Source organism: Ursus americanus, chromosome 24, assembly GCF_024610735.1.
Source record: "Ursus americanus isolate L20-20 chromosome 24, mUrsAme1.1.p, whole genome shotgun sequence".
In the NCBI taxonomy this organism is placed as follows: Eukaryota; Metazoa; Chordata; class Mammalia; order Carnivora; family Ursidae; genus Ursus; species Ursus americanus.
This window is the reverse complement of record NC_142150.1, coordinates 21,774,617-21,978,166: the sequence shown is the minus strand read 5'-3', so window position 1 is coordinate 21,978,166 and position 203,550 is coordinate 21,774,617. Positions and strand designations below refer to the sequence as shown.

General features: G+C 47.2%; 2 protein-coding genes and 1 long non-coding RNA gene across 5 annotated transcripts; 1 reads left to right on the top strand and 2 right to left on the bottom strand.

The window, feature by feature from the left end:
• Nucleotides 1-40,463: 40,463 nt before the first annotated feature.
• FJX1 (four-jointed box kinase 1) lies at nt 40,464-43,223 on the bottom strand. Its single transcript, XM_045808501.2, has one exon. It carries the CDS (start codon nt 42,913-42,915, stop codon nt 41,614-41,616), a length of 1,302 nt encoding a protein of 433 aa, XP_045664457.2. The 5' UTR covers nt 42,916-43,223; the 3' UTR covers nt 40,464-41,613.
• Nucleotides 43,224-43,297: 74 nt separating this feature from the next.
• On the top strand, nt 43,298-195,697 carry PAMR1 (peptidase domain containing associated with muscle regeneration 1). Of its 3 annotated transcripts, XM_087854752.1 has the most exons (12): nt 43,298-43,708; nt 44,335-44,439; nt 143,202-143,378; nt 148,899-149,027; nt 160,362-160,476; nt 165,141-165,358; nt 167,749-167,856; nt 186,240-186,452; nt 188,210-188,276; nt 191,709-191,941; nt 193,131-193,423; nt 194,661-195,697. In XM_087854752.1, exons 3-12 carry the CDS (start codon nt 143,249-143,251, stop codon nt 195,195-195,197), a joined length of 2,043 nt encoding a protein of 680 aa, XP_087710878.1. In that variant the 5' UTR covers nt 43,298-43,708; nt 44,335-44,439; nt 143,202-143,248; the 3' UTR covers nt 195,198-195,697. The 3 variants fall into 3 exon arrangements, with proteins under 3 accessions (XP_087710878.1, XP_087710879.1, XP_045664458.1); XM_045808502.2 differs by lacking the exons at nt 43,298-43,708; nt 44,335-44,439 and adding an exon at nt 124,180-124,465; XM_087854753.1 differs by lacking the exons at nt 43,298-43,708; nt 44,335-44,439; nt 148,899-149,027 and adding an exon at nt 124,179-124,465.
• LOC123799419 (uncharacterized) lies at nt 128,076-132,450 on the bottom strand. Its single transcript, XR_006781612.2, has 4 exons — nt 132,084-132,450; nt 131,431-131,753; nt 130,759-130,874; nt 128,076-128,109 (listed from the first exon to the last, which is right to left on the bottom strand). It is a non-coding gene; the product is annotated as an uncharacterized LOC123799419 (long non-coding RNA).
• Nucleotides 195,698-203,550: the final 7,853 nt, after the last annotated feature.

Sequence of the window (203,550 nt, the reverse complement as noted above, 5' to 3'; positions counted from 1 at the left end):
TCAGGCTCTGCAAACAGACATTTTCGATCCAAAGCAATACTACATTTTTTTCTGTTTGCAAAGTCTATTTACATTCCAGCTTCTTCAGGGGCTTGGAATCTCTAGGGTGGCAACCTCTATGCCTTTTTCTGAGAGCTTGCCTTGGGTTCCTGTGAGATGTCGGGTGAAGTAGGTGGGGAGAGAGGATTTGTCCAGTGAGATTTCCAATGGGCATTTTCCTTTATGTAAGGACCACCTAGATCCAGATTGGGTACCGAGAGAAATGAAAGGGACTGTTATTTATTAACCAATACTGAAGTGCCAACAATCAGACCAGATCTTTTTGTGGCATTTTAAAAGCTGGTTTTGGAAAATCCACTGTTGAGGGCTCCCAAATCCTGGTACAACGACTTAATTGGCTTTGTGACTGTGGAGACATTGATCGATCATTCCGTTTTCCACTTTTTAAAAAGATAGTAAAATGGAAATAATGGTAATATCTACCTGATGGGGCTCCTTTGTGGATGAAATGTAAAGGTGCCTGTCTTCTGAAAGTATTCACTAGATTTTAACTATTATTATTGGCACAGATTATATTTAGTGCATATAATGACCCTTTGAAGGAAGTTTTAAACATTTTTTAAAAGTTATATTTATTTAAGTAATCCCTACACCCAGCGTGGGGCTTGGACTCACCACCTGGAGATCAAGAGTTGCAGGCTCCACCCCTGAGCCAGCCAGGCACCCTTAAACATATTTTTACCACATTAGTCATGTTTGGCTGGCTGCTGGTAGTATAAGCAACCCCTACATCCACCCCTTATCTTTTGTTTTGTATTTAGGAGTTTTTGTTTTGTATTTAGGAGAGGAAAGGGGCATTTTGATCTAGCCCAGGGAGAGGCTGAGGTGTGGTTGAGCAGAATGGAGGGGAATGGAGTAGTGTTTGTTTTCTATTGATTTCCCTTTAGTAATTTTGAGCTAGAATTTCCATATGATTTTTGCAAAAATGCCAGGGCGTGGGGTGGGATAAAAATCATTTAAACTAATTTTCAATGTCTCCACATATATAATGTATGCTTAATCGGTGTGCAGCTTTTGTCAAAGATTTATGTTTTTGAAATCTTTTGTTTTTTTAACCTCAGGACAATTCTATAGAATGTTGGGCTGTTGGGCGGGGAGTGGGGGTAGAATCAGAAGGTTTGTTTTGTTCCAATTCCGTATACATTTCTATTTTCTCCAGTTCATCTCTTTGGAAATGATTTCTATGTCTGCATTTGAAACAGGGATTGATGCACCATTCTGGAAAAAAAATTCAACAAATGTCAACTCAAATATCAACATTAATATACCCAGTGAATAGTGTTTCTTGCTTGGTTATTTCCAGCACCTCAGGCTTAAAAGGAAATAACAGCCTATACAAATATAACGTTATCACATTTAGAAAATATTTTTTAAATGAAAACAATTTTTTAATGTCTTAACATTTTTGTGTTCAGGGTGTTTGTTGGGAGGGATGAATGTCTTTTTTGTTGTTATATTGTTGGTGTTGTTTGTTCTTAATTTTATCTGAGAGAAAGTGAAAAGACCATACTGTGCTGTTCAGTATCTAACATTTCACAATCTTTATTTGAACCCTCTACAGGAGGAGGATATTAGAGGCAGAAGTTGATGGAACTGTTAAAAAGTGACTTCATAAAGTTCTGGCAATGAGGTGTGGCAGACTCAGACAGACCTTATGTACCTCTCTGCACAGAAATCAGAATGGTATGATTCCCCAGAAATCTTTGGGGCAGCCAGAGATAGAAACGTTGTTATTTTAACCTATTATTGCATAGAAAATTACCTCAAAAAGTAGCAGCTTAAAACAATAAACATTTATTATCTCACAAAATGTCTGTGAGCCAGAAATATGGGAGTGGCTTAGCTAGGTGGTCTAACTCATGATCTTTTAAGAGATTTCAGTGAAGATGTTACCTGGGGCTATAGTCACCTAAAGGCTTCACTTAGAAAAGTAAGATTTGCTTTCAAGGTGTCTCACTTCCATGGCTATTGGCAGGAAGCCTCACCATTTTCTGTTAGGCTGCTTGAGTGTCCTCATGACATGGCAGTTGAATTCTCCCAAAGCTAGTGATGATCCAAGAGAGGGCAAGGTAGAAGATGCGGTGTCTTTTATGGCCCAAGCTCAGAAGTCATACATCATCAGTTCCAACACAGTCTATTAGTTACAGAGATCAGCCCTATTTACTGTGGGAGGATACTACAGAAGGGCATGAATATCAAGAGGGGATCTTTGGGGCCATCTTTGATGCTGGCTACCATAGTCTGCCCTTTGGCCTCTAACGATTCACATCTCTCTCAAATGTAATATATGTTTACTTCCTCCCAAGATCCCCTAAAATCTCAACCCATTACATCATCAGCTCAAAGTCCAGAATTTTATTATTTAAATCAGGTGCAACTATGGATGAAGCTTCTTGTGCCTTAAATGCAGCTCCTAAAGTCTAGTTCCTCTTCATCTGAATAATTATGTTCCTGCATGCTCCCAACTTACGGTGGTGGGTCAGGCTTAGGATAACTGGTACAGACATTCCTGTTCAAAAAGGAGAAAAGATAGGCAACACAAAGGAGTCACTGGTCCATAGCAAGCCTGAAATCCAGTTGGACACAGGTTAGAAATTCCTTGATTAGGGCTCAATCTTACTCATACCAGGGAATGGTTTTCCATGGCTGTTGACTTTACTGTTTGGGCTCTTGATTCCACTCTCTGAGTCATCCTTCCTTTTCTATGAAAAGTAGCCCATGTTTGCTGCTATGTAATTTATTGGTCCGCTTCCTGCCAGTAGAATTTAGGGGGTTGAAAGATCCCTCTTCATTTTGTACCGTCTCTGTCCCCTTTAGTCCACGCTGGCAGTGTTTCTCCCAATATAACTCCTATAATTCTGTGATTCTCCTATGAATGTACTTGAGGCACCGCTCCATTGTTCAGAAGCTGTACGCACAATCTCTCTGGGATAAGCCCTTCTCTACTCTGAAGAGTCCCTCTGGGGAAGCTGCTAGGGCACTATACTCATCAGCTCCTTTGAATCCCTGTTGTTTGTCTGAATGATTCTCTGAATCACTGCTATAGATCTTTTTGAGGTCTGAACCAAAAGTTTTATAGCTACACCCTCATCTTTATCATTTGACGTGCTCCTTGCAGGATCCTAGAGTTTATTTGTGACTGGAAACCATTTCTTCATTTTAGCATTATTCCTCAACTAGAGAAGATGAGAATTTTCAAGTCTAGCAAGTTCTGGATTTTTCCTTTTAGTCCTCTCTAGATTTTCTTTTTCTTTTTTTTTTTTTTAATAATGATTTTTTATTATATTATGTTAGTCACCATACAGTACATCCCCGGTTTTCGATGTAAGGCTCGATGATTCATTAGTTGTGTATAACACCCAGTGCACCATGCAATATGTGCCCTCCTTACTACCCATCACCGGTCTATCCCATTCCCCCACCCCCCTCCCCTCTGTAGCCCTCAGTTTGTTTCTCATAGTCCATAGTCTCTCATGTTTCATTCCCCCTTCTGATTACCCCCCCTTTCTTTATCTCTTTCTTCCCCTACTGATCATTCTAGTTCTTATGTTCCATAGATGAGAGAAATCATATGATAGTTGTCTTTCTCTGCTTGACTTATTTCACTAAGCATTATCTCCTCCAGTGCCGTCCATGTTGTAGCAAATGTTGAGAACTCATTCTTTCTGATTGCTGAGTAATATTCCATTGTATATATGGACCACAACTTCTTAATCCAGTCATCTGTTGCAGGGCATCTCGGCTCCTTCCACGATTTAGCTATTGTGGACATTGCTGCTATGAACATTGGGGTGCATATGGCCCTTCTCTTCACTACGTCTGTATCTTTGGGGTAAACACCCAGTAGTGCAATGGCTGGATCATAGGGTAGCTCAATTTTTAACTTTTTAAGGGACCTCCACACGGTTTTCCAGAGTGGCTGTACCAACTTGCCTTCCCACCAACAATGTAGGAGGGATCCCCTTTCTCCACATCCTCTCCAACAATTGTTGTTTCTTGCCTTGTCTATTTTTGCCATTCTAACTGGCGTAAGGTGGTATCTCAGTGTGGTTTTGATTTGAATTTCCTTGATGGCTAATGATTTTGAACATTTTTTCATGTGTCTGTTAGCCATTTGTATGTCTTCATTGGAAAAGTGTCTGTTCATATCTTCTGCCCATTTTTTGATTTGTTTATTTGTTTCTCGTGTATTGAGTTTGAGAAGTTCTTTGTAGATCTTGGATACCAGTCCTTTATCTGTAGTGTCATTTGCAAATATCTTCTCCCATTCCGTGGGCTGCCTCTTAGTTTTTCTGACTGTTTCCTTGGCTGTGCAGAAACTTTTAATCTTGATGAAGTCCCATAAATTCATTTTGTCTTTTGTTTCTCTTGCCTTTGGGGATGTATCATGAAAAAGGTTGCTTTGGCCGATGTCGTAGAGGTTACTGCCTATGTTCTCCTCTAGAATTTTGATGGATTCCTGTCTCACATCGAGGTCTTTCATCCATTTGGAGTTTATTTTTGTGTATGGTGTGAGATAGTGGTCAAGTTTCATTCTTTTGCATGTAGCTGTCCAATTTTCCCAGCACCATTTATTGAAGAGACTGTCTTTTTCCCACTGGATGTTTTTTCCTGCTTTATCAAATATTAGTTGCCCAAAGAGCTGAGGGTCCATTTCTGGGCTCTCTATTCCGTTCCATTGGTCTATGTGTCTGTTTTTGTGCCAGTACCATGCTGTCTTTGTGATCACAGCTTTGTAGTACAGCTCGAAATCCGGCATTGTGATGCCCCCAGCTTTGTTTTTCCTTTTCAACAGTTCCTTGGAGATTCGGGGTCTTTTCTGGTTCCATACAAATTTAAGGACTATTTGTTCCAGTTCTTTGAAAAACGTTCTCGGTATTTTGATCGGGATAGCATTGAAAGTGTAGATTGCTCTGGGTAGCATAGATTTTCTTTTTCTTCTCACATTTTGCTGTAATAAGGAAGAAGACATTGGTCAGCACCTTCAACACTCTACCTGGAAATGTACTTAGCTAGAACATTCCATTAATTAGACACATTTTCTACTTTCCACATTGCTACAGGTGACAGTGTTGCTAAACTTCCTGCCACTTCATTACAGGGACCCCTTTCTTCCTGTTTTCAATAATATTTTCCTTATTTCCCCTGACCCCTTCATCTGCAGCTTTCTCAAAAGCCATCAGGATTGTCCTCAGAGTTTCTTCAAGACTTTTCAGGCTTTCGCTAACACTCTCCTCCAAGTCCTTCCAGCTTCTCCCACTGCCCGGTTCCAAAGCCACTCCAACATTTTAGATATCTTTTAAGAAGCACCTCACTCTTCATAAAATTTGTATTCATAATAAATTACCCGAGAACTTGGAGCCATCTTGGGGCTGTCTTACTGGCATTTGTGCTGTCTTCCCTTTGTGGTTAGCAATAGCTGGAAGGCATCTCCAAGATGTTCAGCAGGCAGTAGACACTCCTTCCTGCTCCTGCGGAAAACAAGGCAGCTTGCGTTGGACACTGGCCAGTGAGTGTGTGTGGACTTGTAGAAGCAAATGTTGTATTCTGGGGGGAAAAAATGAGGGGGTCTCTTAATTTATGTGGGTGATAGCTCTTCAGTTATTAGACATTTAAACTCTATACACACAAGGAAACCTATGTGAAGAGAGGCAAAAAAACCTTATTAAATGTTACCCAGCCCAAAGGTGGCCTAGCTGGGATTCAAACTCACATCTATCTGACTCCATCTTACTGTATTCACCTGTGGTATGAATAGGTGATAACCACTTCCCTGAAACCTTACCTGTCTTTCCCTTCCAGCTGTGAAATCAGTTTCTATCCCCTTTATCTGTTCCAAAGAGATGAGCTGGGTTTAGAAGATTCATAACATAGTACATTTAATTTCAGAAAAAAACATCTAGAAGTTGAAAGAAAACGGTATGGAATTTCTAAGTCCACTGCTTCGGGAAGGTATTTGCACCCCTTCCGCTGGTCCCATTCTTATGGAATTAGACTGTCGCTTTAGTGACTGATTTCATTCCCCCTGCCCTAAGCCCCGGAGATCACCTAAATCTCATCTCATGCTGTTATCATATTAGCCAACGTCTTATCCTATTAAAGTCAGTGCAATGAAATATGATATCCCCTGGTCAATCCCGACCCTGCCAACATATAAAAAAGAAAACCTCTAAGGCTGGGCCTCTTTCTCTTCCTCAAAAACCCATTGAAGTTGAATGCCAAAATGATGCCTTGGCCCAACACTCTTCTGAACATTTTCATTTCATCCAGTTCTGACAAGTGAATGGTTCACCGCTTGTTAATATTGTAATGCCCTAAACACCCCTACCCCTTAAACAAAAAAAAGGTATGTGAAGGACAACCCTAGCTTAGCTCTGATGGAGCTATTTCAGTTACACTCATTTAGCATTTTACTTGCTCAATAGTGTTAAATAACTCCTATAGAAACAACAAATAATAAAAATACCTCATTTTCATAACCACCATTTCATTCAGCCCCGAAATTCAAGATTCCATTGATACTTGTTTCAGTTTTCTTCAGATACTTCCTACAAAGGCCCTGATAGTGGATGCCCCAATTTTAACATGTGGGAACTACATGCCAAGAGAGTTATTTGAAAGAACAGCCAATCACAAGAAACAAAAACAAACCAAAGCAATTTTTTAAAAAAGTGTACGTATGAAGTGTGCTGCTTAAAGCAATAAAAAGTTTCAAAACTAGAAGGAGGAGGGGGAGGGGGAGGGGGAGGGGGAGGAGGAGGAACATCCAGTCAATTGTGAGTTAATCTCTGACTTCCTCCCGGGTCTTCAAGCCGCTCCCTAATCCCTGGGTGATGCTAATTCTTTTTTTGGCAAAATTATGTTTTCAAACTTCTCTCCTTGGAAATGTTTTCATAGGGGTGGTCTTGGCTTTTATCTGAGTGGGCTTCAGGGAATGAGGGCAAACACTTCATCATCTGTAAGAGCAGACTCTTTGGGAGTGAGAAAAATCCCCAAATTTGCCTTCATTTACTCTGGTTGGAAAAGCAGTCACCTGTGGACAGGAACTAATTAAAGACTTTGGTTTTAGTAGTTAGTGCACTACCCTTGTAAATCAGGGATTATGAGGGGAAATCACCCCGAGGCTTGTTCTCTCCATTTATTTATTTATTTTGGAAGGTGCAGATGCCCTAGCTAATCGCGCTACACGGATGCACAACCCGCCTTCGGGTCGGACAAGGGAGCTTTCTTCTTTCATTTCACTTTTTTTAACTTCATTTTTCCCCCCTTTACCTCCCATTCCCCCAACTTCTTCTAACAGAAACTCTCTTTAATGTGTTTGATGAATGTCCTTGAAAATGTAGGTATCTTTAAAAAGTAGTCCGTTGTTTTGTTTATGCATGTATTAAACTTTACATAAATAGGACACTCGAGATTTCTTTCTTCCTTTCTCTCTCTTTCTTCCTTTCTCTCTCTTTCTCTCCCTCTCTTTCCCTTTCTTTTCTCTCTTTCTCTTTCCTTCTTTCTCTTTCTTTCTATCCTTCTTCCCTCCCTCCTTCCCCTCTTTCTTCCTTCTTCCCTTCCATCCACCCACCCACCCTCCCTCTCTCTCTTTCTTCTTTCTTTCTTTCTTTCTTTCTTTCTTTCTTTCTTTCTTTCTTTCTTTCTTTCTTTCTTTCTTTCTTTCTTTCTTTCTTTCTTTCTTTCTTTCTTTCTTTCTTTCTTTCTTTCTTTCTTTCTTTCTTTCCTTCTTTCCCCAATGCTGTGATTGTTAAAACCTTGGATATCCACTCTTTGACATTTGGTATTACCTGAATTTCTAATGTTTTACCATCTATTGGGTATTGTATTTCCATTTTTGGGGTTGCTAATGAAAATGACTAGCTCCTTATGCTCTTGTTATATGATGTCAAATGACAAAACAAAAACAATACAATAGTGAGTTTGTTGTTCTTTATTCAAGGGAAAACAATCCATGGACTGGGTGAGTACAGTGCCTCACAAGCAAATTTTAGGCAACAGGAAGTTAGAGCATTATAAGCAGTAATGCAGAAACCGGGCATGATTGGCTTGCATTACATATCTGGCCTTATTTAGAAAAATCAAAGAATACGGAAGTAAGTAGAAAACCCAGAATTGGGTTGGCGTTTGGGGATTGGCTGACAGGACATATTCTGTTTCTGATCAAGTGGAGAATTTACTGGAACACAAAAGTTTGCAAAAATGACATCCTGGGCAGAGTAGCTCCATCTTGGGCCTAAAAACTTATTTCAACAATAAATAACCTATTTTTAGCTTTTGCCTATTTTTGATGAAGTTATCCATGATTTTCTTATTGTTTTGCAGGATTTTCTTGTACCGTCCAGATATTAACCCCAGTTAGTTTTAGACATTGCAAATCTCTTCTGACCCATCACTGTCTGTTAACATTATCTACAGCAGTGTCCTTTTCTTTTTTTTCTTTTTCTTTTTTTTAGATTTTATTTATTTATTTGACAGAGAGAGAGACAGCCAGCGAGAGAGGGAACACAAGCAGGGGGAGTGGGAGAGGAAGAAGCAGACTCATAGTGGAGGAGCCTGATGTGGGGCTCGATCCCAGGACTCTGGGATCACGCCCTGAGCCGAAGGCAGGCGCTTAACGACTGCGCCACCCAGGCACCTCAGCAGTGTCCTTTTCGAATAAAGATCTGATGTTTTGATGGAGTCAGATCCATCTTGCTTAAGAAGTCCTGCTCTGCCCCAAGATCATACAACTTCTTTCATCTTTCCATGTTTTCCCTTTTCACAGTGAGGCCCACCTGGAGGGCACCTTTGTATACCGTTTCAGGTAGCAATCCAACTTTATTTTACTCCCCAGAGTGAGACAGCTTTCTCAATATCCTGATTCAATTTCTAAGCCTAACCAGGAATGATGGAATTTGTATTATTGGAGGTGCCACAATGAAATGACTAAGAACAGAGGGTGATGGGCTGGTAGCAGGTGACTCATTCCCCCTAAATAAGCTCCCTAAAAGTGGTAGCTTTCCACAAAAGCATTTTTTTTTAATTTTTAAAAATATGTATTTATTTATTTTACAAAGAGAAAGAGAAAGAATGTGAGTGGCAGGGGGGTGGGGGGGGCAGAGAGAGAAGGAGAGAGAATCTTAAGAGGCTCCATGCTTAGCACAGAGCCTGACACGGGCTCAATCTCACGACCCCAAGATCATGACCTGAGCTGAAACCAAGAGTCGATGTTGAGCCAACTGAGCCACCCAGGATCCCCGGCACAAAAATGTTGAGGTAATATATTGCCACAGTGGTCATTCAGACGTTAATGATGAGACATCAGAAGAGTGGAGTTGGTTAGAAGAAGGGGCTCCAGTTGGGAAAAGACATTAAACTAGATCGGACACAGAGTCAAAAGTAGGAAAGCCATCCTGAAAACTCTGGAGCTAGCCTCTTCAGATGAGGGGGAAATGGGTGGTAAGAACAGGGAGTTTCAGAGTGGGCCATTTGTTCATTCACTTATTTCTTCATTTACCAAGTTTGTTTGCTTTCCATGAGCCAGGAACTCTTCCAGGCCCTGAGGATGCAACCACAAAACGAGACCGAGGGGACTGCTGCTGCCAGTGCACTTGTATTTCCACCGGAAGTTGATATTCTTACATTTCCAGGTCAACCCTCGGCATTACCACCAACGTAATTCTTCCAAAATGCAAATTTAATGAAGATATGCTGATCTTATGAAATTTCATCAGCGTTCCACTGCCTACTGCAGACTTGGCACGCCACACAAGGTCATCCCTGATTCGACCACCTGCCCACCTCTCCAACTTCATCTCTTGCTACTCCTCCAACTCTACAGGCTGGTCCCCAATAGAACAAACGATTGCATATGCTAAACCTCAGGTGACTCCAATGTAGGGCAATTCCCCCCATCTTCTCATGAGGACCACCCCAAAAAGCTCTAACGGCCAATGTGAATCTATAGATGTTTGGGGATATAGCTGAAAATTTTAAATATCTACTAGTAACATTTAACATAGTAACGTAGAAATGTTTTAAGTTGACTATTATATGAAATATTAATTTAGAGATCTATTCCTTTTGTCTCTCCAATTTCATGAAATAATCATACTAACTCCACTGGCAGCTCTGACAACAGTGTTTCTCTCTATGATCACTGGAGCCACTTTTTAAGTCACAGAATGCAGCCTTTCAAAGCGTATTGTCTTCACAGCTTCTGGATGTTGATTATAACACAGAACTTTTTGAAACTGTGAATGATGCTGCCACTGGAATTTTTATCACAAGCCACATGTACCTTTTTATATAACAGAACATTTTTTAAAGTCTCCTGCAGGTGTATACATGTCTATTCTCCACAATGTAGCCAGGTGCTATTTTTTTAAATGGTCTTTTAAAAAGCAACTTTATAATGGCATGTACCACTCACAATTTTGAGGACATATCCCACGCAAGGAATAACACTACATACACATTTCATCTTTAAATCTCTCTCTCCTCTCTCAACCAATTTCATCTTCTTCTCCAAATTGTAACTTATTTTATCTAAAATAAAGTAACCAGGAGATGACCTCATAAAAGGAGAGACTTGGGAAGAAATCAAATATAAGATGACCCCTTTCCAAAAAATATTTTGGAGGAGAATCTTGCCTTACAGTTGGCCATTAGGAGCAATTGGTTTCTACGGTGCCCTAAACCACACCATGCCTTTCCAAGCGTCCATGTCTTTGCCAAGTATTCCCTCTGCCCATAATGCACTGCTCCAGCTCTTCTCTCAGCTGCTGCCTACCAGTGTGCCCAACAGAGCCATTGTTCCTGTGCTTCACACATTGAAAAGTTGTTACATGGCCCCCCTCCCGTGCAGTGGACTCCTTGAGGTCAGGGGCCGTGTCTTTTGACTCTGGTAACCTTGGCTTCCTTCACAGCATCTCATATCTAGTTCTCTTTCGTGAAAACTGATCAGGTGGCCTGAGAGTGGAACATGCTTGAAAGGGCCACCGAATGACCTATCATCCAAACTGGGACACCTTGAGTGCAATAAGCACTATTGACAATCATGCCGGGACACTAGGCATGGACCAAAACTGCCCTGGGTACATTGGATCATACAGTCATCCTAATAAGGTGAAGAGGGAAGGCAGCCTTAGGTTTCACGGCCCAAAATAATAGATGAATATCTTACCTTTCACCTGTCCAATTTCTTTTGTGTCTATCACCTCTTTTCCATTCCTCTTTCCTTCCTTATTTTCTCTCTCCTTGCTCAGCAAGACTCATACAAACTTGCTAAACCACAACACTACAATTTCCATCCTTCGCTTCACAAGGTTGATTTAAGGGTGAGAAGAGCCCATTGAATCCTGATGCAGAGTGGACGGTGCATGGGGGTAGGGCAGCAAATGCCATCCATGATTATAGCGCTTGGGAGGGATCAAAACTCAAGACTTTTTTTTTTCTCACCCTTAAAGGAATCTTAGTGACCCTGAGCAAATGCCCAGTAAGTAAAAACTCTTAGAATGATGCAAACAGGGGCGCCTGGGTGGCACAGCGGTTAAGCGTCTGCCTTCGGCTCAGGGCGTGATCCCAGAGTCCTGGGATCGAGCCCCACATCAGGCTCCTCCATTGGAGCCTGCTTCTTCCTCTCCCACTCCCCCTGCTTGTGTTCCCTCTCTCGCTGGCTGTCACTATCTCTGCCGAATAAATAAATAAAAAATCTAAAAAAAAAAAAGAATGATGCAAACATATATACCCTGTCTTCATCCTGAAATCCATCATGACCTACAGGCACATTTAAGACGTGAAATGCAGAGTCGGGCATCGTGCAAGAAAAAAAAAATTGGTTGCTTCAGAAAATACCTTTGTGGGTCAGTGGAAGCTGTGTTGCAGGATGGTTATAGGAGGAAGCACTTTGGAACCTACTGGATCTAGATTTGAATCCGGATTCCACCACCTACCTAGCTGAGCGACTGTGAGCAAATTTTTTTTTTTTAGTCTTCGTTGAACTCAGTTATCTTGTTTTTAAAATGGAGGGTTGCATCAGACCTACTCTGTAGGCTCGTTGTGCTGATTAAATGAGATAATGCGTTTAACACTGTGCCAGCACATAATAAACACGAGCTCGGTGCAAGCTGTTACAGTATATGCACGTCAGCAAGGCTTACAAATGCTCTCATTTCACCTGCATGAAAATAGTTACACCACGTGTAATGATCAGAGCAGTGAACTGAGAATGCAGAAATCCGGGCACCTGCCATGCCTCTGCCACTATTGAGCTGCATGGCTCTTAGCAAGTTATTTCGCTTCTTTGGGTTTTTTTTGGCCTCCTTTGCGAAATGTGTGACCTAGAAGTGATTCCTGTTTCCATTCCCCATTGCTATGACACACACCACCCCAAAACTCAGTGGCTTAAGCCAGTAATGATCCGTTATGTCTCAGGATCTCGAGAATTGTCTGGGCTCAGCGGGGCAGTTCTTCGGCTCTGTACGGTGATGGCTGGGGTCACTTATGCAGCTGTTTGCAGCTGGACGCTCAGCTGGGGCTGGGACATCCAGAAGGGTGTCACTCACCTGGTTGGCAGCTCTATGTGTCAGTTCCGGTTCTCTGCGTGAACTGTCATCCTCTAGGGCCATTCTCTTTCTGCAGGGCCCCCAGCTGGATAACAGACTCATGACCCGGCAGCTGGCTTCCAAGAGGGCAAAAATGGAAGCTTCAAAGAGTCTCCAGGCCTAAGCCAGATGTCACACAGTGTTACTTTGAAGAATATTTGTCAAAGCAAGTGGGAGGCCAGCCAAGATTCCCACGGGGGAAGGAAGACTCCACCTCCTGAAGACTTTCAAAGTCACGTGATAATAGAGTGTGCAAGGTGGCACGGATTGTTGTGACTACTTTCCAAACAATCACCGAACTCGCTATGGTACGTGGCAGCTCTGACAGCCCATATTTAAACTTAAAGTCTTGGGGCAATCCTACTTCTCAATGTGGGTGATAGACTCTATAAATTCCCCAGTGAGCACCTAGGGGGCTCCAGGATTTGAAACCTTCTCTGCTCTCACTTTAGCCCAGATAGAAATCCATTGTTTTTGTCAACCAGTAACCTCTCAGCCTCCTCCTGGTGACCAAAGTCCCCAATTTCCCTCCAGGGATCTGGCGCAGACACAGCGGTTACCCAAAATACCACCTCCCTCATTCTGCCTGACTAACAGAGCCCTGATTTTCCCAGATACTTAGATGTCATTGTCCTCAGATATGGGGCATGAACCTTCAAAAAGCTAAACAAGTGACCCAGCGCTGGCCAATGAGACAGCAAGGCAAATCTCATAGGGGAACTTCTGGAAAAGATTTTCTTTCCCGAACAAAAGGAAAAGACTTGTAAGGAGAAAGCTCTGTCCCTTCTTTCCTGATTGACAATCTTGTTGTGCAGACCCAGCTGTAGAAGCCACCTTGAGATCATGAGTGGTAAACCTAAAGGACAGCAGAGAAGTGCCCAGACCCCTGACATTATTAAGTTTTGGAATTATCTGATTCCCAACCACCTGCCACTGGACTTCTTGTTATGTGAGATGATAAATGAGTGTGTTACCTACGGTCAAAACTATCCCTTCCCCACTCCTCTGAGTGCATATGGTTCTAGTGATGCTGACTGCACCCCTCACTCCAGGAAGGAACGTGTAACCCGTAACAAAGCAATTAGCAGGTGCATTCACCTGACCACAGTAGTTACTTCAAAGATGGACAGGACTCTGGCAGAGCCAATGAGGAGCAATGCAGTTTATCCTGGGACTTTTGGAAAAAAAATTCACTTTTATTCCTGCTGCACCTAAAAGCTCATAGGATATAGCAGCTAGGGCCACTGTGACTGTTTTTCTGCCATCTTACGGACTTGAAGAGTCAACTCTGAAGAAAGCAGACTCAAGAAAAAAAGGAAAGAAAACCAATTCTTTTTTTTTTTTTTAGATTTTATTTATTTATTTTCGAGAGAGAGAGAGAACCCAAGTGAGTGGAGGGGCAGAAGGGGAGGGAGAGGGAAAGGGAGAGAATCCCAAGCAGACTCTGCGCTGAGCGTGGAGCCCGATGTACTGCTTGATCTCATGACCTTGAGATCATGACCCAAGCCAAAACCAAGAGTCATATGCTTAACCTACTGAGCCACCCAGGTTCCCCAAGAAAACTGATTCTTGTTAAGATCTCTCAAGTTCTGGATCCAGCCATGCCTAAAGCCCTAAACTTGCCTTTTTTTTTTTTTTTTTTTAGTTTATTTGACTTCTTTTTTAGAATAAGCTGTGCTGGTGGGACTTGCTATCATTTGCAAGGAAAAGGCTCCTAACTGAGGAAGTATGGCTACTCATTATGAAACAACCCACCAAATCACCACTTTGATTTTAAGGTACTCTCTGGAAGTTTTATCTTGAACCTCTGTTCCTCATCCAAGCTCATCTACTCCTCTAAATGTCCTTGCCCCCACTTGTAATTATATGGTCTAGCTATTAAGAGTAAGGCCTTGGGACTAGGCTGGGCCCTTGGTTCAAATCCCAGCTCTACTCCTGATTAGCTCTGTGCGCTTGGGCAGGTCTTTTAAATCCCTGTGTTCTTCAGCTCTGACGTGTTGAAAATGGTTCCTGCCTCCCAGGGTTATTGTGAGGATACAAGCAGGGAATGCAGACAAAATGCTTAGCCAGTACATGAGGCTCTCACAAATGTTTGCTATTTTAAATGAAAACCTAACCTAAGGTGATAGGCAGAGTAATGACCCCCACAAAGATGTTCATGTCTCAATCTTCAGAACCCGTGAATACATTATGTTTCACGCAAAGGGGAATTAAGATTGTAGATGGAATTAAGGTTGGCAATCAGCTGGCCTTGAAATGGGGAGATAATCCTGGATTACCCAGGTGGGTCTAATGTAATCACAAGCGTTCTTAAAAATGGACCAAAGAGGCAGAGGAGGTAACTGGAGTGATGTGTGGCAAGAAGAACTCAATCTGTTTCTAGCTTTGAAGATGGAGAAAAGGGGCCACAGGCCAAGGAATGTGGGCAGCCTCCAGCAGCTGCAAAAGACAGAGAAGCAAATTCTCCCCCAGAGCCTGCAGGGGAGTGCAGCTGTGTAGATAACTGCACTTCAACCCTGCTACGGAGCCCCTCCTCCACATCTTTCTGTAACTGCTACCATGGACCCAGTGATGAATGAGAAAGTCACGGTTCTACCATCACGGAGCTTATGAGGTATGTATTCTGTAGCACGCAGGCTCTTAGGAAATCCAGTTTGGCAACAAGCATGGGATTTGCCAATAAGAATGAGAATGAGAAGGGTAAGTCCAGGCAGCTACAGGGCAGAGATGTGGGGCAGAAACCCATGGAGAGGGAAAGGGGTGGGAGACTATGGGTTGTTAATCGAAACAAGAGCTGAGGCCGTAGATGTTGGGGACACCATCTAGGATGGAAGTCTTGAGGTTACGCTGGTCTGGCTCCTCTGTGTGGGGGGATCAGGGAGGAGAGAGACATCAATTTGGATACCAGGGGGCTGTGACGAGGGGACAGGAGGCATGAAAATCACACCTTCGATGTGTTCAACCCTCACCACAACCTTTCAAGCGATGTTATTAGGCCCTTTTCCTAGAGGAGAAAATCAAGGTTCATAGAAAGTAAGTAGCTTGATCACATTTACACAGTAAGGAAATGGTGAGATGGAATTTTTAAAAATTCTTTTTTTTTTTTTTTGCTAACAGAGAACTGCAAATTCTCCCTGTTTCCATGTAATGCTGACTTAGTTGTTTCAATGTTCTTTAGACGCTGTCCATCTCACCTTGTAAATTATTTAGGGGCCAAGACTGTCTGGGCTTCTTTACTCAGAATATCACAACAGGAAGTGTAATGCTTAAAACCCGATCTGAGAAATTCTTTTTTTTTTTTTTTTTTAAAGATTTTATTTATTTATTTGACAGAGATAGAGACAGGCAGCGAGAGAGGGAACACAAGCAGGGGGAGTGGGAGAGTAAGAAGCAGGCTCATAGCAGAAGAGCCTGATGTGGGGCTCGATCCCAGATCGCCGGGATCACGCCCTGAGCCGAAGGCAGACGCTTAACCGCTGTGCCACCCAGGCGCCCCCGATCTGAGCAATTCTTAGTTGTCACCAGTTGGAATATGCACTATTCACTCCACATTAGCACTAGGAAAGAAAACCTGGGGGCGCCTGGGTGGCACAGCGGTTAAGCGTCTGCCTTCGGCTCAGGGCGTGATCCCGGCGTTATGGGATCGAGCCCCACATCAGGCTCCTCCGCTATGAGCCTGCTTCTTCCTCTCCCACTCCCCCTGCTTGTGTTCCCTCTCTCGCTGGCTGTCTCTATCTCTGTCGAATAAATAAATAAAATCTTTAAAAAAAAAAAAAAGAAAGAAAGAAAACCTGGTCGGGATTGTAAGACTTCTCAATTTGAGAGGTGCCAAACATGGAAAAATATGCATCCTGGAGTCCATAAAATACAGTAAAAAAAAAAAAATGTTTTCAATGGTGATGTTGATGAAGTGTCAAATCCCCTTTTGCTAGTTGACTCCTGGCTTCCCCATGATTTAGGTTTCTTATGTTTTAACTCAAACTGTTTTTTTATGGAAATATAATTCATATGCAGTGTTGTATTGGTTTCGGGTGTACAATATAATGATGCAACAATTCTATACATTACTCGGGGCTGATCACAATGAATGTACGTACTCTCAGTCCCCTTCACCTACTTCATCCATCCCCCTACCTGCCTCCCTCTGGCAACCACTAGCTTGTTCTCTGTTTTTAAGAGTCCAATTTGTTTGTTTGTGTCATTTTTCCTTTGTTTGTTCATTTCGTTTCTTAACTTACACAAGTGAATGAAATAGTATGGTATTTGTTTTTAACCCAGACGGTTTAAAAATGTCTCAAGTAAGTTCCCTTTGAAGACCTCTGTTGGAAATTTTCCACCGTTCAAAATACGGCACAATTGAATGAGGGGGAGCAATGAAGAATTATCTCCACAAACAATGATAATGGAACACACGATTTCTGGTGTGCTGGACACTGTGTTAAGTACCATAAATGCGCTGTCCATCTTGACTTCTCATGATTGTCTTATAAATGATTAGGTTTTATTACTGCCGTTTGCACATAGATGGTTGAGTTCCTTGTCCAAGGCCCCCCAGCATGTAAATGACAGAGACAAGGCTTGAGTCTCTGCCTGGGCCTTCCGGGCTTGTGCCCATAACCACCGTCTTCTTATAAGTAAAAACGGGGTGGGGTGGGAGCGTCTATTTTCCTTTATAAAAAATTCTGCAACCATAACCATTTGCATCATATAATTAATGTCTGCTTTTCCTCAGTCTTCCTGAGCTACGTACCCAGTTATCCTTCCAATAAGTGTTTTTCCTCCCAATGCTGATTTGTTTTTATTCTCTTACAGATCAGTCTCCAGAATTTTAATCATTCTTGGCTCACTTCTCTGACAACCTTACCAAAGACATGTGCTGAAATTGCAGTCAGAGAAGTGCCCCCGAAAAAACGTAAAAAAAAAAAAAAAAAAAATCAACAATCGACTTTTATAGTTCATCTGATCTACACAGGAAATTAGAAAACACCCCATACTTAACTGGAAAAATACTTGAAATGAAAAGTGAGGTTTACTGTTATTTAGATTTTGATTAAAAAAATGTTTATCCCTTATCTAAGGCTCAGGGACACTGGAAATGAAGGAGCTGAAAGCTCGCTTTATAGAACTTTAATGATCTTCTCTTATTATGTTATATTACTGTTTCCTAAGCCTGTGGTCAAATACAATAGCTTTATTAAAGCTGTGATTCAGTTAGAAGGGGGAATGAATTTTTCCGCCACGGGAGCACTGGTGAGAAGTGAGAGAAGATGCTAGCACTGCTGTGTGGAAGAAAATCCTTCCGCACAGAAAGGGTGGGTACCAGGGGCTCACGCAGTGGGGTACACGGATTCTTTTTCCTAGGAGCCAAGCTTCCCTGAATTCACTGCAAAACAGTCCAGGGGATATTAGCCTCTGGTCCATTGGGAGAAGACAAAAACACAAAACAGAGAGGAGGTCTGGGGTTGCAGTTGGAACACAGACTAAAGCTGCTGATGTTCTGTCTCAAGTTCACATATATGAGACATCGACCCTGATAAATGCTCACATTAATGAGCGTTTGCTGTCGGCCAGGCACTGCTCTGAGCACTGTGCATTTTGTTACCTGGCTTAATTCCCTCGGCATTTGTTTCATCCTTTAGTCCCCTCAACAACCCCGTCAGGTGGATACTATTCTCATTTGCATTTTACAGGAGAGGAAACTGAGGCGGAAAGTAACTTAACACAAGTTCACACGGTAAGTGGCAGAGCCAGGATTTGAACCGATATTTCAACTCCAAAGCCTGTAGATGCACTTGGCCATGATGCTACGCTACTAATTCCCCACCTGCTTCTGCCAGCAGACCATGCACCCTGGAGGCTACTGAGGAAAGGGGGTGGGACAGCCTCTAAGAGAGCCGGTAACCTCAAGGCAGCCTGAGAAAAGAAGGATTTAGAAGGAAATTGTTGTGGCCTCCTAACCTAGGCAGGGCTGGCTCCCTTTGAAGGGGGAAAAATGAAGCAATTTCAAAGAGTCGGGGGAGGTGAGAGGTCAAGACTAAGCCACCATAGCTAAGCGATGTAGAAATGCAAGCCTGTCATTGTTAAAGTGACAAAATAGAATATCAGGACACATTCAAAACAACCTCACACAATTATTATGGAAATTAACTGTTGCTATTTCTGAGACATTTTTGCCAGCCACGGGAGGGCCATATGACATCATAAACAATTACTTACAGAATAGGGGGTGAGGGATGGAGACTTGGGGCAGCTCTCCGACCTTGGCCAAGTTCCTCAGCCTCTGTGAGCCTCAGTTCCCTCATTTGTAGAATGGAGAAGTTAATGGCATCTACCTCTTAGTGTTCTCACAGGCTTAAATGATGATAATGTAGGCAAAGTGCTCGGCACCATGCAGAGTGCACGGAAAGTGCCCAATGTATGAATATGTGAATTCCTTCTGCTCTGCTGTCAGTCCACCTGCTATACAACGGAGGGCCCTCTGTTGTGAGGGAAAGACATTATTTACGCATGAAGGTGGGGGGTTTGAATACCAACAAATATTTACTGAGTGCCCTCCATGTCCCAGGGAGGGTGTTGGATGCCAGAGATACAGGATTACTCTTTTTGGGACTGGGTTTTCATAAAAAACCAAGAGTCATTTTGTGATTCTAAGAACACATTAGGCCTCCCGCTCCATATTCCGATGATACCCTATCCTGCCTCCTCCCTACTTACTATTTGCAGTGCCGGACTCCCACCAGACTGTAAGCCTTCCTGAGGAAGCAACCGATGAATGCCTGAAGGGTGGATGGTAGGTGGCTGAGCGGGAGGCCATCGAGGAGTAAGAGGCTCCGGGTAAGGGGAAGAGAGAGCACGGCATCCCAGAGTCAGCGCGGAATGAGGCGTGTCAAAGCACTGAAAACCGAAATGATCCCGTTTGGCTGGAGCTCAGAGAGCAAGGGATGATGGGTGGGAGGTGAGGGAGGTCACAGAAAGCAGCGGGGGTGGGATTATGGAGGTTTTACAGCTCAATTGTAGAAGCCAGCTCCTCAGGCGAGCCCCAGGGATTAGTAGCAGCTTCATAGCACTGTTCCAAGTCTAGACATCAGGCCGCAGAATGGTAGAATCCTCTGTGTGTGTGTATCTTTGTATTATTCTAGAAAGGGTAAACAGTCAGGAAAACAAAGGCCACTCAATATACTCCATGACTGAAGGCGATGGTCCAGGGAATGAAAGTTTTATAAACCGGAGGGGAGGCGAGAGGGGACGGTAGAACAAAGGTCAGAGAAGCAACTGATGGGATTAGGGCGCACTACCCCCGATATGGCACCTCGGCAGACGAAGCTGGAGGAATTTGAGAAGCCAGCACAGCAGGAACGTCACGCAACCTCCCCCATTTCTTTCTTCCAATGGATCGTGAAACTCCCCGGCGGAAAGTGCCGTCCCTGTCCCGGGAGGAAGGAAGATGTTCTGATCCCCAGAGATGGGGACCTGGGGGCTGAGAGAGCTCTGCAGAGAAACCTTGTTAAACGTACCCTCGTCTTCTAGCGACTTCCTTACCTTGCACTTCCTTACCCGCACCCCTCCGTCTTGTCAGGTCTTCACAAATGTACTGTTCCTCGGAGTCCCCGTTCTCTGTGAAGGCTCCCAGGTCCATGGAAGCTTCAATACAATTGGTATGCTTTTCCTCTGTTAATCTTCGTCCGTTGAATGTTCAGACCCAGCCAGGCGCCTTAACAAGGTCCGGCAAAACTGTTCCCTCCCCGACATGGCCTCTGACTGTCTGGTTGGCTGTCCCAGGGCAGGGGATCCTCAAAGGTCTGCCCAGAAGCCACCGCAGGTCTCCGCCCGCCCATGAGTCCCCTTGCCACTACCTCAGGAGAAAAATGGCGTCGCCTCTCCTGCCTCCAAATATCTCCGCAGGGGCTTCTCAGGGGCCGTTCTGAACCTGAAACCAGGCCAGGAAAGGGGGTGAGAGATCTCGCGCTGGCTTCTAGTGAAGCAAAGAGGGCAGGAGCCACGCACCGCTCTGCTGTGGGAATTCGAAGACCCCCTGTGATTTGAGCACCACTGCAACAGGAAGAATGCGGCCCGTTGCACCGACACAAGGCTCTCCCGTCATCAACGCTGAGGCTCACGGCCATTTCAAAGACATAGGTGTGCGCGTGCGTGCGTGTGTGTGTGTGTGCGCGCGCGCACGCCACGGGGAAGTGCCTCTGATAATTGATTTTAAACAGAAGAAAAAGTGAAACACCATGGGCCTTTGGATATCCTTATCTTCCGAAAGAATATGCACCTTTGGGAAACTGAGGCAGCAATACAGCCTCCGTCACTGTCCCCTGAGCGTCCGCTGGGAGCGGAAAGGCTTGCCTCCCTGCCGCCCTGAGCTGGCTGTCCTGATATGCCTCTCGGCCTTCCCCGCCGTTGCCGTGAGCAAACCTGACGTTCACACGGAGCCACGAGAGCTAATTGTCCTTGCTCGCCTCAAGGCCCACCTTAAGGGTTTCTCTCTTCTTAACTTTTTCTTTTTTGTGAAATACACGCCACAAACAAAAAAAGGGCACAAAACCTACACCTAGTCAAGAACTGGCACGTGGCTGGCACCCCCAGCAAGTCCTCCGCGGACCCCCTCCTTCCTTCTCCCCTGACGGCAGTCACTACGCTGACTGCGGTCCCCACCAGGCAGTGGCTGCCTGCTTTGCAGTTGTGTAGCGACAGGACCACACAGCAGGTCCTCCTCGGCCCGGGCCTCTCTCCCCCATGGTCCTTCCTGAGATCCATCCCTGTTGCGCGTTCATCCGCGCTGCTGGGCGGTAGTTCATGTTGGGCACGCGAGCCGTTTCCCGTTTGGGGCTATTGAGCTTAGCGCCGCTCGCAAGATTCCAGTGGCTTTTGTGAAGATCTGTGTGCATTTCCGTTGGAGTGGACCGGAAGGCCACCGGGCGTTAGTAGCTACCGCCTGACCTGAAGTGCTGTGTGCAGACTAAGCTTCCTTGCTTTCCTCCCTCGGGAATGACGACAGCACTGCTCCGGAACTTTTTCAGACAAGCTTCTTCCAGCCAAGGACTTGAACCCTGGAAGCGTTCCATGGAGAAGAGAATGCCCCTCTTGACCGCAGACGAGGAAAACCCAGAACAGGCGTATCCTCGTTAGGCGGAAGGAAGAATTGGATGCTGGCGAATATAGCTGTGCCCCACGGCTGCAGGAGAAGAACGTCCCACGGAAGTGTCTTTGGGGAGGGTCCGTTGGACCTCTGCCTTACTCCGCACCTTGTTACCTGGGCAGATGCAATGGGAGCCTCTCTACGCATCGTTGGATTTTGCATCCATGGCAACGCATGCTTTACATACCATTTTCTTTCAAACAATGGGAAATTAAACATTTGATATGAAGCAATGGCAGGTTTCAGGTTAGAGGATAGGGGAGGGGTAAGACTGTGTCTCCAAGTGGCAACTTGTCAGATGGAATGCCTAATGCAATGCACTTAAGGAAAGGTGTTGATACAAAGACTCCTTTCTCTGTGGCATGCATGAAAAATATGTCTTACTGCCCGCTTCCCTCAGCCTGCCCTGCTCTTGCATGCTGATTGCATCTCAGAAAGTAAACTGCACAGACACACACACACACACACACACACACACACTCATGTAGTCAAGCAGCAATTCTTGGGATGAAGCAGAAAAATCAAAAAGAAAAAGCTACTGGGGCGCCTGGGTGATTCATTCGGTTAAGCGTCTGCCTTCAGCTCAGGTCATGATCCCAAGGTCCTGGGATGGAGCCCCGCATCGCATCGGGCTCCCTGCTCATCAGGGACCCTGCTTCTCTCTCTCTCTGCCCCTTGCCTCTGCCCCTGCTCTCTCTCTCTTGCTGTTGTCTCTCTCTCTCACACACACATAAATAAAATGTTTAAGAAAAAAAAAAAGAAAAAGCTACCAATCTTCAGAATGTGGGACGTTCTGGTGGCTTACTGGCCAGAGTGGGGTAATAGGTGCTCACTAAACACTTGGTTAACAGTAAATGAATGAATGCAGCCACAAGCTCTCCGGCAGTCGGTGACATTGGAAATCGCCTTTCACTTTGTGCACCAGTTTCCTTATTATGACTCTTAATGACTTAATTCTGTGATTATCTTTATGCCCTAATAAAAGCGCTTTTAACAATTAGGGGCTGTCTCTCTGAAGTTGTATTTTAAATTAATTAAGCAGTGTATTTAAGAGCTTCCACTGTCTGTTAATGCCAACATGCTTGAGAGCAGTAGGTGGGGCGTGCAGTCCTGTTGATAGTGACAAGACTGCCTATCTCTTGGGTTTTGTTTTCTTTCTTTCTTTTTCTTTACTCCGCCCCCCCCCCCCATCAGCATCAAAAGAGAAGGGATGACAGGCCGGTGGAACTGGCAGGACAGGAAATCAGCTTCAATGGTGAAAAGCAAACAAATAGTGGTTCTCTCCTTCTTGTCTCCTTTCATGCTGAAATCCCCGGAATAGAGTTTCAGGCACTGAGAAGTGAGAAGAAGCCCTCCTCTTTTCTCCCTGGCACTGGTTTTAGGGGTAGAAGATCTCAGCGTCTTGGCATTTACAGGGAATGTTACGTTCTGAGGCAGGTTTTTGTTTTTCTAATAAACACGCATAAACACACACGCACCCACAAATACGTGAGTGCCTCATATTTAGAGTCAAGTCTGGCAGGTGGAAATGAGCCCTGTTGACAAATCTCTATTTATTGTGTTATTTCACCAACAAAAGCTCAAATGCTAACTAGCTTTGTGAATAATTTGTGGATGGGAATGTGATCATTTTTCTAAGTCAGTCGGTGGGCTCAGTTCATTGCACTCCCCACCTAAAAATAAATTCTGTGAACATACCGATACTTGCTGCAAGTGAAGCAAACTTATGGGGACCATTAAAGTGCCAGGGCATTGGAAAATAACAGGGAAGTGGATACTGATTTGCATTTATGTCATAAAATAACCTGTCATCTTCAATTTATCACAGTAATTGGTACCAGAGGAGAATGTGTGCTGCTTACACTCGGTTCAAAGCCACCTTTCCTCATCTCCCATTCCCTGCCTCTTCCTCTCCTGAAATAGTAATGGGTGCACTTCTAAAGATAAACGATCTTAGACTTTTTCTATGTCACTGGCCTTTGGGAACTGAGATGCAGCGACGTATTCAAAGAATTTAAATGTCACAATCATCCGGTGATGCGCGTGCTACTAGTATCCCCATATCACAGATTAAGAAACCGAGGCACAGAGAAGTGACTGGCCCAAGGTCATAAAACCAGTAAGTGGTGGAGCCAGGATCTGTGCCCGGATAGTTAAGACCCTAGAGCCCATGGTCTTAAGCACCGTTATGCTCATGGCTGAGGCTACAGTCTACATCCTAACAGAAATAATGGGGGTGGCCTCAATACCTGGGAAAAGCACGCATCCCCAAGATGTTCAAACTGATAAGGAAAACGTACTGCAGAGGACACATTATTTGAAACCAGGAGAGAGACCTGGCCAGGTATACGGAAGTTATTCCAACTGGGGTTAGAAAAATAACCGGTGGTTTGTGGTTATTACCAATGCAGTTCAGGCGTGGCCCTCTTGGTTACAGTGGAGTGCTTTGAATCCTGTGATTTTATTTCTACAAGCCAACCAAAGCCACACAGGACAGATAGTTGTACCTATTAGGGAAATTCTCTGGGTCTCTCTCCTTTTAGCTTTTGTCAGAGCATCTGTATATTTTTGTTCTGCGAATGATGAGTTGACTTCCACTGACGAATTCGAAAGTATTTCTGAGTTGGGGTGCCCCGTGTTTCAGAAGGCAGGTAAATTCAGCTTCCCCTGACTGGCATATGAATTCCTTGAAACGGTGGTGCTTCTCTCAGGCATTTCAGGAGGATGTAATTCGTGCTGCATTTGATGATGGGCAGATCAAGGTTAAACTGTCCCCTCTATCACCGTAGTGGAACTTGGGCAACTTAGTACACCTCTCCGAACTTTGATTTCCTGCTCTGTCGAGAGAAGCTGACGACAGTTCCCTGAAGATTAAGTAGGGTAAGAAAAGCTCGCACATTTAGCTAACACTTTAGGGCACTTTACAGATTACAACAATGAATGCCCACGCTTGCTTTCATTTGGCTCGTGCTTTGTCAGTACGTTACATGCACTCTACTGCAAGTCTCCCTTTTTCAATTTGTGGTCTAATATATATATAACATAAAATTGACCATTTTAACCATTTTGGAGCATACAGTTCAGCAGCATAAAGTACATTCACATGGTTGTGCCACCAGCACCACACCCATCTCCAGAGCCTTTTCACCCGCCCTCCCTAAAACTGTCCCATTAAACCCGAACTCCCCATTTTTCCCTCCCTCCATCCCCTGACAACCACCATTCCACTTTCTGTCTCTGTGAATTTGACTCTTCTCGGGATCTCAGAGAAGTGGAATCACACCGTACTTGTCTTTTTACATCTGGCTTCCTTCCCTTAGCATACCGTCTTCATCCATGTTGTAGCGCGAGTCAGAACTCCATCCCTCTTTAAGGCTGAATAATATTTCATCGTAGGCATAGACCCCATTTGGCTTATCCAGTCATCTATCAGTAGACATCTGGGTTGTTTCCACCTTTGGGCTGTTGTGAATAACGCTGCTATAAACATAGGGGTACACATTCCCTGCTTTCAATTCTTTGGAGTATATACCCAGACATGGGATTGTTAGATCATATGGCAATTCTATGTTTAATTTTTTGAGTCTGGGTGTCTTTTGTGTAAATTATTTGGAGTAGAAGAGGTGTTGAGAGGTACCCTGGGCAGTTCTCAAGTGTTCCTACAGGACTGCCCCATCATCAGCCCCCAAATTAATTCAAGGACCTACAAGGCAGCCCCATAAAAGCCGGGGGCATGCTACTCAGTCGTTGGGGCCCTCCGTTGCCTGCCTTTCCTCCCCACTTACAGGTGACGGATTGCCAGAGCAGGGAAAGTAATCCCAAAGATATTAGTATGCAAACCAGAACAGGGAACAATATGGTTTAAAACTGTTTCTCGACTGTTTTGCTATAGATACGTGTCTGAATGTGACACCTATCCCACCCCCGCCCCACCCCCTCCTCTCTCTGCTGGAGGAGCTAAGCCAGGCACACTGGGATGTGTTAACCCTTCCTGAAGCAGCGTCAGTGTTTCCCTCAAAGCATGCGATGTTTCCGCAGCCCTGACTCGGAGCCGTGAGTTAGCCGAGAAGCTGCCAGTTACTTGATGACATCAATTGTTCCGTAACTGACAGACACTGAAAAAGTCTCATCATCCCCAATAACGGGAGGACCTCATCCGTATCACACCTGTCAAGGCAGTCGGCTTGGGTCGTGTGGTTCCAAAGAGCCAGCTCTAGCATCACACACAAGGAGAATCCTGCGCTGGGGCAAAGCAGCTCAGCCACCCAGCCCCGTCCCCGCAGGGAAGCTGCAGGAGAAGATCAGAAGCCACAGTTATTCAGAAACCAAGCTTCGTATGCTTTTTTACGTTGCTTTTAACCTGTTGCTGATCTTAGCAGAGAGAGGAGCCTTTCAGAGGAAAACAGGTTGACTTAGGGCCTGAGCAAATGGCCGGAGGTCAGTAGATCCTAAGGAAATGGTTGGGAGGGAGCCCTTGGAGTCACGGAAGTACAGTTGGCCCTTCAAGGGGCACGTGGCAGAGTCACCTTGCTAAGCCATCCAGACAGGGCTTTCCAGGAAAATTACTTCTGGCTGCATTGTTGGGGGTCTGCTCAGAGGGAGCTATCAGCGGGATGGTCTGATGATCATGGGCTCTGGCCGCAGAGAGACTGGGACTTGCATAATTATGTCGCATGGGGTAAATTACTTAACTTCTCTGGGCCTGTTTCCACATCAACGAAATAAAGAGAATGGGGGAAAAATCTACTTGCTTGGTCATTTATTAACCGTATGGGCTTTGGTAGATCAACTCTTAATGAGAGTTGGAGACAGGAGAATAACTTCTGTCTCTAAAGGATTGTTGTGAGATGAGGCGAATTTTAGGACAAGTCAATGGTTCATGTAGGTACTCAATAATTATTAGATAGGACTGTTTCAAGCTACCTTTCACCCTTTTGATGGTGGATGGGGCATAAATAATCAGAATGTATATATAGAGAATAAAATTTGGACTCAAAAAGAAAAACATCTGTGTTGAGTTTACCTGGGGATGTTGCCACTTCCATTTCTGCCAAGATGTTTGCCTCTGAGGCCACCTCCCACACTAGAAGGCAGATGCCTTTCGTAATCTGATTCTATCAGCACAGTGTTGTGGTTAAGTGAGATGTCCCTGGAGTCAATAATCAGGGATCAAATCATGGCACCTGAGCTTCCAAGCCTTATGATTCTGAAGAATTTCTTATTCTCTTGTGTTGTCAGTCTCCTGATCTACAACAGGACAAGAATTGTACGTGCCTCAGAGGTCATGATGAAATCAAACGAGTTAATACTTGTGAAGTGCTTAGAATGGTACCTGGAAGAGAACAATGGAAAATGTTTAATAAAAGTTAGTCATTATTATTACCCGGAAGCTTTCCTACGCAACCGCTACAGCCAGAGGGGAGAGGCGCAGCTGGCACCCGCTGACTTAGGAGCGCTGATGGTGCACGTCTCTTCCTGACTGCATTCAGGGACAGCACGCTGCTAGCCTGAAATTGGCCACGGTGGGAGTTTTTACACCATGAAAATTGGTGAACACTGCAAATCAGCCTCTCTCCCTTCTTCCTCTCCAAACCTGGTCATTAAGTGTTTACCAACACACTGCTGGGCACGAGAGAACTCCTGGGGCCACTAAGCCTGCCTTTGCACAGGTCCCGGGCCAGGTGAGAACAGGGATGCCAGGCTGGGCTCCAAACAAGCCGATGGGGAAAGCAGATAGTCTGCCTCCCCAGACTCTCTATGTAGCAGGTGCAATATCTGTTGTCAGAGGCGATCTTTCCAGACATTCCTTCTACCCCTGCTAATTTTTGAATATTCTCTTTAGTCAGGGATCTTTAACTGTAAGCCACAGAAACAAAATCTAGCAAACGTAAGACAAAGAGAAGTTTGGGGCGCCTGGGTGGCTCAGTTGGTTAAGTGTCTGCCTTCAGCTCAGGTCCTAATAACCAGGTCCTGGGATCAAGTCCCGTGTCCAGCTTCCTTCTCGGTGGGTGGGGAGCCTGCTTCTCCCTCTCCCGCCCCCCGTGCTTGTGCTCTCTCTGTCTCTCTGTCTCTGTCTCTCTCTGTGTGTCAAATAAATAAATAAATAAAATCTTTAAAAAAAATATCCAAATGGTAACAAATGATGCACTCACAGGCTTCAAAGGGGACTTGAAGTAGATGGTTTCACACAGACAGGTCCCAGGCAGCTGCAGAAAGTTCTGGGAGGGACCCCCTCCACTATATCACCAGCCAGAATAAATAGGCTCTAAGCTTTTATTTTTTTCTTGCTTACGAAGCCAAGTCTTAGGAGGGAGAATCCAGTTGACTGAGCTGAGACCACATGCCTACTCGTTGGCTATATGAGGGCGTCTAGATTTAGGATTCAATCAAACCATGCACAGTGGGGTAATTTCCCGGAATAAACCAGATGTACTTGAAGCAATGGACGTGGGGTGGCCACAGCCATGACAAATGCTCCTTCTACCTACCAAGTCCTCCGGTGGAGGTGGGGGAATGTTTTGTGGTCCCTCTCTGCAAAGGGGGTGCTCGTGCCAACTGAACTTCACATGTGTGGTCTTACACAGAAGGTTCTGGCAGCATAGATCAGTGAAAAAACCCCTGAGGCCCGCCAGACTGTAGCACATAACCTCAAGGGAAGAGCTGCCCGTCCTTAGCGTGAACAATCCCAAAGTTCACTGGGTTCACGAGAGCGCACTTCACAGAGTGATCTCCATGCGGGCATTCTCGGGGGAAGGACTCAAGAACTCAATCGGCCCTTTTCACCTCCAATTTCCCCCGTTCCTGCCCAGGGTGATTAATGCCATGATGGCTTTGAGGACAGCTCCGCAGAATCCCCAGGGACCTCTAATCCTCGGATGGCAACCTAAATCTATTTGTTTCCTCCCAGAACCCTGACCATTTCTACGGGCACCAGCTAAGCCCTCGGGAACATCTTTTGTAAACCTGTCAGAAATACTCTGGGGCCTTGGTGAGCCTTTTCTAGTTTGAATTTCTTTTTCCTTCTATCCCTCATTGTGGTCAATTTCAGAAAGGTGGTTTTATCCTCTTTGGTTCTTTTTTTTTTTTTTTTTTTTTTAGCAGCTCTGTAGATGATGGCCTTGTTTCTTTGACACTGTCTGAATGATCTCCCTTTATCAGCAGATTTCTGTGGCTTGTCTTTGGAGGCATAATGCTAAGAAATTGGTTCAGGGAAGAATCACTAGTGAACCCCCAAAGACATATGAAACTGGCTTTTCATAGGATGACTCATGGGAAAGGGGGTCAACAAGCAAGCTTCTCGTGAATTACTGATGTGACAGTAACACAGACAATGTTAGGTGTCTTTTTTTTAAAGATTGATTGATTGATTGATTTATTTATTTATTTATTTATTTGAGAAAGAGAGCTCGCGCATGTGAGCGGAGGGAGGGGTAGAGGGAGAAGGAGACAGAATCTCAAGCAGACACTGCACTGAGCTCGGAGTCAGATGCAGGCCTCGATCTCACCACCCCGAGATCTCAACTCTAGCCAAAAGCAAGAGCCAGACATTCCACCAACACCGAGCCACCCAGGCACCCCAATGTTAGGTGTCTTTAAACAAGACTATTAAACACAGAATATTTTACTATATGAGTGGGCAGAAGTGGGTAGAAAAGAAGCCATTTGATCTTTCTGTGTCTTTACTTGTGTCCTAGGGGTCAGTTCCTAATACTTCCCGTTTCTTAACTACGGGCGGGCGAGGTGTTTTTCTAAGTGCTTTACATGTGTTAACTCATAAAAGGTAGGTCTTCTTCTTATTCCTATTTTCAGATGAGAAAACAGAAGGTCAGAGAGCATAAGTTAAGTGCCCAAGGTCACAGAGTCAAAAAAATGGAGGATCCAGGGTCAGAACCTAGAGTCTGTCTCTAGATTCCAGCCCTATGCTATTAAGCTACAGGGTCTCCCTAAGGGGCAAGGGTCATGTGATACATCTCTGCCCTCTGTGCCTTGGCAGAGGCTTACTTTTGTAGCCTCAAATCCTGCAATTCTCCTTCTGAGACCACACTCTCCAATCACACTGACCTTCTTTCATTTCTGAACAGCAAGCTCCCTCTCTCCGAGCCTCAAACATGCAATTCCTTCTGATTGAAATGCTCTCCACTCCCTCTTTTCCCCTCTACGCTGGCTGACTTCCACTCATTGCTCTGGTCTCTGTTTAAATGCCACATCCCTCAACCTCCAATGTGAGGTTGTCCCCTATTAACACTCTCATAGGGCCATGTATTTTCCTGTCATTCCATTTATTACAGTAATGATTTGCTTAATGTCCGTCTCTTTTACCAGGCTCGACACTCCAGGAGACCAGAAACTACGTCTCTCGTTTGCTGACCTGTCCCCACTGCGTAACACAGTGCTTGACCCAAAGTAAGCAGCCAGGAAATATTTGTGAAATGAATAGATGCTCAGTGTCTGCTTGCCAAATAAATGAAGGCTGTGAATAAGGCAGGGCAACCAAAGATAGGGCTTAGGATGACGACTCCATTGTTTCATTATACCTTACGCCCAGGGGGTGTTATTCAAACTGTATAAGGAACAATCAGAACTCACTGTTGGTCTTAGTCCTGGGACACAGGTCCAAGAGACTTCCTGCTATCCTAGGTGTTCACCTGTTAGTGGCTGGATCACAGGTGTAGGGCATTGTTCAGGAGAAGGGCTGGGGTGTTTAGGAAAGTGGGAGAAGCTCTCTGGGAATTCAGGGCAGTAGGCATTCATCAACCGAGCTGGAAGTATTTCAGTGGTCTGATAACCACCATAACTGTACCGATATACGCCGCACATACCTGAGCCATGAGTCATCGCTTGAAAATAACCCAGCAGGGATTTCACGTGAAGCACCAACTTCTGAGTTGTTACGTTTAAAGGCGTTACGATAATTCATATGGTGTGAGTCATGCACCCAGGATCATAGCATCGGAAAGGGTACGCACTTTCTGTGGAGTTGGGTCATGAATATAGATTAAAGGGAAACTTTAGGAAGGTCTCCACTGCAAACACATGGAGGAAAACAGAGCCATTCAGCAACTTTCTGGAGGACGTCTTTTATTAGCTTGATGCCTTGAGAAGTCAGAGATGCTCAACGTCTTCATTAGCATTTTGATGTGGCTAATAGGTCCCTAGAGATGGTCTCACGAAATGATAAAACGGATCGTGCTGCCCCTGGAAGGGCAAGGTCAAGATGCCTGTGTGACGGCCAAGGTGTTGTTTTCTTCACAAGGTCGGCAGAGCCTGGTCTTCAGGGTCACACAGCCAAAGATCAAGTGGTGATGGCTGGACTCTGCCTAGCTGGCAGCTACGGTGGAGGCAGGAAGCTGACTGCAGATGGAAAGTCATTTTCCCTGAAGTTACTTGACCTTCCTTTAACCCTAGCCCTTGTGCCTCAATGTGGCCTCGCTTTTCCTGCTCTGATGCTGATTGCAGGTCAATCTGAGGGCCGGGTGTTCCAGAGGCAAAGGCTGCCCCCTGGCCATTCTAGCGCATGGGATTCTTTTTAACAGCCCCCCCCCCCATCCCCCTATCTTCTTGTTCCCAATCCTTGCCTTTCATCTTCCTTTTTAATCACTTTCCTGGCTTGTATCTCAAACTTGCCCGTGGCAAACAGAACAGAATTTGTTATTGACTCCTGGGTCACTTGTTTCATGGATTATTTCAGGTCAGATCCTATTAAAGTAAATGTCTCCACTATGGGGAAATCTCTCTGAATAACCAAACAGGACATTTACTCCTCAAGTAAGGGCCAGCTTACTGCAAGCAGTATTTGGTAGCAGGGTTTAGAAAGAGCTCAGGCGGACTTTGTTTCCAGCAATAATGGCGAACTACATGACCTAAAAACCTTCCCTCTATTAAACTCCTATAAATGTTTTATAAAATATAACAAACATCTTTTTAAATGCATAGCTGAGCTCATAAAAATGTAAGGAAAATCCCCAGGGGTCCGAAACAAAGAGAGAATCAAAATCAGAGTGATAGGTGTGAACTGAAACTGGGGTTGCCCTGATTGTGTGTGTGTGTGTGTGTGTGTGTGTGTGTGCGTGCATGTGCGTGTGTGTGAGTGTGAGTGGTGTGTGTGTGTGTGAGATCTTTGTAATCAGGTGATTCGGGTTTAATGTGCCCCACCTGGCGTTGGGTGGGTGGGGAATTTGGATCTTTCCAACACCCTGCATAAAGCTAAGACCCTCAAGAAAATTCTATCCTTCCAGCAAAGGACAGTGTGAGAAAAGATTGCTTGTCTTAGCCTGAACTCTGGTTGGAGAAAATAAAAGTCTCTAGGAAGACTCCTCCTGTTGTCATCCACGTTTAGTATTTAAATTTACACTATCATCCAGGACCTCAATTTCCAGGCAAAACAGTAAATATAAAAGTGAGCCAGTGTTGCCTTTCCCCCTGGGTTTCCCCGAAACAAGGAAATGAAATGTCTTGGGAAGGATGTATGTTCAATCCAAACAAAATCGGAGCGTCACAGGTAAAAGCTTGGATGAGCATGAGCTTATCCTGCAAAATTACAAAATGCAAAGCTTTTGTGGGTCAGGTTGTCAGGTTTAGGAAAGAAAACAAAACAAGACACCCAGGTAACTGAATTTTAGAGAAACAAAATATAATTTTCTATACAAGAAATATATTGCATGCAACATACTTATACTAAAAATTACTTATTATCTAATATTTAAGTTTAAATTTAAATTTCACATGGCAACCCTGTCTGTGCAAAAGTCAGGAGACACAGAAATAACAGGAGAAGACCGCCCCATCCCAGAACTCCAGATACTAGAGTAATCAGATCTACACTTTCAAGTGATTGAATACACTAAAAGATTGAATACATCTTGAAAACATGAGAAAAGAAGAAAATATCTTAAAAATGGGAAGTTTTAAAAAAGGACTAAATACTACTTTGGAAGACGGTTTGGCAGGTTCTTTTTTATAAAAGTAAATGGCATCTTATCATCGCATGATGCAGCAATTGCATTCCTTGGTGTTCACCCAAAGGAGATACAAGCTTGTATCCACACAAAACCTCCACGTGGGTGTTTATAGCAGCTTTATTTATGGTTGCCAAAAACTTGGAAGCAACCAAGATGGTCTTTAGTGGGTGAATGGATAAATAACTTGCAGAACATCCCGACAATGGAATATTACTCAGCACCAAAAAGAAATGAGCTATAGAGCCATGAAAAGACATGGAAGAACCTTCATTGCATATTATTAAGTGGAAGGATTCAATCTGAAAAGGTTTCACGTGTATGATTACAACTATATGACATTCTGGAAAAAGCAAAATTATGGAGACAATAAAATGATCAGTAGCCAGGGGCTTGAGGGGAGGGAAGAAGTAATAGGCAGAACACAGGATTTTCAGGGCAGTGAAACTACATGTTTGTATGTTACTATAATGGTGAATACATGACATTATACATTTGTTTAAATCCATAGAATGTGTAACACCAAGAGTGAAACTTTATGTAAACATGTACTTTGGGCGATAACGATGTATTAACAGAGGTCCATCATTTGTAACACACGAAAACTCTGGTGGGAAATGTCTGCTGGGAAACTCTGGTTTGGAAATGGTGATAATGGGGATGCTATGAATGTATGGGGGCAGGGAGTGTGGGAAATCTCTGTACCTTGGCTTAATTTTGCTATGAACCTAAGATTGCTCTAAAAAGAGCAATTTCTTTTTTTTTTTAAAAAGAACCAAAAATGGGGCACCTGGCTGGCTAAGTTGGTGGAACATATGACTCTTGATTCAGGGTTGTGGGTTTGAGCCCCATGTTGGGTGTAGAGATTGCTTAAACATAAAATCTTTTTTAAAAAAAGTAGTAAAAAGGACTTCTGGAAATAAAAATAAAGTCATTGAATTAAAAAAGACAAAGCAAAACCTCAGGGATGGATAAAATAGTTGCTTACACACTGTTGGAGAGAGAATAAGTGAACTGGAAGACAGATCTGAGAAATTACCTGGAGGGCAGGGTAGAAAGATTAAGAGATGGAAAATATATACTGGAACTTGGGCCACGGGGGATAGAAAAAGATAACCTAACACATACCCAGTAATATTTCTAGAAAGAGAAAATAGAAAGAATAAGAGAGATAAAATATTTGAAGAGATAATGACTGAGACTTTGTCTAGACTAAAAAGAAAGACTCTTTAGATTTAAGAAACACATCATGTTCCTATGAGAGAAAAACAAAAATAAATCCACATTTATTTAATTAATTTATTTTTTAAAAGATTTTATTTATTTATTTGACAGAGATAGAGACAGCCAGTGAGAGAGGGAACACAAGCAGGGGGAGTGGGAGAGGAAGAAGCAGGCTCATAGCGGAGGAGCCTGATGTGGGGCTCGATCCCATAACGCCGGGATCACGCCCTGAGCCGAAGGCAGACGCTTAACCGCTGTGCCACCCAGGCGCCCCTAAATCCGCATTTAAACACATCACAATGAGATTACAGGACACCAAAACCAAAGAGGAGATTTTAAAAGAAACCAATTACTTAAGACCAATATTAAGAAAAAGGGAGGAATAGAGAAAGAAAGGAAGAGAAAAGAGAAAAAGTAAAAGGTCCAACCTACTCTTTGGTGTTAGATCTGTCTTCGAGCAGCGGCCCCACCTCTTTGACCTTAATCGCATTGAGCCTTACTTTTCACATCTGAAAAATAAATATTCCATCCAAAGTTATCATTGCTAATTTCCTGCAAAATGCCCAACAAAAGACTCATTTGTTAGTACTTGTTCAGCAAAAAGTAATTATTGACAGAAATAATTTCCCCATGATAGAAATTCCTGCAGCATAACCCCGCCCATGAACCCAACCTCAGCATGATTAACACTTAAATGGATGTCATATGGCAGAAAGCAGGTGCCATCCCTGCTGCAAGAAACAGAACAAAATAACAACAACAAACAACTCACCACCACCACCACCACCACCAAAAACAAACAAAAAACCCCCCACCTAAGCTTAAACCACCTTCATGGGACTCAAACCTCCCTGTGATCTTGTCAGTAGGACATCTTCAGAATTACTATAAAAATCTCTCCTTTTGTAGCTTCCTTGTCTTTTAGACTTACCTAAATTCAAAGATAAACCCAAGACCACCTTGCAAGCCTTCCTTGACCTCCCCCCAGAGCAGCTTACAGAGTCCTGCTACATGGTCTGTAGGACTTTCCTCTATCATAGCATTGATCACATATTGTTTCTGATAACATTCCAGCGTCTTCGGTAAACACTAGGCAACTTGAAGGCAAGCACCTCACCTATCTTGCTCACCACTGAATCCACAGGCCTTAGCACATGACCTGGAACTTTTTAGGAGGCACTGAAAAAGTTATTGCATCTTTAAGAGAAAATAAATGGAAAGTTAGGGATGGAATTCATTTACAGAGTTGCCATACATAAAAACATGGTCTTTTTCTAGAGTTGAAAGGGATTCTAGAGAACATCTAGTTCTTCCCATTGCTTTCCTAGATGGGAAAAATGAGGAGTTCATCTATTCGTCTGAAAGTCTAGGGCTATTTAGGAAACGGTGGAAGACAGACTCAAACCTAGCTTGGCCACTGCCCAAATGCTATAGCTTCCCTTCTACCATGTTGCCTCTCTGATCGGGATCATGGCTGTGTAAGTGAAAGGAGCCAGGCACAGAAGGACAAGTGATGTGCGATTCCGCTCCTGTGAAATATCTAGAGCAGACAAATTCACAAAGACAGAAAGTAGATTAGAAGTTACCAGAGGCTGGGGGTTATTGCTTAATGATGACAGAGTTTTTGTCTGACGTGATAAACATGTTTTGGAAATAGATCGCAGTACGGTTGTACAACATCGATAATATATTTCACTGACTTGCACACTTAAAAATGGTTAAAATGGCAAACTTTATGTTACGTATATTTTATCAGCAACTGCAAGAAAAAAGAAAAAAAAAAGATCATGGCTGTGGTTACAACCCGCTCGCCTTGCTTCTCTGGGTCATTTGTAGACTGGGGACACATTCTTTAATGAGCATTTTAAAAACCGTTGAGGGGAGGGTGTAAACAGGCAGACATAATGCATGATGTAGGACCATCAAATGAAAAGTGACATTTCTCTATTATTAACCCACAATTTCTCAGCGAAGGAAAAGCTCTAAGCTGGCACTGAAAAAAGGCCAGTTCCGTAAGCTATTTAATTTTTCTGGATAGGGTGTAAAGGAACTGTGAAAACCAGAAAAGGTACCGTATGGCACCAAAGAAAGAGGGGGAAAAAGAGTTCTTTCTCGTTGTTGTATTCCTCAATGAACAATTAGTTCTCTATTCTCTTAAACTCATTAAGGTGCTATTAAGAGAGAAATTTCAAAAGTGTCAAGAAGACATATCCTAAATGGAAAGAAAGTTGAAAAGATAAATAAAATGAGCATTCCTTTAGCTATATTTGGTGGAGTCCTGCAGAGAAAAAATATTCCAGCTAGGCAAGGCAGCATTGAGACATAGTTTATTAATGCAGTTTCCCCCACAGCAGGACATAGAAAGAGAAATTGGTAAAACAGTCACATTAAAAAATTATGACCCTACATCTGATCTTTATGAATACACAGAAAAGAAACTGCCCTCTTGAGTCGTCCTTGGGCCATGTTAAGGCAGAGATGCAAAGGATTTTTTTTCCCCCTCCAAAGCCCCACGACAGCACTATTTGCTCACACGTGGTTGGAACAGACTACAAGTCACTTCCCACATTAAGGGAATCTTAAAGGTGTTTATAAGCAGAACTTGGGGAAAATGTTGAGCAGTTCTCCCAATTATATTTTGAAATAAAATGCTTCGGTCTCCTGTTTTTAAAGAGTATACAAAATTGAAGTCTGTATTCCCTTTGGGGAAAAATTGTAGTCAGTGGTAAACTGGTTATGAACGGAATTTCCCTGGAATCTTAGAGCTGGAAAGGGGCTTACCCATCATCATCTAATCCAGTGTTTTGCAGTGGGTAGTCTATGTCCCACTGATGAGTTATGAAATCAGTTTAGAGGGTCACAGCTAACACTGGGAAGTAAAGGAAGAGGAGGGATAGAATAAAATTGAATTGAATATTAAAAGCATTTTGCGTATACTGTTTTGAGAAACTTTTGTTTCAGTTGTATGCCTCTGTGTGTGTGTGTGTGTGTGTGTGTGTGCGCATGCGTGCGTGCACATGCTGCTGGTTCACAACGTAAAGTGTGTGCCTTACTGTGAGTTCTGGTAAAAAAAATGCGAAAGTCACCAATGTAGGGGTGCTTGGGTGGCTCAGTTGTTAAGCGTCTGCCTTCGGCTCAGGTCATCATCCCAGGGTCCTGGGATGGAGCCCTGCATCAGGCTCCCTGCTCGGCGGGAAGCCTGCTTCTCCCTCTCCTACTCCCCCTGCTTGTGTTCCCTCTCTTGCCATCTCTCTCTCTGTCAAATAAATAAATAAATAAAATCTTAAAAAAAAAAAAAAAGTCACCAATGTAATCCAACACTTTCTGTTCCAGGTAAGACACCAGAGAGGGGAAATGACTTTCTCAAGTGACCTGTGAGTCAGAAGTAGCCCCGGGGCTCTTGACTCCCAGTATCCTTAACATTTGACTCTAATGATGGAAGAATGCTTGGAGGTGGGTGTCAACTCTTGCTCTGTGGTTTCCATACCACCCCCGCAGCTGGCATTCTAGTCCCTTTGGGAGTAATGGCTGTGTTCTGGATCAACTGGACTCCCCTTTCTCCTTCGCTACTAATTCTGCCAACTTTACACCATCGGGCCTCGGTGGTTCTGTGAGATGGAGCAGGTGTGTGGAGGGACGAATAATCCACGCCCGGCCTTGCACGGTCCACGACTATTGGACCGCTCAGAAGGTGCAAGATTCCACAGCTCACTGCAGCCTGGAGTTGAAGAGCCACAGGAGAAACAGAATCACAGCCTCCCTGTGAAAAAAAGAGGGGGTGCCTGTGACCGCTCACATGGAAGGCATGCTCAGAAAGGAGACAACCAGCTGACAACTGTGGGCTTTAGGTAATTCCTGCCAGACTTATGCACTCTGGCTGGTCTTCCTGAGCCAAAATAGAAGCATGCAGAAAGTGTTCTATGACTGCAAAGATAAAGCAGGGTTATGAAAGAGGATCCTGCCTGGGACTCAGAGTGCCTCTGATTTTGACTTAGAGGAGAAAACGATCTCCCTCACCAAGAAACAAACACTTACGTTGCATTTACCATGTGCCAGGCACTGTTCTGAGAATATTACAAATATTTACTCATGTAATCCACATAATCAACCTTCAGGCCTTAGAAGACTCTCCTGGCTGCAGCCGAAGGCAGAAGGTTGAGAAGAGTTGAGATGTGTTAAAATAATGTGTTTTTCTTCCTGATTTGAAGACAGGAGGGCGAATACTCTTAAGAGTGTAGACCTGTGTCACTGAGGAAGGGAATTAATCAATAGTCAAATCCAGGGAGAAAAGGTCAACTGCCTACTTTGTCCTGGCGGAAGGAATTGGGAGGAAGATTGTTCTTGCAAAGATTCATCACTTTTTGATGCTTTCCAGAAGTGGTGATGGATCTGCAACAAGCCATTTACTTAGAAAAAAAAATTACCCTCCTGTATTTGTAGGAGAGCTGCTTTGGTGTGAGGCGTCTGCCTGGGTGCAGAAACCACACTCTCAGGCCCATGGAGAGATCAAACCTGTGCCCTTGGCCTTATCCAGTGCTTTGCATAGTGGTGGGAGACGGTCCTCGGTACTTTGTTGAATTTATTTATTACCACACTTCAAAAACTGAACCTGACCTCGGAAACTGCTAGGTTTGGCTTTGATGCTGAAAATTAGTCGAGGTTTACTGAGTGTAAGAAGGGCAAGAGGTTTTTTAAAGATGAAGAGGAAGTGGAATTTTTTTTTTGAAGTACCTATTACGTGCCCCTTATGTTTTATATGTTAACATTAAATCCCACAATACTCTGATCGAATTTCCATTTCATAGATGAGGGAACTAAGTTAAATGATTTGCTGAAAGTAAATAGGTACGGGACAGAATTCAGAATAGAGTTTGCCTGCAGAATCCATTACTCTTTCCACATCAGGCTGCAGCCTGCAACTTTTGGGTGGTTATTTAAAAAAAATTTTTTTTTTTTGGGTCATCTGAAAAATGATTTGGCCCCAGCAGTGTTCAGTGACCATGGCAAATCTTTAATTGATCTTTCCATGCCATAGCCTACCGTTTATCCACGAGGAATAGCAACAGTTAAAGCCTGTTCTCTGTAATTAAGTCTTGGTTCCCTTACCAACTCCACCATGTAATTAAACTTATTTCTCGAACAGGCAGATATGGTTCACTAAAAAATCTGAGAAGAGCCATTTAAATTACGCTTAGTTTCTTGCTTTGGGTTAATGGCCAAGTCTGGGCTTGGAACTGAAGTTTAAGAGGAATGTAGGGAATGTTGCTGGCCCAGAATTCACCAGTGTTGACTCAACACTGGAGTCAGGGTGTATTTCCTGCGAGGTCTGTGAAACTTATTTTTGCTCATTGTTTTCCTCCATGAACATGTTGGGCAAAAATGCAGGTTGCTAAATATTTATCCTTTTCTTGGAGCAGCCTTGGTTGACTTAGGCAGCAAATCCCATATAGTTATTAATCATCAGAAATGGAAAATGTTTCTTTTTGAAGGGTGTAATTATCAGAGGTCTCACATGAACAGTGTCTTGAGAAAAAAAAAGATATTGCCCATATCAGTACATTCTGTGGCTGTACTAATGAAAAATTTGGCTTATCCCACAAAGTTTATGGACTTTGGTGTTTCTGTTTTTTTTCCCAGTCGAAGTAAGATTTGGCTTAGCATAAGGCACTGAAAACGTAAGGATGGTATTACATAGTGAAATTATACAGGCTGTGTTGTAATGTGGAGTGAGAAGGGGAACCCACAGAGATTCAATTATCTTCAGGAGTCTATAAAACCCTAGGCTTACAAATGCACATCAAATAAGTAACTATTACAGTAACCAAAAGTTGCTTTAAGTTAAAAGTCATTAAATAAAAATAATAGGCAACATCACTTGGACCCAGACATCAAAAAAACGTCAAGATAAAACACAAGTGGGTTGTAAAACAAACACAAACCAAACCCCTTTCCTCTCTCCCCTTGGGTCAAAAAGGAGCTTAAGACAATTCGAAAAGTATTTTCTAAGTTTGCACTCCCCAAAATGTAAGGATTCAAAGGTTCCATACAAAAATAGTGCCCACTTTCTTGGTCTCACCATGGCTGTTCTGAAGGATCATGCGATTAGTACCTGGAAAAAACACCAACACAATCTCTTAAGAGGGTTGGAGGAGTCCAGATGTTGGAGATTATGATCTCCTGGATGCGATGGAATTTATGCCAGATTTTTTTGTGCCAGGAGATTAAAGAGAACAATTAATTTATGACTTTCTCTACCTGTTTGCAATATGTGCTCAGCTTATCATCTGTATATATTGTGATGCATGGTAATTACAATGCTGAAAAAAATGTACAACACGTGCCCATTGTCGTTAGGTTTAAAAGGGGGGCATTTGTCATATTTTAGCCTGCACAGCTGGTTCTATCATATTTGCCAAATGATTAATATAGGAATATATTACAGTGAAATCCTTTTATATCAAAGTTTTATTTGCCAGGAAATAGAATACTTTCCTTCCCTCTCCCTCCCCCGCATTCTCTACTTAACTCTGAAATTTCCTGCACTAGGGTTCATTTGAGCGAACAAGACAGGGAAACTGCTGTCTTTGTTCAATTCTCTTAGTTCCGGTAATCACAACTGGGCTATATATGCACCCTTTGTTTTAAAAAGCACATCCACAAGGGAGAAAACCTAAAGCTTATTTTAAAAGCAGGCAGGGCATCAGAGGTCTGCCACAGTTAAAACCACAGAAATTAAGTTCTAAATTTTAAACTCCCTTTTATTGAAATATAAGTTTGTTTAGTATATTTACAACACACTTTATGCACATATATACACAGAAGGCAAATTTTGTCAAATAAAAAAAGTTTTTCTTAATAAAAAACTAAAATAAAAACAAAGTAAAGTGCATGAAACTCATTTTCTTCTGGTGAACAACATCATTGTCAAAATTTTGGTCAGAGGGGAGGGGTTAGGAAGAAGAAATTCATTACTTGACTCAGTGCATACCGCCGGTCCTGCATTTGCAGCCTTTAGGCCAAAAAGGTATGTGGTAAGGAACGAGTCAGACAAATCATCAGGGTCTGTAGGACCCCCCGGTTCTGAAGGTCCTGCTCTCTTTGTCCTATCGGGAGCCTTCCCCCAGCTCCTAACAGTGATCTCACCATCACGGTGCTGGAACAAAGGCAGAACACAGGAAGGGGGCTCCACCAGCCAATGTCACAGCCCTGCTCCGGGGCCACCAGCGCTGCGTTTGGTAGGAAATGCACAATTAGCTCAACGGCTCAAATAGAAGTTTTTCTTTTTCGGAAAGGGAATGAGGGGGGCAGGGAATGGGATGCATCTCCCACAGAGACGGCCACCCGGGGGCCAAACTCCAGCCGCCGGTTTCTTCGGATCCAAACTCCGTGCTGGCACAGGGCAGAATCCTTTTATAGGCTGTTACACTTCTCGCCCCGGTGAGTTCGTCCTCCTAGAACTTTGAAAGGAAACAGCAGGAGACGGAGAGAAAGGGGCAGGTGGGTGAAGCTGTGAAGTTTTAGCCTCCATTCCGCTCGGGGCACCGGCTGGGCGTTGGCCGGTCCCAGGCGGTGGCCGAGGCGACGGCCCTTCCCCCATCATCCATTCCCCAGCCAGGGGTCTCTCCCTCTCCTCTTCCGAGGGATGCTAAGTCCCCGGGCGGCGGCCGTATTTGGCCTTGCAGTGCAAAATGTGCTTGGCGAGGAAGTCGAGGCGGCGCTGCAGCAGCTGAGCGTGGGGGTCGGCGAGCGCGGCCAGCTCCGGGAAGCGAGGCTCGTGGTGCCGGTAGAGGCGCAGCAGCCGGGCGGCCGCATCCTGGCCGCGGTGCAGCTCCAGCACGCGCCGCGCTGTCCGCTCGCGGAACACGCACACCGACTGCAGCAGCGGCTCGTTATACTTGTCCCACATGCCCGCCACCCGGTAGCCGTGCACCAAGCCCGCCTCGTTGTCCAGAAAGACCAGCGCCCCGCTGGGGCCGCGGTGCAGGTTGCTGGTGGCGCGCTGCATGACGCGCGGGTCCCACTGCAGGCTGAAGAGATTGCTGACGAGCCGGTCGAAGTTGGCCGTCAGATAGTCGAAAAGGATCAAGTCCGTCCACTGCACCAGGTCCACCAGCTCCGCCTGGCTGCGATTGGCCAGCTCGCCCCCGGCGGCACGCAGGGGCCGCAGCTGGCCGTCCTCGGAGCGCCAGGGCGCGGGCACCACCACGTCCGTGAGGTTAGGAAGCCAGCGCGTCAGGCTCACCACGCTGCCCTCCGTCCAGTGCGCTGCGCGAAGCTCCTCCTGCACCTGCGCCCACTGCGCGCCGCGAGCCTCCACCCGGGCCAGTGCCAGCGGCGGCACGTGGCGCTGGAGGCCCAGCAGGCGCGCCAGGTAGTAGGACAGGGCCTCGCCCTGTATCTGCTCCGGGTTGATGCCGTAGCGCACGCAGGCACGGGTGCCGTCGGAGAAGCGGGCCAGCCGGTTGGAGCTGCGCCCGCAGCCGCCGCGCTCCAGGGCCACCACCCGGGCGCGGCGCGCCGCCTCCAGCCACGCCGCCGCCTGCGACTCCGAGAAGCCGCGGGGCACCTGCTCCTCCAGGCCGCGGCTCCAGAAGACGCCCCCGTGCACCGCGGCGCGCCCCTCGGGCCCGGGCCGCCGGGCTGGCACGTGCCGCCCGCGCACGCCTGGGGGCCGCCGGGGAGGGCCGTCCGCGCCGGCAGCCAAGGTGAGCAGCGCCCGGAAAGTTTTCAGGGAGCCGCCGCGGGCGTCCCGCGCTAGGGGCGGGGGCAGAGGGAAGCGAGGCGCGGGCCCCGGGCCGCCGCTCCGGGCCGGGCGCCGGGAGAGTCGGTCTTCGGGCGGCTGGGTGCGCGGCGGCAGGAGCCCGCCCCACAGCGCCAGCAGCGAGCCCAGCGCCAGCAGCCAGAGCCCCGCGGCGGCGGCGGCGGCGTCCCGCATCCTCCTGCCCATGCTCCCCCGGCCGTGCCGGGGCCGCCGCCGCTTCAAGCCGAGCCCGGGCGCCCGGGTCCCGGCGGCGAGGCGGGCCCGGCAGCGTGCTGGCTCCGGGGCTCCGGGCGCCTCAGCCCCATCGCGGCCGCGGGGCTCTGCCCGGCGCTGGGAACTCGCCTCGCCGCCGCTTCCCAGCTGCTTTTGTATTTCGCTGTGAGACCCTCGGGCGGGCGCGATTCACAGGCGCCCGGACCACGTGGGAGCGAGGGGGATCCCCCTCCCCCTCCGCGGCCGCCGCTCCCCGCCCCCCACTCCCCCGCCCCCTTCCCTCCTCTTCCCCTTAAAGCGGCGATGGCTCCTTCCGAGCGGGAGAGGCGGCCCCACTTCGGTCGGGGACTTCGGGGCCTGGTGGAAGCCGGGCCGGCGGCGCCCGCGCGGGGGTGTCGGAGGGGGCGGTGCGGAGCTGGAGTTGCGCGGGGAGAGGGAGGGACGCGCCTCTGGCCCCGGCGGGGGTCGGAGTGGTTGCTGGGTGCCCCGCGCCGGGGCAGCGCCTGGCCTCCTGCAAAGTTCAGAGTGACCCCTGCCGCGCTCCGGGCGCCGCCTGGCGAGGGTTGGGGCGGGTCCCTTGGCCTTCTTGCTTTCCGAGGGTGTGATTCACCCTGCCTTATGCAAATCCACGGGAAGCTCTCCGAGCCACAGAGGATGTGACTCCAGCCCGGTTAGAGGAACCATCTGTAGCAAACAACTTTGAACCGACACCCCCTTTTCGAGAGCGCCTACCACCGCGGGTCACTGCGGGCGTGTGCGCTTTGAGGTTGGTGGTTCTATCTTTCCTGAGGGACTCACGGGGAATTAAACCTCGCTGTGCAAGTAATAGAACCCCTAGGCCAGCTCCCAGCCATTCGTTCATCCATTCAACGAAGCTTGGTCTCTGGGCAGTAAAACCCACGGATTCTCCTCGTGCTCCTGGAGCTCACGTTCCAGGGAGAGGTTCAGGTTGCTATGAGAACATTGTAACCCAGGATCCGACCTAGTGCAGGAAGGAGAGGTTGTCAGAGACTCTCTCTCCAAAGAAATGATATAATTTTGCTCAGGAGGAAACTGAGGCGGAAAAGGCTTGCGCAATATGCTGGGCTTAGCAAGTACACACACTAAATAAAATTCAAACTCGGACCTTCTGGCAGCACGCCACCTGATTTTCCCTCATCAGGAAAGCTCATTATTTTTTATCAAGTTGCCAGCATTTTCATTTTTTTAACTGTCATTTAGCTAGTCACTTTATTCTCCAAATGTGATTTTCAATTCAAATGAAAAAAAAAATCCCGATATTACATTTGACTTGCTGGTTTCAGGGAAAAACAAATCTTTGGGGGGGGGGCATGGAGAGTGGAGGAGAAAAAACCCCAAAACAATGACAAAACAAACCACACTCTCTTCCAGCCACCTCTGGGTTCAAGCCACCAAGAAGGCTCTTGAATAAGAATTGGCTTCCTCCCTTTCCTCTCTGCAAGAGTGTGTGTCCCAGATCCAAACCAAGATTCCCAGGTAAGACGCAAAATTGGGGGTGGAGGGGGACTCCGCCTCCTGGAGGCAGGAGTTAGAAATCTACTTTCTTACATGTGTTTCTTTTCTCTATCCACCATCAGGTGCACATGGGGGTTTTCAACTTCATTAGCTCATCAGCTGGCACTGATTATATTTTATTCTCCAAAGAATGAATGTTTAGAGTTACAGGGCAGACACCCTAATGTTTGTGGCTGACCGGAGGCATCAAAAGACCACATCTGGAGCCTTCTAGCGCTGACCCTGTATACTATACCCTCAAGTGTTTCCATATTGGCTGAAGTGTGGAGTCTTTGTTGAATCTGTTCCATACCACACAGCTCTATCATGCCTTTTTACAGATCTTATCTGATGCTGTGGTCACTATGGCTCCCATATGGAGGCATCAAAACATAGTAATTCATTAAAAGGTATTGTTCCTGCTCTGTGTAAGCTCCTCGCCCTCTATGTTAACCTAGAGAGCAGGGACTACTATTTCTTAACCTTTTATTTCTCTTACCACTTAACATAGTATATTACACTAAATAGATGCTCAATAAGTTGAATTTGATTTTTTTATCTTTTGGTTTACCTTCTGAGAATTTTTTTTTTTTTGAATGCAGCGCATTCAGCCTGGGTAAACCGTAAGCAAGAGCGCCACCTTGTGGGCATAAGTGGAATATCATCTGCTTAGAGAAATGTGTATACATGGTTAAGAGGATGATTCATTTATTCCAGCTAAATTCTGAGCCTATGACATGGCTACCACAGCCGGTGACATGTCCTAGGTGCTATGGGGAAATCCAAAGTAGTTGGTGTCTCTCTCTCTTTAGCTGTTAACAACAGCGTAAAGAACTATAAGGGATAGTTCATTGTCATTGTCCGAGGAGTCCCTCTTGTCTGTTTTTTCTGGGCTGCCTAGCACGGTGCCTGGCACTTAGTGGGTGTTCAGTAACAATTTGCCGAATAAATCATTGGAATGTTAATGAGATTAAGTTTCTGCAAGTGGCATGTATTGATTTAAAAAAAAACCCAACTTACTACTAAAAGATACAAAATAAGAACTTTCATCTTAGGGACACCTGGGTGGCTCAGTTGGTTAAGCGTCTGCCTTCCGCATAGGTCATGATCCCAGCATCCTAGGATCGAGTCCCGCATCGGGCTCCCTGCTCAGTGGGGAGCCTGCTTCTCCCTCTGCCTGCTGCTCCCCTGCTTGTGCTCTCTCTCTCTCCCCCTTTCTCTGACAAATAAATAAAAATCTTAAAAAGAAAAAGAACTTTCATTTTAAAAGGAAAAAAATATCAGCGAAGGCTCCACATAATGTGGGAAGAGGAGGCACATGACTTTCATTCTAGAAGAGCTGGCCTCCAACCCAGATATTCCAAATCCCAGAATCTTTCCATCATGTTCCTGGTATTGATGAAGAAACTGGGTCCATCATGTTCCTGGTATTGATGAAGAAACTGGGTCTTACAGAAGTCAGCTAAGATCTTACCTTTTGGAAGATGGACTGGCCTTATCCTAGCCCTTTTTTTTTTTTTTAAAGATTTTATTTATTTATTTGACAGAGATAGAGACAGCCAGCGAGGGAGGGAACACAAGCAGGGGGAGTGGGAGAGGAAGAAGCAGGCTCACAGCGGAGAAGCCTGATGTGGGGCTCGATCCCACAACGCCGGGATCACGCCCTGAGCCGAAGGCAGACGCCCAACCGCTGTGCCACCCAGGCGCCCCTTATCCTAGCCCTTTGCCTGCAGCCACAGGACCCAAAGCACCGTGTATCACAATGGGCCACACTAATAGAAGCTTGAGCAAGTGCACCGAAATACAGAAAGGCACCAAAGGACTAAAACCAAAACCAAAAAACAAACTCCGAGTGGAATGCCATTTTAAAGTGGTATTTGATTATTTTAGACAGTGTTAAAACATTAAACACACTCCTGTGTTTTACCTGTAAGATGACAACATTCCCACTTGCCTTAACCTCCCAGCCTGGGGACACTCCCCTTCCCCACTCATGGCCAAGCCACTGTGGCTCCTTGGGATAGCACCATTCATCACGATGTCCAGCCCCTGGCCCTTCTGCCCCTCTGGTAGTGGCTTTAGGATGAGGGAAGGTGCTGCTTATCTGTCCCTACCTGGTACCCTATTTTCACCTTGAGAACTTTCTTAATATTCCTCTGAGCTTCTCCCTGAGCCTTGACTTCCAATTGCTTCACATTTTTCCATAGTCCTGTTGGAAGAATGATCTGGCTCATTTAACAGTGCCTCCTGGGAAAGAGGGTGGGGGTGGCGTTGAGGGTTGGGAACAGGGCAGGAGGCTCGGAGTTGGAACCTTTCCCAAGTCTGGCATTTCCACATTCTGGCTGTTTCCTTTCTGGCGGGTTATTTCCCTTCTATGAGTTTAGGTTTCCACGTCTGAGGAATGAGGATAATAAATCCTGCCTACCTCACACAGTTGTTAGGAAGTGCTAGCGAGACATTAATAATCACTACAGTGCTGGTGGCACACTGACCGAGTGCTTATTATGGGCTTGGCACAGGGCGTTACCTGCTTTCTCTGGCACACACACATCTCCAACAAATAGGAATGTCCCCACTTTACAGATGGGAACGCTGAAGCTTAACCAGTGACTGGCCCGAAGTCGTATAGCAAGTAAACGGCCGGGCTGAGGTTCCAGAATGATGGAGGACAGACCCCTTGCAAAAAAAACAAAACAAAACAAAACTGGGAAAATGTCAGATATAAAAAATTACTGCATTTAGTCAAAGTAGACTCAACTCAGGTTAAATTTTGCTTTGAAATGTTCTCTGGGGTTGCGACTAAGTGAAATGGTTAGGAGAACAAACCCTCAAACCAAATGGTCTGGGTTTAAAACTTCCCAGGTGTGCAACCTTGAATAAGTTACTCGGCCTCGCTGTGCCTCAGTGCACTCAGGTGTGAAATGCGGTTATAATAGTCTTACAGGTGTTGCTAATACTGATGGTAACAATTAGGTAACATCTGATGATTCATACTAATTAATAGTAACCTTGTAGCTTATTGAGAGAATTAAATTAGTCCCTATATTTACAGTGCTTAAAAGACCAAGAGTTCAGGGGCGCCTTGGTGGCGCAGTCGTTAAGCGTCTGCCTTCGGCTCAGGGCGTGATCCCGGCGTTCTGGGATCGAGCCCACATCAGGCTCCTCCACTATGAGCCTGCTTCTTCCTCTCCCACTCCCCCTGCTTGTGTTCCCTCTCTCGCTGGCTGTCTCTCTCTCTCTGTCAAATTAATAAATAAAATCTTTAAAAAAAAAAAAAAGACCAAGAGTTCACATTTACAGTATTTGTGTAATTCCATGCATGAGACAGCTAGCTGTGTGACTCCGGGCAGTTTTCCAACTTCTCTGGGCCATAGTTTTCTTATTTGGGTCTCTCTCCTCCCCACTCTTTGTCCCCCTAGGGTACATTATTTTCCTGCTCGGGGATCATTTTCCTTTTCTTGGTATGTCTCTATTAGATCACAAGCTCAAGAATTACTTAACTGATCCCGTTCTCACATACCCGGCTGTCAGGGGCAGGTATATACACAGCTTGTTCCAGGTAAGTCCTACACGATAGCGAGAAGGGGGTCAGGAAATATGATCGGCCTTGCAACTAGTCTGCCTGCCTGAATGAGTCTCACTTTTAAGAATACACTCTGTTTCACTGTGTTTCTGGAAAGAAAGTCAGGGTTGACAGAAACGTGTAATTTATGGTGAGACTAACATTTTTATGAACCTCTTTATTTCACGTAGCTCTCTTTTGACCTGCTTTTGAAAAAGGTTCCTATAGCCACTGCTGTTAGAATCTAGAATCTAAAGGTTAGAGCATTGGTGAATTAATTTAGCAAATTTGAAAGCCGTTGCCGACACGCAGCTCAGTCATAATGCATCATGCTCGAGTTACAGGGTATGGTGGTAAAAATTCCGGGCTGGGCACTTAGGGACGTGAGTTTTCTTTTTTTGCTGTAACGTAGTTCAACTGCCATTTTTGTTCACATGCAGAAGGCCAGGAACTGGGCAGTAAGTGACGGGGCAACTGCTTTTCTCTTGTCCTTGACGCCACGTCGGGAGCTTTGGTGGGTTGTCTTCTCTTCGGCTTTCTCTTCCCTTCCTTCTTTCTGGCAGCTCCTCATCCTCCTTCCGGCACCTGGTGCTAGAAGCGAGGCTGGACCCTGATTTTGCTAAGCCAGTCGTGGTGCTCTCAGTCCCCTTGCCCATGTTCGGTTTAGGCATAGGCTTATGACACCATTCTGGCCAGTGAGACCTGGAGTCCCCAGGGAGGTTTCTGGAAAAGATATCCACACTGTGGCCAAAAGCCACAGAAAAGATACGGCCCCTTTCCTCCATGGTTCAGATCCAGATTTGAGGGCTTCGACTTGGGATAGTCACTGCATAACTACAAGGGGAGCTAAGTGGACACACTGATGGGGGCAGAGGAGAAAGATGGAAGGAGCCTGGGTCCTGGGTAGTGGCACCAAGCCCTCAAATTAACTCTGAAGGCACCCTTCCTCCAGGCTTGCCGCGTGGTTGGGGTTTTGTCTGCAGCCAAAAGATTCCTAAATGCTGTACCCCTCGCAGAAGAGTTTACCCACCAGAGTGGAGGCGAACACGCAAGTAGATCTCTCCCATCACAAGGGGGCTCCTGGGCAGGCGGCATGGTGATGCCTTGAGGGACAGGAGCCGTGCAGCCCCGACCACGTCTTGCACTTACTAACTGTGCCATCTTGGGAAAGTCACTTAACCTCTCTGGGCCTGTTAACTCATCTGAAAAGTGGAGGCGATAACCGTACCTGCCTCATAACGTGATTGTGTGGATGAAACGCGCACGAAGCCTTGAGTAAGTGCTCCAGCTCTTACCGAAACATAAACCACGTGAAAGCACGGAGGAGCGCACAGCAAATTCCACCAGGGAAAGCGGGGAAGGCTCCACCAAGGGTGCAGATGTGAAGCTGAGTCTTGAAGGGCAAGGGGGGGGGGAGGTGTTTGCAGGTCAGGCTTTGGGGGAGAAGGGCATTCAGGCGAGCAGAGGGAACCACAGGGGAGCTCAGCAGCCAGGAGCCCATGGGTAGATTACCATATCTCTCAGGGGCTCAATTTCCTCATTCTTAAAAGCACTTGAATATGTGGGATTAGCTTAATCCGTTTTGGATACAAGAAACAATGCATAGGCCCCCTCCCTAGATTGAGAAGCTCCAGGTCAGGGATTCTCCAGGGCCCCTTCCTCATTCACTTACGGCTCTTTCCACCCAGCCTGAAGACATTCAGTCAACAAACATCTCCCACGAAAGGAGGTGCCGTTGGCTGGCTTTGCTGATTTCTTTGTCCGTCGCCACCCAGAGCTTCAGCCAGCGCGCAGTTAGCCATGCAGCTCCGGCTCCTTCGCTTGCTTGGGCCCCGTCTCATCAGTCAGCTAGATGCTGAAGCTTAATTAAGCTTGTAAATCTTTCTGATTTTCTCAGATGAAAGGTGGCCCGTAAGCACCAGGCTTTATTTGGGTGGCTTCTGCCAAGGGTTATTATAAATAGGGCTTCGCGCGCAGTGGCTGAGCTCTTAGGTTGATAATGTGTCAAGACCAATCGAGGTTTCTGGGAGAGGAGATATTATCATAATGGTTCCATCATATGCAGCAGGTGTTAATGGAAGGGGCCGTGGAAAAAAAAAAAAACAGAAACGTCAGGCAAGCAGCGAAGCCGGGATAGAGGTGGCTGCCGGTGAGGCATCGCCGGCTCCTGGGATCTCCATCATCATCATTAGCTCTATTAGCCTTGGGGCCATTCTTCTGCCGTCTCATCGAGACCAGACTCAAACTCCAATAAAAAATGGATGCTTTAACTCCAAATGAAAATATATTCCTTCGCTGCTTTTTAAAATCCATTTACATTGAAATGATGGCCAGCAGGTAAGTAATTCATAACTGGGGGCTCACTGCAGTGCAGACGGGAGTGTCGTCAGAATGGTGAGCAGCCTGAGTGGGACGGCCAGGGACTTGCGGCCCTGGGAGAAGTCATCGCTGTGGGACTGAAAAGGGGCCGGAAGGGGTAGCTAACAGACACTCGCTGGTGGCTGGCGGGGACCAGTGAACAGAGACGTAGCTTCACATTTCAACAGTGAGACGGCGGCGGGGGGAGCCGGCTACAGGCTCTTCAGCGACGCAGCCCTGGTTAGGAATGTGCCAGCTTCCTGAGTCCCAGCTGGCATTGCCTAAAACCAGTTTTCTGCATCCCCTAGGCAGATGATCGATGACAGGTGATGGTGATGGAGATGATGAGGATGATGGCAATGGTGTAACCCCCTTGTTGGTTGACCCTGCCCCGCTCTTTCAAAGTTCAGTTCGTCTCTATCCAGATTCCCATTCCACGGCTTGGGAGGGTGCAGAGACTCTCCCTCTATTTCTGAGGGTCCCTGGGGCTCTGTTCCTCAAGCATGTCCTCTGCATCTGCTTCCCTGTTTGTTGTCTTGGCTCCAGCACACAATGACACGCTGCAAAGTTCAGCGTCTTAATCACCCCCCACCCCCCACCAGATGTACTTGTACCAAACGTACGAGGGTAGTGACTTTGCTGAAGATCTGCGGGGCTCCCCAGACTGGGAGTGGAGGGCGTCACATCGCTGTGCAAGGCCGTCGTCCATCTGGCTGTCCTTTCCCTCCTGTCTCTCCTCCTGTGTTCTTTGTGGAGAAACAGGCAGCTTTCCCCCGAGTTTCATGTAACCCAGGGCCACTCTCGCATGCAGGCTTTCTCAGGACCTCAGGTTCCAGACTGTCAAGGTTTCTCTGGCGATCAAACTGGGAAAGGGATGCTGGTGGACACAACATCTCCAGGCTACTTCCCATGTGAAAGGCAGGGTGCTGAGAGCTTTCTATGTACTAAAGCTTGAAGACCCATCCCATCCTGTCCTGGAATTGTTATTCCCCCCCTTTCACCGATGGGAAAACTGGAGCATTCTGACAAGTAACACTTGGCTCAGGAGACTCCTGCTAAGTGACAGAAGACGAATTCCAATCCTGGTCTGCCAAGAGAGCAAAGTTATGTTCGCTACAACGGCACGTGGCCTCCTGGGGCCGAGAAGAACCCTGGTGAGTTAGCAAAGGGGCCCCTGACTAGGGACTCGTCTCTTCCTCGGTACTGACACATAGTCTTTCTCCAAGCTCGTTTGAAGCAGGTGCTCACTGGTAGCTCGACTTGGCTGCACAATGGAGCCCATCCACTGGGAGATGGTGCAGGCTGGAAAGCTCCATGCGCTTGATATTTTAACAGGTGGGGCAAGAATGGCTAGAAAAGAAGTGGGCTGACCGAAGAGTCCTGGGGACCGTACCACTGCTGTCTCAGGACCAGAATAGCCTGAGCAGTTCACACAAGAATGCCCACTGTAATTTCTTCTCCGGTTTCTCCCCTCCCAGGAGCCAACTCTGAGACGGCCACAGGGAAGAAGGGCAGGTGCCTCTGGGGCTGGGCACGTTTGTTACACACCAGACGCTGAGACTCACTCTTGAATATCTCTGGTTCCTTTTCATCTCCGCTGAGGGAAAAAAAGAAGCAAGAAACCTCAGAGGCCATTTCTTGCCTGCCTGAGTTTAAAGAATGGCTGCATTTTAGGGACAATATGGGCCTAAGGAATAGCAGTAGAAAGGCTGAGGATTAATGGTGGTGATATATTTATATAGGTCCTTGCAGTTTTGCTGGGCACTCTCCATGCCCGTCTGGTGGATATTTACGACAACCTGCTAGGGAGGGATAGGGGGCAGGTGTGGGTGACTGTTCTTCTTTGATGGAGGAGAAAGTTGAGCTTCAGAGGGTTGTGTGATGAACACAAGGCAAACAGCTAGTTCCTAGCAGACCTGGAACTAGAGCGCGCTTTACCTGACTTCCACGTCAGAACTTTCCCAGGGCCGTCCCTCTTTGCCCAGTTCTGTTCACACCTGCAGACTCTGTCACTATCCTGGTTTTCCGCATGATTACACATTCATGTTACATGTATGTTCCAGTGTCCACTGAAACTCCAGTAAGGTGGACAGAAAAGAAGAACACAGGATTCCTAAAGAGCTAGAATATCTAAAAGCTCCTCTCTCATTATAGGTGCTTTCTATTTCTCCTGCTGGCATCTGTGACATGAAGGAGGATGGAAAGAACAATCAGAAGGGTCAGGGGGAAAGAGCAGGATTATTTTGAAATATTCTTCTTTGCTTGCCTGTTTCTATTGGTTAAATAACCAGAGGATAAATAGGGGCTTTAATCGAGGGGAGGCAGAGGGAGAAAGTGGAGGTAATCACCAATGACTGGATTATTTTCTTTTTGAATATTTATTTATTTGAGAGACAGAGAGCGAGCACATGTGCATGAGTGCGGAGGAGGGGTAGAGGGAGAGGGGAAGCAGACTCTCTGCCTGCTGAGCAGGGAGCCCAACACGGGGCTCGATCCCAGGACCCTAGGATGATGACCTGAGCCAAAGGCAGACGGTTAACCGACTGAGCCATCCAGGCGCCCCTCACTGGATTATTTTCTAAGTGACTTTTTTTGAAGTGGGGAGGGAAATTGCAAAACAACCCAGAACTGGCAAAGAGGAAATAGTAAGAAACAAAAAGCTTTGTCTTGGTTCTCTGCTCTCATGTACGATACCCTTGCTTACACAGGGCAAAACCAAGCCAACAGACGTAAACAGGAGGCTTGACCTTGCCATGTTGTCCCACTGAGGATCCTTGAGTTAGGGATGCTGACGGCTCTGCATGCCCCTTAGGTTCAGTGAGGGAGCTCGGCGACATAGAAGTCCTCTGCGTTGGTTTTCTTATTTGTAAAATGGGATATTAACACTTCCCTCACGGGGGTACTGTGAGAATTAAATGAGATTATGGGACTAGGTAACACAGAGTAGGTGAAAAGTCCCGATATGGTTTCTGGCACATCATAGGCATTCAGTCAGTATTATAGACCACACACCCCGCTGCGTAGAGACATGGCTGGGAGGATACATATAAGCTGTCCATAGTGTTACTTCTCAAGACGGTGTGTGTGGCACTTTGACTTTTTACTTTATGTGTCCTAGAGTACTTGGAGGAAGCATGCTGCGTTAGTATTGAAGGGTATGCATGGAGGGTCAAGTTAAAACTTAGGATCAGATAGAGAAGAATACAGAACGGGGCATCTTGGTACTCCCCGTCTTTGTGTGATTGTGAAATCTTTACCTGCTACACTTGAATCAGGTGAGGGGCCGTGGGTGGCAAGCATTGGAAACGGACTGGCTAAGTCAAGAAGCAAAAGTGGGATTTGGTGGAAGGACATTGGAATAGGTCACCGGTGGAAGAACTGGAAATTGGGAATTGGAAAGCGCCAGACCTAAAGAGCGCTGGCTAGGTAAACAGGAGGACCTTCCCCCGGCGGTGCAGGTGTAAGACGACTCAGTCCTCGGCGCTGCCCATTCAAGCTCTTACAGTCTAGAGGCAGCGAACCTGATTGGTTGGGCTTGGAACACACGTTTCCCCATTGGCTCATCCAGCTTTTACCACGTGACAGAGCAGGAAGTCTGTAAGGGAGCGCTTCTGGGTGGGACCACCTTCCACCCAACACTTCTGGATTATTTGACTTTTGACAAATTATCACCTTGCATTGCTTATTTATTTATTTTTTTAAAAAGATTTTTTATTTATTCGAGAGAGTGAGAGCAAGGGGGGTGGGAGGAGGAGCAGAAGGAGAGGGACAAGCCGACTTAGCCCCGAGCATGAAGCTGAGCAGGGGCTCCATCCCAGGATCCTGAGACCAGGACTTGAGCTGAAACCAAGAGTCGGAGGCTTAACTGACTGAGCCACCCAGGTACCCTTACTTTTCAAATAATAATGGGAAAACTCTAACAGTTAATTTAGCAGAGTTATGGACTCTGAGAAACAGACTGAGGGCTTCAAAGGGGAGGGGGGTGGGGGAATGGGATAGGCTGGTGATGGGTAGTAAGGAGGGCACGTATTGCATGGTGCACTGGGTGTTATACGCAACTAATGAATCAACGAACTTTACATCAAAAACCAGGGATGTACTGTATGGTGACTAACATAATATAATAAAAAAATTATTAAAAAAAATTTAGCAGAATTATGCTGGACAGTCTCGACAGGATGTCTCTTAGGCATCTTTTATCAGGAGCCCATAAAAGTCAACTCCGAGCAGCATGATTTGTCATTCACGTGCCTAGAGACACATCCCAGGTGACACATCGGCCTTGGGTCTGAATCAGCGTTGGTCGTGGTGGCAAACACACCCACGCGACAACAACAGTACTTGGCTTTTTGACTCCCGCGGTTAGCAGATCCAAAATTTCCACAAATCTGCGTACGATGCCTCTCGGTTTAGGAAGAGGGGTTGAGAGCTGTATTATTAGGGTAAAGAAAAGGAATAGGACATCTGTGTTTGTTCTAACAGTAGCTGTTATTTTATGGTGGTTGGAAAGCAGGGTATCTGGAGCTCGGATAAGGTATGCAGGGTATATTCCGTGGTTGTATGAGAGAGAGAGACAGACAGAAGGAGAGAGAGGGGGAGAGAGAGAGAGACCGTTTCATTGCCCGCAGGCAGGATGATTTAGCCAGTGTTGTATAAGGCCGAGCTCAGATCCAGCCTGCATTTTCTATGCTGACCATCTGTGTTTCCCAGGAAAGCGGCGGCCAGCCAGGGCCTGAGAGCTTTAGGAAAAAGTGAGAAGCAGGGAGGACAGCCAGTCCAGGAGGGGCTGGAGGAATGCTTTGTGTCCTTGTAATGCCTCCTGGCAACAGCAGCCCCACAGGGGCCTGGCTTGGCTACCTCTCCTCCTGTTAGCCCCATGAGCGTCCTTCCCAGTGTCAGTAAATCCTCTCCCCGGCCACCCACCTGTTCCTTGTGATTTTTTTTTTCTAGGGGTGGGTACTGGGGGGAGATCATCAGAAACTACTAATTTGAAGGCAGAAGTCTCACCTCTAAAAACCACGGATGGACTAAGGGCAGGTACCATTTGTTGCACGTGGCTACGTGCCGGGCAACTCACATAGCCTCACAAACCCTTTTTCGTGGGTTTTATAACCCCTATTTATAAACGAGGAAACCAGGGTTTGGAGAGCTTCAGTATATCCCTCAAGTGGGCCCAGTTCTTAAATGGTAGAGCCAGATTGAAACCTCGGCCAGCGTGTCCCCAGGTCACTGGAACCTCCCACTTTCTCTACGCTGAAAAGCCAGCTCAGAAGGACCCCAGGCCCAGTGGCTCTGCCACCCATCACTGGCTGCCCTGGGACTCGTTGCAGAACCGAAAGCAGTCTCAGCCTTAACTACAACAAATTGGGAATTCTGATACAGTATCTTCTCCCCAAGCCATCATTTTCATAACACAATTTTAAGCCAAGCCTTGGAGGCTACTTTTTCAGGGGGTGGTTGGGAGACCAAGGTTCCATGAACTGCCAAGAGCTCCTACCCGGCCGTGAGAGCCCTTTAAAGAGCCCTCTTTCTAAGCCCTCCCCGGCCCCCATTGGAAGTCTTTTTTTCCCTTGTCTGCAGCTCTCGATGCAGGGTATTCTAACCTCTGAAGTTCCCAGAACAGGACCGTTAGACTGAATAGGTTCATTGGAATTAAAAATATTGTGAATTTCGTGCTAACTGCCTCTGGCCAGAACTGGAATAGAAATGACATTGCTTCAGACGCTACCATGCACTAATTAAACCAGCAGAGAATGAAGCAACAGAAATACAACAGGAACAAAACTGGGGGTTGTGGGCTTCAGAACACTCCCCCAGCAGGGCCGTTGAATTTAAATTTCCATTACTTCGAGCGAATATGGCCCTAAGGAATCACGTAGGGATGGTTTTTCATATGATTTCAGGGCAAGTCCCTCTTGCAGTGTAGTCACGTTAGTAAAGCTATATGGTTGGGGGAAAAAAGCATAAAATATATGTATACCTAGGAAAGAGTCCAGGAGAATACATACCTGTTACCAGCGGTAACCTTGGGGAAAGAGAATTTGAAGAGAAAGAACTTTCCTCTTTTTCTTTTAAAAATATTTTTATATATTCCTGGTGCGCTTACATGCATTATACGCAGCCTGCACTTTCGAGCCGACTGGAATGACCGAGGGTATGCTTTAGAGTGACTGATTCATACTTCACGGCACTAGATTGTCAAAAGGCAGATTACACTGGGTGACCATTAGGAAGCAGCTCTGGTGGGCCAGGAACGAAGATGGGAAGGGTCTGAGCGTGGCCAGTAGCAGTAGAGATGGAAAGGAAGGGGGAGAGGGGCTTGTGTGTCATTAAAAGCCGGGAGCCAGGGCGTGATAATGAATTTTCCGTGGCAATTTGAATGGGCTAAAGGTGCCCAGAGAGCTGGTGAGACCTTATCTTTGGGTGTGTGTGAGGGTGTTTCTAGAAGAGACTAGCATTTGATTCTGTGGACTAAGAAGATCCCCCTCACCAACGTGGGTGGGCGAGCTTCCTTTTGCTGGAACTGGCGAGGGAATGCTGATCGGCTGAGGCTGCCCGAGTCAATCACAGTTATAAGGGTGGTGGTGGTGTCAACCACCTGTAGGGCCGCTGCACAATGGGGGAGGGGTGGGAGGGATATTAGGGAGCTGTCAAGTTCTGGTTTGGGTTCTTGGAGCAGGAGTGGTCCATGTTTGTGGTGGATGGTGTTGAAAGAGGAAAATGGCAAAAGGAAGGACACCTGGGTGTCAGTCGGTTAAGCATCTGCCTTCGGCTCTGGTCACGATCCCAGGGTCTTGTGATCGAGTCTCACATCGGACCCCTTGCTCAGTGGGGAGCCTGCTTCTCCCTCTCCCTCTGCCTGCTGCTTCCCCTGCTCATGCTCTCTCTCTCTCTGTCTGACAAATAAATAAATCTTAAAAAGAAAAAGGAAGAAAGTGGCAAAAGGAAGATGGTGGATTTCCCAAATCGAGAAGCAGGACAGTAAATGTGGCCTCGGCTCAGGGTGGATGGCCGGGTCTAATCTAGAACAGCACCTCTGAGGTCACTGGCTGGGGGCTGTGGAGGAGAATGATCAGGAGGTGCTGGGAAGACTATGCATGAAGCACCAAGGTCCTGCAGGCTAGACAAGGGGCCTCCAGGGCTTTGCTCGGCTCTGCGGGAGTGAGCCCGCCAGGGAGACACCTCTTTCAGCGGCTCTGCTGGCGTGAGCAGGGAGCTGGTGAGTGGAGCGCAGGGCAGCATGGAACGGTGTCACTGCACAGCGTGTGGAGGGCCGTGGACCCAGAGCAGCTCTGTGACGTTGAATGAGTTCATTTACACAGAGCATGTGGAGGGCCTGGCGTGGAGGGCCTGCCCCGTCCCTGGCAGGAGTGGTCTTATTTTTACTCATTTGAGGCAGAAGAAGGATAGCAGCAATGGAAACAAGAAACTGAGTGATTCAGGACTCCTTCCCGCTTGGAAGGGACAGTTTGCCGAACCTCCTTTCTGGACTTGATAACCCCGGGGAGGGGAAGCCTCAAGAGTGTGATGACTGGGATTCCTTCCAGTCTGGTGAATGGGAGCGTGAGCAGGAGTCAGTTTATTTGAGAAATTAAGGCCTATGGCATTCCTGTGTCTCGCAAGTGTGGAGCAGGGGATATATACGAAACTGGAAAATTATATGCACACATGCTTGAAGTATGTGATTTCATTCGAGCCTCACTGCACCCTACAAGGCAGGCATGGCAGAGGAGAAGCAGCTCAGCTTGGAGGCATTCAGTCCGCGGCCCGAGGTCCTGACCTGGAACATGCTCCAGCTGGTCTTTGAGGCCAGCCTCCACGTGCTCTCCCCACCCCTGCCCCCTCTGGCCTCACCACATTATCACGTCTGCATGAAACGTTCAGAACTGCTGCGTAGCCCTTTCTACCAATCTGAGGACAAGGCCAAGAGGGCAGAGCCAAGCTAGAACCTGGGTCTTTGATGGGCAGGATCCCATCCTAGAAGCCTCCAGCAGCAGAAACTGCTAGTTGCCTTTCCAATGTCCACTCTACTCTTCCTCCTTAGCAACAGAGAATCTATATTGATGGATGTAGCCATGTACATAGATACAAAACCACATTTTCCAGACTCCTATGTCAACGCAGGTAGCTAATGAAAGTGGGAAGTGGCCCTTCGCTCTGCCCCTCTTTGCCTTCCTGCTTCCTGGAATGTGGACATGATGGTTAGAGCGGTGACAGCCATTGTGTGACCACGAAGCTAACTTGAGGATGGAAGCCATGTGCTAGTGTGGGTTCTTGCTGACTGTGGAGCCGCCATACCAGCTTTTGGCTGTTTCTCTCTGGGCTTCTTTCATCTGAGAGGAATTTAAAGCTCTTTTGTGTATAAGCCACTGCTATTTGTATTTTAGATGCAGCCGAGTCTAATCCCAACGGGGAAACCTGTCCACCTCTGAATTTCCTATTGGGTGAGAATGACATTCCTTAATGTCTAAACTGTTTGGAGGTGGCCTGCTTTTACATGCCACTGAAAGCATCCTGATTATTCCCTCTTCAAAAGCCATCCTGTTCACATCCATCCTGGGCAGCCAGCTACAACGCAGGACCGTATTCCTCAGTTCCCCCTGGCCTGTGGTGAGAGAGGGCCTCACACTGGGACCCCCATCACGTTCTACACACCTTTCCCGCCTCTAAGCCCCATCTTTGGGCAAGAAATAGCTTCCAGAAGGCCCAAACGAAAAGCAGATGTTCCAGCTAGCTGCCGCAGGGGTGGTTCACCGCCGGTGGGAAATTCGGGCGGTGGCTCTGGCAGGGACCCCAGCGTGTCCGAGTAGTGGCCTCCCACCCGTGCAGGCTGAGGCTCCGAGCGGCGTCCCGCGTGCTCCCGCTTCCCCACTGCCCTTCCTCCTCGGGACCTCAGCCCCAGCACGCGGTCTGCCTCCCACACAAACCCTCAGGGACAGGAGCTTTTAATAACTGGCAAGGCAGCTATTGACTCAGGTTTTGTTTGCTTGCCGCTAAGTTAGCATTTAATAAATGCAGGCCTCTTGGCTTAATAGGCCGGTCATTGTGCATTATCGAAATGGCAAATTAATTATTCAAACTGTGCTTGAGATCCACGAGAGAAGCAGCAGAGGTGGCCCCTCTCGTTCCTCATTCGCCGTGAACGTTGCATTTCTGGCCATTTGGTGTGTACTTACAGTAGAATAGCTATCTTGTGAAATCCAGGTCTGTTAAGTCTAAACGGGAGTCAGGAATTCGTGCGGGAGCGCGGGGGAGGGCTTAGGCAGTCTGTCAAGAGCATCCCCACCCTCCAGCTTCCTTCCTCCCATCCCGCCGTGACGATGCCAGAGCCCGCTCTTGAAGCATGGCTGGATTAATAACCGTTCCTTCTTCAGGGACAGAACCACCCATCATCCTCAGCCCGAGAAGCTTTCCCTGGGACGTGAACCTGTAATGCGATGACCATAACCATGGCCCCCGTTTACAAATGCCTATTACGTGCCAAGCGCTGCATGTCCGAGAGATCCCAGTTTACGGATGAGGAGACTGAGGTCTAGAGGGGTTAAATAGTCGGCCCAAGGTCACACATGGGTTGGATGGCGGAAGTGGGATTCAGCCTCGGGTTATTTTGGGCTTGAACGCTCACCGTCTCTTGTTACAGAGACTCTGTGCCCTTGAATGTGTATTTTTGTGTCCCACACAGGAAGGTGCTGTCCCTTGCCTCTTGGCTCAGAACCTGATGACCAGAGCTGTCTGTTTTCCCTGCCACCCCTTCTTGTCCCCAGTTAAGCCCCAGACCCGTGCTACCTCGGCACGCACACGCCTGCCTTCTCCCATTCTTACAGCGCCTCAGCGGGCCCGGGGCTTACAGCTGCCTCTCGCCCCTTTCCATCCCTCTGTGCAGGACTGTAGCCTTGTCCTCAGACTCGAACGAGTACGAACAGAAGTCCCCAAGGAGCAAACACTTTCCAGTGTACCTGAGCCCCTTGTCCGGATTCTCTGTTTGGCTTTGGGTTTGGGTTTGGGTCTTCTCCAGCCCCGCTTCATGAGCCCGTCTGAGCTCCTTCAAGGCGGGCCTTTGCTTTACTGCCAAGACCCCGTGACCCGCCAGGGGAGGAAACAGGAGGCTCGGGCAGCTGACCGTCTGGAGACTTTGTTCCTGCTCACAGCGTGGGATGCCGAGATGCACGGGCTGACCCACCGTGCGATGCTGCCGAGCGGTGAGGCTGCACGGTTCAAAGCAAGGCGCTAACACAGGCTGGTTCCCCGCGTCATCTACTTAAGGGACCCAAGCCATTCATTTATCGGATTGATTCATTGATTCATTGATTGGTTCATTCATTCACTCAACATGTATCTGTTGTTGGTCTCCTGTGTGTCTGGCACTGATGCGAGGCGTGAGGCCTCCGACCTCACATGAGATGTTCTGGAGTCCCAAGGGCGAGCCAGAGGAAGGAGCACTGACCGGACAGAGTATTAGCAGGTGTGGGTTTGAGTTCTCGGGACGACTTTCCCAGTTTGCCTGGGAGTTTCCCAGTTTGAGCCCTGAAGTTCCTGCGTGCCCAAAAACTCTGTGTGCCAGGTGGTGGCCCGGGCCTGTGTGTCTCTTCTGCCACCCGTCAGTCAGTCAGTCTGGACTTCTCGAGGGCTGACTATGCGTCAGGCAGTGTTCCCTTGCGTGAGAACAGAGGCAAACAAAGCTGATTCCCGGGGCTCCGGGGGCCCCCTCCCAGTAGCAGCGGGCACTGCCCGCAGAAGCAAATCGGATCGTTGAAGGTGTGTCTGAGCCTCATCAGGAAGATAAATCGGGTACCGTGTTGCAGGTTGACTGCTGGGTGGAAGGGGCTGTCATAGCCTAGGAAGGCCAGAGAAGGCCTCCGTGGCCAGCAACAATGAGGAGAAGCCTCCGTGAGGAGAAAGAGGCAGTCATGTGAAGAACGTGGAGGAAAGCTTTCTAAGCGCAAAGGCCCTGAGGCGGGAACACATCAGCCAGGTTTGAGTCCGGAGGGAGGCTTACTGTGGGTGGGGACCGGGGAGAAGGGAGAGGTAAGGAGCGGGGAGGGAGGAGCAGGGGTCAGATGATGGAGGACCTGGGGCTCTGCACCAGGTGTGTGCCCGGGGCGGGGGGGAATCACTCTCAGAAGAAGAGTCAAAGGTTCAGAGAGGTCAGGGGGAGCAAACATACTTACTTCATAGGGCTATCTTACCCCCTCGCACAAACCTAATTTCTCCTTTGGATTTTCTATCCTGGGACAAACATCACCATTCGCAGAGTTCTCCAGGCTCCGAACCTCCTTCCTGTCCTCCCTCTTGTCCCCATTTACAAAGTCTCCAGATCTTGTCAGTTCTACCTCCCACTCTGCCTCATGTCCGCCTCCTCCGGCTCCGCGTCCTCCCTGGCCCGGCTCTGCTGGGGGCTTTCAGCATCCCTTGTCTGCACCAGCCTCCTGACTGGCCTTCAGGCCCTGAAGGTCTTCCCCATGTTGATATGCCAAAACTCCTTCTAAACGAAGATCAAATCACAGCACGTCCTCGCCGAAGTCAATAGTACTTAGCATATTTTCTCAAGTTCATTTCTCAGAAGCAGACTTGGAGATGGAGAATTGTATGCAGGCAGTTTAGGGGAGCGCACTCTTGCTTCCGACATGGTGAACCACGTGAACTGATCTTCAAGGGTCGAGCTAACCTTTCCTTCCTGGAATAAAACTTGCTCGATTATGATGTATTATATGTTTTTTGTATAGTGCTGGATTCAGCGTGCTAGTGTTTTGTTCAGGATTTTTACATCCGTGAATGTACAGTATTTGCCTAATTTTGGTGTGGGTGGAATGCAGGCCTCCTAAAATGAGAGGTTGGATTGGGGGTGGGAGCGTAGGACAAGGGACTATTGACTTTCATTTGAAGATTCTTAGCACTATCTGGTTTTTAATTATTTTGCTTTAGTACATGAAAATGATTTTATAAGGCACTAAAAAGAAAGAAAGAAAACAAGGGTGGGTGCAGTGGAGGTGGGTAACAGGTAAAATGTAGGATTGGCTAGACCCGGACTTGATGCAAGGTGATTGTCACCATGCATGGAACACTTTCTGTGTCGGGAGCTGTCCTGTGTGCTTTGTGTTATCTGATTTAATGCCGACAAGAGCCTGTATCAGTGAACTATTGCTACATAGCAAACCATCCTAAAACTTGGTGGTTTAAAGCAACAACCGTTTATTCTGCAGTAAGTGCAGGAATGCAGCAGTCCACCTTGCCAGAAGCCAGAGAAAGAGACAGATGGATTAAAGATCCATCTGCAGAAATTTCTGCCTGCTTGGCCTTTTGCTCCTTGTAATCGAATGCTAAAGGGGTGATTAAAAAGAGGGCATGTGTACCAGGTAAGCACGTGGGCTCATCTCGTCCGCTGAACGGTGCAATAGACAAAGGATCATCCCTGCAAATGTGATGAGTGTTCTGCAATTTGGGGAGGGGGGCAGTTATTCTTTGGTTTTGTTTGGGGTCACTTGCGGCACTGCAGTCCTCTGCCCACTGGCTCAACTAGGGTGAAATGGTCCCAGATGGTGACTCTCTGGTGGTCACAACACGTATGGCGATGAGCTGGGGCTGCCAGTGGGAGATCTCGGTTTTCCTGCACGTGGCCTTCCCAGCAAGATATGCTAGGTTTCTTGGATGGTGGTGGCCGTCTTCCAAGAGGGCACGCCCCTGTGTGCAAATGCGCATCAGCCTCTGTAGGCTGATGCTGTCCCATTGGTCAAAGCAAATCACATGGCGAAGTCTAGCATGAGTGGGGGAGGGAAATAGGCCAGGCATGGATGCTGGGAGAGGGCATTCATTGCAGGCGTGCGGTGTAACAGTCCCCCACAGGATGCTCTGAAGCAAGTATTTCTTGTCATCCTCACTTCATAGATGAGAAGACCAAGTAAAATAGCTTGCACAAAGTCTTCACTCACGTCTGGCAAGGGTGGGGTATAGCTGGGTCTCACGCTCTCTTCTCTGACTCCCTCTGACATCCTGCCTTGGCATTGACTTCTTTTCCATAGTCCCTGTCCAATTATCCTGATTGACATGTTGAGACACTTGTTCTCGGGTCTGCTGCTGGTCTCTTGTGCATTTGCACTCAACTATCCTCCCCAAACACACACACACACTCAAGAGCAGTGCTAGCACGAATGGCCCGTAGTCTCCCTTTGTACATACTCCTCTAAAGGTCGGACATGATACTTCCTCTCTCACTTCCCTTATTTACGGGGCATGGGTGAACGCATGCCCATCACAGTCGCACAGACGACCTTTAGCATCTTGCACCATTCAGCGGACGAAATGAGTCCACACACCTGCCTGTTACAGATATGCTCTGCGTAATCATCCTTCCAGCATTCCGTTACAAGAAGGAAATGGCCGAGCGGGCAGGAGAGTTCTGTACTCTTTAATGCCTCCAGCTCCTTCTCTGGCTTCTGGCAGGGGAGCCTACTGTGTTACTTCTCTCCTACCACTCACAGACTGATGGAAACAGGCGGAGGAGAGTGTTCTCCCCATCACTGCCATCAGAAATCTTGTAGCATCTGACAGACCGAGACAGATTGCCTCTTACTCCGTGAGGCTAGTCTTGTTGACGGGGTCCAGCCTGAAGGCCCCAAGCACCATTTCAATGTTGTTATTGGCAACATGATTGAGAGGGAAGCTGGGCCATTTGTCAACTTGGCCTTCACAGGACTATTAGAGTGAAGCAAGAGATAAAATGTATTTTGTTTTCAACAAGGTTCCATTTCTGTCTTACATGATCAACTCTAAGATGTCATAAAAATATGGCTTCTTATTCACCCTACTTTTAGGGTACTTTGAAACTGGTAGGAGAAGTGCAAGCAGAGAACTGAGGGTTAATCCTTACTGAGGAGCGTAAGAATGCTGCTCTGGGATTGTTATTTGTGCTAGATGCAATCATGCCACCCCCACCCCCACACCATAAGGATGGCTAAGTCCAAGTCCCTGGAACCTGTGAATATGTTTGTTACATGGCAAAGGGAAATCAAGGTTGCTCCTCATGTGATTTTTAAATAGAGAGAGTCTCCTGGGTTATCCTGGTGAGTCCAATATAATCAAAAGCATCATTCAGTGTGGTGCAGGGAGGTCAAAGAGTCAGTCATTGGGAAAAATTCAACTGGCCACTGTTGGCTTTGAAGATGCAGGGGGATCATAAACCAAGAGATGTGGGCAGCCTCTAGTAGCTGGAAAACACAGGGAAAAGAATCTTCCGCGAGTATCCAGAAGGAATGAAGCCCTGCTGATACCTTGATTTTAGACTAGTGAGATCCGTTTCAGACTTCAGACCTCCAGAAATGCAGGCTAATACATCTGTGCCGTTCTAAGCCAAGTTTGTGTTAATTGGCTATAACAGCAATAGGAAGCCAATATCCTACTTTTCATTTGCTCCTTGAGTGAAGGTCGGTGTTTAAAGAGTACCCTCCATGTGTTTCTGGAGGGCTTCAGCATACATGGTAGGAGCAGGATTCATCACTTGTGGTGGGAAATTACCCCAACCAACATGTTTCCATAGAAAACCATAGTAGAACCACACTACTCTTGTACCAGAGAGCCTTATCTGATCGGTGAGGCTGAATTAGTAATTACCGAGCATGCTCTCTGTTCGTGCCTAAGTTTATTTGCTCAGGATTGGGGGGGCTGGCAATTGGGGCAGGACTCAGTTGAAGTTGCCATTCACTGTTCTCTGCGGTGTTACGGGGTTCGCTCATGTGCTTGTGGTCAGTTGGCCTGTTGATTGGGTGTTGGCTGCTCCTGGTTACAGTTGGGGTGCGCTGGTTTTCAACCTTGGCGAAAGCTAGCTGAGGCTTCCTCACTGGGCAGCTGGGTTCCAAGACGGAGAATGCAGAGGTCCCTTTCGGTCTGGGCTCAGAAGATGCATAATGTCATTCTACTACTTTCCATTGGCCGAAGCGAGTCACGAGGGCAGCTCAGATTCAAAAGAGAGTTGAGAAATAAAGTCTATTTCTTGAGGGGAGCAGGGGTGACCTCATATTGCAAGGGCATGTGCATGCAGGGATGGGAGGAACCTGCAGCCAGAGTTTTCAAACTTCCACACTCTCTGTGGCTGCCTTTCTCAGGCTTGATGGCCTGAAGCTGGCATACATCCTTCTGCTCTGGCCTCTTCCATGTGGTAAGCCCACAGGGGCCGGCTCTGCCCTGGAGGGGAGAGGCCTGCGGTCGTCCAGCTGCTGTGACTGTTGAAGAGACATCTCAGTGTAATTCAGAGAGGAAGGAGTGCAAAACTCATTCAGGCCTCACGGTCAGTCCCCACGCACCAGGCCGGGTGGCCATACACCTGTTACTAGGACCTCTTTCTGACGCCTTTGTGTATTTCTCAATTTCTTCAGAACCCGGAGAGGAGAAAGGCGTGATTCATGAATACCTCAGGAACTTAGCAGTGGTGACCTGAAGGAGCTAGAGCCATAACCAGTGACGACAGGGGGACATTCAGTAAGGACAAAACCAGGGCCTTGTTCTAAAAGAGAAGGTTCGGCTACCAGTATCAACGAGGAAGTGGGGTGAGCAAGACAAAGGCTTTCATCATCCTCGTGAACCAACTGTAAAATGTCTGACAATTCAGATGTTTAAAAAATACTGACAGAATTCTGGAAAGCATTTGCTGGCTTAGCATTTACAGTCTGGTGAAGTCATTTTTGCATGATAGCTGATATCTGGACAGGTCTCCTGGGACAGCAGTGGAGTGTGCTACGCACTGTCATAGAAACGTTCAAACATCTAGTTCATCTATTTCATAGACAGCCCAAAGGAGCGTATGTTGAGCAGACACAGACACACTCACCCGATTGTTTTGATGCAGTTGATAACAGGATACAAGAAACGAGGAGTCTCCAGGGGTGGGTGAAATTTATCCAGTTAGCACTTAATCCGGAAGTCATCTCCTTCGCACAACAATGATAGTGACAAGTCGGAATGATAGAGAGGCTCTTGTTCTCCAGCAGCAGCAGCAGGAGGGAGGAAAGGCACTGGTGTGTGGCCACGGGCAACCTGTGGTTCCAGCAGACATACGGAAGCCGTGCACCATAGCAGAATGAGCACATGCTCTGATTAAAGATAGACCTGCGTTTTTTAAATCATGGATTTGCAAATTACTCCCTTTGCAACCTTGGGAAGGCAGTTTCACCTTTCTCCACCTCTATTTCTTCTGTAAAATGGGGCTCATAATACTCGATTCACATAACTGTTGTAAGGATGAAATGAAATGCATTTAAAATGTCTGCTACTGTGCCTAGCACATTGCAGGTGTGCAATAGTGATCGCCATATGTAAACCAAATTTGCAGAAGTGATGGGAGGAGCTGTGATTCAAGCTGTGGCATGGATCTGTGCAGTAGCTAGGAAGAAAGGAAATAGCTAGGGTGGTAGAGATGTGGTTGAAAAAGCAACCAGGTTTTAGGGATTGCATTTTTAGCAAGTACATAGCCAGAGACAGTATTAGAACTAACATATCACTTGGAGAGAATGCTCAAGGACCGAGTGGGTGTGGTCTGAAAAGCCATGGACCAGTGTGGCGGGGCTGAGGGGATGAGAGGTTGGTGTAGGATAAGCTGACCACGGAGTGAGCAGAGCTGAGCCGCGCTTGGACAGTCAGCTCTCCAGGCTGCTCCGGAGCGGCATACACCCATCACACAGACACAGCGTGAGCTCCCGCTGGCAGCTCTCCGGTCTTTCTTCTTGTCTTGGTTTCTCTTTAAAAACCTCAGCTCGAACAGCTCTTGGGACGTTCTAGTGTAACAGGTAAGGGAGCAAGGGCACACCCTCCTGGTTGAGCCCCTCAGCTGGTCTCTCAACAGTTGGGAAAGACCACGTTGTGGCTCAGCTCCTTCACCCACAAACCGCATTCCTGGTGCCTCTCTCCGAGCTTTCTGCAACCCGCTGGGGTTGGCAGAGGGAGAGATTCAAACCATCTTTCTAAATACCAGCCTTCGTGTTTCTGGCTGCTATGTTATCATTACGATGGCTCCTCGGGGACAGTGAGTCTCATGCTAAAGTGACTGGTGTCCTTGGGACTGTTCCTTACTTTCTCTCTCCCAATGCAGTGGTGGTGGTGAGAGGAGAGCGGGGACGTGGATACTTCTCCTTCCAAGACATGGAGGCAAGAAAGACGTGTCTCGTCCCCATCCTCTCTTACAGCTGTAGCGGGGCCAGACTGTAGGCACTAGAGCTCAGGTATGCAAAACCAGGCAGAAGCATCCTTTATTTTAGTCACTGATCTCCCTCTACTCCGACACCCTTGTAAGAGTAGGGGAAAAAAGCCACCAGTGAAAATAAATGCACCAACATGTCCGTGAAAGACATTTCAGGCTCTTCCAGTTCCAGTTCTTGGGTATAAATATTCTGAAGTTCTGTTTCCCATCAGGTCTGTTTTTGACTTTTCAAGAAGTTGGGTCTCTGCTCTTTTCCAAGATGGCATCTGAGGTGGAGGGTGGAGGTGAGGGGAGGAGCCTCTTGTCTGTGTGTGGTCTTCTGGGCCACTGGTCTCGGGGCCTCCGCTTCAGGCCTCCCAGTGTCCCTGCAGGAGCGCGAGGCCTGGTATGCCTGGCGGATCGCCTTGCAGTCCCCGGAGTGCACGCTCAGCCGTCTTCCCCTGCTGTCTGGGGCGCACCTGGGAGTTTGCTGGCTCTGCTGGTTCTCTGAGACTCGGTCATGTCTTCCTTCAGGCCCCTGGTCATGGTTAGACCCCCTGGTAGCCTCTGCTGCAGCTTTGCCCTTCTTGTGCCTTAGCAAGTCCTTGCAGGCAGGCTTCTCAGATCTTTTTTTTTTTTTTTTAAAGATTTTTATTTATTTATTTAACAGAGATAGCCAGCGAGAGAGGGAACACAAGCAGGGGGAGTGGGAGAGGAAGAAGCAGGCTCATAGTGGAGGAGCCTGATGTGGGGCTCGATCCCATAACGCTGGGATCACGCCCTGAGCCGAAGGCAGGCGCTTAACTGCTATGCCACCCAGGCGCCCCAGGGTTCTCAGATCTTAACTGTTAACTACCTTTACTACCCCTTTCACAGGCTCTGGAGAACTCTCCAGATCTTCTTTGGGCTCTGCCGAAGCCAAGGGAGACTTGGTGTAAGGGTGGATACAGGGCTGTCCCAGGCGCTGTCTATACAGGCACCCACTTCCGCCCATGCTGCCTGGTGGTACCCACCCCTTGAAACACACAGCATCCCTTGGAAATGTAGGTTTCCCTTACAAGCTTGTGACTCTCCCAGGCAGTACTTGGTGAAGCAGAGCCCCAGCCATCACCTCTCTAGATATCTCCAAACCTGCCTGGATGTTCCAGTGAGCACTCATACCCATGTCAGCCTGGAGCTTTAGACTTGGGTGGGGTGGGGAGTCAAGGCTCCAGATCTCACTTGCCTGTCCTTCTCTCTTTACCCCTCTTCTCAGCTCCTCCCTCTCCTGGAAGGACCTTCTAGTCTTCCTTCCTATCTAGCTGAAACCGTCTCCATGTCATTCTTCCTCCCTTTTATCTGACTTTTTTCTCTCCCTCTTCAGGTCCAAAATGGCAGAAAGATTACAGGGAAAGAAATGAGATTCCCAAAAGGGGGAAATACAGGCAAAAAGCAAGATTACCACCTAAAATTGTGTGTTCTAAGACTTGGTCGTGACTCTAATAGGTTCCACGAATAGTCGCTCACCCTTTATTGAGAGGTTACGGTACCTTTGTGGATTTTGAAACTTGGAAGACCCTCAGGAATCTTCTACCGTAACCTAGGAGGAGCCCCGGGGAGGTGAAGTGACTTGCCCAAGATTACACCACTAATTTGTTGAATTAGATCCAGTGTCCATCCTCCTTTGCCACACCACCTCCCTATCCACCAGTTAATATCAATGCTAAGACATTGCAAATAAATATGGGAGGAACTAGTAATAATAATAGCCAGAGGCCCGCTTCTATGGATGAGGAGGGATGTTTTGATTAGGGTTTTCCAGAAGATACAGAAGCAAAAGGAATTAGGATGTGTGGATGAATGAATGAATGAAGGGAAGGAGGGAGGAGAGAGAGAGATTGATTGGTTGATTTTAAAGAATTGGCTTACATGAATGTGGAGCCTTGGTGAGTCCAAAAATCTGATGGGTAGCCCAGCAAGCTGGAGGCCCAGGGAAGAGTTGCAGTTTGAGTCCAAAGGTGGTCTTCTGGCAGAATTCCTTTTTGCTTGGGGCGGCCAGTCTTTGCTCTATTAAGACCTTCAACTGATTGGATAAGGCCCACCTGCATTGTGAAGGGTAATCTGATTTACCAAAGTCCACCGATTTAAATGTTAATTTCACCCAAAAAACACCTTCACAGGAACATCTGGAATAATGTTTAACCAAATATCCGGGCCCAACCCAAGTTGAATTAACCATCGCAAGGGAGTTAATGGGTTTCATCATGAGCTGGGAAGATGTTACCAAAATCCCTTCTCAGTAGGTGAAGTTTCCAGAGAGTTAGGGATTACATCAGATTTCAGTTTTAAGTGGCTGACTTGACTCCTGGACACCATATTAAGAAAAGAGGGAAGGAGAATGAGGTTAAGGAAGGGGTAGGGATATTTCTCCACCTGCTCTATTATAAAGACACGGGAATGTCTTTTGAAGCCAAAGACAGAAACAAAATGGGGTCTTGGGAGAGGTCTAGGATCAGGGACCAGACCACAAGCCAGACTCTTCTTGGGTCTCTTGCTTCTGATCTCCTCTGTTCCATTCTTATTCCCTGGAGTCTTGCTTCCTCTGTTTCTTGACCTGTGTGGCAACTGGGACATGTCCATCATAAGAAGTCCAGTTATCCAAACAAAATCATACTCCCCTTTTCTTGCTTCCATTCTGAATTCCTGGGAGAACTTTGGTGAACCCAACTTGGGATGGATCCAACTTATGCTACCCACTTCTGGTCCAATCACTCATGGCAGGGAATTGAAATAATTCTTCACAAAATAGGCGCCAGAGTCTCCCTGATGAGGGTGAGGAGGGAGCAGAGGTTTTCATCATAAACCTGGCCGATATTGCCAGAAGCAATCCACTTTCCTGTCTCTGTGAGTGAGGATTCCAGGAAGTTAAAGATCATATCTATGAGAATTGGGCGGCAGGTGGGAGCTGTCTACCCTTTCCCTGCCACCCTACCCATCCTCCCTTTGGAAGATGCTGGCCTCTGTGACATTTGCCAGTAGCTGACAGAAGCCAAGAGAGCCCACGGGAAATGCCGGCCTCCCTTGTGCCTTCAGCTGCGGGCACATGGGGGCTTGTAGCTGCTAACGGCCATGGGAGACCGAGGGTCATGCCATCGCATTGACTGAAACAGAATCTCATTTACAATTCAGTTCATGGTCCAAGAAACAAAAATAATATTTAATGAGAAAAATCTTCTTTGTTTAATTATGGTAAATGTCAAGGTTGAATCCAAGTGCTTTGCTTAAGGTCAATTGTGCAGTGCTATCAAAAAGCATTTAAACCAGAGCTGATGGGCTATTAAAACCCAGACTAGTTAAAATGAGGCACTGTCCTTCTTCCGTGATTTATTTTCCCCAATTGGAAGCAGTAACGTTGGAGCTGAAACAGTCCTCCAGCAGCTTGTGCGTGGCTCTTCCCTGATGTTCTCTTTAGGCTAATGAGGGACTCCCTAATGAAATCAGTGCCCCAAGGCTCCCAAACAGTTACCTCCGAGGCTCAGGAATCCTGTCTCCATGAGATCAGTGGTTTACAAAGGTTCGGTGCCAGGCTTTCCTCCCAGAGTTTCTGCTTTCATGGGTCAAGGGTGAGACCCAGCACTGGTGTTTTTTTTTTTTTTTTTTTAAGGCTTCTAAGTGAAATGTTTCTAATATGTAGCGGGCTTTTGCACAACAGGGTTGAATGCTCCGTTTCATTAATTAAGATGCCCAAAGCGATTGGCCCGGTGTGCCCTGCACTTTCCTGCCGATTGCACCGTCTTTGCTCATAGTGTTAATTCAATCCAAATTCATCATCCTCCCCACTGCCTCTTCTTCTCCGAGTGCAGAGCTGCCCCCTAAGAGACAGTCTGTATTGTCAAGCTCCAGAAAGGGCAAAGTTGCAGGGCCATGCTCCCCTTGTGCTTGGCAGTGAATGGGAGAGAAACCATTGGCCCAAATGTCCCTAGCTCCCTTCTAAAGGAGTTAGCGAAGATCACTTCCGAAGGCTCGGGAAAGAGGTGAGAATTCAGACTGGGGCATAGGCCCCTTCAGGTAGTAGTCTGAAAAGAATGGGATAGTAGAACTTTCCCGAGCAGTGAGGAAATCTTTCTCCTGTTATTTATGCACACTGCTTCACAGTTCCTTCTTTCTTTCTTGTCATACAATAGAAATAATGATCTTGGTACTGGACTCTGTGCTGCACCAGGACAATTAATCACCCACCGAGTCATTTATTTCTTCATACTCTCTTCCACCAGGACCATTATCCTGTAGGTAAACAGAGGTGCCAGTAAATCACGGACAGAACACAAGTCGGTGGGAGAATAGTTGATTAAGCGTCTCCATAACTTACAGTTATATAGCACCTCTCATCCCAAAGGATCTCCAAGCACCAGATAGACTGATGCATGCGCCACTACCCAGCCCCTATACATGTCATTTTCCACTCCAGTGCCTCAGGGGGTTGGGATGTTTATTGCCTTTGTCATATAGTTACCCTCAAAGCTGCAGTCACGGGCGAGACAGGAGGCAAAGAAAGGAACTTTTCACTTCCTCGTCCTTTCAGGGAGCAGAAATCAACCACCCCAGCAGGAACTCGGCAGCAGTTGGAGGGTAACCTACCCGCCCTCTCGGGCAAAATTTCTTTGGTTTAGGAACTGCTGCAAACACTAGAAAATTCCATGTTTATTCTTCTGAAGGTTGTGACAACAGAGCCATCGAGGTTGAGCTGTGAGCTAGGACAAGATCTAAAGTGTCACCAGGGTAGAAATGTTTTAGGATCTGCTAGAATCATAGTCTAGGGGAGAGAATCACTCTGAGGAAGGATCACTTATCATAATCCTTTAGAACTATTCATGATAACTCTGCTCTTTTTTTTTTCTAATTTTTTAAAGATTTATGATTTGTTAGAGTGTGCGAGTGTGTCTGCATGTGTGAGTTGTGGGGCACGGGGAGAGGGGGAGAGAGAGAAGCAGACTCCCAGCTGAGCGGAGAGCCCCCCAGGGGGCTAAATCTCATGACCCTGAGATCATGACCGAGTTGAAATCAAGAGTTGGACACTTAACCAACTGAGCCACCCAGGCACCCCTCTGCCCTTTAAACTTTTGTAACGTGTAGGTCCCTTTGAAAGAAGAAAACAATTTCCACTTCCCTCCCCGTGCACACTATGATTGTTTGATTATCATGCTGCATTCAACCTTGTCATAACTCTGATATCTGTATAAAACCAAAGCCAAGTTAAATTCAAGCAAATTAAATTGTGTTCAGTATACAGTTGACCCTTGAACAATGTGGGGGTTAGGGGCACTGACCTCCCATGCAGTTGAAAATCCATGTATAACTTTTCTTTCCCTAGGTTTTATTTATTTATTTGACAGAGAACAGGAGAGCACGAGCAGGGGAATGGCAGAGGGAGAGGGAAAAGCAGGGCTCAATCCCAGGACCCCGGCATCATGACCCGAGCTGAAGGCAGTGGCTTAACCAGCGAAGCCACCCAGGCACCCCCATATATAACTTTTGACTCCCCCCAAACTTAACTACTAATAGCCTGCTATTGATCAGAAACCTTACTGATAACAGCTTAACACATATTTTGTATGTTATATGCATAATGTACTCTCATCTTACAATAAAGTAAGCTAGAGAAAAGAAAATGTTATTAAGAAAATCACAAGAAAGAGAAAATACATTTACGGTATTGTACTGTATGTGTATCTACTTATATGTGTGTGTGTGTGTGCGTGTGCATATATATATAGGCACACGCACACACACACACACATCACATATAAGTAGATGCACACAGTTCAAACCCGGGTTGTTCAGGGGTCAACTGTAATTCAATTCAATACAAGTTAAATTCAGACAAAACTAAAAAGCCAATGTGGTTCTATTTAACAACATTAATTTAATGGGAAGGATGATGTTATTTTGCTGAAACCAAATTACCTCTCAAGTGAGAACATGATATTGACGGCTGCCTCATTGGTTCATGCGTATCCTACCGGATGCCATGCGATGACCCATTTTGCCATCATTTCTATTTGGACTGCTCTCGAAACTCCCCTTGTGGAGTATACTATTCATTTATTTGGCCTTAATTTGGGGCAAACCCAGCCTTTCTGTGCTAAGTCGACATCTGCACCACTGGAACAAAGAAGGCCGTTGAGCTCCCACGGCATGATTTGATTACATGGATTCATTAGAATGATAACACAAGATGGTAACATTCAATTTTAAGACCATGATCAAAAGGAAAACCCCGATTAAAAAAAAATCCTCATAAAAATTTTTAAGACTCTCCTGGGGTCTATGGGAGCCATCAACCCTGTATTAAAACACACATGTTCAAAGTCATTAGGTTTAGGCCAGTGAAAAATTCTGGGGTTAGAAAAGCAAACTAAGTTGAAGAGCTAGCACGCCAGTAACGTCCATCCCTTAGCAGAATCCTAACACGAGCGTGGGATCTAGTCACAGACACGACAGACATCGCCAAAATGTCCAAGCCTGTCTGTCCTCTTCTTTTCCCCATTTAGTAAAAGACACCCCCCCTCCCCCGCCAGCGCCTCCACTCTACGGGTGCTCTCAGGTCAGTGGAAGCCCACATTTCTCAGCCTCCCTGGAAGTTCGTCATGGCCATATGGTCAGAGTCTTGGTGACGGAATGGGAGCAGAAGCGCGTGACTTCCATGTCACTCCCCGAAGAGGAAATGGCGTCTTTCCACTCTCTTCCCCGCGTCCCTCTGGCAGGCGGCCAGATGTGCTATACCAACCGTGCAGCATCACCCTGAGAGGGTCCAGAGGACGAAAGTAGAAGGAATCTGGGCCCCAGGTTAACCCCGTAGAGTAGAGGTGCCAGTCTCCCCTTCTCACGGCTCTTCTGTTGTATCAAAGAGACACGAACCCCTCTGTTGCTTAAGTCACTATATTTTGGGGTTTCTGTTACAGCCCCTTAATCTATACTCTAGCTGATACAGAAAGTGATAGTTTAAGATCCTGTTCTCTTGATTCAGCAATGTGTATCATGTACTGATGTGCCAGGAATCAGAGAGGAAGGGCTTTATTGAGGTTGCGTTCGTGGTAGGTCTGGGGCAACACGCAGGTCTTCTGACAGCCGCCCCAGTCCTCTGGCCCCCCCCATGCTTCCTCCTCAGCTGGTTGTGTGGCTGATGCTTAACCTCTGTGATGAATTAGGGGAGGGGCTGGTGTTCCCACACGGAGTGTGGCCTGGTGGGATTTTCTCTCACGTGGCTGGTTTGACCCTTGTTTGTTTGGGATTTTATTTCGTGAAGGGAAAAACCGGGATATTCCAAAACAAATCAAGAGGAGTTACTAACCCAGAAGAAATGTGTCTTCGTCACTGCTGGACCAGCCCTATCCCCTGTGGATAGAGGGAGGCACGGGGAAGCGCACAGCATTTCAGGAAGGTGACTTGCCAGCAATAACATTGGTAGGGGAAGGCGGAAGTTGGAGTGAATAGTCCAAGCCAGTGTTTATACTGGGGAGGAAAACAAACTGAAGGCAGTTTCGATGCCCCACCTCAATGTTCCAAAATAGGTCCGAGGGACAAGAAAAGAAAGGAACAGAAAGCATGATGGAACATAATAGGTTTTCCTCCCCCTTGCCCCAAAGTCATTCTTTCTCTCATCATTCTGTTTTATTTTCCCTCAAGTATTACTATAATCGGAAATTTTTGTCTTCATTTTTTGGTTCCCACTTTTGTCGTCTCTCTGCTCCAAAACAAGATATTTCCACAGATGACTTGTTTAGCATTGATTCTCACGTGACCTGAACAGACTCTCAAAAGTATTGCTGAAGGCATAAAAGAAGAAATGAATGAATGAACAAGTCGGAAGTGTGCCAATACAGAAAAGGAGCTACCTAAGTCATGAAACGTGCCATGGTTCTGCCCCTTTGGTGACAGCGTAAAGATCGTATTTTGTCAAAAAAGACAAAGAAGAAAAGCTATGAGGGTTACCTGTTAGAGAGGTGCTACCATTCCAGAATAATGTCCCCACCCCACCACTTTCAGAATTTTCGTTGTCATGTGCCCCTGTGGGGGCCACGAGAGTGCTCCTTGCACACCTCTTAGCCACACAGGGTGAAAGTGACCGAGGGCTCCGGCTCCTGAAATCCACTGCTATGAGTATGCGGATGCCACACGTCCTACTCCCAGCCAGCGACCTGCACGGCGGGGATACTGAGTCAGACCTGGTCCTGGGAGATCCAGCGCTCCTCTGACAGCTGACTTGGGCTTGGAGACTCCCTGACAGCTTTGGAGAATCCTCCTTGGACTGTGGGGTGGTCTCAGACACTTCCGCCCAACCTTCCCTCCCTCTTTCCGTCACTCAGGACCAGACTCACATCATAGTCTGGTGGCTCTCCCAGCCTTTTCTGCCTCCTTCCCTGTTTTCTCTCCCAGATGAATCCCTTACCAAATCCTCAGATATTTAATCTCCTGTTGGAGTCTGATTCTCAAAGGACTTGGGCTAACCCAGCCCCTAAGGACAGTCCTGGGGCCTGCGTTGGTTGGAAGCAAGGCTCGCAGGCTAATCCCACGCACCATTGAATTTTGAATCCAATGTCTGCTGTCACCAAGCTGTCCTCCAGCTTGCCTGTTATTCCCAGATCCAGCCTGAGTTTGGGAGCCCTATTGGGGAAAGCAGAGGTGTAACGCAAACACTATTCAATTAGTCCATACTCTAGATACGGGGCACTGACAGGAAGAGTAAACATCAGAAGAAGGATAGGAAGTTGAATAGGAAAAACAAAGACATACAAATCTCCTTTGAGTGCAGAGCCTTTCTCGCCATGGGGGAGAATGTCTGTTTTGACAAGTGGTCGCGTGTTTATTGAATTTTTGAAGGCAAAAAAAGGAAGATTAGAGAATTCAAGTGGATAGTAGCAGCCCTTGGATTGGAGGCACTTAAACATACAGCTTCGTCGGCTTTGTGTAATTACAGAAGTAGGGGGTAATTGGACAGCACTTGTCAAAAATGAAATTTCTTAGCGTGCCTGGGAGGAAGGCAATGGATGTGAACATTATTTTCTGACAAATGGATTTCCCAGTCCTGATCTCTGCATTCTCTGGAATGCTCTCAGCCCAGCGAGACACAGAAGTTTTTCCTCTTTTATTAAATTTTATCAATTTATAATAAACAAAAGAAAATATATTAGTTATTATTGCCACGTAAGAAGTGACCCCAAAATATAGTGACTTAAAAACAACACTTTTTATCTTCTAGTTACCATGGGTCAGGAATCCGGCGTGACTTAGCTGGTCCTCTGGCTCAAGGTCTGTCAGTGACTGTCGTCAAGAGATCATCTGGGCTGCTGCCATTTCAAAACTCGGCTGGGGAAGGATTTCCATGTGGTTGTTGGCAATCTTCAGGTATTTTGTGGGCTGCTGCACTGAGCGCCTCAGTTTCCCAGTGGCTATTGGCTGGAGGCTGCCCCGAGCTCCTGGCCAGGCAAGCCTGTCCGTGGGGAAGCTCACAAGACATGACTCCAAGGTTCACCAGGGTGAACAGGTGAGAGGGCTGGAGAGGATGAGGGTAGGGGAGAGCGCATAGCCTTTTGTAGCTGAATGTTCAAAGTAGCAGCCATCTTTTCGGCCATGTTCTATTTGTTAGAAGGAAGTTACTAGGTGCAGCCCACACTCAAGGGGAAGGGATTCCAGCAGGCTGTGAATACCAAGAGGAAGGGATCACCGGGAGCCATCTCAGAAGCTGCCTACCACACAAAACACAACCGACGCCTAAATAGAAATAAACGTGGGTCACAGTGCCTGGCTGGCTCAGTCAGTGGAGCATGAGACTCTTGATCTTGGGTTGTGGGTTCGAGCCCCATGTTGGGCATAGAGATTACCTGAAAATAAAATCTTTAAAAAAAATTGAAAAAAGAGGGGCGCCTGGGTGGCACAGCGGTTAAACGTCTGCCTTCGGCTCAGGGCGTGATCCCGGCGTTACGGGATCGAGCCCCACATCAGGCTCCTCCGCTATGAGCCTGCTTCTTCCTCTCCCACTACCCCTGCTTGTGTTCTCTCTCTCGCTGGCTGTCTCTATCTCTGCCAAATAAAATTAAAAAAAAAATTGAAAAAAGAAAACTTGAGAGACTAATGGAAGAAGGACATGGAAGGGTGAGAAGCTACAAGGACCCTTCCAAGGGTATCATCATTTAAAGGGCTCGATGGGCGTTTGCAGAGGACAAATGATTGGCTGGCATTCCAATTGTGCTAGGCCAACTTCTCCACCCAATTCCTAGTAATAACTGAATATTGTAAATGTGCCATGGGTCCCAAAGCAGTCCGCTGCAAACAGAAAGTGTCGTTAAGTTTTATGCTGTGTCACAGACGTTCACATGCGTTGTGTGTTCTAGGCCATGATATATGTGTTTGTTTGAATATAAAAGTACAAAAACTACTCACCATGGAGCACAACTGACTTTGCAAGGTGAGACATCATGCAGATTTTATTTGGAGAGCCTGACAAAGATCTTGTGGCGCTGCTTCTCTTTCGATGAGTCACCTCTGCTGAGTCATCAGTGCCCGTTTCCTCCGTGCCAAGGAGAAGTTAACTACTATCATCTGCTCATAGGAAAACATGGAGAGATTTTGCAACAGGTATTTATTCGCTGTTATTTTAGGCATCCAGCTTCCCTGTTCACTAATTCTGTGTGGTCCGCACATGAGCCATGTTAAACACCCCTGGAGCAGAGCTGTTCTCTCTGGCCTCCGGGTATGTGAGTATGTAATGCTCTCAGCCTGGACTGTCTTTTCCTGCCTTGTGGCCCTGTGTGATTTTGCCTTCCCCTTTTCTATTGCACTCAGGGAGTCAGGGGTGGTCTCGGAGAGACAGTGACACATCACTGGAGTTGAAGGCTGCACCTGCCGTGTTTCCACAGTCACCCTCATTTCAGTGTTCAGATGAATAAATCTGCAGTGACTACCTATGTAATTCCACACTTCTTCCTCTCCATCTGAGCTGCTTAAGGACAAAGACTCTGACTTTCCTTCTTTATACACCAGCTGTGGGTATAAAGTCTCCACTATCTGGCATACAGTAGATGTTCAAAAAATACCTCTTGGCCAAACCAGTGGCCCTCAAACATGTTGACCATCTCTATAGTGTTAACATTTATTGAGATTTCTGAAGAGCTTTTGTTTATATGGGTTATGTCTATTGATATTTACCATGTTGGAAATTACAACCGAATAATAAAGCTACTTATTAAAATTTTTTGGTAATTCATTTAAAAATAAGCCCAAGAGTGTTCTGCAGACTCTCCAAGAGAGAGACAGAGAGAGGGGGGAATGAGAGAGAGAGTGTGTGATGGGTTTCATGCAGTTGGCACCTTCAGGGGCCTTACACTTTTCCAGTCTCCGGTGTGGCCTGGGAGCAGGAAAGTGATTCCAGGCACCTGCATGTGTCAAGAAAGGTGTGGAGAGAGCCCCAGACAAGAAGGAAGGAAGTTGCATCCGGGGCAATCTGGGCCAAAGACCCTGGATTGATAGAGGTACATATCTGCTGTTCAGATCCCAACGGAGCCCGAGATAGAAATGAAGCTGAGTTGTAGGAAGAGTTCTCCTTCACAGGCATTTCTGGACTGACATTTTGTTATGACTGCCACTGTTTTTTAGATGGGAAACCAGACTTTGAGACAGCAAGGCACTTGCCCAAGGTAACATGGCTAAGTGGCTTGGCTGGGACTCAAACACCAGAATCCCAGTTTCTGAACCTGGTGTTGTTAGGTCTCCCAGAAGACTCAGCTCAAGGCCGGAGGGAGTCAGCACCCTGCATGACCAGGGTGGACTTAGAAATGGAACAGTATCTGGTGGCCTGTGCTCTTTTCTAAGACAATGGCATTCTGTATCTTGAAGAGGAAAATGGTGAAATCCTACAGTGAATTCTGTTATGTATGTTTCTGTTGATTTTCCCAAAGACCATGAGAAAAGCCTGTTGGTCATGCCTTGGTTTTTTTAGATGCTGGTGTTGCAAATTACAAGCTTTGAAACCTTGGGAAAGTGATTTAAACTTTTACCTGATTTTTTTTTTTTTGTCCTGTAAAATGGGGATCCCGATATTTGTCTCCCTGTTCCTTCAACGTATGTCGTGCGTAGGGACTTCCTTCCAAAGACTATGTATGGGAAGAGGTAAAAAGAGGAATTTTACAGTGGAGAAAACCACCTCAGCCAGGTAATCAAGGCCAACCTCATCAGTGATAAATCAAGTTGATAAAGGAACTCTTGCTGCGTTGTGCTGGGAAGGCACTTGACCTCTCTGGTTTCCTCCCCCAAACTCAGCCCCAGTCTAATCATGATAAAACCACCAGAAAAATCTCAATTTTGATCTACAGAATACATAACTAGTTTTCCTTCAAACTATCATAGGCATCAAAAACAAGGAAAGTCTGAGAAACTTTCACAGTCAAGAGGAGCCTAAGGATATAGGACTCAAAGTGATATGTTATCCTGGATAGGATCTGAGACCACCACCACCAACAAAAAAGGGTACTAGGGAAAACTAAGGAAATCTGGATCAATACCTTAGTACGGACTTCAGTTAATAATAATATATCAATATGAGGCCATTAGCTGTAACCAGTATACCATACTGTGGGGGTATGTGAGCGCTCTCTACACCATCTTTGCAATTCTTTGTGAATCTAAAGCTATTCTAAAGTCCGAAGTTTATATAGAAAAGGAAAAAAGAAAGGCTATTGATATGTAAGTGAGAAAATCATTTTGGAGATCACCAGGAAGTATCCCTGAATATGGTTTATTTGGTTTAAAGAAAACTAGAATTCTCAAACTCAGTTTTGTATTATGGTAAAATACACATAACATAAAATTGACCATCTTAACCATTTCCAAGTGTACAGCTCAAAAGTATTAAATGCATTCATAATGTTGTTCCAGCATCACCATCCTCCATGTCCAGAATTCTTTTCGTCTGGTAAAACTGAAACTCTGTACCCACTAAACGTAACTCCCATTCCCTCCTCCCACAGGCCCTGGCAACCACCGTTCTACTTTCTGTCTCTGATTTGACTACCCAAAGTACATCATATTAAGTATTTGTCTTTTTGTGTCTGGCTTATTTCACTTACTATCATGTCCTCAAAGTTCATCCGCGTTGCAGCATATGTTAGAATTTTCTTCCTTTTGCAGGCTGAATAATTCTCCAGTGTATGTATTTATCACATTTAGCCTTTGCATTCATCTGGACATTTGGGGTTGCTTCCATGTGATAGCTATAGTGCATAGTGTTGCTATGAACAGGGGTGTACAAACAACTCTTTGAGGTTCTGCTTTCAGTTCTTTTGAGGTAAATACCCAGAAGTAGAATTGCTGTACCATGTAGTAAATATATTTTTAATTTTTTGAGGAACCACCATAATATTTTCTACACCATTTCCATTCCCACCAGCAGTGCACGAGGGTTCCAATTACTCCACACCCTCACCAACACTTGCTGTTTTCTGGGTCTTTTCCCTCCTTAATTGTAGCAGTCCTAATGGTGATGTCTCATTGTGGTTTGTTTTTCTTTACCTTAATGTTGAGTGATGTTGGGCATCTTTTCATACATTGGTTGGCCATCTGTACATCTTCCTCAGAGAAATGTCCATTCAAGCCCTTTGCCCATTTTTGATTCGGGTTATTTGTGTTTTCGTTGTCGAGTTTTAGGAGTTGTCCATATATTGTGTATTTGCAAATATTTTCTTCCCTTCTGTTGGTTGCTTTTGTACTCTGTTGAGTGTCTTTTTATGCACAAATTAAAAAATATAAATTTTTAGTCTGCTTTTTATAGTCACCAGGCACCTGCAATTGTGAACCATGCCAGTGATAAAATACTCCTCACAGGAAGACTTTGAAGCACTCAGATTCCTGTGCTCCCCCTCCAGCCCACTAAATTGGGATTCCCCAAGGGGTGGCTCAGGCCTCTGAATGTCTAGGGAGCTACCCAGATACTATGGACTGAATTAGGCTCTCCCTACATTCATGTGTTGAAGCCATAACCCCCAGTGTGATGGGATCTGGAGATGGGGCCTTTGGGCGACTTTTAGGTTTAGATGAGGTCATGAGGGTAAAGACCTCATGATGGGATTTGTGCCCTTCTCAGAAGGGATACCGGAGAGCTTGCCACCTATAAGTCCAGAGAAGACATCACCGAATGAAACGTACCTGGCCAGCACCTCAATCTGGGACTTCCCAGTCTCCAGAATTGTGAGAGACAAGTGTGCGTTGTTTAAGCCCTCCAGTCAGTGGCATTTTGTTATGGCAGCTTGAGGTGATGAAGAGGCCAGAGAGTCTGAAGTTCATCTAGGTTTGAGAACTCTTGATCTCAGCCAGGAACAACCATTAATTAGAGTTCTTCTGCCATCTTGGTTGGGAAGGACTTTTCCTTGTTGGAAACACATGCTCTATCTAATTGATCAGTGGTGTTTACCAAGGATGGAAGAGTGAAAGGGAGAGGTGAGGGCACAGGGATGGGGGGGCGGCAGTTATTTCCACAAGTGCCAGTATTTGCCATCCCTATATTTCTTTACAGGTTTTTTGTTTTTGTTTTTTTTGTTTTTGTTTTTTTAGAGAGAGGGTGAGTGGGTGGGAGGGGCAGGAGGGGGAGAGAGACTGTTTTAAAAATTTTTTTTTATTTTTAAAGATTTTATTTGTCAGAGAGAGAGCACAAGCAGGGGGAGAGGCAGGCAGAGGGAGAAGGAGGCTCCTCACTGAGCAAGGAGCCCAATGTGGGGCTCGATCCCAGGACCCTGGGATCATGGAGAGAGAGACTCTTAAGCAGGCTCCACACACAGCACAGAGCCCTACATGGGGTTGATCTTATGACCCCGAGATCTTGACGAGCTGAAATCAAGAACGGGACGCTCAACTGACTGAGCCCCAGGCACCTCTATTTCTTTACAGTATTAACAGCTCTGTCCTTATTTCCTCGAGTCCCTTTTACCTTCTTGGCATTGTAGTATTGATAACAACATTAGCAAATCCTCAGAGAACTTTACACTCTTCCCCTTGACTCACTCACACTCCTTGGATTTCAAAACCAGATGCTGAGGAGCCAAGAGTCACTGTCTACATTTACCCATTGGGCTTTCCCTTTTGACTTCTCTTGTTTTTTTCCATTTCTATTCCGAATTCTCAAGCGAGCTTGGGAGTGATTCGTTAGTCATATGTTCTAACTTTAAAACAAAAGAATCTTTGGCATTAGAAATACAAGATAACTAAAATGTAATATTATTGCATTCCTTATCTTTGTCAGCCATCCAGCTGTTATATTTGAGCACCTTCTAGGGGTCAGTCCCTGTACTACTGGGCCTTTGAGCAACAAAGATAAATAGAAGATAAAATCTCTGCCCTTGGGAAGCTCCAAGTCAAACACGAGGGCTGGATTTCATATCAGATCATTATAATGTGTTAAGTGTTATAGTGGGAGGTGCTAAGGGAGCACAGAGGAGAGCCCATTGCTATCTGGAGGGGATGATTGAGGGTTTTTTGGAATGCTCATCATGCTCCTTTCCTCTGTGGATTCATTAATTCATTAAACAAACATGGAGCCCCTCCTATGTGCCAAACTCTGATCCAGGCATTTGGGATACATCAGTGAACAAGATAAAATTCCTGCTCTGGTAGAGCTTGTGTTGTAACAGGGGGACCAAATAGACTAAGGCCTCATCTAGGGACCAGCACATCAGATCTATGAGCTGATGACATGGTGTGAGAGACTGTGGTTTGGACTTGTGGCTGGGGTCAGTTGCTCTTCCTTCCCTCCCACCGTCTTCAGGGGAGGCAAAGGTGGCCTCATCTTGCCCAGTCTCAGGACTGATTTTAAGAAGGGAGGCCCTGGGCCCTGACTCAGATGTGCTTACCTCAGGGAAGGAGGAAGGGTCAGGTTAGCATGAAAGAGAGAGGCTTTTATAATCTCGATATTCGGGTGAGCTACCTCTTCACGCTAGAAGAGTATAGGAATTGGTGGTGGTGCTGGTGATGGGGCAAGGGAAGGAGAGAAGGACAGAAGTGGCTTTCAGGGACCTAGAGGAAGGTGAGGAGAGGAGAAGGGAGCCTCCCTTACTTTAGATCTGGAAAAAGTGCAGAGATAAGGAATTCGATGATGAGGAATTGCTCACCAGGCAGAGAAGGAGAGAGGGGGTTTTAGTTCAAGGAGTAGCAGATGTTGAAGCATAGGCTCTGCCAATGAAGCCCCTGTAATTTTTTTTAACCCCCATTATCTAGATGAGGAAACTGCATTGAACCCCTCTTGTGTTTGTATCCTCTGGACCCACCATTGATTCCAGTCATTGCTGGACTGACCTGACATAGGTGTAACCTACTTGACCACACCTTGTCCAGACTATACCTCACTTCTCTTGCTTTCTGCTGTTGGGGAGGAAGAACTTGCCCACTGCCCTCCTAGGTTCTTGGGGGGGGGGGGCTGTGAATTAAACTGATAAAGACAGATTAACAGAAGAAAAGGTGTTATTTGCATGTGGAAGTTAACAAAAGAAGTAGCTAGCTCATTAAATGGTTAAAGTTAGAGAATTACATACCTAACTTAGTAGGGGAAAGGGAAGGGGGGAGAAGAGGTCTTCAATGGGAAGAATAAATAGATTTCTTTAGAAAAGACAAATAGGTTTTTAGGAGAATGAGTGGGAGATAAGAAAGTGTGATAACGTTTGTTTATGCAGGTGTAAGTGGTCTTTCTGTTTTCTTTATGGCCATGACACTACCCTGAGAGGGAACTCACGGCAGCCTCATTTCCCAGAAGTTGCTGCATTTAGTCAGATAAGGGAAATCCTGACAAGGTTTCTTTCTGCCTCTTTTGATTCTCAATTGCTTTCAGCTTAAAATAATCCTCATGCCAAAATAGTCTCTTTTAAGGTGGCATTCGGATCCCCTTCACTGCCTCGGGACCTCTCTGACACAGCTGCTTGGGAAGTCTGCAGGAACCCATCTGACACTCATGCATGCAGGATCTGTGAGAGGATGGTGGAGGGATGGACAGTGGAGCCCATTGAGAACTCTCCCCTCTTTTGTCCCTTGAGCTTTCAACATGGCCCCCAGAAGGTCCCTGTACTATGGGACCCAATTGGCCACAGTGGTGGCTAATTCTAGAATACCCCTAGTGATGGCTTTCCCTCTTTTCCTGCTGTACTTCTTCCAGTTTCCAATCCTTTTCCTTGGTCATTACCCAGAATACCTGCATGCTTGCATAAAAGCCCTTGCCCATGCTTTCCTATGTGGCAGAACCCGATCTGAGACAGAAATTGCAGTTCAAAACTGGGTATGGATGGTGCCAAGATACCACAGATAATAGATGGTAGAATAGGAATCCGAATCTGGGCTTCACTCAAAAACAGGTCCCTTCTTCTTCCCGCTATGGTACCTTTCTTCTTTGCATGTTTTTAGTTGTTTAACTACACTCATATTCACTGTTTTGAGTCTTCTAGGCCAATAGCTAAAATAAACTAATAGTGGAAGAGAATAAGACATTTTGTAAAGTTTGCAAATATGAAAGTTACATCTGGTTTCTCTGGAATTTTGAGAGTCATTGCCATCAACAGTTAAATTTGGAAAGTTTGTCAAAATACTGGCTTTGGAATGGTTTCCTTAAAATTATTTGATTTGGGATCCATTTCATGTGGTTTTCATAACATATAAGTGGTTTTTTAAGACAGGGAAAGGCTGTTTGGTTTCAAACTTGTTTTTTAAAACCAGTCCACTTAGGCAAAATATTTTTGTAACATTTTTATACTATCTAAAAATTAAAGCGTTTTTAATCCAAACAACTTAAAACTCTTTAGAAACCTATTTATCTGAGTGCTAAGATTTCTGGGTAAGTTTCACACTATTTAACTTCAAAACATTTAGTCAAAATAGCTTGGATCTGGGACAGATTTCAAAGCTGGATACTTTCAAATGGCTCATCTAGATAACATGCAACGATATATGGACCATTTTATTGTCTCAAAACATTGGTTTCCCATCATATAAATAAAGCCTAAGCAATAGCTTCACATTATTGCAAAATCAGCTACATATTTGAAAAATTAAAACATCTGTGCAATGTGCAAATGGATTGAAATGTTTTCTTTATCAATAATACGGAAACTATTTTGCAAAACTTTTAACGCAGCCTCCTCTTTCCCTCCCATAGGACTGCCACTCCATGGGTTGTACATCACTGGAGAGAGCCAGGACCATGTGGCCTTGCCTTTTGTTTACTCTTTCACTGGTGTTGTCACTTGTAATTTTCTAGAGCAATGCTTTGAGGCACATATGATTATTATCCCTTTCTCAAAAAGAGCACCCAGGGTCAAAAATGTTTTTCATCTTCTCTAAAGTCATAAAGTTCCTCAAGTACAGGTTTCAGACCTCCTCTGTTTGGCTGTGTTTCTCAGACTCTTAGCCATGCTACTTCCTGTCTCGTGCCCATTTTTCATCACTTGGACTCACTGAACCTCTTGCTCTGGTCTGTGTGCTTCCCCTCTTTCTAGTCTGTTTCAGTAGATCTCAACCAAAGAATTGCCATGTACCTGCATTAAGTGGCCGGATACATTCCAAGTAATTTGCCATCAATCACAAATGTGGTTATGAGCTAATACTGATTTAGGTGGAGACATGAGAGTGGGTTCAGGACTGTCTGTAAAGTAACGTCATTCTTGCACATTCCTCCTCATCTATGATTCTTGAGCAGGGACAAGAGGGAAAAGATGCAGTTAGAGCACAAGACATTCCAGAATCCAGATGAAAATAGCACCTTTAACCATCCTTCAGGATGAGAAAGGCCCTGGGCCAGGAATTGAACATTCTCTTCACATGTGGTTACTGTAAGCTCAGGCTGGAGCCAAGGGGAAGGTCACTTAGGGGCATATTGCTACCAGAGGGACAGGATTTGAAAGAGTGGAAGTTGGAAGTAGTGGGGACAGGAAGTGACATTCTGCATAGTAACAGAAAGGACTCATAAATAGAGAATTGTAGGGAAAAAGAAAATATTTCTCCTTCTACTTATAGGATGACTGTACCGCCTCTGAAGTTGATGTTTGTCTTTGGAAAGCTGAGTGGGTGTGTTTGATTTCAGTGGTTCAGAGTTGGACAATAAGGAGAAATATGAAATATGTCTCTATTCTGGAATATTTTGTGGGCCCTAATTAAAATAATTTGTCATGGGCAGATATATCCTTACTGCTGGTTAGGGCTCATCTACCAGAATTAAATCATTTTGCCTCTGAGTTGGTATAAACCTGTTAAGTGAAGAATCAAGACGATTGTGCAAATAATGTAGTCCTTGTGAAAATTAATAATAGGAGACCTCACTCAATGGAGTCAGGAGGCCAGCAGGGGGGTTGCTCATGCCCTCCCACTCCTCACTAACTACCAGGCCCACCAGGAAGATAGGGACCTTGCCCTGGGTACTCTTTTACCACCCAAACGCAGCACTTCCTCCCAGGAGGAAAGTTTCTCCTCCTCCGCTGGCAACAGCCCAGCCAATGAGAGACAGTCACTGCGCAGCCAATGAAAAGCCACAATACTTCCAACTTCCAGTTTACTCCAGTGGATTTTTTGTTTACAACAACCACCCTCCCGCGCTCCCCCTTTCCTCTATAAAGAAGTTTCTGTGCTTTGTTCTGCAGACTTGCCCATGCTTTTCCCATAACTTGTTTGTCTTGGACTGCACTTTTCTGTTATCCTGAATGAACCCGTTGTTTGCTGGTAAAATAACTGGCAGTTTTATTTTTAAGGTTAACATCTTCAAATACAGTTTTCTCTGAAAAAGTCTTCTAATTAAGGCAAAGGATATATTTTTTAACATGAATTTTCTCCAAACTGCTTTTGGGCTATGTTAATAAAGCCATTGTCTGTGGGAGGAAATGCCACAGTGAGGGGCCGGTGAGTGGAGGGGATGGGGGGGGGTGAGTGGGGATTCTTGTGTAGTGGGGAAAAAGTATAATCTAACAAATAAAATCGCCTGGCTGCCTTTCTGTTTTCTAGGGGGGGGGGGCTCTTAGTCCCTGTTTTTAATTTCACTGAATTTAAATTCCCCTTTAGAAGTGGGTAACATTTTTGAAAGAATTCACCTAGATGAGTCTTGTTGGACTCTTCGGATTGAGAAGGTAAGACTCTCCCCTCCACCCCTCTTCCTGGCTGAATTTGGATGGGCAAGTGTGAATTGCTCTGGAAATCAAGACATAAGAATTAGGGTTTGGGAAGCTGAAGCAGAGTGACGAAGGTCTCCAGAGAGAGAAGGATCCCCAAAGACGAAGGAGACAGGCGCACACCCTAAAGGAATTTGCCACAAGAGAGAACGATTGATAGGTTTTAGGTGAGAAATGCCAAATATTTGTTTTTGACAATGTGTGATTGTGTAGGAAATAGAACAAAGTCAAACAATATAAAAGGACCTATGATAAATCTAAAACGTTGATTCAGGAGCCAGACTGCCTTTGTGTAAATCTCAGCTCTGACTCTTCCTGGCTGCAAGATCCTGCGAGTTCCCTAACACCCCCAAACTTCCATTTCCCTAACTACAGACCCCGGATGATGACCCACTCCCAGGGTTGTCGAGGGGAAGAACTGATTTTCAGCCAACCACGGTCTGTGTCAAGGGTCAAGGACAGTGTTTGGCCTCTAATAAGCAAATTATAAGCACCACATCTATGTTATCATTATTAAATATTTCAGAGGTACTTCCGTTAACCCCACTTTGACCACCCATGCTCTCCCATTTCTGTGACCCCTTTTGTGGCAAAACTCATTGGAATATTGTTTATCTTCTCTGCCTCTGAGGCTTTTCCTCACATTTCCTCCTGAACCACTGTTTCTCACGCTTGCTTTTTTCATTATTGTCCTCCCCTTCAATGAGTCTTTCTGGACGTTTTTTAAACCGCCTCCTGTCACCCATGACTTGTTATTACCACAGTCGTCCTGTGTAGTTGTTTATGTACTGTGTTTTTATCTGTGCTCTGGACATGACAAGAACAAGGCTTTTTCCATCTCCCAAGAATCGATTTTCCCTCCCTGGGGAATGATATCACCCCACTGACAATGCATGTCTTAAATCTACCCCAGTCCTTCTTTTGTCTCCGCTACACAACAATTCTTGTTCAAGGTCAGATCACTGACCTCCGTGTTGCAGACTCCATGGTCAGTTCTCAGTTCCCATCTTAATAGACCCATCCCTGGCATCTGTGCTGCTGATCCCTCCCTCCTCCTTGATACACTTTCTTCAGTGGGATGCTGGAGCCTACCATTCTTGTGGTTTGTCTCCTGTTCCCTGCTTGTTGCTTCTCAGTTCCTTGTGATTCCTCTCTTCTTGTCTTCTTCTTGATATGGATGGTGGGCCCAAGGGCTCAGTCCTTGATATTCTCCTGTGTACTCACTTCCTTGGTGATAACGTCTGATATTCTGGCTTTAAGTTAATCTCCGTACTGATGACTCCCCACTTTATGTCCCAATCAAAAGTCTCTCGCAGACTTCAGGCTGGTTAATAGCTGGTTACTTGTTTTTTCCACTTTGGTATTTAATGACCCTCCTCCGTTAACATGTTCAAGATTTAACATTTGGATACTTCCTCCAAACTGCTTTATCCAAGGTCTTTCCCCTTCTTTATTTTTCTCACACGCCCTAATCCATTAGGAAATTCTGATACCAAAATAAATCCAGAATGCTCCTTAGTGTTTACCTAAATGAATTTTAAAAATCTTGTGTTCACACACAAATGAGCACATGGATGCTTATAGCTGTTTTATTCATAATGGCGAAACTTGGAAGCAACCAAGATGTCCTTCAGTAGGTGAATGGATAAATAAACTGTGGTCCATCCAGACAGTGGAACATTATTCAGCACTAAAAATAAATGAGCTATCAAACCATGAAAAGACATGGAGGGAACATAATGAATATTACTAAGTGAGAGAAACCAATCTGGAAAGGCTACATACTGTATGATTCCAATTATACAACATTCTGGAAATTCAAAACTATAGAGACAGTGAAAAGATCACTGATGCCAGGGGTTAGGGGAGAGGGAGGGATGAGTAGGCAGAGCACAGAGGGTTTTTAGGGCAGTGAAACTGTGATGTGTGACCCTATAATGGTGGATATGTGTTGTTATGTATTTGTCAAAATGTACGCCATGAAATGCGCAAGACCAAGAATGAACCCTAATGTAGACTACGGGCTTCGAGTGATACTGTTGGGTAAGTGCAGGTTCATCAGTTCTAACCAAAGTACCCGTGGGGTACAGGATGTCGACAGAGAAGTCGGTTGTACGTGTGTGGGGGCAGAGGGTTGATGGGCACGCTCTGTTTCCACTCAGTTTTGCTGTGAACCTAAAACTACTCTAAAAAATAAAGTATGTCTAAAAAAAAAAAAAATCCAGAATCTACTACCAGCTTGGTGGGAGCCAGCATCTCCCTCTTTCCTCAATGGCCATAATCGCCTTCTAACTGGGTTCCATGCTATGACTTGTCTCCCTTTAGTCTGTGCCCATCCCAGGCCCCCCATCCTACTCAGAGAAAACCCAAAGTCCTGATCATGGCCTTTTAGGCCCTTTCTTTCTTTCTTTCTTTCTTTCTTTCTTTCTTTCTTTCTTTCTTTCTTTCTTTCTTTCTTTCTTTCTTTCTTTTTTTAAGATTTTATTTATTTATTTGACAGAGATAGAGACAGCCAGCGAGAGAGGGAACACAAGCAGGGGGAGTGGGAGAGGAAGAAGCAGGCTCACAGCGGAGGAGCCTGATCTGGGGCTCGATCCCACAACACCAGGATCACGCCCTGAGCCGGAGGCAGATGCTTAACCGCTGTGCCACCCAGGCGCCCCTAGGCCCTTCTTTCTGACCGCTGACCTCTTTCTCCCCCTTGTTCACTCTGCTGCAGCTGCACTGGCCCCTTGTTATTTCTCTAACACACCAGGCGTGCTCCTGCCTCATGACCTTTGCAGTGGCTGTTACCTGTCCCCAGCATGCTCTTGCTTGGATCCTCATGACTCTCTCACCTCCTGCAAGCCTTTGCTCAAATGCTACCTTCTCACTGAGGCCTTCTTGTCAGCTGGTTTAAAGCTGTAGCTCTCCTGCCCTACACTCTGAGCTCCCCTACTTGCTCTATTTGCTCTGTTTTTCATTGTTCATCATTTTTTTTTAGTGGGGGGGGGGGGAAGAGGGAGAGGAAGAGAGAGAATCCCAAGCAGGCTCCACGCCCAGTGTGGAGTCCAATGTGGGACCTGATCCCATGACCCTGAGATCATGACCCGAGCTGAAATCAAGAGTCAGACATTTAACTGACTGAGCAACCCAGATGCCCCAACACATCTTTTTTATTATACTAAATAATTGAGGTTTGTGTGTGTGTGTGTGTGTGTGTGTGTGTATGTGTGTGTGTGTGTTTTCTTTGTCTTCCTTGACCAAATAAAAAATCCATAAGGACGGTGATTTCTGTCTTTTTGTTCACTGATGTATCTCACGTACCTAGAACAATGCTTGGCGCATATTAGTTGCTTAATCAGAATTTGTGGGATGAGCGGGAGTCTCCTTACCACCCCTGACTCCAGGTCCTCTGTGTAACGTACTTTCCCAGGGGTGTTCCGTGAACATAGTCTATGAGATTAAAATAACCCAATTCTTATATTTTTCTCTGCTGTAATTCTGTTGCTCACAACCTTCAGTAAAAGTCTTCTACGCACAACATTAGCACTACTTGGAGGGGCTGAAAGAATGGGGTGTTCAGTGTGTGGTAAGTGGGACAGAGAGGAGACAAGAATCAAAAGAGATGAGTCATAGATTGGAGAGAAATAATTCAACAAAAACAAAATCAGGGTAAGGTGGTCAGTAGACACACACAGCCCCAAAGAATCCTTGGCGTAGTATGCATGCTGGCTGCCTGTTTATTTACTATTCTTTTTGAACGATAAATGAGAGAGCCACTGTCCACGAGGTTGGGAGGCTTGGTGATATTCACACAGCAGAGTTCTTCGATGAGGATTGAAGGATTGTCCTGATTCTGTGTGTCCTGGTGCCCATGTCAGTCTCACTAGGGGCAGACTCTCAAAGAACTGGTCTGCAGTTTCTGGTTTCTTCTTTCTGTGGCTTTTATGAGATGGGGGTCTGTTCTGCTGACTGGGACCAAAGGAGTGGATGGGGGACGATGGGAGATTGTGAGATTGGCTAAAGTTCCTCAGGATCCCGTCCTGTTGGTCTAAAGGCAGGCTCCGCTCTCCCCCCATCACGGATGCAGTGGTTGAAAACCCTGGGACGCAGACTCCCGAGCAGGGCTGGCCTCCTTGGTGGATTTTGCAGCAGCATGAGTCCGTTTCCTTCTGGCCCCAATGCTTGGGATTGCAGGTCTGGAACATGTATTAGTGGTGTCACGTCTGGGGAGCACAAGGCGGTGACATGGAAACACTGCCTGCTATGGCAACAGCTGGAATAATAAACAACCCCCCCCCCCCGCCGGGAAAATCATGGAGCCAGGCCTTGTGGCAACATCAGGAAGGGAAATAAGTAATACCCAAGTTAGAGCTCGTGTTTGGCCTGATTTTTAACTCCCGGGTTGAAGAGATTTGCAGAGTGCCTTATTGGGCAAATGGAGGCAATTATATGTCATTCAAAACCTCGTACGCCTTTCTAGAAACTTTTGAACAAAAGTGACTCAGAATGTTGGAATTGGAAAGTCAAAATCTCCCCTCCTCCGTGTCATCCATCCTCTTCTGGGGTAACTGCTACTCTGTGTTGCTAATGGGTGGGGGTTTGGGGTGGCGTCGTTGTTGAGTGGGTGAGGCTTGGTGGGCTGCAATCAGTGGGATCCCCCCCCATTTCTTACTTCAAGTGTATTCTAATGTGATCCCTTCTCAATCCCTTGAAGACATCTCAGATGGCCTCTTAGCTTTCAGACTGCTGGCAGGTGTTAAAAAGTCCAGCCCAGTAGAAAGGAAAACTTGAATCTCATCTCATTCGGTTTCTGTCCCCACCACCCCCACCATGACACCCGACCCCATGTTGTGCTGACCTGTTGGGGAAGGAGGGGTGGCAGTGATATGATCTGTTCTTTCAAAGTTCTTACTCCCTGCTGTGCTCCTTGGCTTTGGGCTCCCCCAGTGTGGGGAAGAGGGCATTAGAGAGGCACCATATGATTTGATTGGCACTGTTGTAATCTGTTTGGCAGATGTCCAAATGCTGGCTCTTCAGAGACTCTGTGACCCTCACTGCACAGGGAATCCAATCTCCTTTGTACCATTTGATGAGTTATTGCTCCCCAGACTTGGGTCCTACCTCTGGGGTACACTCTGGGGTCTACTTGCTTCCTAGCTCCTTTCTCTTTCATAGAGTTCTTTTGGCCCAGTGCTGCCCCGAGACTTGGGTAAAAAGGGCACCATCCTGGCACCCCACCCTTTTGGGGACACCCCCTCCGATTGCTGTTCTTTCTCTGTAGCTCTTCAGCTGGGTGGGAAATCAGCAGATCCATGAGGATGTTCCTACCTGGAGCTCAGGCAGTTCTTCTAGTCCTCTTTTGGGTGATGGGACCCTGAAATTCCCTGCCTACATGGCCTCAGACCTGCTTCCAAGGCCTTTGCGAGTTTCCTTTCCAGGTTCACCTGGGCTTTACTGCAGGCATGTACATCTCAAGGCCCGAGGAATGGCCAAGAGGAATGGCCATTCCTTTTGCTGGGAATGTGGATGGCACTCGTGTGCGTGTGCTGGAGTGGGAACGTGGTGGCAGGAAATAAGGGAGTGAACTCCAAGGATCATGAGAGTCCTCTCTTTAAATCCAGCTCCCCAGGTCATCATGGAATTCCAGTTATCAAGATAGGATGATAGAGCATGTTTTATTTAGCTCGATTCATACTTTAAAAAGATTCAGACATAAGGTATGTGGGCCTCCATTTGTTCTCTTGGTGTGGGCCCTGGTAATATTAGGGGTGGCTGTGACTCAGCCCGTAGGAAAACTCATGCCTCCATGACATGCTTGGAGATACAGGGGGTTTTGCTGCTGCCCTCTCACAACTCCCCAACATCACAGGTAGCTCTGGCCAGCCTCCCACCTTCGTACTTCTACATTTCAGATTCTTCCAGAACTCTTTGGATCTCTACTTATGTAGTGGCATCTGGTGGTGGGCTTGTGAGTTGATCCCTAGACACACTGGCTGGAGGCTGAGGGGTAACCTTTCCTCCCAGCAGACAAACCAAGATTGCATGAGTAGTTCTCTTGGGGAGCATCTCCCTCTGTCTGAAGGGGAAAGGAGGAGAAACAAAACTGTTCTCTACTCCTGTGAATTCCCTCCAAGAGATTTTTTCTCTGGCATCTCAGCCTCTTCCTATATGACCTGGAGGCGGGTGAGTGGGACTGAAAACAGAGGACCTCTTTGGCTACCTCATGGTAAGACCTGCATGGATGTGTCTAGAACTTCTTCGAACATGTGGGGACTTTTCCACTAGTTGTTTTCAGCTTTGGGCCTTAGTGGAATTCAAAGGCAATTGGAAAGTTCCATCTGGTAATCTGTTACACATACACATCTCCTCATTTATAGTCTTAAACTGGGCTTTTTCATTTGGATGACAGTTTACACATTTCTTGAATAGCTGCATGACATTTTGTATGCTACGTGGGGCCCTCCATAATTTGTGTAACCATTCTTCTACAGATAGTTATTTAGGTGGGTTTTTGATACCATAAGTGATGTTGAAATGAATAATCCTTTGACATATATCCTTGTGTCCTTAGGTAAGTATTCCTAGAAGTGTGATTGCTGGTCCAGAAGACCCACACACTTTACATTTTAATAGAAGTCCCATTCTGTATTTTAATAGGTGGAGACAATTTGTAGTCGTACTGAAAATATCTGGGAGTGCCCTTTTCTCCAAACCCTTGCCTGCACTGAATATTGCCAGACTCATCTAATTGGTGAAAGATTATATCTCATTGTTACCTTAATTTGCATTTCTCAGATCACTAATGAGGTTCGACATCTTCTTATACATTTTCTAGTCATTTGTAATTCTGTGAATTATGTTTATATCCTTTGATAATTTCTTTTTTATATTTAGATGAGTATATAATATGTTGCAAATATCTTTCCCTGGCTGTTATTCTCAAGATGGTTTATCATAAATAGATTCTTGAGACTAAAGAATTATTCTGTCTCGAATTGACTTAGGTTGGTGTCTGTGGAAAATAGAGTAATGAATTAGTCAAAGGAGTCTAGCTGCTGTAATAGATTATCCCCAAGTTTCTGTAGCTTAATTCAGCAAAAGGTTATTTTTCACTTTTGCACAGTCCAACATGGGTGTCTCTGGTCTGTTCTTTTCCAAGGTGACTCATGGACCCAGGATCCTTCCATCTTGTGGCTCTGCTCTCCTCTGGCTTCTTGGAGTCTTCCATTCAGCAGGCAGATGAGGAAGGAGAGAGCAGAGTGTATCACAGGATGTTTTATGCACCAGGCTTGGAAGGGACTCATGAGTCCCTCGGCCAGAGCGTAATCATATGGCAAGGGACACTGGAAATGAGGTCTAGCTGTGAGCCTGCTGGAGTCTCTGCTCTAGTAGGTGGAGCAGACTGACATCTCTGCAAATATATGTCTTCAAATGTCATTGTGTTGTTGAAGGAAGTCTAGTGGCTCTTGGATAGAATGCATAGGATGATCTCCGCCAAAGGATTTTCAAAACACAGAGGGCTGTCTGAATGCCAAGAATCAGGATTCCTTTGGTTTGAAGTCTTGAATGTCTCTTCCTTGTAGAACAATATTTAAAGTCTTCTTCAAAGAGACAAGGGCTTCTTCTGAATTCTTTTTACAAGAGGAAAAGATAATCTCTCAATTCTAAAACATTTCTGGAGGTTTTCCTGCCATCCTCAGGCTCAGAGGATTTGAGTGTGGTGACTGGGTGGAGGGGCTGGGCTCAGGCAGCCCCTGTGAGGGTTGGAGCTAGGAGCAATGCAGGTTGGGGGGTGGCTGGTTGACAGCCCACGGGCCAAGGTAGAGCTGAGGCAGAGTTCAAAGAAACAAGTGTCAGAGTTGGGGAATCACTGGGGGAGGTTGGGGGGGTGACCTTCTGGTCAGGAGTGACCTTGATAATAGGCAGATTAGAGCAGAGGGAGGAGAAAGACAAGGACAGACAGGAGCTTGGACTTCTGACCCATGTCCAAAATGGGAGGGAGAGGGCGAAAGCCAAGACTGGTGATGGAATTGCTCCCCGAAAGTGACATGTGAATTTCGAGACAAATAGAATGCTTTGTTATCTTCCTCAGGCTTGACCCTGTGGTAGCACTTTCACACCTTGGCCATTGCTATGCTCTCAAAGCCCATGTCTCTTTGTCATTAGGAAGTTGTGCTTTACCATCTGGTTGGTCACCCACCTACAGGAGTTGTCCTGGGGCTGCTGTGTGGTGCTGGGGCCCTGAAAGGATTTGGCTAGCTGGAGAAGTGGTGGATAGATGTTCATAACTAGAATGATGGTGAGGTGAACAGTCTCTGTTTCCCCACTCGTGAAATCAAAGGACTGGTCTGAATGACCTTTGACATCAGCCAACATTCATATTGCATTAGATGGGATGTTGAGGCCAGCGAGAGTTATGACCTGTTCTTTTGGGAGGGGTAATCAGTCCCAGGACCAAGCAAAGGAAGAGAGCAGCTTCTCCCCAAATTCCTCAGGCTCCCATGATGTCCCTGACCTTGGGCAGGTTATTTTCTCTCCCTGGGACTCTTCCCTTCTGAAAAATGGGGTGGAGTCTGTGGGGGTGATTTGCTCTTCCTGCTCTGACTTTCTGTGATAATTACAATATGTGAAAATCTGAGTTTGCATTAAAAGAGGGGTTCCGTTGCAGTGCAGTCAGGGTGGCACTGAGTTCAGGGATAATCAAGTACTCTTTATGCTGCCGTATATTGCTCACAGACCTTAATGTCTTCCTTGTCATTCCCATGGGAAGATAAGGATGTCCAACGGTGGGGGGTGGCTTCCCTGCCTGGAACCCCTCCATACCCCAGTCCTAGCACATCTCTGATCTCTCTCTGGTGGCCTCTCCCTGTTTGCATCACCCTTTCAAATAAATCCATGCTGATCCCTTAGCATTAAAATTCAGCTTTGCTCTCTATCACAGAGTCCCCTGTTCTTTCTGAAACCACACACCGAAGCTCATGGATAAGTCCTAGCCGGTCAGGCACAGGCTCAGAGTCCCGGGTGTCCCATGGGAAGAAATACTGGATGGTTACTGCCACAGCAAAGCACTTCATTTTGCTGTTTGACCAAAGTTTGGAGGGTGGCAGATGATGGTCAAATGACCATTAGCTCCGAGGGGCTGAGAATTCCGTGAGAAGGTCATGTGAGTAGTGGCGTTCCCGGTGGCTGGGGTTTGGTAGAGGTCCTGGGCCATCTTGGAGAATTCATTCGCCACATATTTTACTAAGATGGGAGGAGTTAGGCAATCAAATATACATTGTTAGCGGCCAGTGGGGTCTTGGAGCTGGACACGGGCTGGAAGAGGTCGTGGCTGATGTTCTGGTCCAGTCTTGGACTGTTTTTCCTTCAAGTTCTCCCAGTGTTTGCAGATCTAGGATATTCTTATCATTACAAAAAAAAAAAAAAGGTTGCACTGTTCAGGGCCTTATATGGCAGGTGGGGGCAGTCAGGATGATGGAACGGAACCCAGAGCCTATTCTTCCTCATGCCAGCAGCCCCTCCTAATTCAGCAGTCGGGAATGGATGGGAGTTATTGAGACAAGGGTTGTGTTGGCTAACGAGCTTCTTCAGAATGGCTAGCACAGTGCCCAGCGGATACCACTGTCCACGCTGATCAGGCCTGTATCACCGGTTTTAGGAGCACACATCTGGGAGAGAAAAATCAATCTGCCAACCCAGAGAGACGGTTGTGGGAGAGAAGCTTCTGTGCCACAGAGAGAATTTTCTAGCAGAGCTTTCTCATTCATGGAAACCACCGTGGGCAGGGCCATGTTTTAGTCACTGTTGCTTCCAGGGCATGTTGGGTGGCCGCATCTGGAATGCACAGGTGAACCCAGGGCTTCCCCCAACATCCAGGGCCCGAATGTCTTCTCTGATGAGTGAACGCCTACAGTGACTGCCCCACAGGTTGGCACATACTATCCTATGCTACTGTGTTCTAAATCCCATCCTGTTTCTTACTTTTTTCATTTAACGTGGTTTTTGAGACCTAGCCCCATTCCTACCTGTAAACTATGATTTTTTTGACCGTTATATGGTATTTCAATATATATTTATACCAAATTCTCTATAGAGGGTTATGTGGGTTGCCTCCAACAACGAACTCCCAGTTCCTAGCCACCGCCTTGTTCAGAATACATCCTTGTACTTCTTTTCTTCTGAAATGCAGTCTGTTTTGTTTTGTGTTTACTCAGATAGTCTCAAGCATTAATTCATTGCTTTCTTTTTTTTTTTTTAAGATTATTTATTTATTTATTTGACAGAGATAGAGACAGCCAGCGAGAGAGGGAACACAAGCAGGGGGAGTGGGAGAGGAAGAAGCAGGCTCATAGTGGAGGAGCCTGACGTGGGGCTCGATCCCAGAACGCTGGGATCACGCTTAACCGCTGTGCCACTCAGGCGCCCCTAATTCATTGCTTTCTTAACTAGTATGTAAGTTCCCCTTGATCAGATAATCATGGTATCCACCATTTAGAGTGGTTGTGGGTATAGATGAAAACAGGTGTATGACGTGCTTAGCACATATCTGGCAAGCAGAAAATTCTCAATAGATGGTATAAGCCCTCCAGAGCCTAGAACACATTAGGACTTTAATAAATACCAATTACAATAATGAATGTTTAATTACCTCTGGTGATCTGGGGGTCTCCTTCCTCATAAAACTAGGTCTCAGAACATTGAAACATGAGTTATTCAGGAGATAGTCATTACGGTAGTCCCCATTAATCCTCCCAAAGTATTCCCCTTTTACAGACGATAAAACTGAAACTGGGATAGGTTATGCATCTTGCTTATGGTCACTCAGCATCATTAGCCACGGAATTGGGGCTCAAACCCTGGCCAAGCTCCAAAGCTCTTATTTTTAGCTACTCTGCTGTATTGCCACCCCTGGGAAAGTGTGCTTAGAATATTACTATTTTAGTAATGATGGCTTTTATTTTCTCCGTGTGTGCATAGCCAAGAATTTAAGATTCAGTTCGTGTTTACTGAGACTTAAGTGTGCCAGGCCCTGCCACGACCATTTTTAGGGTCCATTCATGTAAATTCCTCAAAGATGCTCCCTCTGGGCAGACACAGCTGTGGGCCCATGGCGTGGCCAGTAGAAGCTGGGCTGGATTCTGGGCCCTGGATCATCTGGCCATGACATTGAACCTGCCTCCCCATGGCAGTCGTATGGGGCAAGTGCAGTTCCACAGGACAGACGGAGAGAGCGAGCTTCGCAGTTGTGACGTTTCCAAGGCCGCATGGTCTCAAGGTACAGATCCCATGTTCAAATCGGAGTCCTTTGCCTTCAGATCCAGAGACTGATTACATATAGAGCAGAGCGATCCAGGAGGGTCGCACTGTAGGAGGGGGAAAGACGCGCAGGAATCACTGGGCAGAACCTGCCAGGTTTGACCACTGGCGCTCAGAAGACCCTCGTGCTTTGCTGTGGCTGCATCTCCATGAGTGATGGGTGTGGTCCCCGGCAGAAGCCCGGAGGAGACAAGGCTCCCGGGGGCCAAAGCCCTCAGGTGCAGGATCGCCAGCGAGCTGGGGGCTGTGGAATGTGAGGGCCTGGAGGAGGACGTTAAGGGCTCCTGGAACAGGCCTTAGGCTTCAGTGCACGCTGCTTCTTCTGCACAGCGGAGCAGGAAATGTACCTGCCTTCCCACAGTGGCCCATGCTTAGCCAAGGCTGGAGAGAGCCTTCCAGTGGCCGAGTGGAGCGGGGTAGGCTGTTGGGGAGCGGGGTCAAGAGGCTGGCCCGCGAGGGAACCGGAGGTCTCCTCATCTCCCTTGTCTTTCTGTGATTTTTCTAGTCCTTTGAAGACCGCGTTTATGATCTCTCTGAAGCTACTTCCATGTCCCCAAGTCAAATCAGGACCTCTAATTTTAGAATGTTCTACAAAATCATTACCTCAAGGAGATAGCTGCACTCCCACATTCACAGGAGCGTTATTCACAGTAGCCGAGGTTTGGAAACAACCCGAGTGTCCTCTGATAGATGAATGGGTAAAGAAGAGGTGAGATATATAATGGAATATTTATTAGGCAACCTCAGAAAGGAAGGAAATTCTGTCATTTGCGACAACGTGGGTGAACCTGGAAGGCATTATCCTAAGTGAAATAAGCCAGACGGAAAGACGAATAATGCATGGTATCATTTCTATATGGAATCTAAAAAACAAAATTGCTGAACCCATAGAAAGGGGCCAGGGGTGGGAGGAGGAGGGAGGAGTTGGTAGAAGGGGACAAACTTTCAGTTACAAGATGAATAAGGTCTGAGGGTCTGACGTGTAACATGGTGACCGTAGTTAATAACGCTGTGTTATATAATTGAAAAATGCTAAGAGAGTAGAACTTAAGTGTTCTCGCTCTCACACAAAGGTAAGATGCGACATGATAGGTGTGTGAATTAACTCTGCGGGAGTCCTTTCACAATGTATATGTCTATCAAATCATCGTGTCGTACACTTCAAATATCTCACAATTTTGTTTGTCAGTTATGCCTCAGTAAAGCTGGGGGTGGGGGACAAAGATTGTTCTAAAGGACAAAAGGAATTTTCTGCCAGTGAAGGAGATGTATATTTGGGGGATAGTGGTGGCATTCTCAAGTTATTCTTTGTCGGTGTTCTTTCTCCCCAATGCTGTGGACATTTTTCCCTGCGTCAGGCGCTGGAAATACCATAGTAATATTTCCTGCTTTGATGGAGTTTACATCCAAAGGGAGGCAGATTAATAAGCAAGCATTTATAATCCAGTATAAGAGCTAAAAGAGGCACAGTAGTGGGAGAATCAGAGAGGGCTTCCTGGAGGAAGCGATATCTCACCTGTACCCTGCAGGATGAGTAAAAAGCAGAATGGGAAGAGGGTTTCAGGGAGAAGATACAGTCTGTGCAAAGGCCCAGACCAAGTCAGAGCCAGCGAGTTTGAAAGGAAAGGTTGGGAAACAAAAGATCCCTCCGGTTTTTTTTGTTTCTTGTTTTTGTTTTGTTTTTAGCCACATTCCTGCATTTGCACTTCTTCTGGGGCAGTAGGGGGTCTGCAAGGAATTTAAACAAGGATTAATCTGCTCTGAAGTTGAGAAAGACCACGTTAGCCCCCTGAGAAGGGAATGGGGGTGGAGCAGAGGCTTCATGCCAGGAGGGCCGGTAGGAGGCTGTCCAGATGTGGGATTACTTAAGGAAACCTAGACATATAAGTCTCACTGCCCATGAAGAGAGAAGCCTTCTGCCCCGGGGTGTTACCTCTGGAATCTCTGAGGCCTGGGAGGCTGGGAGAGACCACGGTTCTCCTGGTGCTCCTGGCTCCCAGACAAATGCCCTGTTCCAAAGCTTCTCCCATCCCCTTCCCTTCCAGGAACCAGCGCTACCCACCCCCTGCAGCTGATCCCTCCTCCTCGCATCCCCATGGCCTCCAGACCCGTCATGCATATTTCTTCCTATGCCCTTTTGTTTCCCTTCTGACTCTCCTCTGATCTTCTCTTGACCTCCTGGGGCCCACATTGAGATAAATCTGTTGGCTTCTTGGCAGGGGAGCCCAGTCCCTTTCCAGCGCTGGCCTGATACTTTCCCTTAGCTCAGCACAGCCAAGGCAGCCACTCCTCTCTGGCCTGGGACCGGGCAGCGAAGGAGCTCCGGTTGCTGGAAGATCTTGCTGTGGACTTTGAAGAAAGGAAGAGGACCTAATTCGGGTCTCCTCCCTCAGCAGTGGCATGTCCTGTCTCAGTGGTTCTCAACCATGGCCGCAAGATTGAATCACCTTCTGGGGACTTTTTAAAGAGACACCTGGTTTCCTACCTCTGAGATTCTGATTGTATTGTCACGGGAAGAATCCAGACATCTGTAGTTTTAAAACTGCCCAGGCGGATATCAGAGAAGACAGCTCTCTTAGCAAAACGTCTCAGAGATACCAGGCAGAATGTCAGCTCTGAAAGCTTTTTTGCTGGGCTTACCTTGGACAAATCATAGCCTCTCTGAGCCTTAGCAGTTTCCTCCTTGTAGGGGGAATAGAACCTACCCTGAAGATTGTATGAATCTGCCCAAGTCAAGCACTTAACGATGCTTGGCACAGAGTTAGTGCCCACCAATGAGCACTGACTGGTTATTTTTCTTATCATTATGCCTTCCAGTTCTTTCTTCGTGCTCATCCGCTTCAGTGTGAGTTCGGTGATCCAATGTCTAACTAACACTCGTTAGGAGAAAGGTGCAGGGTTAAACTTCTTGCAAAATGACTCAATAGAAAAGTTTATCTCCAGGGCCCCCACCCCCATTTCCTCTCCCTGTGCCTTCAGATTTTGGACGGGCTTTGAGGCCAATGGAGGTCCAAGTACCAAGTAGGAAGTACCACAGCACCGAAGAACCAAGCATGCGACCCCAAGGAAGATGGAGAAAGAATTCTTCTGGAAGCTTTTCCTTTAATACGAGGTTTCAATGCCATTATAAAATAAGGGTTTCCATAGCTTTCCTACCAAAGTATGTTCCATTGGTCTCTAGATGATTACGTACCTTCTGGTGGCCTGTGTGATCTTTTCCTGTGGGTGGACATTCAGTCCCTTCCCACTTCCATCTTCCTTTGGGTGTGATCAAGGCAGCTCATGCCATCTAGCATGGTTGGGGGGAGGAGGGAGCCCTCCCGGGCAAGGTAGCTCTGCAAAGAACTCTGTCCCCTTACTCCAGTATCACGGATGTGTTTTGCTGGGCACAGCAGAAACGTCAGTGGTGGAGAGAAAGGTCGGTAAAACTCATCACCCCTCCAGGAAAAAGAACTCACAACACACTTTTCCTAATGAGGAGAGCGATATGTCGCGCTCAAAATATTTGAGCCTCGGGGGTAGGCAGTGGTTTTCTGGAACAGCTGAAACTGAGCTCCAGAGACTGGCTCAGAGAGCCGAGTGACAGCTGACGGGAGAAGCCCACGCGTCCCAGCAGTCGTGATAGAACTCTAACCCAGAGCATATCGGGTTGCCTTTCCATAGAGACCAGGCTCTCCATGAAGACAGAAAACAAACAGTGCTTTCGAATATGAGTCCTAAATGGATTAAGCTGAAGAGTCTAACAGCAGCTCAGTTTCTGAAAGTGAAGCTATTTCAAGAAGCAGTATATTATCCCAAAGAATTTTTAACTGCTGACACCGCACCTGGATGTCCTATGCATTGAATCACTAGAATTCAGCAAATAGGAGTTGTCCCAGGGAGTGTCTGTGTCTCCTGTTTTACCCTAAATGCCTCACAGGGGCAGGCCTTCCAGACTGCAGGCATGGATTTAATGGTGTGGCCTGGAGAACGGAATGACCAGCTCACCACATAAAGAAGCTTTAATGCAAAATTAGGAACTATCATAGCTTGGTATTAATCATTAGCAATTATAAAAAAATTATTATGCCTTCAACATTAATTTTTATTGTCTCCATTAAACTTTATTTAACAATGGTTAATTATTTCTGCTGAGCCAACCTGGCAATACGGTTAGTGAAATCAAACAGGTCAAGTGCACAGTGTCAGACATTTAAATATGGAGACAGGAGGGGCGCCTGGCTGGCTGAGGCGGGAGGGCGTGCAGCTCTTGATCTCAGGGTCGTGGGTTCCAGCCCCATGTTAGGTGTCATTACTAGAAATAATAATAAAATAAACCTTGAAAAAATGAATACATACATACATACATAGACAAGAAATGATGGTTTTCACTTTATCATGGGAAAATTATTATTTTTCCAAAAGATTAAAAGAAGCATTTTGGAAAAAAAAATTTCAAAAAAGGAATAGGGGCACGTGGGTGACACAGTTAAGCGTCTGACTCTTGGTTTCGGCTCAGGTTGTCATCTCAGGGTCCTGGGATCGAGCCCCGCGCTGGACTCCTCGCTCAGCATGGAGTCTGCTTGAGATTCTCTCTCTCTCTCTGTCTCTCTGTCTGCCCTTCCTGCTCATGCTCTCTCTCTCTCTAAAAAAATAAAATCTTTGAAAACAAACAAAAAAAACCTCAAAAAGGAATAAAAACGGAACTAACCTAATAGCTAGTCTGTTTGTCAGGAATACAGTGTCCGCGAGTTCAGATCTGGATAAGCGCGGATATCATCATTTTGATTGGTTTTGCCACGTCTTGCTTGAGTGATCATTAGCAGCAATTACCACAACTCTTATTATAAATATTAATATTAGTAGTAATAGTGGTCACAGTGGGAGTCAGCCTCATTTATTTCTGCTTGCCCAGGATCCCAGCCTCACACTTTTGATACTATCTGGATTTTTCCTTTGGATAATTACCCTTCCCCACTGGAGTTGGTCTTGGATGGGACGTGAACATGTGAACCCTCCTTTGGAGGGTGACTCTAAGGTGATAAGACTGACTCACCCTGACAGCAACACTTTGAAGGTACCGTCATTCGTCCCTAGCACTTCCCCGGGGGCTCCCCTGACACCTGCTTCCCGCTTCCTTCCGAAGCTTGATCATTCTATCTGTCCTTCGTTCCATCCGCTATCTACGAGCTACCCATTATGTGTTCTGTTCTTTTTCCCCGGAGGTGATTTGCTTTGCTTAGTGATCAAAGAACTCTGCACACCACGCGGGAAGTAATATTAGTAAAAGTAGCTCTGATTGTCACTGCGATCATTTTCAGTCCTGGTAGCACTGACCCCCATTTACTTACTAAGTACGTGTTGTGGGCACTACTCTAGGTAGTATTTCGTTATGCCCTCATGACAACCCTAGGAGGGAGCAGATATACACCATTGTCACCCCCTTTCGCACACAAAGAACCTGGTTTGAAGAGATCCTAGGAGTTTGCCCCTAGCAAGCCAACGATGCTAGTAAATGTGGCCTCTCCAGCTCTGGCACTGACACCCTTGATCGCTAGACTGCTTTGCTCTGAAAGGACTCGGACAGAAGTGCCCGGCAACGTGCTAATCGCCTTATTGATATCAATCATCTCTTGAATTTTCACAGAAATAATCCTGATGTGTCTGCGTGAGTTTTGAATGCAGTTCTACAGGCGAAGAAACAGGGACTCGGGTGGGTTACGTGCTTTGGTCAGGGTCCTTCAGCTACTCCCATTCCAGAGCAAAACCACTGAGCGAGAAAGGTCTGAGCCCATCTGGGAGAAGGATGAAGAAAAGGGCCAGGTCTGCCCAGACCTAACCTCACTCCCTATTAGCAGAACAAAAGAACCTTTAAAAGACCCGGAGAACCAGGCTGCCTTTGCAGGAGTCCCAGCAGGCTTCATCGGAAAGGGAAAACTTCCTTGTACTGAGATAACTTTGAAACCCTCGTTTCTAGGCCAGTTTTATTTTCTTTCTTTTTCTTCTTTTTTTTTTTGTGTGTGTGTTTGTTTCCTTGCTTCTTTGAGAATTCCAGACCTGATTAGATCATGCTCTGGACTCAAGTCAGCCAAGGGCCATGGTTTCAATCACTGTGATCCTGATGACCTTACAAGAACATCTTAAAAGGATAAACGTATTTGTTTTACACTGAGATAATGGAAAATAAAGCAACCCCTGCCCTCTCCAGGAGCCCTTGCTTGCCAAGTTGGTTTTCATAACATGCTTTTACAGTTGATTTATCTCCTCTGAAAAATGAGACTTAAAAACTAAAACATAAAGAAGCCTTTGGTAGGGCTTGTGCCAAAAACAATGGTGAGAGCCAGGAGCGTCTTCATAGAGCCTGTTACCGGAATTGGCAGGTTGATGTGCTTCTAGACATGGGAACAAAGCCCCCAAATTCCGTGGAGTCTGGGGAAACTTTCAGCGGCTGTATTTCCAGGGGAGGAATGACGTGGGGAGCGGCTGTGTGGCTGCCGGTTGCCTTCTACCTCCGACACCAAATCTCACGGGCGTTCTCGGCCCTCCACCCCCAGACTCCTAGGGCAGGTGGGGTTGGAAACTTGACGCTGGTACCCAGGAGGTAGGTAGGGTCATTTTGAGAGGATTGTCTGGCTGGGATGATTTTCGAGGCGATGAGGATGGGGGTGGTCTGGGGAGTAATCCAGGTGATGGCAAAAGGACGAACAATTTCTGACTTGCCTTTTATAGAAGCTATTTCCAGGTCCAGACTTCTCACGACTTTCAGAAGCATGAAAGGATGGGATTGCTATTGACTTCATGTCTCTGTGTCTCACTTTCTTTTCTGTAAAATGGGGGTAATCAGCACCCCACTCAGGCTAGATAGGAGGATTACATGAGATAACAATGCATGCATAGGGTGAGTGCCCAATGGATGGTAGGTTCTTACGGTTGCCCCCTCCCACCTGCTTCTGAGCTGAGTCACTCTGCGTTCTCACTACGGCCACTGGTGTGCCTTTACTCAGGGGCTGTGGCCTACTTTGATCGCCTCCACACCTCCTCCTGTGCTAATACTTTATTGGTCAAGGCCACTGCCCCCATTTTATAGGTGGAGAAAGAAACTTATGCCCAGAGAGTTTGAGTGACTTGTTCAAAGTCACGCAATTAGTCGATCTAACCCTATTGCTATGCTTATGTATTAGTTATCTGTTGCTGCGTAACAAATGACCCCAAAACATAGCCTCTTACGGCAATGAGCGTGTTGCTTGTGCATGACACATTTTCTGAGGATTAGGGATCTGAGAGGAGCTGAGGTGTATGGTTGTGGCTCAGGGGCTCCCATGAGGTTACAGTTGTGGTGTAGACCAGGCCTGCCATCCACCAAAGGCTTGGATGGCCTGGGGAATCTGCCTGCCCCTCACCTATGTGACTGTTGGCCAGAGGCCTCTGAGTTCCTTGGCCTGTGAGGTTCCCCACGGGGTGGCTCATGACTTTCCCCAGAACAGGGGATCCAAGAGAGAATGCAGACAGCAGTGTCTTTTATAACCTGATCTCAGAAGTGAAATAGCATCCCTCCTCCTGTGTGCTGTTGGTCACATAAAGCCAAGGCAGGTGCATGGTAAGAAGGGACTACGTTGTACATGCACGTGACTGCCAGGGGCCGGTGGTCCGTGGGCACCATGTTGAAACCTGGCCACCGCCTCCCACTGGCTATGATCTACAATGAGGACAGAAGTCCCAAGGACGTGGTCCACTGAGAGCTGTGTACCTCCCTGGCCTCACTGGCTCTTGCTCCCTGGGATCCAGTTCCCACTGGCCTCACTCCTCACACATCCCATGTCCCTGCCCAGCCTGCCCTGGAAAGTGTTGCCCTTTCCACCTAGAACCCTGCTATGACACTCTGTCTCAGTGGTCCTCTCCCTCCTTTACAGCTCAGCTCAGCCAGCCTGCCTCCAGGAAGCCCTCCCAGATACCCCAGACTAGGTCTGATCTTCTGGTCCCGTGCACTGTATTGGTAGTAATCAAGTCATACATTGAGTCATTCATTAATTGATACCTACTGGGGCAGACGCTCTGCTGGGCCCTCCGTGGGTGGCCAGCAGGGACCAGAGACCACAAAGTCAGGCCGACATTCCAGGTTTCTTCACTCAGAATCCTGGGCCCATAGTCTTCAGAACCACTTTTTAATCCCTCTTCTAGCAGGAGAAAAAGAGCCGTTTTGTACCTTGTCTTCATACAAGGCTCTTTTCATTAGTTCTAAAAATAGGATCATGCTGATTTTCGAGGCTTCCAGGCCCCCTACGTGAACCACAAGAAAGCCCTTTCTTTACAGGATGCTATTTTATTCCCTCACCAATTTGATTCTTATTTGTCAGCAAGTACAGAGTTTTAGAAGTCACCCGTGCTTTTCTTTGTCACAGGTTTTCTTCGGAGATCAAGTCCTGCTTCTAGAATACATTCGGGGGAGAGTTGAAGAGAATTCTCTGTTTTTAGCCAGTCTTGTGGTTTGGCCTACTGGACGAGCCACTTGGAGCAGAGCTTTTAGTCCCTTCCTCTCTAACTCAGAACATGCACGCTCACACACACACTAACTCAACACACACTGTTATACTCACGCATGCTCCCTTACACACATGCTCACACATACTTTCAGTGACCACTCAAACTCACAAACTCACTCTCACCCAGACATGCTCATACACACTCACGGACTCACGCATAGCCACATGCACACCCATACATATACACCTACACACTCACTTTTACTCACACACACTCACACAACCAGTTGCATACACTGTCACTGACCACTCACTCGCAGACTCATGGTAGCCACACACTCTCACCCATACTCACATATACACACCCATACCCACATACACACCTACATATATTCACTCATTATGCTCACACACTCACGCTCACACACACTCTCACACTCATACTGCTACCCATACACTCATTTACTCTCACACTCATACACATGTAGGCACACCTACCCACACACTTTTACTCACACCCATACATGTTCACTCATACACACTCACACACTCATATACACACTCACACATATACACCCATACACTGCCTTTTACTCACACATACACACTCACATTCTTACACACTCACTCTCACCCACACCCTTACACTTATGCACATTCACACTCCTTTGATTTATTTGCTAGGATGGTATAAATGGAAATCACAGAATCAGAGATATATGAGTACACGTGCGTTTGGGGGGGCAATGGGAATGTCTCAGCCGAGCCTAACACGGATTTCAAACCCGTCTATAGATGTGCTGGGGAGACTACGAGGAGGTGATCTGCAGAAAGGCGCTTCCACCCCTCACTGGAGGAAAAGGAGATGAGTGGGAGGACGCCATGCAGTCAGAGACAGACCGTGTCTGGGTCCCGTAGAAAGGAAGTGTCTAAGGAAAAGAATGAGGAACTGTTTGTACAATAGATTCTGTGACCCTCAGGGGAGCCAGCAGGGCCTTTTTGGAGGTCTGGCTGACCTCATGTAACGCTGAGTGGGGGAGGGACCCATCACCTCCCTTCAGGGAGGTCCGGAACATGTGGGCACTTGGCGGGCTGGCGGCTGTGGGCATAGTGGCAGATTGCCACCTTGTGTGGACATTGGCATTGAACTAGTATCCACAGCAGCTCAGAGGCCACCTCGTGTGCTCTCGGGGGGCTTTTGATGCAGGCAGCATAGGTAAGTGGTGGGGGGAGGAAGGAAGAACCCAGCGTCTGTGACTGGATGCATTGTGTGTTTGCGCTTACGCTCGGTGTGGGAACCCCTGGGAGACACGTCCAGGGGCACGGGGGACACGAGGCTGTGATCTCATGGGCCGATGTCCTTCCTCTAGGGTCCTGCGGAGCAAAGAGCCAGGGATGGGGGGAAATGGCTGTAATAGGTGATCTGTTTCTAGCCCCAGAGCAGAGAGACTTGAGAAACTCAGATTTGGGGGCACCTGGGTGGCTCAGTCATTAAGCGTCTGCCTTTGGCTCAGGGTGTGATCCCAGCATTCTGGGATCGAGCCCCACGTCAGGTTCCTCCGCTGGGAGCCTGCTTCTTCCTCTCCCACTCCCCCTGCTTGTGTTTCCTTTCTCGCTGGCTGTCTCTCTCTCTGTGTCAAATAAATAAATTTAAAAATCTTTAAAAAAAAAAAAAAAAAGAAACTCAGATTTGTGTAGAATAAGCCCCCAAAGCTAGAGGCTAAAAGAGATGTAGAGGTCATCGAGTCCCACCCCTCACTAACCAATGAGGAAGCGGAGCCCCAGAGCCCGAGGGTGGATAGCTGCGATGGAGGTCTGGGTTCAAGCCTCACTGTCTCTTGCTGCCTGAGGGAGTGTGGGGAGCTTCTGTTTATCACTGTTACTTCCTCAAAACCACTGACACTGGGAGGGGTGGGCTGATGCCAGGAGGCAAGCAGGCCTCTAGACTGAGTGGCTCCGTGTCATGTGACTGGACGGACAGAAGAAAGCCAGCACGCCCGAGACGTCTCCCCTGATGCCATGCGCTGGACTCAGGAAGGCCTTCCCTCAAGGTCACTCCTGTGGTCTCAAGGCTTGTGCTGACTTAGAGGAAGTGGGCACTGGGAGGCAGCACGAGAGAGGGGTCAGAGAAGGGAGTGGAAGGTCTGCAGTAGCAGCGGAGATGGCAGGCCTGGGGGAGGCTAGGGAGGGGACGTCCATGGAGAAAGGTGAGCAGATGCTGAAACGGCAATGGGGTAGAAGTGGAGGACTGTGACAACAATGGGCCATGTCCCGTGCCCCTCCAGACAGGAGTCCCTGAGTCTCAAAGGGCCTGCTGTACATCAGCCACGTGCTGAAAAATCCCCTTTGCCTAGATCAGTGACCTCCCAGTCCAGCCTCACGCTTAGGTTCCCGAGCCTTGCTCTGCTGCACATAAAGTGGGAGAGGGGACATGAGGAGAGGGGACAACAAAAGGGAAGGAAGGGAGAAGAGAGATGGAGAGGAAGGGGAGGAGGAGCGCACAGGAAGGGAAGATGTACAGGGAGACACACAGAGAAAGGGCAGGCATGAGCCATAAATTGCTTCCAGGGTGTAAGGAACCACAGACACCAACTTTCAAGACCTTTGGAGGCCACTGTTTAACAGTATCCAGCCGCCTGGCTGCAGGTGGGCCTCTCACCTGACTCCCATTACCGCTCCCGGCCTCTGGAAACCGGCATGATTTATGGGTCCCTCTGGGCTTGTAGCCAGACAGCCGCCCCTCACCCATCACGTCCTGGCTGACCCCAAGTTGCCCTTCTTGTTGCACGTGGCCCAGCAGGTGGATTTGAGTTTCTAATGACTGCAGACACCTGTGTTTCCCTGAGGCGCTTGCCCTAGTGATGGAGACCAGACCCGGGCCATACCCAGGAGGAAGAACACAGTGGAGGAAATAGGAGAGACAGACCTGTTGGAGGCATGAAATATCACGGAAAGAGTGGACCCTGTTTGATTTCATTAACTGTTTACATTTCCCTGGTGGCATTCCACTGGTCACCTGCCCAGACACACAACTGGAAACACAAACCTTAAATGAGATCAGATTTTCCAATGAAATATGATAAGAAAAAAAAAAGAGGGGGCCTGGAGCCAAATCACAGGTAATGGGCCCAGTCCACCAGGGGAACATTCTAGAGGAGCTCGGTGTCCATGTAGCCCTGGTCCAGCCTGACTTATGGCTATCCTGAGGCTCCGGGAGGCCCACTGTGAAGGAGAAGGGGTAAAGCAGGTTTGCAGAGCCCCCGGGAGGCATGCGTGGTCTTGGATTTATGGTGAGCCCCTGCCAGGTCCCTCCTAGCCTCTAACTCTCTTGGAGAGTAGCACACTTCCCGATTATAATTCTGCCCACGCTAGGTATGGGTGGCTGATGACAAGAACCGGTTAATGTGAACTGGCTGGGTCATTTTTGTCTACTTGGTTATTTAATGCCTTTTCCATGGTGGCTGCTTTCTTGTCCACCATGATCACATTTTCTGGTCCTACTTGGTGCCTGCTCCCATATGCCCATCCACAGGCCTCTGTTCCATACCTGCTGGGATCCAGTCATTCAGTCCTTTGATTTCAGGCTCCTCATTAGCCAGCCAAGCCATTTGCCACTGTCCGCGAGTCTGTATACGTTCTCACTTCCAGCCACTTCTTCGTCACTCAAAGCTCCTTCTATTGGAAACATTTTCCCTCAGTCCCATTGTTCAAGTCCATACCATGGTGGCTGTGACATACCCACCGTTTATTTTCAGCTTGTACTCACATTCCAAGATGTCCCATCTGTAAAACAAGCTTGGACATTGGGAACCCCCCTTAACCATCTGACCATAAGGCAACCATGAGGGTGGCACAGCAGTCTGAAATCCCTGGTCGTGAAACTCGATTGTACCCTCTGGCCCTGCTTAGGATCCATTCTGGATGTACTGGGCCTGTGTAACTTTATGATGTGGACGGTCCGACAGAACTCAGCTTATGATGGGCAGTTCCATACTCCCGGTCCCCAGAGTCACATATCTCCTATCCACCAGGGCTCAGTAACACTCTTGGATCTGTGCCTCAAAACATAAATTCTATAGATGAAATGGCCTTGGTCCAGAACCCTGGGGGCCTATGTTGTGATTCTCCCACGGGGGCTTGATGTGAGATCCCTACTGCATTTTTTCCCACCGGCGATACCTCCAACACCAGATGGTCTGGCTGATCACATGCTCCAAGTGACAGAGCTACTTCTATCATGGCCTTCAGATCCCCTTCTTGCTCCAGGCCCCATGCAAATCTGGCTACCTTTCAGATTTCCTGGAAGATGGACTGGTGGAGTATTGCTGGATGTGGAATGCGCTGCCTCCAGGACCCAACCCAAAGAAGCCTGGTGGACACTGTACCTCGTTCTGGGTGGTAGGGGATGAAAATTGCAGCAATTTGCCTTTTGCTTTGAGCAGTGTCTCTCGGCATGCCCCTGATCTCTGGACCCCTGAAATTTTTGCCCTGTGCTATACCCCTGCGTCTTCATAGGGCTTCTCCCTCACCACCGGAAGTGAGTTCCTTTATCAAGGCCTCCATTGTGCTAGCCATCTCGGACTCTCTCTGCTCTGTCGTTAATGTAATGGATCAGCGTGATAGTTCTGCGGGATGTCCAGATGGTCCAGACTTCTGACCATGTTGTGACAGCAGGAAATTAGCATAAACCCAGGACAGTACTGTAAATGTGTATTATTGTCCATTTTGCACAAATGTAAATTGTGCCTGATTCTCTTCTCTGATCGAGACAGAAAAGAACTCATTGGCTGCATACCATTTACCCAAGTCTGTGTTCATTGGCTCTAGTAAAGACACCTTGACTAACAAGACAACCATTGCTGGAACTACTTCTTGGCCGAGTATGTGGTCATCTGTAGTCATTCTACAGTGTCCACCTTCACTTCTGCAGGGACCTGACTGGCAAATTAAATTGAGATAGGGAGATATGAGAAAGAGTGCCACTATTGTAATCATTAAGATCTTTAAGGCTGGCACTAATCTCTGCCATCCCTCTTCCTCCCACCCCTAGAATGTGATACTGTTTTTGATTCACCATGTTGGGGAGAAGGCAGTTTCAGAGGCTTTTACTTGGCTTGTCTATTACGATGGGCCAATGATCCCATGTAGTTGTTTAATAGCTGAGTATGTCAATCCCAATTATATATTTGGAGACCAGGAAAATGATCACTGGCTGGGTCCATGGGCCTACTGGACCCACTGCAAGCTGGCTTTTGGCCAGAATTCACTCTATTAACTTGCTTCCATGTGCCCCAGACAGGTGGCAATGATGACATTTCAGGTTTCTAGGTATTGATGTCATCTCAGACTCTGTCCAGTAATCCTCAAAATGTATGGGTATTTCCCTTTCCTCAGTCCACAGTCAGCTGAGTAAATGGTTGTATGGCTTTTTAGGGAAAGATCAAGGCGATCATTATAGTATCTACTTGCCATGGTGCTGCTGATGTACTTCCCTTTCTTCTTCTTTTTTTTTTAAAGATTAGTTATTCATTTCTTTGAGAGAGAGGGAGAGAGGGAGGGGCAGAGGGAGAAGGAGAAACAGGCTCCCCACTGAGCAGGGAGCCCAATGTGGGGTTCAATCCCAGGACCCTGGGGGATCATGACCTGAGCTGAAGGCAGATGCTTAACCAACTGAGCCACCCAGGCGCCCCTGATGTGCTTCCTTTTAGGGAACCATCCATCCCTGTAGGGGGTTCTGGGCATGAAAACTGGCTTAGGTCCAGGATTTGAGCAAGGTTCATGACTTCCTGTTGGGGCTACCATCCTCAACTTCCTGCTCATCCATTTTTTTTAAAAGATTTATTTATTTATTAGGGGGGGAGAGGGAAAGAGAGACTCTCAAGCAGACTCCCCACTGAGCGTGGAGCGAGATGCAGGGCTCCATCCCACACCCCTGAGATCATGACCTGAGCCAAAATCAAGAGTCAGATGCTTAACCAACTGAGCCACCCAGGAGCCCCTCCATTCCTGCTTTTTTGGTTGTGTATATCAAGTAGCAGCCTTGTCTGCCTGTCTATTCTGTCCCCAGGGATACCATGTTCTACATCTCCACAACTTCTTGTGGGCCAAGCCCCCTTGGCTGCCCCTTCAGTTTTGTTAGTTGTGATGTTATTTTGGGGGCTCCCTCCTTTCTGGCGATTCAACACCATCACCTGGACTCTCTTGCTTTGGGGCCTCATCATTCTCACTGCTATTAGTAAGCCAGGTTCTGTGACTATTTCCTTGTGTCAACCCTAGATTATAGAGGAGAGCCACCACTGCATGTCTAGTGCCACCAGTACCCGTCCCATCAGCCCATTCCTAGCGGTCTTGGTGAACAGTGTGTTCCCTTAGTCCCTCCATTGAACAAAATCTCTAATGGGTCTTTTCTCTTCATCTAATATATCCGATCCAACATGCCTCATACCCTGAGCAGTTTAATTCCACTATCTTCCCGTGGCATCTCAGGCATTACTACTTGGGTCAGCATGGGCTCATAGCAGCAGGTTTGCCCATAGCCAGGGGTTCTTGCCAGCGCATTAAATCCCATGGTCCTGAAGAGTACCCTCAAGTAAATGAATTTTGGCATATCTTTTCCTATGTTTTCTACTTCTCCATCAAGCACCCTCAAAATCCAGTCCCGCGCGTACTCCCCTGACTCCTGTGGCTACATGCTAAACTAATTCTTGCAGCTCCACTGGGATTTGCCTTTTTCTTTCTTTATCAGACCCATCACTTCCTAAACTGGAATTTAAACCTAGTTATTGATCTGGCAGTCAGGACAGGTCTGGGGGCAAAGTCTTGAGGAAGACACCTGTTCTCTTGCAGTGGGGAGGCCTATGTTGTATCTTCTCGCAGGAGGGAGTTCTAGCTGTTATTTGGGACAGGTGGGCCATCTCCGTAGGCCTGGAGGATTCAGAGGAGTCAGTGGAACCTCAGTCTTTGGGAGCGTCCATCCAGATGACTCAGTCTCATGTTTAGAAGTTCATGTTTTTCCAGCCAGGGCTCCGATTTTAGCACAGTAGATCAGCTTTGACTAAGCATTCAGCTCTCTTTGAAGCTTGATGACTATAAATATCAGAACGTGAGTCTGCCCTTCAGCTGTGTCCACTCTCCTGCAGGAGCTACCGAAGGGGACCACTATCTTTCATATATAGTTTTTAAGTCTGTTAATTGTCCTTCGTTTCTCCTTATCCCTCTGCAGGGCATCCATTCAGCTCAGTAACCAGCTATTCCCATTGTCCTTAAATGTGTTACTCCCCCATAATGTTCAAAGGCCTGAATCATCATCCCAGCCAAGGCATTCTCCTCCACCAGGGGGTTCTTTTAAGTAACCACCTGTGAATTTTTAGCACTTGGACTGCCACCTATGCCAGGAATTGTCTGTGCCCCAAATACCGTCTGGAGTGGGGTCTTCCTTGCCGGCTGTGTGGTGAGTGATCCAGAACCCACACCCTACCTTACCGCCTCTTCTTTTTGATCATTCCTGGTACCAGTTGTGTTGGTTGGTTCTCTAAGAAGCAGAAACCAGGCAGAATTAGAAGAGCAAGACAAATTATTGGTGGTAAGGCCTGTGAAAAATAAGAGGGCGGGGAGCACAGAGTAGGCAGGGAGAGCCTTAGCCCGCTCTGCAGGTCTGACACTGAAAGGCAAGGGGAAACGAAGATGAAGTAGGATACAGCTTACTCGGGTAGGACCTGGATGAGAGCCCCAGACTGACACTGCTCTCGGGACTTTTTGGCCAGCCCAGTAGGGAGCAATAGTACAAATACTACCTACAGAGAAATCCTGCATTGGGTAGAAATGGCTAGATCCCATACCTTCATGGACTGAAGGCTGCCTGGGAATAGCATGGCTTCAATTCAAATGTAAGAATCGGGTCATTTTGGGGTAGGCTGCAGAGGGTCTATACATATCCCCAAATTAAACAAGAATCAATATGTGTATATTTTCCTCAGACCTATAGCCTTTCACTAAATTCTCGAAGGAATTTTGATGCCCGGAAGGTAATATGACATCATGAATCCAGGTTCACTTGATCATACCAACATTTCCCCCTCGCCCCTTTCCTGCCCTGTCTTGTTTAAAGAGTTGGTTCTGTCCGTGTGTACCAGCTACCCTGGCTTTCCTTGTGTTCCTCGAGCGCACTAAGCTCACTCCCACTCAGGGCCTTTGCACTGGCTGTTGCCTCCACCGGACCTGCCCTTTCCTCAGATGCTCCCACGGCACTGTACTTTGGGATCAGTTGAAATGTCACCTTCTCAGGGAGGCTTGCTCTGATTCCACAAAGTTCCTTCCGCCATCACTGTACCGTACTTCTCCATTTCATTTCTAGCATGGCCCTCTGGCCCTCTGATCTTTCCTTCTCTGTTGGTTATGTCTTTGCCTAGGTGTACGGAAGTCCTATGGAAAAGGGATCGTTCTGTCTTGCTTACCAAGCTATCCTTGTTGCCTAGAATGTGCCCGACACATAGGAGACACTCACCATGTTTTCCTAGATTAAAGAATAAATGTTTGTTTTCTCTGTCCATCAGAAAATATTTTCCCGGTTCCCCCCATACATCTATCTCCCTGTCGCTCCTTTTTCATAGCGCTATAAGATAGAGATACACGTATCAACAATTCAAACATATGAAAAAACTTTCAGAAAATAACGGATACCTATGGATTTTCCCCAAAGATAAACCGATGTTACCATTTGGCTTCAATTGCTTCAGATTTGTCTTTGCTTCCTTTATTTTTCAGCTAAAATCACACACTCCATATTTTGTGATGCCGTTCATTTTCAGCTATTTTGAAGGTAGAGTATGTCATTTCTCTGTATGTTCTAATGGTTTACTGATACGCATTTGTATTCCTAAACAATACATGCTATTTTTATGTGTTCTGGGATTTTATATAAATGCTTGCATGCCGTACTCACCGTCTGGTAATTCAGCCCTGGGTATTAAACATTGTTGTTGAGTCACAGAATTAAATAACACTGAAGCCACCGCACCCGTGGGACGTACGGCTAGACAAGGTCATGAAATGCCTTCGTGCTTAAACTGCGTGTGTTGGGTTTGCTGTTCTGTGCAGCCGAGAGCCTCTGTGATGGTCTCATTCTCTGGACATCTCTCGCTGAAGCTCGGGCTGGCTAGAAGTTTCCTTTTGGCTGCAGGTGTACCGGGATACAGGTGGATTGCCTAATTCAGAAACCTCCTGTATTCGTAATTGACGCCTGTGCAACAAATTGAGCAGCGTAAGACTACACGATTGATTATCTCACCCAGTGTCTGAGGCTCACGAGGCTGGGAGCTGCTCTGCTGGATGCTTCTGGCGTGGAGGGCCCTGCTGAGGTTGCCATCGGGTTGCCGGCTGGGGCTCCGGCCACCAGGAGGGCTGCAGAGTCGGCTTCCAAGCTCATTCACACCACTGTTGCCAGGAAGTTGGGGTTCCTTTCCATGTGAGACTCTCCGGAGGGCTGCTCACCCAGCATGGCAGCTGGTTTCTCCTAGAGCAAGTGGTCTGAGAGCGAGAATGAGGGGAGCCCCTGCTGCACATCCCCATGCATACCCCCCACACCCACAGGGTCATCAGCTGCAAGTCATCTCTGATGCTCTCCCGCCATTATGCTCCCGTACCTCACAACCATGGGTCCCATCCGGTTAACTTCCGCGGTGCCTCTCCCGTCTCCCACTGGTGCAGGATGTGGGCAGAGAGCCGAGTCTGACGTACAAATCTGATCCAGTCACTGGTCCTCAAACTAGTTCCCATTTCCAGGAGAATAAAGTTCATGGTTTTCAAGGCTGGGCTGCATCTCTAGCCTCTGTGTTACATGGTCCTCTTCAGCCCTTGGCCTCTCCTTTTCCTACCCTCTATTTTGCTTGAGGTCTGAAGCTCAGTGTCATGTCCTCAGGGAATCTTTTCTGACCCTCAGACAAGATCCCCCTCTGCCCCTGCCAGTTACATGCTTCTAGAATGCTCCGTCCTCACACATGTTGCTCTTCACATTTGCTCAGTGTCTCATTGCTTTCTGGTCTATAAATCCACAAGGTGAGGGACCACACAGGTTTTATTCAGAGTCATTATCCAAGGACCCAAAATGAGGATGGGGACATAGCAGATATGCAATCAATTGAACTGAATAAGTGAGCAAATGATTTTTATCTGGTATTTGTGCTTTCTCCTTGGCTTCCTTCCGTGGAAGAAGTCAAGTTCCTTTACATACAAATCCTATTTATCCCAGTGAACAATGTAGCAAGATTGAACCAGACATTCAATGCAAGGGACCCCCGCCCCCGCCCCCCCCCCCCCCACTCAGGGGTTTTTCTTGGTCCCCTGACAAAGACTCTCTCCTTAACCAAACTTGAGTCAGGTTTCTCTAAGCCTTTTTTTTTTTTTAAACTAGACCCCGTCTTGGGCCTTATCCTCAAGAGTAAGAATCCCAGTTTCTTGTGAATCTCCCATCATCAATATCTGATCAGCCTGGCCTGCTTTCAGCAAGAATCCTGTCAAATCGTTTTGCCAGAATCCTCCCCTTCCCCCTGAGTTTCCTCTTGGTAATTCTCCATCCACTGATCCCTACCCTGTTCCTTGGCTATAAATCCAAACTTTTCCTTGTTGTATTCAGAGTTGAGCCCGGTCTCTCCCCGAGTGCAAGACTTCACTGCAGTGGTCTCTTGAGTAAAGTCTTCCTCACCGTCTTTAACAAGTGTCAGGATGAATTTTCCTTTAACACCTGCAGAGGGGCCATTCAGGACAAGCCTCTCAACTTGTCTTCAAGCAAGAGCATACTCTGTCCCTAGACCTCCACCTAGCAGCATAAATATACAAGGCAATCTCTTTTTCAGATGTGAATTTGTTTCAAATTAATTTAGGGACATAACCTGACTACATCACGAGACCTGAGGAAAATGGAAGCTGTTTAATTTCAGTTGAACATCTGAAGGGAGGATTTTTTGAAAACTCTTAAGATTAGATGTCCATACATAGTTACAATAGTCCACAGTGATTGAGCTACCGTTATGAACGCCAGCCTCATTCTACTCTTCTCACCAAAATGATAAGGGAACTATTACCTCCTTTTTCACAGATGAGAGAAAACTGCAGCTCCGAGGGGCTGGAGAACTTGCCCAAGTTCCCCTAGCCGGTGGTAGTAGAGTCTTGATCCATCCAGGGGTCTGGCGACTACACTGCCTTTTTATGCTGCGGTACCCTGCCCTGGGGCCTTCCCTTGGAGTTATTCTACTTTTGTTCCCTTCCCCACTCAAAATGACTCAACTTTACATAATTCTTAAGCCAGCCATTGGAGTGTGGTCAGAATTTTTTTTTAAACATTTATTTATTTAGTTAGTTAGTTATTTTTAGAGATAGAGCGTGAGTCGGGGGAAGGGGCAGAGGGAGAGATTCCTGAAGCAGACTCCCCTCTGAGTGCAGAGCCAGATGCAGGGGGCTCGATCCCAGGACCCTGGAGATCATGACCTGAGCCGAAACCAAGAGTCGGCCGCTTAACCGACTGAGCCACCTGGCGCCCCCATGGTCAGAATTTGTGCCAGTGTTCTTTATAAAGCTTTGCCGTCCAGGTGCATAGGAGACAACAGTTTTTTAAAAATTGGTTTATAAATACACACGTGGGAGTCAAGAACAGGTTTCCCCAAGTGATTCAGGAGCACTTTGTGAAGGAGGGAAGCTCCCTGGCTTTCAGCAGTGTGCATGCAGAATGACAGAGAGCAGGAAGAATGTGGCCAGAGAAGGAGCCTCAGATGCCCCTATGCCCTAGCCCGGCTCCCCCTCCCATCCCAAATCAGAGTGGAGCCGGGCCAGACCTGGAGACAGAACATTATTGCTCCTGGTGTAGGTGAACAGCCGGGCTTCATTAGGCCTGGAGACTTCCGTGGTGGGCAAGTTCTAGCAGGTTCTCGGTGCAAGGGCCCTTTGTCTTTCCCACAGACCTCCCCCTCTCCGTCTCTGGCCCTGGTTGACTTGAACTTTGTGTTTTGTGCAGCTGATGAAAACCAAACTTAATTACCCGTTAGGCTGAGATGTTTCGCTCAGGTCCGCAGACCATTCAGCCTAGCGGTCTTTCCTCTGCCTTCCCAGCTATGGTTACTGCGCGGCCGCTGATCTGAAGTTAGAGCTTGGAGACTGGGGAGCTGTTGGCATTCACCAGACAGCCTTCGCTGCCATTTCTTCCTGTGCATTCGCAGGCAACCAGCCTCCCCGGTGGCACAGGAAAAGGGACAGGTTTTGCTAGAGTGCCTCATCCTTTCAAGAATTAGTGTGTATTGTGACTGGTAATTAAATGGATGGCTTGACTCCATCTACGACAGGCAATTGTTGATTTCCGAGTGCTGATTATAAGTAGATAATTCTTAATTCCAGGTATCATTCCCTACTTCCTAGCATGGCACTTGGCCTTTTTCGCCCACGCCTTTCTGGTGATTTATTTCTGCCAGAAGTGGGTGTCCAAGATAAGGGCAGGAGGGGGAGCTAACGGTAATAAAAACAGCTAACATTTACTGAGAGCTTGGTGTATTTTAGGCACTATTCTGCACGCTTGACTCCAACCCTCTGGGAGCAGGCTGCATTATTCTTTCCACTTAACAGATGAGAAAACTGAGACCATCATGGATGAGACAACCTGCCCAGGTGTACACGGGTAGTGAGTGCTGGAGCTCCAGTCACCAGGAGGCACTGTCATCCAAAGCAAGTACATTTAAGGCAGAAATGGGGGGGGGTGTCAGGGGAAGGCCGGTCCTTCAGATATCCACTGTGCAGTTTGTAGCCGAGACACAACAGTTGTGCATACAAAACCGCTTTCCCTAAATCCAACAAATATTTCATCAACTTTGCAATGTCAACTTATGAATATCAGTGATTCTAAAATAAGTTGGGAGTTTGCAGATCCTCTTGAGATTTTGAAGAAGGCTATGGCTCCAAAAAAATGCATATGCAGAATTTCGCATATAATTTGGGGAGGTCTGAAGGCCCTCCGAAAACTCTCCCAAGAGACCCCATGGGATCTAGGTTAAGAACCCCTGATTTAGAACAACACTGAACTCTATTGATACGAAAAGTTGAGTTGACCATAATCGGAAGAGAGGAAACTAAATTTGTATAGAAAAATCGAAATTTGAGTAGGGCTGTATGGCCTTAGGCAAACTACAGACTTTCCTGTATCCTGGTCATGGCTTCCCCCTCCCTCTGTGAACCTGGGTTTATTGTGAAGTTCAACAAGGTAATATTGGATAAAGGCTTTGAGTTCCCCAGAGAAATATGTCTTGCTTCTTTTTGAGAATTCCTTTCCAGACTCTGTAGCCCTAGGAAATTCACAATCCCAAATTAGACAACAAATTAGCAGGGAACAATTACTGTTGTGGGAATTCCAGAAAGAGGAGTGAGGGCCTGATTCCAGGTTCCTAAGCCTGGAGGAGCAAAGACCTGGCACTAGCGACTTCTTTAGGCTCATCACCCAGCGTCCCGCCCTGCTGGGGTCCAGTTTCTGTAGGGGCGAGGCTGCTGGGTGATCTGTGTTGATAAGTGGTTGAATGTGGGGGGGGGGGCGGGGAGGAGAAGGAAGTGGTAATGTCAGCTGATGGTAGAAACAGACTCCTGAGAGTCTCTAATACCTGTAGTATTTGGAAATTAAGTCACCTCCTCCCCAGTCCCATCACCAAAGAACCAGGGCTGATTGACCAGCAACAAAGTGAGCCTCCCGTCTTCTCGCCTCTGCCCTCCACCCCTTAGATAGGCTGCCCTTTCGTATTTCCCTGCCTTTTAGAGGCAATTCTTGGAGCTTATTTTAATCAAATTTCACCTGGATAGGGAAGTTGAGGGTGAGGAGGAAGGCCCATAGCATAGGATTTCCTTGGTGTCAGACTCAGGCCCATAATACAGATAATACTTAATATTTATTGAGCATTTAGTATGAGCTAGGCAATGTGCTAAGGGCCCTATTATGTACATAGTCTCCTTAAATTCTCCTGTCTCAAAGTTTGATGATTATTCCCATTTTACAGATGAGAAAACTGAGATTCAGAGAGTTACTTAGCTTGGTTTAGGTCATTGTATTGGAAAAAACAAAACAAAACAAACCCAGGCCCCTGCCCTTCCTTCTCCTGGGTGTATCCCATACTCTCATGCTTCTGCTACACTCACTTTGGACACTTCTGATACCAGGTTATGTGTGGGTTTTTCCCCCCCATCAAGCAAGTCTTTAATACCAGCTGGTGTCCTACAATTGTACTCAATTCTGACAGTACCTGGGGAGAGCCTCACATCCCACAAGTCAAGGGCTCAGTCCCATGAGACTGTCCCCCCACTTCAGACACCAAGTGCAATCATTAGGTCCCCAAGTTACCCAAACTCCTATCCCACTTGGCTACAGTAGGAGGGCCCCGTGACTTCCTCCCCCTTGGATTCAGTGACTTGCTTGAGGGGCTCACACAGTTCAGGGAATCTCTTACATTTACCAGTTACTAAAGGATATGATGAAGGATATGAATGAACAGCCCAATGAAGAGATACCTAGGGGAGGTCTGAGAGAGTCCCAAGCTTCTGCCCCCGTGGAGTACCAGCCCACTGGTACATGGATGTGTTCCCCAACCTGGAAGCTCTCCAAACCTTATACTATTGGGATTTTTATGGAAGTTTCCTCATTGCAGGCATGACTCACCATTAATTCCATTTTCAGTCCTTCTCCCTTCTCAAGAGAAGGAAGGGGTGGGGCTGAAAATTCCAAGCTTCTAATGGCTTGGATTTCTAATGAGCAGCGCCTTCCAGGAGCCCACCCAGAGTCACCTCATTAGGACAAAAGACACTCACTCGGATCACCCAGGAAATACAAGGGTGTCAGGAGCTCTGGGCCAGGACCTGGAGGCAGAGACCAGCATGTATTCTGTATGATCTCACAGTCGTAGAGTCGGAAAGTGGTGAGTCAAGGTGTTGAACACGGGTCTCTGACTGCCGAGGTCTTGCTCACAGTCGCTTGGCTGCGGTGGGCCGCAGAGGCATGGCTGGGATTTAAGAGTTTCTCTCTGAGAGGTGCACCTGGACCAGGCCCCTGCCTATGCAGTCTGCCCTGAGCCCTGGCGGTTCTGCCTTTTCCTAAGTTTCTGCCCTCATTTTCCCCTTCCACTCCATTGCTTACTGTTGACTCCAGGCCTCCGTCATAGGTCTCAGGTGTGCTCTTGGTGGCACCCTTGGCCTCCTCCATCCCTCGGTCTGGATGCCAGCGTGACTTTTCTTCCTAGAACTTGGCTTTGGGCCCAGCACCCCCTGCTCCTAAACAACCAGAGCCCCTCACGTGCTACAGAATAAAATCCGAACGCGCCAACCACTTGCTTCCTCTTCTCCTGCTCTCTGCCACATCCAAACTACACATACTGTCTACCCTCTTGTGTTGGGTTTTGTTCTGATACTGACATTTTCATCAAAACTGTTTAAAATGCATTTCAATGGTGTACATTGCCATGGTTCCTTTGGGGACAAGAATCAATATAAAATTGTAATCTACACAGGTCAATATTCATCATTTCCCAGTGGCACTGGCCACATTCAGTCCTTCCTCCTAGAAAGGCCTCCTCACACCCCTCCTGGATTGAGATGCTGCCTCTCTCTCAGGCTCCAGGTGCGGCTTCCCCAGGTTAGGTAAACCTCCCACTGCCCTGGGCCTGAATATCAGCCACTTCTCCCAACTTTTGTTCTCCATCGGACAGTACAAGCTGGGACCAAGCATGGCCTGAAGCCCCAGCACTTCCCTGAGTTAGACCCAGGTGTGAATTCTGCTCTGCCACTTCCTGCTGAGAGACCTTGAGCAAGTCACTTCATCTCGGAGTCTGTTTCTGCATTCACACTATGTGGGTAGTACCATCTGTTGTACGTGTACCTGTGGTTAAATGCCATATTCACAACATCCTAAGGGGTGGTAGAGACTGGTGGCTAGGATGATAGCCCTTGAAGCTGGGTTCAAACCCCGGCTCTACTACTTACTCACATTGTGACCTTGGATGAACTATTGAATGCTCAGTGACTCAGCTTCCCTATCATAAAATGGAGATGATAGGTTTATTATGAGGAATAAATGAGTTGATATACGTAAGATACTTAGATGCCTGGCACGGAGAAATTGATTTAAAAAAATGGGCTATTATCTCGTAAAGCATTCTTTCTCCTTATTCAAGATTCCATTCGCTATCCCTGTGCCTAGACTGCCACGGTCACAACAGAGGCGGTGTCTTGCATTTTATCCCTGAGCCCAATACCCTGCCTGGCATGTGCGCGGGATCTGTTTATGCTGCTGAACACACCCTGAGGGGCATCATGGGAAGATGCCTATAGATGCAAAGGATAGGGTTTCCAACTTGTGATCACCTGGCAGAGATGCTGAGGGGGAAGGGGAACTTGGGGATAGAAGTGGAAGGGGAGGAGGGTTGGCTCCCTTCCCCCTCTCCGCTCTCCCAAGCCGTGCTCTTAATCAGACTCAGAGTGTGTCATCCCGTCATCCCGTCAGGAGTCAGGACTCCTCTGCGGGGGTGGGGGTGGGGGTAGGTTTCAGGCCTCACCTGAGCCGTGCTACAGCCCCGCCTACCTCTGCCCCCATCCAGGGTGCTGCCCGCTCCGCCCCTCCCACCGGGCCGGCCTCCAGCCCCGCCGCGTCCCTTCCAGCCAAAGCCCGGGGCCTCCTCGCGTGGCCACACCTCCCTCCCTCCCTCCCTCTCTCCCGGGCCCCGCAAGGGTTAAGGCAGCGGAGAGGAAAGGGTTGGGCTGACGTCGCTCAGGCTGAAGGTGGTTCCCCTCGGATGAGGATGGGAGAGCCTGGCGAGCTGAAACCCGAGCTCCCGCTCAGCTGGGGCTTGGGGAGGTCGCTGTAAGAGCCGCCTGCCCCGGCCTCCCGCGGTCCCTCGGCAGCCGTCGCTGAGCGGGCACCGGCGCGGGACGATGGAGCTGGGCTGCTGGACGCAGTTGGGGCTCACTTTTCTGCAGCTCCTCCTCATCTCATCCCTGCCTAGAGGTACCGTGAGTAGCGTTTAGGGTCCCCCCCGCCCGGGGCATTTCCCTCCTGGGTATGGTGGGGAGCATGCCCGCCCGGGGAGCCCCAGGGGATGGTGCTGGGAGAGAGGGGGTTGGGGGGGCGGCCAGCGCTGTTTCTCGTCTAATCTTGGGGGCTTGGCTGGTGGTGCCGGAGTGTCTGTCTTCCGTGAGAATGTGACACTGTTTTACCATCCCAACTTGTGGGACCGCACTGCCTCAGGAAGGGGTACCAGCTCCAGTTTACTTTGCCGGTTTTCATCTTTGTAAAGCGCCGACCTACCTCCGGGAATCTATCCAGTCAGACTCACCCACTCTTGACTGGCAAAAGGGAGACGTTTCCCCTGGAAAGAGCCCCCCTCGGAGGTGAAGCGGGAAGGAGAGAAACCAATCAAGAGCAAGACTTGCAGCAAGGGTGTCCCTCCCGCGAATGTTGCTTGTCACACCCTTCAGCACAGAGCCCCAGCTGGGGAGATTGACTGGCTCAGCACAGATGCACTTCCTCCCTGATAAGAATGGGAAAGAAGAGAAAGCGAGGTGAAAAGTGCAAGCCCTTTCTGGGGACACACAGCGTTTGTTTAGAAAGAGCTCCGGCTTGTGTGTTTTTCACTATCATTTTCTGAGCCGCAAACCCCATGTTAAATGGGCTCCCCGGGGCAAGTGAGGCTGAAATGCCACCCAGAGCTCTTGGGGGCCTCTGGGCCCGGTGAGGGGGTGGCAGGCTCGCTGGCAGCCAAGGAAGCAGGGACTTCTTAAAGCATCTGTCCTTAGGCGGCTCCAGTGGGGCAAGGTGTCAGGAGGTAGGTGGGACCTCATGAGGAAAGGACAGGCTGACATGTGCAGATGGGACAAAACAGGGCAGCTTTGGTCGGAGCAGGGAGTGTGTGATGGCCACTCGCCTTCTGTGCTTGTTACCTGTCACCTTGCAGGTTACTTGTCACCTGTGTTCTAGAGAGGTGCGTGCTTTGTGGCCGCAAGTAGCTGGTGAGTGTCCCAGAATGAAACAGGGCAAGTGGGGTGGTGATGGCATAAAATCAGTAGCCTCCTGTATGGATGGGGGACTTGACCTTAGGCACAGCCCTTCATGATGAACAAAAAGCCAAGATACACGCGCAGGGGGCTGGGTGGGAAACAACAACACCATTTTGGTCAATACGTGCCATCTACCTGTAGCCTGGTGGTCCCAGGTGAAGTCTCTCTCTCAAGCTGGAGTGTTTCATTTGAGTTTTGCCTGAATGGCATCTGGAGCAGCCCAAAGACAAATAACGAAGGAAGAAGGAGCCCCCCCCCCCCCCCCCCGCAAGGGGCCTGATAATCCATAAACACAGATGCTTACCTGGGGGTAGTCAAGGACTTCGCATTAGGATTCCTCCCTGCTCCATCTCTGCCTTCTGGAGCCAAACCTCCGGGGCATGGTGGCCTAGCCCCACTCCAGGGGACGCCGGTGCCGGTTCCTTCCCAGAGCACCAGGGCTCCAAGGACTAGCTTCCTCCTGGCTGCCTCACTGCTCCCCTGCTTCCTTTTTTTTTTTTTTTTTTGGAACGTGGCAGGTGAGATAGCTCAAACCCATACAAGTTAGAGAACGAAGCTCTCAAGTGCCCCTTTCTTCTTGCCCAGGATCTGGAGAAAACCATTTGCTCCTGACCTGAGAAGCTCTTTTACCTTTTGCTATGCAAAAGCTTCAGGAAGGGTGCTTGGTTTCTTGGCAGTCAAGCTGCTGACCGAACCGGGGAACAACTTCCAGCAACTTCACGTGTCGAGTGAGGATATTTTGGTTGTGGAAAGGTCACTTGCAGAGGGGGAGATGGAAGAATAGAAGGGAGATGGAGGAATAGAGTGGAGAAGGAAAATATTTCTTCAAGTAACGAGTGAGTCCACTCCCGGCTGGAATGCCGAGTCTGGCTGGGTCTAGAGAAGCCCGAAAGCAGATTTCGTCTCATGACTTTTGTACAAAGAGGGTTTGCCGAAACGTAAACATGCACTGGGGGGGCATGGGAGGTGGTTGCTCATCAGCACGGGACTCATGCTGGAGGATGAGAATGCAAACATTAGGCCAAGTGATAACCCAACATAAACAGCATGTGGGGGAGAAACCCGACTCCACTGACTTCACCAAATAGCAGGAGCTCTGCCAGCAGGATCCTGCCCGAGAGGAAAAACTCACTTAAAATATGTGGCTCTGGGGAATGAAACCTTAATATGGATAATTTTGCAAGTGTTGCTTCCAACAGACATGACTTTGAGGGGAACAAACATAAAGGCAACTGCGGGAAGATAATGTGAAGCCCAGATACTCAGTGGGCAGGCACAACCAGCTGAGAAAGGGAATGTGGAAAGAAAGCGAGGGGGAAGGAGAGGAGTGGCAAGAAAAAATTCAATGTTGGTTGATAATGGGATGTGTTAGCAAATTCCAAGGAGAGAGCTATGAAAATTGGGCCATCTCGGCTAGGGTGCATTTTTGTGGGGACCATGAAGACAGTGTTCCCCTGATCTATATTCTGAGAGCTCTGACTTCTGTACCAGAGATGGTGGGATCATGGGTTTTTGGAGCTGGGAGTGATTCTGGAGATCGTTTAGTTTGAGTACATTAATTTCAGAGGACAATGAGATGGAACATCTCTGAACATGGGTGATGTGCCCAGTCTGTGCGCCAAATGCTGTACTCGGACATGCATGAATTCTCAGCCCACGCCGATAAGGTAGGACTATTATTATCCTCATTTTTACAACTGGGGTTTAGAGAGGTTCTGTGACCTGTTCAAGGATACACAGGCATGGTTTCTCAAAAAATTAAACATTTGACCTAGCAATTCCACTTCTGGGTATATACACAAAAGAAGTGAAAGCAGGAACTTGAGCAGATATTGTGTATACCAATGTCCTTTGCAGCGTTATTCCCAGTAGCCAAAAAGTGGAAACAACCCAAAATGTCCATCAGTGGATAAACAAAATGTGGTGTATACATATAACGGAATCTTAATCAGCCTTGAAAAGGAATAAAGTTCAGGCTACAATAGGGATGAACTTTGAAGACATTATGCTAAGTGAAAGAAACCAGACACAAAGGACAAATAAATACCGTATGATTTTACTTATATAAGGTACGCAGAGCAGTCAGATTCATCGAGAAAGTAGAACAGTGGCCAGCAGGGGCTGGGGGGAGGCGGGATGGGGGAGTGAGGGCTCGGTGGGTGTAGAGTTTCACTATGAGATGATGACAAAGGTCTGGAGATGAATACTGGGGTTGGTTGCAAGAGCTACTGAATGGAACACTTAGAAGTGATTAAAATGGTAAATTTTACATTACTTATATTTTGCTGCAATAATGGTTTAAAAAAAGAGAGAGAGAGAGAGAGAATACACAGGCAGATGAGCCTGGGGGAGCCCAGACTGTCTAATTGCTGAGCCCAGGCTCACCTGGAACCTGGCTGACTTCAACTCACGCATCAAACGGGCAGATCGATCTTGCTGATGCATGTGTCCGCATGGCACAACTTCACGACATGTGTGGTGGGGGACAGTTCTTGCTAGCTCCAGTTTCGGTGGCACCGTTGCTCTGTCTGGGGTGGCTGTGGCAAAGAGGGAGACTGTAGAGCTGAAGGTCTGGCAGCCTTTGGGTCAAAGTGCCTGCAAAAGTATGTAGTAGGACACAGTGCTTAAAATGTCTTGAACCTGAGGGCTTTGAGGTAGGCTGGCCCTCTCTGTGGCCAGACACCCCACCTTTCCAACCCCCACTTGTGTCACCAGCCACTCCCTACTGGCATTTGAGATTTTGACTGCCATTCTTGAGAGGGCTGGAGCAGAAAAGGCAAGTGAAAGCCAGAAGGTGGGGGACTGAGTGCTGGATGGGGAGAAAGGCGACAGAGGATTGAGTAGCTTGACAGGACTTTTAAAAGAAGGAACGTAAATATATTTAAACATGTGGGTTTTGTAGAACACATGGAACCTCTGTGACCACCCACTCTTTCCATAAAATGTCTTATTCCCGTAAGAGTCCTCGAGCATGAGCTTTTGGTGGAAACAGGATGAGGCTGGGTATTGTGTCTGGATCAGTACGCTGGGGAAAAAGCACCTTTGGGCATGGGAGTGTCTCCGAAATATTCCGAAGTCTTAGGGAGGGCTTTGGAATACCACTGGTGTGGACTGAAGGTTTGATTTAAAACTCACCTACATCTGGGTTACACTGGCTAGACAGAAATGGCCTAGAGAATGGTGTCTGGGGGATCTAATGACTGGTCTTAAGTCAGAAATTATTTCCACCTGCCCCGCTAGGGGCGGCCAATCCCCACGCAAGAGAAACTTCTCTACCTGCCTCTCCTGAGACCAGCTCTAGAAGCTGCGATCAATTTGGGGTATATGCAGGTTGGGGGAGGTACCATTGCAGTGATAAATGAGGGAAATTTGTACCCCCCTTCCCCCACATGGAGGAGGACCTGTCACCCTCACTCAGGGATATGTGAGAGTCACAAGAACCCAGGTCCCTCCCTCCCTCTTTTTTTTTTTTTATTTGAAGGGGAGGGAAATGCAGTGTTTACGTTTTCCAGTTCCTGAATTCCGGGAGAGAGGACCCCGAGGCCAGCTGGAGCTTTGAAAGCTACCAGATCAGTGGCAGAAAGTCCATTGGATTCCAAGCCTGGTCTGCGTTGAAGGAATGCTGTTTGTCAGCCATCATAAGATCTGGGCTGAAGCATTAGGTTTATGGTGGAGAGAAAGAAGTGAAAATGTAGGAAAAAGCAAACGTGCCACTTATAAACAAAACCACTCAAGGAAAGCAGAGAATTAGAGTTAGCTGGAGATACTCTACTCTCTTAATCAAAGGCACATCCACTACTCCCCACTCAGCCCCACTCCTCTCATTTTTTCTTGGGTACAATTATATGTGAGTTGAAGCAGAGTGGGTAGGGGTTGTACCTCAAATTCTTCATCCTTGATGGTGGAAGCACCAAATGGCCTCCCATCTTATCATAGATAAGGGATCTAACTGTAAGTTTGGCCACCCAAATAATTTATGGAGTTTATGGTAAATAGCAGGCACTGTCCTAGATGCTTTACATTTGATTTATTTAATCACACATGGTGGAACTTGGTAGAGAGTGCTTACCCAGGTCACAAGGCTGGATATCTGTATCTTGAACCCAGACAGTCTGACTCCATAACGTACACCCTGAAACACTCGTAACCCTGCTACGCTAAGCACTGAGTCCAACTCTGGTGGATCTGCTGGCCTTATTTTGGCTGAATCCTAACGGAGCATGGTGTTACTAGGGAAATCTGGTTATCCCTCCGACGCTCTAAATGTCCTAAAGGAAACTGTGGCACTGAGCAGACCAAAACTCTAACCAGTTTTTGGGATAGCTGTCCCCAGGATCATGTGTCTTACTCTGATTCAGCGTAGGAAGTGAGAATTTCTCTGTCTCATGGTCAACTTTTATAATTAGACTCATGTGTCTGCAAAGCGACAGAATTAAGTATGAGCCATGTTTCACGTCCAGCCCTGACACTTTGTAGCTTAGCTCCTTTATGGATTTATTCTGTCAAGATCATCAATGTGTAAACTCTTAGGCTGTGGAATGGGAGAAGCAGGCCTGGAATGAATAAAGGAAAGCATTTTTTCCCTTCTTTTTTGGCATAATGCAGTTGATGGCTATAGCAGGGGATGGAGACACGATCCCCTTCCAGTTAAATTAAGATGGGTTTTAACCAATTCATTTCAACTTTGAATGAGGACCTACTGTCTACCTGACACTAATGTCAAGCAGGTAATAGAAGTGCCCCCGTCGGATGGGCAGCGAATGAGGGCACCTATTTCTGTCACTCTCCCGCCTCTGGAGTTGGGCAAACGCCCTTCTTCCTGCAGGGCGGGCGTCTTTAGCACCGTCCTCTCTGTGGTCCGGGCTGTTTCAGAGGGCAAAGTTAGTGGTTTGGCAGCTAGTATCTGTGTGAGTAGAAGTCTGGTCAGTTGGTTTGGTGATTGGAAAACCGGGGCTGCTGCCAGAACAGAGTGAGGACCACATTCAGGCAACGTTAGCTCATGGGGAGACACAGCAATTGTCCTCATAAGCTGAATTCACGCTTGGTTAAAAAAAAAAAGAAATTCCAGCCCGTTTAATGGAAAACCACAAAATGGAGGGGATGTTGGCCCAGTTTGCTTCAAATCAAATGAATCATTTGAAGAATCTGGAGAACTCAAGTGTCTGTGTTTTTCAGAGTCCCCCCTCTCCTTCATAGGATCCGTTTGCGGGTGATCACTGAATCCCCCTTCTGTGGGGATCTTACCTCAGGATCCATAGTGAAGGTGGAGCGCACCAGAGACGTCCCCGGATGAGTTGCCTGAGCTTGGCTTCTAGCTGGTCACATCTACTCCCCTGGTTCCCCACACGCCCCTGGCCCACCTGGATGGGAGCAGAAGGGGGGGCTTGGCTGTCAGTAAGGAAGCTTTGTTGCAGGGCTTCTTGGTCTGGCTTCCTGCCTCCCAGTGGGTGGCTGACTGCCTGCCTCTCAAGGTGCTCAGCCTCCCTTCTGGGCGAGCCCAGCTCCCCTGGACCAGCCCACCGGTGGAACAGAACAAGCGAGCATCCCAAGTCGTCGTGGAAGCGAGCTACAAACTGCAAGAAACCAAAATATTCACCAGGAATGGACCAAATGGATTCCTCATACCGCAAAATCGAGAGACTCCCACAGTGTCCCAGCAAGAAATGTTTCTTTTTTTTTTTTTTTAAAGATTTTATTTATTTATTCGACAGAGTTAGAGACAGCCAGAGAGAGAGGGAACACAAGCAGGGGGAGTGGGAGAGGAAGAAGCAGGCTCCTAGTGGAGGAGCCTGATGTGGGGCTCGATCCCATAATGCCGGGATCACGCCCTGAGCGCGAAGGCAGACGCTTAACCACTGTGCCACCCAGGCGCCCCAGCAAGAGACGTTTCTAACATCCCTCTCGGTCAGCACTCACCTTTCCCTGGGAAGCGCACGTGCTTCCCGTGCAACGCTCAGGTATTTACTCAGCAGACATGCTCGTGCACTGACCAGGTGCCAGGTGCGTTCCTCGTGCTTGCCCTGGTCGGTAAGACAGAGCCCTTTCCCTTGAGGCACTGGCAGTCCGTAGAAAGGGCTGATGGTCCAGTCTGGCGTTTTCCGAAGTGGGTTTCATGGCATTCTAATGCTGGAAGATCTTCAGCAAAAATAAACAGCCAAAACCCAGGGCGTTAGGACGAACAGAGTCTGGGGGGTGTGGAGACTGGCTATGCACAGAGCATTTACAGACGTTGCAAAGCCCTGTAATAAAGAAAGCTGTGATTAGCATTTTATAAGGTTAAGCACAGAACCTCTTTTCACATCATACCTTCTACAATCCCGGAGCATTTAGGGCTCCCTGGAATATAGTTTGGAAAACTCTGCTCTCTTGCCCCTAATGAATGCAACATTGAAGACCGCCTCACCATTAAGGAGGATTGGAAAGTCCGTGAAACACCGGCTTCTCTTCAGACTTCTGCTGAGGGCCTGGCAGGAAGTCTGACGCCCTAGCCCCTTACCGCTCCCCGAGAGGGCAAAAGAGCCGTGGAGATGGCCCCATTCGTGTTGAGAAACGTCCTCGCCAGCACTGACCTGCATGGTTCGTTGAGAAAACTCATTTCTCGTCTTCAGGTTGCCGACAGTAACGCGGCGGGTCTGGGATCAGTGGGCAAACAGCATCCGATGAATGTGCACCCACGGTGGTGTGGCAGGACCGGGGAGCCGTAGGGCTGCGGCCCAACTTCCTGGCTAGATGCTATCTTTGGCGACAGTCACATGGTCTCTCCTTCCCAAATGAGGGGGCTGTCTGAGCATCCTTCTAATCCCCAGGGGCACCGAGTCCCGGGACCCTTCATCACCAACTCCCGTCTCTTCTCCGCCCCACCTGCCCCACCGCACACCCAGAGGCTTGTCCCCAAGTCCCCCGTTATTTGCCCTGGTGTTTGCCGGCTCCGGTATAACCCAGTCACCGGGACCCTGATTTGCACACCCTGAAGTGATCGGGGCTCTTTATGCTGGGGCCCTACCCCACAGAGACAGCACGTGACTTTGAGCTTTGAGCTGCTCCTCAACCCATTGTTTGCTGTTTCTGGGAACTTCTTTGTTCCTGCCTTTGCTAAATATTGTTCTCGTTGTCATGCAACGCAGCTTCTCCCTTGGCGGTAGCCTTGCCTGCCTCCTGTCTCTGCCCTGACTTGTTTCAGACTGGGTAACTGCAGTGGCAACGGGTGGGGAATAAAACCAGTTGTTCCTTCAAGGGGTATCCTGCCGAAGTGGACTCGAGTCACCCATGACCTCAGCGAAGATGCAGCCCTCACTCGCCTTAACTGTGGGCTTCATCTTTGGTATGGATGTGTCGGTGTTTGAATACACACGTACGCAGAGGAGTAGAGACGTGGATGTGAAGATGTGTATATGTGGGGTGTACGCTATTGTGGTTTAAATATGGGCCAGGGTTTGACTCTGTCGTTTATGGCTGCTTTTCTTGGGCAAGTTCCTGAACTTCTTTCATGTGGCCTTCCCACCTTCCAACCTGTAGACTGAGGATAATAGTGTCTTTTGGGTTTATTGCAGGGGTTAAATGACAATCGGCTTAAAATGCTTAGTGAAGCGTCTTGCAAAATGGAGTGTTCTGGAAATTAGAGTTGTCTCCTTCTCTGCCTTCTCCTGTTCTTCCCACTAGCACATGTTTGGAAACGAAAAGAAATCCTAGGTGTTCTGTCTGTAGTAAGATGGGAGTGACAAGGTCCTCTTGAGGTCCTCTTTGCCTCAGGCCACAGTCCTATGCTGTTCATCCGTGGCTCTGTCAGAAAAAACTTCCCGAATGAGTCAACATTTGCTTCCTTCCCTTGGCTTTATCATGCATCCACTGTACAGCCTTAGGGGAAATGTCTTCTCCCTGCGGTGCCTTAGTTTCTCCATGCTTGAAACAGGGCGAGCGGTAGTTTCTTGCAGGGGCTGAGAGGTCGAGAGGTCGGGGGTTTTTCAGGGTAGGTGATTCTGGGTCAGTGGCCTTGCATCCCTAACAGAAGATGTTGTCCTGAGCCCCTGTCGTGATTCAGGGGTGCAGCCAGGCGGGAATTGGCTCCAGCCTGCAGAGCTGGGGGAGGTAACTCTAATGAGGGCGAGCCTGCTCAAGCTGCTGTCAGCTTAGCGTTTAGCGAGCCGGACATACCATCATAGACGCATCATCCTCGCTCAGCATCCGTCCACACTCGACCTGTGCAGTTGGCCAGCTGGCTTTGGTAGAAGGAAAATGTGCCTTCTGCCTGGCATCAGTGACCGTGGATATGAAGTCAGTAACACTAACTCTAGAAGCTATTGGCAAGGAGGTAGATGGGGCCGACCAAGACTCCTGTGTGGCCTTGACATGCTCTGATTCAGAAGGAAGGCTTTGGAAGTGTGGAAGACTGGGGGCTGGTGGCGGGGGGGAGGGGGCAGATAGTTTGTAGAATTCTCGGATCCAGGGAAATCCACTTTGGATTTTTAGGGGATGGCTTGAGTTTTATTGTTTTTAACTTAGCCATTCTAAATGCTTCGGCTGATGTCATATTTGCTGAATTCTATTGCCAAGTACTTTTAGACGCATTATTAAATTTTTTTCGTAGTGGCCAATTCTGCTAAAAAAATAAGATCCAGTCAGCTCATATTCCAACGATGGAAATAACCCAGAAGCAGCTGTCCTTCAAGGATTTCCAGCACCACAGTTGTTGAGGGTCATGGCAACTGGGGGCGCTGCCAGATGCCAGAGTTTAGGTTTTGTTCCCTTTGTCTCTGGATGTAGAATTTCTATTTCTAGAAGAGAAGCAGCAGGAGGTAAACTATGTCCTATTTAAATAGGTGTCTGAAGAGGGGGTATTAGAGATCTAGAAGCAAGGGGAGGAGCTCAGAATGCCATGATTTCAATATGAGCATACTGCCTGAAAACGCCATGTGTGTGTGGGCCTCAGGAGAAGACAGCATCCCTCAGCCCCTTCACTCCCTTAGCCACCTGTGCCTCAGCCCAAGACGGGATGGCTTCATGTCCTGCAGAGAAGAACGGTAACGTCTGGATAAATCTGCAAAGCCCTTTCTGCTCATTGCCTTTTTCAGTCATGATGATGTCAACAACCCCATCGACATACATCCACCCCCTTGAGGCTTCGGGCTAAGGCGTCTTGTCCACGATTGCCCAGCGGTGCACAAGAGGGACAGACTCAGGATTAACATCTGGGTGGTCTGATTCCCAAACGGGTCCATCTCATCAGTGCTGCATTCCCAAGGCTGCCAAGTCAGAGGTGTGAACTCTCTAGAATCAAGGTAGCGTGTTGGGAGGAATGAGATTCTGGAAGAGGTGGGTTCTGATCTTTCTTCTTTCACCTGAAAACCGTGCCACCTGGGGCAGTGTGTTTACTCTGTCTATTCCTCAGTTTCCTCATCTGTTAAATGAAGACAATCGGACTGACTTTGAAGGCTGGCTGTGAGGATTCAGTGAGCGGGTATGGGCCCAGGGCCGGGAAGCATTCCCTGGGGTGCCGGGGCCCAGGGTGCCTAGGAGGATGAACAGAGAGCCACAGTGGAGAGCAGCGTGCTTAATAAAGGGTGAGCAGGGAAATCAAGTGGCAAACTGATTTTTGCCTCTTTGTCCCTCTGCATTGTACGCATGCCTAAAATCCAGATTTCTATGCACTCCGTTAAAAGTTTGATCACTCCTGGTACCCAAAGGGGGTGATGAAAACCTTGACTCCACAGCTGTCATTATCTCATTAACGAGAGGGGCTGTGGGAGGGGCAGCCCCAGGTCACCGAGGTGGGGAATCCAGCCAGGCTGGGACTGAGGGTCTCTGGCCGACAGTGTGGTCCTCAAAGGCTCAGGAGGAGACACGGAGTCAGCAAGCATTCCCTGTCCCCTGACTCACAGTCCTGCCTGCCTGGGGTTTGCTTGTCATCGATCCTGATCCTGTGAGCAGGTGGCCTGACCCTGGGGCAGTCAGGAAAGTGGTGGGCTGCAGAGCCGTCCTCAGCCTGGGGAGTAATCTCACCAGAGGAGGCGGGCTGGGCGTGAGGGGCCCAAGCTGTCTAATCGGATCTCCCGCCGAGGCAAACGTCTTTTTTCCTCCCTCTGATCTCAGAAGGTTTATAGAACGCAGCAAGGTAAAGACTCGGTAGAAATGTTGATTACCCGCGGTTAGCTGGGAGGACTTGGAGGTTTTGGTGGACAGAAAGGAGGGTTCAAATATCAAGGAGGAGCGGGCATAGCACCAAAGTGCCTTTCTTTGCCACCTTCTGGGGTGGTTTTAGCCTGGGCCTTTAATCTGACAACTGATGTTTCAATCATGTGAGGAACAGGTCCACCCTTGTTTTCCTGAAGAATCTTCTGAGGTTTCTCAGATGGACCTTAACGGCCGTCAGGGTCAACAGATTTCCTTAAAATCTGGTGTTGAGCACCTGGCGCTTGGAGGCTACGTTTCGGAGGACACAGTTGGCGCCCCCTGCCATTCTGTGGGATTCCCTGTTCTCCACCTTGTCAGCAGGAGAGAGAGGCTCGGTGCTGGAGAGCCTCCAGGCAGAGACTATCAGGCCACTGAGGGACCCTGCAACATGATGACGGCGACGACGATGACGTCAGCCGGCTTGCTTTGCCCCATTCATTTATTCGGTCTCCACTCTGTGAAAGCCGAGCCGGCACCAGCTCGTCAGCGTGGCCGTCGTTGTCTCGGCATTCCCATTGTTACAGCAGGACCGGGAGGTGGAGTGCATTCCGTTTTCCAAAATGAGTTCTGGAAGAAGCAAAGCTGGACCAAGATTACTGGGCTCTCCACCGTGCATGGGAGACACTGGGATGGCCGCTGAGAGGGGCCCTTGGGCCAAGCTCAGGCTACCGAAGTCCTTTGCGACTCTCTTGCGTTCATTTGCCCTGATTTAAAAAAGAGGGGAGGGGGCACCTGCACACACGGGAAAATGATGCAGCAATTTGAAACCACTTTTGAAGACTACTCAGTGTTAAGAGAAGACGTCCATGATCTGAGAAAAAAAAAGTTTCTAACACAGACCATTATATGTTCCCAGTTTGGAGAAGAAGCCTGTGTCCACATGCGTCAGTATCTACGTGTGGACATATGTAGAAGACAGCATCCCTCAGCCCCTTCACTCCCTTAGCCACCCGTGCCTCCGCCCAAGACGGGGTGGCTTCGTGTTCTGCAGAGAAGAACGGTAATTCTTAGCGTTAGTCCCGAATATTTTTTATTCCTTTATGATTTTATTTTTGAAGCTTTCATAAGAAATCTTTTATGTTAAAATGTGTCATGTTTCATTAAAGAAAAAAAAATATTTTATCCAATGGAAGAGCTCGGGATGAATCAATGTGCATGTGCTCGGAACTCTCTGAGCTCGATTTTGTCCTGGGGCTCTGTTCATCCCAGGGCCCTGCCCTGTGAGCTCTTTGCACTTTCTTTGTGCTTCTTTCCTGGGAAGCACTGACAGGACGAAACGCCTCCGTAACTTTTATAGGCTTTGTTCCTAAATGTGGAAGGCAAAGTAAAATGTGCTCACCTCCAGTAGCTGGTCACACTGGGGGTTGTCCTGGCCTGTTTCCCCCTGAGCAGCACGTTCGTTTCCCCGAGGCCCCCAATCCTACTGGCCTCCCTTCTTCCCAGAATTAACTCCCTAGAAAAGCTTTGACGTTTCTCTCTACTTCTTCTCCTACTTAGTGCTTTTCCTCATTTTCCCCGCTTGTAAAGTGAAGAAGTAGGGCTACATCCTTTTAACTTAAAAGAAAATATATTACCGATCTCCCTGGGTCCTGCTGAAGATTCAGTTGCATGAACAATATAAAAGCACTTTAGTTACACGAATGCTCACGTGCTTTAGTGTACATACATGACAACGTTCAGCAACTTCTGCTCTCGGGGCTTCTCTCAATGCTAGTTTCTGGAACTGGCCTTGGGCGCCATATTGAAATTCCCTGAAATCTGTACAGGTAAAGCCAAATGACCAATACGCCCTTTCTGCAAAGATAATTCTAATAAATGGAGGGGAAAAAAAAGTCTAGGAGATCGCTTTTGTCTGCTTACTGCATTTTTAAATCTCAGCAGCTGGTCAACTTTAAATATTTCTTACAGAACATTTCACTTATCTATTTATTTCTTACACATATATTTTGGGAGCACTTTCTTGTCTCTGTTAAGGCTGGGGAGAAAGAAGGTTGATGGACTTGCCAGACCAGAGGCTCGAGTACAAAACCATTAAAACCATTGCCTCTGGGGCGCCTGGGTGGTTCAGTCGGTGAAGCCTCTGCCTTGGGCTCAGGTCATGATCCCAGGGACCTGGGATTGAGTCCCACATTCGGCTCCCTGCTCAGCGGAGAGCCTGCTTCTCCCTCGCCCTCTGCCCCTCATCCCTGCTCGTGCTCTCTCTCTCTCAAATAAAAAATAAATGAAATCTTTAAAAAAAACAAAAAACAAAAACAAAAAACCATTGCCTCCTCTGGCACTTCTACAGATGTCTACCTGTGATTTGATTTAACCCCCTGACCCCGTGAGTCCTGTAGATTTGGTGCCGATGTCCGTTCATGACGATCCATTTGTTCTCAGCATCCTACATTTTCCTTACCACGGTTGGCGATTGTGTGTTTGCACGGTCCGTTTGCCCAAAGCCACCTCCTCTGTGAAACCGTGACTTCCATGAGGCTGGGACGGTGTCTGTTTTTCCTCTCCATCATAGCTCAGCACCCAGCCGTCTACTGGGGCACAGGGCACACTGGTAGATCCTTGTGCAATGAGAGAATGGATTCGTTAGTTCACCCATACTCTCGGCACTGTGCTCAGTGGGGAAACTCAGTGATTAAATGACCTGCTGTGGGTCAAGGGTCAACCTTTTTTTTTTTTTTTTTTTGAGAAGACCCAAGTCCCCAGTGGGTGCTGCAACAAATTACCACAGACTTATTAGAAACTTAAAACAGCACATATTTATTTCTTATAGTGCTGGAGGTCAGAAGTTTGACGTGTTTTGAGTCTTTTGAGCCTAAAATCAAGGTGTTGGCAGGCCTGCGTTCCTCCTGGAGGCCCCAGGAGGGAATGTGTTTCCTTGTCCCATCCGTCTGTCTTCTAGACGCTGTCTGCGTTCCTTGGCTCATGGTCCCTCCTCCTTCTTCAGAGCGCATCAATCCTGTCTCTGCTTCTGCTGTTACTTCTCCTTTTCTGACTCTGACCGTCCTGCCTGCCTCTTACAAGAGTCCTTGCGATGACATAGGGCCCACCTGGACGGTCCAGCATACTCTTCCCATCTCAACATCCTGAAATTGGCTACATCTGCAAACTCCCTTTTGCCATGTCCGGCAGCATTTTCACAGTTTGGGGGGTTAGGATGTGGGCATCTTTGGGAGGGCCGTTATTCTGTATGCCACACACAGAGTCCTTGAAAAGGAGCCAGCTGGCCGAACTGACAGACAGAATGGGCTTCCGAGGATCATTCCCTTTGGCTAAGATGATACAATGCCCTGGACCTTACCTATAAAGTTAATGTAATGGGCTTGGGAGGGCAGAGGGGAGCTTGCTCATCGAAGTTAAAAGAAATGCCAATGAAAGCATTTTAAGGAATTAATTCCTGGGTAAAAAGGAGGCCCAGAATATTCCACGGCTGTGCCAGAGGTGAACAAGCCTGCTGCTTAGGGGGAAATAGGCTTCGCTCTCTGTTGGAGTAGAGCAGACCTTACTTGGCCTTCTACATTTAAGTATAAAGTCTTATAAAAGTTGTGAATTACATTTATCCTGTCATTGCCCTCCCGGGAGTTATTAGTGTTTCTAAATTCTTAGAAAACCTAGAAGGATGTAGTGCTTGCCCTAAGGTGAACAGAGGGAGGGGATAAGACATGAACCATACCCCACAGGCATATTTGCTGGACAAGCTGGGGGCTGGAGACAAGGGATTTGGACCCAAGGCAGGCAACCTGGACCAGCCATTCCAGGCACCTCTTTACAGATGGAAAGTGTGCCAGCTCTGATATTAGGAAATTATGGGGTGAAGCCAGCTCGCCTGGCTTGTCGTTCCAAGCCAGACCTACTGAGTGGAAATATTTGACTATTGAAGAGAGGGTAGGGTAGCTGTAACGTTAAGGCGGGTTCATTCACATACTTATCAAGCACCTTGTGTGTGCCAGACCCTTCCCTACAGCCATGAACTTGTTAGATGTGGTTCCGACGAGCTTATGGTCCTGGAAGGGACACAGACAATAAGCAAGTAAGTGGATACGTGGAAAGTGAGTATAAATTGTGGTAGGGGCTGTGCAAGGAAGCGACTGGGTTGCTGTGGTAGAAATTACCATGGAGGGGTGGGCCGAGGTATGTACTTCGGGTGAGAAAGTCAGCGAGGACCTCTCCGAGCAGGTGTCAATTATAATAAGCCCTCACGGTTGAAACAGAGGCAGTGCGAAAAGCAAATGTGAAGGCCTTGAGGTGGGCAAGAGCTTGGTGGTTTTGAGAAACTTGTAGAAGGTGGGAGACAGTAGCCAAGGAAAGGGTTGGAGGGATAAGGAGTGAGCAGTTCTCAGCGGAGCCACAATGGAGCATTTGGACTTTGTTCCAAATACAGTGTGAAACAACACCAACATTTTAAGTAAGAAACTGATGTGCTATACATTTAAGAAATAAGATCCTTGAAAAATGTGGGTGTTCTGTGCTCTTTTCCTTTTTAAGCTACTAGTTATTGAATGCTTATTACATACTGGGCACTGTATTAAGCTCTTCTATACACAGATTTAGTCCTTAAAGCCGGCCCCTGAGTTGGAGAAAATGGACTCATTTTACTGGATGATAAACAGAGGCTGAGTGAGGAAAGTAACTGGGCCAAGGTCTTAGCCTCAGTAAGTAGCAGGAGTGGCATTCCAAACCCAAGTCTGTCTGACCTCAATGCCTGAGCCTCTAAGAGGCATTTTGTTTTCTCTTGCTTTTCTTTATGTTAAAAAAATTGTGGCAAAATATATGTAATGTGAAATTTGCTGTATGAACCATTTTAAGTATACAGCTCAGTGGCATTAATTATATTCCCAGTATTGTGTTTCGAAAACTTTTTCAAGACAACCTTTGTCCTGTTGTGACTGGCTCCTTTCACTTAGCGTAGGACGTGGCGTATTTTCACCGTTCATCTGTACTGTAGCAAGTAGCAGCGTCTCATTCCTTTTCATGGCTGAGTAATATCCCACACTCTTAACATTGTATCATAGGCCACGTTTTGTTTATTCACTTATCTTTTGATGGACACTTGGGCTCTTTCCACCTTTTGGCTGTTAGGAATAATGCTGCTGTGGACACTGGCATACACGTATCCGTTTGAGTCCCTGTTTTTGATTTTTGGCATATATACACAGGAGTAGAATTGCTGGGACATATATTTCTATGTTTATCTTCCTCTCTTTGTAAAGATTTATGTATTTTAGAGAGTGAGAGCATGCAGGCATGTGTGAGTTGGGGAGGGACAAGGGGTGAGGGAGAGAGAGAATCCTCAAGCAGACTCGCCACTCCCTGAGCGCGCTGCCCAATGCGGGGCTTGATCTCATGACCCTGAGATCATGACCTGAGTCGAAACCAAGAGTCAGATGGATGCTCAGCTGAATGAGCCCCCCGGGCGCCCCTATGTTTCCTTTTGAAGGAACCACAGCACTGGTTTCCACAGCACCTATCCCCATTTCCATTCCCACCAGCCATGCAGGAGGGTTCCATGTGCTCTACATTTTTGCCAACTCTTGTTATTTCCCTTTCTTATAGCCATCCGAGTCCTGTGAGGTCTTCATGGCTTTGATGTGCATTTCCCCAGTGGCTTGTGACATCAACGATCTTCTTATGAGCTTATCGGCCATTTGTTTATCTTCTTTGGAGAAATACCCATTCGTGCTACTTGCCTACTTAAAAACTTGGGTTGTTTGTCTTTTTGTGGTTGAATTGTAAGAGTTCTCTATGTATTTTTGATATTCAGCCCATATCAAATATTTAATTTGCAAACTTTTCTCCCATTTTGTAGACTTTTCACTTCCTAGACAATGTCCTTTGCTGCACAACATTTTTAAGTTGTGATAAAGTCCAGCTTACCTGTTTTTCGTGTGTTGTTCATGTGGAAGTGTCATTTCTAAGGATTGATTGCCAAATACGATGGAGATTTCCTTTGTGTTTGCTCCTGCTCTTTCTCACTTTTAACCAGGACGTTCTTGTGTACATTTTAGACGTCATTCGTGTCAGCCAGCTGACATCAGAAACATGGGAAACTCAGCTAAGTCTGTCCTGGTGTCTGTCCTGGAGAGACCCACAGAGTAGTGGGGGAGACAAAACTTCACTTAGTGACACTGTCATGGTAATCTCTCCCAATCATTCCCAAATACCAGTGTGAGGATCTTTACTGGTCTGCCAAAGTTTGTGGGAAGAGAAATAAGAGCATTTTTCATAAATCTAGATTTATTCCATTTAAGGAACTCTCCCTTATTATGCAAGTGGTTCCTTTCTATGATGCTAGAATGTTCTTATGAACTGAGTCTGAACAGGAGATGGTGATAGTTTCTCTAGATGGTTCTCCTTGGCAGAGTAAGGATGATCAACTCAGTGTCAGATTTCCAAATTTAGGGGAGGAAAATGGAAAGCTAAACTGTGAAATTCGAGAGGTTAGAAGCCACCGCAGATGCTAGCGTGGGTTTATGTGGGCCTGCAAAGCATGCTGGGGGATCCCTGCCCAGGGTTTTAAGGGAAGGCTCCACAGAGGAGCCAGATTCACTTTCTCCCTCAAATATCTGACCTATTTCTTCTTCAATCATCGTCTTTGTGCAAAACTTTTAGACATGGAGAGTGGGGAGGAAAGAAGAGCAAATCAAAGCTCAGTCTGTTTCTTGGACTGGGTTCCTCTGGGCAGCCGCCGACTGATTCCTCTTATAGAATTTACCAGATGGTTTTTCTTTTTCATTTACTTAAGGTATGTTTTAAAAAAGAAAGAAAGACAGAAGTCCTACCCAGAAAGGAATACTTTTTTTTTTTTTCTCATGGGAAAGAACACTCAGTTGTATTTGGGGACTGAATGAAGTTCTGCCAATGAGTTCACCGTGGTAAAGCACTGAAATTCTCCCAAACATACTAATTAAGATAGTTTTTGTCTTTTCTGTTGGTTTTAGCTTTGAAGATACGATAAAAATGGCATGCTGCGAAATTGAGGAGCCAAGTTTGGAGGAAATGACGTGGTCTCTATTTGGCAATTGGCCTTGAACTTGAACGGCCTAGTCTAGAGAGTGTTCTCCAAACTTGTTTGATGGCCCAAGTGCCTGGGCTGTGCTGTACAGCTGTTCGGTTGAATGGTTCCTCCTGGAGTTGTGCAGTGCACAACGTATATAGCTGTAAGCAGTAGCCTGATATACCCCAGCAAAAATAGAAATGAGCACAGACACTCAAGAACTGTTTGCTCGGCTATAAATTATTTATGTGCATATCCACTTAGATTATACATTGATAAGACATGAGTTCTTTTCCTTTTTTTTTTTAAATTTAAGAAATAAAAGTGAATACTGTTTTTAACAGAATTTCACCTGAGCCCCAGTGGATGGTCTTGAACACCCTTCAGGTTAGGCCACCGTACATGGCCTTCTCTATCATTCGGGCAGGGCGATGCGTTTGTGGGGCAAGGTTGCTTTGTGGCTATAGAGTATTTATGGGTCTCACCCCTTCCTACTGGAACCCCTGTGCTCAGCTGCTGGTTCCCATTTCAGAGTACACGGTCATCAACGAAGCCTGCCCCGGAGCCGAGTGGAATATCATGTGTCGGGAGTGCTGCGAGTACGATCAGATCGAGTGCGTCTGCCCCGGAAAGAAGGAAGTGGTGGGTTACACCATCCCTTGCTGCAGGAACGAGGAGAATGAGTGTGACTCCTGCCTCATTCACCCAGGTGAGTGTGGAACGGGGGCCTCAGGCTGCCTGCATGTTGTCTGAGGTCGTGAATGGGAAGAGGCTGCACACTTCACTTTGGGCGGGCAGATACCAGAGGCTAAGATGCCATGATATTGAAAGTGGCCTAATCCTGTCTGTTCTAACTTCAGGCAAAGGAAATGGAAGAATTAGGACACTTTTCATTGTTAACATGATAAACCTACGAATTCATCCACTCATTCATTCCTTTAACAAAAGACTCAGCAGCAACTATGGACCATATCAGATACGGGGAATACGATGATTTTTAAACAAGACACATTCTCTGCATTCCCCAAGCTTGCAGCCTGGCAGGGGAGATGGAGAAGTAAGCAGGCAACTGCAGTACAGTGTGGTGAGTGCTGTGAGAGAGAAGCATGAGGCACCATGGGAGCGTGAATGGGGGCAGGGGAGACTTCCTGGAGGAGGCGATATGTGTGCCGAAGAGGGAAGCAGCAAACTGAACAGGATGGAGGGCATCTGGTAGAGAGATCAAGCCATAGAGGAGAGCATGTGCTAAGGCCCTGTGGTGAGAGAAAGCATGGGGTTTTGGGTATTGCAAGTTCCTTGGTCTGGCCGAAGGTGTGTGTGAGTGTGTGAGTGTGTGTGCGTGTGTGTGTGTGTGTGAAAGAGAGAGAGAGAGAGAGAGAGAGAGATGAGAAACATGGAGAGTGATAGACAAAGGGAAAAGATTATAAGAGAACAATCTGAGGATCTGAGGGAGAGAACAGGGCCAGACCCTGAAAGGCTTTGCAAGCTGTGCTCTGACTTTAGGCTGTATCCTGAAGCTCTTTTAGCAACATCAGAGATCTTTGAGTAAAGACATGAAAGTTGATTTTCTCTGTGGCTGCAGTATGGAGAGAGGATTGGAGGAAGGGCAGGACAGGAGGCAGGGGAGGAATAACGGGGACCTTTAATGAATGTAGAAGCCTTGTGGCTGGTGAGAGGTGGAGGGATTTCAGAGATATGCAAGAGAGTGGACTTGACGACAATTTGAGATGGGCTGCGTGGGGAGGGGAAGGGAAGAGCGGAACTCAAGCGTGATGCTCGGCTCCGAGCTGGACATTTAGGAGGTGGTCCCAGTAATAGGAGAGCATATGAGGGTGAGGTGGGACCTTCCCAGGCCACAGTGTGCATTCCTGCGCCCTCTGTCCCCACCATCCCGGGGACAGTGATTGTCCTTTTTCACTGAAGTGCGTATCTGCCTGGAGGCCTGTGTGGACACTGAGCCGCAGACTGAAGATGTTTCCAGCGTGATTAGCAAGTCATTGAACAATTTCTAGGTGCTTTCCCACCTGCTGCCTGGTACATCTGACTTTTCCCAGAGGAGTCTAACCTTTCCCTTTTAGGCCGGGTCAAAAGGAGGACATAGAGAGTTTCCTACACGCTTTCCTTAGGCTGAAGACTGAAAGGATGTCAAAAGTGTATTTGGGGGAATTTCTCTCATTTCTGACTTTCCCCTTCTTTTACAAGCACACAGAATGACGCATGTAACTGCCAGGAACTTTCTTTTGTGGGAAGCTGTAGAAGTGGAGAGCAAATGGACTCAAGTAAACAAATGATACTTTTAAACCATCTTCCTTCTTAGAAGAGAGTAATGCTGGGGCACCTGGGTGGCACAGCGGTTAAGCATCTGCCTTCGGCTCAGGGCGTGATCCCGGCGTTGTGGGATCGAGCCCCACATCAGGCTCCTCCGCTATGAGCCTGCTTCTTCCTCTCCCACTCCCCCTGCTTGTGTTCCCTCTCTTGCTGGCTGTCTCTATCTCTGTCGAATAAATAAATAAAATCTTTAAAAAAAAAAAAAAGAGAAGAGAGCAATGCTGAATTTTAAAATTGGAGTGACCTCAGTATAGCCTTTGTACATTTGATTTAGAAAAGAAACCCACTGCCCCAGTTCCCTGATGGTGAGTGTGTTTCATAGGGAAATAGTGGAGTAAGGCTTCCAGATTTTCTAAGGTCATTTTGAGAGCTCAACCAGGATCTCCCGACTAAGGGTCCTTGGCAGTTGTATTGAAGTCTTTGAACGATTTTCAATATTTTCATAAGCCTAGTGGTCAGCATTGGGGTGGGGGTGGGGCTTTAGTTGCATGATAGCGTAGGTAAGAGAACTCCAAACGTGGTGTTTGTGCCTCTTACTGGGCATTTGACAGCTGACAGTCAACACCTGCCTTTACTACACCCAACAGCTTCCTGTGACGTCATACAGGAGACACCCAATATCACCCCTTGAACGGTGCTGGGAATGATCTTCGGATCTAAGAGGTGAAGAGCTGGTTACTTGGAAGGGGAAGGCTACCTAAAGGCTTTTTTTCTTTTTCTAATTTTTTAAAATAGTGAGTTGATACCCTAGCAGTCCCTATCGGTGATCAGAAGTGTGTGTGTGTGTGTGTGTGTGTGTGTGTGTGTGTGTATAATTATGAATTTAGGTACTTTTATTTATGTGGTTTAATCCATTGCAATCATGATTCATTTTCACGCATGCATCCCCCCACCTCAGGACACTGGGGACCCCTCTGTGTCCCATGTTTTTCGGACAAGACCACTCTAGTGTTTGAAAAGATGATTTCAGGCTCTTCTTGTGTATTTTCTGCCCCAGATCTGAAATCGGCCATTTCTCCAAGGAATTCTGGCCAAGGCCACACTCAGGGCTCCTCACGGGTTCCTTGTTACTGGACTGCCACTGTTTTACTAGGGCTATTATTCATTTATTTAAAGTGGATGGGGAGAGGAAATAGGTATTTTTTTTAAAAAAGAAAAAAATGAGTCTATGCTGATACTCAAGTTCAAATGTAGTGTTCCAAGGTTGTTTAATTAACTTCGTTGAGTTCGTATTTGTATGTCTTTTCTGTCGTGGTGGACAGCCTGTTTCCTAGGGATATTCACCTGATCACTTATTGTTCTGACTTACAGCAATAATATCATTGTACAAACAGCAGCGGCACTGATTTCGTTTACAACAGCACCATTAACACTGACAAGACCACTCACGGTTATGGTTTTTATTGACCTCAGAATGTATCCCACTCAATATGTATAGTCAAAATTCTGTGTTTTAAAGCGAACTGATATTGTCCTCTTGTCTGTGGTGTTATACCACCTACTTGACATATAGACAGGTTTATTGTTTCCATCTGTTTTCTATATTTGACAATATCAGCAAATATATGTTTGCATGTGCATATATATATCTTCCCCCTTCTTGCAGAAAAGATAGCCTACAATGAACACTGCTAACTACCTTGCTTTTTTCTCTTAACAATATCTGCTGGAAATCCTTCACTGACAGTATAAAAGCCATTTTTTTTCATTTATTTTTACAGTTGCGTAGAACTGCTTTGTGTGGATGGCTATAGTTTATGAGTATTTGGGTTGTTTCCAGCCTGTTGCTATTATAAATAACACTACAGTGAATAGCCTTAGGTATACATCATTTCATATTTTTGCAGTGTTCTTTGGGGTAGGTGCCTGGGAGAGGGATTGCCGAGTCAAAGAGAGGTGCGTATGTCATGTTGGCAAACCTTTGCGTTGTCCCCCTTGCACTTGGCATTCACAGTGGCCGCATATGAGGGCGCTGTTTTCCCAAAGCCTTGCAACACAAATCATTGTGGATTTTTTGCCAACCTTAAGGGTGAGAAGTGGGATCTCGGCATGGCTTTAGAATTTCTATTACTTCTCTCATCATGGTAGACAGCCAATCGTCTTTTCCGGTGGTGGTGGTTGCAGGCAGACCAACATCCAGAGGCGCGGTGGTGGGGATGTCAGTAGCGACGTCAGTGGTGTCCAGCAGGACTGGGGCCCTCTCTGGACCAAGTTTGCTGTGTTCATGTGGTTCTAGGCTGTGGAGCTCTGAACTCAGTCCTCTGGCTCTTGTGGCAAGGCTGTGAGCTCCTGAGTGTCCTTTTGTGATAGCCTTGTTCACCTTCATCATCTGGCTGGTTTTTGTGGGTTGGGACCTAAAGGCCTTAAAGTTACCGTGCTGAGAGAGAGAGGTGGCAGGGTCACTGGGGGCACACTGTTTGCCTCCTCTGTAGCACAGACTGGATAGGGAACCGAAGAGGGGAAAGTGGCACGTGAGTGAAGCTGGCCTTGGAAAGAACAGCGACTCCACTGGGACCCAGTTGTGGGCCACACGACCTACTGGAATTTGGTGAATCATATTAGCAGCTCTTCTCTGGTGGGAGGGAGCACTGGGGTAGGGAAGCCACGTCAGGGTGGTGTGCACAGAGAGGACTACGGGCCTCTGTCCTCCAGAAACCACACAGATATACGCTTGAGCTCTACACTATGGGCCAAGGAAAACCTAATTTCAGCCAAAATCAAACAAGTGTGCTATCAGCTCAAGGAAACCCCGGTTATCTCAAACAGTCGAGAAGCCCGGATTAGCAGTTCATCCATCCGTTCATTTGTCCATTTATTCGTTCACTCAAACAGTATTTACTGACCACTCGCTATGTTGCAGATATTATATTAAGTGCCAGGGATATATCGTTGAACAAGATGAAGTTCCTGGCTTCAGTCTGTTACAGGAAAACAGATAATAGGCAGTTAAGATTGAGCATGACACATGCAATGGTAGGGATAAGCCGAGGAGAGGTATGGGAATGCAAAATAAGAATCAGAGTTCACACTTGGGGCATACATACTATGTGCTAGGCCCTTTATACATGTCAATTTAATTTTTAAAACAATCTTAAGAGGCAGCTACAATTTTTAACCCTTGTTTTATAGATGATGACGTTGGGGGCACAGAGACCTTAAGCAATTTGCTCAAGGAAACAGAGCTGGACAATGGCAGAGCCAGAATGTAGCTCTCCATTTTGATAAGTGGGATTGGATTATCTGTTTCATCACTGTCCACCACCCCTCAAGAGACCATGTTATAAAAATGACCCTTCCCTGGGGACCGCTGAACCCTCTCCAGTGTGGCCTGCTGGTGGGGGCAGCCAGGGACCTTCCGGGGTGAGCCCATTATTAGGCATTAAGGTTGTTTCCAATGGCATATTTTGGGTATAGAAGTATAGGACATGGAAGAATATTTAATGGCACAGGAACATACTCTATTTTGACCTGAAAAAGTAAGTTACAAAAACAGAATGCACAGTATATAGCGGAAGCCTTATTTTTTAAAAAATTGTTTTTCTATATACACAGAGAGAGTGTGTTACCAGTAGTTGTTCCCAGGTGATGGACCTTTAGGTGTTTATGATTTCATTCTCTTTGCTCGTCTGAATTTTCTCAACATTCCACGATAAGCATGTGGAGAGTCAGCCACTGACTCGGAAGACGGTTCAGACCACCCTCCTCGACTCCTTGCTGCGAATTCTGGTGACGCTGGCCTTTTCCTGGGAATGAGCATCTCCCCCCAAGGGCTCTGGCACCTTTCCCGGTGCAGAGACCCTCGGTGGAGGTGAGGCCCTGAGAAGGCCCGGTTGCTCTCGTGAGCTGCCCGTCACAACCTTCCGTGCATCATCTAACACCCTTGTGCTGGGACGCGTTTCAGGTTGTACCATCTTTGAAAACTGCAAGAGCTGCCGAAACGGCTCGTGGGGGGGCACGCTGGACGACTTCTACGTGAAGGGGATCTACTGCGCCGAGTGCCGCGCGGGCTGGTACGGAGGAGACTGCATGCGTGAGTAGACCCCGAGACGGCTCCCCCCTCGGGGGCGTGCTGCTTGCAAAGCCCAGCTTGCCGCAGACTGAGGTTTAGCTGGTTGGAATCTGAGTTCTGGAAAGCTTTGGCCAGAGGGCTTTCTAGGTAAGACTAAAAAAACAAAGACGTGTTTCCATCTGCTGGGTGTGGATTGTGGACATCTGTTTGGAATTGGCGACAGGAGGTTTATGTCTGCTCTTAAATCTTCTCCTTTCTCCTAAAGGCAGCCAAGCCATCCTGCACACAGCATGCCTCGTGTCCCTTCCAGAAGCAGTTGTGTGTCAGCAGTGGTCAGCAAGCCGTGAATAAGGCTTCAAATATGCGCAGTCCTGGAGTGTGTTTTAAATATGAACTTCTATTGGTAAATTTCTGGACTCCTGAGTTCAGTTCCTGGAACCCACATCAAATTGTCAGCATGCCACTTATCCCAAGAAAGGGATTCTTTCTGGGTTCTCCTTCGTCTCTAAGAATTACTTAATCTTTATTAGGGTTCCCCTCTGAGTTTCAGTAATCCTTTGAAAATGGAGTGGAAATCTAACCTCTCAGTTTCAAACTCGCCTGTGCAGTGCCCCGACGGTGAATATCCCTCTGAGAGTCTGGATCTGGAGCAATGTACACACTGTTACTTTGTTAAGCCTGTGTTACATGCTCCCTATTTGAATCAGAAGCAGCCAGGGGCGCCTGGGTGGCACAGCGGTTAAGTGTCTGCCTTCGGCTCAGGGCATGATCCCGGTGATCTGGGATTGAGCCCCACATCAGGCTCTTCTGCTATGAGCCTGCTTCTTCCTCTCCCACTCCCCCTGCTTGTGTTCCCTCTCTCGCTGGCTGTCTCTATCTCTGTCGAATAAATAAATAAAATCTTTAAAAAAAATGAATCAGAAGCAGCCAAGGATAAGCAGGGAGTCTAATCAGTCTTCCTCTTATGAATGATGTTCCCAGTTCATAGAGATGGAGGATAGAGAGCTATTGGTATTCTTCTGAGCCAACCTGTAGCAAAATGCCATGAGTTTCGAGAGTCTCGGGCCACGGACGAGCTGTGTGGTCTGCAGCCGGGGGACCCGAGCTCTACCTGGAGGAGAAGGGGTGTGCTGGTATTTTCGGATGAACCTGGGAGTTACATTATCCAGAATACAGATAATTTTTGAAAGTGCTGGTCTTGGTTGCAGATCTAAAACGCCAATGTCCTTTTTGGCGGGTTCTGGGAAACTTAATTTAGTAGTTGTTAGACGATCTTGTAGGTAGGTTAGCTGTGGGATTTAGCCCTGGTCTTCCTTTGGCTGCTGTTCTCGGAAGACGGTGTAGCATAATGAGCAAGAGTACAAAGCTCTGGAATGATGGAGGCCTGGGTTTAATAATTTTGCCAGTCACTAGCACTGTGGCCTTGGCCAAGTCATTTCACCTTGCTAAGCTTAGTTTCCTTGTCTTTACAGTGGGAGTAATGCTACCTCGTAGGGTTGTCTCAAGAAGTCGGTGAGATAATGCCTGTGAAGCTCTTAATGCCTGGTCTGGCACTAATGCAATAAATATGTCATTAGTGTTCTATACGCTCCTTAACTGCCAAGCTGGGGGTGGTCCAGAAGTAAAACTACTTTCAATGAAAGTTTAAGAAAGACATGATTAGAGGTATAAGGCACAGTTTTAGATTTCACATTGACCTTTGCGGTATAGGAGACAACTTTAGGGTTTTCTCCCCTTTGGATGTGGGAGGACGCTCTTTTTTCTGTGTGAGCAAATGAAGGAGTGGTGTGTGATGGGATGGAGCCATCTCATCGGCTCACCCTTTTTTTTTAATTTAATAATATTTTTTTATTATATTATGTAAGTCACCATACAGTACATCCCAAGTTTTTGATATAAAGTTCCATGATTCATCACTTGCGTGTAACACCCAGTGCACCATGCAGTACGGGCCCTCCTTAATACCCATCACTCACCCTTGACCTTAGAGGCAGGGAAAGTCACTGAAGAGTTTAGATGTTATTCTAAGTGCCCTGGGAAGCCAAGGAAGAGCCGTGAACCAGGCTATGGCTGAGTGCTCTGAGAACATAGATAAGAGGACAGCTAATCTCGGGGAGTCAGGGACAGGAGAGGTTGCAGAAGGGGCTGATGGTGCAGCTCTGTCTTTGCTCATCTGTGGGTAAAACAGGAAGATGCCGAAGTCTGTGTGATTCCAGAGCCCTTGTTCTTATCCACAGTACCATCCTCCCTCCACTGGCGGGGCCCCCTCCCACAGCTCTGTTTTCCCTGAGAAGTGGGAAGCGAAATCTCTGCTGAGAGCAGAGGGGACGTACGACTGCTGCTTGAGAATACCACAGGCTCGGGACAGCCCCAGGAGGACCAAGGAGGGGCGTCAGCCCGTGGTAAATGAAAGCTTGTCCAGGCAAGACTAAGGACCCAGTGGAAGCTGGGTTTCCTGTAGAGACGATCTGTCTGGCCAGTTGGGCAATGCTCTCCTGCAGCGTGGGAGCAGAGGTGAATAAGACCAGTCATTTGGTGGAGCCCGGAGTTGGCTGAGACATGGTTGTCTCAACTGGGGAGGACATGAAGCCAGAAAGGGCCTGGAGAAAGGGTAGGACTAGCGGTGTCAGTGGGATGGAAAAGCAGGCACAGTGGTAATGCAGTAGTCCAGCACGGAGGCAGGAGGGCTCTTGTGGTCAGAGAACAGAATTTCCAAATGGCAGCCTTCAGGAGTGGCGGTGATAATGTGTTCATCTACATTAGCCATTTTTCTCCTGTGTAACAAACCATCGCAAAAGGACAGATGTTTATTTTCCTTTATCTGGGGTCTGTGGGTTGGCTGGGGTTCAACTGATTTCAGCTGGGTCGGCCTGGGGTGCCCTCCAGCTTCAAGGCCCAGCCCAAAGGAGCAGCAGCTCCTTGGGACATATTCTCCTCGGGGTGGGTTGCAAAGACACCAGAGGCCAAGCCAAACACACAGGCACGTTTAAGGCCTCTGCTCACGTCATATCCACGAACTTTCCCAAAAGAAGTCACAGGACCAAGCCCCAGAGCAGTCAAGCAGGGAAGTAGACACTATCCCAAGGAGGAGTATAGATATTTCCTAAACAGTACTCCGATTGCTCCGTATGAATAAATGAGTTTGTTTAGGGGGCAGGGCAGAGAGGAGGAAGGATATTCGCCTATAGGAGAGGGCTAAAGCAAGAAGTAACGAGACAGAGGATAGCAGTAGCCCAGAGAAATCTTGTACATGTGCCTTTCTCAGTAACACCCATCGGTTGAGTCTTGGGTTTTGGCTTCTGTGTAAAAGTTGGCTGTATATGGAGTCTGACTGGTTGGAAAGTGATGGTGTCCATGTGTAGGATCAAGGCTTTCTTGAGGAGAGCAGAACTGGCTCAGGAAAAATGGTCATCGTCCCTAGGAAAGAGAGCAGAGAGCATTATCCTGTATCCTACCCATCCAGTCGCAACATATTTCTTGAATGGATGCTCCCAGGTGCTGAGTGTACGTGATGGGCAAGACGGACGTGGTCCCTGCGATTCTGGAGCTTGCAATTTAGAGAGGAGAGACCAAAAAAAAAAAAAAAAATTGGAATGCGGTCAGTGCTATGAAACAAACAGAATAATGGTCAGATTCCTCTCTCGTTCTGCATTGGTTCGGTTATGCTTGTTCAATTTCATTAGGCTTGTTCTGAAAGCCTCTTCGCACACACTGTGTGTTATGTGATCCCAGCCATAAGCATTTATGGAGCATTTCTTATGGGTTGGTCACCAGGGAGAGCACTGAGCCCTCGCTGAGTTTACAGTCCATCTATGGAAACAGGGCTTGACCATACGAAGATACCAACATGATAGTATTAGGTTCTTATCACCTACATCTCATCTTGGCATTAAATAAACGTGAGGGGAATTCAGAGGAGGAAGTAATTCTTTTCACCCTTTGTTGAATGCCTGCCTGGGGCTGGGCACTGTGCTGCCTGCCTCTGTTAAGAGGGGGCTGAGCTCTTGGTGGCCTGTTCCTGGCTGGGGCAGTGCAAGCATTTACCCAGTAGATGGCACCCAAGCGATCCTTTCAGGCTGCTTAATCCGGAAGGAGGGCTTCCTGCCGAGTAGAGCCCTGGCATTCTTTTCTTGAGTGCCATATAGACCCTGGGAAGGAGAAGTGACAGGCAAATACCAAAGACGATCAGACTATTTTATATTTAATTGTAGAGCATTCGGTACTGAGCAGACGTTATAGCACCTATATTTGCCCACTGTCCTTCACAATCTTTGCAATAATTAGTATTAGCCTAACTCACAACAGTCTTAGAACCCATTGTGTGATTGATTCATTTATAACCATTGACAGGTTATATTAACCAAGATAAGAGGAGAAGGGCCTGAGGTCACTGAGCCCAGGAGAGGACTTTATTCACGTCCTCTTGCCCAGGAAAGATTGGTTTAGTAAGCTCAGACTATCCAGGCTACAGAAAGGAGCCGATTCTTTCTTCGTTCTCCCAACTTTTTATTTTGAAAAATTTTGTATTTACAAAGAGTTGAAGGAACAGTACATTCATATGCCCTTCACCTGGGTCCACCAATAATCATTTTCTCACATCTGACTTTCTCTTTTACGGTACTATGAACTCATGAATTTAAATTTTTGTCCCACAGTTTGTAATGTTATCATCATTTTTCTTTTTGATGCTCAAATGGTCCCAGAATTGGCCAGCGAAGACCCTTCCAGCAAGCTCTACGGCACCATTCTTTAGGCAATTGCTTGCTCTCCCTCTTCTCCCTCCACTCCCCAGATGTTTCAACTTCACCTTGACTGTTTATGTCCAGGTCCTAGGACCAGCCATTTCTCTACGAATCCTGGTTCCTTTTGTGCAGAATGCTGTTTAAGAACTGGGATCTGGATACTGGCTATGAGAGGCGCTGATACTTAAAGTCAAAATCAAGGCTTCCTCCCAAAGCTTCGTAAATGGAAAGTTAACATCTTACGTGGAACCAGTCCACTGAGCTTCAGAGTGGAGCTTATTCAACGTGGCCCTCAGGCTGAGTGTTTTAGCCACCGAATGAGCTGAGCAACGAGAGGGCCTAAGAGCCAGCAGGGGTACCGCACTTCTAGTGTGCGTTACAGGGACCCAGACTTCCAGGCTGTGGAGAATCTAGGGGATGGAAGGTTAGCAAGTCAACTCAGATGAGAGAGGATTTATGGGGAGAGATTATAGACCCTTAATACATTTTATCTTCTTAGCCATATTTTGGATAGAGCAGAAGGGCTGGCCGTGAGCCATGCCTAAAAATGTGGGGCTAGAATATCAGAGAGGATGATTTGTGTAGGCTGGTCCTTGAGCCATAATGCGGGAATGATCAAGAGCAAATTTTAAAGAGAGAGAGAGCAAGCAAGCGGAAGGCCCACAAAGCTGTGTGTTACTGATACATGGAACTGTCTTCCTAGGGAATCACAGCGTCATCTGGGAGGAGTCACTGAAAACTGGCTCATCGTGTCCTGGACTTAGGTGTCCTGACACTTCCAGGAAAGAACCAAGGCCCATTTGGATCCAAATTAGGGAGTGTGTCATGTGGTGGTTAACCGCTGGGTTTGGAACCAGTAGGATCTGGGTTTGAATCTCTTACTCCCTCTGTGACTTTGGGCAAAATGACTCAATCTTTGCAAATCTCACTTTCCTCATTTACAAAACGGGATCATAATGGTGGCCCTCTGTGGATTTTTGTGAGGGTTAAATGAAGTACTGTCTGTAAATCCCTTAATAGGGAGCCTGGTTCATAGTAAATGCTCAATGAATGGTGGCTGCTATTCTTATGACTACTAACCCAGAACCATGAAGTGAGCTCTGCTTTTTCTCTTTCTTGTTTGAGAAGAATATCAACGTAGGACCAGAGAGGAAAAACAATAAAGTAGAATTCTGTAGGGACAAGACAATATATATTGGACATGGGGAGGTAATCTTCCCAGTACAAGATTGTATGGTCAATAAAATTTTACGTTTCATATAAAATTATATGAGAATTATACACACACTATATATGCATACTATATATATATTATATATGTATAAAATACTTTATATAGCTGAAGCTCTGCGGGGAATTCATGTCTGAACCTTTGCAGAAGATTTTATGCTGTCAAAGAACTCACCAATCCTTGCTCAATTTCTGGCTAAGGTGTAGGAGAACATGAAAAAGACCTTCCTTGCTGCTCAAACAGCAAGAAATCACTTGATAAACCAAAGAAAATTCAGTTTAGATAAGGTCTCTGCTCTCACGTCATGGGGGAGGCAAACAATTACATAAACCATCATTGTAAAGTATCCAATTAATTGGGATTATAGGCCATATCACAGGGTGAGCCATGGAGTTATTCCTGGACATCTGACTGTTCCGGGTTAAGACCTGCGCCCCCGATAAAAGCTATCCCTTAGCACTTGTTGTGAACTGGGCATTGTTCTAAGTGTCTTCACGTACAAAGTCATCGATCCTCATCAGACCCATTTTATAGGTGAGGACGATTTGGCACAGAAGAGTTCAGTAACTTCCCTGCTGTCATGCAGCTTGTAAGTAGCAGAGAGAAGATGCCCCTTCAGAAGCCAGGCCCCAGAACCCCATCTCTCATCCCCTGTCCTAAATCATTGCTCCATGTGAGAGGCGTTTGAGGTCCTCACTCTGAGTCCCTGTCTGGGGGCTTGGCAAGTCATGGTAGGATGAACCAAGTCATGTGGACGGTGTGAGGTCCCTTCCAGCTCCCAGCCTGGGTCGTGGGTCATCCCCGTGTCCTCATCCAGGCCTTTGTTCTGCCATCCGTGTGCGGGCTCCTGCGTCTGATGGGTTTAGGGATGTAGCCAGTGCTGTAGGGAGGCTCCCAGGAGCCCTGGAGCAGTGGGTCAGAACCTGGGATGTCCCCCGTGAGTCTTGTGCCAACATAGTGTCTCAGATCCAGACAAGACTCAAGAGAAGTGACCTCATTAGTTGCCATTTATTGAGCGTTTTATGTATCCGGTACTGTGCTAATTGCTTTACATAAATATCTATCTCATTTACTCCTTACAACAAATAAGAAAACACCAACGTGGTGGAAAGTACTAGTATTATTCTCCTTTCCAATGAGGAAGGCTGGGTCTAGAGAATCTGAAGAGCTTGTCTGAGATCACACAGCTCAGGAAAAGGCTGAGCGACTGTGAGGACCCAGCCTGGCTTCACAAGCTGCCCCTTAATCATCGGGAGTCCTGCCTCCAAGTCATCTCTGAAGGAGGAAAGGAAATCCAAATGTCTCTCTGTGTCTGAATGCTTGCTTTCTTTAGTCCTCCCCCCACCACCCCAAGAGGAAAGATTAACAAAACAAAACAAAACCCCAACCAGGGCTCCAAAGTGTGTTGTGTCTGTCTCTTGCTCCTCCCTCCCCACCCCCCATGCTGGAGATAGCGAGACTTTTGTCTGAATGCTAGGGTGTTCATTTTTGTTGGGAACCTTCCAGCTCTTTTGCCAGTTTAGAAATTAATAGAGATTTCCCTTCGGCTCTGCAGAAGCAGGGTCTGTCTAGCTGTCTTTCCTATGTTGGCTTGTAGCAACAGAGCAGGGTCAGGGGGTGGTGGGGTTGGAGATGAGTCCAGGATTTGAACACCCAGGGGAGAGTCTGGCTTCACTGGCAACCCCCCCTACACACATACACAGGCGCCCCACTTCCCCCGCTGCAAGACACTGTCAGGGAATCTGAGCACGTTTCTGGGCGCGTTGCCTGCTCCGGTCTTTCAGACTCAGGACCACCTGCTTGGTTGGCCACCAGTACTTCCTTGGCGGGGACACTCGGCTGTGTTCACTGTTCTGCCCTAGACAGAGAGGTGCACTTAGTCTGCCCTGCATCCAGAGATGCATCTTGCCGAGAAGAGGCAAGAGTGGAAAGGGAGCTGAAGGAGCCCCTTGATGCGGGAAGGGAGTAGGGCTCCTTCCTCCTCTTCCCGGTGCCTAGACACCCTTCCCCCAAGCACATTTTTGAGAAGTGGCCTCTTTGTGTGTGGTTAGTTGGAACTTGTCCACCATCTTGGGGCCAATTGCTCCCACCCCCCTGGAATGAGAAGGAGAACATCGTGAAGAACTGAGCTGTGGCACGTGCTTTGGAATCCTGGCTACTTCTGGAGGACAGCTCTGGGCCTGCAGGAACAAGTGGTCTAGCATCTCACATGGCCAGGGGCCAGCACCTGGATGGGAATGGTGCCCCTAACCGCTCCAGAGGCCACATGAGATCCTGGGTCTGGCTAAAGCTTGAATGGCTCTGCCAAGGACACCTGACAGGGATGGGCACCAGTACCCCCACCCCCACCCCTGGACACGAGGAGAGGTCCAGTTTCCCTGCTGTCGGAGACCAGTTTCCATTTGCAGGGAAACGGACTGGCAGCATTTGCGGCTGGTTCTAACTCGGCGTCCCTGCCGGAGGTTTGCAGTGGGAGCTGGGATTTAACACCTTGCAGGCTGGGAAGCTGCCAGTTCCCCAAGGGTGGAGGCTGTGCAGGAAGATTTCTTTTTTTGTCTCTCACACCCAAAGATCACTTCCGTAGCCAGCAGATGGGCGGATGGGGGCGATGGTGTGTGAGGTGTGCGGGAAGAAGGAACGTGCGCTTCAGAAAATGGGACCAGGAGGGGGGTAGGGGGGAGGGATTCCATGTATCTTTCCGGTGGAGTGCAAGAATCCTGCTGCTTAAAATGGTACAGGACAGGGCTGGGTCAGGAAGCCCCCAAGACGGTTGAACGTACCAGCCAAGACCCAGCATTGGTACTAGACAGATCCAAGTTCAAATCCCTGCTCTGTCACCAGCGAGCAAGGGTGAACATTTACTGATGTCTCTGCTAAGGACTTTCCACCCGTAATCTGATTCAAGCCTCACGAAATATAGGAAGTAGGTGTCCGCTTTATTCCATTTGACTCAGGTTTCCTGCTGTTCCTAGAGAGGAAGTAGCTTGCCCAAAGCCGCACAGCTGGTGCAGATGAAGCTGTGTCTCAAACCAAGGGCAGCGGGGCTCTGAAGTCTCCATTCTTAACCGGTGCTTTACAGTTAAAACAGTCACTTACAGTCTTTGGACCTCCCGGCCGTCTGGCCTCGAGGAAGTCACTAACTTCCTACATCCTTAGTGTCCCATCTCTGCGAAACGGGGAGATGAACGTTGTTCTCCTAGGTTTCTCGTGAGCATTCAATGAGAGGAGGTTTGTAAATCTTTGAGCCAGTGCCTGGCCTGTGATGATTTCGTCGTTCACTCATTCAGTAGCTATTTCTGGAGCACCTACTATGTGCCAGGTTCCATTCTAGGTGTACAAGCTAGAAAAGGTCCCAGCTCCTCTAAAGAGAGCACGCAAATAAGCTAGACAATTTCAATTAGTGGTATGTGTTATGGAGGAAAGAAAAATAGAGTAAGGACAGTCACTATAGAGACGTGAAGGTCCCCTGTAGCTGGGTGGCCAAGGGAGGCCTCTTTGAAGAAGGGGCAGTCGAACTTAATTCCCAAAGAAAGGAGATGTGGAAGAAGAGAAACCTTCCAGGGTAAGGGAACAGCAAGGGCACGGCCCAGAGGTGGGAACAGAAAGAAGACTGGTGTGGCTGGGGCCGTGTGAGGAGGGAGATGAGTGGGAGTGGAGACTGGGCAGAGGTTGGGTCTGTGCCCTCAATGAGGCAGGGCCATGAATGTCACAGAAAGGTGTTTGCATAGCGGGAAGCCTTTGCAGGGTTGAATCAAGAGACTAATGTGATCTGATTGATTTATTTAAGAGGTGGCTTTGGCTGCTGTGTGGAGAATCAAATACGGGGGAAATGGATGACAGAGAAAGATGGCAGAGGCCAGGCAAGACGACAACCCCAGTGGCAAGTGGTGGATGGTGCTTCCCATTGGCGGACCAGGACGGCAGCAGTAAAAATCCGAATGAAGACAGGACTTGGGCAGCCCACCCAGCAGTGGTTTCCACAAAAGTAACAAGCCTCAGACCTCACAGCTTGTCAAAAGCAGAGTTTGCGCTCTTTTCCTAACATCGTAGAAAGATCACCACCATCATCCTGCTATGAAGCAGTAGCCACGGATATTAGTATTTTTCTTTTAAACGTGGAGGATTTAGACTTTTGGGGGGTTATTGGTTGTAACTGCATATCTAAACCTCATGAGGTCAGACTGGATTTCTGTACAGGGCAGGGTTAGGTAAACTTTTTCTGTGAAGGAGCAGATAGTAAATATTTTCATGGGTCAGAACCGTTCAACTCTGCCACGATAACTGGCGAGCAACCACGGACAAGGCATTAAAAATGGGCGTGGCTCTGCTGCAATAAAACTTCATGTACAGAACCAGGCAATGAGCCACGTTCAGCCCCTGGATTATAGTTTGACCGTGCTGGTAGGAGATATCCTTTATTTATATGACCCAGATAAGTTTTTTTCTATAAAACCAATTCAAGACGTGTCCTCCAAACCCTTTTGTAAAACTAGGGTGCCTCTTAGACACCTGCGCTTATCTTAGCACTAAGAAATATGCTGTAAGTTAGTGATGACTCAGTCCAGTAGTTTTCTTGAGGATTCTTTGGCGGTAACTTGGGGGAACTAAGGGGATAGTGAGGGTAGAGGGCTTTGGACCCCGGTACCTCAAAAAGGAGAACTTCTTGGATGCGTGTTTTTTTAATTAGTGGCTTTCAAAAGGATTTGTTTGGAAAAAAGGGTAAGGAGCTAGAAGAAAAAAAAAAATCCAGGAAACCAGTAATCCAGTCCAAATGGTTGGAGATCACATCCCCCTTCTGGTGTCATGCGTTACGGACACATTTATTACACAATTACGTATAGAACAAATTGACACATACATTTTCTAACTGGATGGAAAGGGGTCAGGAAAGAGCTGCTTTGGGGTCATTTGTGGGGTAGAGGATGTTTAGGGGACACAGACCAAGGGTCTTATGCAGTTTGAAGCTTCAGACAAAGACCACAGTATCTACTTTCAAAGCCTTTAGGGTGGAGTCAGCAGGTTGGCGTATGGCCATCTTGGAGGGGCAGGACGCTACAGTGGCTTGGACTTTACATGCAGACACAGGTTTGAATCTCTGCTCTGTTGACACTCAGTGCTAGACAAGCTGTTTCTTTAACTCTCTTATTATACATTTTCCCAGCTGGAAAACTGGAATGATATTACTTCCCTTTTCAAGCTGTTGGGTGGATTAAGTGAATTAACCTATGCAAATTGCCTAACACATTGCCAGGTGCTTGAGAAAGTAATTTCCTTCTCCACTCTGTTCTCAGGGGTATGGGGTGAGCTCAAAGGCTCTCTGAGACCTTCTACCATCTCTTTCCTGTTGACTCCAATTTCCATGTCCCAATCTTCTCTTCCCAGGATGTGGCCAGGTTCTGCGAGCCTCAAAGGGTCAGATTTTGTTGGAGAGCTACCCCCTAAATTCTCACTGCGAATGGACCATTCATGCCAAACCTGGGTTCATCATCCAGCTAAGGTAAGGGGCTGGAGTCAGAATTAGGGAGTTTGGGGTTATCAGGAAACACAGTAAGAGGACTGAGGGCCCTGGATCCTAATGACCACAGGCTAACCATGAGCACTTTATTCTTAAAAGCAGGAAGTACGGGACGCCTGGGTGGCACCATTGGTTAAAGTGTCTGACTCTTGGTTTCGCCTCAGGTCTGATCTCAGGGTTGTGAGATGGAGCCCCACGTTGAGCTCCCTGCTCACTCAGTGCAGAGAGTCTGCTTGAATTTCTCTCTGTGCCCCTCCCCTGCTTGTGCTCACGCACTCGCACGTGCGTGCTCTCTCTCTCTCTCAAATAAATGGATATATCTTTTAAAAAAATGCAGGAAATGTACACTGGAGCCTTTCTTCTTTTTTTTTCTCTTCCTTCCTTCCTTCCTTCCTTCCTTCCTTCCTTCCTTCCTCCTTCCCTTCCCTTCCCTTCCCTTCCCCTCCCCTCCCCTCCCCTCCCCTCCCCTCCCCTCCCCTCCCCTCCCCTCCCCTCCCTTCCCTTCCCTTCCCTTCCCTTCCCTACCCTTCCCTTCCCTTCCCTTCCCTTCCCTTCCCTTCCCTTCCCTTCCCTTCCCTTCCCTTCCCTTCCCTTCCCTTCCCTTCCCTTCCCTTTCCCCTCTTGGCGATTCCATGGGATAGGCCTGGTCAAAACTAGAGCCAATTACATGTTTGTCATTCACTGCCCTAGAATGGTGGAGGGGGGTGTGTTTAGGTAATTTTGACCCAAGGATAATGACAACAAAGCAAAATACTAATCTTTACCAATTCTTCCTATTCACCCAGTACTGGACTGGATTCTGCAGGAGGAAAGGGAAGAGATAAAAGGCACAGATCTAATCTTCAAGGAATTTGTACTCCAGATTGGGGTTTCTGTTCATCAGCTCCTTTCACTGATGTTCTCAGAAAACAACTACCACCCCATAACAAACAAACCCATTTTCTCCCTGGTGTGGAGGATAAGCCATTTCTTCTTATGGAGCTTTGGGGTCCTCATAAATATTTAATTTATGCTATGGTGCAAAAAGTACAGGCCCAGTTTTATTGTAACTCTAGATAAACAACACCAGAGAGTCCTGTTCTGTGAGAACTGTTCACTGCTGCATCCTAGTGCCCAGAACAACCGAAATGTCAACGTGCTGAGATGTCTGACGGTGCGGTACACACCACAGGAGCTTGAGAGATACTTGTTGCATGAACGAATGTTGAAAGAACTTCTCCCTGCCTCCAGTATATCTCCTCTCTCCTGGCAAATACCTCTCCTTTTCCTCTCTAGGGAAGCGGAGTGGCCCACTCACCTCTGGGATTTTTAGGGACATTGTCCACTTAGTTCTTTCCTTTCTACCCAGTAAGGAGGTTGGCAGTGATGGAAATCTCGAATATTCAAGGGCGTAGGTTTTCAATAAGTATTTTCTGGATGGATCAATGGAGGTTTCCACATTCCACCTGGATCCTCAGATGGCTCTCTCTCCTCCAGGCGGGGCAACATAAGGCCCTCTGCCTTGGAAAGATCCAGTAAAACAGGATCAATTCTCAATTCTCTTCACCAAAGCTGACCCTCAGTGGCTGGTATCCCCATTCCTTGAGGATCTGGGGTTGGGAGTGAGGCTCATTAATTGGACTTTTCTAGAGGAAGGTTAGCATAAGGAACACCTGAGGGGCCACACTGTTCTGCTTAAGGGACTTCAGGTCGGGTCTGCCAGGGATGACAAGGGCAGGTGTTAAATGCCTCATATTATTATTATTATTATTTTTTATTTTTAAAGATTTTATTTATTTATTTGACAGAGACAGCCAGCGAGAGAGGGAACACAAGCAGGGGGAGTGGGAGAGGAAGAAGCAGGCTCCAATGGAGGAGCCTGATGTGGGGCTCGATCCCAGAATGCTGGGATCATGCCCTGAGCCGAAGGCAGACGCTTCACGACTGCGCCACCCAGGCGCCCCAAATGCCTCATATTATATCAGCCCCTCAGGGACCAGGCCAGTGGTCTCCTTATTCTTCAAGATCCAGGATGCAAAGGAAATCTCTCCCAAAACAAAAATCCAAAATGGTGGAGGGATTGGACAAGCACATCTCATGCCTAGGAGAGGCCCCTAGGAAAGATTGGAAATATATAGATTTCTTTTCCTCCAGTCAAACCTGGACCTACTGGCCAGTGATGATGATGATGATAATAATAATAATAATAATAGAAACACTAATGCACATGTATAATGTTCAGAACAAAAACTGAGTTGTCATCCCTGGTGTACCCCCCCCCCCCCCACCCTGCTTTCTAGCACCACAGCCAGGACACCACAAAATCTATCTTCTTATCTGTAAAATAATCTCAAGTCCATCACTTCTGACTCTGATGCCATTATTCTCCTTTTATCACCATCATCTCTCACTTTGACTCTCTCATGGCCTCCTAACTGCCTCCCCTGTTTCCACTCTTGCCAACTCTTCTGTCTTCTCTCCTCCGTGACAAGAGTGATCCTTTAAAATCCTAAATCCAATCATTATTCTGTTGTTGAAACCTGCAAAATAGACATTAAAAGTGTTTCACTCAGTGGGAAATGCCACTTACTTTGTGAGTGACTCTAAGCCTAAATTCCTCATTCCTTGGAATAAAATCTAGACTCCTTACCATGCAGGATCTGACTCCTGCTTTCCTTGCTGACCTCAGTTCATACCACTCTCCCCTTTACGCTCCACCTTCCAGCATCCCTGACCTTCTTTCAGGTCCTCAACTATGCCAAACTCATTATTGCCACAGGGTCTTTGCTCTTACAGAGTCCCCTGCCTGGACCTCTCTTCCCCATGACCTTCACATGGCTGGCTCTATTTTATCATGTAAACATCTGCCCAGATATCAAGTTCACAGAGAGGTCTTCCTTGACCACATGGTATAAAAAGCTTACCCTCCCCAGTCACTTTTTAATGCTCTTATCTGGCTTATTTTCTTCACAGGACTTAATACTCTATGAAATTACCTTGTTTTCTTGTTTCCTTACTTACTGTTTGTCCCCCAGATCAGAACTGCTCTCTCTGTTAGGGCTGGCACTAATTGGATGGATCTAGTTGGGTCACCACTGTGCTTTCAGCACCTAGAACAGCGCCTGCCACAGATACACAGAGCTGTTAAGTACATGAACCAATGAAAGTACAAATAGAAATACAGCTTGCAGTATCTCATATTTTGGTTTCAGAAGAAAGCTGTGATCTCTGTTGGGTAGTGGCCTTGTCCCTGCTCCTTCGCTTTTCAGACAGAGATACTAAAGTCCAGAGAAAGAACAGATCCGTCAAGGCCCCCAGTGAGCTAGCAGTGGCATCTGGATGAGAAGTCAGGTCCTTAGATGTTAGACCACGTTTCACAGAGCATGACTAACGGGCCTTATACTCCCTTACAAAAGGTTTTATGATAAAAAATTTGTAAAATAAATACTAGTTATAAGGTGGCTTTTTAGGAAGACCTTTAAGTGTATTCAAAATATATTGATTGTCACTGTGGTCCTGTGTTCTCTGGCACTTGAACTTTTTACCGAAAGTGGTAGAAATAGGCCCTCGTCCCAGCATTTCAGGTGGCAGTTGTGAGCTCTTCTGTCTATTCTTACTTTTTCTCCAAAACTTGAGGGAGAAGATACAGATGTACATTCTGTGACCTTGATACCCAGGCATTCCCTTTGGAAATTATCTGAAAAGTAGCTTTTCCTCTCTTTGGGGATGCCTCCTATCCTGTCTCTTGGAATTGGAAGCTTGGGGTCATCTTCTGCTTTTTGGATCTGATGCAGTCAAGTATTTCCAAACCCAAAACCCTTTTAGGCAATCACAGATTTATCAGATCTCCCCCAGTTCTGAAATTCTGATATAATGCTACCTTTTCTACTCTTTGGGCTAAGAATTATGGCTACCCAGAAGATCATTGCCTTCTCATCCTCCCATCAAACAGAGGAATCTACAGAGATTTTGTTCTTTTATTGATTTTGCAAGATAATGTGTTCTTTTTCCATCCTCCAATCGTAAAGTTATACTATCATATCCATTCAGCCATCTGTTCACCAATATTTGCTTGGCATCTCTGTATCCCAGGCACCGTGTTAGGCACTCTGCAAACAATGCTGGAAGAAGACAGCTGTTCTCTCCTACACTCAAGAAATTTACAGCTTAGTGGAGAAAATAGGCATGTACGCATGTTCCTGCACACACACACACACACACTCAAAAAATCAAGACGCTAAAGAAGAGAAATTAAAATTTATATACCCATTATGAAGAGAAGAGGGGATCGCTTTTAGAAAGAGTTGTAAAGGAAACCTGTTTGAGGAGAGAACATTTCACGTGAGGCCTGAGGATAGGAAGGAACCAGCCATGCAGCCTGGGAGGAAAGTGCCCCTGGAAGAGAGGCCAGCATGTGCAGAGATGATCTGGATGGAATAGGGCCTCTCTCTGCCTGGGCACGTATGCACACATGCATCCAGCACACACATACATGCCCCTATGCTAAAAGAAATTCATCTGACCTCACACTGTCCAGGACCCTTTTTCTATCAGGCCAGTGGCACTGCTCTTCCGAGACCTGTTCATCATCTGGCCTTGAACTTGCTCAGGGATCACAGGAGGGTCCAGGGCCCACCTGTTTCCTGCCGCCCCCTCTCTACCCACAGGTTCGTCATGTTGAGCCTGGAATTCGACTACATGTGCCAGTACGACTACGTGGAGGTCCGCGACGGGGACAGCATCAACAGCCAAATCATCAGGCGCTTCTGCGGCAATGAGCGGCCAGCTCCCATCCGGAGCACGGGCTCTTCACTCCACATCCTCTTCCATTCCGATGGCTCCAAGAACTTCGATGGCTTCCATGCCATCTTTGAGGAGATCACAGGTAAAGACCATGGAGACAGAAGGAGCACTTTATGGCTGTGCTCCAGACAGAACTCTCCTTGCTGTGCTCCTCTCCTTCTTCCTGCTCAGCCTGATTCAAACCCACAGTGCTGGGTTCTTGGAAGCAACCTACACACTGAGCAGGAAGAAAGAGATGGCAAGGTGTTCAGAACTGTTCACCAGAAGCTTAGGTGGTTATTGCTGATGTCCTTGTACAGATGCTGGAGCAGAGGGAGGCTGGGTGGTTTGTCCAGGTCACAAAGCAGTTGGCTGTAGGGCTCACCCTGGGTGGGGGGGGTCTCTCATGGTTAACAGCATTAGCTTCGGAGCTCTGGCAGATGAAGCCGTGTGACTGGGGTAAATTCTTCTACTTCTCTGGGCCTTAGTTTCCTAATCAGTGAATAAGGAAGAAAGCATAGATCCTGTTCCATTAAGAAGGTTCTGGGAGACGAAACAGATGAAGAGCTTAGCACAGTGTCTGGTACAAAGGACATATTCAGTAGCTGCCCAACCACAGGTGCGCCCTGGGTCTCCCTCTGTCATCTGCAAAATAGACATTAAAAGTGTTTCACTCAGTGGGAAATGCCACTTACTTTGTGAGTGACTCTAAGCCTAAATTGAACTCCTGCCCTGTTCATATCAGGAAGTAGGATTGGATCATAATGAGCAAAACGTGCAATGCTAGGGACGGACCCTCAGTGCTTGTTGTTCTGAGACTGGACTGCATCCAGCTTTCCAAACCAAGCTCAGGCTCGAAGTTTTTTTTTTAAATACCCAATTAGGCATTGTAGTGGCATTTTGATCGCTATGGCTTCCTATGGAAGGTATGATACAAAAGCCTCAGGAAAGGCACTGGTGGCGGGGGGGGGGGGGGTCATCCTTCGGCAGCCTTGTCCTTCCGGCAAGACTGGCAGACGCCCCCACCCCCCTGCCCTTCCCTTGGACTGTTCGCCTACTGCCTTCCAAGGATGTCCGCTGTGGGGCTCCTGGAGGCTGTGTTGTTGTGCTGTGGTCAGTCTGTGGCTGATCCTTGCCCTTGGTCATATAGGGCCAGCCAAGACTGGTCGGGTCACACTTGAGACAGGTGTGTGGGCGTCTTCATGGCAGTCAGCAGGGCTGGCTGTCAGGGAAGCCCGGGAGAAGCAGCAGTGGCTCGCCAGCCCGTGACCCTGGGACTGAGAGGAGGGGCAGGGGGGTCTCTTCCTCCTCGGAAGCGGGCTCCTCAACCCCCACTGGAGAACTTCGGGAAACGCTGGTCTGTGTTGTCAAGTAGACAGTAGCACTTCTGGTTCCTCAGACACCCTGTTTGTGTGCTTGTACTCAGTTTTCTCCCTCAGGCTAAGGTCACCTCCTGCACACCTGCGCAGCCAATCCTAGCCCTCAGGGTTTGTATCCCATTTGTCTTCCTCTGCTAGACCTTTTCTCTTGTTCCAATGGGTTGTGACTTTGGCTCAGTCAGAGCATCTTAGAACACTTTCTCCTCTTTCCTGACACTAAATCTAGTATGCTTCGGGCGATAGTCATCGTGTATTTTTTGCCAGAAAGCTCTGATTTGGTAAGCATAATGTCCGACTCCAGTGCGTCTCATGGGGCGAACACTCAGGACGGGCTTGTGGACCTGGGCCCGGTGGTATCTTTCCACATCATGTTAAATGAATGTGGGGCTAGTGGTTAGCTCGCAGACCACTGTTTCCCAAAGTGTTCTCTGTAGAAAAAGAGTCTTCTGTAAAGACACAGGTCCTGAGGTCAGATGAGCTTGGGAAGGCCAGACATTGTGTGCATTCTGAGAAATGTGCAGTGCGCATTAGAGTGTGGAATGTTCTGAGAAGTCCTACAGTAAAGAAATCTGGTTAGTTATCATTTACTACCAGCAGCGCTTCCCCACCATATTTGAGCCCACAACGCTTTCTTATTTGAACGCATCAGCATCTTGAGGGACTCATGTTTACAGAAAGCATGTTAGGAAATGCTCAAGTTCATTTTCGGCGGTGTCATGAAGATCTTCCAGTTCCTTTCCCTCTGTACCCAGGATGCTTTCTTGAAAAAAGATGATCGAAAGCTCCCGGAGGCTGCCTCCTTCCCGTGGAGTCCCTATGGGAGGGGTAAAGGCTTGCTTCTGTTCTAATGACATGGTGTACTTATTTTTGTTGGCTTTAGGCTTCTCAGACCATAGGAGCATACTTCTGGGGCCTTCGAAAATATCAAGTAACATCAGATACGTACCTGTTTTAGGCATTCTCAAACAATGGTAGCAGGAATCCAAAAAAAGAAGTGAAAGTATTGTAAGAAGAAGACTTGAGTAGGCAAGCAAGGGTCTGGTCAAGGCCCCAGGCTTGAAGAAATTGACTCACCGCGCAGTGACACTGAGGGAAATTGCCTTTTCTCTTATAGCATGTTCCTCTTCGCCCTGTTTCCATGATGGCACTTGCCTCCTTGACAAAACCGGATCTTACAAATGTGCCTGCCTGGCAGGCTACACGGGGCAGCGCTGTGAAAATCGTGAGTATGCCTCTGGAGCGGGAGCTAGGGCGTCCGTGGGGCTGGCGTGTAGTTTGTTGTTTCTTGGTGTATAGGATGGTCTGTCTAGGGTGGCACGTAATGTGGACAATCCCATCGAGTGGTTCTCGGGGCGGGGCAGCCTCTGACTCAGGATATCTGGAACCACCCAGGTCTTCCCGTTGACATTTCCAGACCTCACCTGCTGCATATACCCCTCAAAAAGATATGCCTTTGGTGGCCTCAAATAATATTCAGAGCTCAAAAACATGGAAGAAGGGCCAACAGTAGAAAGCCACCATCATAGAGTCTCCTGTGGCTCTCAGTGTGAACTCTCTGTCTGGTAAGATCTGAAATTGGGGTCTGCCCCAGGGTAGCATCCATAGACTCCAGGACGTTTGCATGGTCTGGAGCCACTGGCATAGAGGAACTCAACACCGGGAGCAGAAGTCATTTCTCAGGGGTCTCTGGCAAACAAGCCTGTGTGTGACATGTGTCCTAACAGAAGTTTGAGACCAAAAACAGGTGTCATGAACTGCAACTATCAGCACGGAATGAGATGTGTGGAAGAATGCAAAGATTCTAAATTTGGGGGAAAAGGCAAAGGAGGACCGATAAGAGCCTAGGTGGGGTTTCTCTGCAGCAGACCCTGAGTGGCGAGTGTGGGTGCAGGTGATGTATTAGGACATGGTCCCAGAGAGGCAGGCAAGGGAGTGGGGAAGCTGGGCTGGGAAGGGAGGGAAGCCAAGCAAAGGTGTGATTTCAGGCAAAATCCAGCTTCAGTGGAATCTGGCACGTAAATTACATCTCCAAGTGGATCGTGGCTTTATAGCAAGGGGGGTGGGCTTTCATAGCACCCCCTACCACCAGCTATTGGCCAAGGGCTTCCCTGGGCAAGTAGGAGAACATGCCTGACTTTCTATGCATGTTCCAGTAGCCCTTGAATGGTCAAAGAGATCTCAGGTGCAGGCCACTGGAAGCAAAACAATGGAGACTGGGGGATGGGGAAGGCAAGGTGCCCACAGAAGCGGTGGAAAGGCATCTGAGCAGCGTCCGCTACAACCACTTGTAACACATGTACTCTGGGGTCATCCTGTAAGGGACCCTGGTCTGATAGCATTCTATAAAGTTTGTCCATTTGTCAATCAATTTCATGAGTTTTCCTTGTAAACAAGGCAGACAGAAGCCATGGGGTCAACAGCGTGTCCTTGAGTGTGTCACGGCATTCTGCCAAAAGCATCCCTTGCTTTGCCGTGGCGAGGCTGACCTGAGTGTGGTTATGCCGGCTGCTTAGAAAAAGATGTTCTGCTTCATGGTTCCTGCCTCGTTTGAACCTGCTGTGTTGTGTGCAAGGCAGAGAAGAGAAATGCTGCTTTCTCTTTGTTTTAAAAATGTGTGCATAGAGTGAACCTGGAATCTTGCCCATGGCAAATCCTGAGCTTTACCCTTTAAATTCAGAGGGAAAAACATAAAGGGGGGGGCTTAATATCTTGATGAGCTAACCGATTGCATAATACCTAGAACTTTGAAAAAGAAGGTGAAATTGGAGAGAAGTGAAATATCACCAAATAAGCCAAAGTGGTTTATGAAGCTGGGTCAAATCGGAGCAGGGGTGGGGATGGGGGGAGGGAGAGAAATTGACCAAAAGTTGTGACTAAAATATTAATGAGTTGCTTATAAGCCAAGCATTGTCTTTTCAGCATTGTCATTCTATCCAGAAAACAAAGCAAAGCAAAACAAACACATAGAATGAAAAAGAAGGTAAAATATGTCGTTATGAACTGATTCATAACTTGAGTGACAAACTGTCTCAGATCACTTCTGGTCTCAGAACACCAGCCTAGACGAACAAGAGAATTCTCTTTAGAAATGTCTCTTTGAAATGTCATTCAAAAACCTAAATTCCCATCGTATCTTGTAGTCATGACTGGGTGAAGGTGCTGGTGATAGATACCTGATACATCATTCACTGGCATTCACGTGGGGGACCAAATGTTTTATTATTTTTTATAAGATTTAGATTTGTTTTTCCTTCTAGAAAATTCAGCAGGAGTTCCAACTAACTCAATGAGGGAAGCATCACAAAAATTGGCTGTGGCAGTTTACCTTGTAATTTCTGAACAAACCTTAGTGGTTTTCTAGAGTACCCTATTAGCTAGAAAAACAAACAGGGGGAAGAAAAAAGATTTACTTCATTGATTTCCTCACGAGTATACCCCTGAACTGGAAAAATATCCCTGGAGGAAATTGCTTCAAAATGAACAAGAAACTCAGGTACTCTGGGAGTCTCTAAACTTTGAAATGCCCAAATTGAACTAGGCATTTGTTTTCCAAAATCACGTTAAAAGCAGCAAATCAAATATGAATGAGAATTCCATCTTTTATTTAAGTAGTACCAGATCTGATGAGGGGAAACTACTTCATAGATGCTGCTTTAATGGTCTGCCCTCCCGAAGTCTTGTGAGACGTGGGTGGATGTTCCTTTCAGTAGATAAAGGATTGCAGAGAGCGCGAGACACTGGTCCCCATCAACTTCAGAACTCCAGACACAATTCTCGCCAGATGAGCAATTGATAACCTCTGGTCATGTCATCATGTCCCATTGTCCCATTATCTACCTAGTCCTCTCAAAGGGCTTTCCTTCCCAGGTAAAAGCTGCCTGTCGCTCTTTTCCAAAGAGAATCCCGATTCCCTGTTTCTTGATAAAAGCTATTCTCATTCTTTTCTTGGTGTATTTTTAAGAATGTGAGTGGGGCTGGAATAGAAGTAGATTTTCTGCTTACTTACAGAAGAAAGATATACTTGTAAAAATAATCAAATTGTCCAGCGGTGTGTAAAATAAAAAGAGAACATTATTTTCCCAGACCCATCCTGGTTCCCAGTGGAATCACTGTTACTGTGGTCCTTCTGGACTTTTTTCCTATGATGTGCAAAGCTAAGTTGTTGGTAAATCAGTATTTTAAACCAGTGATTCTCGGTTGGGGGTGATTTTGGCTCCCACTCCCGCCCTCAGGGGCCTTTGGCAACATCTGGAAACATTGTCGATTGTCCTCATTGCAGGGGGGAGGCTGCCCCTGGCATCTAGTGGGTGGAGGCCAGCGAGGCTGCTCAGTGGCGTGCGAGGCACCGGGCAGAGCCAGACCAGAGAGTGACCTGGCCCAACTGTCAGCCGTGCCCAAGATGAGAAACCCGGTTTCAAACAAAAGTTGATCAAAGTCTACATGCAATTTTTCCACTTGTTGTTTTCAGTGGCTGCATCATGGACGTTTTCCCCAGGCCAGTCCACGTGGGTCTACCTCATGAAAACAAGTGATTTTCTGAGTATTCCCTCGTAGGGATGTATATACCATCATATATGTTCATCTAATCCCTTACGGTGGACTTGCTACCACACTTAGTTTATTATTGTAAGGAGAGCGGCAATGAATATCCTAACACCGATTTCTTGGTTCATATGTTACAGGTGTTTTTGTAAGAGAAATCCCTAGATGTTGAACTGTTAGTTCAAAGCGTCCACAGATTTAAGCTTTGGAGAGGTATTGCCAAAATGGTCCCCAGAAGGTTTCACTGGTGTACAAGATAAGCCGTTATAATCACCAGTCCTCAAAATAAGAATCAGAACTCACATTTGAGAGACGAGGGTCTGTTCTTGTCAAGTTGAAACTGGATTTATTTTCAAAGGAAGACGCATGGGTCTGAGGGAATGGGTCTGACGAATGGGTCTGGCGCCAGCACTTCCTGGGGTCATAAAGGAAGAGGAAGAAGCAATCCAAACAGGTTGGGCTTCTTCAGGCGTCAAGAGCCTGAGGCTCCTTGCTGCTACCCCAGATCTCTCCTCTCGTGGTTTCCCAAGGAGGAGCAACTTTCCCCTGCTCCCAGGTGACCTCTGAGAGCAGAACATGGGGAGTGGCCCCCTCTTCAGCTCTGGGGCCAAGCTAGCCTCCTGCCAGTACCCTCAGTGACCTCAACCTCCCTGGGCCACTGTGTAAGAAACCACGCCCCCCCCCCATTTTTTTTTCCCTCTGAAGTTTCCTGTTTCTTTGTATGGACACAAGGACAAAATAAGTTCTTGAGTAAATGGTGGGAATCTTGTTTTGTACAACTGGAGAGCGAGGGATTCATTGCCCCGCTCCAGTTTCCATGTTGCCTTTGTTCGCCTGGCCCAGTTATCGATGCCCGGGCCTTCTCCTGCATCCTAATGAAGGACGATGAAACAGGCTAAAGCTTGGGGCACAATGCTCACACTGCGGGCTCTGACGCGCTTTGAACAAAACAAATCGGCTTCCACCAATTAAAGAACACTGGGGACTCCGGACTCGTTTGGGGTTCGGAGCATCAGAAGGTTCCCCACTAGCCTGTCCCAAGGACTGGGAAGAAAGAGCCCCAGATGAGAGGCACGCTTTATACTTTAGCTTCAAAGGGGCAACCGCATTTCTCGTCAGAATAAGTGATTAGGAACTTTGGGGTTTTCATGGAAACGGTCACACTGCCGCAGTGGGAATGTGCCGAGGCCGCCAGGGGGTCATGCTCACCTCTCCCGTCGCAGACGGAAGGTGCCGGGCTGTGGTGGGATGCGTGCAGACTGTCCCCAGATCTCTCTGGGGAGCCACTGTAAACATGGAATTGTGTACTGGCTTCTACACAGTTCTAAGGGCCGGTCTTGGCCTTAGTTTATGGAAGACAGGGGCCCCTTTGTCCGTAGTGAGATGGTATGTCCCGGGGTGAAGAGCTGGGGCTCTCTGGGCAGAAAGACCTCGGTTTGACCCTTAGTCTGCCATTGACCAGCCAGATGACCTTGAGCAGCCCCTTTCACTCCAGTGAGCCTCAGTTTCCCCGTTTCTAAAGTTCAAAAAATAATCCACATATTTCTCAGAGTGTTTGTGGGAATGGGATGAAATGATCCACATAAGACGCTGAGCTGAGTCACAGGAGCCATTATTGTTTTTTTTTTTTTAATTTTCTTATTTGAGTATGGTTGACACACAATGTTACATTAGTTTCAGGTGTACGACGTAGTGATTCAGTTTCTCTATAGGTTATGCTAGGGTCCCCCCCCCCCCCACTGTAGCTGCCATCTGTCTGGGTACAACGCTATTATGGTATCCTGGGCTGTATTTCCTCCGCTGTGCCTTTCATCCCTGTGACCTGTTCCTTCCAGTCCCCTAACTGGAAGCCTGTGTCTCCCCCTCCCCTTCGCCCATTTAGCCCACCCCCACCTCGTTCCCTCTGGCCCCCACCTGTTTGTTCTCTGTCTTTATAGGTCTGTTTCTGCTTTTTGTTTGTTTGTTTGTTTGTTTTTTGTTTAGTCATTTGTTTTGTTTTTTAGATTCCACATATGGGTGAAACCCTATGGTATTTGTCTTTCTCAGTCTCATTTCACTTCGCATAATACCCTCCTTTGCCTCCCCTGCTATGCCCGTTTAAAAGTTTGGCAGAAAGTAGGGGATTCTCCAGATAAGGGGTTAGGGGAACAGTGCCAGTTTCTACAAACCAGATGATTATGACGTACCATTCTTGGGTTCCAGGGTTTAGGAAAATTCTCCCCTCACCTTTCTAAGTTTCCTCTGTGAGCTGCTTTTTGCAATTCATTGCCAGATACTAAGTATTATTTACCGCTGCTTTTGCATACAGGCAAGAAGGATCTGGTTTTAACAGGGCAAGTAGACACTGCTAACGTCATTGTCATAGAGGAATCCTAGATCCCAGGAGAAGACACCCACACTGGGCATGATGGATGGGGAGCCTTTGTAACCAGGGCAGCTCAGAGATGGGACTGTGAGAAATGATGAATGGAGTAATGCCCGGGAGGAACTGGTTTTGGAAGCTCCAGGGTGGGCTGCCCGAGCATCGTGTTATCTGGTCAGTCTCCCTTTATCTCATGGGGTTTTTCGGAAGTCACTCATTTAACATGGGGTGGGCTGCATGTCAGTCCCTTGGTGGTCATGTGGGAGACCGGTGCTCCAGACCATCACTTAGACGCTTTATTAGATGGCAATAAAGAGAATGAGCATGGCATGAGAGGTACAGGGATAATTCCATGGAAGAGTCCTTGGGAATCCCTAGTTGGTATCCACAAGTACTTGACAGCCCAGAGCCTTCAGACATTGGAGAAGCCCCAAGAAGACCAGGAGCTAATGGACTGCTACCTTCTCATAGACTCCTTACACCTGAGCCTCCCCTCTACTTCCCTCCCTGACATGGAGATGAATCTCTGACGTCCTTCTTGGTGTATTTAGAGGGATGCCATCCCCTTTAAATTAAACTCTGAAAAGCCAAAGCTATTACTGAACACAGTAGAAGCTGCCTTTATATAGTTATGAAGGTATTCGTGTGTTTGTTTTATAATTCAGGGGAAACGTTTCCTTTTGGTTTGGATCATTCCTTGTTGGGCGAACCTGAGCCTACGTCGATGAAGTCACATTTTAGCATTAACCCTGATGGGCTCCATGGGCCTGTGGGCCCTTCACCAAAGCGTTGCTATACCCCATTCAAGGTCAGAGGCTTGGTGCTTGGCAAATAAAGGGTGCATTGTGCGAGTCAGCAATCCTTTTCATTATGGACATCATTCCAGCAGATACTAAGAGGACAGGTGAGGCCGCACAGTCAACTTTCCAGCCTGACTGTCTCCAAGAGCTCGGGATGGAGCACCCATTAGGGTGGAGAGGGCCAGACCCACCATCGTTTCCCTGCCCCTGACAGGGCCCTCCTGGCTTTTGCTTTGGCAGATGAGGTCACTGAGGCAGGACTTAATGCAGGAGGCAGATTTTATTTTGGTTCTGGGTTAAGAGGTAATCCATTAGAGCAGGGGTGGGCTGTCTGCCCCCGGAGGGAAGAGGCTGGAGGGTGCAAAGAGTGGGAGAACATGAGAGCAAAGCAGTATTTACTTCTGGTAGGAACAAACATCGCTGCCTTCATGGACCCGGAGACTGATACCAGCCCCTTGACAGAAGCTAGAGGGCCCCCCAATTTTCTCTAAAGGCTCCTGCCTTGTGGGGCATTCACTCCCTGTCCCTCACCCTGCTTCAGAAGATGAAACTTCTTCTCTATGAAACATAGGAACTTTCCACTGGCATCCAGGTATTAAAAACTACAAGAGTAGTTTCTACCATCTCTGTTCTCAACATAGGCCAGGCCGTGCGCTTTATGTGACATTGTCTCATTTCACTGTCTTAGTGTCCCCACGGGGTAGGTACTGTGGTCCTCGCCACTTTACTGATCTGTCTAGCCCTAACCAAACATTTTTGAGTGTCTGGTGGGTACGAGGCACTGGGGAAATAAGGCAGGGCTATACAGTATATTTGTTTTCCTTCTATTTGGCAGAACCATAAAACAACTCCAGTCTTAGCATTTCTCAAGTGCAGAGGAGAGCATCGAATACCACAGGGTCCTGGCCATAACTCCCTCTAGGAAAGCCTTTGGTGATGGTGATGGTGGCAATGAGCATTACCGAGTGGGCAGAGTCTCTTAGGACTCGAATGTGCTCAGCAGCTCATTGTCTTCATCCCCGAGGCTAAATTTAGAACAGAATTGCCTGGTTTGGGTGATTTCCATACTGAGTAGTTCTTGTATTTTGAAAAATTGACTATAAACACTGCTTGGGGACATTTTCCCCAGTAGTGTAGCATTATTATCTGCCTCCCACCTCATCCCTGGTAGCTGACTCAGAAACCTGAGATTTGGGGAAGCTTCGAGAAGACTGTCACCGAGCAGGTCCACTAGGTGGAGGGCAGCTAAGCGTCTGCCCGTTATGTAGGTTACTCACTTACTCCACCAAATGAGCATGTGTCAGGTGGATTTTGAACAAAAGTAAAATGGCCAGTACTTTCTGAACATTTTTCAAAGTTGACCTGTCTCTTAGACACAGGCAGTGTCTGCTGTCTAAGTAAGTAGGCCATCCAAACCCCGGAAAAGTGGTACCCGAAAGACACAGTGTACCGGGGCCAGGGACAATACTGATTAAGATCAAATAGCTAATTGTAAGCCTCAGCCTCCAAATTGCTGCTGGATGAATAAATAGCAGTGTGTGTTATCCAAGCATAATTTCGCATGGGTACTGTCTCGTTCACACCCACAGAGGGTTGGAAAACCGCAGGGGGACAGAATTCCATTGGCTGGAAAGAGATAAAAAGGGTTTGTAGTGGGGACTCCAGTTGGTGTCATTATGCCTGGTTGGGGGAGACCTTTGTGGAGGTAAAAGATAATTGGTTTGGCCCAAAGGCACTACACTCAAATATAAGCTGAACCAGAGAAGTGAAGAGAGGAGGGTCCATCCAGTGGTTGTCTCTGGGTGGTGCTCTCATGTTCATTCAGGTTTCCAGAATGAACAAAGCCCCAGTGGGAAAGTTAATGCCTTTTCCAAACAGAACGGAAATTCTGTCACAAACTGTTTCCTTGATTTTGGTGACAAGTGAGAATGGGTGGATACCAAGAGTATGCTAAGAATTGAGACCAGCATGCCACCATCACCCAGCCCCCAAGACCAGCTAGGCAACGGGGTCACAAATCGTGTTGACTGCGGATCTGTTTTCTTTGCTGAAATTCTCAGATAATCTTACAGCTCCGAAATTCAGCTCTTATTAAAGAGGCCAAGTAGTACCCGGGTTTAGTTTTTTTAATCAGGGGGCTGTCTGGCTACCACGAATAGTTCATTCATAGGCATTTCGAGAGAAGAAATGTATGCTTTTTGGTGTGCAGTTTTGTAAATTACATCAAACCATTTCTGAAAGCAAGCAGGGTCTAAATAATAGTGATTCCATGGAATCAACATGATTTAGAAGCAGGGCAAGAACGAGTGAAAGAGAACATTAGAGGGGATGAGGGAGTGAAATGGAGCCTCCCCTTTCGCATCCGGTGAAATGACCAGCCTCAACTGTCTCTGAGTCTGAGTTTTCTGGCAGCAAGGGCAAACAGAGAAATGCCTTAGATGGTGTGGCTCTAATTGTATATTAACTGAAAGTGAACACAAGTTCACTTGGAGATGCAAATATTACCCATTTTATGACAACCCCTACTCCTTTTTTTTTCCTTATCTAAAGATGGGTGCTGGGGAAATGTTTCCCATGTCTGTCTTGTAAATAACAAATTTAATCTCTTTTTATACCAACTATTTCTAAAAACTAGATCCTTCCACCTCTCTGGAAAAGAAAATGTAGCTGGGTTTTATTATGCTTCCACCATTAATATGTATGCTGACCCACTGGCTTCCAAACCCACACTCCTGCAGCTCTGCTTCACGGTTTTCTTGGGCTCGCAAAGCCCACTGGCTCATATATGTGGGCAGGCTGCAGGTGCTAACGAATTAATGTTACTCCCATCATCTTTCAACAAATGATTGATTGCATTTGGTAGGTAATAATTCACACCCCTTGATCCTGGGGTAGGAGAAGGCGGAGACCTCAGGTTCTGCACTGTCTCTGAGCGTTTCCCAATGGCACTGAGCCTCAGTGGCCCCCAGTGGTAACTTTTTTGATAACATAGACTTCCCTGTCTCACTAATGTTTGTCCTTCCTGGGACCACCACCTAAATAAACGACTTTCATTCAAATCTCCATCTCACAGCCTGCTTCTGGGGGAACTCAGCTTTTAAGGTACCTCATGAAAAGATTTCTTGGAGAGTCTAACTTAAGAGAGGGCTGGAGCTCAGGTCAGCTAGATCAGCATTTGGTTGTTTCTTTACAATATTAGGTAAGCCTTTGATCAATGCTGAATAACATATATTTCGGGATTGCGTTGTCTGAAGGATGCTGAAAATATAACTGTATTGTTGATTCTAAAAGATCCAGTGTTAGACCCAAGAATTGAGATCTCCTTCTTTCTCTCATGAATGCTCTCTCTCTCTCTCTCTCTGTCTCTCTGTCTCTCTGTCTCTCTCTCTCTCTCTCTCACACACACACACACACATAAATGTGGGTGCATAGGGACCTGCCCACCTCTTTATTGGGTGGGGTCGTGGAAGTGAGTGGAGACTCTAGTGGTATTTGTGGAGAGAGCCTATAATATTTCCCAAAAGACCTGGAATCTTCTGAAGGGTTTGAGCAAACTCTGCCACCTAGCATTTTTCAGACAGGGGTTAGAAAGTGTGTGATCCCAACCTGAGGAAATATCCCTGGGCCTTCACTAATGGTCTCTTCTTTCATAATCATGCCCTTGACCAACTGGTCATATGGCATTAACTTCAACATGGGTCCTGGTTAAAGTACCACAGGGAGAACACAAATGTGGTAAGACGTCCCAACAAATGCCCAGTGGTTATTCTTAGCAGAAGCATCTTAATTAGTATCTGGTTCTATTTCACTCAGTTTCCCCCCTCCAGATGGGCAAGTTTTCTTTCCGATAACACAGGAGGCTAGGTGTTTCGACCCAGTTCAATCAACTGTGCCCGAGGAGGTCTTTGTTGCATCTCAGACCACAGTCAGCTGCTGGGGTTGGCTGGTGTGTGCGGAGACCCCATTCCCCATTCAGATTCATTCAAGGCCCCCATGACTACCTTTGCTTTTATTCCTTGGTTAGGGTCCTGTATTCTGATGTAATTTTAGAAACAAAGTTAAGAAAAGCACTGGTTGTTGTGCCTGGGTGGCTCAGTCATTAAGTGTCTGTCTTCGGCTCAGGGCATGATCCTGGCATTCTAGGATCGAGCCCCACGTCAGGCTCCTCCGCTGGGAGCCTGCTTCTTCCTCTCCCATTCCCCCTGCTTGTGTTCCCTCTCTCACTGGCTGTCTCTCTCTCTGTCAAATAAATAAATAAAATCTTAAAAAAAAACCAAACTGTTCTTTAAAAAAAAAAAAAAAGAAAAGCACTGGTCACTTAAGATAAATTGTTAATAGTAAAAAAACAAAAAAGAAAATATATAACACAACTATACACACACACACACACACACACACACACACACACACACACATACACTCCTCTGAATATTTTGTTTGATAAAAATCTGACCTGGGTACTTAAAAGGAAGTCCCCAAACCATCTATCTGTCTTCCTCCCTCCCCTCCCCTGCTCCCTCCCTCCCTGCTTCTTTCTTTCTTTCTTTCTTTCTTTCTTTCTTTCTTTCTTTCTTTCTTTCTTTCTTTCTTTCTTTCTTTCTTTCTTTCTTTCTTTCTTTCCCTCTCTCTCTCTCTCTCTCTCTCCCCGTCTCTCTTTCTCTCTTTCTATGTTCAGTTAGCCACCATATAGTACAGCATTAGTTTTCGATGTAGTGTTCAATGATTCAATAGTTGTGAGGCTTGGGGGAGCCTTGGGGTATCTCAAGTACTTTAGTACAGTAAGCCTTAACTGACATCACTTCTGTTTCTGGGTTTAAATCAAAACATCGCTATGTGAAAGCTGCAGGAAAATATCTTCTGGTGCCTTATTCTGGGCACAGAGGAAGCACTCAGTCAGTATATGGTGCAAGAAAATCCGGCCATGAAATGAGTAGTGCATGGCCCTCCCCCAGCCTTTCTCTCCAGAGAGGCACACAGGCCTTGCGAAAGGCAAAGCTGTGATTGGTTCTCCACCTCCTAGGGGCTCTTTCCAGATCTTGTCTTCAAATCTGAACTTGTAGCTTCGAGACCAAAGCAAAAGGAAAAGACAGATATTCATGGGTGTTTGGTGTATCCTATTGAAATTCTACATTTATTCATAGAAAGATATTTTTGTGAGCAAGGATACATTGGTGGATAGTAATGCAATGGAAGAAGGGGTCTATTTTCTTGCCACAGCTGGGATCTGCCCCCCTCCTGGGTTTTGTGATTACTAAGGGGATGGGGAGGTGGGTCCGCTTCCTAAATTAGGGATGAAGAGTGTGGACTTCCTTTTGTCATAGTCAATATAATTGACTGACCAGAGGGCACAAAAAAGCGGTGTCATTTGTGTGCACTGAAGAACCACGTTTCCTAGACAAGTCTCCACGTTACCTTGACGTCCTCTCTGATGTCTCCATCATCATGTCCGTTTCCTGTAGACCTTCTGGACCTGGTCACCTCACCTACCTTCCAGCCAGCATGAATCTTAGTGTACCCATCAGGGGAGAGAAAGATGTAACTTTATTTGCCTTAAGTCAGCTTCAATCCAAGTCTAAGACCCATAATTCAGACTTGTGAGAAGTTCCGTCTGTCGTTGGGGCCTCCTCTGTACCTTTGGGGTGCAAAACGGTTGCTGGCTCTACACAGCACCGAATCTTCACATGGTGGATCCTGGGTCCACGCTGTTTAGCTTCGAGAAGCCCATTGTCTCAGAGCACCTGATCCCTTAAGGTAAAACAGCTCTGCTGGCGTGGGGCTGACCTGTAGCCAGAGCATCTGTGGAGGCCGGAGGCCCTTCTGATGAGATCCGGCCTCTCCAGATGCCCCACCAGCCATCCCCCCCAAGATCTGCCCGGAGCTGAGAGGCATGCAGAGCTTCATGTCCAGGGCTGAGATGACCCCCGTTCTGGAGTTTTGTCACCTCCCAGGAGTGCCACCATGGGGAGGTCTGAGGGGCCCTGAAGCCCAGGGCTAAGAAAATAGAGCTGTCCTTGGTTAGTTTTTCCCCCAGACCAGTCACTGAGCCAAGCATTTGGACCCAAAGGATTTATTAAAGGAGGTACTCCCAAGATCAACCAGTAAGGAAGTTGGGGAAGCAAGATGGGAAAGAGGAGGAAACCAAGCAGGAGTGATTTCAGCTCAGCTCTCAGACTCAGCCCGATCCCGTGGGGTGCCTGGGAAAGGAAATGATGCCTTGAGGAACAGGAGTTGAGCTTTTGTATTTACACACCTTGTAGTCATTGTCTACAGGCAACCCTGGGTGGGCACGAGGGGACAAAACTCCTAGGAGTTTTCAGCTCTTCATATGGACAAGATGGTGCCCATGTCCAAGGGCAGTCCTCCAAAGGTGGCAGGTGCCAGCTTCACGAGTAGAAGTTGAGCTGGTAAAAGGATACGAGGGGACCTGGGGGGGCACCAGTAGCATTCAGTCCAAGGGCCATCTCAAAGCCACCTTCTCTCCTTCAGTGAAGAGGCATCACAGCGAACCACCCTGTCCTGCTGCCTTGAAAAAAAAAAAAGAAGAAGACAAGGCTAGAGAGTCTTTCTTTCCATGTTTATCTGAATCAAAAATGCACCCCCAAGGACGGTTTCTGTTCATGAAACGGCATGTAAGGGCATGCTACACTCAATGTGTACACGTGCCCAGGCTGAGCCCGGTAAGTGCCGGGGCCATGTGCTATTTGTGATTAATCCTGGACTGCTTTACTCGGCAAAGCAGGAGCCTGAGGCACCTTCAGACCGGCGACGAGCGTATGGCTTACATTCTCACTTGGCTTTGTGTGAAAACATCCATCCCACTGAGGAGAGAGGAAGCACGAAGCCCTTGAAAAATCAAATAGAAAAGAATCAAGGATCTGTTCAATGGGGAGATACAAAGGATTCTAACAAGAGAACCCAGAGGGGAAATAAAGAGATGGTTTTTGAAACGCAACCCTGGGGAGCTTGCTCTGATGCCATGCAGATGGTCTGTGGGCCCAACAGGTAGATGTCTAAACTGGGAGAGAAAGAGACGGGTGGAGGAAGTCTTAGAATTCTCTTCAAAGGCGTCCTAGGAGAACGTACAGCTTCGGAAAGTACAGGAAATAAATGAGAGGGAAGGGGGAATGATGCCCAGTGGATGTTTGATACAAGAACACAATTTTAAGGCTTCATTTTGCAGATTAAAAGAGATGAGTGTACAGAGACCACGGCTGATACCCAGAAGTCTGAGTCAATACGCTGGACCCAGGTCTGGAAGCCCGTCATGCATAGACGTTACCAAGAGGCCAGAAAATAGAGTAGAATATTTGTTTTATAGCCAAATAAACCCGATGATAGGACTTTAGATTTCCTTGTGGGTTTTTCTTTAAGGTGTATGAATTTGGGGAATTGATTTTTTTCAAGGTTTATTTATTTTTATTTTAGAGAGAGAGTGTGTGTGTGAGCTGGGGCAGGGTGGGGGAGCAGAGGGAGAGGGAAAGAGAATCCTCAAGCAGACTCAGTGCTGAGCTGGGAGTCCAATGTGGGACTCGATTCCAGGACTCTGAGATCGTGACCTGAGCTGAAATCAAGAGGTGGACACCTAACGCTGAGCCACCCAGGTGCCCTGAGGAATTGATGTTGGGTGCTTTGTAAATAAAGGCAATCAGGGGGAAAGGAAACTACGTGTTATGTAAAGTATTCCTCAAAACTAGCCCAGCCAGGGAAGTGTTATTATCCCGTTTTACAGACCAGAAAAGCAACGTTTGGAGAATTATGTAATTTTCCCACGCTCCGGTTCGTTAAGTGGAAGAATGAATAGATTTTACCCTTTATCCCTTGCATCTGCTAACAAATATTTATTGAGGACCTACTGTGCACTTACTCTGGACACTGGGGAACCAAATAATTATTTGAACCTGTATCTTCTGATTCTGGAAGCCGTCTTTCTCCCCCAGAATCTACTGGCGAAGCTCGTTTCCATCTGAGCTCCAGGGAAGTTGGATTACTCTATGATTATGCAAGACGGTAATGAGATGGACGTGGAGAAGAGGTGTGGGAACATCGAACAGTGTGCGGCACGCTGAATGCGAGGTTTATAGGCTGAGCAGGGAGGACCCAAACCAATTTGCCTGCTGCTTAAAAAAATGAAAATAATGAACAACCACAAGAAGAATCAACCACAAAATTTTATGGTTACATTTTCTGATTATCAAACATGGGGGGAAAAGTATAAAGAAGCAAAAATCATTTTTGATGTTACAAGCCAGAGATAATGACTATAATTATCTTAAAGTATGTTTTTTCCTGTCCATTTTTCTCTGCTTTGGCTGCTTAAAATTTTTTCTCTGATTTTGGTTTTTAGCAGTTTTGCATAATGGGTCTGTGTGTGGTTTTCTTCACATTTATCTGTCTTGGGACTTTGTGAATCTGTGGGTAGATGGAAGGACTTTTTCAGCCATTATCTCTATATGCTGGTTTTACTCCATTCCTTTTCTCCTGGGACGTCAGGAACATGCCTTTATTAAGCTTCTCACTGTTTCTTTACATTTTTCTGTACATTTTCCACTTTTTTGACCCTTGGGCTTTATTCTGAATTCTTTCTTGTAAATTATCTGTCAGGTTATTAGTACACATGAGCTGTATCTGATTTGCTATTAAACTTACCCACTGAACTTTGTATTTCTGTTACTGTCACTTTTCAGTCCTAGATTGCTCCTTTGGTTAGTTTCTAAGGTTTCCAGTCAACCGCTGAAGTTCTCAACCTTCTGTTTTATTTCTTGAGTATATTCAGCATATATATTTTCAAGTAGTGTCTGACAACCACAGCCTCTGGATCCTTCCTACATCTGTTTCTATTGCCTGTATTTCTCTTGAATTTTAGCCATATAGTTTTTCTTTAAGATTTTGTTTTTAAGTAACTTCTACACTTAATGCGGGTCTCAAATTAAAACCCTGAGCTCAGGAGTCGCGTGCTCTGGCGACTGAGCCAGCTAGGTGCCCCCACCATGTACTCTGATGTTCCACTGGACCCTAACTTGGAAGCATCACTTGGCACTAGGGAGCTCTCTCCTGGTGACCGTCCATGAGCGTAACTTCAAACCAAATAACAGGTCTCCATTCTAAGGTCGCATCAAATTTAAGGCGCACTGTTGATTTAATCATAGCTCCTCTGAGAGTTGGAAGGAAAGACGTACTACATGAAATGTACACATGCCACCTAATTTCAGACATGTCCCATTATAAAAGAGTAGGCGTCTACGAATTCTAGAAATATGGTAGATTTCCTCAGCCTTGGGCAGACTTGTTTGTACATCCAGACTCAGTTTATCTTTAAGTTTCCTTCTAAAGCTTCCTCAGGGAGAAAGACAGATAACCTGAATTGTCCCAAGGCTTTGTTACCTCCAGAGGCTCAAGGACTCTCCGGCATTCCCGCTGGTTAAACCCACGTTAAATGTAGTTGGAAAAAGGATCCATGAGAATCCTGCACTTAGGAAATCACAGGGCAGGAGCCTGGTGGACCACGGAAGTCCTTACCTCCAAAAGGAGGAAAACCCACCTCTCAGACTCTCAGTAGGAGGGATTGCTTACCTTTTGCTGAGGCTGATGTGGCTGGAGTGTAGTTCACTTTCTTTCATTATTCCAGGACTGGTCTTAAGTATCACCAGAATTTTTCTTGGCCATGAGCTCTAGCAAGCAGAACTCAAAATGAAGAAGGAACTGTGCTTGCATTGCACAAAGCATAGCTCTTTGATGGACTAACTGACCACGGAGTCCAGCCCTACCAGGGCCAGGCAGTGGGCAGGGGCTGTGGCCAAGGGAAGCATGCAGACCCCACCTAAGGAGACAGCCTCTTCTCGATGCCAGCTGATTGGTGCTGTGTGGCAATACCGGCCCAGGGTTTCCAGATCTGAATTTTGTCAGAAGCTGGTAACATGGATTTTTGTGAGCAACCTCCTGATTTTTACGTAGGCAGTGAATCCCATTTTCTAAAACTTGCAGGTATGACACACCTTGTTTTTGAGATGATTGCAACTGTGGGCTCCTGCTGGTTGTTTCTGGGCTACGTGTTTAGCGTTAAGTGAGTCTCTATTATAAGAAGGTAGTCCCGGGGCGCCTGGGTGGGGCGTAGTCAAGCAACTGACTCTTGGTTTTGCCACAGGTCATGATCTCGGGGTCATGAGATCGAGCCCCATGTGGGGCTCCGCACTCAGCACGCGGAGACTGCTTGAGATTCTCTCCCTCTCTCTCTGCCCCTCCTCCCCGCTCACTTGTTCTCTCTCTCTCTCTCTCAAATGAAATAAATAAATAAAATCTTTTTCTTAAGAAGAATGTAGTCCCATCACTAAAGCAATATGGAATGCTTTCTCTTTTATCTGCCTCTTCCCCCCGCATCATAGAGGCATTCCTGGAAATACAAACACTGGGGCTTTCTCAGTACACTTGAAGTTTCAAAAACTGCATTGCCCTCCCTGTGCCACGTTGGTATTTTGGAAGACTCCCTCAGTGAGGTCCAGTTTTTATAACTAAAATGGGGTTTTGGAGTCCCCCGCCATGGAAACTGCTCATAGTAAGTAGCCCAAAAGCACACAGACTATCATTGAAATCATCTGCCGCATGGTCTGTGGGCAATCTTAGAGTAGACAAACCAGTAATTTGGTTAATATTAACAACCTTGCCAAATCGCACATAGGGAAATTTACTAATTTTCAGTTCTCCAACATTTTAAAGTGTTATATGAATGGAGATTCTTTTCTTGCCTGGAGGCGAGCATGCAAGTTGCTTAAAAGGTAATTGGGACAGTTATGGGAGGAAAAGCATGTCAGATGTGTGATCACACTGCTTGGAGACTGTTTCACAGGGATGAGACTGTATCTTAGAAGAAATGATTAAAAAGAGACCAGGGAGGCTGACAGAGCGATTGGTATCCAAACACAGTAATTAAAGGTTGAATTCCTCAGGGGTCCTACTTTGTGTCCTTAGGCGAGTAATGTTCACCATTATGCCATAATCCATTTGAGAAAAATATGTTATCTGATAGACTCTTTCCAGGATTTGTCTAATATCCTGTTCAGTGCTCAGAATAGCTGGTGTTGCCACTTCTACTTTGCGTAGCTGTCGGACTTGAGTCAGAGAATAGAAATACCTTTGTGGGGTGCCTGGGTGGCTCAGTTGGTTAAGCGTCTGAGTCTTGATTTCAGTTCAGGTCATGATCTCAGGTCATGATCTCAGGGTCATGGGATTGAGCCCTGGATCAGGCTCCATGCTCATGGATATTGTTAAATGTTTAGATGGAAAGCATCTATTTGGAGATCAGGGGCTCTTCTTCATATCTCTGAATTTGTATCATCTAGTATTTTTCAGCTATACCTTTCCGCACACTTGTGTCCCTGAAGATGAAATCTTAAAATCTAAATTCATTTCATATATGCAGCCTTGTTTCCAATAAGTTCTACTTTCTGGGTACAGCACAAATAGGAAACTGAAGACTCTTGTTTAATTGCCCAAGCTGTAGGGAATGACGGAGATAATTCGACGGCACTGGAAAACAATCACCCCTCTGTACTGATCATCAAATCTAGGTGCAATGTTTGTGTTGTCCAGGCCTGCCCAGCTCCCACAGCTTGAGAAAGAAATGAACAAGGTCACAGGAGAGCCAGTTGTGGTGTCAGATTTATTTATATAGGGAATGAAATACTTCTCAATTTAAGAATAGATCATTAAAACAAGGGGAAGACATGTCTAACACATGCATTTTCTGTTACACGTTTCCTCTTGCTGATTCCTCTGGGTATCATCGTTAGCAGGCTCCACACCGCTGCATTTTTAATTCAGTGAAACATGAAAAGATCCGGTTCTAAAATGCAATGCTTCACACTTTTCATAGCTCTTTTTTAACCCCTCTTTTATTTTCTCTTTTAGTCCTTGAAGAAAGTAACTGCTCAGACCCTGGGGGCCCAGTCAATGGGTACAAGAAGGTAACAGGAGGCCCTGGGCTTATCAACGGGCGCTATGCAAAAATTGGCACCGTCGTGTCCTTCTTTTGTAATAACTCATACGTTCTTAGCGGCAATGAGAGGAGAACTTGCCAGCAGAATGGAGAGTGGTCGGGGAAACAGCCCATCTGCATAAAAGGTAACTGACGAGTGTTTGTGAAGTTCGCGGAAAGGGATGGAGTTGCTGGACTTTCTGGTAGCTCCCTACATGTGTGTGAGCCCCTGAAAATATGCCTTTCCCTCTTCGGTTCTCACCGGAACCATCTATAACTCCTAGGTTGAAAGCCACCCCCTGAAAACATATGCTTCGTTTTTGGAACTCCAGAGGACCTGCTTATCCTAATCACAGCTTCTCGCCGTGATCAGGAAGACTTATACAGTTATCAGAGCACTTAGGAAAGACGACAGGGCTGAATTTTATATATGTAAACCGAAGAACAAAATTGAGGCAATCGATGGGTTCCACTATAGCTATATTTATCTACTCTTTATGAAATAGGAAGTTGGTACAGGAAATAAAAGAACAAAATGGACACATTAGCCCTGCCAGCCTGTGGTGGGAGGTTTCAGGTGTTAACATAATGGAAAACATCTTAACAAGATGGCAAGACCTCCAGCGTTCAAGGCAGAGTTAGAGGAAATGCACGAGCAGTGTATGGTGAGAGAAAGGAACGATCAATATTGCTTGAAATAGGGACAGTTGTACGCAGCAGGTGGGAGGCGAGCCAATCTGGGAGGCTGGGAAGGTTGGCAAGAGGTGCAGAGCAGTTGGGACAGTATTCCCATCATAAGACAAAGGAAAACAGGACAAGGAGGTATAGGCAGAAGTGAAAGGATCATGGTAAACTCAAAGTGGGGCCGACTGGGAATCTGGGAAGTAGATTGAAAAGGTTGGTTTGGGACCAGAAAACATGGAACGTTGTATAGAGAAGCTTGAAACTTACCTCTTGGCAGTGGGGATGCGTAGTTTCTTACTGAACCAGGTCAACCGCCCCTGTATTTTAGGGGCAGGTCACAATTATCCGGCTGTTTCCTAGGAAGAAAAGCATGTCCTTGGCCTAGATTATCCAGATAATTGCCTTAATCCTCCACTTTCTCTCCTGGGTGTTTGTCAACAACCCAACTCATGGGAAAAGAAATAAAAGAGAATGGTTTGTGAAAGGAATAAATCACTTTAGACTTTAGCCAGGAGCGACCTTCAGCCCCAACCAGCACAGACTCTGATTCTCGATTTCATTAAGTATGGGCACGGTGTTTCATATGTCCTTGGAGATTTTTGTCAACTCTTCTCTTACAAATTAATAACAACCAAAGTTCTCTGGTTTGCTAATTAGATGAATGTTGGCCGCTTGATTGGGAAAGTGAAGAAAGAGACACTTCAGCAAAATTAAGCCTGGGCTTTGAGGTGCCCTCAAACGATCATTAGGAGCCTTGATTTCAGAGGAAGGAAATAGAGGAATCAGCTTCCCAAGACTTCCCCACGGTTGACACCGCCATCTGGTCTTAAATGAGAGCCTTGTAGTTCCCTGTGTCTGGCTGTATTTTAGAATACATTTTTGACTGTGGCTCCACGTTCCATCAAGTTCAGCAATGCTATCTGTGGGAACAGGTAGCCCCAGTCTCATGACCGCCTGCGTGTCACGTCACCCCGGTGGTGCGGGTTTTCAGAGGTGCGCCCCCCCCCCCCCACCGTGGGGACTCTTCAGAGGGGGCGGTCAGTTTCGATGAAAGGCAGTGTGCTCTTTTTCTGGGGAGCTGTCCAAAGTTGGGGGGCACACCTCCCCTCTGAGACCTCTGGGGGTGTCCAGAAAGGGCGGTCAGGGATGGACCCGAGCTGAATGGACGTGGGCAGCTCATACGGGAGATGCTAATGCCCCCTTGTTTCCTTCCTTCTAGCCTGCCGAGAACCAAAGACCTCCGACCTGGTGAGACGCAGGGTTCTTCCCATGCAGGTTCAGTCAAGGTGAGGTCGGAACACCTGGGCTCTGCATTCAGGGCCAGTGCATGTGTCCCCTCCTGCCCCTTTTCCCCCACTTGTGTTTGGCCAAAGACAGTCCGGGGTTTCTTCGGGACACTCAGTGCTGCCCGCTCATGAAAGAATAGGGCCTGTGTGAGGGAGGCTGGGGAGCCAGCTGCCTTTGGCCAAGAGGTAGCAACTGCTGGAACATGGACACGGTTCACGGGGTCGTGGGAAAGTAGGTGGTTGGTGGGACTCGAGACTTGAAGATGATCTTTGAGGAACTGGATTTTAATACTTGAGTCGTCCTGAAATTGCTGTGTGTTTACTAGGACAGCTTCTAGGGAGATGGCTTTCGTGCCCCATGCCACCAGCTATGGCTCAGGACGATGCTCTTGGTGGTAATCAACCAGATGAGGCAGGCCACTGGCACCCGGGAGCTAGAGATAAATGACCAGCCCCGATGAGGGATGGGAGCCCTCAGATAGGCCAGCCCGGCCTTCCTCCTGGGAAGACAGAGGTGGGGACCACCGGTGGGCAGAGAATCGGCCCATTTCTGCTTCTTCTCTCCTCATTTTGTAGGAGAAACTGTTCTCACCTCATCTCCTATTGTTCTCCTCCTCACCCTCCACTCGGGGCCCACAGCCCGGCTGGTCCCCTCCCCCCACAGGGCTGCTTCAGGGCCTCAGCCCTTCTGTGTGGACCCTGCTTCCACTGCATTCCGTGAGGTTTAACGCCTCGCTTCCGTCTGCTCCCTGCTCAGTTTTTACCCGGCAGAGAGACCTTCCCTGAGCGTCCTTCGGAAAATAAGAACCACCCCCATCTTCTTTATCCATCCATCCACCGAAGGACGCAGCCAATGAATTGTTGAACACTACATCGAAAACTAACGGTGTGCTATGTGCTGGCTAACCAGACATAAAAAGAAAGAACCCCCCCAATGTTATAGTACTGGTTAATGATTTCTCCTTTTACACTTTATATAAAAACAAAGCCATCATCAACCTCAAAGAATCAATTAATAATAAGAAGAATATCCCCACCTTGACCCTGACCGCAGAGCTGACTTCTTTGCTCTCCAGCATTTGCTGTGCCTCAGGTCTCAGCTTGGCTCCCGGCCCTACCTGTCGTCTTACCTACGGTTTTGTGGTGGTTGTTGTTCAATTTCTGTCTCTACCTAACCCCACAAAAACAAGTACGTAAAAGTTGCAAGTGCAGGAACGTTTCCTGTTTTGTTCATGTTCAAGTTCTGGGGCCAAGAGCAATGTTAGCTGCAGAGAAGGCCCCTCCAGAACATAACTACCCCAAACAGTGAATGAATGAATGAATGAATGAATGAATGGACAGGATTGACAAATAATGGTTTGAGACTGGGTTTGGTCTCTCTTAAGCGCCGTATTTAGTATTTTGGGGCAAGTTCTTAAATTCGCTAAGCCTTTAGTCTCCTCTTTTGCAAACTAAGGGCAATCCGCATAACGCCTGTCTCTGGGGTCGCTGTGCACATTAGATGCAGCCCGCGGAGCTAGCTAGCGTTCACGGAGTGTTCGCGGCGGGCCGGTTACTCTACTGAGTGCTTTCCACGTGTTAGCTCCTTTAATCTTTCCTACACCCTCTGAGGTAGGTAGGTATTCCTATTGCTACCATTCTCTGATCAGTTTTGTTACCCATTTTATCACGGATGGGTAAAGCGAGGCTCGGAGAAATTAATTAACTCTCCCCTGGTCACATTGCAAAACGTGGGTCCAGGACGCGAATCCAGGATCTTCAGGGTCTTCCGGGTCTGGTCCCTTACACACTAAGCTGCGGCCAAGCCTGACGTGGAGGCTTTAGCAGAATGCTCGCACGAGTGAACCGCTGGCAGTGGAAGCCACTGCTTTCAGGAATGGTAACACCGGACACCGAGTCCCAGTGATGAGAACTCACCCCAGCCAAGTGACCTGAAATACTCACGAAGCAGGGTATTCATCAGTCTCTCACCTTGCTCTGGATGCTTCCTCCTGTCTCTGGCTTTTCCGTATCAGGCAAGGCATTTCCCTGGGAACAGAGGCAGTGGAGTACAAATGCCATCCTTTCCTGATCTCTATGATTTGCCTGGAGCTGGACTCTCCACTAAGTGGGGTGAACGTGTTCTTTCCAACGACACATCTTGTAGAGGAGCCCCGGAACTACGAAAAAAGACCACCGGGCTTTGTATTTTTTAGGCAGTTATAATGGGAGGTTAGGTGACAAGGTGCCAGGGGGCTCATGGAAATGAAAAAGGAAGCCTCAAACTTGGTTTTAAGGATCTTTCTGGAAGATAGGCTGCTGGAATATGGATATACTTGTCTCCAGCAGCCTGGTCACCCGAGGAGCCCAGAAGGCAGTGTAGCGTTTCAACAGATGGACCAAAAGAGGAGCTGGTTTGCCAGTTCGGAAGCTCCTTGAACTGCAGACCTTGTTCTAAGCACGAGCTAAAGATTCATTGAATGCAATCAATGTGCATGGAACATTTGCTCTGAGAAGAGCACCGTACAGACCCGTGAAATAGATTTCTTACGCTGACATCAGATGGCACCGTAGAGACACAGGGCTGGAATCGTAATTGCTAAGTGCTGCCTCGGGAACCATCTTGGCTTCCTGTGTGCCCTTCTCTACTCCCACTTCCCCCTCTGGGCTTCCTTTCCCCATTCATTAGACCGAGAGGAACACATTGTTTCCTCCAGAAATTCTAACTTGTCAGTGAGTGGTCATTATCCTCTGATGTAAAACGAATGCAGGCTGTCCGACGTGTGTACATCTCCCCCAAGAATCCCCGGGTGGTCTCTGGGGGCCTCAGCTTCGAGGGCTCATTTAAAAGGCCTTTTCACGTTGACACACAATGCTCTGTATTTCTGCCAATCAATGTGCCCTGAGAAAGTCCTGTTCTCTGAGGTGTACTAATTACAGACGCTGATTGCTAAAGCAGGCTACTGTATCCACACAGTTTAGTTCAAGTCAACTCCTGATATTGCGCCATGATCATAATGTTTGGAGAAAAAAGACGCCGGGCTTCAAGTGAACTTCCTTTCGAGTTTAATTTCACAGTTAATTTTTCTCTGTGCGCATGTGTCGTGTACCCTTGGAGAGCAGCTCTTAGGCCAGATGTCATCCTCTGGTTCAAATCCTAGGCAGCTGGAGGCATGCCAGAAATGCGAATGGAGGAACTGAATGACGGTTGAGGTGTGCAAGGGCATTTGCTCGGAGGTAGCGGGGAAGTGTGTGTGTGTGTGTGTGTATGCACGCGCTGAGAGAGAGGACCGGGGCGAGAGGGGCAGGAGGGAGAGAGACATGCAGAGGATGAGATGGCCTTATTTTTTTCTGCTGTGACCGCATGTCTACGTGGGGGTTGGCACGTAGACCCCAGGGGCCGCAGTGACGGGCTCTGGGCCTGCTCTCTCCGGGCCCGTGGGCCCCATGCAGGGAGACGCCACTGCACCAGCTCTACTCGGCATCCTTCAGCAAGCAGAAACTGCAGGGCGCCCCCACCAAGAAGCCTGCCCTTCCCTTTGGAGAGCTGCCCCCCGGGTTCCAGCATCTGCACACCCAGCTGCAGTACGAGTGCATCTCGCCCTTCTACCGCCGCCTGGGCAGCAGCCGCCGGACGTGCCTGAGGACCGGGAAGTGGAGCGGCCGAGCCCCGTCCTGCGTCCCCAGTGAGTCGGGCGTTGTCCGGGGGTGGGCGCGGCCTCCGTCTTCCGTGGCTGCTTGGGAAAAGCCATCAACCCTGTTCAAGACTTCTTGGGGAATCTTCCTTGTGCGGTGGTCCTCCGGTTAACTCCCTAGCTTGGTCACGTCTGAGATTCCAGTTGGAGCTTTCTTTTGGCTTAAACTTCTAACTTGGGAGAAACTAACTCATTAGGTCTTCGATGGACTTTTTTGGAGCAGGCAACTTCCTTGTGGAGAAGTATTTATTTATTTATTTATTTATTAGATTTTATGTATTTATTTGAGAGACAGAGCCCGCACATATGCAGGGGAGGGGCAGAGGGAGAGGGAGAAGCAGACTCCCCACTGAGCAGGGAGCCCGATGCGGGGCTCCATCCTGCGACCCTGGGATCATGACCCAAGCCGAAGGCAGACTGAAGGCTTACCGGACTGAGCCACCCAGGCGCCCCTCTCTGTGGAGAACTCCATTATGTTCACTTGGAGGAAAGGGAGAGAACCGTCATTAAGCATCAAGTGGGGGAGGGGTTAACGATACCAGAAGGCTCCTACTTATGCCATCTTGGATATCCTGTCTGAGCCCGTTTTCATGCTTATCATTCAATGGTATCAAATAGGTTGTTATTGATTAGGTGATGAGGTATTAAGTACCCATAAGATTATGGTGATGATTACTGAGGTAATATGTGGAAGTATCTGGAAAAGGGGCTTGCACATACTAAATTCTACCTTCCCCGCCCTCTTTGTCAAAGGAGAACAGTATGGTTTAATTCTTTGTGGTCGAGTTTATAACGATAGCCATGATATTTTGAGTCTGACTGTTTACATAGATCATCCTGCAGTCTCCTCAAGAACCCTATGAGACAAGTGTAATTACTAGACCCATTTTGCGGGCAAGAAGACTAAGGCTTTAAGAGATCTGGCAATTTGCCCAAAGTCCTATTGGTAGTAAGAGCCGGGGATCCCAAACCTTCCGTCGTAACCCCAGACTTCATAGCCAACCATGTCAAGGTGGTGGATTACTATTTAGTGGGAAGAGGAAAACAGTGTAGATGCTTACTGGTCATCACACCCAGGGGGCCCACCTTTCCAGATCTATGTTCTCTTGGTTGAGCCACACATTCCTCTTTGGAATGGAAGGTCTGAGTTTATCTTACTGAGCTGGTGCTTTCTCCACAGTCTGTGGGAAAACCGAGAACGTCACTGCTCCGAAGACCCAGGGGCTGCGCTGGCCGTGGCAGGCGGCCATCTACAGGAGGGCCAGTGGGATGCATGGTGGCAGCCTGCACAAGGACACGTGGTTCCTGGTCTGCAGCGGGGCCCTGGTGAATGAGCGCACCGTGGTGGTGGCTGCCCACTGTGTGACTGACCTGGGGAAGGTCACCATGATCAAGACAGCAGACCTCAAAGTTGTCCTGGGGAAATTCTACCGGGATGATGACCGAGATGAGAAGACCGTCCAGAGTTTGCGGGTGAGACAGGGCTGCAACCTGGAAACCAGGTGTTGGCTCAGCGAACTCCAGGCACTTGGAGGGCAGTGGCTGCATCAGGCCTGGCACCTTGGCACGTCAGCACCCAGCCCAGGGCCTGGCAGGGAGCAGGTGCCCAAAAGTTCACATAGATTCTAGAAAGGGATATCTAGAAAGACTATGGAGTCCTTTTTCCCTTTAGTTTTCAAAATAAGCTTGTAACAAATATCATCTATCATTGTGGTCATCAAAGTTAATCACCTCGTATGTTTAGGGCATTTTACGAGGTAGGCTTCTAGGACTTAGAAAGGTTTTATCCAAGATACTCCTAATCAATCTACAATATTCTTCTGTCTTTCTCTGCCTATCCCCCTCCCTCCCTCTCTTCCATCCATCTACCCGCCTACCTCTCTATCTGTCCATCCATCTGTCCATCTATCCATTCATTGTTGAGCTCCCACAGTACGCCATTCGCAGGGAATAGACACAGAACTGAATAAGGCATGAAGCATCCACAGGCTAGTGGAAGAGACAGACCAGTCTATCATGATTACTTTGACACAAGAGAAGCCCCGAAGAAAGGTGCCCAAGTACAGTTGAAGTAACAGAATGCGTACATAAAAATGTTAGAATGTATCACACATGTAAGCTCCGAGAGGCCCCCATCACAGAGAACCATCAGTAAGGGTTGGGACAATCAGTGAAGACTGTGGAAAAGTCTTGGGGCACATTCTGGGTGTGGCTCTGTCTTACTGGCTCCCAGATGAATGAAATGTTCACAGCGAGCCAGAGGTTGCAAGCTGGTAGCCTTTTAGGGGTTTGTGTTTGCATAGTGCTAACATACATTTTTTTAACCAGTTATTTGCCAACATTTAAAAGTCAGAAGGATTCAGGTGAAGATCTGGAGTCCGTTCTCTGACAAAGGGAGAAAGCTGGCCCCCTCTTGGCCTGGCAGTGGTCAGCTGGAGCCCCTGTAGATGTGGCATGCACCACTGTTCTCTGCGGCCCCATCTGCCACCCCTCCTACTTAACACCACCTGCCGGGCAGAAGTGGGCAGTTCACCTCACGACCCCCCAAATAAAGCAGTTGTTGTCTATGATCCCTTAAGCAAAGTATCTCCAAATCACTGCAGCTGTCTCCAGAACACTGTCTCTGGATAATTGAGCCCCAGGGCTTGCCTGTTCTTACCCCCTGTGCAGTCGGTGGCTCACCGCTGCTGTCCGTCTCTTGCATTTGTAGATCTCAGCAGTCATTCTGCACCCCAACTACGACCCCATCCTCCTGGACACGGACATCGCCATCCTGAAGCTCCTGGACAAGGCTCGTGTCAGCACCCGCGTCCAGCCCATCTGCCTCGCAGCCCCGCGGGACCTGAGCACCTCCTTCCAGGAGTCCCGCATCACTGTGGCCGGCTGGAACGTGCTGGCGGACGTGAGAAGCCCTGGCTTCAAGAACGACACGCTGCGCTCAGGGGGGGTCAGGGTGGTGGACTCGCTGCTGTGCGAGGAGCAGCATGAAGAGCACGGCATCCCTGTGAGTGTCACGGACAACATGTTCTGTGCCGGCCGGGACCCCGCGGCCCCCTCTGATATCTGCACGGCGGAGACGGGAGGCATCGCTGCCGTGTCCTTCCCGGGACGGGCGTCCCCCGAGCCGCGCTGGCATCTGGTGGGGCTGGTCAGCTGGAGCTATGACAAGGTCTGCAGCCACAGCCTGTACACGGCCTTCAGCAAGGTCCTGCCTTTTAAAGACTGGATCGAGAGGAACATGAAGTGAGCCGCAGGCCCGTTGAGACGCTGTTTGGCATCCGTCCGTAGGTGTGTTGCACGAGGCAGCGTGGGCCCGAAGCTTGATTCTGCCTATGAACTTGGCTGGGCCAGGGCTCCTGACTTCAGGATCGAAACTCAGTGGAGAGTGAGTCGAGCTCACCTTCTGGCAGGCCACTGCCTCCCTGGCTGCTGAGACCATTCGGAAGACACCAGGGCTGCCAGCAGGAACTGAGTTCCCTCAAAAGAGACTATGCAAATAGCAAAGCAGTGGCCCCCGTTCCACCAGCCCGGTGGCCTTGCCCACCTGCCCTTCGGTGGTGTCAGTGTCATGGCCAACCCTGGTGAGAGAGGGTTGGCCAAGAAGTCTGAGACTCATGAGGTCTCTTCCAAGACTCCAGCCAGACCACGTTCCAAAGAGCCGCCCATGGGACAGCCCGGACAGCAGTCGGATGTGGCCTTGGCTTTTGTGAATATTGCCACAGTAAATTGTGGTCCTTTTCTGTCTCAGTCCCCTGTACATATTTTAATTAAACGAGGGTTAGCTTCTGACCTACAGAACAAATGGGCTGTGCCTCTGATTGCTCCGTGCCTCTTCTCAGGGCCATGGCGTGGTAACAGCCCTTTAGAATAGATCCTCAAGTTATTTCCAAACAGTGCGTATGGCAAAGTTGATGCCATGTTTTCGATACCAGCCCCTGAATTGGCAGGGTTATGGGCTGGAGGAGGAGCGGCATGGGGGGCCATCAGATAAGGCACAGAGGAAAATACGAAGGATGAGATGATTTCCGGTGTCCGCTCTGGTTCTCATGTTCTTGATCTAGCCCAAAACTCAGCTTTGAACCTCCGTCAATCTTGGTGACCTATTTTCACAGCATCTGAAGTGTCATCACCTATTTACTCAAACTAGATTCAGATAGGCCAGCCAACACAGGGAAGCTTCCCTGCTTTCTATAACTGATGGGATTTTCCTTTCAAGCCCCGCCTGGCTCCTACTGGATAGTGGAGGGGAAAAAATGAATTCAATCCAGTGCCCGAATTGATCTTTTCAGTAACATTCACTTTTTTGAGGTTGGGGGGGACTCACTCTTTTATCCTTTCTTCCCTGCTCTCCTGGCCAGTCTCCTGCCCTCCAAGATGGTGCTGGAGAGGCTGGGGGACTTCAAGCATGGGGACACAATAGGACTCCCAACTGCTTGCTGGCTTCTTGGGTGTGTGTGGTGGGTCTTTCCCATTCCTGGTCGTTCGCTGACGTTGACCTCGGATGTTATGGCTGTAACCACTGAAACTTGCGGTCTGTTCTGTCTGCTTCCCGGGGGCCCAGCAGTCCTCCCTACTGACATGGCTCCTCCTCACCCCTGGCTGACACTGGTATTCCTGAGATGTGGGGGTGACTCCCTTTTGACCCTGGTGTGGAGTCTCACTGCCCCAGGGAGAGCCTTCTCCGGCAGCCACCCAGCCAGTGGGTGGATCAGAGCGGACACTGGAGATCATCTCAGTGACCTCCCCTTCTTTCTTCGGGGGCTTCGCAGGAACATCTCAGTCTTTTCTGTACTATTTGAGGGCTGAGAGCCCAGGGTTGGGACAGGGAACCCTGGAAGACATTCATCTCCTGTATACCCAAACAGGAACATTACTCCTTCTCAACCTATTGGAGAGAACTTTGACCTCTGGGCCTTTAACCCCAGCACAGGAGATTAGGGCACATTTGTCTTCCAACCTGCCCTACCACCTCTGTGTCTTTACATAGTCGCTGGAGCCAGAAGATAGTTTCTGGTGCTTTATCTTTTTGTTAGGCTTTCTCGGGGCTTTCCATAATCCCTACCCACCTCCTTTCCCATAGCTTAATCTAAGAGCAATGTATCAGTTATCGACTCTGAGTAACAAACACCTAATGCTCGTGGGTTAGAACAGGCAATATTTATTTTCTCCTAGCTTTAGTGGGTCAGGAATTAGGGAGCTGAGGTCAGCATGGGGTCGGAGTCATCTGAGGCCTGAACTGGAGCTGGAGCATTGGGTTCGACAAATATTGGGTTCGACAAATATTGGGTTCGACTCAAAGGTTTTTTTCCATCTTTTTTTTTTTAAACCTAGAAAACTTAGATCTTGAGAGGTATAGTGGAAATCTGAGCAAAGAGATCTAAATTCAAATTTCTGCTTTGTTTTTTAATTTTATCTATTTATTTTGACAGAGAGGGAGAGCACAAGCAGAGGGAGCAGCAGAGGCAGAGGGAGAAGCAGGCTCCCCACTGAGCTGGGAACCCAGCGCTGGGCTTGATCCCAGGACCCTGAGATCATGACCTGAGACGAAGGCAGAGGCTTAACTGACAGAGCCATCCAGGTGCCCCTAAATTTCTGCTTTCCAACTTCTTTTCTAAGTGACCTTGGGCAAGTCACCTAACATCACTACCTCAGTTTCACCAGCTGTTAGGTTGACATAATAAAATCTGTCTTTTGTGGCGGCTGTGCTGGTCCAGTGAGACAGCACGTAAAGCGCTGAGCGTAGCACGAGGCTTATAGCGGGTGCCTGGGCTGCCCGGCGGGGGCAGGGCTGTGCAGCTGGCCACAGATCCACAGAGCCTGCACCTGCGCCTCTGTGTCTCTTGTGCCTGCTCTCCCCTGCAGTCATACAAGGAAGGGAGTTCTGCAGAGTTCCAGCTTCCCCTAAGCTGACCTAGAACAAAAGCCATTGCAAGTCGTGGAATATGAATGCTGGACAAGTGTTTTGTCAACTCAGAACGCGTCTGGGGGGAGCCTGAGAAGACTCCTGCTTCATCCAGAATAGTTTGGTTCTAATTCCTTTTATAGTAATTCTTTTTTTTTTAAGATTTTATTTATTTATTTGACAGAGAGGGACAGTGAGAGAGGGAACACGAGCAAAGGGAGTGGGAGAGGGAGAAGCAGGCTTTCTGTGGGGCAGGGAGCCCGATGTGGGACTCCATCCCAGGACGCTGGGATCATGACCTGAGCCGAAAGCAGACGCCCAACCGCTGAGCCACCCAGGCACCCCCCTTTTTATAGTAATTCTTTTGTCTTTTACGCACATATAGCCCCCAACATCGAACGTTCTACTGGCGAGGCCTTGGGGAGCTGGACTGGCACTCACGGCCAGGCCGCGGTGTTCTGTTGAAGGTCGCTAATTTCACAAAATGCCAATATCGGTCAAGATCATTCTGACTGCGGTGGATCAAGACACCAACAAGACCACATCGTCTTGTCTACGAACAGACAAAAGCAAGGTCACCATACAAACCACAAAAATACAAGTATTCCCTCCAGTTAATACGTGTGACCTGCTGCTTCTACCTATTACAGTTTTAGCCTTGAGCTGGTCTTCCTTCCTTTTAGATAAGATTTATTAAGGTAGCGGTTATAGAATTGCCTCCACTTACTGATAGGACCCAATCCAGAACAAAGCCCCGCTTCCTTGAAACCTCCCCCAGATCACCTAACAGAAACTCAAATCCTATACATGCTTTCTATTTTGGTGAGATACTCCACAGTTCCCCATGATCTACGTTCTCTTATCACTCAAAGAACAAGTAAGTCCGACTTGTTTAACTGTTGGTGTGTTTCTGGTGGTCCTTGGCTGGAGGTCATTGAAAAAAATGTATATACACACATATATACTTCTTTTTTTAAAAAAAAGATTTTATTTATTTATTAGAGAGAGGGAGAGACAGAGAGAGACAGAGCATGAGCAGGGGGCAGGGGCAGAAGCAGTCTTCCCAATGAGCAGGGAGCCTGATGCCGGGCTCCATCCCAGGACCCTGGGATCATGACCTGAGCCGAAGGCAGATGCTTAACAGACTGAGCCACCTGGGTGCCTCCACACACACACACACACACACACACACACACACACACACACACACACATACTTCTGTGTATATAACTAAGAGTCCTGCCAAAGTCATAGAGATCTTACTTAGGTTTTGTATATCATATGATGACATCTACATGATACATGAAACGTAAGTAAAGTCTGTATGACATAGGCAAGACTCTTACCTTTGCTAGGAGTGGCCAGGCTTACAGGTCAAGTGGACTTTTGCAAGAGTAACTGACTAGTCAACTCGCCCTGCATTCTCTCACATACACTCCAACGGGAATTGAGATGAAGGGGCAATCCACGCAGGGCAGCGTTTCCAGTTAACTTGTCATTCACAGGGTCGTTAGCACTTCAGCTAAGTCTTTGGAGTGGTGGATGGGAAGGAAGTAGGATATTAAAAGTACAGAAAGAACTTGGCAAGTACATAAGTTTAAGCATGGAGAGCGATGGCCTGGAGTAGGGCCAATTATTTCCCAACATGAGCCCTTTATGACAAAGACGGGTGAGGTTAGCCAGCCAAGGCAAGAGCAGTCAAGGCGACATCTGTGGGTGGTGGATCTCAATGCGAGTGTTAATGATTTGGCCTCTTATTGCCCCTTGGCAAATATCAAGCTCACGGTGATGTCTCCAGGAGGGAAAGGATAGAAGTGGAATCCTAGAAAGTCCCATCAGGGTGGCTTTACATACAGACTCAGTGGTTAGAAGATGTAGCCTGGGCTCAAATTCCCACTCCGTCAAGTTGCACGCTGTGACTTTGAGCGTGACGCACCATCTCTATCCTGCATCTGCCTCCTCTGTAAATGGGAGTGACACGATATGAGGATAATGCGTACTTGAATTCAACATGTAGGACGGTGTCTGACCCATTGCACTCTGTCGATATCGGCCAATGTTATGGTTGTTGTTATGTTCTTCAGGAGAAGGAGATTGGAGATCTAGGCACCAGTAGGGGAAAAACTTACAGCGGTTAGAGAGGAGAAGAGAAGTCTTAGAATCCCAGCATGTGGAAATAAGTTTAATAGTCTGCGGAGTGGGGTTGATCGCAGGAAAGGGTGGGCAGAAATAAATGGGGCCATGGGTTAGGAGAACCGAAGAGGCTGAGAGCAAGGAGGGATGGGATTGTGTAAGTGGGAGGTGTCTGGATACATTTCTGAGAAGAAGTGCTAGGGCTTACGGTGGCTCTTTTATACACTTCCCATCTGCATATATGTATGCGTGTGTGCGTGTCGGGACAGAGTGGGATAGGGAGGCTGGATTTATCAAAAGGGACCAGGCTCAGCTGGACAGGTAGGAAATGTGCAGCTACCCACCCACCCCTCTTCCAGCATCAGACATATTGTCCTCTGACGTTATGGGTATGCGGTTTGACTATCGATCTGTATCGTTCTATGGGATTTCAGAATTTTCATGGGATTTCAGAATTTTCATGCTGTCAAATTTGTCACCTACTCAAAACTTAATGGGCCTTCCACATTGACCTCCTACATCAGAATATTAGTTGATGAAATCTCTTCCATCCTGAATTCAATCAAAAACTGTGAGTTCATTGATTTTCTGTCTGTCATTCATTCATCCACAAAAATCCTGCGCTTACTATGTGCGAAGGACCGAGGTACTAAAGGTGGGCAAAACAGGCTCAGTGTTGGCCCTCAGTCGTGTGATCCCAGAAATGAGAAATCATGATAAGGACTAGGAAGGAAAGTACAGCGTGCTGTAAGGCCGTATAACAAGGGTGGCCGATCTCATCTGGAGGGTAGGGTCAAAGCTTGCCTCCCCGAGTTGGCTACCAGCTGGAGAGTGGGGCCATAGAGAAGAGCATTCCAGATAGGGAGAAGAGCATGTGCAAAGGTGTTGAGAAGCAGGCCTCCTGGCATGTTTGAGGCACTTCTAGAAACCAGGAGCGCTGCAGAGGAAAGCATGAGGAGGACAATGGTATGGTGTGAAGCTGGAGATGGAGTTGGGGGCCGAGGTGAGCCGGCACGGCCGGGATCCCCCGTGTCTATATCAAACCCTGTGAATCCCTACATGTGCACCAGGAACTATTAGTGAGGTCATCAACCCATCAAGTGTAGCCTTTGGCTTTGACTTGGGGTTTTTCCATTGCACTTCGAACCTGGACAGGAAGCCCTCGAGCGCCATTGCTCTGACACAATCACAGACTGTTCTAGAGAATGATCGTAAATGGAGAGGAAGTAAAAGAAGGCTGACGGTCAATGCAAGATGCAAAGAAGGGACACACTTAGATTTGGGATTTCGCTCCTGCCTGCTTTATATTTTTCTCCTTCTTTAGTATCCCGTGAAAATTTTGAGTGAAATAGTTTGGATCCCTAGGGCTTGGGGAAGTTTATCTTTTCAGGGCTGTTGGAAAGACGAGAACATTTTGGAGTGGTTTGGTAGCAATTTGTGGTTTCTCTTTGCTTTTCTTGGCAGCAGAGCTTGCTTTCCCTGGCAGGGCTCTGCCGGATGTGCTGAGGAGGCCCAGCATTTTAAGAAGACCGTCTCAATGGCTGAGTTTTTAGGGCTCACTTCACGTTTGTATTCCAATTTGCTGAGTGTGTATGGGGAGGCTTGTGGACTAGGTTTGAGAGAGAGTGTTGTCAACAAAGAAAAAAAAAGTCAGTAGATAAAATTAGGGAATAGCTTTCTCGAGTGAAGAATAATATTAGAAATTGAAATCTCAGAGGGAAAAAAAAGAACAGTGTACTGTTCCTGATTTTATGGTTTCTAGGAAGAGGTAATTCCAGACAAAAAAGAAAGAAAGGATGTTATTAAATCCCTATTTGCAAAGGGGAACAGGGTGTTAGAAATAAAACAACATCCACGTGCCAATAAATGAAACCTCCAAGTGAACTGGGACGCTTCTAACGTACGCATCTTATGCAAAAGCATAATTCAGCCTTTGATTTAGAAAAAAAAAAAAGAACTCTGAATCTATAATCTCAATTTAGAAGTAAATTACCTGGTTGCTATCTCTTGTTCTCTTAATAAGGAAAATAACGTTATAAGAAAGATACTTTGGGGATTTGGTACAAAGCCTCTCTCAGAATAATCATGTAATTTCGTAAGGAAGTGAATAGAGAAAATAGAACAAATCCCATCACTGGATTTTCTGAGGTCATGAGAGCCTGACTTGGGTTCTTGATTCAGTCCTTTAGCCAAATCATTGAGCGTTTAACCACAGTGAGCTGGTGTCAAGCAGAGAAATCACCCCAAAGATAAACAGTTTTTTCTCCACTCTTTGCCTAGCAGAAAGATGTCACTATGGAATGTTGTAACGTCCCAGCAGAACAAATGGAAAGATGCACAACTGGCATTAGAAGAAACTGGGGGGTAGAAATCAAAACACCAGTAGTCACTCTCAAAAAGTCCTTCCGCTTTACACAGGATCAAGCTACTAAAACAGAGACAGTCACTCTAATTCACATTTTTATGGTTTTTACGGTGGGCGTAAAGAATCTGTGCCAACGCTGACATTTAGCCTCAAGCCATGTCGTTGTGGAAGATGCTGACACGCGGGAATGATACACCAAGAACTCATTTCTCCCATTGTCTCCTTTCCTCTTTCATCTGTACTAAGTACGTGGAATGAACTCACGCTCTTCCCGTCAGAATTCATCAGGAAATAAGTGTAGCTAACAAACATTTTCGCCTTCCCGAGCTCTCTACTTAATGAGATGGTTTCTGCCTCAAGAATGGATTATATTTAGACCAAATCCTCAGTCTGAATTGAGATTTCTATGAAGTAACATCTCTTTCTCATCAGCGTAGAGAGTGAGTAAAAATAGAACTCCCTCCGCTTCTGCTAATGTGTGTTAACAAAAAAAGAGTGAATGAACTCGACGTGTGTCTTACTGCTCCAAACACCGGGGAGATGGGTGATTTCCTTTATCCTCCCCTCGGTGACCACAGCGGGACAACCAGAACCGCAGGCAAGGCTCATCTGTCGCTGTACTGTGTCCCTGGATCCAAAGGGCCACCACAATTAACCCCCTTGAGGGATGAGAGCGGCGCAGCAGGAGGCCGGCGTTAAAGGTGAGAGTAGCTCTCACCTTGGGCCAGGACTATGCAAAGTGCTTTATGTGACCTTAGCTCCTGGAGTTCTCATCCCGGCCCAGTGGGGGGCGGGGGTCGTTACCACCCCATTGATGTCCAGAGGGTTAAGTGAGGCACTCAAGGTGATTCAAGAGAAATGATGAACTCAACTTGAAACTCACTGCTCCAAATAGTTCCCAGGTCCGTCTAATTCTGAAGCCTATGCTCTAGCTTGTGACCCCCTCAGCATTTTTTTTAGAGACAGAGAGAGAAAGAGAGAGAGAGAGCGTGCGCAAGCAGGGGGAGGGGCAGAAGGAGAAGGAGAGAGAGAATCTTAAGCAGGCTCTGAGTTCAGCACAGAACCTGACATGGGGTTCGATCTCATGACCCTTAGATCATGACATGCATCCACACATCAAGAGTCGGATGCTTAACGGACTGAGCCACCCAGGCGCCCCCACCTCAGCATTCTTAATACACTGATCGGGGCGGGGGGGGG

Excerpts from the sequence above, each read along its gene's own strand:
- FJX1 (XM_045808501.2), bottom strand. The coding sequence starts at position 42,915 with ATGGGCAGGAGGATGCGGGACGCCGCCGCCGCCGCCGCGGGGCTCTGG.
- PAMR1 (XM_045808502.2), top strand. The coding sequence starts at position 124,393 with ATGGAGCTGGGCTGCTGGACGCAGTTGGGGCTCACTTTTCTGCAGCTC. Across the intron at positions 124,466-143,201 it reads CATCTCATCCCTGCCTAGAG|AGTACACGGTCATCAACGAA; the intron begins GTACCGTGAGTA and ends TTCCCATTTCAG. Across the intron at positions 191,942-193,130 it reads AGCCCCGTCCTGCGTCCCCA|TCTGTGGGAAAACCGAGAAC; the intron begins GTGAGTCGGGCG and ends CTTTCTCCACAG.